This window comes from Beta vulgaris, chromosome 7, assembly GCF_026745355.1.
Source record: "Beta vulgaris subsp. vulgaris cultivar EL10 chromosome 7, EL10.2, whole genome shotgun sequence".
Lineage (NCBI taxonomy): Eukaryota > Viridiplantae > Streptophyta > Magnoliopsida > Caryophyllales > Amaranthaceae > Beta > Beta vulgaris.
The window spans coordinates 6,657,258-6,945,615 of NC_079208.1; the positions used below are offsets into that span (position 1 = coordinate 6,657,258).

General features: G+C 36.1%; 15 protein-coding genes and 2 long non-coding RNA genes across 24 annotated transcripts; 9 read left to right on the top strand and 8 right to left on the bottom strand.

The window, feature by feature from the left end:
* Positions 1–7,637: 7,637 nt before the first annotated feature.
* LOC125491733 (uncharacterized) lies at positions 7,638–8,291 on the bottom strand. The gene has a single exon (XM_048633826.1). It carries the CDS (start codon positions 8,289–8,291, stop codon positions 7,638–7,640), a length of 654 nt encoding a protein of 217 aa, XP_048489783.1.
* A 6,212-nt stretch (positions 8,292–14,503) lies between these two features.
* LOC104898514 (amino acid transporter AVT1C) lies at positions 14,504–93,693 on the bottom strand. 6 transcript variants are annotated; one of them, XM_057396137.1, is made up of 15 exons: positions 93,524–93,693; positions 78,426–78,472; positions 75,615–75,792; positions 67,702–68,027; positions 58,349–58,563; positions 57,523–57,546; positions 56,971–57,151; positions 56,343–56,443; positions 55,673–55,791; positions 55,430–55,547; positions 55,300–55,323; positions 45,941–46,082; positions 45,504–45,547; positions 33,977–34,039; positions 32,821–33,142 (listed from the first exon to the last, which is right to left on the bottom strand). In XM_057396137.1, the coding sequence occupies exons 3-15, from the start codon at positions 75,782–75,784 to the stop codon at positions 33,047–33,049; spliced, it is 1,623 nt and encodes a 540-aa protein (XP_057252120.1). In that variant the 5' UTR covers positions 75,785–75,792; positions 78,426–78,472; positions 93,524–93,693; the 3' UTR covers positions 32,821–33,046. The 6 variants fall into 6 exon arrangements, with proteins under 6 accessions (XP_057252116.1, XP_057252117.1, XP_057252120.1 ...); XM_057396135.1 differs by having other exon boundaries at positions 55,412–55,547; positions 93,524–93,685; XM_057396133.1 differs by lacking the exons at positions 32,821–33,142; positions 33,977–34,039; positions 45,504–45,547; ... (10 more) ...; positions 78,426–78,472; positions 93,524–93,693 and adding exons at positions 14,504–15,019; positions 15,290–15,352; positions 17,492–17,535; ... (9 more) ...; positions 22,686–22,732; positions 23,006–23,261.
* Positions 26,429–27,720, top strand: LOC125499306 (uncharacterized). The gene is made up of 2 exons (XR_007276027.2): positions 26,429–26,604; positions 27,475–27,720. It is a non-coding gene; the product is annotated as an uncharacterized LOC125499306 (long non-coding RNA).
* On the top strand, positions 88,563–89,603 carry LOC125491732 (uncharacterized). Its single transcript, XM_048633825.1, has one exon. It carries the CDS (start codon positions 88,563–88,565, stop codon positions 89,601–89,603), a length of 1,041 nt encoding a protein of 346 aa, XP_048489782.1.
* On the top strand, positions 89,977–90,603 carry LOC104906276 (uncharacterized). Its single transcript, XM_010695011.2, has one exon. The coding sequence runs from the start codon at positions 89,977–89,979 to the stop codon at positions 90,601–90,603; it is 627 nt and encodes a 208-aa protein (XP_010693313.2).
* LOC125491730 (uncharacterized) lies at positions 92,310–92,741 on the top strand. Its single transcript, XM_048633824.1, has one exon. The coding sequence runs from the start codon at positions 92,310–92,312 to the stop codon at positions 92,739–92,741; it is 432 nt and encodes a 143-aa protein (XP_048489781.1).
* An 11,488-nt stretch (positions 93,694–105,181) lies between the features above and the next one.
* On the bottom strand, positions 105,182–108,804 carry LOC104898516 (organelle RRM domain-containing protein 2, mitochondrial). Its single transcript, XM_010685606.4, has 3 exons — positions 108,536–108,804; positions 105,790–105,858; positions 105,182–105,703 (listed from the first exon to the last, which is right to left on the bottom strand). Exons 1-3 carry the CDS (start codon positions 108,660–108,662, stop codon positions 105,465–105,467), a joined length of 435 nt encoding a protein of 144 aa, XP_010683908.2. The 5' UTR covers positions 108,663–108,804; the 3' UTR covers positions 105,182–105,464.
* Positions 108,805–116,462: 7,658 nt separating this feature from the next.
* On the top strand, positions 116,463–119,744 carry LOC104898517 (hypothetical protein). The gene is made up of 2 exons (XM_010685607.4): positions 116,463–116,712; positions 117,578–119,744. The coding sequence occupies exon 2, from the start codon at positions 117,579–117,581 to the stop codon at positions 119,301–119,303; it is 1,725 nt and encodes a 574-aa protein (XP_010683909.2). The 5' UTR covers positions 116,463–116,712; position 117,578; the 3' UTR covers positions 119,304–119,744.
* A 4,068-nt stretch (positions 119,745–123,812) lies between these two features.
* On the top strand, positions 123,813–125,273 carry LOC125491674 (uncharacterized). The gene is made up of 3 exons (XR_007268413.2): positions 123,813–124,039; positions 124,992–125,110; positions 125,257–125,273. It is a non-coding gene; the product is annotated as an uncharacterized LOC125491674 (long non-coding RNA).
* An 11,550-nt stretch (positions 125,274–136,823) lies between these two features.
* Positions 136,824–139,316, bottom strand: LOC104898518 (cytochrome P450 76A2). The gene is made up of 2 exons (XM_019250766.2): positions 138,312–139,316; positions 136,824–137,792 (listed from the first exon to the last, which is right to left on the bottom strand). The coding sequence occupies exons 1-2, from the start codon at positions 139,224–139,226 to the stop codon at positions 137,403–137,405; spliced, it is 1,305 nt and encodes a 434-aa protein (XP_019106311.2). The 5' UTR covers positions 139,227–139,316; the 3' UTR covers positions 136,824–137,402.
* An 11,416-nt stretch (positions 139,317–150,732) lies between these two features.
* On the bottom strand, positions 150,733–153,706 carry LOC104898520 (RNA exonuclease 4). Its single transcript, XM_010685609.3, has 7 exons — positions 153,467–153,706; positions 153,037–153,188; positions 152,412–152,539; positions 152,074–152,294; positions 151,751–151,957; positions 151,324–151,404; positions 150,733–151,229 (listed from the first exon to the last, which is right to left on the bottom strand). Exons 1-7 carry the CDS (start codon positions 153,505–153,507, stop codon positions 150,983–150,985), a joined length of 1,077 nt encoding a protein of 358 aa, XP_010683911.2. The 5' UTR covers positions 153,508–153,706; the 3' UTR covers positions 150,733–150,982.
* Positions 153,707–186,097: 32,391 nt separating this feature from the next.
* On the bottom strand, positions 186,098–187,462 carry LOC104906494 (uncharacterized). Its single transcript, XM_010695260.2, has one exon. The coding sequence runs from the start codon at positions 187,460–187,462 to the stop codon at positions 186,098–186,100; it is 1,365 nt and encodes a 454-aa protein (XP_010693562.2).
* A 2,709-nt stretch (positions 187,463–190,171) lies between these two features.
* LOC104898523 (probable 3-deoxy-D-manno-octulosonic acid transferase, mitochondrial) lies at positions 190,172–208,421 on the top strand. 2 transcript variants are annotated; one of them, XM_010685615.4, is made up of 12 exons: positions 190,177–190,577; positions 191,496–191,589; positions 193,338–193,380; positions 195,183–195,305; positions 199,463–199,582; positions 199,654–199,732; positions 200,790–200,906; positions 202,093–202,190; positions 202,796–202,886; positions 204,724–204,843; positions 205,308–205,378; positions 207,094–208,421. In XM_010685615.4, the coding sequence occupies exons 1-12, from the start codon at positions 190,361–190,363 to the stop codon at positions 207,277–207,279; spliced, it is 1,359 nt and encodes a 452-aa protein (XP_010683917.2). In that variant the 5' UTR covers positions 190,177–190,360; the 3' UTR covers positions 207,280–208,421. The 2 variants fall into 2 exon arrangements, with proteins under 2 accessions (XP_048490127.1, XP_010683917.2); XM_048634170.2 differs by lacking the exon at positions 195,183–195,305 and having other exon boundaries at positions 190,172–190,577.
* Positions 208,422–221,628: 13,207 nt separating this feature from the next.
* On the top strand, positions 221,629–224,366 carry LOC104898524 (leucine-rich repeat receptor-like protein kinase PXC1). Its single transcript, XM_010685616.4, has 2 exons — positions 221,629–223,038; positions 223,398–224,366. Exons 1-2 carry the CDS (start codon positions 221,676–221,678, stop codon positions 224,081–224,083), a joined length of 2,049 nt encoding a protein of 682 aa, XP_010683918.2. The 5' UTR covers positions 221,629–221,675; the 3' UTR covers positions 224,084–224,366.
* Positions 224,367–232,819: 8,453 nt separating this feature from the next.
* On the bottom strand, positions 232,820–239,973 carry LOC104898525 (hypothetical protein). 2 transcript variants are annotated; one of them, XM_010685617.4, is made up of 7 exons: positions 238,859–239,970; positions 237,445–237,589; positions 236,270–236,323; positions 236,061–236,152; positions 235,517–235,752; positions 235,186–235,356; positions 232,820–233,427 (listed from the first exon to the last, which is right to left on the bottom strand). In XM_010685617.4, the coding sequence occupies exons 1-7, from the start codon at positions 239,629–239,631 to the stop codon at positions 233,330–233,332; spliced, it is 1,569 nt and encodes a 522-aa protein (XP_010683919.2). In that variant the 5' UTR covers positions 239,632–239,970; the 3' UTR covers positions 232,820–233,329. The 2 variants fall into 2 exon arrangements, with proteins under 2 accessions (XP_010683919.2, XP_048503751.1); XM_048647794.2 differs by lacking the exon at positions 235,186–235,356 and having other exon boundaries at positions 238,859–239,973.
* A 16,666-nt stretch (positions 239,974–256,639) lies between these two features.
* On the bottom strand, positions 256,640–258,788 carry LOC125491727 (uncharacterized). Its single transcript, XM_048633821.2, has one exon. It carries the CDS (start codon positions 258,546–258,548, stop codon positions 256,821–256,823), a length of 1,728 nt encoding a protein of 575 aa, XP_048489778.2. The 5' UTR covers positions 258,549–258,788; the 3' UTR covers positions 256,640–256,820.
* Positions 258,789–274,986: 16,198 nt separating this feature from the next.
* LOC125491726 (uncharacterized) lies at positions 274,987–275,828 on the top strand. Its single transcript, XM_048633820.1, has 2 exons — positions 274,987–275,485; positions 275,602–275,828. Exons 1-2 carry the CDS (start codon positions 274,987–274,989, stop codon positions 275,826–275,828), a joined length of 726 nt encoding a protein of 241 aa, XP_048489777.1.
* Positions 275,829–288,358: the final 12,530 nt, after the last annotated feature.

The following is a 288,358-nucleotide window of genomic DNA, read 5'->3' on the forward strand; positions in this document are numbered from 1 at the left end:
GAGTTACAGGAGATAGTGACTAGAGAGCAATACTAATATTTGTTTAGAATTTTAGGAACCACTTATGAGAGTCACAACAATATTTGTTTAGAATTGTAGAAAGTACTCATTAAATTTATATCAAATATATTTTAGAGTTGTAGAAAGTATTCATTAGAGTTACACTAATATTTGTTTAAAGTTATAGGAAATACTAATTAAAGTTGTGGGAAGTACTGATTAGAGTTATAGCAATTACTAATGAGAGTTATGGCTAAACTCAAAAAAAACCAACAAGTTTTTTTAAAGACGAAAATTAAAACTGCAACACACATTAGACTGTTACAGTGCAAACTTGAAGCAAAATCCAAGGATTAGAAACAAATCAAACCAACCTAAACCAAGATGAACTCCAATAATTCGATGTAAATGGAGCAAATTAAAATACACATTGCCACTGCCTCATATATATATATATATATATATATATATACATATATATATATATATATATAGTTCATATGAGAATAATGTATACTTATTACATGATAAATGAGAAAGAATTTTACGCGATATAACTCATATGAATAAGTGATGTAGCTCTAATGAAAAAGTGATGTAACTTCAAAAAAAAAAAGAATATTAGAAAAAAAATTGAAAAAAAAAATTTTTTGGGCTCAAATTTTTTTAAGACGAAGGTAACTCTAATGAACAAGTGTTGTAAATCTAATCCAATCGTATAGTTGAAAGTTATTCTTATTTCTCATATAAGAAGCATTCCCATGTGATATATATATATATTATATATTAATATATATAATATATATATATATATATATATATATATGCCTGGAAAATTATAAATAATGACTTGGAAAATCTCTACCCAAATAAGTACTGGATGCAATATGTACTCTTCAGACTTTGATCGTTGATTGCTAATCTATCTTCTCATTATGTCACCTTGAGAAAGATGAATGATTATTTTATTAATTCCGTTATTTTCTAGCAGAAGTATCCCTCGCTAATATAAGGTAGTTTTCATCAGGGTACAGACGACAATTCTTAGATGAGCAGTTATAGGTATTTAAATGTGATAAACTAAGTTAATATTTATTTTGGGTATTAAAGTAATTTGCTATGTTGAATTTGTACTTGAAAGTGGTTTAATTAATATTCAACTACTCTCAATGCCTATTTTGTACTCCTTAATAGGTTGTACATCGGTCCACGACGGGAACCGGTTGGACCAGTGGACCAAAATCTGTTTTTTTTTTAGACCGGGAAAAGACTGGAAAAATTCCGGTCCGGCCGGTCTGGTCCGGTCCGGTCTCGACCGGAATTTTTCAAGTCTTGTCCGACCTTGGACCGATTGGACCGGAATCTATATTTTAAAAAAAAACAAAAATATATATTTTTAAATATATTATAAATTAGATATTAATATTTTTAATAACAATAACTTTAAAGTAATAGATAGTAGGTTTTTAAATTTCTAATTAACTTTCTACAATTTTAAACTTTTTTTAAATATTTAAACTTTTTTTTACGAAAATAATAGAAATTCCAGTCTAACTGGTCCGGACCGGACTAAAAACCCGAAATCGGAAATTTTTGTGGACCGAGGACCGGACCGATACTCCTTATGTCCCATTTTAATCAATTTATTTCTTATTTTCTTCTGACACGCATTGATTTATACACTTCCTGCCATGATCACTAGTATAAAAAAACCATGTCCCACCAATATAGAAATTTCTCTCTTTTCATGAAAATTAAAACTCCACGAATAAATTTAAAGCCCCACCCACACTTTTACTACAAAAAGTTGAGGCCCCAAGATCAACTAACCACAACTAAAAAATATCTACCAACAATAAAAGAAAGAAGTCAAATAAAGCTAATAAAGCCTTGTGCCGTCAAACTATATTGGTTTATATGGGATGGATGGAGTAGAATTTTGATTACATATAGCCGATAAATTGAAGCCTAAAGTGGTTTAGTTGGTCGTTTCCACTTTCAATACCAACTCAAAAAAAAATTGCAGAATTAGTCTAGAAAATGATGTAATTGATCATCTAGAATTTTTATAAAATTGGTACTAATGATTTAATTGATACACATATTGATACCATATATACAGTTTCATATACCAAATTGACAAATTAAAACAAAATAAGAAGAGAAAATGGATACCACCAAGTATTTCACTATTAGATACGAGTATTTTTGTTCCTAGACACCTTCCAACATAAATTTGATTCATTTGTCAAAGGATGAACTCAACTAAAAGTTTAAATTAATTATTAAATTATATCCTCTAACACACATTAATCAAGATTTGAACCTTTTGATCTCCTGCTTGAGGAGGAGCGCCTTATCACCCACACTAACATACGTTACTAGAGATTTGTGTGGGAAAATGCTACTAGTTGGCATACAATATTGATTGGATTCAAGATGTCAATCACAATTGCTCTATCATACCTCATCACAAATTTAGCTACCTAGTGAGATTATTATGACAAACAACGCCATTACTTTGTCCTTTGTTCAATTTGACTCCTATTTTGTCAAATATTGTGCAAATAGTTGGCACACGATATTTTGATTTTCATTTCTCCGTACAATAATCTTCATAATTTCATTGATCACGCATGCCAAAATATTACGTAGTTACAAGGACTAAAGCGTGAAAGAAGGCATAAATTACGAATATTATTTTGACGGCCATTACATTTTTCAGTCTCAAAAGACTGTTGAGTCTTAAATGGCAGCCAAAAAAAATGGAGATTTTTTAGTCTCTTTCTTTGCATTGCTTGCAAAAGTTAAATGACAACTGTATCAATTTTTCTAATAGTTTAGGTTTTGTTGTATTAGGAGCAGATACTAGTAAATTTCTATATCTAAATCTCTGGAACACCGTACGTATATATGTGATTAGTACAGATCAGTTATTAATGATAAGCATCTGATGCAATTTTCATATATTTTAGCAACTATTTGTCGTACTAGAAAGTACGCTGTCATAAATGGACTTTGTTAAATTAATGCTTCATTTCCTGATTTTCGTTCCTCATAAATCTAGAAAATAATTTCTTACCCGGCCGGGGCATAGCCCGAGCCTAATAACTAGTTATTATTTACAACTGTCCTATTGTGCCACAAAGCAATACTCGCATAATAGCAGTTCAGGAAGTTTCCTAAACATAATCCAAAATATATGCTCTGATAGCCCAACTCGAAGGAGAAAACTCCAATTGTACTCTACCAACTATTTAGCTAGTACCAACTAGATCTTCGCTCAAATTTATTTGTACTTGCTTGTTTAACGTACTCATATATCAAAGATGAGTTGGTGAGTAGTTTGCATATATTATCGCAAATTAAAGTAGTCTGATTCATAATTGATAATACTGCATTAGTTGTATGAGAAGAAGCACATGATATACTTAACATTAGGGAAAACAATATATTAGAACAAGCATCACATCAGGATAAGAACGATCATCAAATGCTTGATCATGATTTATGGCATATAGCCGTAAGGCCTAATAATGCTATCTAGCTATCTCTGGAATAGTTGTCTTGATGTTTCAAGATAATTCACTTCATCTTTATTCTGAGATGTCTAAAAAGAAATGAATCGGGTGAGGTTAGGGACCTATGTCTCAACTTAACTATTCAAGCTCGGCTCAAAAATTTTTAGAGTTGAGCATAGCAAAGTTCGATCCGAAAAGTTCGTAGGTACAGGCTCGGAATATGTTTTAAATATATTATTTTTCATATTATAGAAATTAAATGAAAAGTTATAATTAAGTTTTGCACCATACTTGTGAAAAAAGTCAAATTAAGTAGTCTAAACTTATTTATAGAATATATGTACTATTTCTTTTTTAATTCAAGTTTCAGTTTAAATATAAATTAAACTAGAAAATTTAAGCTCGAAAAGTTCAATACTCGACTCGAGTTTGAGTAAAATTGAGTCAAGCCGAGCAATTCTAGCCTCGGTCTCGGTTTGGCTCGTTAACACCTCTAGTCTCAATGAAACAAACATATAAATATTGAGAGCATATTATGATGTACAAATTAATTAACTAAGCCCGTGTTATCCTCACCTTAAATGTTAAAACTACCTTGCTCCGTCTTTTTATAATCACTAGATGCGCCTTGCCTTTTTTTGACATCGGGAAAACATGGATTAATTAAACCTCAAAATATAACCTAAGGACATTCTAGGGGATCATTGCATCTTTGCTAGCAACATTCGCTAGAGTTTGGGATCCCTCGACTATACCGAGACGCTGACAAATTACAGACATTAAAACAAGAATAAACAAGATTAACATATTTTTTTCCCAACATGATAAGGGAGGTCTGATGGAATGGAGCATCGCTTTCCTGTTTGGATCCAACATGAGGGGTGTAACCTTTTTTGATCTTTTCTAAACAGTCTTTCTAGACCTAAGATTGGGCTGGAGAACAACTTTTCCAATTGGTCTTCGTCGCCTTGAAATTGAGCTTCTTACCTTCTTGCTCATAAGCTTCGCCTTTGCGTTGTCTTCCTTGAGTGAATGATCGAGCAACGGAGTTTATCATGCACTTGAATACCTGCACTCAAAATTCTGTTACTTGAGGTACAAATACTTATCTCATGGTGTTGCACTTCTTGAATATGCATATTGGTCCTATTTTCATCTTTCGAACTCGATGACAGATGTGAGATTACAGCGAAAGACCCCGTTCCTCAATGAAAGTCGGATTAGAGACCTGCGCGACTTGCTATTTGGAATTGTGTGGGGGTGGGGGGGGGCTCCTTCAAATTTTCAGTTTTTGAAGTGAAAGTGCGGACCTTCAAATTTGACAGAGATTGGGGTTGATTTGGATTACTTTAGTTTCATTTCCTTAAATTTTCTAAATCTAATTCTGAAATTATGAGGCGCGAGGATGAGTTTATTTTATGTACTAAGGGGATCAATGTTTTATGCACAACGAGACCCCGCACATTGAGAGCAATCTGAAGGAGCCTCCTCTACCCACTTCGTGTCCTGATTGGCCATGACTGCATCATTGTTGTTCACCAAAGAGAAATTTCTCTTGATCTCTTCGTGGACATCGAAAACTATGACATTGAGTCGAGGGTTCCGCAATGGGGTACCTGTAGCATCATGTGGAGCTACACCGCTAAGCACCAGGTCTTGACCTACAACATCCTCAATCCTAGGAAGCTAAAAGAGGATAGCCTCGAGACTTGCAATCTTTTAAGAAATCGCCTATTTTTTGGTTCAACTTCTCTAGCTACCCTAAAGTCAACATAATAAGCATCTTTAAAACTTCTAATTTTTGTTAGAGCCACACCTTGCCTAATTAAAAAGAGCTTTCACATTGCTCTTGACAACCCCTAACAGGCTAACACCAAGGAACATGAATTGGTCGCTTCCTTATACAGATTCAGTTTGACTTCACACGTTGTGATGTTCAATTGCAGAGAAATAAGCGACGCTTTGATTTTAGGATCAATATTACGAGCATATCATACTCTTCATAAATGGCAGATATGTTAACACAATGACACTTCATAGCATTCATATATATATGTCTCATAAGCTTTGCAAAATTCAGTTACTTTGAAAAGAGAATTACCATTCTTCTTCAATAAGGTCACATATTGAATAGCCACCATTAGGTGGTATAAGAAGAATACTCTATCCTATTACTCTATCCTTAAATCCAAGAAATCATCAAATTACTCTATCCTCCTCATCCAAGAAACTGATTGGTATAAGAAGATAGACCTAGACTAGGATCGTCCTCCATTCCCTTCAAATTAACCATTGAAATTAAACTATAAGTAACTTAAAGCCGTAAAAAACTTCTACTAGAAGAACAAACCAGAAACAAAAACAAAACAAACTTAATAAAACCTATACAGAGAACTCTTTAATCCCAATTCATCCCTTTTCATCACAACAAAGAACCAAAGTATTTTGCTACTCTAGGTCTTTTACTTCTCCTAGGCTCATCTACAACAGAGGAACTACTAGCATGCATGTCAACTAAACTACAACTCAAAGTCAAACCAGTAGGAATATCACTAGCTAGTAGGTAGAACAACATCATGCGTAGAACAAGTAGATAAATCAACAGCAGGAGAAGAACAAGAAGGCACAAATGCAATATCACCTTTTTTCAAAGGAAAAACGTGTTCAAAAAACTCACATCTTGTATCACAAATAGACCTATCACTCAAAGACATGAATCTATAAGCAGCATGAGCATAATAATAAAACAGCATCAAAAGTCTTGGTCCAATGTTTGACTTTTATAGTCAGGGCCCAACTTTAGTAGACACCCCACACCTCTAAGGAAACTCAAGTTCGGAGGATAACCCTTCCATAGCTCATAAGGGGTCTTATCTAACTTTTGTGAGTTCGGTTAAGAACATGACAAGCTGAAAGAACTGCTTCCCCCCACATTTCATCAGGCAACCTAGAACTTAAAAGCATAGCATTCATCATATTTTTGAAGGACCTATCAGTCCGTTCAGCTAGCTATACCATTTTGTTGAGGTACATAGGGAGCACTAAGTTCATGAATGATACCCAATTTCTCACAATGGTCATTCAAAGATAAGTTCTCATACTCTCTACCCCTATCAGACCTAACCCTCTTGATTTTCCTATCAAGTTGGTTTTCTACCTCGGCCTTATACTTTATAAAAGCTTTTTTCTTCCTCACTTGTGGCCTTAAGAAGGTATAACTTAGTGAACCTCGAGTAATCATCAACAAAGGAAATGTACCAGAATTTTCCTCCTCTACTTCTAGTGTTCTGAAGTCAGCTAAGTTCGTATGAACCAATTCTAGAAGTTGGGTGGTCCTTTGAGTCACTGTTTTGCAAGGTTTCTTAGTAAATTTTGCTTCAACACAAACTGGACACTTAGAAAACTCTGTTGAGGACAGATTAGGAATTAAAGCTAAGGTCCTTAGTCTCTTAATAGAAGCAACATTCACATGTCCTAATCTACCATGCCATAAATTTAAAGACTCGGCAATATAAGCAGAACCACAAACAGTTTTATTAATAGCAGGAACAGAAGAAGCAACATTTAAAATAAACAAACCCCCACTTAAATACCCTTTCCCCACAAATTCCCCACCACGAGTCATTACAACCTTGTCAGCCTCAAAAACAATTTTCAAACCAGCTTTGTTTAACAAGGCACCAGACACTAGGTTACGACATAGTAGGAACATACAAGACATTTGAAAGGGATGGAGAGGTTTTTCAAGAGGTAAGTTTTAGAGTGACCTTTCCTTGTCCAAGCACTCCAGCAGTTGTTGCATTGCCCATGTAGACGCACTCACCTTCTGTTGCATCCTGGAAATCATGGAGAAGCTCCTTATTTGAGCAGAAATACCTTGAAGCCCCGGTGTCCAACATCCAATCAGAACTATGCTCGATCAGGTTTGCTTCAACGGCCACAGCAGCAACAATATCATCAGATACAACAAGGTTAGCCTGAGGTGTTTCCTTTTGGACAGACCCTTGGCGTTGAGGAAATTGATAAGCCTTATGATCAGGCTTGCCGCATACATAGCTGAACAGTCCTCTTTTGAATCTTACCATTCGGTTTGTTGAATTTCCTTGCTTCTTACCTTTATTGAAGACCTTCACCTTTACCCTTAAACTTATCGGAACCTGATAAAGCAGCAACAGATTCCACCAGATTAGCTTTGGTAACATTAACCAGAACAGAGTCCTGATTATCCTTGATGCGGTTTGCCTCTTCAATTTTCATATGACTGATTAGTTCCTGAAGAGACATAAACTCTTTCCTATGCTTAAGATTGTTACAGAACTCCCTCCAGGAAGGAGGAAATTTTTCCAGCAATACATTAGCCTGAAAGACTTTGCAAATTTTCATGTCCTCATTCAAAACATCAGCGCACAGATTTTCGTAGACATGAACTTGGTCCATGACCAGTTTGTCATCAACCATCTGGAAAGCCAACCACTTTTCGACAACATATTTTTGTTTCCCAACATCATCGGCCCCATATTTTTTCTCAAGGGCCTTCCAAATCAGTTTAGATGACTTATACACCATGAATAGATCAAAAAGATTATTTGTCATCAGATTAATGAGATGGAAACGAACAGTTTTATTATCTTTTTCATATTTTAAAATTTGATCCTCATTCTGCTTAATAACAGTAGCAGAAGGAGAAGAAGATGAATCACCTGTAGCAGTAATAACAGCAGGATAATCCTTAAACAGAACATAATCGATGTCCAACTGTTCAAAGAACATTAATTAGCAGTTTTTGAGCCCAACGTTTATAATCATTTCCGTCAAAAGACTCAAGTTTGGACAAATGAGCGAGCCACGGAAAAGAATGTGTGTAACTCTATCCTATATCATTCTAATGTTAATAATATGGTTATTGAATTCTCTTATACATCATATATGTTCTTATAACATAAACATTTCCACGATCTTTTTAGGAAAACAACATAACAACCTATCATCTTCGTCATACCCTTTATAATTCTAATTATAGAATTTACTATCTAATATTGTAGATTTACCCATGGAAAGGTATGGTTTAGGGGGATACATGATAGAAAGAACACTTTTATGCTACAAAATAAAGCAAAATTCGTACTTCATTCTTGATGCGCTTTTTGAAGAGTGCCAGCAATTTGTTACTCAGCAGTGTTATATTTCATGTTTTGATGATGCCAAATACTTAGGTAGTAATATGATTTTATTTTTAGAAAATTATAAAACACCAAAAATAATGTAATGTTTATTTAATATATCTTGTAGAGAAATATCTTATAATTTAAGTCAATATATTATTTTTTAATACACTTTGAGTTTTATCATAAAGTATGTTTAATGATTTATTAACTAAAGAATATTTGTATCAATGCATGATTCTTATAGTTATTAGATATGTTGTTGTTGTTGTTGTTGTTGTTGTTGTTGTTGTTGTTGTTGTTGTTGTTGTTGTGGCTTGAAAAACAGTTAGAGCAAGCATGGCATAAAGATGTTGCGCAAAAATCAGTTGGAGCGAGTAATGCATAAAAGGAAGAACTACTTGCTTGAAACTCGCTAACTACATGAACCATTTGTTATGAATGTGCAACTAACTGTTGTGAGCTCCCTAATAATCTCGCAGCACTCCCACACTAGCGGATAGCAGTGGTGGAATTTTATAGCCGTTGCAAAAATAGTGGAAGTGGAGCAAAAATCGAGCCATGATCTTCCCTCTATTACAAGTGTGCATCATGGAGAAAGTGGAGCTTCATAAGCGCATGAGAAGGGGAATTGGAGAAGCTATAAAAGGGAGAAATTATTTGAAGAAAAGATAGAACTTTCGAGCACAAAGATAATCATTAATTTGGGAAAGTTTTTTCCTGTATTTTTCTTCTACATTTCCTTGTTATACCTTAAGTATTTGGGTGAGAGAAAAATCTGAGAATATCCTTGAGAAAAATAAATAGAGAAAAGAGAAGACTTCGAGTGAAGTCAAAGTGAGTGTCATCAGTTCAGGGGGAACTATGTTGTAACAGCCGGTAAATAATAAAAGATTAGTATATGATTAAATAACTTAAATCGTGAAATTTAAATGTGATCGTACGTAGATGATACGTATGATAAGCTGTGTGTAAAAATAATTTGTGCTTGTGTGTAATTAGTACTTAGAAAGAATTATATAATGATAATGATATTACTAAGTTACATGGGAACATTTAGTATCGATATATTATTTTAAGCAGTTGAGATGTGGAAATTGAGGACTAGTGGAAGATAGAAATCATGTTCAACTATTAGGCAAATTGGTGGTTGTGCATAATAGAATGGACTTTGGAGTTCTTTAATATATATGGGCTAAGATAAATTAAGGAGTATATGTTATGGATGTTTTTGAGTAAAATAATCATCTTTGGGAAAGTTAGATCACTAATAGGCAATTTAATATAAAAATTAGGCTTAGGATATTACAAAAGAAGAACATAAATTCCTGCAGAGGATCAAGTAGGAACAAAGACCTCATTTGGCTTATTGAAGAAGAGATCACGAGATATAAAATATACCCAGACTTAGTTCACATGCATACCAACACCTCATAAAAATTTCAGCACATTATCACAACAAAATCTTGCTGCCCAGAACTCACCATTCTTCTTCCTCTCACTCGCCAGCTCCTGCGAGATTGCAGAGCTTGGTTTCTTCCTTCGTTTTCTTCCATTTTCCTCTATAAAACATTGCATGCAAAGCTTGATTCATGTTCTATACATATAGGAGCATATTGGGAAGCAAAAAGATTACCATTTAGTGGCCAAGAAGTTCAAGAAAAAGAACCATCTTCTTCAACCAGAAAAACAGTAGGTATGTTGATTTGTTTGGGTAAATTGAAGTACTTTCCTTAAGTCAATCCTTATGAATTTTTGTGTGGATATTTCAGGTGTTTAAGTATTCCAAAGAAGTAAAAATCTCGTCCAAAGGAGAAGGAGAAGTCGGATTATTGCTGTTAGAAGTGAAGGTACACATAAAACAACTCCATTTGGAAACCTAGTTTATACAAAATTTGGTAAAATTATTGAGAACGATTTTAAGGAGGATTTTCTTGGTTTTAGGTGACTAATACCTACTGTATATTAGTCTTAGATAAGGATTAACCATTGCATGTTCATAAATCAAGTGAAAAATTAGTTCTTTCACTACATTAGAACTAGTTATGTGATTTTTGATGTTTTTCATGAATTTTGTGTGTGATTGGAATTTGAAGTATTTTGGAATGAGTTGGTTGATGAAACAGTAGGTTAAGTGATGTTAAGAGGTTTCATGTGTAGGTATTTATGATTAAAAAGTACATCTTATTTGATAATTGATTTTTACATTAAAAGGGTGACTAAACTACCTTGATTTCAATGTTTTTATAAGATTATGTTTAGTAAATGATAAGTTGAAGTTTTGAGGAAATATACCAAAGGTTCTTATCACTAAGCTACTGTATTTTAGATTGAACTTGTTTAAAGGTTTCTCTTATTCAATGACACACCAAAGTACGAGTATTACACTTTAAAAACCGCAGTTTTAGAAACAAACGTATGTTAGTTTTCGTTTGAGAATTTGGATAAATAATTTTCTTTACAATTGAGGAAATTTTCAGTAGGTTTAAGGTTGAAGAACTCCTATTATAAATTTTTAATGTTCAAATTGGAATTCAAGCTAAGTACATCTCTGTTTCCGGAATTTAAAAACATCCTTTTACTTAAGATAACTCAAGTTCTTTACTAGATGGATTGTATGATCAAGTCTTGATTTTGATAAGTCTTGTTGCACCTCAAAGTATCATTTAACTAATGTCATAACCACCTTCACTCATTCCTATTGAAGTAACAAATAGTTTTCTTTCAATCACATAATTGGTGACTGTTTCGAAATTGTGATAAATAGTTTTGAATTCTTTTTGCGTAAAGAAGAGGAATGTGTGTATATGTGTGAGGACATGTCCTATAAAAGCTTGCAAGCAGTAAATAGTAGGAGTTTAACTCCGAATTGTGTGGAGGTTTGCATCCGATGCACCTCACTGTGTGATATCTTCTTCTTACGCATAACTAGAAACCGTTTTGACTTTGTGTGTGTATTGAGAAGTTTGGGATTATCTTTTAAACATTGAATTGTGGAAATTCATGATAAGATGGTGTTTTCCAAAACATGGATTATGCAAAGTAAATTTGGATTGTGAATACATTTTATTTTCAGCCACCATAATTAGTTTTGGGTTGATATGTGTACCAGCGTAAGCTGATTTTTGTTTTATGAACCTGTCCGGTGGGGGCAGACTTTTGTGCAGGGAAAAGCAAGCTCAGGTAGTCAGGTGGAAGGGCTGTAGTGAAGTCATGTCTCAACTATCATAGCAGATGCAAGCTTGAACATGATCTTATTTTGAGACTTACTTCTGTTTGTGAATACTGTTTGATTTATGTTAAAATCTTATTTTGGGTTTGTAATAACTAACCTAATTTCATGAGATTTGAATGTGAATGTTTAAATTAAGTGTAGCTCGTAGAGTCAATTCAGCCATATTAATGGGTTGACTCCAGCAGGTGACAGCCTCCGTAACGTTTGATTATGATTTTGCTTCCATTATTGCTAGAAAGTATAGTTTTTAATTAATATTTAACATAAGCAAGGATGGGGGCTGTTACATATGTGGCTGAGAACAAGTTCCTAGAGGAACAAAGAAGGTCCTTAATAGCTTGTAAAGAGAGATTCTTTTGGCCTATTATAGCAAAGAAAGTTGAGTTAAAATTCCTTGGAGTTAAGGTTTTTCTTCCTATGGGCCTAGGAAGTTTTCCTTGTAAAATCTTGTGTGCCTTTTCTCTTTAATTTTAAGTTACATTCATTCGGCATTTTAAATTCAAAGAATTTCCCTCAACTACAATTCACCCCCCCCCCCCCTCTTGTAGTTGGTTTAGTGTTCATACTAAAACAACAAGTAGGAACATAACGTACAACTAAATCACCATGAGCAACACACTCCCAAACAAAATGATAATCAATCTTGATTTTCCTGCTCGATCATGCTGAATTGGGTTCACAACAATATAAGAAGCATAAACATATCACAAAACAACTTGACAGGGACGCAGATGATGAGTCCCAACTCAACTAACAAGGAAAGAATCGAGAGATTGTCATGTATTGTGTATGCAACAACACGATACTCTGCTTCAGGAGAAGACTTGAAGATATATAGTGAGTTGCATTTTAGAGCGCCAGGACATGAGTATCGTGATATCTCCAAGTATTCCATCGAATTGGTTCGAGTGAAATCGTTCTTCGATTGTAATTCAAATGCATATTCTCTTCGCCATTGATATATTTCAAATTAATTAGTTCCCCTTTTCTAGTTGTAGTTATTTCTTAGCTCCTAATTAATTTACCATTCTTTAAAAAAATTATAATCTAAAATGGGAATTCTTTTAGGTATTGGTTATAAGGATTTTTCACCAGTTACCCCTGAATTTTACAATAATACACCGGGTGCCCTCGTAGTTTCAAAAGTGCACAAGGTGACCCTGAGATTTTGGAAATAAAAGACTTGATCATCCTAATGTCAAGTTATCCGTTAACTATCATATTTAAAAAAAATAAAAACCATTGAAATCAACCTAATTAACTGAAATAACCTCTAATTAACCTAATTAATGTTAATTAAATTCTAATTAACTCTAATTAAACCTTTATTAATAGCTAAATAAATCCTCACCCCACCCCACCCCACCCCACCCTTTTTAAGGCGCACTTGGTGGCATCCTTTTATAGAAAAGTCGTTTTGAAGGTTAAAAATACCGTTTAATATCATCTTGAAATATGTGCCCAAAAAATTCAAGTATTGGTACTCATTTCGACTGGCTTCTCAAAATTTGCACCTATTAAAAATGCTTGGTGCATCCAATTTTTCAAAAAAATATCATTTTGAAGGTCAAAAGTGTTGTTTAAGATAGCACCGAAACTTTGCCCAAAAATTAACATCTTGGTACTCACTTTGATTAGCTTCTTGAAATTCACGCCCATAGAGAGTGTTCGATGTTGTTCGTTTTTAAAAGAAAAAGACATTTTAAAGGTCAGAATCACACGTTTGAGATCCTCTTAAAATATGTACCAAAATTGACATATTGTTAAATTTGAAATACTTCAGTTTGAGACAATTTTATTCTATACAGTTTAATATTGTTTATTCAGTTTGATTCGGTTTGGTTTAAAATAGTTTTATTTAGTTTTATACGATTCAGTTGAAAATAGTTTGAAACAGTTTTTCAGTTAAACACGGTTTTATTCAGTTTGATTCAGTTCAGTTAAAACAGTTTGAAACAGTTTTCAGTTACATTCGGTTCATTTTCAGTTCAGTTTAAACTGGTTTTCCGTGCAGTTAATTTCAGTTTAGTTTGTTTTTGATTGAGTTTCAATTCAGTTATCAGTTTACTTTAATCTGATTGACTTTAGTTAGTCAATAGTTTGCAGTTTAACCATCGGTTTTCAACTCAACTGATAGCTAACAAGGAACATGAATTATTAAAAAGGCTTGTATAGATCAAGATGGCGGCGGGTATGGATGTTTGGCCTTGTATATTTATTTTATTGATGATTAGTCTGACAATACATTTTTATTCAGAGTTTGACAAGTCTTCATTGGGCTATACTTATATCAAATCCCGGTTAATGAGGGTTAAGTTGGAATTTTTTTAGTATTTAAAATTCAAAGTTTTCGAGCCGAGCCTCAAGCCAAGCTTGGCTTTGATTTTTTCGAGCTCGAGCCAACCTTAATTTTCGAGCTCGAGCTGAGCTCGACCTCAACTATTCTCAAGCTGAGCCGAGTTCGGACATATTCGGTCTCGGTTTGGCTCGTTAACACCCCTAGAAGAGAACATAACGAAATTTTTTTCCTCACAAAGTTCCACAAGTTAAAAGTAACTCAGAAAATCCAAAAATGAGACAATAAATTGAGAAATGAAACAGTACATTAAGAAACAGAAAAAGAAGTACAGAATAGAGCAAAACATATCAGACAAATTCAGAAGAAGAATATTACAAAATCGAAAGTTTCTGGCTTAAAAGACTAGGGCCTAATGCCAGTAAGAAAAGTCAGTAGCACTACACAGTATACAAAATCATTCCCGCTGCTGCATCCATAGACTTTATAACTATGAACGAACAGTCAAATCGATTTTATGTAAAGAAAACGTTACATTGGACGGAATGCAACAAGTACATGTATATAGAAGTGTCACCCTTGATCACGAAAACTGGCAAACAAGCAAAAAGGGTCTCCGGCTTGGGTGAAGAGACATTATCAATATTGATTGACTGTCCATGTAACCAGTATGATGTGAAACCTTTACTATACTAAGGTTTTGAAGAGATCACATCAGATTCTCGATAATTTGAGATACAGCAGAATATGTTCCGAATGCAGACGAGATGACACCAACAGTGATGGTCAAAACACAAGCTGAAACCTGAACACAAGAAAATGTAGGAGTTAAAAGCAAAGAAAAAATCATGCAATGTTTTCATACAAAGAACTATATCTTCGAAAAACTATGTACAATATGAAAAATCGAACTTATTAATAGAATTCAGCTGTGTTTTCTTCACCTTTGAAAAAATCTCATGATATAGTCACTTTGAAGAAAAAGTGAGTGAGAGAGGAGCCGAGCAGTTAACATCAAAATTTGTACTTACTCTTCACATGAAATTTAATCATCAATTGAAATAAATTCTTATACCTGAAGATAAGTCACCTTCTCCCGCAAGATGCTCAGGTAGCAAGCACAAGGCAATATTAAAGTCTGCCACAATTATATCCAAGTCAATTATCAGGTCACAGATATAAGAATTAATTTAACTTGTGTGATGCATAATGCATCCTGCTACATTTTACTATAAATGATTAGTTATTTGACAACCTTTTGGATTTCTAGATTTAGTTTAACGATGTTCTAGACAAAACTAACTGCATATTTACTAACTAATGACGCCAGGATGATGTGACAAACTACTCTGATTGTTGATTATGGTGTTTGCTACAGATAGTCAGAAAGGACAACAATTAGTTTGAAAGCTCTGCATGCTAAATAGAAATAGATTGTGGTTTTGGTTTATCATGATGCTTAACTCTCATACTAGTGTGGTGCTAAACTAATTTTATAAGGTAAAGCCTGAGGAGAGGCAATAAAATCCTATTCCGCCTTCACTCCCCTCCTCCACCCCATCCCGTGCACCATCCATGCCTCCATGGCATTCCATGCCCATGCTGCCTTCACGAGTTCCTCCATCCTCTCTAGCAGAACCTCATTCCAAGTTGCAGGCTGGCGATCAAATTGCTGAAATTAGTTAGATATTCAATTTCATGCAGTGAAATCCTTTTCTTACCGTTCTCGGAAAAAACAGGCTTGATGTAGGGAGACCCCTATTACTCTTGACCCTTTGTTACATGGAAGGAGTCGATGGATCACCAACAACTTGCAAAGTTTCTTTGTTGATAGGTGGTGAGGAAAAGTGTGGCTGTGCTTGTAGTTTTGAAATCACCAACAGAGCCATGGTTTAGTAATGAAGTCCACAGCATGTCTACAGATTTCTAAAGCCCTATCAATACCTCTCCAAACTCAGGCAATAGTCAATACTCCCATTGTAACCTTACCAGACATCAAGTCACACAAAAATCAGCGTTTAAGATGATATCTGCATATAATCTACCTAGGTTATCTAACCTTGAGGTACTCTTAATGAAGTACGACATTTTCTATTAGGCCCACAAGCAACATATACCTAGTTTTTTATCCTATATAAATGACATATGACATCATGATATACCACGGATGCCGCCAACTTGCAGCATTGCATCCACACTTATCAGTCTGCTCTGCTCTCTCCTCAAACACTGGCAGCACCGTATAGCATGGTGTTAGCATAGGCTCAATTTGGTAAGGAAATGGATGCTGTGATTTTAAAATTGAAGAGTAAGAATTATATACCAGCTACTTACGGTTGTGATCCAATGGCCAAGATACTTGATCCATGTAAGTATGACTGCATGATTGCAGTTCCGGATACTTGTGTTCTGATGTTCTAAGTCTAGGTTTCACGCGGTTGAGCAGGCAACCTGCCAAGTCCTGCCACATCCCCAACCCCGAAGAACAGAAAGATATAGGTAGATGACAGATGCATTCACCTGTCAGACAGGAAGTCCTGTATCCTTTATCGCAACAAGAAAACTGTAGCTAGTGGTCCCCTTATCTCAGCTCAAACTACTGTAGTGGTAATCACTATTTCTCCTTACCATTTTTTTTTTTTTTGTGGTCATGTAGTGACCCGTGACTACTTCAGGGACTGATATATGATTCACAATATCAGAGTAGATTCAACACCCAACGTCAACAAGTGCATGTCCTGTCCATCTCAGTTGCATCAACTGCAGAAGTTGATGATAAGAGATAGGCAAAAGTATGCAAGAAGGCAAGAACACGCGATGAGTTCAATGGCTCAAACAAGGGATAAGAGACTGAAAGTCCGACAGCTTGACCATAACATCTAACAACGATTTCTTAATTTGCTTTTAGTTCTCCATGTTCTTCTCCTAGAAATTACTATTTAGTCGATACTTCTTTTTTCTTGTCGTCCTCCTCCCTTCCACCCCATTGTCTTGTATATGTGACTAATGTGAGTGTGCGTGTGGAGAAATTTATCAAGGTTCAGGCCATAATTTAGCTCCTTCAGACTTTGGCATCAAGCTTAGTGACCATGCTGTTAATGGTTTTCAAAAAAAGACTTACACTCTGCACTTAAACACTCTTGTGTCTTGGAAACTTCAAGCCAAAAGTAGAAATTTTTAAGATGTTCTTTTCTAAGGTTATCGTAAACAAGTGCCCTTCTAACGAAAGTATAAGATAAAAACAAAGATACAAAGAGAGACATGAAGGAGGACTTACAACGAGCATTGTAAGTAATGATCCAATCAATGCCATTACTAGACCTGCAAACATTGTAAGAAGTGCGTATAAGTGTGGACTGTGGAGGTAAAAGTTGTCCAGCAAATCAGTGCTTCAATCACCAGGTTTCACAACAACAAAAACTGCCTTAATATTGTACTCCCTCTGTCCACAAATAATTGTCATGTTTCACTTTTGTGGGTCAAAACTTATCTTTGACCGTAAATTCATCCGCATAAACATCAAAAAGTGAACAATTAGCTCTTACTAGATGTATCTCAATGTATAATTTTAATACACTAGAGCTTGATATTTTTTACAAATATGTTGTTAGCGATCTCAATGGTCAGACAATATGTTATTCATGGATGGAGGGGAGTACAATTCCAAAGAGTGCACAAGATCATCAGCTTCAATTAATATAGCTTACCAAAAAATGGAATACTGAGACCAACGAATAGAGTTGATATCACTAGAGCTGTTCTGATGAGAATCGGGTACATGTGAGATTTGAGATGGCGGGTCGGTATCAATTCCTCAAGGGACATGGCCACAGGCGATATGGTCAAAGCATATGTAGTTATAATTAAGGAAAATTGGATGCTAAAGTTTTTCATCTACAAGATAAAATGCTTGAGAAATCCACAGATATCCAATAAAATGAAAAAAAGTAGTGTGGTAAAACTATAAGTTCATTAACGAAATTTTATATATATTCTAAATGTAATGCCAACATTGAACAAATCTAGAGCAATCTGAAAATGACTATATCATGAGATTATCAACTATGGCCCCATTCTTTTGGACTGAGAGAAACTTAACTAAACTGAATTGAAATGAACTGAGAGAAACTGAATTGCCAAGAGAGAAACTGAGCTAAATTGAAATTAACTCAAGTGAAGTGAAAATAAGTCCAAAGAACAGGGCCTAAATTGAAGTTAGGTTTAAATTCAGAAAATGACTAATAATTTTACTTAGACAAATGCGCTTTTTTGGTATTAGTATTGGGATAATTGTACTGAACTCAAGAAGACACCAAAGAAATAGCAGAAATGACTCAAACTCTTATCATATCTACTACCTCCCATTTCATCTCAATTTAGAGCTAAACATAAGAGATGCTTCTTCTAGCTGCAATAAATGGGCATAATTTTAACCATATTCAATGTAAAGGATATTTTGTAAATGGGTTGACCACCTGCAATCATAATTGAGAACCAAGGTCAGGTTCTTGTCAACAAAGAAGAGAGAGAGAGAGAAGATTTCTTAGACTCCATACCGTTGTCCAGACAGCCAACTTGGATGCAATCAAATTTTGGGGCATGTTAAGTGTGAACTGTGATTGGGTTGATTCGCCAAACATTAGATATCCGAGGACAGCAGCCCCAGCACACATGAACGTACAGATAGCAAAGCTGTGCACAGAAACATTAGAGGCAACATCATATATTTATATATATATGTCACATATAGTTAAGCACAAAAGAACGTCTTCAGACGCAATAAAACAAGCAGCATTATGTAAGAAAAGGATCAGTACATAAACGTTACCTAGTGAGAAGAACAGCTGGATATTGGCTTCGGTTTGCCATTGAAGTATATATGTTGGGGTAGACAGCATGTCCCGAATAGCAATAGCCATAAAGACCAATTGCGACTGGTAGGGTTGACAAATTTAACGTTGTTCCTTTACCAACAAAACCAACTTGATCGACTAAGCCAACCCAAAATAAACATAAGACTACCAATATTGATGCAATTACTCCACCAACTGAAAACAAAGGAATAGCAAAATAAGTGTCATAATAGAGAGAAATGGGACAGATGCAGACTTTCCACATATAAGTATTATATATGCACAAAGTTTAGACATCACTCGAGAAAGGCATGCAGCACTTCCGTACCAGATATGTAGCTCAGAATGCTCAGATCACGCAGCCAACAAGTAGGAAGTACAGCAAGGGTGGCTGCTAATGCAAACAGGTGGTGGGAACCCAACTCGTAACCAAGAAGTGTCAAATGAGCATTTGGGAACAACGATGATAAATTATCACTCTCGAGTATTATATACTCCACGCAACATGCCTGTAGGAAGAAAACAAATAAATCAATGAGGAAATCTAAAGGAGGAAAAGATAACAGACATTATCATGAGCTTCTTAGTATCATATATTTGCACTTCAGGAGACTAACACTTTGTCTGGACTGATGTTTATGGACTGAACCTTTTCTTACATAAAGCATTATATTTGGGACGGATGATGTTTGTTAGAGGAAAAGCAGATCCTCCCCTTCCTTCCCCCAATTCCTTATCCAAACAAAGGAACTTGTTCCCCTCCTTTTCCCTTCCCTTTCTCTCCATTTCCTCCATTCCAAAAAAAGTGTAAAAGCATATAGATCAACTATTTGCTTGCAAGTGTCATAACATCACTATTTTCGCTTATGTAAGAAAAGGGTCAGTCCTAAGGGTGTTTTCTCTTCACCTTATTTTTGCTGAATTTACAACTTCTTGAAACTTATTAGAGTTAGACCTTTATTGTAACTCTCAACTTATCTTAACTAATTGGCAATTATTGGAACCAATCAGAACTGACCTGACCTAAAAAAATTTAAGTTCAGAGAAGGCACCCTATGCTGGATCACTAGAACTTATAGATCGTGACAGTTAAAGAACCAACACTGTAAAATACAGCATTTAAATCTTTACTTACATATAATTCCACGTACAGAATGATCTGCAGAAAAGAAATAAAACAAAAACAAGGGTCAGCTACAAAACATCATTAAATGGTCCATATAGGCATATATGCATTTTTTGTATACATTTAATTTTCAGCATTGACCTTTGAAATGAACACATAAGGGATGCAACTAACAAAATGTGTCGGCCCCTGCTATTTGGCAGCTGAAGCAATAAATTAAGCAAACATTTAATTTCTAAGTTTAAAATCTATGCAAAGGTTTTATGAATCATCTCACTTCTGAGTTCTGAATTAGTATTCTCACAAATATCTTTTGCGGCATGATAAGTTAGATGAAGAAAATGAGAATTAAACAAAAGACATACCGAGATGGCAATTCTTCCTAATTTGCCAAATGCAGCTTGACCAATATCCGGGTATGTTTCCAACCCTGGAGCACTGTCCAAGCAATAACGTAAAAGAAGTCCAGTGTAGAAAGAGAGAACAGCAAACATAAGCAGTATTGCAAGGCTAAGCCATCCTCCCTCCTTAACAGCATAAGGGGCAGAAAGTATTCCAACTCCGCACAAAACATTAATGCCTGTTAAACATCAGCATTACAATCTTTACTCTTATGTTGCAACAGTGATTATCAACAAGTTGTTTAAGCCACTTCCTATTAGGGGATGTCAGATCTTATTTACTAAAAAAAATGCAATCTGGTTACGTAGTACATGAATAAAAGAAAATCAAATTACTCTTTCTAGCATAAATCCAAATTGAACTTAGGTACATGCTCACAATCATCAATAAGCTGCACTGTATTTAACTTGCAACTAAATTTGTCTCTCTTTTCTTAAACTTTCTTCATAATAGCATACCTCATATCAATCATGTTTCTGTATTTTTGATTTACTCATAGGTAAGTAGATAAGGGTGTGCTCTCTTCAACTTATTTATGCATAACTTGTCAATATATGAATTTAACTTATTTGAACTTATTGGAACTTGTCTAAACTTATTACTGAGATCTGAAACTATTTATCTAAGGATATGAGAACGCACCCTAATTACTCAGCCAAAACCATTGGACATTATCTATCATACGTAAATCTCTATTGATAAGTTGACAACAATGGAGTTGCAAGTTGACACTTCACCAAGAAGCTTGCATGGAGAATTGAATGAGTATTCAAAACGGAAGAATATAGGAGATATGATAATTAGCCAACTAACCATTTAACAAAGCTTGCCCAAATGTGCTTCCCTGTGAAATTGGAAATTCATGTGAGATTCTAGATGGTTTGTGCTCAGAATCTCCCTTCTTTAAAATAGAGGACCTCCTTGCAGGAACAGGAGGAAGTAGAGTGTACGAGCTACGCCTTTGTTGTTGTTGTTCCACATCTGTTGGTGCCGTTGGTAAGAGGGGTTTTGTAATTTCAGCAGTGTGCCTCTGAGTTAATGACGAGGATAAAAAGGAACTACCAAACCTTGACAAAGAAGAATTGCCCAAAAATCCAACATTTGGAGATGGCACACTACTATACAAATCAATGGATTGCCTGAAATATAAAAGATTCAATAGAATGAAGCATAAATAAGGAATGATACTTCAGAACGCAATTATTTCCTACAATTAGGCCCTGATCACTTCAACTTTAACGAGACAAACAACATTTAGCAAAAATAAGTTCTAATCAATAAAAATCAGTTTAAATCAGTAAATTAACAATCCGCAAAAACCAGTCTTAATCAGGTAAAATCAATTCTAATCAGCAAAAACAGGTTTCAATCAGTAAAAACAGTTTCAATGCAGTATTCTCTCTGGACTTTATTAGTTTACCCATTTCTTTGGGGCACATTTGCCGAGAAACTAATTTGAACCTTAATATCTCTAATTTTCGATAAGCAACAATTACAAAAAGTTGATATTTGGATAGCACACATGGAGACGAATCCAAAAAGATCTCACATGACTATATTTTTCTTAAATACAAATTACAAGATATAGTCATGTATGTGAATAGTGTCAAAACAGGTAAACTAATAAAGACCGGAGGGAGTATATCGATATCAGGTGAAGTGAACGGGGCCTTATGTCTACACGAAAATGTGGACATATGCAAAAACACTACAAATTAGTACCAAAGAGAGAAGCCAAGGAGTACCTATAACTTTGAGGCCAAGCATTACTATATGAATTAGGTTTGCTCTCCTGACGCATTGCCATTGATGAATGTGAAGAGTCTGAATCATCTCCATCTCTGTTCCACTTCTCTTCATCCTCATCCTCACTTTCAATGTAATTAAAACTTTCATTCGAGGCCGAATTCTTCATCCTTCCCTCCCTACTCCAACACCTTCACAAATCAAACAAACTCAGGTGTCCTCAAAAACTAAACATGCGTATCCAAGATTCAGAATTCAGAAGTATATGGAAAAAAAAAAACCATTCAAATCTTCATATCATAAATTCTACTATAATATATCATCCTGCAGAATATTTTGCGTACCTCAATCAAAATTTGATCAGAAAAACCTCAACTCTTTTAAATTACAGCTGAAGAACAAACAAAAAAAAAGCATACCCATCAAAAATCAAATACAAATTATTGAGTAAAACTTGATAATAACCATAACTGAATTACACACCCAATATCAATTAAACTCGTAAAAGACAAAAAAAACTGATTGAAAATCGTAAAAAGATTCAAACTTGAATCAAATCCAATTGTGTTCTAATGCATTACAATTTACAGCCACACAATTTTCTGGGCAATTTGCAATTACAAAACAAAAGAAACGAGACAAGAAAAAAGACAAGAGAATTTACCAATTGACTGATGAATGCGGCTTTTCGGAAACGCAAACAATTAAATGAAAAAAATTGAAGCTTTGTTGCTTACGACAGCAGTAGTAGTAGAAGCAGCAGGAGCAAAAATAATAGGACTTTGAAAGCTTCAAAGTTTTATACGACTCAATTATTTGAAGGAGACATACAACAGCAATATCAATGTGTCAGATGAAGTATGTACTTTCTTTTTTAATGATAAGAAAATTGACCATGTTCAGACTTTAACTCGAATTTGATAACGATCAAATATAAGATTTACGGGATCTCTATCTTCAAATACCATAAAAAAAAATATATATATAGGCTAATTTCGGATTAAAAGTGAAAATTGACCATATCCAGACTTCAAGTCGAATTAGGTAAAGATAGAATATAGACTTATCGAATCTTTATCTTTAAACACTAGACACATCGGATTAAAATTAAAAGATTTTTTTTCTTTTATAAAATGTAATCGAAAAAATTAGAGTCTCATCAAGCAACCAAATATTTTGTAATGTTTATAACTTACTATTGAAATAATGATTTGGCGGGATTAGGCCACATCACATGGAAGGTGATAGTGACAGACACTAACGAGACTGAGATGAGGGTGGGATGCTGTTGCCCTGTTGGTCAAGTTTTTGGGGGAGGCATGTGCTAAATGTAATAAAAATAATGAGAGTGAAGAAAGTACTATGAAGAAGACAAGATTGCTATGTACTTATCATGTATTCATGTGTCATGTTCATTGAGGGCCTGAGGCTAGAGGTGTCAATTCAGTTCAACAGTTCAGTTATGGTTATAACCAAACAGTTCAGTTGATATCAGTTTAGTTTGTATCAGTTGAAATAATTAACAGTTCAGTTCAGTTCAGTTAACAAACTTTTCAGTTCAGTTTAATTCAGTTTTTTTCCTTTCCATTTTCAGTTCAGTTCAGTTGCAGTTTAAATCAGTTTTAACCAAATTAAACCAACCAACGGTTGAATCCATAGCAGTTAAAATTTGTTGCGGTTATTTTCAGTTTCGTTTCGGTTTATTTCAGTTATTAAGAAAACCACATAACTTCGACGATAATCGCATCGGTTCGGGTAGAAGTTAATCACACTCTTGTATTTGTTCGGGAAAAATTGAGCTTCATGTCGATTTTGGCCAAATGTTTTTTCGGATCCGGTTAAAAATTAATGCAACAAATAAGTGTTGTCGACACTTCCACAATTGCCTCAAAAAAACAGTTGTACTTCATAAAAACGTGAATGAAAGTGACATCGGTAAAATGTACTTTATTACTAATATATATGATTTGGAATAAGACAAATTTATGTAAGTCGGTATTCAAACTTTTAGTTGTATGCAAATCATATCATATTTGGTTTAAAAAGGACGTCTCATATCAATATAAATTATTATAAACTTTCTCAAAAGAAGTTACGTTTTAAAAAAGTTGATTATATTAATGTCTTACTCTTAGTGTATTAGTTCAATGGATTAATATATCTATATAGTCATTAAGCTCTATGCATTTGAAAATTGAAAGCCTATAATCGACGTAAAATAAGTTGATTATGGATTAGCTCAAGGTATCTATGTGAATCGATAAGTGAAATCAAGATAACAATACTCCATTTAAGTTAATCGTTAACGAGTTATATTCAATTTGAAACTCACGTATCTTAGCCAAACTAAAAGAAATTACAATTGATATTAGATTAGATGAATGTATCAACGTAAGTCGATAAAGTAATTGAAACTCAAAACGTTCACTTAACTTGAAACATGTTATTGGAATGAGTGTATCAATGTAAGTCGATAAACTAATTCAAGATAATAACAGTACTCTACTTAAGTTAATTATCTTTAAGTTGAGTTCATTTTGGAACCGAAAGCATCTAATTCAGTTGCAACAAATGTAGAATGATGTAACTCAGTAGATTGGTTAATATAACAGTACTCCATTTAAGTTAATCTTCTATACGTTAAATTCATACTGAAACTCAAAACATCTATTTAAACAGTACCCTAAGTTTTTTTTCAAGATAATAATACTATTCTACTTAAATTAATCATCTTTAAGGTGAATTCATTTCGGAACCGAAAGCATCTAATTCAGTTGCAACAGATGTAGAATAGTATAACTCAATAGATTGGTTCAATATAACAATGCTTCATTTAAGTTAATCGTCTCTAAGTTAAATTCATATCAAAACTCAAAACATCTAATTTGAATTGAAACAAGTTAATATTGGATTAGATCGATGTATCGATGTAAGTCGATTAGCTAATTCAAGATGGCGTAAGTTCGTTTAAGATAATGGATATTGGATAATATCAACAAATATATCAATGTAAGTTAATTAATTAACTTAATAGAAGATAACAATACTCTATCTAAGGTAATTGTCTTTAAGTTAAGTTCATTTCGAAACCCAAATCATCTAATTGAATTGAAACAAGTAGTTAATTATTGTTACTATGTCGTAGTAAACCTTATTGCTTATTAGTAAGATACTGAATAAAAAGCGAAAATTCGTATATGTAGTATACTATAAGCTAAGGTCTAGTACTGATTAAGGCTTGTTATAACGTATATAAGTTCACTTAACTACTAAATACAATCAAATTATAGCTGAGTAATAATAAATAATTGTATAAGTAAGGTTATAAGAAATCTACCTTAATAGAAGAAATAACCGTAGATTAATATAAGTTTATAACCAAAAACTTAAGTATTAATGTAAGACCTATACAAATAGTACTAGTAGTAGGTTAACTGTTATTGTGTTACGTCTTACATGTTAGTATTAAATTAATCCCTAATCACCGCATGTAACATGTTCACATATTTCTAATTTATAAATGGGAAAAGCTAAATGCAGCCCTAAGGGCTGCATATAAGAAGCTAAAAATGGAAAAAACGAGCATTAATTGATCATTTGTTTCATAAATTAATGCAAACTCTTGTCATAAATTGACAACTAATTTCCATTTTAAGCAATGTATTTATGTCTTATATGCAGCCCTAAGGGCTGCATATAGCATAACCCTTTATAAATTTAGAATAATAATTTATTAAAAATCAATAATGCTAATTTAATTTTGAAAGTTTATAATTTCTATTAAGTTATAATAACATTACTAATTTTTAAAGTTACTAAACTAATAATATTAGAATTAGAAATTTACAATACTCAAATCAAAATAATATCAAAATACAATACTAGTTTATTAGTAGTTTAGGCCATTGATTTTAGTAAGATGAAAATCCAACCATTGATTAAGTTAGCAATCCATGTAATTGGACATTCTCAATTCTCATTGGTCAAAAAAGAATATCATGGATTATGAATTAAGACCATTGATTTGAAAAAGATCAAAATCCAACCATTGAATCCCTCCCTATCCCTAAACCTCCCTCTTTTGTCTTTTCTCTCATACTCGTTCCTCACAAACTCATACTCTTTCCTCTCTTCCTCCTTTGACTGTCACCAAACCCCATAACACAAGCTTCCTCATCTCTTCTTCTCTTCTGCATCCATTTTAATTTCAATTTCTCTCGTCTGTGTAAGTGTAGCTGCTCATTTCCAACCAATTTTACCTTGGTATATCTCTCTCTCTTCTCCCTTCTATTGATTTTGTTCTTCTTTTCTTTGCAACAAATGGGTGATTCTTAATTTGTCAACTTACTTAACTCATCTCATCTCTTTCATTTTATTAAAGATGCAATTTTTCTCATTAAAGTTTCAATTTTTATGTTCAAGTTTATGTTTTTCATCTAACAAGATATTGGGTTTAGCTTCTTTTCAACTTAGGAGTCTTCCTTTTTCTCTATTTATTTTGTTCATTTGGGAAACCATTGTTGTCTTGTACACAGATCTTTGAAGATGGACCGAAAAGAAAGAGTGAGTTCACTTTTTTGATGTTGCCACTGATCTTCCATTTTGGACTTGATTTTGGTGGTGAAGATTTGATATTTTACACTATAATTTTATCACATCCACTTTCTCAATTGCTCTAGAAGATATTTGCTACGTTTTTATCACATCCATTTTTCGAGTTTTTACACTATAATTTTCACTGATAATAGCAGCACTTTTAATTCTTCTTTGATATGCAACTCACTTTTTCTCTCTCTTGTGGGTTTTCTTGTTCAACAATCTGTGCTTTTTTTCTGCCCAGATTTGATGTTCGTGTTTTTGGAGTTGATGTTTTACTTGTTGGCTTTGTCGATTTTTTTTTTCATTTTCTATATCTGATTTGCTTGCTTTTCCATTTTCATTTTTTGTTTTAATTTTCTTATCTGAATGTTAGTTTTTTCATTTTGGTGCAACTGAAAATAATATCATTTCGTTTTTCTTATATCTGATTTTTTGTTTATTTTTATGGCATTTGTCCTAGTCTAGGGTTTATTTTTCAGATCTAGTATTTTCTTTTAAATTTTCAGTTCTGAAATTCTTTTTTTTCGTTTTCAGATCCGGATTTGCTTCTTCTCGAAGCCTTCTTCCTATTCAAGCTCATTGGAAACGTCGACAGTCATCGTCTGCCTAGTTTATTTCTCATTGTTCTAGATTCAGTTTGGTTTTACATTTTTTTTGTACTTATGCAAAAATGTAATTTATTTGTTTTACATATGTTTTTCTCTCATTCGAAATCGAATAGTGGTTTGTAATACATTTTTGATAGTAACACTAATAAATTATGTGCAGAATCAAACATAAGTGTTATTGACATTGTTAAACTAATAAATTCTATATAAATTTGTAACTTTATATTTTTTTAATAAAATAATCGTGATTTGCGTCGGATGTTGGACATAGTCCGACGAAAAGGTTATTTTCCGACACCCTTTGTGCTGTTGCTGGTGGGCTCAAGGTGTCATGTGCGTCGCTAATAGAGCGACAAACCTAGCGTCAAAAGATAATTTATCTCCCAATTTTGAGCGTTGAAAATTAAAGCATCGACGACGCTTTATTTTGACGTTCAACTATATTAAAGGCTGACACAGTGTGAGTTCATTTTCTGTGTTTCTATGTGAATTGGAGGTACTATCATGAATTCGGCTAATATGTGAATTCGGTTCGTGTACAATTAAAAACCAGTTTAAAAAAGTTCAGTTTGAATCAGTTTCAGTTCAGTTCAGTTTCAGTTTTAGTTTTAATCAGTTCAGTTAATTCAGTTAAATATTCAGTTCAGTTCAGTTTAGTTGATCGATCAACTTTTCAGTTATTCGCAGTTATTTTCAGTTACAGTTTGTTTCAGTTCAGTTGCAGTTCAGTTCTGGTTTTTCATTTACAGTTTATTTCAGTTTCAGTTTAGCATTTTTCAGTTGATTTCAGTTACAGTTACTCCCAGTTCAGTTTAATTCAGTTTAAATTTCAGTTTGTTCAGTTCAACCAGCAGTTCATTAACAAAACTGACAGCTCTACCCGAGGCTATCAATCCCTATTGGTGATTTTTAATTCATTGGATTTTTTTTGGCTTTCTGATTTTTTTTATCTATATGAATCGTGAAAGCGGTACAAAGTACAAAAGAAGAGGAGGGAGATGCGAACATGTGACCTATCATTCACAATACCTCAATCTTAACCACTAGACCAAGACATCTTTGGTTTGCTTTTAGATAACAGTATCGGACGATTATTTGTTTTTGGAAGTGTCAAATTTATCTAAATTTGGGTTTTAATGTTTTATCATGAACTATGAGCTAATAGGATTTCAAGCCTATATTTTTATTTCTGAATTGTTACTCCCTTCCTCCGTCTCACAATTTATTTTTTTGTAGCATGTTTTGTATGCGATGTATGTTTCGATTTTTTTCCAAACAGAAATTCGATTTTTTCGACATAAATACGAGTCAAAATTTGAACATTAGACATACTAAGTATAATTGTTTTTAGTTGCAGAATTTGATTGATTTAGTCTCTATCACTTAAGTCTCCCACTAGTTTTTTTTTTCTACTTTTCAAAGTTAAATTCTATGAATAAAATAGAAATTTTATGGAATTTATTTATGATTTAGGATTTTTTGTCCCAAACTACCTTTAACTTTCAAGTTTTTGCGAGAAACTACCTTATAAAAAACTTGTTGTCCTAAACTACCTTACTTTACAATTTTGTTGTTGACAGCTACCTTATGTCGGTTTCCGGCGTTGACTTTTGTTTTTTCAGTTCAAAATTGTGGAAAAACAAAATTACCCTTGTGGGAATTGAGGAGGGTGATTGTTTCAATTTTAGTTTAAGTAGAAGAGGAATTTAATGGTGGATTGGTGGTACAAAGTGTCACATAGATATGAGGGAGAGAGCGCGCGCACACCGGAAAATGAGGAAATTAGGGTGGGGAAAATTAAAAAAAGGGTTTGAAGAGGTCAAGTGATATAATGTGACAATAAAAAAGCGGAAAAAAAAAAGTCAACGTCGGAAATCGGCTTAAGGTAGTTGTCAACAAAAAATGGTAAAAGTAAGGTAGTTTGGGACAACAATTTTTTTATAAGGTAGTTTCTCGCAAAAACATAAAAGTTAAAGGTAGTTTGGGACAAAAAACCCAATGATTTATAATATTATAATTTTTCAGTTGATTTTTGAATTAAGTACACTACTTCATAGATTGTGAAGAAAGTAGACATTTTGATTTCAAGTCAAATTTTTGTGAATATCTTTGTGAGTATATATATTGACGTTTTAGTGTATGGTTGTAGTTTGTAAGTGAATTTTTTTAGTTTTGTAAAGTTTCTTCATTTGAGTGATTTGTATAATGTAAAATTATGCAATTCTATGATTTTAGTTGACTTGTGAGTGATTGTTATGATTTATTTCCAGTATATGTGTTTGAAACCCCCTTTCGTTTGTAAGTGAATTTGTAATTTAGAAAGGGAAGAGGAGTAAAATAGTATCTTCATTCGGGGACACATAGTTGTCCCCTTCCCTTATATAATAGAGATAAGTCATGATTATGTTTTTACACGAAAATTAAAGTAAAGTGTAATCTTTTTTATTTGAATAAAAAGAAAGATTCAATTTTATTGGAAAACACTTACATTATTTTTTCTTTTTAACAAAAAATAAAAACTGAACATTAATGTTGCATGGTTTAATGTGTAGGATTTTAATGGGGGAGTTTGTCTTGTAAGAGACCGCCTACTTTTAAATTAAAATTAGGTAATGGTAAGCTCAATATTAAAAAGAGAATTAGCCCAATAATGACTAGGTTAATTTCTTTCGGTGACTAATTTAATTCATTTAGTAAGTAGGTCTACTTTTATATTAAAATTAGACAGTCTTTTTTAATAATTTTTGTTAATGGGTTAAAAGATTCTATTTTGTCATTAATAATGGTGTATTGAACGTTGAAATTATGAGGATTTTTTGGAAATTGTATTATTTTAATGAGGATATGGACATAATTATTGATTGAAAATAATATGATTTATATTTTTGGGTACCTTATAAAGAAACCTGACTTATTTTATGTTACGGAGGGACCGAGGAAATACCTTTCTTTTGAATAGTAGTCCATTTTAACGTTCCCTGCCCTCTTTATTTGCCCTCTTTATTCTTAAACTAGAATTTTTTGCACGCGGTGCGTGCTTGAATTTTTTCGAAACAGAAACTCGATTTTCTTTGGCATAAGAGTCAAAATTTGAATATTAGACATACAAAGTATAATTGTTTTTAGTTGCAAAATTTGATTGGTTTAGTTTCTGTCACTTAAGTCTCTCACCATTCTTTTTGTTTTTTTTTTTCACTTTTCAAAGTTAAATTCTTTGAACAAAATAGAAATTTTATTGAATTTATTTATGATTTCTAATATTATAATTTTTTAGCTGATTTTTGAATTGAGGACAGTACTTCTTAAATTGTAAAGAAAGTGGACACTTAGATTTCAAGTTAATTTTTTCATAGGTTGTAGTTTGTAAATGAATTTTTAAGTTTTTATAAAGTTTCTTCATTTTAGTGATTTGTGTAACGTAAATTATGCAATTTTATGATTTTAGTTGACTTGTGAGTGATTGTTGTAATTATATTTTTGGTATTTTTGTTTGAAGCCCCCTTTGATTTGTAAGTGAAATTGTAATTTAGAATGAAAAGGGGGGTAAAATAGGCATTTCAAAATAGGACACCATTGCTCCCCCTTCCCTTATATAATAGAGATTTTAGATATGCTTCTTTTTTGGTTAAAAAACTTTAGATATGTTAATGGTGCGAGTTTGATAGAGACTCGTCTGACATCCCTTCTAATCAGGTGAGAATGATGAAGGTTTTGTGGATTTTGGGGATGGGAACAAGAAAGAGAATGGGGATAAAATTTGTATTCGCCATACATAGGCTCTGTTTGGTAGGGCGTAAAACATTTTTCCGGAAAACTATTTTCCTCTATTTTTAGTTTTACATTATTTGGTTAGCAAAATAGTGTAAAATCATTTTCCTTTGGGGTAAAATTACTCTCCCAATGATGGAAAACCATTTTCCTCTCAAAATGAAGGGAAAACTATTTTCCTTATCTCTCTTGTACACTCCTCTCACTACCTCCTTACTTTTCCTTTCATTTCCTCATTTTTCTTACATGTAACCAAACAACGGAAAATTAATTTTGGAATTGTGTTTTCCATTGTAAATTGTTTTCCATGAAAATCATTTTACACTGAAAATATTTTACGCCCTACCAAACGGAGCCATAATGTGGCAGATGCAGGTTTAAGATAGTACCAATCTCATCTCCACCCACCGTGCCCTATACTTTTTTTTACTGGTTTGCTAAACGACGTCCTAGAATTTTCTACTGACGCCTTAAATACAGTATTTTTATACTGTATTTATATACTTTGTATTTATTTTCTCTCTCCTTCCCTTGACTCACTTCCCTAACCCCTCCTCCTCTAATTTCAAAAGTTTACTTCTCGCCACACCACCACCACCACCACCTTACCCTCGACAGACCACCTCCACCACCTTACCCTCGACAGACCACCTCCACCACCTTACCCCCGACAGACCACCACCTTCTTCTCTCTATTTTTTCTTCATTTATATTAATTTTTTTTTTTAAAAAAAGGGAGGCGTAATTGGCAGGCGCTCCACCACATGATGAGGCGCCTGCCAAGGACGCCTCCACCGGTGGTAGGGCGTCCTTGGTGGGCGCCCCCTTTTTTCTGAAATTTCTTTAAACGAAAAAAAATAGAGGAGAGAACGGTGGTGTGTCGGGGTACGGTGGCGGTGGTGGTGCTGTGGAAAAGAAGATGGTGGTGGTAGTGGTGGTGTCGTGGAGAAGAAGGTAGTGGTGGTGCCATGGAGAAGATGATGGTGGTGGTGGTGCCGTGGAGAAGAAGGTGGTGGTGGTGGTGGTGCTGCCGTGGAGAACAAGATGGTGGTGGTGGTGGTGTGTCGGGGTACGGTGGTGGTGGTGGTGTCGGGTAGAAGAAGACGGTGGTGGTGGTGGTGGTGGTGTAGCGGGAAGTGAACTTTTGAAATTGGAGGAGGGTTTAGGGAAGTATATAAATACAGTATAAAAATATTTTATTTAGGGCGTTAGTAGGAAATTCTAGGGCGTCGTATTACTCACTGTAAAAGTTTTTAGGGTCCTTCCGTTCTTGTACTCTCTTATTTATATAGCGGCTTTCCGGATACTTGTCTCTGTGGGCTTTTTGCTTCTATTTGGAGATTTTTCCTACATTAAATATTGTGTGTCCAATTGTACTATTTTTCTTGCTATATTTTCAACTCTATTTTTTATATCAATCTTTACATTTTTAATTTGCTTCCGCTACGCACTCACAACCCTAACAAATACAAAATCATTCATGCATGCACATCCACAAACTTGATAACTATGAACAAACAGACCGATCGATTATACGAAAAGAAAACGTAACATTGGATAGAATGCAACCAGTACATGTATATAGAAGTGTCAAACTTGATAAAAAAAAAATAGCAAACAAGAAAAATAGGTCTTTGGCTTGGGTGAAGAGACATTATTATCCACATTGATTTACTGACTATGTAACCAATACGGTGTTAAACCTTTTCTATATTAAAGTTTTGAAGAGATCATATCAAATTCTCAATAATCTGAGAGACAGCTGAATATGTTCCCGATGCAGACGAGATAACACCAACAGTCATGGTAAATAAGCAAGCTGAAATCTGAAGACAAGAAAACATAGATCAGTAGATGTTAAGAATAAAGAATAAATCATGCCATGTTTTCACAAATAGAACTATATCTTCCAAAACAATGTACAATGTGGTAAATCAGACTTATTAGTTATACTCCCCCCGTCTTTTTTTATTTGCTACATTTTGCCATTTAGGGGTGTTTCAATTTATTTGCTACATTTGCAAATATTTCCATATATAGTACATAGGTCCCACACTTTATTTACAAATTTGCCATCACTCCCTTCTTGATTTTGTAAATGTTTCCATATATAATACATAGGTCCTACAATTTACCTATTTGCTTTTTTGTTAATTCCATTTATGTCAATGGTCCCCACTCCTTCCTTGGTCTTTGTGAAAAAGTGCTTGTAGCAAATAAAAAAAGACGGAGGGAGTAGTAGAATTAGAGTGTATTTGCTTCACCTTAAAAAGTATAAGTTCCAAATGACACAAGTCAAGGTAAGTTTAAAAAATTTACAAGTTCTAAAAAATTATGCACCTAATAAAAAAACAATCTATAGGTGAAGACCTTATTGATAGCCATTAGTACATTACCATGGAACTGCACATAAAAAAGAATAAGTGGACAATAATTTTGCAAAAAAGAGAGCATAAGATAGTGCATATATTAACATATCCCGACAAGTTTAAAAGTTCTAATAACAATATAAGATGATGCAGTCACATCTACTCGATTCATCAATAACATTGAAAAAAATGAAGCTAGAGAGGAGCCTTGCTATTAATTATCAACATCAAGATCAATTTTACTTACTCTTCACATGAAATTTGATCATCAATTGAAATGAATTATTATACCTGAAGATAAGTCGCCTTCTTCCGCAAGATGCTCAGGTAGCAAGCACAAGGCAATATTAAAGTCTGTCACAATTATATCCAAGTCGATCATCAGGTCAACAAATATAAGTATCAATTTCACATACGTGTTAGCATAAGTGGCATACTTAATTATCTACCCACTAGCAATAATAACGCGGAAATAACATAAGAACTAACAATAAAGATCACACACAAGAAGATTTAACGTGAAAATCCGAGAACCAACAGGGTGAAAACCACGAATTAATGCACTAGGACTTTTAATGATGTAACCTAGTGACTTCAAGGATTCCAAGATCTCCCCGATCTAAGCTGATCACGCTAGAGACATAGAACTCGGATCCCCTAGATCGGAGCCCTAACTTGTGATTACCCAAACACCACACTTATTGGCTTTTTCTCTCTCGACACATATTATTCTCATCCCAAGACTTATATATATATATATATATATATATATATATATATATATATATATATATATATATATATATATAGGCAGGATCATGTGAGAAAGGAAATTAGGTGAGAAATGAGAAAGAATTACTGCCCTTAGATTAGATCCTATCAACGGCCAAGATTCAAAAACTAATGTTAACTTTAAACTGCCTTTTTCTCATCCTTTCCATGCAAATTAAAACCTAATTTTCTCTCTCCTCTCTTCTCCTTCTTCCAAAAACGACTTATATTTCATGGAATCTATTACCCCATCGCATGAAGGTTAATTATTTTCATGTATTTGTATGTTTCTCTCTACTCGAAATTTGTTTATACAGTTATAAATAGAAAAAATGTGAAATGTAGAAGTTGCGAGACTTGACTGCGAAAATTTAATCAAATTTGTATCGAAAATTTCAGGCAACAACTTAACTTACGTTGGCTTTTTATTTTGTTTTTTCTGTTTTTTTTTTTCTTTTCGTGAAATTATGAGGAAGCAACATCCTTCAAGTAAGTCTTAAAATACTATAATGCGTTCGTGTTGAGGTAGAGCTTTGGCGGCATTATAAGGAAGCAACAGAGAGTCAGAGACCTGTATCGCAACTAATTTATTACCTCCCATTACTGATCAAGTGAAGTTGGCAAAATAGAAACCTGAATCTTGTCGTAAAGTAATTATTCTTGTAGCAAGCATATTAATCTTGTAGCATGTGGTGACTCCAAAAAATCTAACAACTTCACAGAAAGATCTTCACAAAACATATATATGACAAAAAGGATACACAACAATACTCAAACATAAATCAAAGAAAGTATTTTGCAAACTAATGTTCACCTTCTAATTAGAATTATAGTAGTATTTGATAAGAGTTATAGGCATTAATAATTAGAGTTATAGGGGTATTTGAGTAGTCATAACTCATAAGAGTTCTAATTATAGTTATATCATTATTTGTTATATACGTTCTAATTAGAGTTATAGGAGTATTTGATAAGAGCTATAGGAGTTACTAATTAGAGTTATAGGAATATTTGACATGTCATAAGAGATATAATTATAGTTATTGCATTACTTATTATGTACGTTCTAATTAGAGTTATAGGAGTATCTGATTAGAGTTATATGAATTACTAATTAGAGTTACATGAGTATTTGACTAGTCATAAGAGTTCTAATTATAGTTATGGCATTACTTGTTATGTACGTTCTAATTAGAGTTATTAGCGTATTTAATTAGAGTTATATGAATTACTAATTAGAGTTACAATAGTATTTGACTAGTCATAGGAGTTCCAATTATAGTTATGGCATTACTTGTTATGTACTTTTAATTAGAGTTATCGTAATACTAACTTATTTACCTTTGATACTAATTACAATTATGGCAACACTACTTTAGAGTTATACGAATGAGTAGTTATAGTTATATGAAATAATTGTTACAGTTATGCTGATACATGTTTAAGAATTGTACAATCACTTCTTTAGAGTTATAAGAAATAGTCATTAGTGTTATGCCAATACTTGCTTAGAGTCATAGGAAAAACTAATTAGAGTTATCATAATACAAAAGATTTAAAGAGGGATAAAAATGAAGGAGCGTATAGCAACGTGATAAAATATATTTTTGGTATGGGATAACGAAATTGAAGAATGGAGAACCAATCATATCTTTATATATGGCAAGTTATGTTCTTTTTATGTATAATTTTAACAAGAGAATGTAACTTTGAGAAAATTTAGAACCTGCAAATCTATTGCTATGACAATTGTGTTCAACTTTGTGACTTCGGAGTCTAGCTCCTGGAGTACTGCTAATTAGGATGCATAATCTAATTTTGAATCTTCCGGTACAATAATATAACTCAAAGAACAACAATAAAAAATGTAGTTCTTATATATTCTAAAACTTAAATATGCAATAACATGGTCAATCATGATGCAAGGAATTGTCCTTATCGAAATCAACAAACTTAAGGTAATTTGATTAAATGACTAAATTTTTATGAATACTAATACAAATAGTTTGTATTTTGTTACATATTAATGTATTATTGTTATTATAATTAGAATAAAAAGGAAATACGATGCTGCAAACTTATAAATATGAAAGTAAAATCATTCTTTCTTTCTCTTTTATTGCTATTGTTGTTGTTGTTGCATGAAGAAGGCGCTTGGTTGGTTGATGTTTGCAAGACTGCTTGGTTGGAAATGATGGCATTGATGTTAGCAAGAGTGCTTTGTTGATATTATTTTAGTGTAATTATTGTAATTATATGTACTTGTTCAAAATATTTTATATGTATATGTTGATATAACTCCAATTAAATTATTGTCATTGTTAGAATATAATCATTTCATATACCATGATAAAAAAGATTTATGGCATGTTGTCGTTGTAATTATGACATTACTTGTTAAGAGTGCTAATTAGAGTTATAGGCGTATGTGGTTAGAGTTACATGAATTACTAATTACAGTTATATGAGTATCAGCACTAGTTATAAGAGTTATAATTATAGTTATGGCATCACTTGTAATGTACTTCTAAATAGAGTTATAAGAGTCTTTGATTAGAGTTATAAGAGTATTTGATTAGAGTTATATGAATTACTAATTAAAGTTACTTGTTATTTACGCTAAAATTAGAGTTACAGGAGAATTTGTTCAAAATATTTTATATGTATATGTTAATATAACTCCAAATTAATTATTGTCATTGTTAGGATACAATCATTGCATATACCATGATAAAAAGATTTATGATGGGTAGTCATTATAATTATGGCATTACTTATTAAGAGTGCTAATTAGAATTATAGGAGTATTTGATTAGAGTTATAGGAATTACTTATTAGAGTTATAGGAATTACTGATTAGAGTTATAGAAGTATTTGACTAGTCATAAGAGTTATAATTGTTAGAATATAAATGTAAATATAGAATATTTCCATTGTGTATATTCTGTGATAGTTTGTTCCCTTAATTAAGGAGTTTAGTTAGGCTTGTATATCTCTATATAATTAGGCTGTAATCTGGAGAAAAGGTCAACGAATCAATTCTTTCAAACGAATCAATTCTTTCATGGTATCATATTTCTAGGGTAACTTGATCTCTTGCTTCCGCCTCACCCTAGCGCCGTTCTCCTCATCACAACCCACTTTCACGCTTGCTTTCCTCCGGCAGCCATGACTGGTGGCAGCAGCAGCTCTTCTTCTGTGTCTTCTTCTCTCTCTTCCTCTCTCCATTCTTCAAACATCAAACACAATCTTCCTATTACTCTTGACATGGAAAACGTTCAATACTCCATGTGGGCGGAGTTGTTCAAGATCCATGCGCGTTCCAATCGCGTCATTCATCATATTATACCGACGGCTACCGCCACACCTCCTACAACTGATGAGGAAAAGGAGGAGTGGTCCACCATTGACGCCACGGTTTTAAAGTGGATTTATGCCACAATTTCGGATGACTTGCTCAACACCATCCTTGAGCCGGATTCTACTGCCAAGGAAGCGTGGGATCGCCTTCGAGATATTTTTCAAGATAATAAAACGTCTCGTGCGGTCACCTTAGAGCAGGAATTCTCCAACCTTACTATGGAGGACTTTCCAAATGCATCATCCTATTGTCAACGTCTCAAAATGTTGGCTGATCAGTTGAAGAACGTTGGTGCTCCGGTGTCTAACAATCGCTTAGTGCTGCAAATGGTAGCAGGTCTCACTGAAGCTTATAATGGCGTCGGAACTCTTCTTCGCCAAAGTGATCCTCTCCCTCCTTTTTATCAAGCCCGGTCGATGCTTGTCCTTGAAGAGGCCGGCTTGAGCAAGAAAACTACCACCGGGACCTCATCCACTGCCTTGGTGGCCGGTTATGGTGATGGCTCGACCACATATTCTTCTCCCAACCGCAATTCCCATGCTAATAAAAATAAGAATAATTCTCGTAATAATAATAATAAGCATCGGAATTCCGGCGGGCAGAGAGGGTCACCGACCGGTGGTACCCCCGGCGGAAAGGGTGGCCGGCAACCTGGCGGCGGTGGCCGCGGCACCGGCAACCACCAGCAGCAGTTTGGTCGTGGTATGCAACAACAGCAGTGGACTCAGCAGCCTCCTTGGATGATGTGGCCCTGGGCTTTCCCTCCTTGCCCATACCCCACATCATCCTGGGCTCGGCCCAATTATGCACCTAGGCCAGCAGTAGCAGCTCCTGGACAGCAACAATATGGGGTTCTTGGGCCTCGTCCTCAGGCTTATTCAGCTGATGCTCAGCCCACAGACATTGAGGCTGCGATGTACACCATGGGTCTCACTCCACCGGATCCACATTGGTATATGGATACGGGTGCCACTTCCCATATGACGTCTTCCCAAGGTAATATGTCATCTTATTTTAATTTGAGCAAAAATAATGGTATAATTGTCGGAAATGGTAATAGTATTCCAATTCATGGTTATGGTGATGCTCACTTATCCTCAAACCCTCCCTTAACTCTCAAAAATGTCCTTCATGCACCTAAATTAATTAAGAACTTGGTCTCTGTTCGGAAATTTACTACTGATAATTCTATGACTGTCGAATTTGATCCTTTTGGGTTTTCTGTGAAGGATTTTCGGACGGGGAGCCCAATCCTGAGGTGTGAGAGTCAAGGGGCCCTTTATCCTATTACTTCCTCCGTCACTTCTCCAGTTTCGTCTCCATCTAGCTTTGCTGCTCTTGCACCCTCTTTGTGGCATGATCGTTTGGGTCATCCCGGTGCTCCTATCTTAGAATCTCTTAGGCGTAATAATCTTATTGAATGTAATAAACTTAGTTCTTCTAATGTTTGTCATTCTTGTCCTTTGGGAAAACAAGTAAAATTGCCATTTGTTGCTTCTAATTCTACTACTATGATGCCATTTGATATTGTTCATTGTGATCTTTGGACCTCTCCTGTTTTGAGCTCTATGGGCCATCGTTATTATTTGGTTGTTTTGGATGATTACTCTAAATTTGTTTGGACATTTCCTCTAGCTAAGAAATCACAGGTCTACTCTACCTTCCTACAATTTAGAGCATATATCAAAACTCAATTTGAAAGAGACATTAGGAATATACAATGTGACAATGGGCGGGAATTTGATAATGACCCCTTTTGGACTTTTTGTAAATCTAATGGTCTCTCATTTCGTCTTTCATGCCCATATACCTCCTCTCAAAATGGAAAGGCCGAACGGACAATACGTACTATAAATAATATGGTGCGTACTCTTCTCTCTCACGCCTCCCTTCCCTCTACTTTTTGGCATCACGCTCTCCAAATGGCCACTTATCTTCTCAATATCCTTCCCCACAAGACAATCGCCTATCATTCTCCTCTTCATATTCTTTACCACAAAGAACCATCATATTCTCATTTGCGGGTTTTTGGGTGTTTGTGTTTTCCTCTCTACCCTTCCACTAATATTCATAAACTCCGAGCTCGTTCAACACCTTGTGTCTTCTTGGGCTATCCTTCCAACCATCGTGGATATAAGTGTTATGACCCGTCCTCTCGTAAAATAATCATATGTCGTCATGTTTTTTTTGATGAACGAAAATTTCCATTTTCTTCTATTCATACGCCAACATCCACCACATATGATTTTTTGGGCACCTTAGCCCCATTACATTTACCTTCTCTGACTAACCCAGCACCTACCACTGCTGGCCCAGCTCCCAGACAGCCCCCTCATAACCCATCCCTTACATCTGGGTCTTCTACGCCCATCAGGTCCACTTCTCCACATGAGCCGCATCCCATTTCCCCTCCCCTCTCCTCACCTGGGCCCCCTGTCCGTGTGTCTTTTCCAGCTGGACCGCCCCCACCTGCTGGGTCATCCGGCCCTTCTTCTCCCCTTTCTTCATTTGGGTCTCTCTCTCCACCTGCCACTACTCCTTCCTTGAGCCCACCTACTAGTCCTCCACATCCCAAAATCATCCCAGGAAACCCACGCATTGTGACTCGCAGCCAACACGGCATTTTCAAACCTAAAAAATTTGTGTCTCTTCACACACAAGTCACCCCCGCTCCCCTCTGCCTAGTAATCCTGTGTCGGCTCTCCGTGACCCGAATTGGAAACTTGCCATGGATGAATTTGATGCTCTGATTAAAAATGAGACTTGGGATTTGGTACCTAGACCTCCAAATGCTAATATTATTCGATCTATGTGTATTTTTGCTCATAAAGAAAAATCTGATGGCTCTTTTGAAAGGCATAAAGCTCGTCTTGTAGGTGATGGAAAAACTCAACAGGTGGGCATTGATTGTGGAGAGACGTTCAGTCCAGTGGTAAAACCGGCTACTATTCGGACCGTCTTGAGTTTGGCTCTCTCTAAGGGGTGGTCCCTTCATCAGCTTGACGTCAAAAATGCTTTTTTACATGGTACTTTGAAGGAAACAGTCTACATGCATCAACCTTTGGGGTATCGGGATCCCACATATCCTAATCATGTGTGCTTGCTTAAAAAATCTCTTTATGGACTTAAGCAAGCCCCTCGAGCTTGGTATCGCCGTTTTGCTGACTATGTTGCTCAGATGGGTTTTCATAACAGTAAGTCTGATAATTCTTTCTTTATTTATCGTCAGGGTAAGGATACGGCATATCTTCTACTTTATGTTGATGACATTATCTTGACTACTTCCTCTGATGCTCTTCGTCAGTCTATCATGTCCACATTGGCCTCTGAGTTTGCTATAAAGGACTTAGGTGCTTTGAGTTATTTTTTGGGTATTGCTGTCACCCGTCATGCAGGTGGTTTGTTCCTCTCTCAGCGAAAATATGCAGAGGAGATCATTGAACGGGCGGGAATGTCTGCTTGTAAAACCTCACCCACGCCTGTTGATACGAAACCTAAGCTCAGTGCTAAGTCTGCGCAAGCTTGCCCAGATCCGACTTTGTATCGAAGCCTTGCAGGTGCTCTACAATATTTGACATTCACTAGACCTGACATTTCTTATGCTGTGCAGCAGATTTGTTTATTTATGCATCAGCCCATGGACGAACATATGCAGGCTCTGAAACGTATCATCCGTTACGTTAAAGGGTCTCTTCATCATGGCCTTCATTTGTATCCCTCCTCCACATCTACTCTTCTATCTTATACTGATGCAGATTGGGGTGGTTGTCAGGACACTCGTCGTTCAACATCCGGTTACTGTGTGTTTCTTGGGGATAACTTACTTTCCTGGTCGTCAAAACGGCAGGCAACGTTATCTCGGTCTAGTGCTGAGTCCGAATACAGGGGGGTCGCGAATGTTGTATCTGAATCATGTTGGCTCCGAAATTTGCTTCTTGAACTCCATTGTCCTCTAAAGAAGGCCACCTTAGTCTATTGTGATAATGTGAGTGCTATATACTTATCCGGCAATCCAGTTCAACATCAACGCACTAAACACATCGAGATGGACATTCATTTTGTGCGGGAAAAAGTTGCACGTGGTGAAGTGCGTGTCTTACATGTTCCATCCCGATATCAGATTGCCGATATTTTCACTAAGGGTCTTCCCTTAATTCTTTTTGAAGATTTCAGGGACAGTCTCAGCATCCGTCCTCCTCCGGCTTCGACTGCGGGGGAGTGTTAGAATATAAATATAAATATAGAATATTTCCATTGTGTATATTCTGTGATAGTTTGTTCCCTTAATTAAGGAGTTTAGTTAGGCTTGTATATCTCTATATAATTAGGCTGTAATCTGGAGAAAAGGTCAACGAATCAATTCTTTCAAACGAATCAATTCTTTCAATAATTACAGTTATGGCATTACTTCTTATGTATGTTCTAATTAGAGTTATAGGAGTATTTGATTAGAGTTATATGCATTACTAATTAGAGTTACAGAAGTATTTGACTAGTCATAAGAATTTTGATTATAGTTATGACATTACTTGTTAGGTACGTTCTAATTAGAGTTATTAGAGTATTTGATTAGAGTTATATGAATTACTAATTAGAGTTATATGAGTATTCTTAATAAAAATAAAAGAATTTTAAGGATTTTTTTTCAATGATGCCTATAATTTGAAATAACCGACTTAGCTGCTCTCAAAAGTACAATACCTTTTTCAATCCAAGATTCCAAGTACGAAAATTATACAAATAAAAAAGGCTGAAATTTTATGTAATAAGAGAATTTAAAAGTGTAAAAAGAACCAATAGGAATACAATCCCTTGATTGAGTAGATGAATTCATTCATACAAGGACTATCAATAATTTCTAATAATTAGAAGAAAAAAAAAGACAATTAACTTAACCACAGCTTTCCATTTCTCAATCACTGGAAAGTCTTTTGGTGAAGTAGTCATTTAAAATATTGAACTTCTTTGGTGAAGATCTCTTGTGGTAGATCACCATTTAATGGGAAAGTTACAGTCTCATCAGAAGACAGCAGCCTGTGAGCACATAACGAAGAGATTTTGTCGTCTTTTCCAAATGCAACAATTGTCGAGAATATGTGTTTGAACAGCTTCAAGAAGAAATTGTCAACCACATACTTTGCGCAAGCCTTCTCGTCATCATCAGATGAAATCAACCATTTTGGAAACTGACATCTCGACTCAACATTATATTCGTCCGATTGAGGAGTATCCAAGTAAACACAGACCACTTCGAAATTATTAAGTCTCTTCTTGTTCTCCTTCTCCCCCAAGGAGTTGTTGTACCAGAAATTATTGAAACCATCGAAGTTTAGCAGAGAGGAGAGAGAGGATGAAAAAGGAGAGAGAAGACAGATAGGAGAGAGAGAAGCGTGAGAAGTGGAGATAGTTTTGGGAATTTAGGGTGTTAAATTTTTTTATTTTAATTTTTAATCAGGGCCGTTAAATGTAGCATGATCTAAGGGCTGTTATTTCTTCTCATTTCTCATGTAAAACCTCATTCTCACCTGAACTCATTTCTATATATATATATATATATATATATATATTATATATATATATATATATATATATATATATATATATATATATATATTATATATATATATATATATATATATATATATATATATAGCCAAGTAGAAATAATAAAATCCTACTAGGAATATGACAGTAATTCCATTTAGAATATTACAACTCTACTATAATTAGGAAACTATAATCCTTGACATACTTGGATACTTGCCAAAAGACAATAAAAAAACCTAACATATCTAAAATAGAGCAAATAAAAAACTAAAGTGAAGTAGGAAAACCCGTTTGGAGACAAAACCCGCGGTTGCAGGGTCCAACCTGCAGGCAGACAATAGTAACTCAACAACATGGTGCGGTACTCCATGCGTGCGTGGATTGCTGCTTGTTGCCTTTCTTTCCTGAATAATATTTAGCACAATATACCTAACAATCTCCCACCTTCAAAATCCGTATGAACGAACAACACGCTCCTCTATAAGTATATCGCCCAAAGAATCACACATCCACCCTAATCATTCGACTTAACCATAATTTAACATAACATGAGCCATGGGACTTAACATCACATTCGAGCATCACCATACTCCCACCTGCACAAACACATGTTACCTGACTCGCTTTCCAGTACGCAACACTTGTGCATACAATCCTTTACCATATGGGTTCCTCTAGGTCACCAAACGCATGTGAGACACCCGACTTTACCACATGGTTCTCTACCAAGGCCTATTGCGAGTATAGTTTTCTTACCAGAACCACGAATTTAGTGAAGAGAACATTCAACCGGACAACACCTAGTCATTGTTGTTCGTTCTACTAGAGGAAACTTCCACTCTTCTGGCTAATATGTCTAACCATGCAATCTCACAGTTAAGAACTTAAACACACATCATCAAATTGAATTAGCCGCTTAACAACGTAACCACATGTTAGCAGCGCCATGTCATCTATGGCACCACCCATGCACATTCTTTACAACTAACCCTCAACCCAACTCTGATACTAATTATTAGGATTACATATCATAGGCGCTATATATAAAGGTTTATGGAGAGAGAAAATACCAAGATATGAGGTGTTTGGTAAACGCGAGTTAGGGCTCCAATCTAGGGGATCTAGGTTCTAGAGTGATAGGTTAGATCGAGGAGTTCTTGAAAAGCTCGTAGTCACTATATCATCCACATAATTGAAAGTCCTTGTGCATAGATTCCTGGTTTTTCTCCTAGTTCTCAGGCTTCCAAGTTAAAGCTTCTTGTGTAATCTTCATTGTATGTCATAAGTGATACTCGCTCTTATTCCTAAAGTAAGAGAGAAATTCCTCTACAGAGACTTCTAAAGAGATATTAGAGAGTCTAGATAGATAGAATTGTCTCCTTGTATGATCATTTCATACTAAAAAAATCCTAGTGCATTGTTCTTGGTTTTCTCCCTATTCAAGGGTTTACACATGAAAGCTTGTACGTTGTTTATTCTTTAACTTGTTAATACTATTTACTATACTTTAGTTGCTCGATCGATGTAGCAAAAATGTAACTTGTAAAATGATTAGAATTAGCATAAGGTTTGTTCTTGCAAAAAATATTTTGTTTAAGGTTTGTTCTCGCAAAATAAAATTCTTTAGGTTTATTTTCGCAAAAAAAAAAAAAAACTACATAAGGTGGTTTTTCGCAAATTTCATGTTTTGGAAGGTTGTTTTGAAAAAAGAAATCCTTTTATACATTTGTTTTTAATACTCTTTGTTCTTCTCCTCCTCCCTTTTAACGGAATTTACGATTTAATCGATGCTCCTTTTCTCTTGTCAATCATCCGCTTCTCTTTATCCCCCATTGTCTTGTTTGTGTGTGTGTGTGTGTATGTGTATGTGTGTGTATGTGTGTGTGTGTGTGGAGAAACTTATCACGGTGTTAGCTCCTCCATAACATGGCATTAAGGTTTGTAAGAGTGCTCTTAAAGTTCCCAAAAGAAGACTTATAGGGACCCGTACTTATACAAACACTTTTTTACCTTGAAAACTTCAAGTCAAAAGTAGAAAATTTTGAGAAGTTCTTTTCCAAGGTTATCGCAAACAAATACCCTTATAACAAAAACTATGAGATACATACAAAGATACAAAGAGAGACGAGGAGGACTTACAACGAGCATAGTAAGTAATGATCCAATTAGTGCCATTACTAGACCTGTAAAGTAAACATTGTAAAAAATGCATATTATACTTTCTTCGTGCTTCCATTACCATGTTTCACAACCATTAAAACTGCCTATTGTATTATACTCCCTCCATCCATAAATAAAAGTCATGTTTGACATTTTGGGTCGAACTTATCTTTAATCTTAAATTCTCAACAACATATAAATATCAGAAAATGAATAATTAGATCATACTGAAATCATCTAAATGTATAATCTCAATATACTAAAACTTAATACTTTTACAAATGTGTTATGAGAGACCTCAATGGTCAAAGTAGTGTACTAGAGACTATAAAAATCTGATATGTTTATTTATGGACGAAAATAGTACAATTCCAAAGAGTGCACAAAATCATCAGCCTCCAATTAACAAAGCTTACCAAAAAACGGAATATTGAGGCCAACAAGTAAAGTTGATATCACTAGAGCTGTTCTGATGAGAATCGGGTACATGTGAGATTTGAGATAGTAGGATGGTATCAGTTCCTCGAGGGACATGGCCACAGGCGATATGATCAAAGCATATGTAGTTGTAATTAAGGAAAATTGAAGGCTATAGTATTCTTCATCTACAAACATATCTATACTTGAGAAATGCACATATTTTCAGTAATGCTTAAGAAAATACTACAAACTATAGTTAAACTAGAAGTAAATTAGGTTTTTACATATTGTAAAAGTAATTCCAACATTGAGGAAGTCTAAAGTAATATGAAGATGAGTAAATCATGAGATTGTTACTTAAATATGGAGTTATGTTTCTTATCTGATATGACTAAATCATCTCAACTCATTTAGACACATGTGATTAGAGTGTAACTATGTAAAGGATAGTATGGACTTTTCAATGTAATTAGGTCTTTGTATCATTATTATATAATAGCATCAGACTCACTATTCAAGCTGAATGGCATTCATTCTTAATACTCGTATATGGTATCAGATCCTTTTTTTAACCCACTTTTCTCTCCCACAATGACTCATTTTCTTTTCCATGATTTGATTTTTCTAGCTCCATGATTTCTCTTGCTACCCAGTGCTCGATCAATATTATATATGATGCCCCTTCAACTAGTCCTACCATAATGGTGTTTCTCGCCAAAGTCTCTTAGATGGCTTCGTCTGCGCAAACCATGTTTTTTTTTTTTGCAAAGTAAGTAGATATATTAATGCAAACCATTACAACATAAACCCAACCTAAAGGGAAATAAAGCAACTAGGTTGGACCCCCTCAACCTTTAGGCAAGTTCAATACACTTACCTAATTACATCAAAACCAATTCACATGAGCAAGATCATCTAGATCCACAATTGCCACTGTCTACTCAACATCATCCAACTCTTAAAAGCTTACATACCAATTATAATCCTTGCTACTGATCTTAGTAGGTAATATAATGCTAATTCTCGATTTTATCAAACTCTTCAATGTGTTATTACACTATGAATGCTAGGCACACATTGCTTCCAATAGTAACTATTTATTCCCTGCCAAATATAGCAACTGACAACAACTAATTCGACATTCATATCTTATCTATGAAACCTCGATTTCCTGCAGCACCGAATCCATCTTACTACATCATTTACTGATGTTGCTCTTGTTTGGATCCATATCGAGCTTTTGATTGCTTGCATACATTTCTCACTATACTTGCATTGGAAAAACATGTATGAGTCTCCACTACAGCAAAACAAATTACTCATTGATCTGAATCACTTATACTAATTCTTGCCATTTTCTTTTTAGTCTGCAACCTCTCTTAAACAAATAAGCAAATTATAAATCTATGTTTAGGAATACTCATCATATTCCATACCATTGTAACTCGGTGTACATCATCTTTCTAACCTTTAATCCTCTCACATGTTACTCGAATTGGACACTATTGAATGCCCACCAATTCAGCCTTACTATAACAGTTCTTTAATTATTCCTTCACTTGACATATCCTTCTCCAATACCAACTAGCAGCTGCTATAGGAGAATAATGCCACCAACTAACACCTCTCATGTAGACTGAGTTCACCTACTTTATACACAAATTATTTTTTTTAGTTAGAACTATCCATACATACTTGCCTAAACAAGCTATGTTCCACACAATCACATCTCTAAACTCAAGTCCACCCCGTGTTTTACTCCAACATAATTGTTCCCATGCAACTAAACCTGCATTGTGAGTATATGTGTGTCCATTCTACAGAAAAGCCCTACAAACTTGTGTCACTTCTTTCAATAAATTTCTATGTCAAATGAATACTTCAGCCTAATATGTTTGTATGCTCATCAACACATAGTTGATGAGTTGTGATCTAGTTGTATAAGATAGATTGTTGGAACTTTACAGCGTAATTTTGCAGTCATTTTCTCAATGAGTATCTCACACTGAGCTTTTGATATTTTCTTGGAACATATGGGTCTCCAAGGTATAGAAGGCATCATACTTATCAATAATCCAGAGGCTACAACTTTCCTTTGTACTTCACCATCAATCATACCACAAGAATAAAATGCAGATTTATGCACATAAGCTCTAAGTCGTGAAGTGTCAGAAGAGCTTAAAAGCTCTTAACAACAAGTATACGGAAGAAAACTCCCTTTTGCAGCACATAATTAGATCATCAGCAAAACACATATGAGTCAATCTCATCCCTTGGCACCTTGGATGAAATTTGAATTGCTCCATAGAACTCGGTTTAGGTAGCACTCCAAACCAGTACTCCATACACACCCCAAACGGCAAGGGTGATATGGGATCACCTTACCTCATCCCTCTCTCAGCCTCCAAATAACCTTCAGTACTTCCATTCAACATCAGTGAGAACATGGTTGTGGTAAAACACATCATTTTTGATGAAACGAATCATGTTGGGTACCCCAAATATGTTTGCATCTCTTTCAAAAAAGCCCAATTCACTATATCATATGCCTTCTGGAGATCTATTTTCAAAATCCAACTAGGCTGAACTTTGTTCCTTCTATAGTGCTTAACCATGTCTTCTACAATCGTGATATTATGTACAATGAATCTGCCATGGACAAATCCACCCTAATTTTCCATGATGATATTGGGAATTAAATTCAGTGACATTCTTTGGACAAGATGTTCTAGGAATTAAATTAATGAATGTATTCTTAAATTTCTTTAACAATTTAGCACTTTGTAAAGTCTCGAACACTGCTACCACCACTTCTTCCCTCACAATACTCCAACTATCTCTGTAAAAATAAGTTCCAAAGCCATATGGTCCAACAGCCTTGCAACCTGGAACAGAGTAGAGAGTTTTTTTAACCTAGTCAATAGTGTAAGGAGCGTCCCTGATAGCTTTATGTTCATTAGTAAGGAGAGGACCCTCCTGAATAATTTTTTGCATCACATGAGCTCTATTTGCTACATTACTTCCTAATAACTTCTTATAATATTTCAAAAAGGCATCAGGAACACTATCTTCGGTATCATGCCAATTCCCTTCCTCATCATACATATTATATACTTGATTCTGAATCTTCCCGGCCTTAATACTCTGATGGAGCAATCTTGTGTTCTCATCACCATCTTTAAGCCATTCTAGCTTAGTTTTTTAACTTAAAGTTTGACATAAGCTAAGTCTTATGTTTCCTCTTATAATCTTGCACAGCATGCAACTTCTGCTCCTGCAAACTATAATCACCAGGATTCTAATACATTTGTTGTTTAATCTCAATCATTCTCTAATGAGGTTGTAAACCAGCAGCTTGTAAATCAGTGAAGCCACTCCTATTTAATATTTTCGATGGAACTTTCACTCTTTTTAGCTTCTTCATAATCACAAACATCTTGGAACCTTGTACATATATACTCCAAGCTTCCCTACTATATTACCATACTGAGGACAACCTCTCCACATAGTATAATATTTGAAATGTCTTTTACCTTCCTTGACACCAGGGTGTATAGTGATAAGTGCACGAGAATGATCAAACTCCCCTTCACTTTGAAAACATGCTTTAGTAGCTCCATAACATTCTTGCCAAGCTTGATTTGCAAGTACTCTATCAAGCTTAGAAAATAATTTAGCTTCTCCATGTTGCTTATTTTTTCAAGTAAAGAGATTACCTGAGCATTTAATATCTTCTACTACACACTCTAGCATGCAATTTCTAATATCAACTATCTCAACTTCTCTTACCAATGTTCCCGCTCTCTCGTCTAATTTCATAACACGATTATAATCACCACATAATATCAAGGATCCCGAGTCTTCATATGACTCAAATCAGTCCACAACTCTTCTCTTATGCTTCTTTCATTGAAGACATACACAAAAGTGCAAAAAAATCCAGCTAAACCACTTCTAGGTTGCACATACCAGTGTATCATCTAACTACTACCTTTATTATATTTATAGAAAAAGTACCAGGCTTCCAAGCTAATATTACTCATCCACCATCATGATAACTAGCATTAGATGTGAAATACCATTATTCATTCAAGACTCATTGATAAGACTACCCAAACTAGTAATGTTCACCTTAGTTTCCAAGAGAATAACCATGCCAACAGAAAACATATGAATGTAAGCCTTCACATCATCTTATTTTTTGACGCAATTAATCCCTTGGACATTCCAACATAATATTCTATCCATGTTGGAAAGGAGGGTCTCCTTTCTCATCATCAATAACAACTAGACTAGCATCCTTCTCCACACTAGTTTCACTAGCATTCTAATCAGCTAAAAAGTGAAATGCATTACCAATTGAGGCAGGTTTTCCCTAAGACACTCTTACCTTGATTGGTTTTAGAGCTCTTCGAAAACCTTATGGATTGATTTGCTTCTTATCTTTCTGAACAGTTACTTGTTTCTCCACTCTAGGTTCCTTCACAACTGGTTGTGGCTGTGATTGTGGTTTTGGAATCCAAACCTACCTAGTCTTCTTCGCTTTACATTCTTGTGTCATTTGACCTCATCTCGTCATAGCCACAACCACTATTCTCTGGCTCTGCCTCTCATTGTGTTCCTCCATCGGGGTACATATGCTCCGCGTCAAGTTTATCTGCTCCTTACTTATAGTCGTCGCATTACTTATAGTCGTCGCCTACTCAATATCTATTGTGACCACAACAACCACATAGTTCAACACCTTATATCTTGATCTCCATCACTGCCCTCTTATTTCATACCGACACCATACCTTTCAACTCCAAATCATGTGGACCTAATCCCTATTCAACTTGTATGTCTTCAAGATTACCTCTCTCGAAAGACAAAGATGCAATGCCTCCTTATTTCTCTTAAGCTTTATGGCATGGTGGATGGTTCCATTCCGTTACCCAATCCCACTTACTTGATCATCACGACAATTCTCATCCTAATCCTTCATTTTACGAGTCTTTACACCTTGATCAGAATGTCACATATTTTGACTTTTGTACCATTGTCTCTTGATATTATGACTGATGTGCATGAACTAGCTATTAGGGGTAAAATTTAGGCATGTTTGATATCCCATTTTCTACATGCTAGTATGGTTAGGTCTATGGAATCAAAAGCTCGCTTAACTCATATAAAGAAAACTGATCAACAATCTATGGATGCTAATTTATCCGAAATAAAGGTTTTAGTTGATTCTCTTGTTGCTATACAATGTCTAATTCTTTCTCAAGATGTTTTTCAGTATGCTTAATCTGGTTTGGAACGTGACCTTGATTATGAGCCTTTTTTTTACTACTATGTTATACGCGTCTTCCTTTGACTTTTGATGATTAACGGCTTAGACTAAATTTATAATAGCAACGAGTTAAATTTAGCAAGTCTTTGCGGACAACAGTTTAACTTCGAGTTCTTCATGATCCAATGGTAAGAACCAAGGGGGTGGCCGTAATAAACGGTTAATAATAGTACTAAAGGAATGGTAATAACAATCGTGGTGGTGGCCCATCCAATTCTTGTACACGTAATCAATATGCAACAGACTCAGACTCGTGGCAATGGTATGAGTAATTCTAACTTGTCATTATTAAATTTTTCTTGTGCTAATTCTATCACTAACAATCGAGTTTCAACATGCACCAATTCTTCTAGTTGCAACATATGCTCAATCCTATTTCGGATATATACTTGTGATTTGTGTTGGAATTCTACTCATCAAGCAGCTTATTGTCCTCATTGTTTCAATTTCAATCCCAACTTTGTTCCTTCATTTTCGGATAGTAAACACATGCCCTTGATGCGTTGTATGTTGGTGGTGAAACAAATGACTCGATGTAGTATCCTGATTCGGAAGCTGCTTCTCACATGACCCTTCATAAAGTTACATTTTATTCACTACTTCCTTACAATGGTTCCAGTTCTTTTGTAGTTGATGATGGTACCTCAATCCCTATTAAACAACTTGGTCATCTAAAAGTTTCTACTACGAGTCGTCCCCTTCAATTAACCAATGTTTGTCATGTTTTAGATTTATCACAAAATTTACTTTTTTTAGACAATAAGTTACTTTTTGTTACTAGGTTATGTTGGGATAATGATTCTATTGTGGTCTTGGATGAATTATATGTATATGCTAAGGACAAGAACGAGGGCAGTTCTTCTTCGGGGTTCTATTAGTGATAAAGTCTATCCTATTCATGTGTTGTTAGACTAGAGTCATCTGTTCAGATTGTTACTAAGGTGTCTAGAGATATTTGACATTCACGCCTGAGTCACACTTCTACTAGAGTTGTAGGATCTTCATGCTCAAATAATTATACTTCTTGTAGTTCAAAATTTCCTGATGATTGTGTTCATTGCAAAGTAGGAAAAGTACATCGCTTACCTTTCGAACCGGTTCAACAATATTCTACCTATCCCTTATATTTGATACATAGATGCTTGTTATATATATACTGCGTTTTACACCCATAATCGGTTGTCGAAATATGTTTTATGTGGAATAACGTCCCTTTATACTAAGTAGTTGTTTCCTGATGATTGTGTTCATTCCCATGGGAAGTTCCATTTCCTAGGAAGTTATTTCCCTTTTCTAATTCCTATGAAGTTTACTAATGTGTTTGGTTGACATCAAGAAATTTGTAATTCACACCATAAATTGATGTGGAAATTTTGAATGATCGAGGGGAGGGGGGGTAGGTGAATAAATTTGCACATTTTGTGGGAATTTTAATTTTCCAGGAATTTTCATTCCCCCTATTTTCCCCACTTCATGTCAATCAAACAATTGTCCAGTTTAGAAATCATGGGAATTTCTATTGCCTACGTAATTTACTGTATACCAAACAATCACAAAGCATTTTAATCGCCCATCCTTTATGAATTTTCGAAATCTTTTGGTTGTTCACGTTTCCCATTGCTTACGGATGCTCATCGTCACAAAGTTCAACCTAAGTTCAAGCATTGCGTTTTCTTATAGGTTATGCTTCTAATTATAAGGGATATATAGATGTCTTGATCCTATTATTGGTAATGTTTATATCAGTTCACATTTCATGCTTTTAGAGCATAAATTTTCTTATAGTACATTGTGCCCTCTAGAGCGAGTGCTTCTCTCACTTCTAGCGACATTACCCCGTTTGTATTTATGCCCAACTGATCCCCAACCCCAACCATAGTTACCTCTTCCTCCATACATCTGAAATCTATCGATGTCCCTAGTGCGTCTTGCTCTTCCTCTTCTCTTGTTGCATCAGTCTCAGTGTCTAATCTCATGCTTAGCTTGCCTATGCATTGTGTTAGTCTTCCCATGACCACTGCAGGCTCCCCTCCACTACCTGTTGGTTCTCCACCTTGACATGCTAGCTCGTTCATGACATGTTTTTCCGCACCTATGTCTCATATTCTAACCCCTCTCTATCCATTGTTGTTGTTTGCACGCACCTACCTATGGTTCTATCAACGGTCCCCGATTCATTGCCCATTGTGTGTCTCCTCCTCCCTATTAATGCTCACCCTATGGTTACTCGATTAAGAGATGGGATTACTAAACCTCATCGTCTTTTGGATCTTAAAGTTGATGTTGTCGGGTCTTAACCCATTAGTTATAAGCAAGCGTCTCGACATTCTCGGTGGCGTGAGGTTATGTATGATGAGTACAATGCAGTGTTACTCGGAGACCTTCATTTACTAAAAAAACGGGGCGTTGTATCTTGTCCGACATGACACTTTACTTGGATACATCATTTTAAACTAATTACTTGACTTTTTTCTACAAGATAGCCGAGTCGGACACTTGGATACTCATATCCGAGTAGACACTCAATCCTGTGTGAGTAACATAGGTATAATGTTTTAAATTGAAATCACATTGGGGAGTCGGTACCTTGAAACTACAATTGTAACATTCTCATATGTATGTGAGTATCTAAGATCAAGTACCATTATGATGGCACTGCAGAACGGTTTTAAGGCTAGACTTCGCAGGCAGGTATTGATTACTTTGAAACTTTTAGTCTTGCTGTTCTAATATTGTGCATTTGGTTCTTACTATTGTTATTACTTTTAAAAATTATCTTTTTTCATGGTTTTCTGAATGAGGTAGTCTATATGAGACACTCTAGGCTTTATTCATCCTACAAAGCCCTGATCATGTTTGTCATCTTTGTAAGTCCATTAATTGTTTAAACAAGCACCTTGTGCTTGGTTTTCTCGTTTCCGTAATTTTTTGATCTCTATTGGTTTCAAATACAGTAGTTACAGAATTCCATTTTTGTTTTTAAGTCTCAAGGTCATATGCTTATTCTACTACTTTATGGTGATGACATTGTCTTAACTGATAGTTGTCCTATCCTTATATAATAAATCATCACTATTTTTCTACTCAATTTGCTATGAAAGATTTAAGGGATTTGCATTATTTCTTGGGTGTTTAGGTTATGCTTACTCCTAATACTCGTTTACTTCTATCTCAGCAAAGATATGGCCTTCACTTACTTCGCATGTTTTATTTGCATTTTGTCAAACCTGTTCACACACACCCGTTGTTTCTCAAGTCACCTTGTCACTCCTCGATGATGAATCAATTGCAGATACTATCGATTATCGTAGTATAGTTGGTGCATTACCATATTTGACTATGAGACAGGGGCGTAGCCACTATGGGTTCACTGGGTTCAGTTGAACCCATAGTGGATTTGAATAAGTAGAACATCTTGCAACAACTTTAGGAAGGCATGATTGTGGCGCAGTGGTAATTTGTGAACTTAGATATGTGGTTGTCGTTGCAAGACACGGGTTCAATTCTGCACTTTGTAATTTTCGGTTCCTTTCTTTTCTTATCAATTTTTTAATGTTTTAAATTGATTTTTGTCATTCTCTTTTGATAAATTTCGTTTCTTCTCTTCTTTCTTTCATCTACTATAGTTTTGAACTTGATCCTCTTCTCCCCTCCTATTTTTCTACCTGGTGAACCTATTTTTTCTACCTTATGTCAACTGTATTCTTCATTTTATTTTTAAACAAAGACTTAAATAAAGCTAAGTTGTTAATGATGTTTTAGAGAAAGTATTCATAATTTCCTCAAATAGTTATTCACTAATGAGATTTGCATCTCTGAAACTTTGATTTTTTTTTTTTTGCATCATACGAAATAATTTAATTGTCTTAACATTCAAGTAATTGAACCCACATATTATAATTCCTGGATACGCCACTGCTATGAGACGTCCCAATATATGCAATAGAGCTAAACATAAGAGAAGCTTCTTCTATATGCAATAGGATGCGAAGAATTTTAGCCATATTCAATGTAAATTAAAGGATATTTTGTAAATGGATTGACCACCTGCAATCATAATTAAGAACCAATATCAGATTCTTGTCAACAAAGAGGAGATAAGACAGAGAGAAATAAGATTTCTTAGACTCCATACAGTTGTCCAGACAGCAACCTTGGATGCAACCAAATTTTGAGGCATGTTAAGCGTGAACTGTGATTGGGTTGATTCGCCAAACATTAGATATCCGAGGACAGCAGCCCCAACACACATGAATGTACAGATAGCAAAGCTGTGCACAAATATATTCTTTTGGTTAGACAACATCATGTATGTAATAGTTAAGCACAAAAGAACATCTTCAGACACGATACAACAAGCAACATTAAGAAGAGGATGTCAGTCCATAAACGTTACCAAGTAAGAAGAACAGCTGGATATTGGCTTCGGTTTGCCATTGAAGTATATATGTTGGGATAGACAGCATGTCCCGAATAGCAATAGCCATAAAGACCAATTGTAACTGGTAGGGTTGATAAATGTAATTAGGGATGGCAATCCAATCCGAATCCGACTCTAGTCCGCTCCGATCCGAAGAAAAAAATCCGAGTTGACTCCGACAAAAAAGTAATCCGACTCCGACTCCGTTTAAAAAATCCGACTCCGAGTCGGAGGAGGGTCGGAGTCGGATCTCATAAAATAATCCGACATCCGAATCCGACTCCGACTTTGAGTCAATCAATCATTTTTTCTTATTATGTAATGTATTATTTATGTATAATCTGACTTCGACTTTCAACCAGTTGTATTATATAGGCTTTTCCCACAGAAAAAATAATTAAAAAATTGAAAGAAAAATAAGTCGGATCAGGTTCGGAGTCGGATGTTCGGATTTTAAGTCGGATGTTCGGATTTTAAGTCGGGTCGGATCTCGGAGTCGGATGTTCGGATTTTAGGTCGGGTCGGATTCGGATTTTCAAAGTCGGATCTCGGAGTCGGAGTCAGACTCGGATTTAAAATCCGACTTTCTGTAGGGTCGGAGTCGGATTATGCATAATCCGGTCCAAGTCCGACCCGTTGCCATTCCTAAATGTAATGTTGTTCCTTGACCAACAAAACCAACTTGATCGACTAATCCAACCCAAAATAAACATAAGAATACCAGTACTGATGCAATTACTCCACCAACTGAAAAGAAATGAATAGCAAATTAAAATAAGTGTTGCGAGAGAGAAATATATACGACAGATGTAGACTTGCCACATATATAAGGCTATGTTTAGTTCACCTGAAATATCCTGATCTGAACTTATTTGATCTGAACTTATTTTTTCTGATCTGATCTCATCTGATCTGATTTAAAAGATCTTATCTTTTAGATTTTTCTCAATATATAAGAAAAATATAGTCATGTGGGATCTTGTTTGATTCGTCTCAATGAGTACTTTATTAATATTCAATTATTATAATTTTTACTAATATGTAATGAAAGATATTTAATAGTAATAATAATTTTTAAATATAAGCATGATCTGAACTGATCTGATCTGATCTAAAATTATTTTTTCTAATCTGATCTGATCTGATCTGATCTGATCTGATCTGATTAGATCTGAAATAAGCAAAAATAAGGTGAACTGAACATAGCCTAAGTTATATATATGCATACTGTTGAGACACCTTTCATTCAAGAAAGGTAAACAACACTTCCTTACCAGATACGTAGCTCAGGATGCTCAAATCACGCACCCAACAAGTAGGAAGTACAACAAGGGTGGCTGCTAATGCAAATAGGTGGTAGGAATCCAACTCATAACCAAGCAGTGTTAAATGAGCATTTGGAAACAATGATGATAAATTATCACTCTCGAGTATTATATACTCCACACAACATGCCTGTAATAGGAAGAAAACAAAATATTCAATGAGGAAATATGATGGAGGAAAACAGTACAGGCATTATCATGAGCTTCTCAATATCATGTATTTGCATTTTTGCAGATCAACACTTTGTTTGGGTAGCAATATAAGTTATATATATTATTGTTGAACTTATAATTTATTGAAATTTTTTTTAAATTATGTCTTAGTGTAACTTTATCTCAACTTATCTTAGTTTATTGATAATTATTTAAGCCAACCTCAATTGACCGGACCTAAAACATTTTAGTTAGTAGAATGCACCCTAAGTTGGACCACTAGCAAAATTTATCCCAATAGTAAAAAAAACCAACAGTAGAAAATTCAATATTTAAATCTCCACTTACATATAATTCCACGTAGAGAATTATCTGCATAACATAAATAAAATAAAAACAAGAGTTAACTACAAAAGATCATTAATTGGTCCATATATGTATATTTTATATATTTAAATTTTCATCAATGCCCTTTGAGGTGAACACAGAAGGGATGCAACTAGCAAAATGTGTGGGCCCCCACTATTCGATCGACAGCTCAAGCAATGAATTGTTCAATAAAGATATAACTAGTTCTTGTACCGGATCATACGCCCCGAATTATTTAATGACGTATATTTGAAGTCTTCAAAAAAAAAATATATGTCTTTAAATGATATTTTACCCTACAAAAACCAACACGAGCATTGTAATATAGTTGGTAAGTGTATTAGCCAATCAAATGAGAGGTCACGTGTTCGAGTCTTGAAATACACATTTTTATGGTTTAATGTCTCATTTCATTGTATGGAGGCAGGAGGGAGATTACATGTGGAAGCATGACATTTGATTGTCTTGGGTTATGCTTACTCCTAATACTCGTTTACTTCTATATATAATATATTTCTAACTAGTTCTTGTCTCGGACGATACGCCCCGTATTATTTACCAACGTGCATTTGAAGTATTTAAAAATAGAAACACATGAGTATTGTAGCGTAGTTGGTTAGTGCATTAGCATATCAAATGACAGGTCATGGATTCGAGTTTGTAGATATATGTAGATAAGTTACAAATCTTATGCAAAGGCTTTGTAAATCATCTCAGTTCTGAGTTCTCAATTAGTATTCTGGCAAATAGCTTTTGCGGCATCATAAGCTAGATAAAGAAAATGAGAATTAAACAAAAGACATACCGAGATAACAATTCTTCCTAATTTACCAAATGCAGCTTGACCAATATCCGGGTATGTTTCCAACCCTGGAGCACTGTCCAAGCAATAACGTAAAAGAAGTCCAGTGTAGAATGAGAGAACAGCAAACATGAGCAGTATTGCAAGGCTAAGCCATCCTCCCTCCTTAACAGCATAAGGAGTAGAAAGTATTCCAACTCCGCACAAAACATTAATTCCTGTTAAACATCAACATAACAATCTTTATTCTTATGTTTCGACAGTGATTATCAACAAGTTGTTTAAGCCACTTCCTATTAGGGAATGTCAAATCTTATCTACTACGAAAAATGCAATCTGGTTCCGTAATACATGAATAAAAGAAAATTAAATTACTTTTTCTAGTATAAATCCAAAACTTAGGTAAAAGCTGAGAGTCATTAATGAGATGCACTCTATTTAACTTGCATCTAAATTTTGCTTCTCTTTTCTTAAACTTTCTTCATAATAGCATATCTCGTATAAATTATTTTTCGTATATTTGATTTATTTATTGGTAAAACGATAGGGTGTGTTCTCTTCAACTTATTTATACATTACTTGTCAATTATCAACTTGCTAAAAGTTTGTAGTGAAGCAATCAAGCCCAATGAAGGAAAAGTGGAAGTAGAGGTACATAAAAGACTGGCCAAATTCTCTTAGACCTACTCTCCACTATATATAGTCCATTTGACATCAAATTAATGGCAACTTCATCTAACTAGATAAATACATATATTTGACAATTCTCTCCACTCTCTTGCTTTCTAGTGCTCATTGGACTGACTCAAGCATCGGAGAGGCCTCTCCCAAAAACCCCCAGAGTTAGTCTTCTTATTTTGTAGGTGACAGCCCAGTTAGAGATTCCGTTCAGCTTTAATCAAACTCATATCCATTATTTAGCAAAGTTCGACTTGTTATATCCACTCATATTACTGTTTTTAGCATAAACAATTTGGCGCTAGAAGGAGGGATTGATTTCAAAAGCCACTCTCGAATCTCCAACTATGGAGGCACATGTCATGGGAGAAAATCCAGCACATATAGTATATGAATGAAATAGGGAGAGAATGCCTTCGACTCGCTCCTTGCAAGAGGAGATGCCCTGACCAATGGTCGGGAAAGTCCTAACAAGGGATAAGGAGGATACCACTAACAAACTTCTTGCCTTCCCGACACTAGAAGCCATGGATCTCGCCATTAAAATTCTACAAGTAGCGCAAAGATACATGGCCTAAGGCAGGTCCCAAAGGGACCACAACCGGAAATACACAACTGTCTAAAGGCTCGAGATGTCTGGATAGAGTAGACACTCGAAAAGATGCCACGGGGATACGAAAAAGGCGAATCCAAAAGGAGAATTGCCCAAGAGGGCTCACGTAGACGGGAAGCTTAGGGTGACTTCGAAGGCGAAAAGAACATTTAACCAAGCAGTAACAAGGCTAATAGTAATCAGAGCGGCAGATCCCCCTGATAAATAGAGCAGCAACAACTACCGAAGAAATCAGCCTCCCACGAAAGTCCCCTTTTTTAATGGAGGTTTTTTTGGAGCTGATCCTAAAGGTCAAGCTCCCCACCATGTAAAGAACGATGGCAGCGGAGATCCAACAGATCATGTGGCTGTGTATGAGGGTCAAATGTACCTAGGCTAATATACGGATGTCACATAGCACAAGATCCTCTAAACCACCCTCATAGGATGGCACAAGCTTAGTTTCATACTCTACATAGAGACTCATTCAGTAGATTCTGGTAATTATCGGATACCTTTAAGATGTAGTCCATTAGTGGTTCTAGGCGCGTCAATCACAAAAAAGCTGATGACCATCCAAAAAGAGGCATATGAGAATCTGTGTGATCTCATTGGCAGATTAAATAGAGAAGTAGTGTCCATTCACAATTGGAACATTACTTAGCCATCCACATGTTAAGGAGTTGCTTCCAGCTAGGGCGCTTCAAAGAAGGCCTCAACTAGTCCTCCATACAGGCGCGATAGATTCCCTTCAACTCGCTGACACATATATCGCTAGTGAATAATTCAATAGGATGACAACACCTGCTACACCTACCTGAGAAGCAAATGGGCTAAAAATAGAGTTAGTCAGCTCAAAAGAAGGTCAACCAAGCTACATAATCCACCAAAACACCCGCCAAGGAAAAAGGGGTCACCTTGTAAAAAAATTCAACGCCTACACCCCTCAAACTATGAATAAGGAGAGCCTGAATTGGAAAAGCCATCCAGAGCGAGGTAGGCAGGAAAGGACACAAACAAATATTGTGACTTCCACGATTTCCTCTACCATGCGACGACTAATGAATGCATCAATCTGAAGAACAACATCAAAGACCTCATCTAAAGGGGGCAATTTAAGGGATATAAGGACTCTAATAAGGCTAGATCCTCCTAGAAACGAGCAACAAAAGACGCTCACTCGAAACGCTTGAGTAAGAAACCAAGGAAGAAAAGATGATCTACGTCCTCTTTGGATGTAGATTCCAGAAGTGAGCAGAAGGCCCACCTCAAAATAAAATCTTTCCTACCCAACCTCTACTCACTAGGGGAAAAAGCCCGTATGTCGAATATGCCAGACATATCCTGCATAGCAGCAGACTACAAAGGTCTGACCTTTCCACATTTATACCCCCTAGTACTCGATATGGACGTCTACAACAATAACGTTCTTAGGGTGCTCAACAAAAGGTACGTACAGAAGTATTACACATCCTTAGTAGGCTTCATAAAGGCATCACTGGCCCCAAAGGGAAAAATGAGTTCCTCTAACGTACAGAGGAAAACTGTAGGACGATCATCCTTGAATTCTTGGTGGTTGACGTACCCTCGACCTAGAATACCCTCTTGGGTTGGAAGTTTCTGAAAGAAGTCAATGGGACAACCTCAACACACCACCAAACTATGTTGTTCCTAAATCTATACAGAAAGGTCGACAACTTCATGGCTATCAAATGTTAAAAAGATCGTGTAAGATGATTGATTCCCATAATACCCGATTGTCACCGCCAATGTTCGCGAGAACAATAGATCTAGGGGGTTAAGGGTCGGACCTGAGAAGATACATATAATCTCCACAAGGTGGATTATCGTCTGGCGGAGGGATCAAAACCCGAGTACAAGGAAAAGACAGAGGAGGTCTGCCTCGATGAAAGGACACCCCTGAAAACGATTAGAATCAGGACTGAAATAAGCCCTAAGCTGAAATAGCAACTAACATGCCTGCTAATACGAGAATTCACATACATCTTGGAATACTCCAAAATAGACATGTCGGGAGGTAGATTCATCCCTCATCAGCCATAAATTAAGCATAATGGAAGGTTGTGGACCCATTAAGGAAAAAAGGCGAAACTTCTCAACAAATAAGAATGAAGCCATTGATATACAAGTAAAAAGTTGGTCGAAGTGAGTTTCATTGAACCCTGCAGATACCAAGAATGGATTGCCGGTGTAATAATGGTTAAAAAGGCAAATGATAGCCGGAGAAATTGTGTAGATTTCACAGACTTAAACAAGTCATGTCCAAAAGATTGGCACCCTCACCCCATAATTCACTATCTAGTGGATTCAACCAGAGGCCACACACAACTCAACTTCATCGACGCCTTTTCGGGGTATCATCAAGTGTTCATGCACCCAACAAATTAAGGATAAAACGACAATCATCACTAGTTGCTAGGTGTTTAGCTACATTATGATGCCTTTCAATTTGAAGAATACAGAGGCTACCTACCAAAGGTTGGTAGACTACGTCTTCACGGACCAAAAGGGAAGAAACGTAGAGGTCTACATAGAGGACTCCATAATCAAGAGCGAAATGAATGGAGATCATGTGATAGACCTCAAGGATACTTTCTCTAACCTTCGAAAACACAACATGAAGGTTAATCCAAAAAAATGTGTCTTCGGGGTCGTCATATCTGGAAAATTCATAGGGTTCCTAATGACTGAAAGAGGGATCAATGCTAACTTAGACAAAATCAAGGCAGCCTTCAATCTGTCATAACCTAAATCAATAAAGACATAGTACGCCTAGTTGGGATGATGGTAGCCTTATTGAGATTCATCTCCAACACCTTTGAGAAGGCAGTCTCTTTCTTCAAAGTGCTCAAAGGAAACAAATAACTCAAATGGAGGGAAGACCGAAAATAAGTCTTCTAATAACTCAAATAGCATCTCTACGAGTTACCAATGTTGATCATACCCAATGCACGGAACACGTTATACTTATATATAGCTGTCATTCCAGCCATGGTCAGCGCAATACTCCATAAAGAGGAAAATAAGTTGTAGAAGCCAAAATACTTAGTTAGTCGCACGCTGAGAGGGGTAGAGAGGAGGTACCCCCTCATTGAAAAAGCAGTTTACGCCGTCATCATTGCCGCTAGAAAAATCAAGCCATATATTTACTACACCAGGTAGTTGTCTTGACAAACATGCCCTTGGAAAAATCGCTGGAGAAACTAGGGAAATAAGGCAGGTTGGTAAAGTAGGAACTAAAGATGATGGAATTTGAAATTAAGTTCCGATCTAGGATAGCCATAAAGGCCCAAGCCTTGGCGGAATTTCTTGGAGAGTGCTCTTACCAAGAGGAACTAGATGTGGACGCCAAATTTTGGCAGTTTTTACAAACGAATCTACCACTGCTGGTAAATCAGGCATGGGGGGTGATAATGATCTCCTTCGAGGGAAAAATCACCAAGCATTCCCTAAATTTCCATTTGAAAGCATCAAATAAAGACGCATATATGAAGCAACTATAACTAGTTTGAAACTGTGTCTAACACCAGAATCCGATCATATCCACCTGAAGACTAACTCAAAATTGTTTGTAAATCAAGTGATAGGAGAATATCAGGTGAAATGTAAAGCCCTCACATCCAAATTTCAGAGCTTCAAAATCGAACAGCTCCCTAAAGTGCAAAGTGCACATGTACACGCCTTGTCCATGCTAGGAAGTTCTTGCCTCCAAGACTTGAATCGGCCTGACTTAGTCGAGGTAAGGCCCACCAGCGTTATTGTTAAGTTAGCATGCATTGCAGTCAACACCAAAGAGTCACCTTCATGGATGGATGACATAATAGCTTTCAAAATAAGGGAGGACTTATCGAATAAAAAGACGAGGGCAAGGAAAGGTAAAACTAGCCATCGCCAGATATTGTCTCATCAATAATGAGTTATATAGAAAGTCTTTCAGCTTGCCACTCCATAAGTGTATTGGCCCCCGGGACACAAACTACCCACATAAAAATTCACATGTTCATCCCTGCCCCATCACCCATTGCGGCGGGAAATGTTTGACCCATCCCCGCCCCAGCGGGTACGTATTTAGACCTATCCCCCCACCACCCGCATGGGTATCCATGCCCGCTTCGCACTCGCATCGACACATTTCATATCCACAACTATCCTCTCAATAATCCCAAATAATCTACTAGTACGACAGTTGCAAAAGAATATTATTAACAATTTAAGTATATAAATTGGATTTTAATAATAACTAAAATACAAGTTATGGATCCTTTCCTTTAGAATCTTATCGTCTAAGATCATCCAACTCGGGATCCTTATAGCTTCCTCTCAACAATGCAACGGGGTATGTGAAGATGCATCGAGAGAATGATTACCCTATCTACCACCTCGCTCTCTTCAGATTTCAGGGCCAAAATAACCAAATTATCCTTTGGGGTTTGAAACAGAGGAGGTTGAGTTAAGAAGCCTCAAAAGTCCTCCTGGAAGAAATAGTAGATGGCAAGGCAGGATGGCTAGAATGGTCCTCCAAGGCATGAGGATGAGAGCTCCATGCAGCAAACCACCTCTGGGGCTTAAACCCTAGAGGGTAAGTTGGAAGAGAAGGAGGAGATTCAAGCTTGACACAAGCACCCCTGAAACACGAGACTCCAAGTTCGAGGGCATTTGGAGAGTCCTTAGAGAGAAAACCAGGGACCTTCCACAACGAATATTAGGGACTCGACTGACTATATACGTGTTAAAGGAGATGCTCATCCCCCCCCCCAAAAAAAAAAAAAAAGGGCCTGTTAACCCAAAAGTCACAATTCAACTTGAAATAGAGAAAGAAAGCAGTTAGCTCCCAGAAAAAACATGAAGAAACAAAATTTACTAAATATTGCAAATGTATAAGACAAATACAAATCTCACTTTTGTAAAAAATGGGGCTCATGCCACCTACAGAACATAACTTCTCATCTTCTAAATGTGGTCTAAATTAGGAAGCCAAACACCAAGTAGAAGGCTTGGAACTTCCGAAGAGCATGAGTAGCTTGTCAGGTCCCCTTAAGTGGTCATAAACGATGCACTTATGAGGTGCTAAGTCTATTGTTGGTCATGACTTAGTCAGGCGAATAGGAGCTTGATCTCGGAAAGGGTGACCCGGGAAAGTGGGCACCATATGTAAAAGTCAAGTATTCTTCCTCCCCTTGCCTGCCATTTATGCAAGAAAAGGTCATCCTAGAACAATCAAGGATAAGAAATACCACCAACCCTTCCCATTACAAGAGTTAGTTGGCCAAAGATTAAAGAGATAGCAAAAAAAAAAAAGGGGCATCGTCAAAGGATAGCATATAAAATCACAAACCTAAATGAAACCCAACACTCTGTGCAGTACCTAGCAAGTTATCTAGGATAGACTGATCTCATGCAAGACTAGAATATGAGAAAGAAAACGTGATGAGGAAAATGAGGCCATACTCCAAATCGGCCACGTAGACGGCCATTTGGCCTTTCGAGGAAAGCAACTGACCCTCCGAGCTCCAAGAGTTCACATCCGTAGCCCTTCGCCAAAGATATGCTAAAGAGATCCTTCGCTTGGATATGAGTATGGTGTTACTTCATCACCTTCCAGCAACTCGGACTAAACTTAGCCTTGATGGTGCCTCCATTTTGGGCACGGTTGTTCCAAACAACCCAGGTTTGGTTCGCGGAGCATTATGGGAAGATTAAGGCTCCAGTAGGGCAGTATTTCTCTCCCTGACAGGAAAGTAATCCTACCCAGGCAGTTGAATTTCTTGCGAAAAAGACATTTCGAGCGAATTGGAGAAGGATTCAACAATGAAAGTTCAGTAAGATTATCGAAAGCTTGGAAGGTTGGCTAGAGTGAACAATGAGAAGGAAGTTAAGTTCGATATAAAGGGAAGAGTTCAGTGTGAATGAAAAGATGAAGAAGTAAATAGGGGTTCTATTTATAAAAATAAAGAGAATGAAAGGTGGTAGTAATTTTAAAAAGCGGTATGACGTCCGAGACAACTCCTATTAAGTGGCGTGTGCTAAAGGGAAAAAAGCAGCTTTGGCACACAAACCACCCACCTTCTAAGGCATGATGATCAATCGTGGGTTTGATTCAAAAAACTTGCCACATTTTGATCAGGTTATTCCAAAAAGATTCAGCACTCGTCCAATTGGGCCTCCTCGCTGATACCTCAGTTCCACAACAACCATGGCCCAATCACCAAAATTAGCTTCACTATCCGAAAACCATATCCAACTTATTATGCTACGAATATGATAACGAGTCTAGGGGAAAATTGTCGGGGGTCTAAATATCAGCCCAAGTCCTTTGCGGTTAATTAAAAGGCCATAGTCAAGTAATCAATCCCAAGGAAGGGAAAGTGGATGTAAAGGTATATAAAGGACCCGCCCAATGCCTCCTAGACCTACTATCCACTATTTTATTAGTCAAATGTAAGCAATATATTACTAAAAACGCGAAGGTGCCCTCAACATAAATACCTCCTAAACTCCATTTTGCAAACACAAACAGAGCACACCCCTATATACATTACATAGTATTATCCCTCATTACATTTTTCAAGATTTTGTAACCATATTTTTTCTTCATTAGACCATTTCTCTGTCATCTTAGCTCTAGCACTCCAACAAGCATCTTATTGAATACTTTTAACAACATTTCAAGGTCCTAACATAGTTGTATTCCACATGGAGTGATTCCTTGCTTTCTACACATAATATACAGTTGTTATCAGTGCTGCATAGCAGACTTGCTACTTCTTTTTAATCCTATAGCATTTAACCCATTTCTTGTAATTTGTACACAAGTCTTCATTTATTGAACTTTCAATCCTAAGAGAATTCATTATCTTGATGTATACTTGTCTAGTGAATGAACATATAAAAAATAGATGCATACATGAGTTTTATCCTAAGCAAGCACTCAATATTATAACACAGTAGCATTTACAAGTCTTTCTCTGGTTCTAACTTTACCCAAAGCCACAAGCGAATCTATAAATGCATGTTTAGGCACATTCATATAGTTCCAAACTCAATAATGCCATCAAACTGTCTCAAACTGACCTTTAATCCACTTATAACCCTCCCTAATTATGTAGCTTTTACCATTATTAAGCCATTGGTTCCTACTGTTATAACTAGAATTACAAATATCCTTCACTTTGCATATGCCTTATCAAACCCAACTACCGTTTATGGGAGCTTTATACTCCCTCTAATCACTCTCCTTGATATACACATGGTGGACCATTTTAATCCACAAAAGTTCCTCTTTCTAAGCCACCTGCCAAATATACTTTTCCACAGTTGCCACATTCCAAGTAATGTGATCCCTCACTCCTAAACCACCATTCATCTTAGGAAGGGAAACTTAACTCCAAGTAATATGAGGTGGTTTATGAAGGTAAATCTTCCCTTCCCACAAAAAATCTCTACATACTCTCTTGTGTTCTATTGCTCTCCACTATGTATAGTTCGTTTGTCATCAAATGAAAGATAACTTCATCTAGCTAAACAAGTACATACATTTCCTCTCCACTCTCTTACTTTCTATTGCTTGCCAAATGAATTAAGTGTTTGAGAGGATTCGCTCGGAAAATCCAAGTTAGTCTTCTTGTTTTGCAAGTGACAACCCATTTGGAGGTTCGGTTCAGCATTCATCAAACTCCCATTCATTTAGCAAAGTCCAGCTTACTACTTCGTTCTACTCACATTACTGTTTTTAGCATAAACAAATCATGCCTCTATATACTTTGTTTTATATATAGGTAAGAAGATTAAGGCGTGTTATGTTCATGTTCTTATGCATCACTTGTCAATATATCAATTTAATTTATTTAAGCTTATTTTAACTTGGCTGAACTTATTACTTAAGTCTGAAACTTATATGTCTAATGTTATGATAATGCACCCTAATTACTGAGCGAAAACCACTAGACAATTTCTCGATAAGTAGACAGGAGTTGCAAGTTGACACTTCACTAAGAAGCTTGCATTGATAATTAAACGAGTATTCAACACAGAAGAATATACGAGATAAGATAATTAGCCAGCTAACCATTTAACAAAGCTTGCCCAAATGTGCTTCCCTGTGAAATTGTAAATTCAGTTGATATTCTAGATGGCTTGTACTCAGAATCTCCCGTCTTTGAAATTAGAGACCTCTTTGCAGGATTAGGACAAAGTAGGGAGTACGAGCTTCGACTTTGATGTTGTTGTTCCACATCTATTGGTGCCGTTGGTAAGAAGGGTTTTGTAATTTCAGCAGTGTGCCTCAGAGTTAATGATGAGGACAAAGGGGAACTACCGAACATTGACAAATAAGAATTGCCCAAAAATCCAACATTTGGAGATGCCACATTACTATAAGAATCAATTGATTGCCTGAAATACAAAAATCAAAGATAGACAAATAAGCATTATAATTATGATGATAGAAGAGAACATAAAGAAGGGATAATACTTCAGAAGTCAGTTAATTTCGCACAATTACGCCCTCTTCACTTCAACAAGATAATAATATTCCACAAAATTAATTTCTAACAAGCAAAAAAATCAGTTCCAATAAGGAAAAATCAGTTTAAATCAATAAAAATAACTAATAATCCACCAAAAATCAGTGCTAAATCAATTCTAATCAACAAAATCTGGTTTCAATCAGTAAAAAAATATTATAATGCAGTACACTGGTATCAAGTGAAGTGAACGGGGCCTTAAGTCTGCACGAAAATACAGTAGTACCACAATTTTAAGCTCATAGACTGAAATCCTTAGGCGCAAAAACCATGAGAGAGAGATAGCGTAACCCTAGTGAGAGAAACCATCTTCAACAATGGCAAACTGTAACCATAAGGAAAACCAAGCCAAACCTTCCAACCCCAACTTCTCGCACACTTTTCATAAACTACCTTCCCCTCTCCACAACTACTTCAGAAATAGCAGCAATTTTTAAACCCCATGGTACTATTGACTCCATCTATATCCCAATCATTCGTAAAAGCAGCAACCACAAATGTGCCTTCATCCAATTCCTTTACCCCGGCCCCAATCTCTTCTATCTACAATAAGGGATGAGAATGGTAGAAGTATCGGATCCCACCGTTTAATAGTGCACTATGAAAAATATGACATACCTCCAGCTTCTCCCCACCATATAAATAATCATCACTTTCCTCCCCCCCCCCCCCCATAACTCACAAAAAAAACCATTTGAAACCTTCTTACCCTCAACACCATGTTCTGAGGGATAATAAATCCTATAAAGAAGCTACATATCCCGTAAATAAATTAGACCAACAACCAAAAAGATCTCATAATACTTTAGAAGGCTTAGACCCTCTTAAACCTTCAACGCACTATCTCCATCTGGATAATCCAAATTATCGCCTCCCTGAACCTTCCACTCATAGAATTATGAGCTCGAGAGCTTTGGGAGAAGACATGAAACAACCAGGAAAAACATGGGAGCAATTGACATGGAGGATGATTATATTATGTCTATAACATGATAGAATGCGAGGAAAAAAAAGGAGGGTTTTCAACGAAGTATGGACGTGGTTGCATCATCCTTACTAATATCTAAAGGAATATAGGAACTCATACTAGCGGAAGGAGTAATTTGCCTTACTATCAAGCCCATGGGAGGTATGCTCCATCTCATCATTTTCGATTCCATTAAGGAAAAAAAGGCAATTATTAAGAGCAAATGGTTAGAGCAATAGTTTGTTGAATTAAGGAATGTTGATGATAAGTCAACCTCCTTATGGAGGGAGACATGCCTCAAGATAGTGGGGGTCCTTTGATCGGATGAAGTTATGGAAATTTTTATAAAATTGGATGTGTCTTTGGGAGGGTCAAATCTGTCAATTACAAGGAATATAGATGTGCATATGTCATGGTTTTTGCTGATATTCTTGTTGAATTAAATAACAAGCTATCTCTGGAGATTGATGGAAAACAATATCATGTCTTTATCTCTGAGCTTAGATATTCATATCCCAGTCCAAATTTGGGTCTTTTGTAGACCAAGTGCAGAAAGAATGATAAGGATAATGATTCTTCAGATGATGATGTATTGAATGATGTCAAGTCAACTCCCTGAAAATCGCCTCCAGTGTCTCCCTCTCCCTTTCGGCATGTAGAAGTATTGGAGTCACCTATTGCAAACATAACAAAAATCCTTGGCCCCCTCCCTTCAAATGAGGACCTCAGAAATTCCAATGACTTGAATATTGGAACTTCTTCCAATGATTGCCTTAAGAAGACAAAAAAAACTAGTTCCCCCACTATATGAAATTAATACCAATAGTTGCAACCAGATACCCTCCAAAGAAAATCTTCAATTGGTTGACACCAAAAAAGTTACCTTTTAATTTCTTATCAGAGGCTGGTCGCCCTCCTCTGAAAAACCCAATAACTACAAAAACAAAATCTCATATGGGCCCCCTATCACCTCTCTCTCTTTCTAAAAATTATCAGCCAAGACCAAAACATCTATCCCCGCTAAATTCACTAAATAAACCCAATTCCAATCCCCCCATTATAACTTCTCCTGTCCAGATTTCCAATAAATTTGGGCCTTTAAGCAAACCTCCCAGACAGACCTAATCCTCCTCAGATTGTTTTGGCTCTTCCTCATGCACCGGGCCGCTATTTCCTCTTAGTTTTGAAGAAACCATCCCAGCCTGATTCAACGCTGCTCATATTTAAAAAAAGAAAGAAAAAGTAGGAGAAGAAGAAAATCTCAAACACTCCTCTACTACTTTTATGCAAATCCACCTGGCTCTCCTAATCCTCTAAATTCTGGTGCTATCTTGGTTGATGATGTTATGGAGATGACAAGTATTCTAGGCTAATCCTTTAATGGATCCACGCTGGAACTCAGACACCGGATTCAAACTGTTCTTAATGGAAACTTTCAAGACTGGAATATCCATTGTCAATAAGTTTCCTCCCATCTCAGCTTATAAAATCTGTCTTCAATGAAACTCATTTCCTAGAATATAAGAGGCTTAAATGTCAGAATAAAGAAAAGTGCTCTCAGAAAGTTAATCTCCCAACATGATCCCCTCTTTGTTTTTATCCAAGAGATAAAGATGGAATGTTTCAACTCCAAGATCATTAAGTCCATATGGAACATTGATAACATAGGCTGGCTTTATGAGGAATTCTGACTATGTGGATGGAAGATTTCTTTCATGTCTTCACACAGGGTTGAAAATAACTAGATAGCAATAATCAAGGGTTTTTCCCCATTTCTTAATTTTCATGGCCTCTTGATAAATGTGTGTAATCCTTGTGATATGATTGCAAGGGAATTAGCTAGTGTGGAATTCAATCAGCATTCACATGGGCTGATTCCTAAACCCCTTGCCTCATGCTAGGGGATTTCAATGAGATCTTGGATGAATCAAAAAGGGGAAGTAATCATATCTCCCAAACTGGTGTTCGCGATTTTCATGATTTTATGCAGCATACTCATTTGATGGAGATTTTTCTCGGGATGGATGGTTTACGTGGTTTCGCGGCCAAGAAAAATCAAAGCTTGTTGTTTATTATCAACCCGGAGTGGTTCACTTTCCTCCCTTCTCTAAGTGTTTTGATCTTGAGGAGAAATCTTTTTGATCATTGTGCACTCCTTGTAAAACAAAATGACCACAATTGGGGTCCTAAGCCCTTTTGATTTCAAAACTGCTGGTTGCCTCATCCTGGATGTATGAAACTTGTCAAATAAACGTGGTCACTACTCTCATCTGCATCTTTTGGCTCTAAGCTCAAAGAAATAAAGGGCAGGCTGAAACAATGGAACTCTCTAGAATTCGGTCATATTGATGGGAAGATTGCTGAGACGGAAAATAAAACACATGATCTGGACCTCATTGTAAACAACAGAACTCTCACCGAAAGTAAATTAGCCGAAAGATGAAACGCCTAATCCGACTTTTGGTTGTGGATGAAGAGAAAAGAATTTTGTGGGGCTCAATAATCTCGGACTAAGTGGCTAAAGGAAGGGGATAGAAATACTAAGTATTTCCATGCCCTCGCTTCCATCTTGAAAAGAAAAAAACTGCATCTTTTCATTATCTATTAACGGTGCTCTTGTTAATGACCCTGCAAGTATCCATAAGGAGGTCGTTTCCTTTTTCAAAAAAAATCTTCAGGGAAGATTTCTCATCTAGACCTATTTTCAACAATCTAGATTTCAAGAAAGTATCAGAAGAGCACTCCTCGAATCTCACTGAACCATTTAGCAGATTGAAGATTGATGAAGCAGTAGATTCTTGCAATGGCCAAAAGGCTTCTAGCCCTGACGAATTTAACATCCGTTTTATCAAAGGAGCATGGGAAGTGATAAAATTCGACATATATAGCATCATTGATGAATTCTGGTCTTTCTATCACACTCCCAAAAGGCTCAAATGTGGCTTTTATTGCTCTTATAGCCAAGTGTGAGCACCTGGAGGGATTTAAAGATTTTCGACCAATAAGCATGGTCGGATGCATATACAAGATCATTGCAAAAATTCTTGCACGAAGAATCCAAAAAGTGATGGACACCATCATCGGCCCCATCCAGTCCTCTTTCATTGCGGGTCGCATTTTGGATGGCGCACTAGTAGCAGGGGAACTTATTGACTCTTGTTAAAAGAAAAGCATCAAGCTACAATCCTCAAGCTAGACTTTCATAAAGCCTTCGATAGCGTTGTGTGGAGCTTTCTTGAATGGACTCTTATTGAAATGGGGTTTCCTATGCAATGGAGGTCATGGATCATAGCCTGTGTTACAAGTGTCGGGGACTTGTATTCTCATAAATGGCTCCCCTACGATTCCTTTCAAGCTCCATAGGGGTTTGAGGCAATGGGACCCTTTCTCCCCTTTCCTATTTGATATGATTGTTGAAACTCTTAGCCTTGTCTTCCAAAACGCTACAAATTTGGGGTTACGAGCAGAAATTGAAATATCTCGTGGTGGCACTAAGCTCACTCACTTACAGTTTGCCGATGTACTATTGTATTTTGTCCCCCAAACATGGATTTCTTGCGCATCATCAAAAAGACCCTCATTTTATTTCAACTTGCATCCGGGTTACAAGTAAATTTTCATAAAAGCTCACTTCTTGGCATTGACATCGACGATATATAGATTCGAATGGCCGGAAGCGACTTAGTTTGCAAGGTGGGTAGCTTCCAAATCATGTATCTTGGGCTCCCAAATGGGGGAAACGAAAATTATTGGGAGCCTATAATAAAGAGAATTTTAAAAAGCTAGCTACATGGAAAGGGCGCTATCTCTGTATGGCCGGCCGAATAACTCTCATTAAAGCATCCATCTCGAGTCTCCCACTCTATTACATGTCCCTTTTTCCAGCCCCAAAGGTGTGATTGAGGCTATAAACAAGTGGTAACGTCGTTTCCTTTGGAGTGGTGAAGCCGAAAAAAGATATCTTGCACTTGTCTCATGGGAGGTTGTAATCCTCCCAAAACTACTAGGGAGCTTGAATTGTGGTAATCTTCTTCACAAAAATATTGTTCTCCTCTTCAAGTGGATTTGGAGATACTTAAATGAACCGAATGCTCTTTGGCATAAAGTGATTCATGATAAATACAACTACCTGAGCCATCTCTTTCCCAACGAACTGGGCCCTCCTTCGAAAAGTGTGTCATGGAAAAGAATTTGCACAAGTATCCTAAAAAACCCGGTAACAAATAGTGCTCTGAAGCATAAAATCAAGCGTATTGCGGGAAGTGGGCAAAATATTGTATTTTGGCTCGAAATATGGCTGGGAGACTCAGCCCTAAAGCATCAATTCCCCGCCTCTTCTCGATATCTTCAAACCCATGGATTCAATTGCATCTCTTGGTTATTGGATTGGGCCATCTTGGCTCTGGAATTTCACATGGAATAAGGCCTTCGGGCCTCGTGATATTGTGGAATGGACTAATCTCCAAGCTCTCTTATAAAATATTTGCTTATCCTCACTAAATGATGACTCTTTTGCTTGGATTCCTGTCAAAGATGGAGCTTACACAATTAAATCACTCTCGCTGGAACTTGCCAAGTCCTCACAAATCTCTTAAGCGCTTGTTTACAATTGGAAGCGTATTTGGCGTGGGATAATTCCACCAAGAATCGAGGTATTTACATGGCTTTCATTGCTGGGGTAAATCTATACCAGAGTAAAACTAATGAAATTAAATATCATCCCACCGAATGAATCTATATGCGTCCTTTGCAACGCATCACCCGAATACTCGGACCATCTGCTGCTACATTGCCCTTTTTAATGCCAACTATGGGGATGGTGGTTAAACTTGTAAGGACTGTGTTGGGTATTTCCAAGCCGTTTGATTGATGCTTTTGATCAATGGTCAGTCTATGGCAAGAACCAGTTCTTCAAGAAGGTTTAGGGTGCCATTTTTTCTATCATCATATGGACAATCTGGAAGAAAAGGAATGCGCGAATATTTAGAGGCATCTCATGTCCCGTCACTAAACTTCAAGACCTGATTTTAATCCGCCTCTGTTGGCGGATCTCTGGTTTGGGGACTCCCTTTCCTTACTCACTTGATGATGTTTTCAACCAAGTATGTTTATCCTATGAAAGCAATCAGTTCGGATAATGTATGGGCACCCCCTCCCTCGGACTCTTTGAAGTGGAACGTGGATGCCTCAGTGATCCAATCTCAATTAAAGTCGGCTATAGGTGTACTTCGCAACTGTCGAGGAGAGTTTTTGTGTGTATTCTCTAGCCCTCTCCCATCAATGGAGATGAACTCATTTGAGATTTTCGCAATCTTGAGGGCTATTCAAATTTCAATGGCTTTTGGTCGCTTCAAGCATTGCCATATGATCATCGAATCTGACTCCATGAATGATGTAATGGTGCAATGAAGATAAAGGAGGGCCTTGGAACCTCAATTTCCAACTAAACTATATCTGTAATGCAAAAAGTAAGTGGATGAATATTGATATTCTCCACAAAGGAAGATGCACAAATGTTGTGGCAAACACTTTACCCAAGCAAGGACTAAACCGCAATGATAAATTTCTAGCTTGGCTTTGACAAGAGGATGGAGTGGTGGTTGCAATACCCTTTTTTTTTGCTTTGGTCTGTAAATTTCATTCAATTGTTACTTTTGACTGTTATGATGTAATTACTTTGGACACAATTTGGGACGCTGCTATGCTCCTCCTTAATATATATTTGCAAAAATTATTTTAAAAAAAAGTCTACGCGAAAATGCTAGAAATTTGAAAAAATGCTGAAACACTGATGGGAAACGAGTAACAAATAAAACACAATAACGGGAAGAAATATAAAGTACGAAAATATCTAAAAACAACACACAAGGATTTTACGTAGAAACCCTCTTAAACTAGGGAAAAACCACGATCCCAATCTCCAGGGACAGAACTTCACTATATTATTTTTAGGAGTACAAAGGTATCACTGTAACTACAGTATTAGAAATATGTGTTTAGGATAAAGTTCTACTTAGTAACCTCCACAATAGTACTACTACTAAGTAAACCTAAACACCCTCCCACTTATATTGTGTTTGCCTCACACCAATTACTCCCTCTCACTCTTTGTGTTTGTGTATTCTACTATTCTGATCTTCACACTCTAATACACTCACACTCTTCTATTTTCTTCGCTACACCTCTGCTTCTCATGACAAGGCTATATTTATATGCCGAAAGCTTGGCCTCCAAGTTTATGCCCACCAATGACATAAATGCTTATGGCACAAAAGTCAACAAAACTCCTTGGAGCCCAAGGCTACACCACGTCACTTCCTTCATTTTCCCCTTTTTGTTTTTTTTCCTTTTTTTTTCTTTTTCAACTTAATACAATAATAATAATTAATAATAATACTAATAATTAATGATTTGGGGAGATTAACCTAACAAACACTACTCTTCATCCTCATTAGTATCAACTACCAAGGAGAGAAAGCTAAGAATTACCTATAGCTTTGAGGCCAAGCATTACTATATGCATTAGGTGTGCTCCCCTGACGCATTACCATGGATGAATGTGAAGAATCTGAATCATCTTCATCTCTGTTCCACTTCTCTTCATCCTCATCCTCACTTTCGGTATAATTAAAACTTTCATTTGACACCGAATTCTTCATCCTTCCCTCTTTATTCCAGCACCACCAAAATCAAACAAACTCATTCCAACATTCAAAAAGGTCTTCTCAGAAAATAAACATATTTATCCAAGATTCATAATACAAAAGTACTCCCTCCGTTATATTTAATTGCTATATTGTATTTTACACAAGAATTCTGATAGAGTATAAATCTATTCTTGGGACTCTAACCATTAGCTTAAGCTTTTGGTTGAGTTGGTCCTTTGACATGGTATCAAGAGCCAGCGTGACAAAAAGGTCACGGGTTCGAATCTCATCCACCCCTTATTTCTAAGTGGAATATTTAGCGCCAGGTATGAGGGAGGCTTGTGCTGCATCCACACTTCAAGCCCAAAGGGGCTCTTGCGTGAGGGAGCGTGATAGAGTATAAATCTATTTTTGGGACTCTAACCATTAGCTTAACCTTTTGGTTGAGTTGGTTCTTTGACAAATTCATATAATGTTACTTTTGAATGGTACTTTTTAACCCATTTAATATAAGATAAAGTAAAAAAAAAAGCGAAAAATAGTACTTTTTGGTTGAAAAACAGAAAATATATATATATATATATATATATATATATATATATATATATATATATATATATATATATATATATAATACTTCCTCTACTTTTATTTATTTGCTACATTCTTGTTTACACAAGAATTTAGGAGATGCTACTTTCATTTTTTTTTTTGATGTACTTTTTGACCCCTTTAACATTAAATAAGGTGGGGAAAAAAGAAAAAAAAATAGTACTTTTTGGTGGAAAAAGAGGGGAAACAAATATAATACCAGGCCCGGCCCAATACCGGTACAACCGGTTCTGTGGAACAGGGCCTCACAAAATTTGGGGCCCAATTTCAGTTGACAGATGGAGGGGAAAAAAAAAAAAAAGAAAGTATAACTGCTGCATCACACTATTACCCGCAAGTTTCAAGAATCTCCCCATCTTCTTCTCCATATTTCTCTCTCCTCTTCAATCTTCATAAATCAAAATCCCCAAAATCTCGTGAAATCATTCAACTTCCCTCAAAAAATTATCTCATTTCCATAATTTTAGCCAAAAATATCTGAATTTCATTACTCTTTCCCTCAAGAACACCACCAAAAATGGAATTTTTAACGGGAAGAATTCTTTTGTGCTATTTATTTGCGAATTGCGATTCATATTCAAATCCACTCAACTCATATCCAAGAATTCAATTTCTTTTATCCTCCAATTCTCCAAAAAAAAAAAAAATTTCGAACTTTGATTTACAAAATTTGTGGGCTAATTTATTGTGGAAGTCGAAGAACAAAGTTGGGAACTTTGGGAACTTGATTGTGGGAGTCCGAAGGTGAAACATCAGGAATCTGTATCAAAGTCTTCGGTTTTAAGGTAAATTCACTTTTTTTTATGCCATTTTTTGATTTTTTTAGTAGAGATTTATAGCAATTCTGACACTTTATAATTTACTTCTTATAATTTTAATTTTTTGCAATTCTGCCTATTTGATGGAATGACAGTACCTATTTGCGATTTTCGATTTCATGTTTGCTTTGTTTGCAATTCTGGGTATTCGAGTTTTCTGTAATTTTTTTGTAATTTTTGCAACTGTTCTTATCTTATATAGATTAGAGAATGAACAAAGGCAACTAATTGTGTAGACTAAATATCTAAGCATTTCGCCAATTATTCAATTAAAGCACCACATATATACGATATACGATCAAATTATAGAGGGAGAACTAATTTCAACCACAATAATTATATTCACTTAGTAATTAGTATTATCAATTTGACAATTTACAGTAATGCTGTCACATTATACCACTGTCTCTACTAATTAATTGATTATTGTTGTTTTTATCATCAAAAGTAGAAGTTCTCAAGTTCATCATTGTTGTTTAAAGCAATATAATCACAAAACAGATTAATGAACTAATTTAGTTATTGCATATAGAATTATGTTGACTATTCCTGTTATTGTTGCATCTGCAGAAAGAAGTATTTCAAAGTTGAAATTGTTGAAGTCCTATATGCGCTCTACAATGTCACAAGAAAGACTTAATGGACTAGCCTTGATAGCAATAGAGAACGATATTTTGGAAAAAGTTGATTATGAAGATTTGGTGGACGATTTTGCTTCAAAGAATGCTAGAAGGATGGCTTTGTTTAAATAAAGATTCTAATAGATTTTTTTTAGTTTTGGTTTATTTACCAAACTGTAAGGAACGATTTATGATAAATAATAATAATAAAAAATTTATAATTTCTTCTTTATAATTTTTTTGAAGGGCCCCATTTTAATGAATAACACAGGGCCTCCATATTCCATGAGACGGCCCTGTATAATACTATTACTTTTTGGTGGGTCAAGTCTCCTAATAAAAAAAGTTGAAACAATGTAGCAAATAAAAAAAGCAACCCTTTTTGAAAAATGTAGCAAATAAATAAAAGCGGAGGGAGTATTATTACTTTTTCGTGGGCCATCCAAATAAGAAAAGTTTAAACAATGTAACAATTAAAAAAACATTCAATTAAGGAAAATATAGCAATTAAAATAAAGGAAGGAGTATATGCGAAAAACCATTCAAATCATCGTATCATAAATGCTATAGAAATATTATCATCCTACAGAATAATTTGCGTACCTCAGCCAAAATTTAAACAGCAAAACCTCAAATCTTTCAAATTACAGCTGCAGAACCAAAAAAAAATCACACCCATCAAAAATCAAATGCAAAATATTGGGTAAAATTGATAACTACCATAGTTGAACTACGCACCCAATATCAAATAAAACTCATACGATAGCAGCTTTAATAGCTACTATTAAATTGTAACTTGTTAATAGAAACAAGAATGATAAAAGAAAAAAAAAAAAAACAGAAGAATAAGAGTTCTAGAGAGAGAGTTGATAGATTAAGGTGTTGGAAATAAAGCCCTAAAGTTATGTACCTTTAAAGAGTATTTTGTTTTCATGAAATTCTTAAGTCCCATATTAAAACAATTAAGCTCATTGTCTTGTTTATTTATCATTATACTCCTCAAATTCCTGTTTGGTAATATGCTAGAAGGAATGGCAAACCACGGACACATGTATGAGGGGCTCAGGCTTATGGCGAGCGCAGCGCGGTAGGTTTTTTTTTTTTTTTTTTATGAAACGAGAAATTTAGGGTCAGTTCGTTATCGTTTTTTGTTTTCAGTTTTCAGTTTTTTTTTTTTAAACTAAAAACCAAAACCTGGAAACCGAAAAAAGTGATTTTAACTTTTCAATTGTCAGTTTTCAAAATCATCATGCTCCCAATAAATTTGACTAATTTTTTATTCATTATAGGACATATATCATATGACTTTGAAAATCAAAAAACCAAAAAACACAAAACCACAGTAATACCGAACAGACCCTTAATAATTGCTTTTAGGATATTTTATTTTGTGGGATTCTCAAAATCAAATGAGAAATATACACACAAATATTTGTGTAATTATACATACCATATAATTATGTACAATTTAGAAACGTCTTCTTAGTCAGGAAACAACATTTTTAGTTCATAACTTAAGGCGTACCCAATACAAAAATCATGTATCCACCATTGCATTCAATAGCTTCTTCTAGTATTTAATATATTAACTTGTCAAAAAAAGTATGTAATATATTAACTTGTAAAAAAAAAAGTATATAATATATTAATAAAGAAAAAAAAAGGGATGGAACAATAGGTAGAAGTAGTATGAGCGAGGTGATGATCCAATAGGGTCCTTCTACTTACCTACGGGTCCTCAGTGGGGGCCCAAAAAAAGGAAGTAGAATGGTACTCCAAATATATGGAACGTACATATACTCTTTTCTTCTTACAAGTAAATAAAGCCCGTTGAATACAGTGGTCCCTTTTCCTAAATTTTCTTATTTATTGGAATTATATTAAGTGAATAAAACTTAGGAAAATAAAGGGAATAGTACACGTAAATTGTCATTTTTTTGGCTCCCACTGGAGATTCCAGAGTAAGATAAAAGGTCATGACAGACCGACACCTCTCGCAGGTTAACTTGGTCTGGGTTTGCCGACAACACTTTGAGATTGGGGGATGGTAAAGGGAAACCCTCTCCCAAAGTGCCCCTATTAAGGGTCGAACCCCAGACCTTTAGGTTTGAAGGTTATTTCCTTACCACTAGGTCAAGCTTAGCTTGGTAAAATTGTCATATATGTGTCGAAGTGTATAGAACGTACTTTTACTAGTATACTTCCTCTATTTTTTTAGTTGTACCATTTGACATTTGGGTTATTCACTAACCAATTTTGACAAACTTTCTCTAATCATTATATAAAAAAAAACATTATCAAGTGTGATCTTGTTAAATTAGTTTCACTATGATTATTACAAATATCAACTTTTTTATAAGTTTTATTAATAAGTAAATATTAATGTTCAAAGAAATAGGTTAGAGTATTTTTTTTTTGTTTTTTTTTTGACATCGATAAAATAGGTTAGAGTACGTGAAAAGCAAATGATACCAAAAATAAAATAAAAAAGCAAGTACTAGGAAGGAATCCCTAATGTCGTAAACTCATAACATAATTTCGTGCGATTTTGGCTAAGGAGTCAATTTTTACCCCTTATTGGGTCTTGTTATAACGGACGTGAGAGAGAAACAAACTATGAATGCAAAACAATAAAAACAGACAACAGATTTACGTGGTTCACCAATTTGGCTACATCCACGGCAGAGAGAGGGAGAATATTTTATTATGTGAGAAGAACAGATTACAGAGAGAATAGAGAGAATTTCGTAGTCTAAAACCCTAGAATATAAATAGTGTATTTATATTCCCGTCAGAAAACGCGTTTCCACGTTTATCGGGCAGCCGCCCGATCGGGTCGGGCGATAGTTCTTTCCTTCCCCATCTTCGTTGCGCGCCCGGTCGGGCGAAGTCGCCCGAGTCGTTGTTCGGTGACTCGCCCGATCGGGCGAACTCCTTTCACTCCTATTCTTCAGCGCATTGCGGGCCCGATCGGGCGGTACCCCAAAACTCCCTTTTGACGCATTTCTTCGAACACCTTCGATGCACAATGATTCAAGGCATATTTCTACAAATCTCCACCTTGACTTGAATCCTCTCACAATAACCAGAAAACCAGATGCATTGATCACAATGCCCAGAATCTCCCAAACACCAGATTTGTCCCAAAAGACAACCAGACCAGATTAGTCCCTAAGGACCCCAGAATTGCCCAAGGAGGGAAATTAACAATCACGAACATTGAGTAAGTCCAAACAATGTTGAAACTTACTCTGCGGAACCGGCTTGGTGAACATATCAGCAGGATTATCAGCAGTTCCTACCTTTTTCACCTTAATCCTAGTCTCACTCCTTAGGAAATGGTATCTCACATCAATATGTTTAGTCCTCTCATGATGGACTTGATCCTTAGCTAAACATATTGCACTCAGACTGTCACAGTAAACAGTAGCCGATCATGATGAACCAAGATCACTAACTAGTCCCTTTAGCAATATTTCCTCTTTAGCAGCTGCTGTCAATGCCATGTACTCTGCTTCAGTAGTAGACAAAGTAACTGTAGCCTGCAAAGTTGCCTTCCAACTAACGACAGAACCACCAAGAGTAAATACATAACCAGTCATTGACCTCCTAATGTCAACATCTCCAGCATAATCAGAATCCGAATAACCAGTGACTAAACATGGGTATCATTCCCATAAATGAGACCAACATCAGAAGTACCTCTTAGGTACCTGAAAAATCCTCTTGACTGCCTGCCAATGCTCCTTACCAGGATCACCCATGAACCTACTAACACACTGACTGCATGTGCAAGATCCGGCCTAGTGCAAACCATAGCGTACATCAAACTCCCTACTGCACTAGCATAAGGAACCCGACTCATGTACTCCTTCTCCTCAGCAGTTTTGGGTGCAAAAGCCACAGACAAATGATTATTTGAAGCACTTGGAGTGTCTATAGGCTTTGCAGTTGTCATGCCAAACCTTGAAGAATCTTCTGAATATAACCTTTCTGTGACAAGAAAAGTTTCTTCTGACTTCTTTCCCTATAGATCTCCATCCCCAAAATCTTCTTTGCAGCACCCAAATCTTTATCTCAAACTCAGCACTGAGAAGACCCTTCAACCTCTGAATATCAGACTTAGCCTTAGCAGCTATAAGCATATCATCTACATACAGAACCAGATATATGAAAGAACCATCACTCAGCTTGTTATGGTACACACAACAATCATACTCACTTCTGTTGTAGCCCAACTCAATCATGTAGCTGTCAAACCGCTTATACCACTGCCTAGGAGACTGCTTTAGCCATACAAGGACTTCTTCAATCTGCAAACATAGTCTTCTTTTCCCGGAACTTGGAACCCATCTGGTTGTGTCATATAAATCTCTTCTTCCAACTCCCCATGTAGGAAAGCTGTTTTCACATCTAGTTGCTCAAGTTCAAGATCCTGATGTGCAACCATTGCTAGTAGCACCCTGATGGAAGTATGTCTGACTACAGGTGAGAAAATCTCATTATAATCTACCCCTTCCCTTTGTGTGAACCCTCTTGCAACAACCCGAGTTTATACTTAACCCCTCAGTAGGTGAAGACCCTTCTTTCTTCTTGAAGACCCATTTGCATGTCACAATCTTCCTCTCCTTAGGACGTTTGACTAACTCCCAAGTCTGATTTTTATCGAGAGACTCCATCTCATCTCCCATTGCAGCAAGCCATAAAGTAGACTCACTTCCAGAAACAGCTTCTTTGTAGGTGGATGGCTCATGATTTTCAACCTCCACCTCCTCAGCAACCTGAAGTGCATAGGCCACCATATCTTCAAAACCATACCTCTTTGGAGGCCCCACACCAACTCTTCTAGCTCTATCAAGTGCTATGCTTGGTTGATGAATTTAGTGCTAAGCTAGATGGCTCTTCTTCATGTTGATCTTCTCCACCTTGGTGCTGTGATTCACTCTCAGCCTGAGTGACTTGCAGCTCCACCTGTTTATCAACATCTCCACTGACAGACACCACAGTAGACTTCACAGGAGGTTAAGCATGGAATTTTCATCAAATATTACATTCCTACTAAGTATGACACGATTTTCAGAAGGTGACCATACTCTATAGCCCTTAACCCACTCCCAAAACCACAAATCACCCTTCTTAGCTCTAGGTTCTAATTTTCCCTCATTTACATGATAATAACAGTAGAACCAAAAATTCTCAACAAAGAGTAATCTGCAGGCTTACCAGACCACACCTCATAAGGTGTCTTGCAGTCAATACCTGTATGGGGTCCCCGATTGATCAGATAGCAAGCTGTATTACAGCTTCTGCCCAAAACCTCCTAGCCATCCCAGCATTTGAGAGCATGCACCTTGCTCTCTCCAGAAGTGTCTGATTCATGCGTTCTGCAACTCCATTCTGTTGTGGCGTGTTTCTAACAGTATGATGGCGAGCAATCCCTTCATTTTTGCAGAACTCATCGAACTCAGACCAACAGAACTCCAGACCATTATCAGTTCGAGCCTTTTGACTTCCTTTCAACTTGATTTTCCACTAAAACCTTCCACTGTTTGAAATTCTTGAAGCATCACTTTTATGCTTCATCATAATCACCCAAGTCATTCTTGAATAATCATCAATCAAGACACAAAATACCTGTGACCTCCAATAGATGCAACTCGGGAAGGTCCCCAACAATCAGAGTGAATATAATCAAGAGTACCTTTAGTTGTATGAACCGCCTTTGGAAACTTGCTGCGATGAAGCTTCCCAAACACACAGTGTTCACAAAACTCTAGGCTCTGCACCTTGTGCCCACATAGAAGATCCCTTTTTGACAGAATTTGCATCCCTCTTTCACCCATGTGCCCAAGTCTCATATGCCACAACTTGGTCAACTCCTCCTTGTGAATCTCAGATGATGCAACAGCAGCAGAACTGTCATAGTAGACCCCTGAAGAATATATAAGGTACCAACTTTAATACCTTTCAGAACCACCTTTGAACCCTTGTAGACACTCATAGCTCCACCTTCACCTTGAAAACTGAACCCTTGCTATCTAGAAGACTCAAAGATATCAGATTCTTTGTCATTAATGGAACATGCCTAACTTCGTTCAAGGTACAAATGTACCATCATGAGTCCTCACCCTTATAGAGCCTATCCAACTACTTTGCAGGCAGCACTGTTGCCATAGAAACATTGCCTCCATCTATCTGCTTGTAAGTTAGAACCACTCCCTGCATGGACTAATATGATACGATGCCCCAGAATCAAGAACCCACACATCCCTACAATGTGACTGGCTATTAACTACTAGGGCCAGATCTTCCTCAGAATCACCTCCAGTTTCTGCCAAAGCAGCAGAACCTTCACTTTTATCCTGCTGTTTCTTTTTCTTAGGACATTCATTCTTCCAATGCCCCTTCTCCTTACAGTAATTACAGATATCAGTAGTTTTAGGACCCTTGGATTCGAATTTTTAAAGTTCGTTTTCTTTTTACCAGATTTCTTTTGTCCCTTCCCTCCAGTAACTACTAATCCAGATGCCTGATTTCTTACTAGACCCAGAAGCCTGGTGACGGACTTCTCTAGTATGCAGAGCAGATCTTACTTCTTCTAACGACAGACTATCTTTACAACAATAAAGAATCCACAAAATTCTCATATGACATAGGCAAAGATACCAACAATATTAAAGCAGCATCCTCATAATCTACTTTAACATCAATATTTCGCAGATCTAGTAAGATGGTAATTAATTTATCTAATGATCTCTTAGAGACGTACCTTCCTGCATACGCAGGCTGAACAGACGTTGCTTCAAAAGCAACTTGTTGGTTAGAGATTTGTCATGTACAAGCTCTCTAACTGCAACCACAGACCAGCAGCAGTGTCCTGCTCCGCAACTTCAGTAATTATGTCGTCAGACAGACACAACATAATTGTTGAATGCGCTTTCTCCTCCAGAATTTCCATCTCAGCGGTAACTGAATTCGTTGCTTCAGTAAAGCCCGCATCTTGATTTGCCCACAACCCTTGTTGCTTTAGTAAAGCCCGCATCTTGATTTGCCAGAGACTAAAACTATTCCTCCCAGTAAATTTATCAATTTTGACATTCATCCCAGACATCTTTTTCACACAGATCGATCACCAAAGCTCTTGATACCAATTTGTTATAACGGACGTGAGAGAGAAACAAATTATGAATGCAAAACAATAAAAACAGACAACAGATTTACGTGGTTCACCAATTTGGCTACATCCACGGCAGAGAGAGGGAGAATATTTTATTATGTGAGAAGAACAGATTACAGAGAGAATAGAGAGAATTTCGTAGTCTAAAACCCTAGAATATAAATAGTGTATTTATATTCCCGTCAGAAAACGCATTTCCGCGTTTACCGGGCTGCCGCCCGATCGGGCGGTAATTCTTTCCTTCCCCAGCTTCGTTGCGCGCCCGGTCGGGCGAAGTCGCCTGAGTCGTTGTTCGGTGACTCGCCCGATCTGGCGAACCAGCCCGATGGCATCGGGCGAACTCCTTTCACTCCTATTCTTCAGCGCGTTGCGGGCCCGATCGGGCGGTACCCCGAAACTCCCTTTTGACGCATTTCTTCGAACACCTTCGATGCACAATGATCCAAGGCATATTTCTACAGGTCTTTACAGTTTGGCTTTATACAAACTTATATTGATACTCCATCCTCATATTTTAGTTCCTACATTTCTTCTAAGTTTATTTTTCAAAATATTACATCTTAATTTATTCCTTTTTGGTTAAGGTTTATTTTCTTTTTACATTACTTTATGAAGATTGATACATATGTTCATGGGATAAGCTACCTAAATGAACTAAAAATTATAATATTATTAATATTGTTGAGTTGGATTATACTAATTAATAATGTCTATCTATAGTGGACAATGATCTATTGGATAAATACTAAGTTTTTTTTGCCTATCTTACGTACTCTTTTCTTGGACCCGTATACACTCTCAAAAAATTGGATTGTCCCTACTCCCTCCTACTGAAATAAATAAAAAAAGGATTCTCTTTTATACACCCTCTCTTTTTTACCTTGGCTTTTATTCTAAGTAAAATTTTTAGAAGACGAAGGGACTATTTTCACCCACTGAACCCTATATTAGGCCCATAGAAAACCATTATTGGATTAAACTTGTGACACCAACCGATTGAGAACCTTCTCCCAATAGATAGGAGGCATATATGATCACAAGCCTTCCTTCAAATATACTAACTCTCTTTCAAATTAATCTACACACTTTACTTTGAGGGAGAACCAAGTAGAAAGTGTAAAAGTAGAGATAAATTTAAAAGGTGAAGAGAGAAACTAAAACGTGGGTTAAAATATTAAAAAATGGATGACATGGGTGGAAAAAAAGTAGAAACTAGATGTGACATGTTGCAGAAATAGAAAAACAATAGTGTGTTTAATAAAAAATTACAGGCCAAAAAGAAAAATGTGTAGATTAAAAAATCGAAGATAGTATAAAATAATATATCCGCTGAACTATAATATTTTTCAACAAGTTAATAAAATTCCTTTGTAAAATTAATCTTAACAAATAGTTACAGAGCAAGGTCATTTCATATTCATCATAACTCTCAACAAACTTTTAAACTATAGGCTAGAGGTGGGCATGGGCCGGGCTCGAGGCCCGGGCCAGCTCGTTTTCCGCTACGTGGGCCGCGGGCTTGTCACGACCAAGACATTTTATTTCAGGCCCGCATCGGCATGAGCCCGCGTGGGTCGGCCCGTGAGTCAAACGCTCCTTTCCTTTGTTTTTTAGCCTAAAATTGTCAAAAATACAAAAAAAATGGGTCAGGCCCGCAGGAAAGCACGAGCCTGGTCCGTGGGCCCGTGGACAAATTTTGAAAATTTCAAGCCCGGCACGCCACTCATGGGCCTGGGCCAGGTCCGACCCACCATTTACACAAGCCCGCGGGCCGAGCCCGTGAACAGGCTCGGCCCATGCCCACCTCTTTCAAGGATAAGACAAGCATTCATTTACCAAAATCTATACAAATATATTAAAAGGCATGTCTGACAATGTCTGCACGCCACGTGGTATTTCAACTTTACTAGAAATTTAGAATTGTCCAATATGTACATAATTCATATACACTAACAAAACTGAATTGGCTTGTAACAAAATTTGAACCCATGACATCTTACTATTACATAGAGCATAGTTACCATCTGAACCAATTGTTAATCATGCTTTAGATATTCACATTATTATATTTGTACCTTTTAAATGTTGAGTTTTCTTTATTATATTTTAATGAGAATGGAAAAAAAATACATATCAAGTTCGAAAAAAATACCGCCCGGAGAATCGCCCGGACCCAAATATTAGTTTAACTAATCAATCACGTACTTAGGCCGTTTAATATACTTGATACATAATACTTTGACATGTTATTATATATTTTCTCCATTTTTTTTTAATGATTACACTTCTAGTTTTGGTACTCTTCACAAATTTAAGTTTGACTATCATCATTTGTGATTGATGGGTACGGAAAAATATAGTCATGTGTGATGTTATTTGATTCGTCTCAATATGTACTTCTAGAACATCAATTTTTTTATAATTTTTTACAAATGCAAATTTAGAGATATTGATGTTCAAACATTTACATTGACAAACGTGAAAATATAAAGGCCTTGTTTGGTTGACAAAATAAATCATGGGAAGTGCAAATCCGTAGGAAGTAGAAATATATGAATTTGTTTGGTTGGCAAAATCATGGGAATTTGCACTTCCTAGGAAGTTCTACTTCATCCAAAATGGAGGAAGTTACTTACCTAGGTCCCCCTAGGTAAGTAGAGCTTCCCATAGGAAGTTCTACTTCCCATTATCAACCAAACACAATTTTACACTTCCTAGGAATTTCAAATATATGGAAAAAATAACTTCATAGGAAGTATGACTTCCTATATACAACCAAATAAGGCCAAAGTAACTATTAAAAAAATGGAAGGAGTAGCAGTGTAGACAATGTAAATGAATGAATTAATTAAAAAACATTAGACATGGTTAAGAAGAGTGATTATGTTCACTCATTTTCAAATTATTTTAATTTATTTTTCGTTGAACTTATATATTATCCTCCAAATATTGCTTGCAAAAAAGTGTTACTACATGTGTCAAGTAAGGAAAACAAAGGATTGAGTGTTTTTTTTTTGACAACTAGGATTTAGTGTGTGTATATACTTGTAACTTGTATGTAATTTAAGCCTCTTAAAGGTGTATCTTAATAGCCCGTCGCGGCGGGTCACCTTTTTAACTCAGTAGATTAAAAAAAGACGAGACGGTAATGATTTTTGCAGTAAAACGTGATTGCATAAAATGAGGCAAATATTTTTGGTACTGATAAACATCTAATTGTTTGATGCATCTAAATAAATTTGCGTAAAACTAAAGTAGTTTTCTCTCTCTTAAACGCTCTCTAACTTTTCTTCAGCTCCGCTGTTGCCATGGCAGGAAAGAAGGGGGGCCAAAAGAGAGGATTCGCAGCGGAAAATGATGGAAAATCTCCGGCGAAGATTGCAATCAAACCAAGGGGTCCTACTTCGGATTCTAAGGCGAAGAAGACTAGGTCGATTGAGGAGGTCATGGGGATTGAAGCACTGGAGTTTGGTAATTTTGAGGTAGGAGAAGTTCTTACGCCTCGGGAATCTATCATTTAATCGAAACAACAATCAGAATTGAATAGAACGTTTTCAGCGTGGATGAGTTCGATTCACCCTGTTCCTGACCCTCACTCTGCTGGCGATGATTTAGGTAAGTCCACTCCTATATTACAGCGATTTGATGAGGTAGCTGATGATGTTAGGAATGTAAATGTGATTAAGAATGCTGAACTAGTGAAACCGGTAACTCAAATTGGTTTGGAGGATATTCAGGAGGAAGTAGAATACTGGAACTCTGCTATAATATGTTATGTGTTAGGTGCGAATCCACCAAATGTGGTAATGGAGGGCTTTGTAAGGCGAATTTGGAGGAATCTAGGTGTGGATAAGGTGGCGATGGTGGCTAAAGGGGTGTTTATAGTACGTTTTACCACAATGGAAAACAGAGACAAGGTGATTAGTGGTGGATACCCCTTTTTTGATGGAAAGCCTGTTATGGTGAAGAAATGGCATCCTGATATGGACTTCAGTAAAGAGGACATCCGTAGGGTTCCTATTTGGATTCAGTTGAATCTGGATTTCAAATATTGGGGTCAAGGATGTTTGACGAAGATTGTTAGTGGCGTGGGCAAGTTTTTGAAAGTGGATATGGCTACATTGAAGAGAGAGAAACTACAATTTGCGAGAGTATTGGTTGAAGTGGAAATTGGTCAGGAATTTCCAGATGAGATTGAATTTGAAAATGAAAAGGGATTGACCATCTATGTGGAGGTGAAGTATGATTGGAAGCCAACCTTCTGTAAAGGTTGCAAAGTTTTTGGACATGAGGAATCAAGTTGTAGGAGGAAGACAACCTCGGTGTGGGTTGCTAAACCTGGGGTGAATAAGGATCTAGTGGTAGTAGTGGCACCCGAGGCAGTGGTATTAGGTTCAAATGAGGTGAGGCCTAGTGCTCAAGTTGGTGGTGATGGATTCGAGGGTGTTAGAAGAGCTATCAGGAGTCCAAGTAGTGCTGCTCATGCTACAGTGACTAGGAACTCATTTGAGGCGTTAGAGGAACTGAATGAAGATATGGAGGTGGGGGTAAGGCAAGAGGGCCAAGTAAATGAAGAGGGAAACCTTTCCATCTCAAATGGATAAAATATGCTTCTGGAATGTCCGGGGGCTAAATAGTCCAAGAAAGCAGAAAGTGGTGAAGGAATTCATCACCAAGCAATCTGTGGGACTAGTGGGGCTCCTGGAAACAAAAGTGAAGTCTGCAGGAATGGGCAGATTTTATCAAATGGTGTTTCAAAACTGGTGTTTTACATCTAATAATGCATATCATAAAGGTGGAAGAATTGTAGTTGCTTGGCAACCTGGGAAGTATATGGTGGATATAAGAGGGTGTAATAGTTAGTGGATCCACTGCTATGTTACTCCTCAATCAGGTGCAAGAGGTTTTGATTGTGTTTTTGTGTATGCTTTTAATGAGATAAATAGGAGGGAGGAGTTATGGCAGGGTCTGAAAGAGATGGCAAGGAAAATTAATGGGCCGTGGTTAATGGGGGGTGATTTTAATTGTGTACTTTACATGGATGAAAGAATTGGTGCTCAGGTGAGTAGCTGGGACATTGAACCTATCAGATCATGCCTTGATGAATGTGGCTTATATGATATGAAATGCTCAGGGAATAGGTTCACATGGAATAATAAACAGGAAGGTAATGATAGGGTATTTGCAAAACTGGATAGAGTGTTGATTAATGCTCAGTGGGAGGAGATTTATCAGAATGTAGGGACTTCTTTCCTTAATGAAGGGGAGTTTGATCACTCCCCAGCCATTGTAGCTGGGAATGAGAGCCATGGGCAGTGCAAGAAGCCATTCAAGTACTTCACAATGTGGAAGCAATCACCTCACTTTGAGGAGCTAGTGAAAGGATGTTGGCTGGATAGGGTGATGGGAAATAGGATGTATGCTGTTACTACGAAGCTTAAAAGGGTGAAGAAGGAGTTGAAGTTGCTTAATAAGTCTGGATTTCTGGAGATACAGGCTGATGTTGTTAAGGCAGCAGCTGACTTGGATGAAATCCAAAGGAGAATGCATGAGGATCCGAGTAATATTCAGCTTGCTGATGAAGAGATTTTGATGGGTAAGTAATACAAAAGGAAGAAGGCTGCTTATATGTCATTCTTACAACAAAAGGCTAAGGTGGGATGGCTTAAAGATGGTGATGATAATTCAGCAATTTTTCACCAAAGTATAAGACAACGAAGAGTTATTAACTCTATTTATGGCATATATAATATGTCTGGTGAGTGGATGGATAATAATGAGGCTGTGAAAGGGGCTTTTCTGGAGTACTATCAACAGCTGTTGGGGACTACTGGTGCTCATATTACCCCAGTGAACTGGGAGGTGGTTAGAGCTGGTAATATTCTTACTCAGGAGCATAAAGAGTTGCTGTTGAGACCATATACTGCTGAGGAAGTGAAGAATGTCATATTTGCCATGGATGGAAATAAAGCTCCAGGTCCTGATGGATTTGGGAGTTTTTATTTCAAAGACACTTGGCACATTGTGGGTGAGGACATTATAGCTGTTGTTCTGGACTTCTTCCAACATGGTAAAATGCTGAAATCTCTAAACACTACTCTTATTACTCTCATTCCTAAAACCTCTTGCCCTAAGAATGTTAGTGAGTTTAGACCAATTTCTTGTTGCAATACTCTCTATAAGTGCATCACAAAAATGATTTACAATCGACTGAGATTGGTGTTACCTGATGTGATAGAGGATACCCAGGGGGCTTTTGTGCATAGTACGAACATTATCCACAATATTATGATTGTGCAAGACCTTGTTAGGCATTATAATAGGAAGTCTGCTAAGCCTAGCTGCATGATTAAATTAGATATGCAAAAAGCATATGATACTATTAACTGGAGTTTTTTGAAAGAGATGCTTCTTGCTTTAGACTTTCCTACAAGGTTTGTGGATTTAGTCATGGAATGTGTCTGCACACCAAAATTTTCCTTGATGGTAAATGGGGAGATGCATGGTTTTTTTCTCATCAAAGAGAGGATTGAGACAAGGTGATCCCATATCACCTTTATTATTTGTAATTTGTATGGAATATTTAGCTAGGATTCTAGCTAAAATGAGTTCCATGAATCATTTTACATATCACCCCAGATGTAGGCAAAGCTACCATCTAAGCTTTGCTGATGATCTTATTTTGTGCTCAAAAGGTGATTTTGCGTCAGTTTACTTAATGTTGAGAGCTTTCAGACTGTTTTCTGATTCTTCTGGTTTAAAGATCAATACAAAGAAGTCATCCTTCTACTGTTGTGGGATTCAGGAAGGTGAAATTATGAGAATTCAGAATGTGTCTGGTATTACTAGAGAGAGACTCCCCTTTAAATATTTGGGGGTTCCTATCTGTTCTAAAAGAATCTCTGCTACTCAATGTGAGAATTTGGTGGATAAAATGACAGCAAAAATTAGGATCTGGAGTACAAGGCACATCTCTTATTCTGGGAGAGTGCAACTTGTAAACTCAGTCCTAATGAGTATTCATGGCTACTGGGGTCAGGTATTTGCATTGTCTTGCCTAGCAGTGTCATTAAAAAGATTGAAGCAGTGTGCAGGGCTTTCCTTTGGGCAGGTACTTACTATTCAGCTAAAGGGGGTTATGTGGCCTGGCAGGAGTTGTGTAATAGCAAAAGTAAAGGAGGTTTGGGGTTTAGAAACATCAACAACTGGAACAAAGCTTGTTTAGGCAAGCATGTGTGGGCTGTGGCAACCAATAGTATGTCTGGAATAGACTCAGTGTGAATAGGTTTAAATTCATTAATTGGTTGGCTATGAGAAGAAGATTACATACAGCAGATAAGGTTCAGATTTATGACCCAAATGCCCCTACTGATTGCTGGATATGCTGTGATGCCACTGAAACACAAGAACATCTGATGTTTTCATGTTATTATAGCAGAGAGCTGCTCAGAAAAATCAAGACCTGGATTAATATAGAGTCTACATGTGACGACCTGCATAGACTGGTGAGATGGATATATAGCAGCAGGAAGTCAAGATTCCAGAAGGCTGCGTATGGTGCTGCTATTGCTGGTGTTGTGTATGGTGTATGGAAAGCAAGAAATGACAGCAAATCGAACCAAAGAGTCCCCAGTATCCAACACATGGAGTCATGGATAAAAGAGAATGTCAGAAGAAGAATTTTCCTTGTCATGCCTAGGAAGATTTCTAGAAATGATAGAAACTGGTTCTATTCACTGTAGTGATGTTTGAGTGTATAGAATGTGTTTAGCCTTGCTAGGGAGGAGGGGTCCAACCTAGTTGGTTTGTTCCTTCCTAGTTTATGGCTTTGGTTGTAATTGTTTTTGGGTGATATAATATGATTATTACTGAGAAAAAAAAAATTGTGTATAAATATATAGTGTATGCATTTGCTTTCATTTATTTTGCTACTTTACAAACGCGAGCACTATTTATTTGTAGACAAACATTATTTATTTATACAAACAATGTTTATTATGTATACAGATTTTGTTAGATGTATCTAAATATCTAATAGTTAAATATTTATCATTTCTACTTTTTTAGCAAAAGGATGAGTGCAATAGTCCAACAAACACATTTAACGCACGTCCTTCAACTACTTAATCTAAAAAGTCTAAACGAAAGAAACAACCCTCTGTCTTATTTTATAGTTTTTGTTTCACTAAATGAAGTATTAAAATTGCTGATAAGACATTTAGTCACAAGCAATCAATTTCACTAGTGCAGGATCACTAAGGTGGCAAGATCACAAGTCCAGAAGGCGCATGAACTCTTCTTTTTGTTATGTTCATTTATTTCTTGGTTTTGTCTGTTTTCTCGATGCCAAAAATAAAAAAAAGTTGCTCATAGATGATAACCAAATCGAAACTTGATTGAAAATCACATAATTGAGCAGCTTGACATTCAAACGCAGTGGGGTATTATATTATTTGAGGCAACCACACAATTCAATTTGGCGATTTGCATTACAAAAGAAATGAAAGAAGAAAAGAAGATTTACCAATGGCTTAAGAATGCGGCTTTTCGGAAACGCAAACAAGTTGAAGCTTTCTGTTTAGGACACCGGGCGACAGGAGTTGAAGAAGTCTAGAAGCAGCAACATTAAGAGGAGTTATAAAGTGTTTGAAAACTTCAAACTGTTTCTGAATCAATTATTTTGAGTGAGACAAACTACAGTAATCAATTATTACTGTTATATTAGTCTTGAACATTATGATTACGATTAACACACTAATAAGAGATGTGATTGGCGCTGTGGCGGTAGCAAATAAATGCCTAAAATTATAATCTTCTAGACATTCTATTAGTGGTACATATTCGGCAAATTTAATATTTTCGTCATTGTTCGGGTATGGAATAAATACTGCAGGAGTGAACCGGTATCCTTTAACTATGTACGCCATTCTGATGTCTGCAAGACAGAACACGTAAACTAACCTCGAAAGTTGATCCGATGAACACCCCGCCGATGCCTAAGTCAATAAGAATAACGACCGGTATATCTAAATTAGAGTGTATTAGTATATGTGAACGTACTTTATGACTCAGATCATGAGGTATTTATAGGACCCGGCAGTGTCCTAAGCAAGGTAAGACACTACTCCTATTGGTTGAATACAATTTTATTCTCTTTTGGTACTTATCTTTAGGCCCATAGGCGCATTGAGTAAGTACTAGATCAGACCCATTTTGGAGTTCAACAATTACTCTAAAAGAAAAACCTCAAAGTGAGGAGTAGAAAAACAAAGTAAAAGGTTCTACTCCCAAAATGGAAAAACAAATATGCTTCACCTTTGTTTATTAATAGTAGTTCCTTAGTACTTCTTGTTTGGTAGAGTGCTAGATGGATGGATGCACCACACACGCGCGCGCGCCGGCCGGGCCAGGCTCGTGGCGAGTGCGGCGCAAGCGGGCTTCTGTGGTCCGTTTTAGATCTCCTTCTTTTGTTTTGGCGTAAATCGCAAGAATCTTGGATTGCCAGTATTATCATATTTTGTAACCGTTGCTAGCAAGATTTTCAGAGCCTAATGTATTTCTCATTCCTTATATTCAGCCTTCAGTTTTTTCTCTTTGAAGCCTATTTAAGGGCTGCTTATCGTCAGTCAAAATATACATAAAAAATTGTCCTCTCTTCTAATTTTCACCGCAAAAATACTATCTGGTTTTGGCAATATTCAGGTCTTAATCCGAGGTGTGTGAGTGCACACATATCTTGGAGTCGTGCTAATCCTGGAGGACGATCGCTTGATTTCTACTGCACCAGGGTAGCGCGAAATCGTCTTTTAGGATAGTGGTAATCCACGTCACGCAAACTGTTCTCCGCTCACGCATCAACAGAAAAATTTCAATTCATTGTTTTAATTTCAACAATCTAAAAGACGAATATGGCTTCCAAACTTATGATTCCTGATATTTCTAAGATGGAACCTCTTGATGGGAAAAACTATAAACATTCGGCTGTTAGTATGTGTTTTTATTTGGAACAAATTGCTGTTGCATATGTTATTGATGGTGTTATCAAAACTATTGATAAATCTGAATTGGATGCTTTTGAGTCAAAGTTTGCTAAGGATAGAACATGTAAGGGTATGCTACTGCATCATATGTCAAATGCTTTTCTAGATATTTACATGTTGTTTGATCATGATAAGACCATTTGGGATGTTTTAGAAAAGAAATATGGGACTGATGATGTTGGAACCAAACGTTATTGTGTTAGTAAGTGGTTAGGCTTTCCAGTTGATGATAAAAAAAACATATAATTGATCAAATCCATGCCTATGAGAATATATGTCTTGCTATGGCTGCCGAGGGACTGTGCATTCGTGATATTACCCTTGCTATTGTGTTGATTGAAAAACTGCCTCCATCTTGGAAAACCTTTAGTAACCAGCTAATGCATAATAAGACAGACCTAAACTTAGAGGAACTGATAGGTCACCTTAAGATTGAGAGGAAGAGAATCAAATTAAGGACAAAGGTAAATTTGATGTTCGTGACCAGTCTATTTTTCCTGTTTCCTCTAAAGCAAATCTGGTAGAGCCTAATAAATCTAGAAAAAATAAGGGCTCTAACAATTTCCATAGACCTCAAGGAGGAGTTCAGAAGTACAGGTTTAAGGAAAACTGTAACAACTGTGGGAAACCTGGTTATAAGGCTAAGTTATGTAGAAGCAAGAAGATAAATAACCCAACCTTGCTGAAGCTACTGATAACATCGTTTCTGTTGAGTCAAAAGCGAATTTAGCTGGTAATGTTGCTGAATGGATTGTTGATACTGGGGTAACCAGGCACATCTGCACCAACAAAGATATGTTCACAAGTTATGGTAACGTTGATGATGAAAACTTCTTCATGGGTAACTCAACATCTGCCACTGTTCAAGGCAAAGGAAAGATTGTTCAAACTCTTACTTTTGGAAAATTGCTTACTCTTACTAATGTTTTGTATGTGCCAGAAATGCGCAGGAACTTAATTTCTGGAAGCCTACTCATGAAAGTTGGACTCAAACTCTCTTTTGATTCTGATAGACTTGTTCTTACTCGTAATGGGGAGTTCGTAAGGAAGGGGTTTTGTAATGGGGGCTATTTACTTTGATGCAAACATTAAAATTATGAATAAAAGTGTTGGTACTTCTTCCGCTTATATTGCTGAGTCTATTGATTTATGGCATTCTAGATTGGGTCATGTTAACATTGCTTCCATCAAAAGACTCAAACATTTGAATTTGATTCTAAGTTTTTCTTAACTGAATTTTCAAAATGCGAAGTTTGTGTTGAAGCCAAGTCTGCAAAGGAACTCTTTAAATCAATAGAGAGGCAAATCGAACTACTAGAACTTGTTCATAGTGATTTGGGAGATTTTAAATATCATGAGAGCAGAGGTGGAAAAAGATATTGCATTACTTTTGTTGATGATTGTTCTTGTTTCACTATGGATTATCTTCTCAGATCAAAAAATGAAGCAGAAGAGATGTTCCTCGAATGCAAAGCTGAGGTAGAAAATCAACTAGTCAAGAAAATGAAGAGACTTAGGAGTGATAGGGGTGGTGTGTATGAACTTAACACCCTTAAGACTTTCTATGAGCAGAATGGAATAGTCCATGAAGTAACTGTCCCCTACACACCTGAACAAAATGATATTACTGAAAGAAAGAACAGTACTTCCTGATAACATGTGGGGTGGAAGCTATTATGTCTGCTTGTCATGTTTTAAATAGAGTACCTCATAAGAAACTTGATAAGACCCCTTATGAAATGTGGAAAGACCGAACACCAAACCTGAAATACTTGAAAGTGTGGGGGTGCTTAGCAAAAGTTGGGATACCCAACTTTAAGAGAGATAAGATAGGCCCTAAGACTGTTGATTTCATCTTTATAGGCTATATATGCTTATCAAAGTGCTGCTTATCAATTTCTATTGAAAGGTGCTAACAAATCTTATGCAGGTGATACTATTGTGGAATCAAGGGATGCTGAATTTTTTGAAAATATATTTCCTTTGAAGTCTTCTCGCTGTAGTAATGATATACCATCCTCTAGTACCGCACTTGTTTTATCTGTTGCTTCTTCTTTAACTAATGATGATTATGTTTTGGAACCAAGGAGAAGCAAAAGGGCGTGAAAGGAATAAAATAGTTTAGGATCTGATTTCATTACTGCTTTCTTATCTGAACCAGTACTCTTGATTGACGATAATTTTGTAAGTGTGTTCCTTTTGGAAAATGACCCGAAAACTTATGATGAGGCAATGAGGTCAATATATAGATGCAATTTTTCGGAAAGAGGCAATTAATAGCGAACCAGAATCAATTCTCAATAATAATACTTGGGAATTGGTTGACTTACCTAGAGGTTGCAAGCCCATTACTTGTAAATGGATCTTTAAGGAAAAATTGAAACATGATGGATCCATTGACAAGTATAAAGCCTGAATAGTAGTGAGGGGTTTTACTCAAAAACAAGGAATTGACTATTTTGACACTTACTCCCTCGTCACCAAAATTGCAACCATCAGGACCTTAATTGCTCTTCCTTGTATCCGTGATTTCATTGTCCATCAGACGGAAGAAAAAACTACTTTTATAAATGGGGATATGGAAGAAGAGATTTATATGGTTCAACTAGAGATGGCCAACGGTGCGGGCCAATCCAGCCCATCCAGCCCAGCCCACCTCGTGGGCTGTGTGGGCCGAGCCAGCAAAAAGCCCGGTCCAGCCCAACTCGAACCGTGAAATTGGTGGGTGGGTCGTGGGCTAGATTTCTTCAGCCCAGCCCACTAGTAAAACCGCCCATCTCAGGCCATGAAACCGGTCCAACCCGACCCATGAACCACACCAGCCCAATCCAAGTAAATATTGAACCAAATTGTGTATATTTTAATCAAATTGTATATATTCTAATCAAATTATAATTCAATCAAATTTAAAAATAATGAAATTATTCATTAATATTAATATTTGTTTATAAATTTAATTCATTTTAAAGATTTTATGTAATAATAATCAATAATTTCAATGATTAAATAATTTTGGAAAAAAAAATTCTCATGCCGGCCCGTCAGCCCGATCCAGCCCACCAGACCCACGAACCGTGAAAACTGGTATCAGATCGATGTGGGCCAAGATTTTTCAGCCCGCGGACCAGCCCGCCCAACCCATGAATATCACGGTCCGATCCTGGGCCGTAAAATCTCAACCCTGCCCACTACGGCCCACGATCTGGCCCGCCCAGCCCGCACCAGTGGCCATCACTAGGTTCAACCGGAAGGTTGTGCAATTTCGGGTCAAGAAAACAAAGTTTGTAAATTGGTCAAGTCATTGTATGGACTCAAGTAAGCTCCAAAATAATGGCATGACAAGTTTGACAAGACTATGATAGGAAATGGATTTCATGTCAATGAAGGAGACTCCCGTCTATATTTTAAACTTGATTCAAGTGGTTGTGTGATTATTTATCTTTATGTGGATGATATGCTAATTTTTGGTACTAGTCTTGATCGAGTAAATGAGACAAAGAAATTTCTAAGTTCCAAATTTGAAATGAAAGATATGGATAAGGCAGATCTGATTTTGGGAGACGAAATTATAAGAAATCAAAATGATATCTGTCTTAACCATTCATTATGTTGAAAAACTCTTTATAAAGTTTAACTTATTTAACGTTGATCCAGTTAGAACCCCTTATGATTGAAGTGTTCACTTAAAAGAAAAATAAAGATGATCCAGTTTGTCAATCTAAATATGCTAAAATCATTGGTAGTGTGATGTTTCTTAAGAATTACACTAGACCTGACATTGCTTATTCTGTAAGTAGACTAAGCAGGTACACTCATAACCCAAACAAAGATCATTGGGATGCTCTAAGGCGATTGCTCAAGTATTTGAAAGGTACCATGGATTGGAGCTTGCACTAGTTCAAATCTCCAGGAGTACTAGAAGGTTTTTGTGATGCCAACTGGGTATCTAATAATGATGAAGTAAACTCTACCCATGGTTATGTTTTCACCCTAGGGGGTGGAGCTGTATCTTGGAAATCGTGCAAGCAATCTTAACTGTTATGTTTACTGTGGGATCTGAATTTATTGCTCTTGAATTGGCAGGTCATCAGGCTGAATGGTTGAGAACCTGCTTCCAGGTATTTCAATGTGGGGGAAGCCAGCTCCTTCTGTTGCTCACCACAATGATTATATTCGCAAGCTACCATAGCTTGCAACAACCACGCCTATAATGGAAAAAAGAGACACATTCATTTGAGGCATAAAGCTCTCAAGGATCTGTTGTCAAATGGAGTGATATCACTAGATCATGTTAAATCAGAAAAGAACATCGTGGATCCACTAACCAAAGGTCTGTGTAGAAAACTAGTTTTGGAAACATCAGAAGGAATGGGCTTAATTTCTACTACACTGGGGTAGCGCGAAATTGTCTTTTAGGACAATGGTAATCCACGTCACGACACACTATTCTCCGCTCACGCTTCAACAGATAAGTTCCATTTTATTGTTTTAATTACAAGAACCTTGGCCCATTTAACAATGGCCCAAGTGATGAATACCGTTAAGGCGTCCAATATGGTCGGCACGATATAGATGTCGTTATCAGGGATTGACTCATTCTAAGTTAATGTCTTTAGTACTTATATGAGTTGATCATGGCGGTCAGTAGCGGTTCAATAGAACTGGTATGAAACTTAGAAAGCCCCCATACATTCATTATATTTTTGATTTATCAATTGCAACAATTTGATTTTTACACTATTCAGAAAGCAATTACATCACTATCCATTGTGATTTTTACGTGGAAAAATATATTGTATGAGTTGTTAGATTTGTCTCGATATATATACTTTCAATATGTCAATTTTGTATAAATTTTAGATTAAGATAATTAGAGATATTAATAATTAAGGTTGTGCATTAGCAAGTGTGGACACTCAATTGTTGCAATTAATAAACAACGGAAGAAGTAGTAATTAAATTCACTACAAAAGATATTTAATAGGAGTATATTTCATTAAAGCAAGTGGAATAGTATATAAAAATTCAATATATAACCTGATTATCATTATCATAATGATATCTATATAAATGTATTAAGGAAAATGATATACATAGCCCTTAGAGCTATATATAAGGTGCTTAAAATAGAAATAAAATATTGAATCAAGCATTTATTACCTCAGTTGATGTGAAAATTTGTCTTGAATTCTTAAACTCTTTCCATTTAAAGAAATGTATTTAATGCTTATATGTAGCCCTTAGGGCTACATATAACATTACCCTTTTTTTTTTTTTCTAACACTTTTATTAATGAATAACATTTTCTTACTCAATTCCATGAAATCGATATTTTTATCCCTAATTCATTAGAAGTTTTTAAAAACAGCTTATCATTTTATCATGTCTATTTTCCAATTTCGCACTAGACATGATATTACAAAATACTAATAAAATCAATTATGAAATTGTATAAATAATAATAAATCTGATAATTAAAAGTGACACGGGACATCGCTGGAACCAGATTACTATTAGCTCTTAATTCCAATACAGTCTCTTTTACTAGAATTACTGTTATTTTATTAAAATTACTTCTTTTTTTCCAAAGGATCCGTACGTAAGAAATTGCTAAGTTCTTTTTAATCCGTACGACTGATATAAATTCCTCTGATTAGCCCACATAAAGCTCGAGTGCCTGATGAATAGTGACAGTGGAGCACATTAACTAGACTATTCCTGGGATGCTCTTTTGCTAGATTTCGTTGGTCCAAACTTTTGAATCATGTCCTTACATGTTACATTGTTTATGATAATGAGATATGCCAAATTGCCAATCACATATTTACATCGACAAAAAAGAATTGATATGGCCGACCAATTTAAAGAGGCCATCCTTATTGGTGATTTGGTTATCCCAAGCCATCTCCCTCATATTGGATGAATTGGTAATTTGCTTCCTTTGCAAGTTAATTTAGATTTCGTTTTAAGATATTAAATTAAACCTTTTCTAAAATACTGTTGTCTATGTATGAAATAGAGAAATCTTAGTGAAATGTAAGAGAAATGTTTGAACCAAACCAAGAAGGATTTCGACATGAAAATTGGGAAGGTTCAAGCCTGCTAGTTGAAGCATAATGGAGTACATGAAGTGGTGAATAGGGATGCCAATTCAGTCTGACTTCGATCCTTGTCTGATCCAAGTCAAAGGAAAAAATTCGATCCCACTCTGGAAAAAAAAAAGATAATCATAATCTGAATCTGACTCCATTTAAAAAGTCTGACTTCAAGTTGGAACAAGGTCGGAGTCGGATCCCATGAAAAAAACGATTCATTGGATCCAACTCCAATATTGAGGCAATTAGTCTTATTTTTGTCACATTAACGCATTATGTATGTATACTCTGATTCTGACTTTTAGGCAATTGTATTATATAAGATTTTCCCGTTAAAAAATGATAGTTAAAAAATAGTAATGATTAAATTATTTGTATTATCTAAGATTTTCATATGATTGCTAAACTATATAGTAATGACTAGATTATTCAAAAAAATGGGGTGAAAAAATTAAAGTCGGATCGGCCGGAGTCAGGTGTTAGGATTTCAAGTCAGACCGGATTAAGATTATCGGAGTCGGATGTCGGAGCCAAATTTAAAATCCAATTTCTTGTAGGATCAGAGTCGGATTATGCATAATTCGGTCCAAGTTCGACCCCATTGTGATTAGGAACATAATTGATGATGTAGCATAATAAATTTCTCATTAGTCAGTGTTTTTGTGTAGAGCAGAAGTTGCTCATCATTAGTAAGTGTTTTTATGTACAGTAGAAGATGCTAAAACCTTTAAGTTACCTAGCTCTAACTACCGTAACCCATTGCTTGCCAGATTTATTGAGTATAGATTGATAGGCATATGTTACAATTTACATAGTTCAACCTAGTTTGAACATACATGAAAGATTTCAATCTTTTAAGACTTCCAAATCCAATCCCCCCCACCCCCATAGGAACACCCTAATTTAATTTTCGCGCGAAATGAAAAAGCGAAAAGTCGATAAGAAAAAGCCACTTACTAAACATCCTCCTGAGTCTAGGAGTATAAGTGGCTTCCTCTCTCCCAACAGTGGTATCCTAGGATTGGTCTTGCCTGAAGAAAATATCAATAATAGCAACTATGAATAACTGAGGCAACTTGTAGTTCACTCGTTGGAAGAAAGTATGAATAATGGGTTCTTTTGTTTTTATATGACTTCCCTAGTTTTTTTTAACTATCGTGATTCCACACCCTTTTCAAATACTCCAGAAGGCAAAATGCCCCCTTTGTTACTAAACAGTTCTCTTAAAGATAGTTAACGACAAAACTAGTGATATTATTATCTCATTAATTAAACCCCTAGGCCCCAAACCTCTAAGTCAATTGAAAAGTCATGTCTCTTCCCTGAAACACATACACCATTACTTTTTCCAAAATATCTACTCCCTCTGTTCAAAATATAAAACACGCACGATATTTAACGTCAGACTTTGACCGCTAATTACTCTCGATCTACATTGATAAAAAAAATAAAATAATGTTATTATAATACTTTTCGAGACAGATCCAACAATACAATTTTTTTAATTTTTGTTTACCATAGTATGAGAGATATTTTTGGTCAACAAATTTTCGTAAAGCGTGAATGTTTTACATTTTGAAACAAATGGAGCATATCTATATACTTCCTCCATTCGGAATTAAATGCAACCATTCAACTTTTTCACCATTCATACTTTTCACTTTGAATAATTAAGATTTGTGATTTATACATAATGGAAAAAAAATATAGTCAAGTGAAATCTTGTTAGATTTATCTCGTGACTTACTTTCATAAAAATATACTTTTTAAATTTTTACTTTAAAAAAACTCAAATGGACCCGGTACACACTAAATTAGTGTGCACCGGAGGTATTAACTTCATATAATGCGTTTTACAAAGATATAGTGAACTTATATACAGTATAGTATATTTTATTAACGGAAAACATCAAGTGGAATTATATGCAAGATGGTGGATCACTACAAAAAAAAGCTTATATAGCGACGGATTTTTGGAGACGGATATATATCCGTTTCTAATTTAGAGACGGAATATTGATAATCCGTCTCTAAATTTATTTAGAGACGGATTTTTCAAATCCGTCTCTAAATTAGAGACGGATTTTTAAATCCATCTCTAACTTTAGGGACGGATTTTAAAAATCCGTCCCTAAATTAGAGACGGATGTCTCGAAATAAATTTAGAGACGGATTTTGAAAATCCGTCTCTAACTTAGGGACGGATATTGATAATCCGTCCCTAAAGTTAGAGACGGATTTTTAAATCCGTCTCTAAAGTTAGAGACGGATTTAAAAATCCGTCTCTAAATTTACATATGAATATTTTATTGCACGTATTTAATTTAGAGACGGATTTTCAAAATCCGTCTCTAATTTAGGGACGGTTTTTAGAATCCGTCTCTAATTGAGGGACGGATTTTTAGAATCCGTCTCTAAATTTAGAGACGGATTCTAAAAATCCGTCTCTAAATTCAAATATGAATATTTTATTGCGCTTCTTTAATTTAGGGACGGATTTTAAAAATCCGTCTCTAAGTTAGAGACGGATTTTAGAAATCCGTCTCTAATTTAGAGACGGATTTTAGAAATCCGTCTCTAATTTAGAGACGGATTTTAAAATCCGTCTCTAATTTAGGGACGGATTTGAAAATCCGTCTCTAAATTAGGGACGGATTTTTGAATCCGTCTCTAATATTTCTTCTACATATTACCAATATTATGTAGAGAAGTATACAAGTTGTATTTGGTGTAGTTGGTTGTAGCTTCTTCTCGTTTCTTTGAGGTTACAAGTTCGATTCCTACGAACAGCGATTCTTGCGACTGTGGAGTCTTCTTATCCATTCCCTTGTAGAGCTTAACCGGGTTTACTTAAGGGATATTCCTAAATGGTAATGAGATCAACTTGAACTAGGTAGGTAATAATAGGTGATTAAATATAATCATGATAATATTAGGAACTATCGTGTTGTAAATTTCGTTTATATATTTTTTATACTTTCAGCGAATTTAGAGACGGATTTTCAAAATCCGTCTCTAAGTTTAGAGACGGATTTGCAAAATCCGTCTCTAAAGTTTAGAGACGGATTTCGAAAATCCGTCTCTAAGCTTAGAGACGGATTTCCAAAATCCGTCTCTAAACTTTAGAGACGGATTTTTAAAATCCGTCTCTAACTCGAATTAGCGACAAGGGTTTTAGAGAGGGACAATATCCGTCTCTAAATCCGTCTCTAAGCCCATACAGCGACGGATTTGACCTTTTTAGGGACGGATTTTGTCCGTCTCTAAATGGAATTTTTTTTGTAGTGGATGAATAAAGAAAAATGTTTTAACATACATGAAGATCTAAGTTGCGTAAAGTATATATCATAACACGTGTTCTAACATATAAAATGATTTAGTTTTTGTATGATATAGTGATTGTTTGAATGATATAATGAGTTTCTTCTTGATATAATGTGTTTGAATGATATAGTGTATTTCTGAATGATATAGTGTGTGTTTGAATGATATAATACGTATGTCTGAATAATATAGTGGGTTTTGCATGATATAGTATGGATCTGAATTATATAGTGGGTTTTTGCATAATATAGTGAATTTCCGCATGAAATAGTGAATTGTTCAGTAATGATACGTTCTTTTGGCCTGGTGCACAAAAATGTTAACGTGAACCGCGTTCACACAAATCAAATTGTTTTTAATGTAATTATAGATATTTGTAGTCAAAATAATATTTCCACATGCATAAAAGTGAATTTGTTGCATTTAATTCGAAACGGACAAAGTATAAACAAAATGTCTGAATAATATAGTGGGTTTTGCATGATATAGTATGGATCTGAATTATATAGTGGGTTTTTGCATAATATAGTGAATTTCCGCATGAAATAGTGAATTGTTCAGTAATGATACGTTCTTTTGGCCTGGTGCACAATAATGTTAACGTGAACCACGTTCACACAAATCAAATTGTTTTTAATGTAATTATAGATATTTGTAGTCAAAATAATATTTCCACATGCATAAAAGTGAATTTGTTGCATTTAATTCGAAACGAACAAAGTATAAACAAAATAAAATCAACAGTTTATTTATTCATCTAATAATACTAGGAATATGCAATAGTTTTATGTGAATTTGTCATTGCCAAAAACATCCAACTACTTCAACAATCACTCACCAAAACTCCAAAAGAGCATAAAGTGACCAATCTTGTTCCAGTGTACACTATTAACGAGTCATCAAACAAAATTTGTACTTTATCCACTATTAAGTCTTAATAATGCTTTAGTACCTTGTCAATATATCTTTTTAATTGATTTCCCAGTTGCGAGATATAAGCAGGCTTTCATTGGCCGCACCATCCAACAGTTTTATTTACGGTGAAGCCACTTTGTTGAGGTTGTGACTCGTGTTGAGGTGGCGGTCTAGGCTCCCTTGGTTTAGCAGGATCAACAAAGATAACCCAACCATCTAAGAACTTGGAGTTCATTCCTTCACGTGCTCTCTCGGCATCTTCGATATTGGCATATGTCACAAAACCGAATCCCTTTGATTTACCCGTAGGTCTGTCCACAACAACTTTTGCTGCACACACATTTCAACATCGATTAGCTGCCAATTAGATCATTACCAAGAAAATTAGTTGAAATGGTCGGCAATTTCAAAGATACCTTCAACAAGCTCTCCAAAGGCAGCAAACGCTTCTTTGAATTTTTCATCTGTAGTCTGTCTTGAAAGACCTGTACCAAGTCCACAGACGAAAAAAAGCCTCTTTCAATTTTGATTCAAACCCATCCGAAACTAATAGCTCTATGAGTTAATAATTATTGTTATGATAGCTAGGGTAGAAACTAATAAATAAAGGAACTGGGAGAAGGGAAGGCATAAAACTAATGTTAAGAGTTTTGTTCTTGTGAGAGATTCAAGCCTCTTCAAAGCTTGTTACTACTTTACATTTTCTGCAATTTCCATTTAATCAATACACAACCATTTTTAGTCCCTAATCACTATCTTAATCTAGAATTAGTCATGTCAGTTCATTACAAAATGACAGCAGTTTATTTTGCAGCATTTCATCCTATTTTCAATATTACATCCAGAATTGGAAACTCAAAAAAAGCATTTGCTAAAGACATCTGATAGTGGAAAAAATAACTCTATGGTCTAGCAAAACACCTGGTCAACAACAGTATAAGAGCACTTCCTATGGGAGAATGAAACAGTGATCAGTTGATCAACAGCATGTAGCTTCCTGCTTCTGCATTGAAGTACAGGCTGTCAGACAAGAAACTACTTGCATCTAGCAAATACATCAAATGCTCATTTCTAAAGAAAAATATTGGATATCTTAATGTTAAATCCTATATGTGAAATAGGAAGGAAGTATATTCCACACCCGAGTGAAGATACATACTTTCCTCCATAACAAAATAGATGTTACACTTTGAAAAATGCACAGATGCACTATCCACCAACTACATTTGACCATGCATTTTTTTGTTTTAGATAAAATCAACCATTACTATATAATATGTTGTTGAATTTGTTTCAATGTATACTTTTGTAATATCAACTTCTAATATTTTTTTACTAATACACAAAAAAAGTTATTAATGGTCAAAGTGTTGTATGACAAGCGTGAAAGTCAAAGTGTAACATCTATTTTGTTACGGAGAAAGTATGTCATCACATACTCATATTTCTACCGTTTCAATATCTAACTTTTGGAGATGCCATTCTCATTCGTAAACCTGAAGATGATCCCTTATGCCTAGGCAAATCATGGCTAAGAGAGTACTCGTACTAGCACCATGGAAGGCCAAAACTGACTAATTTGAATCACCTCATATCTCCTTCTAGTAAACTCTATCACAATAAGCCATATGAGTATATAATAATAGGCAAAAAAATAGGAGGAGGTGATGATTTGAAGTGGACCTTCAAAAATTATAAAAGGAAGTATTTCGTCAAATATAGATATTAATTAATGCTCCTCGAAGAAAAGGTAACATTCGTATCAAAGGCTGTCAAGAACATACTTCCTCTGTAAAGAAATAGTTGCACTATTTTATGTTTCAAGCTTGTCGATGCATGGTTTCAAACATAAATATTTCTAATTATCAATAAGTAAAAGTTATAAAAAGGTAATATTAAAAAAATATGCAATGAGACGAATCTAACCAAATCTCATGTGACTATCTTTATCCTAAAATATAAATATCAAAGTGCAAGATGTGAATGGTTTATACAATGCAAATTGTGCAACTACTTCTAAACTGATGAAGTATAACAGAGAAGCAAAGGACTCTTTTCAACCATACCACAATGACCCCAAAACTCCTGAATATGTAACAACTAACTAGGGCAAAGAACTATAATCATTAAAATCTCAAAGCATATGAAAAACAACCAATGATCCGACTTGGCTTACCTGCATTTTGTAGACCTCCAGTCAAGGAGGTAGAACTTATACCGCATAATGAAAAGGAAAAATAAAACTGTTTGCACAACAACACAATCTCTAAATTGAACCACAAATTAAAAGGCCCATTTTTTCACGTTCATTTCCAGTCTAAAGAAAGATAAACAAGCCTTCTCAAACTAAAATGCTGACAAATGACGACTACCATAAAACTTTCAACTCAAAAATATCTTTTGCCACATATTCTAGACAAACAAGTACCTCTTGAACAACCCCCAATTTCAACATCAATAAATAACATGTAAACATCATAGTAATATCATCGATCTCCCTGCAATCAAGCTCGTCTTCTAACGCTTTGATGCCTAACACATCTCTATCAACCCTATCAAAAATGCCACATGAAGAAGTACAAAAGTTCACAGGTCACCTTTGCAACTTTCACCTCCCCTTCATTCTTCTCCAAAGTCTGTCTCAAGCACAACCCATATCACCAATAATCCGGTCTATCAAAAATACCCCCCCCCCCCCCCCCAAAAAAAAACATAAATTTCCATAGGGCAGAGCACTTATTAATACCCCCAACCTTTCTTCCCTATCCCCCCCCCCCTTACCTTCCCCCAATAAAAATGACTTCTTAGTCCTATCGATTCAAAACCGGGAAAAGCTCGCCACGAGAAATGAAGCATCTGTTTCGGAAATAGAACCTTCTCAAACACTAAAACATCTAAAACATCTTATAACCTAAATAAATAAACAGCCGTTACAACATTCTCCATTGTTGATGAAAATTCTAACCAGATACTTGAAAAAGACGAACTAACAGAATAAGTTTTGATCCCCAAACATACTCTTAGCTACTTATCATCTTTCATTGTTATCAGCAGCTGAACTGATAAATTTTCAAGTACAAAATTCGATTAAACAGAGAATTGCATGCGTTTAAACCAAAATCAAATGTGCAAATATATATAAAGAAAAGGTGTTAATCATACCGCTGACGAAGAGCTTAGGAGAAGTGAGAGTGGCGTTGAGGCGAATTGAAGAGAGTTGCGATTGAAGAATTGGTGAAGCAGAAGAAAGTCTGTTGTAAATATTACGAAGATTTTGAGCAAATGCCATAGTTAAAAGCTGAGAAATGAGAAAATTGATTTGGGGTTTTAGGGTTTAGGGTTTTTGATTTGCGAAAAACTAAGGTTTGAGATAATGGGATATAAAAGGAAAGTTGGAGAGAAGCAAAAAGTAGAAAAAGAAATAATAATAACAACTTAAACGAACTAATATTGGGGAGGAAGGCTTAAGATTGGTTTCATATTTAGGATAAAAGATATTGAGTCTAGGCCCAAAGACAACGGGCCAGCCAGGTACACATTTGAAGTGGATTTTTTTTAGTAAAGTGTGAGGATGATACAAAGCCCCTTTTAAATATAAGATGTTTCTTTGGAATTGTAAACATAACATCCTCCCTAGTCCCTAATAATCTACTATACATCGCCTCTCATTTGATTCCTTCCTTTGATGTTGGTGGTAATGGTGTTACTGAGGATTTCATCCACTTATTCATAGATTGCGGCTCTGCCTCGTTCATTTGGAAACGACAGTTTGAGTACTCTTTTCCTTAGGCCTTTTTGAATTTTTTTCAATTTAAGGTGACAGGAGTGGCTGAAGTTTAATCTTCAACAAAATGATGTATGGAAGCTTCGGTTTTCTACCCTAATATGACATATTTGGCGCAATCGAAACAAAGCGGTTTCCCAGTATGCCATCACCCACCCTCGACTTTTGTTTCATAGGGTGATGGCGGATCTTACTACTAACCTAAATGTTTTTCAGGTTTAAGATGTTCCAGGGACTTTGGTCAGGGACCGAGCGAGATGGAGATCTTCTAGGAAGGATTTTGTGAAGCTTAATATGGATGCTACTTGGCGTGCAGATCCTTGTGTGGATGGAATTGGCAGAGTTTTCAGGAACGCAGAGGAATTTAGGAATTCGATTTCTCCAGGAAAGTGGTGACGACCTCTGCTGAAGCGACTGGGTTGTTGGTCATCCGTTAAGGTCTTCAAATTGCCTAGGATAGTAATTACCTCAAGTTGGAAGTAGAATGTGATGCCCTTGTAATGGTGAACCTCATCAAGAACCCTGAACGTGCTGAGAATCACATTACATGGGTTGTGAATCTTGATATTTGCATTCTGCTATGAAGAAAGTAAGAAGGTAGAGTTTATTCACACCAGGAGGGAGGCAAACCAGGTGGCCTATCTTATGGTGGCCCAGCTGAGTTTCAAGCAGATGAGAGAGTCATCTATATTATGACTTTTGACTTTGCAGTGGAGGCCTATAATAAGGATTTGGACTTTTGAGAATGTATCCTCCTCTTCTATTAATTATTTTGGGCTTTTGGGTGGCTTTTCCTTTGCTTTTGTTAAAAGACACTAGGTTGTATTTTGGGTTACTATAACTCCTTTTGATCAACTGGGTTGATTGTAATGTTTGTGGTTATTTAATACAAGTTTCTCACTTTTTATAAAAAAAAGAATAAGAGTATACCCAATGGTTGATCCAAAATCTTGGATCATCAATTATTTTAATACTTCATGTCTCTTCTACCTCATTCATGATCTACTATTAATTTTTATGATCTCTTAACCCACAGTAGATGAATTTTAGATCTTCACATTTTCTTTCTTACATTTTACCATACTATTAATCATAATTTTTTGTATCCCGTATGAAAATTTGGATCATTTTGAGAATTGAGATCAATTTGAGAACTAGACGATTGAACATTTGGATTAATGTGAGATTGTTGAGGTGATCTTTTGGATTTTGGAGTGTTTCTTTTTTTGCCGATTTCGGGATCCATAATCAATCTTTATTATGAGAAATTTATTTTTGTGGGGTGGATAAATGATGAAGGAAACAAATATGACTAAGATGTGTAGAAGTAGCTCAATATTGGTCTCTATGTATAGACAAAAAATAATGGTTGTTGGTGCTTTTTTGAAAAAATATTTAAACAGTAGATATGGTCGTTGTGAAAATTTTTAACACTGCTAATTCAATGCAATATAGACCATTAGATTGATGAATTGGGGATGGTTAGATCTCTGTCGTGCAACAGAAGTGGGAATCGCGTTAGTTTTCTCCTTGTCTCTGCATGTGTCATGTGTACAAGGAACCACCTTTTTTTTTGTTGAGTTTAAATCGTTTCAACGATCAAATCTTCCTTCTCTTTCACCCTTTTTTTCTCTCTCCTGTCTATTTATTGCTTTTTATACCTTCTCTCCTCTTGATTTATAGCTTAGATCAACCAATGGTTATACTCAAGGAAGATTATGATGTCTGGAGAACATTCATTATACATGCGGGTGCAACATATGCATAATACATACAAAACTATTTTTTGCTCATCTAAAGTTCTCCTTTACGTATATTTTGCTCATTATGAGGATTTCAAATGAGTGATGAGCAAAAAAAAATAACCTTGGGTATATTATGCTCACTAACTAATACATGTTACATAATGAATTATTATTAAGGATGGAAATGGATGATGGATCATCCATCACCCTTTTAACCCGGTTTTTTAAATGGATGAAAAATCCGATTTAAATGGATGGAAAGCGGGTGGTGGGTGAGAATTTTTTCACCCGTCACCCGATCCATCACCCGTTTAACCTCCAACCCATCACACATTTATTAAGTTTTACATGTAAATAAACTTACTTACTTTTTATATTTTTGATAGAAACATTTTATATCATGTATATCATATCACAAATTTCATTAGAAAATATACTACATGGTTTCACCCGTTTATCACCCACACACCCGTTTCACTCGATGGGTGACGGATGGATGGATGCGGGTGGAGCGGATGGATGCAGGTGATGCTCCACCCGTCCCGAATCCCATCCATTTCCATCCCTAATTATTATAATATACTTATTAGGTATTCTATAATAAATCATTTTATAATAACCTTCAGGGGTGGGGATGTGGGGGGAGCTTTGGGGGTGGGGCTGCGGGGGGGGGGGGGGCTTCGAGGGTTGGGGAGCTGTTGGGCTACGGGGAAGGAGGAAGGGGGGCTTTGAGGGTGGAAGAACTGTTGGGCTACGGGGGAGGGGGTTAGGGGGCAACATGGGAGGCTGCGGGGAGTGGGGGAAGGAGGCTTCGGGAATGGTGGAGCAGTGGGGGGAAGGGGTAGGGATGGGGGAGGGGTGATGGTTGGGTGGTTAGGGTTAATTAAGGGTTAAAATTAGGGTTAGAGGGGGTTAGGTGTAGATGATTTGATTAAGATTAGAGGGGGATGAGGGGTTAATGAATGACGAACGTTTAACACCGTTAGTCACAAGGGTGATTTGATGTATTTTTTAAAAAGTCAGAAGTATATGGTGAATTTGGAAACTCGCAAGGTTATATGGTGCGAAACAAAATTGTCAAAACTCCCCTCGTTCACAAGTTGTAGCATGACATAACCTTGAATCCCCACTCCTAGTTTCAAGCACCTTTGAAGCATAATCAGTTAGCTGCCGTGGCTCCACGTTAATGGCTTTGTCAAACCTTGCACCAATTCTCTTCATAGACCAGACTCTTAGGGCTAAAAAATTATAGAAAAATATTAGACCAATAATATTTGAGAACTTGCAAAAAAAAAAAAAAAAAAGTTATAGATGTATACCTTCAAGTAGATTGAGCACATGTAAATCTCTATGAGCTTGGTGCACGCATTGAAACTTTCTACAAAGTTTGTGAAATTGTATTCACAACTGATTGTTGTGTCAAACATATGTTCAAATCACTGTTATGTTGTGTTATCTAGGTATGCAACAACATCTTCATCAAAAGCCATTATGTTCTCCATAGCTTTGTTGAACACATATGTGTTGTAGGCATTTGCTGCAATCCAGAACAATTATAGAAGGTTGATTCACTCCAGCCTGCATTCTTGTAGTTCATGTCAAGTGCTGGCAACAGACCCTTCCACTTGCCTTGGAAAACACCCTATCGACAACACCATCGACCTCTCTCATCTTCTTCATTGATGAAGCACCAATCATCCTTGGAACACCCTTCTTTGTCAAAGCAAAGCCTCAAGTTCGTAATAGAGAAGTACTCCCAAGACTATGTGCTTCAGTATCAACTATATCCCATAGGATTTAAAAAAATTATCACTATTACCATCCACACTAAGAGCTGACAACAAATCCCATTATAGTATCCACTCAAATGTGCCCCATCAATGCCTATCAAAGGCCTACAACCCCTTAAAAACCCTCTAACTTGTGAAGTAAAGGAAAAGAAACTTGCCTTGAACTTTGGTGCGACCTGATTGTGCTCCCTGTGTAAGTAATTAGTGCATATGACCCTGGGCATGTGGGCTTTATCACCTCAGTATATGTAGGTCGTAAGCTATAAACCTCAGCAAAACCCCCATAAATATGCTCCTTAGCCATTATTTTGACTTTATAAAACAGTTTCCTCTTAACTGACACCCTGAACATCTCCTATGTTATCCTTTGCAAAGACTCCATTGGAATTTCAAGAGTTGTCTTTATTACATCCTAACAAATGCCCACACAACTAACTAGAAGAAACCATGGGGTTCTCTTCTAACCTCCCGCGGGTGGTGTGTTACCCCATGATAGTCTTGATGGCCCAACTGATCTTATCAGTTAATCTGGAAGCATGTATCCTCCAATCATATGCTTTCATGATACAACAAGTTATAAATCTCTTGTTATCGACATTTATTACACAAAGACCAAAGCCCTCTTGAATGCAGAAGTCCTTCAGAAAACATCAAGAAAATACTTCCCTAGCTAGAAAGATCAACCAAGGCTCTAGTGTAATAGACCCTTATGGTTGTTCACTCCAAATTTTACTATTCTTGTATAATTTGTCCATGGTAGAGCTCCCATCCAGGATAGCTTCAAAAGCTTTCTCAGATACACTATCATATAGAAGGTTATCATCCCCCTCTTAGACCACAAAATCCCCTAAAACATCATTATCCTCTAAGGCTTCTTCATCCTCGATCCCCAACAACAAACTCTTCATCATCTCCATCATCATCATCACCAAAACCCAAACCAACATTCCTTGATATCCATCCACTTTCCTCCCAGTTCCTTGTCTTCTTGGAACATAATTGTCGTGTTTTTTTAGCTGTGGTTTTAGGCACTCTAAAACTTGTGGGTCTAACCTTCACCTTCCCTTTGACTACTGGTGATGTTGGGGGCTGTGAAGGGGTGGCCTGTGACTCTATGAGGAAGTTGGATATGAATAAGGTGGTCATGTAGGCTGTGAAATCGGAGGTGAAGTTGCCTCAGTTGGAGTATGTTGTGACTGGGTGGGATGTGAAATAGGTGGTGATGCAGACTTAGTTGGGGTGGGTTGTGAGGGGAAGGATAGTGAGGGGATGGGCTATGAGGAGGCGGGGTCATGCTTAGTTGGGGTGGACTGTTGTTGTTCTTGGGGTTGATAATCAATTTTAAATTTAGGGTCGCCCTTCTTCTTGGGCCTTGGGGTCAGATTTTTCCTCTTGTGTGTTGTTGTTTTCGCTGCTGTGGTTTCTTTTCTAAGTGTTCTCTTTGTGGGTGTTGATTTTGTGGGTTGTGGCTCTTCATTAAGTCCAGGCTCATTAGTAGATTGTGCATCACTTGCGTTGGGCTATTGTTGTTCAATTGAGAGGAGTCAAGGAACACTTCATCAGGTTCTTGGGTTGAGTACACTCTTATGTACTAAACCTTATCATTGTCTACAAACAACATAGGCACCTCAACAGCAACACGCAAAACCTTTGCATACAATTGCTCTTCTTCCATTCTCCTCTGCTATTCCTCTTGTTTCCTCCTTTCATTCTCCTCTTCCTCTTATCTTCTAATTTCCTCACCCATCTCCCTCTGTAATATCTCCTGCATTCTCCTAATGTTCTCAAGCTTGTCCTTTTCCTCCTTATCTTTCTTTGCAAGAACAAATCTAAAAACTTGGTAAAGGTCTGCAGTATCATCTACCATACCTCAATGGTATCCTTGCCCAAGCCCCACACCCACATCTTCATCAAAACAGAATCATTGCGCATCTCAATTTTAATTTGTTCTCAGTCTTAGGATTTTCAATTAACAGCCTAAAAAGTTTAGGCAAATACACATTTTGCTTCACTAATTCCTCAAGAAAATCCTCAAACAAACATGTTAAATTACACAAATCAGTGTCCTCCACCCTAATACCAAAATCATGCGTATTGTAATGTACCAATAACCACACAACAACCATCCTAAGAATAAGATAACATCCAAATCGAACAGAAACTAAAGAAAACCTAAATACAAAGCACAAATTTTTGAAAAAAAATAACAAGTCAAACAATCAGCTAAACCTAGCATCCTGCACGAACACAAAACATTATAGATGCGACAATTGCGAAATTACTAAGCTTTGAAGCACTTTAGGTTGAAGAAAAGGAAGTAAGAGTTTACCTTTCAAAGATTTTGATCCGTCACTTTCAAAATTTGAAGTTCTTTGCAATTCCACAAAGTCGTACTTTTTCTTCACTGTTATGTTCAAATTATTCAACTCCACAACAATCTCACCAACAACCATGCTAATGCCCATCAAATGATTACAAAATTTTGTTCAAAGGCTCCAGTTTTAGGATTCCATGGATGAAACAAAATAGAGGAGTGGAAGTTGAGGGGACAGATTTTTTGGAAGTGAAGTGATGGTTTATGACAAGCTAAGAGGTTAACGTCATGGCACCGCAAAATAATGGCAAACTTGTAAATATTGGGTAACGGTTCCGTTTAGGTGTAAGGGCATTTAATGCTAATAAACAGTGAGGGGTACTTGGTGAATTTTGAATAGTGTAAGGGTACCTGTTGAATTTTCTGAAAACTAGGAGGTAATTGGTGGAAAAATTGTAAAAAAATACTATAATGTCTGGTTCATTAACAGTTGGATTTGTGCTAACTCAGCAGTAGTTGGCAATTGGAGTTATCTTCCGCTATCACCAAGGGAATCTATGTAAAGCCTCTACATACAATGTGGGCAATACTCAAGTCTTCATTGCAGAAGCTACTAGTCTTAATCAAGGTATCCTCCTAATCACTCAAGAGAATATGCAAAAATCCAAATCGAAGACAACAACTTGCTTGTTGTTAATGCTATTCAAGGACTTTGGTGTCCCCCTTGGCAAATAGCACACATCATCCACGACACCGAAACACTTCTCAAGTCCTTCAACAGTTGGAGTATCAGATACATCTATATAGAATCAAACGAACCAACTGATTGGATAGTTAATGTTGGTCACTTAGTGAAATATGTTTTCACCATAAATACTTGTAGTAAACGATGTTTTAGGAGTTCTCCTCATTCAAAAGGTCTCTCAATCTTTCTATTTTTTTTTTTTTTTTTGATAAGGTAAGGAGAAACCTTGACAAGTTGAGGGGAATAAAGGAGATCCCAACTTGTCAAGGGTGAGGATCGATCCCAATACCTCCTAAAACCGAAAGAGAAGCTTTAACCACTAGGCTATCCCTCCCTTTCTCTCAATCTTTCTACTTGCCTTTAGAAAAAAAAATACTTCCTCCGTCCCATAATAAGTGAAACACTTTTCTCTTTTATGTGAGAGTTTTTTTTTGAGAAGTGTTTCATTTATTATGGAACGAAGGAAGTATATACAATCCTCTATTAACCATATACGCCAATATAGGACAAAGGAGTCCAATTGCCAATAAAGGGCCATACTTTGACTCTTTGAGGAAGGAGGTGAGCCCTGACTATAAAGTTCAAAAGCATGATGAACCTATATGCAATATGCTAACAGTCAGATGGTTGTCAATGTGGGCCTTAACATTAGACGACATTTCATCTCAATTCATTCATTCATTCAAATAAACGCAACTACAAAAAAGTTAAAAAAAGTTGTCACTCACTCACTCACTCAATGAATACTCATACTCTACTCTACTCCTTTGCAATAATTAATTCATAATAATAATCCTCCCCAAAAAAACACACACATCTATCCTTACACGATAACCCAGTTGCCAGTTGGTTGGGTCTGAAACTTTACTCGGATCCCACTTTCTCAATTCTCACTCCTCTTCTTCTAAGTTCAAAGTTCTTCCTCTTCTTTACTCCGCCAAACAACAGCTCAAATTTCTCGGTTAGTATTTACCCCACTTTATTTCTTCTATTTTTCTTTGTTAAACTAGTTTCTTTAGTTTCAGATTTATGCTTGTTTAAATTGGTATTTTCTGCTAATTATCTTGGTAATTATTTTTTCTTTTCAATGTAACTTTCCTGAGTTTGAAGACCCATATTTTTTGTTTGTGTAAAAGAAGTAGTTTTTATGGTGGGGGTTGAGGTGGTTATACATGGGTTGTCTTTGTTTTTTCTTTTTGCCCCTTAAAGAAATTTGATGTAGATGAATTTTAGTTCAAGTAATTTGTTGATTTTGATATCATGAGTTTTAACTTTTCATGTCAGTTGGATCTGTAACTTTACTGCATTGTCAAATTTGGCATTTTGCCTGAATTGAACAGTTGATTCTATTTGTCATGAAATGCCAGTGATTTTATCAAAGCTTGTTTTCATTACATCATGCCCCCAAATGGCTGGGTTTCTTATATTGGCTATTTTTGTAAGTAGAATTATGGATTTTAGGATATGTTCTGATTTGTTTACTGTGAATAAGGTGTCAGACTTTGACCTGATTCTTGTCTAATTTATCCTACTAGCAAAAAAAAAAAAAAAAAAACTATGAGTATTTGATTAAAATAAAAATTGCTATGGTTGATAATTTGCAAATAGCGATTTCGAGCACTTAACAAGCTTGGTTACTAATGTATAATGGTGATATGTGAATATTAGCATATCTCCGGATTCAGGCATTTCGTGTAAGTAAGGGTCACTTATCGGCAAAGTCATGATTTTTGGGTTGAATCTCATTTCGTTATGTGTTACTTTCATTGGAGTGTATTATTAGTTGTCAATATTCAGTTTAGTTTGATCTCGGTATGCTTGTGTAGGATGGGGAGTGAAGGAGTGAAAGAATCCTGGTTTAGTAGCTTGTGGGGGACCTCACGAAGAAATGGATCACATTCTGAGAAAGCTGTACTGGGCATTGTAGCATTTGAGGTGGCGACTTTGATGTCCAAGGTTATTAGCTTGTGGAATTGTTTGAGTGATATTCAGATGGCACGGTTAAGGGAAGATGTTGTTAACTCGCCTGGGATTGTAAAACTTGTATCGGATGATGAAAATTATCTCATGAACCTGGCTTTTGCGGAAATAGTTGAGAATTTGTGGTATGCCGCACACTCTGTCACTAGCTTAGGCAAGAAGTGCTCTAATCCTGTATATCATCGTTTGGACCAAATTTTTAGCAGACCTTTGGAGAACTCTCTTGAATCATACGGATGGGAGTATAGATGGAAGAAGATGGAGAAGAAAATTAAGAAAATGGAGAGATTCGTTGGTGCTACTTCACAATTGCATCAAGAGATGGAAGTTTTGGTAGAGCTTGAACAAACACTGAGGAGAATGCAGTGTAATCCAGAAACGAATAGAGTGAAATTGCTTGAATTTCAGCAGAAGGTCATTTGGCAACGCCAGGAGGTTAAAAACTTGCGACAAATGTCACCATGGTCCAGGACACATGACTACATTGTGAAATTTCTGTCAAGGTGTCTAGTTACAGTAATCGAAAGGCTCAGAATTCTGCTTGGAATTAATCAAGTTATATTTTTGGACAGAAATAATATGTCTGGGCATCCGTCTACAGCTGGAACTCTTCCTAGAAGTCGCTCATTTGTACAATCATCTGTTTATCCCTCAGAAAATCATGCCTCTATATTTTATTCAGGACCTTTGGTTAGGTCAAGCTCTTTATTGGGATTGCCCACTAGAAGTAAGAGAGCCAGTAAAAAGCAACAGAGACAGGCTCCGCAGCATGTAAATAGCCAACACAGAAAATTTTCTTTTCTAAACACAAAACGATTTTCTCAATCAGGACCTTTTAAAGGATGCATGATTGGTGCAAGCGATTCTCCAGTAGTTAAGAGTTGTATGCCGACAAGTAGTGGGCCCTCAAGTTCCGCTTCTGCAGCTATTGTATTGAGTGAGGTGGACGGAAATGTAAATAAATTGGATCCTTCTCTTTGTGATAACACAATTCCTTCAAGCGACTCTGTTTTGCTTTCACAATGTATACTATCAAATACTCCTCCATCTTCTCTGGGAAGTGCTGCCTTAAGTCTCCATTACGCAAACATTATCATATTAATAGAGAAGCTTGCTTCATCACCTCATCTGATCGCCTGTGATGCAAGAGATGATCTCTACAGTATGTTAACAACAAGCATAAGAAGCATGTTAAGGGGAAGATTAAAACTATACACTAAATCCTTGGCGTCCTCAACCTATGATTCGGCCCTTGCTACTGAATGGAGCCTGGCCATAGCTAGAATGTTGGAATGGCTTTCTCCGCTTGCACATAACACGGTTAGATGGCATTCTGAAAGGAATTATGAGAAACATCATGTTGTTCCTCGGGGGAGTGTTCTTCTAGTGCAGACCCTGTATTTTGCAAATCAATCAAAGACTGAAGCTGCAATTATAGAGCTTTTGTTGGGTTTGAACTACCTGTATAGATACGGCAAAGAAGTGAACGAGAAGGCTTTCTTGGAAGCGAGTAATAGCTGTCTTTATGGTGAATACTCTATTCAGACAGATACTATTGCTTGCAATGGTTGATCTGTTAGTGGAGCAGACATTTCTTGGTTTCTGTGATGCTAAATGGTATAGCTAAGAGCTTAGCCCAGATCGCTAGTTGTTTGGAAGCCTCATATTGGATGCATGAATGGCCTTGGTGGATTTGCTTGTATGAAGAAGACTTTGTTTCACATAGTGAGGAATCCATTTGAGATATCAGATGAGTTAACCATCTTTTACACACTAGCTTATTGCTTAAATATTCTCTCTTCCCCCCCCCCCCACCCCCCGCGCCCGATCCATAGCCACCATATATTTCAGTCTCATCATAAACTTATTGTAAAGCGTAGTTTATATTTTTATCACAAGAGTGAAGAGATGTGCGATGTAAAACTGCAGTATTTGTATGATACCTGAGAAAATTGGGCGTGTTCATATGATTATTTGAAGAAAATCAACTGTCACCGATATATCTTACTGCCTTGCTTGTGAGTATAGTATAGTCTGGCATTTAGTATGCATAATTGCATATTTCCTTGTACGTTTGAAAATCGTTCTCATTTAAAGATGCTTTTTTCTTGTGTTAATTTCTTTTCCCATTTGGTGCGTAGTATTTGCTTTACTTTCACCTGTATAATCCTTTAGTGGTAGTGAAGAAAAAAATGGCTGAGTTTCTGCCAAGTATTTGTAGGATGTGGTTTATAAGCTGCGTCATAGATTCACATCTTCAGGCTTCAGCTTTGCCTACTGTTTTGTGTTTTCTGTAAATTCTTGTTCAAGGAAAGATTTTCGAGTTTAGATTCTTCCTTATAAAAATCTTAACTATGGCTCTCTTTTAGAGCTATGCAGTGTTTAGAGAGCTAATCATCTTTCTTATTGGTTTCCTGGTGGATAGTTTAGCTTACCTGAGAAACTTTAGCATATTGGTTATTTTTTGGTGGATAATTATATGTTTTCGAGTGGTACTACTAGTTGTTTAGAAAAGTTTATGATGCAGTGAGTTTTAAAGACCATTTTTTTAAAATAAAGTTATGTTCTGAAGGGGACTTCTGCGTTTGACTCGGACATTTGTTTTGAGGTGAAATATTATCTGTTTAAGGAAGCTAAGAGAACAATATGTTTTGCTTCTAAAGTTGTATCTCTCTGCAGTCTGCACAGGGAAGACTTATTTAGAACGAGGTGGTGCAATGTGTATCTCCCTGTTTCAGTCATGGAATAGATGAAACAAGGTAAAAGATGAATTCTTGTTCAAGAATGAAATCTTATTGTTATTGACTTAAAAGGGAATGAAAATAAATAGAGGAGAAGAATGGTAACAAAAATGGTTACCTTTATTAGGTGTTTGGTTCAAGTCATGGAATGGAAATAGAATGGTAACCATTACCATTAAATAATGTATTTTGTTACTTATGGGAGGGAAATGTAACAAATTGGGGAGTGCATGCATTACCACTTAAGTATTGGTAATAGATTGATGAGGGATTGAATCAAACAAAAAAAAAAATTGAACCATATTGCATCCCGAATATGATACAATAGGATGAATTGAGACATTATTTAAAGAAGCTGATGCAAACAAATCTAGAGCGTGTGCTTTTACCTCCAACACATTTATTAGAACGGTAACTTATATGAATTTATTTATAACCTATTTGAACATAATTTAAAGTTTAAGTTCGTAGTCCTTATCACAGAACTTATACTTTCTCCGTAACAAAATAGATGTTACACTTTAAAAAAATCTTTTCTAGACATTTTTTTATTAAGAAAAGAGAGATAGAGAGAAAGAAAAAAAGGGACCCATGTGATAGGAGAGAAATAAAGAGCGATTGATGCCTAAAAAGGAAGTGTAAGATATATTTTGTTACAACTATATTTAGAAAGTATAACATCTATTTTGTTTCGGAGGAAGTATCTTACATCTTTTTCCCTTTTTTTTTGGAGGGGGGGGGGGGTTGTTTATATCCCTTGATTCGCAAATGTAGGAGAAAGAACACTTTGACGTTATGACTGATGAATTTGATGCTCTTATTGACTATGGTGAGACTTTTAGTCTAGTTGTAAAACCGGCCACTATCCGGACAATTCTCAGTCCGGCTTTGTCCAAATCATGGCCTATTCACCAGTTTGATGTGAAGAATGCGTTTTTACATGGGGAGCTCAAAGAGACTGTCTACATGCACCAACCACTGGGTTTTCGTGATCCCGATCACCCATCTCATGTTTGTCTCTTGAAAAAAAATCTTTGCATGGTCTTAAGCAAGCCCCCGAGCATGGTACACCAGGTTTGCCGGATTTTGTGTCCACTATTGGCTTCACTCATAGTACCTCTAATCACTCACTTTTCATACCGCAATGGTTCTGCCATGGCTTATCTGCTGTTGTATGTTGATGATATTATTCTCACTGCCTCTTCTGATGCACTTTGTTAGTCTATTATAGCCTCTCTTAGCTTTTAGTTTGCTATGAAGGACCTTGGTCCTTTGAGTTACTTTTAATATTGTTGTTACTTGTCATGCAAGTGGTTTGTTTTTGTCTCAACGTAAATATGCTGCTGGAATTATTGAAAGGACTGGTATGTCGGCTTGCAAACCCTCTCCTACTCCAGTGGACACCAAATCCAAACTCAGTGCTACTATGAGTTCACCATATGAGGATCATACTCTTTATAGGAGTCTTGCTGGGGTTCTACAGTATCTCACCTTTACCTGCCCAAATATATCTTATGTGGTGCGACACGTTTGCTTATTTATGCATGATCCTTGGGTGGAACATATGACTGCTTTAAAGCGAATTGTGCGCTGTATTCAGGGGACTCTCGACCATTACATCTCTACCCATCATCATGCTCTACTCTTATTTCATATACGGATGCAAATTGGGATGGTTGTCCTGATACTCACGCTCCACTTCTATTTAGTGTGTGTTTCTTGGGAATAACTTATTATCCTGGTGCGCCAAACGACAACTTACCCTATCTCACTGTAGTGCTGAAGCTGAATACATGGGTGTTGCTAATGTCGTTTTGGAATCCTATTGGTTATGGAATCTTCTTCTTGAGCTTCACTGTCCTATTCTCAAAGCCACATTGGTCTATTGTGATAATGTTAGTGTCATTTATTTATCTGGGGATCCTGTTAATCATCAGCGCACTAAACATACCGAGATGGACATTTATTTCCTTTGTGAGGAGGTTACCTGTGGGCAAGTTCGTGTCTTACATGTTCCTTCTCGCCACCAGATTGCGAATATCTTCAATGAAGGCCTTCTTTTGGTTTTATTTGAAGATTTTCGTGACAATCTTAGCATTCGGAAGCCTCCTGTTTTGACTGCGGAGGAGTTGTTAGAATATATGTAGAATTTTCTTTGTAAATATCTCAAGGATTACAAATCCTTGATTATCTCCATATAATTAGGCGTGCATTAGGCTATGTAATATTAGGTTTCCTAGTTTAGCTTAGGTGTGTATAATATGTTTGGCAGTTTCACTTTTGAATGGGGAAGGAAGATAAATCTTACAATAATGACTTTGAGCCTGATTTTAGTGGCAGCGACACTAAATTTCAGGTTGGTAGCTTTTCGAATTAGAACTAGAAATTTGTCACTCAAATGTAAAAATATAAAGGCTTCACACAATTTTAATATCATGCTTTACAAAAATTATTAAAAGAGACTGTCCAATTTTAATATTGTATACACAAAATTTCGAGTCGAAATAAATAAGACGAGAAATAAAGTAACAAAGAAATTATATTTCAATAAATGTATTGTGTACAATCTCTGTAAACAGTTTATAATGAAAAATAAACTAAGTCCTCTGATTCTGTTTCGTAGCTTGAGAGTGACACGTGTTGGTGTCGACGTGGAGTTGAATGTAGACTGACCTGTTGTCAATGTCAATTTGAGTTTGAGTGTGGATGACGTTTTGTCGACGTCAACCTGAGTTTGAGTTTTGTTTGGGTATATTCGAATGAGGGCTGACAAAGCTTGAATCTCAGTCGAATATGTTTGGGTGTATTTAAATAGTCGGCACAGTTTTGATGTGCTTGTTGACTAATTGCAGAGAGAATTCTAAGAGAATTTTATGAGCTCTTGAGAATAATGATTTTTCCGTCCCCTCAACTGAGAGATGTGAGGTCTATTTATAGGAAATGGAGATCCTTCATGGACTTGGTAATTTATGGGTTTGGGCCCGTTTATGACTTGGAAGTCTTTTTACCTTTGCCACTTGACCGTCTTACTCGAACTAGTAATTTGGGCTAGCCCAATACTTTATAACCCAAATTATATTTGTTTAATTTAATTTGGATATGTAATTTGAGTGGGCTAAATTAATTAAATTGGGCTAATCAGATTTATTTTAGCTCAATAATAATCAATTTATTTAATGTAAAACACTAATAAATTTTTAGTGTCTACAAATTGCCCCCTCGAGACATCGTCACGTACACGATTTGAAGTGTTTAATCGTGACAAGGTCTCGAATTTGTGTTTGGTTTAGCAATTAGGTGACAATCACCGTGTTGAGAGTTGTTTCCTAGAGTTATGAACTACTTACAACTCTATTAAGTTTTTGGACTCGGAAAAATAATCCTAATCGAATAAATTTTAGGTTATCTTTTCTTGAGGTATATAAATACACAAGACTTGCGTTTAATGTGCTATGTGCACATTAGCAGAATCAATTTGTACGTCAATCTGTTGGTCTTCATTTATTTACCCAGACATTGGGTTTGACTCGTAGCTTTGCAAACCAACTTCGTCTTTTGTGAATCAAGGTAACGCACACACGCAATACATTTTTTTTTCCTTGAATTCCCACCATCGTCTGATGCTTGATGATTATTCACTGATAATATAACACTGTGGGTACATCACTGCTCCTGAATTTGTCTTGATTTTTTTTTTTTTTTTTTCTGCATATTAACCGGTTATTCACCAGTACTTCGTTATTCCTTTCATCACATAGGAATATGGGGTTGTTGATATTGTCTCTTTATTAGCCATAGAATTGTTTCTCCTTCCTCTTCTCTATTGACTTTCGGTTGATTTGAATAGGAAGCATGATGATTTATTTTCTTTTTTGTCTTTTGGTTACTTGTCTTCTGCATCAACATGTTCTCTTTTTTTTTTTTTTTTGTTTTCATTAATTTTTTCCTTTCTATTTGCATGATTCATCATCAGTATCAGCGAAGTAGATTTTGTCAAACTATGGATTATCCTGCCATGTGTAATGTGTGCTGCCCTTTTTATTATTATTTGTTTTGTTTTGTTTGTGATGAGAATGATCATACATGATCCCCTGATTGCTTGTATACGCAGTTTGACACCATGAATGTCATATAACTGTGACGCCAACCTTCGACTTTTTTTTTTTACCCAAATTTCGGAATATATGTATATATATATATATATATATATATATATATATATATATATATATATATATATATTTTTACCCAAACTTTGCCGTCAACTGCAATTCATGTTTGCGAGATGCGAGATGTGTCAGCACTGTGATTGCTTTGGCTTTTTTTTCACAGGCTTGTTATTTTTGCCTTATTCGTACTAGTAATCAACCAATTCAAAGTTCTTGCGAAGAAGAACAACTATACAACCCGCTTCTTGCAAGTTATATATAATTTTTTCTTTTATTAATGTACTTTTGAATTTCACCTTTTCAGTTTGAATTTCGGTGATTTATCTTGTTGTCCCTATTTTTTTTTTTAGGGGAAAGAGAAGTGCATTAATCAAAGGGACAAAGTGTCCATGAGTACATAAGGTGTTACAGAACTAGGACAATGATGCTCCCAACATTGTTCAACACCAAAAGGCACAACTCTAGCAAGGTTATGTCCCTATTTAGTCTCTTTGTTTCACACCTTTTTTTTTTTTTTATGTGAGTGGGCACTTTGTTTTTTTTTTTTTTTTTTTTTTTTTTTTTTTTTTTTTTTTTAACACAATTAGGTCTTAACCTACTTTGTTTGACTTGCAGTATTTTGTGAGATAATGAATTCTAGACTAACTTTGAAGTCTTGCAGAAGCTCAAGACTAGTGAGGTGATGACTTTTTCTTTTAACACCCTTTTAGTCTAAAATATTTTGTTTGCACAGTATCACTTTTTTTTGTGCATGTGTACCCGTATATTTTTTTTTTGTGTGAATGACAGGTTCACTTGAAGACGGGGACGAAGATGAAGGCAGAGATTCCGTCGTGATGGGCCACATGTCTTTAGCACTGTGAGCCTGTCAGGGGTGTTATTCATATGTCTTTAGCACTGCGACACTGACACCTCCAGACAGTCCCTTGAAGACGAAGACGAAGGCAGGGATTCCGTCGTGATGGCCACATGTCTTTAGCACTGTGAGCCTGTCAGGGGTGTTATTCATATGTCTTTAGCACTGCGACACTGACACCTCCAGACAGTCCCTTGAAGACGAAGACGAAGACGAAGGCAGGGATTCCGTCGTGATGGGCCACATGTCTTTAGCACTGTGAGCCTGTCAGGGGTGTTATTCATATGTCTTTAGCACTGCGACACTGACACCTCCAGACAGTCCCTTGAAGACGAAGACGAAGACGAAGGCAGGGATTCCGTCGTGATGGGCCACATGTCTTTAGCACTGTGAGCCTGTCAGGGGTGTTATTCATATGTCTTTAGCACTGCGACACTGACACCTCCAGACAGTCCCTTGAAGACGAAGACGAAGAAGAAGGCAGGGATTCCGTCGTGATGGGCCACATGTCTTTAGCACTGTGAGCCTGTCAGGGGTGTTATTCATATGTCTTTAGCACTGCGACACTGACACCTCCAGACAGTCCCTTGAAGACGAAGACGAAGACGAAGGCAGGGATTCCGTCGTGATGGGCCACATGTCTTTAGCACTGTGAGCCTGTCGGGGTGTTATTCATATGTCTTTAGCACTGCGACACTGACACCTCCAGACAGTCCCTTGAAGACGAAGACGAAGGCAGGGATTCCGTCGTGATGGCCACATGTCTTTAGCACTGTGAGTCTGTCAGGGGTGTTATTCATATGTCTTTAGCACTGCGACACTGACACCTCCAGACAGTCCCTTGAAGACAGTCAATCTCACCCTCGAGGTATGTTGTCTAACCCATGATTTTTCGTTTTGTTAAATTATTGTTCGTTAACCCGAGAATTGCTTTTGTTTTGATGTCGTCCTTCACTGTTTGCATTCTTGTGGGCTAGGAGTTAGAACTTTTTTTTTTTTGTGTGTGTGCAATTTAAACTCTTACTTGGGAGTTCAAATTTCCTTTGTTTTTTTTTTTTTTTTTTTGCTTGGATATGCAGTTTACACCTTGCTTAGGAGTTAGAGTTTTTGGTGTGCAGTTTAGACTCTTGCTTGGGAGTTAGAATTTTTTGGTGTGCAGTTTAGACTCTTGCTTGGGAGTTAGAATTTTTTTTTTTTTTTTTTTTTTTTTTTTTTTTTTTTTTTTTTTTTTTTCGCCGTTCACAGTTTATACTCTTGCGGGCCAGGAGTATTACAATTTTTTTTTTTTGTTTCGCCGTTCACAGTTTATACTCTTGCGGGCCAGGAGTATTACAATTTTTTTTTTTTGTTTCGCCGTTCACAGTTTATACTCTTGCGGGCCAGGAGTATTACAATTTTTTTTTTTTGTTTCGCCGTTCACAGTTTATACTCTTGCGGGCCAGGAGTATTACAATTTTTTTTTTTTGTTTCGCCGTTCACAGTTTATACTCTTGCGGGCCAGGAGTATTACAATTTTTTTTTTTTTTTTTGTGGTGTGGCTGCACTCTAGTAATTTTTATGTTACCCTAGCTGCCTACGTACTTGTAAAATATCAACAAATTGCTTTTACAAGATCAAGCCAACGTAGTTCAAATGCACGTATGTTTCTTTCAACATATGCAGTTTATCCTCTTGCTTAGGAGTTAACGATGTTCTTACTTTTCATGAGTAGTAGCGCTTCAGAAACTTGCCGTTGATAGGCCCCACCCGTAATCCGTCAGCGTCAACAATTTTATAGGCCCCATTAGTGTACACCTCTTTGACAACGTATGGACCATCCCATTTAGAACTGAATTTACTTCCCGTCTTGCGAGAAATAATGATGGGTCTCTTAATTGCTAGGACCATGTCTCCAACTTGAAAGGAGCGAGGTCGAACTTTCTTATTGAAAGCGCGTGACAGGCGAGCTTGGTAGCACTCAGATTTTTGTTGTGCTTGGAGTCTTTTTTCGTCAAGCGCCTCCAACTCAGCAAGTCGGAGTTTATCATTTTCATCAGACGTCAAGCCTTCCTGTATGGCAATTCGCAATGATGGAATTTGAAGTTCTAGGGGGAGAACTGCCTCAACGCCATACACCAACGAGTATGGGGTTGATTGTGTTGCTGATTTATATGTCGTTCTTATGCCCATAAAGCTTCCCCTATTCTTTCATGCCAATCACGTTTGGACTTGGCGACCACTTTGCTCAATAAACTACAAAGTGTCTTGTTGAACGCTTCAGCTAAACCATTTGCAGGTGCATTGTACATTGATGATCTATGTTGTGTGAATTTAAACTTCTCACATAAGTTTTTCATCAACTTATTGTAAAATGGTGTTCCATTGTCCGTGACAATTCGTTGGGGTACACCATATCTGTAGATGATGTGAGTACGAATGAAGTCAACAACATTTTCTTTTTTCACTTCACGTAGGGGGATGGCTTCTGCCCACTTAGAAAAATAATCAGTCGCTGCCAAAATATATGCTTGTCCAGCAGATGACTTTGGTGTAATTGGGCCAACTACATCGAGTCCCCATGCTTCAAATGGCCAGGATGCGACTGTGGGGTGCAATGGCTCTGGAGGTTGATGAATGAAGTTAGCGTGAAATTGGCAGGCTTCACATTTCTTTGCATAGTCCATGCTATCTTGTACCATGGTTGGCCAATAGTAACCCATTCTTTTAATACGGTCATGTAGTTTTGGACCAGACTGATGAGCGCCACAGACTCCAGAGTGAGCTTCCTCCATGGTTTGTTTTGCTTCTTCATCTCCAAGACATCTTAACCAAAGACCATGAAAGGATCGTCGATAGAGAGTCCCCTTATAATATATAAATCGTGAGGCTCGACGACGAATCTCTGTCTTATGTTTTGGATCACTTGGCAATTTTTCATGTTCCAAATAATCGATAATTGGTTGACGCCAATCTTCTTTGTCGATTTGATAGACAGAGATTATGTCGACTTCTTCAGCATATTCGTCAACACCATCGTCATCAGGAGTAACAACCCATTGTTTGCAAACGGGTACATACATTATTTCTTCTGCCCCAGTGCCAAAGTGGCTGCAAGCCCAGCTAGCGCGTCAGCCATCTTGTTGGCACTCCTTGGAACATGTTCTAACTTGACGGTATCGAGTTTGTCAAGCAATTGTGATGCTTGCCTTTGACAAGGGATTAAATCATTCTTTTTGACTTCATATTCACCTGATAGTTGTTTTAGGACCAATTGGGAGTCCCCGTGAATGTCTAAATCTCTAAGTCCCATTTCGATTGCCATTTGGAGGCCTATTATGAGTGCTTGGTACTCAGCCATATTATTGGAGCACAGTTGAGTTAGCATAAAAGAGTATGGCAGTATACACTTTTCTGGAGAAATGAAGACAACTCCAGCTCCCGCACCGTCATGACGAGCGGCACCGTCAAAGTACATTTTCCAAGGTGGGAGTATTTCAATGAAAAACACGTCTTCACCTGGCAAATCATCTGATATCTCCCATTCTGCAGGGACTGGGTGGTCCGCGAAAAAATCTGCTATCGCTTGCCCCTTGACAGCCTTTTGCGGAACATACACAATGTCATATTGTTTCAGAAGCATAGCCCACTTTGCAAGTCTGCCAGACAACACGGGCCTTGAGAGAATGTATTTTATTGGGTCAGACCTTGAGATGACATGAACTGTATGTGCTTGCATGTAATGTCTTAATTTTTGGATTGCAAAAATCAAAGCAAGGCAAATTTTTTCAATGGGGGAGTAATTCAATTCAGCACCCACCAAAGTTCGGCTTAAATAATAAAGAGCTGTCTCCTTACGATCTTCTTGCTCTTGAGCACACATTGCCCCCAGGGATCGCTCCTGCGCCGCGATATAAAGGATGAGTGGTTTCCCTTTTATTGGTGCCCCCAAGACGGGGGGAGAAGACAAATACTTCTTGATACTTTCGAAGGCCTTTTTACATGAGTCATCCCATTTGAATGGGGAATCCTTTTTCATGAGATGACTAAAAGGATGACATCTGCCTGCCAAATTGGAAATAAACCTTCGAATGTAAGCGAGACGCCCTTGGAGGCCACGCAACTCCTTGAGGTTCTTAGGTTCAGGCATCTCTTGGATGGCCTTAATCTTTGCTTGATCAATTTCAATGCCCCTGTGCCTGACAATGAAGCCTAGAAACTTTCCTGAGGTGACGCCGAAAGCGCACTTGAGAGGGTTCATCTTTAATTTCCATTTTCGCAATCTTTCGAAGACTTGACGAAGGTCATGTAAATGATTCTCCTTCTTCTTAGACTTTACCACCAAGTCGTCTACGTAGCATTCCACAATTTGATGCATCATATCTTCGAAAATTTTCTGCATTGCACGCTGATACGTAGCTCCGGCATTTTTCAAGCCGAAAGGCATAACTTTGTAACAGAATATCCCTTTAGGGGTTCGAAATGCAGTTGCTTCTTGATCTTCAGGAGCCATGTGGATTTGATTGTATCCAGCTGTACAATCCATAAATGACAAAGCCTCATGACCAGTGGTAGCATCAATCATGATTTCCGTTACGGGGAGTGGGAAATCATCCTTTGGACAGCCTCATTAAATCGCGGAAGTCCACACAAACTCGTAACTGTCCATTTTTCTTTCGTACTGGCACAATGTTTGCTATCCAAGTAGGGTACTTGACTTCACGAATAAATCCTGCATCAATGAGCTTGTTTACTTCTGCCTCAATTTCAGGAATTAGTTCTGGCCTGAAACGTCTTTGAGATTGCTTCTTTGGACTGACACCCTTTTTGATGGCTAAACGATGGACAGCGACTTTCGGGTCGAGTCCTGGCATCTCCTTATAGCTCCATGCAAATACGTCTTTATAATCAGAGAGTAACATGGAATATTTTTGTTCTTCATGTTGGGTAAGAGAAGCGCTTACGTAGACAGGGCGTGGCTTTCTTGAGTTCCAAGGTTTAACTCTTTTAACTCATCAACGGTGGCTTGCCCCCCATCTTCAAGAGTTTTAGGAGCCTCATCTGTTTCCATCTCCTCGTCACTTTCAGGAGCCTCATGCCCTGTGATATGGTTTGAAGAAACAAATTCAACATCCTTTTCTTTTTCTTGACTAGGCGAACTCCTTTGATTTGTTAACACTATGACACGACCTTTGGCTTTCAAAGGTGTATGTTCAATGATGTCTACCACCTGTGTACGCCTCATGCGAGATGGAATAACACTTTGAGGTGCGTCCTCGCCTTTGACTTCATCTTTGCTTCTTGTGATGCGACTTAGTACCGACCGTCTTGGTTGTTTATCAATTGAGGTCGATGCGCCAAGACGTTTAAAGACAGATGCCTTTCTTAGAGAATCGAGAAGCTTGTAAGGGTGTTCGTGTTTTTGGTTTCACACCTTCATTTAGCTCATGTCCACCAAGTCTGTCAAAAACCGATGTATGGTTCTTTATGACAGGCGACTGTATTCGATCAAAGACCGATATTTTTTGCTGGGTCGCACCTTCTTCACCCTCATTTTCTTCGACTTCCTCCGCAGTAATATATTGTGAAGAAGAGGTTGTCCCTCTACGCCGTGCGGAAATTTTGATGGGTGTTGGAGCTTCAAATCCCAAACCAACTTTAGTCGGACGTACCTCAACGCCATATTCTTGTAATCTCTTTTGTGTGTCATTGATTCCATGAGGCTTAACCTCAATAACATTTCCCATGGACGCTGGATTTTCGAAGTCATAACCAGAGTTCGCCAAGAGCTTATAAGCGTTTGGGTCAAATTTACCCTTGTTAAGCCATTTTCTCCTAGATTGATCAACAGATTCCGATGTCGGAGGCTTAGCAATTTGATTGTGGTTGGCTCTAGGCAAAGGAACAACCACTTCTTGCTTTAAACATTGGAGAGTAGTCTCATCTACTCCTTTTCCTCCTTTGGATCTACTTTCATGACCTGATGCCCTGCAAAAGGTGATTCCCCTTCCTTACGACGTGATTTAGGAATATATCGCAAAACTGGAGTAGTTACTGAATTCTTCATTGCTTTAAGGGGTTGAGCAACAACTTCTTCTTTTACCTTCTCCCTGTATTTTTGTTGTTGCATCTCAGTGGTGGTTGACTCCCTAGAGCTTGATGACGATGGAATGTCACCATTTTTGTTTGTACCCCTTTTCCCCGTTGAAGGAATTTTAGATGGCAACATTTCACTCGAGGGTTCTTCATCTTCAAAAAACTTAGCATCGGCAAAGTACGAATCTGTCATGCTAAAGGGTTTTACATCTCCATTTATTTTCTTCTCTCCTCCTCGATAAAATTTCAGACATTGATGAAGGGTTGATGCGACCACCCCATTTTCGTGTAACCATGGTCGTCCAAGCAACATTTTATATGACGTCTTTGTATCTATGACATGGAAGAGAGTAGATGATGTTAACTCTCCCATCACAAGGTTAAGACGTATTATGCCTATGGCACGCTGACTGTTCAAATTGAACCCCTGGATCATTAGACGACTATCAGAAAGATCTTCCATAGTGATCCCCAAATCAATCATGGTGGACTTTGGCATGATGTTGACAGCTGAACCTCCATCCACTAAGATACGATTCACTCTCTGGCCAAAAATATAACCAGCAACAAACAAGGGTCGGTTGTGAGGTTTTGAACCCAACAATAAGTCTTCATCAGTGAAGGCTAAGGCAAAATTACATGACGTGCATTTAGCCGAACTTTCTATTGGCTCTCCAGCATCTTTCACTTTGTCAAGGTATAGTTCTGGATGCTGAAGTGCAAGAGCCACCTGTCGACACATTTCTCGAGGCAAATGAAAGATCTGCCTCCATCCCATGCGTGTAGGAAGAGCTTCTAAGATAGATAATATCTTTGGATCTATCTCTGACCCTGAATGTTGAACAGTCACTTTAACAGAGACTTCATTTTCTTTAACCTTCTCTTGATCTCCCTCTTCTTCTTTTTCTTCATTATTCTCAACGAATGAGGTAGCATTAACAGTAACCGTAGTAAAGTAATCTTCAGGAAAGAATTCTTTCAAGATTACAGGAGTAAGTGGGTCTTGTTCAAGTAAGTCAATGGGCAATACTTGTTGTTTAGTATGCTTTTTTGACTTTTTCTTTTCTTTCGAGCGTCTTGAGCTTTTCCTTTTTTGGTGCTTCTTCTTACGACAAGCAACCTTTGGTTGAGGCTTCGACTGTCGTCTAGGCCTCCTTCTAGTGACTAACGTCCACCCTTCGTCATCCTCTTCTTGTTGGTTGCTAGTTGGGCTACTGTGCTCAATAAATGGCACCTCATCAACTTGAAGAACTGGTCGCAACACATGTACAATTACTGGCTCCAGACTCCCAAACTGCAAAGTTTGAGCCTCCCAATAAGAATCTAACATTGCAGAGGCATGATTAGCTTCGACAACTTCATCAAAATCCAATACAATCTTCCCATCCTTTGCAAGTTGCATGATTCTCTCCTTGAGTGTTATACACTTTTCTATAGGATGACTAATCAGCCTGTGGTACCGACAGTAGTTAGGATCAGAAGTCCTACCGACCTCCGCAGGACGCTTAGCTTCGGGCAATTCAATGACTTTGTTTTCAAGCAAATCATCTAACATCCCTGATAAATCAGAGTCTGGAAATGGATATTTCTTTGCTTGGAGTTCTTTCAAGGTTGGCCTATTTTTCCTAGGTTCTTTGGAAGGTGAACCCTTATTGTTTTCAGTACCAGCCTTGCTAGAGATCTTGACAGGCGAGGAGGTAGTCGTGATCGACATTGACTCCTTAGTCGAACTTTTGGCAGTCTTGTCAGTTTTCTTAAAATCCTTCTTCTCTTTCTTGTACTCTGAAGAAGTGTTGCTTTTGCCTCTATTGTTGGCAATGGTAAGCTCCATGTCATGAGCTCGCGTAGCCAACTCCTGAAAAGTCCTAGGCTTTATACCTTGCAAAATATAAAGCAAGTCCCAATCCATCCCTTGAATGCACATCTCAACAGCAGAGACTTCAGTCAGGCGATCTTTACACTCTAGACTCAATGCGCGCCAACGATTGATGTAATCGATGACTGGCTCATCCTTCCACTGGTGAGTCTTAGTTAGTTCAGTCATACTGACAATACGTCGAGTGCTATAGAACCTGTTCAGGAATTCCTCCTCCATTTGATCCCAACTGTCGATGGATTGTGAGGGTAAATCAGTGTACCAGTCAAAGGCCATGCCTTTAAGGAACGAACGAATTGTTTGACCAGGAAATCATCTGTGGTACCAGCATTATTGCATGTTTCCACAAAGTGAGCAATGTGTTGCTTAGGATTTCCTTTCCCATCGAAATGCTGGAACTTGGGGGGCTGATAGCCAAGTGGCATCTGCAGCTTGTCAATTCTTTTGGTATAAGGCTTTACATACCGATGACTGCCTTGAGAACTTTCCCCGAGTTGATTTTTGATAGCGTGAGCTACTAATAACTCAAGTTGTCGAGCTGTGGGTGGGCGGCGATCGTCTTCACCACTATCGCCTTCGCTTTCACCCCATCCAGTCTTGATGCTGCGTCGTCTCCCTCAAGTTTCTTGTTGAGGGCAGCGATTTGCTCATTTTGGAGTCGGATTTGAGCATCTTTTTCTTCTCCATCTTTCATTAATTTTTGGAGTAGGCTATTCATTTCAGCAAGTTGTTCCTCAACTGTCTTAGCCGAAGTCACCAATAACAGCAGCAGTGTTCGACTGAGAGAGTAAGGGTTCCTCTAAGTTGATAATCTTTAGAGGCGATGAGTCAACAATGTCATCACTTGTCTCATCGTCACTCCCCACATTGAGTGGGTCAAAGAGAGGGCTAGTGTGGACAGTCAGTCTGTCTGACTTATCAGATGAGAGTTGCTTCCATATTTGAGAAGCAATCAATGATGGCTCACGTTCAGCCAAAGCGATTGAGCCAAACACAGGGGTTTCACGCTCCTTGTATGAGCCATGCACGACAGATGATTCAGTAGCAATAGGCTTAGAGAGCTTTCTTGGCCTGGTAGGAACGTTCGCAGTTCGGAGCTTTGCAGCGGCGGCAGCAATAGCAGCCTTCTTCATTCCTCTGGTACGAAAACCAAGAGTCATATCATCCATATAATCACCCAACGTTACAGATTTTCGTGGGGTTCAGCAGAGTTTTCAGAAGATTGAGAGATGTTCTTGCTTGAGGCCATTTCTCAGATTTGTTGTTGATGACGAAACAGAGATGAGAGGCAGAGATGTCCCACCGAGCGTGCCAAAATCTGTATACACAAAATTTCGAGTCGAAATAAATAAGACGAGAAAAAAGTAACAAAGAAATTATATTTCAATAAATGTATTGAGTACAATCTCTGTAAACAGTTTATAATGAAAAATAAACTAAGTCCTCTGATTCTGTTTCGTAGCTTGAGAGTGACACGTGTTGGTGTCGACGTGGAGTTGAATGTAGACTGACCTGTTGTCACAGTCAATTTGAGTTTGAGTGTGGGATGACGTTTTGTCGACGTCAACCTGAGTTTGAGTTTTGTTTGGGTATATTCGAATGAGGGCTGACAAAGCTTGAATCTCAGTCGAATATGTTTGGGTGTATTTAAAGTCGGCACAGTTTTGATGTGCTTGTTGACTAATTGCAGAGAGAATTCTAAGAGAATTTTATGAGCTCTTGAGAATAATGATTTTTCCGTCCCCTCAACTGAGAGATGTGAGGTCTATTTATAGGGAATGGAGATCCCTTCATGGACTTGGTAATTTATGGGTTTGGGCCCGTTTATGACTTGGAAGTCTTTTTACCTTTGCCACTTGACCGTCTTACTCGAACTAGTAATTTGGGCTAGCCCAATACTTTATAACCCAAATTATATTTGTTTAATTTAATTTGGATATGTAATTTGAGTGGGCTAAATTAATTAAATTGGGCTAATCAGATTTATTTTAGCTCAATAATAATCAATTTATTTTAATGTAAAACACTAATAAATTTTTAGTGTCTACAAATATAAAAGTAGATCAAGTAACTAAATGGATTAAACTAGTCACCAAAAGAAATTATCCTAGTCACTATTGGGCTAATTTTCTTTTTAATATTGGGCTTACCATTGCCTAATTTTAATTTAAAAGTAGGCGGTCTCTTACAAGACAAACTGCATACTTTATTCATTTAGAAATAGTTGCACTATTTTATGTTTTCACGTTTGTCAATATATTATTTTAAACATTAATATCTCTAATTATCAATAAGTAAAAATTATAAAAAATTGATATTAAAATAATATAATTCGAGATGAATCTAACAAGATCTCATACTATGAAGCACGGGTACTTCTCCCGGACGCCGAATCCCGTACCGGGGACGGGTACGGGACGGGTACGTGACGGATTCGCCGTGGATTCGTCCCCAAAACGAACTGCGATGGATGGGTACGTAGGTTTGGATTGGGTACGGATGGGCTGAAACGAGGTACGTGGTGGGGACGGATTTAGAGGGATAGAAACGTACCCAGTTAGTTTAATAGAATATGAAGGGCAGAAGGGCCAAAAATCATATGTAAGGTTTTCTTAAAATTTTCAAACTCTCTCACCTGAACATCGAAGAGACTATAGACTGAAGTTCGTCGCAGCAACACCGTCGCCCACCGTCGCCGACGCCACCTCCGGCAACTCCTCCTTCGTCGCAGCCACTAGATAATACTCGCATGAATTAAAGTCCTTTCTTGCGGTAGAAAATAGAAATGTCGATTTTTTCTTTTGATACCTCCCTTCTCTTTTCTTTTAAAAATATTATTAAGGTGTACTGTTGGAACTGGAACTGGAATAGTGGAGTACAGCTGTGACTCTTTTTTTCTTACAACTCATTTATGTTAATGTTGTAAAGTGTAGTATGTAAATCCACGAGTCACTGCTGAAGTTTTCTTGATTTCTACACTTCTTCTTTATTTAATCTTTGACTTTTCAACTCTTCTATATTTTTTTGGAAGAAGATGAAAACTTATCAATGCACTACTTCATAAATAAGAAATATTATTATTTAATATTTATTTTTAATTATGACTCGAATTTTTTTCAGGATGATTAAAAAATAATTTTTTTTAATATATATACCGAATCCTAGCCGTACCCGTTTTTCAAAATTTTGATTTTGCCGTTTTCCGTCCCCGTACCCGTATCCGTACCCGTTCCCGTATCCGTATCCGTATCCGTGCTACCTAGAATTCTCATATGACTATGTTTTTCCTAAAATATAAATCACCAAAGACAATCAAAGTGCAAGATGTGAATAGTAAACACTATACAAATAAGCAACTATTTCTAAACGGAGAAAATATATATTATATATATCTCCCATACTTTATAGTGTCATGTAACCCTTTATTTAGAAGCAAATAAAGACTTGTTTAGTACTCTACCTGAAAGTCAGGATCAAGTATCAACGAAACTATTATAATTCTGTGTAATTTAGAAACATTGTACTTTAATATTGTTTACAGCCTTAGGAAGGGAGATAACTAGAAGTGTCACATTCTCCAGAGAGACTGCTGGGAGCGTCATTGTAGTCATTGTCTAGCGGAGGTGTCTCCTTATGTTTTGATGGACGTTTTATCGCATCTTAATATCCGGATGATAGAGTAATGAGTTTGATACTTTGATTGTTACAGAAACAACTTTTCCATTTGAAGTTCAATTAGACTTTGCACTTCCTCGGTATCACTTTCTGCGGTGCAAGTTTTTTAGCCGTCAACCCAATCCGATCCTCCCAATCAATGGTTTCAGGAGTGATATGACTCTCTAGCTCCCAATCAAAATTATGTAAAAGTGCACCCAAGATGAGATTCAGCATTTTATGAGATAATGGAACCCCTGCACACATTCTTCTCCCTGCTCCAAAGGGTATTAGTTCATAATGCTATCCTTTGTAATCAGTTTCTGACCCTAAAAATCTCTCAGGCATGAATCTCAATGGATCATCCCAACTTTCTGGGTCTCTTCCTATTGCCCATACATTCACAAAAACTTGTGTGCCACAAGGTATGTCATACCCCATGAAATTTACATCTTCTACAGCTTTTCTTGGCACCAGGAATGGGACTGGAGGATGTAAGCGGAGTGTTTCTTTGATCACTGCTTGTAAATATGGAAGTTCGTCGATATCAGCTTCTTGGAACTCTCTTTGTTGTCCTACAATTTGATCTAACTCATATTTGACTTTAGACATGGAATCGACGTTTGCTAGGAGCTCTGTTAGTGCCCATTCTATTGTGCTGGTTGTTGACTCTGTACCTGCCATAAAAAACTCCTGTTTTACTTGTTTGTGTTAGTGGGATACTGATAAACAGAAATGATAAAATGACAGTTTTTTTTTTTTGCCTGTTTGTGTTAGCAATACTGATAAACTGAAAAGATGAAATGACAGTTTCTTTAAAACCAGAAAATCAGCAAGTTGGGACCTACACAGATTAATCAATAGTTCAGACCTTTTAAAAATTATCACCCAAAGTTGAGACCTCTGTCGTCAATTTTTTTCCTACTTATAAAGGGATGCATAAGTAGAGAGCACTAGTTAGAAAGTCCCTACTTATCTGCATCAAAGAAATCCATACTTATAATCATGCTTAGCTAGAATATTGATGTACAATAACTAGAAGCCATATTACATTGTTTCCAATATATGTGATTTTTTGGGGTGATGTTCTTCCCTCTTAGTATAAGAAATTAGCAAGGATAGCAAATGCATAAGCTGTTGTATGTTAGTCTAATGCAATCGTATTCTACGTAGATTAAGGATCTTTATACAATTAGAGAATCAGAGACTTACCAACATAAATATGCTGATATGATAATCTGATAACTTCTGGGGTTCCTCCTTCCCATCACCTTCAAATTCCAGCAACAAATCCAGAATGTCTTTCTTGCCATTCTCTGTTCGCATCTCTTTCTCCTGAATACGTTCCTTCATAAGCTGTGTCAAAATATCAAAAAGTTTTCTCATGTCTCGCTTTGTCTTTCGCTGTAATCCCTGCAAATCCAACCATTTTAGCCAGGGAAAAAAATCTGCGACATTTGGAAGACCAGTCCACTGAGTCAACCCATTCATAGCTGCATAAAACTCAGACCCTCTCATTGAACTAGGATCCAAGAGATTCTTTGACAGTAAGAGGTTCCCAAGCAAGTTGAATTCAGCAAGGAAAACAAAGTGAGCAACTTCAATCGCCTGAATCTCGCCATCATCATCAACTCGTGCAGCATCCTCTATCCACTTTATCAGATCAGCCACACACTTCTCTCTAACAGATGCACTTTCTCTGATTCGTTTGCTAGTCAGCATCTCAATCACACAGAGCTTCTTCATCACTCGCCAGTGCGGCCCATATGGAGCAAGGATCAACGACCCTTTGTGATAGTCGAGGACCCTCATTGTCTCGTTGATGTTACGATCAACAAAGGAGAGGTCATGGTGCTTGAAAAACTCTGCTGCTATTTCTGCTGTCAGAATAACCATGATTCTTTGACTGCCTAACCTTAGCCATATGACTGGTCCATGCTTGGTGCCTAATGTGGCTAAGGCTCGGTGTGGCATGGTTCCTAGATCAAACATGTTGCCAATGATTGGTAAGCCACGTGGTCCAGGTGGAAGTCGCCTCGTGGTGCGAATTCTCTGTTGGATAATGGTGAAGATTGGGAGGAAGATGAGAAAGATGGCCCATAATGGAATACTGAAAGGCCACTCCATGGATGAGAGATCTGTGAGTTTCACTGTTTCAGTGGTGTTGCATCTTGTTCTTGGCTGGCAGGAGTATTGTATCTTATGACATACTAGTTGACCATGGATGATTCTAACCAGCTAATCAAATCATTTGCTTGTATTATAAAATTAAACATAGGCTGGTGTTTACCTGCATTATCACGGAGCAACTAATGCGCTATTCCTTAAAAAAATTACGGGAGCAGTGTACGAGGTAAGGGGTGTATCATGTACAACAAAAAGAAGAAACTTATCAAGCTAGATTTGGCCGAGCGGTAAAGATTGTATCTTTTAATATCAAAGTTAGGATTTAATCTTTACTATAAGTACTTTGGAAAAGGAGATTTTCCTAACCTTTTCTCTCCTACTTCGAAAATGTCTAGTCCGTTAACCAGGTTAGGTTACCTGCAAGAGGTTCAACCCCGGTATGATATGATATTTCATCTTATCCACTTTTTTTAAAAAAGACAACTTTGTATAAGAGTAATTTGAAAAGGAAAAATTTTGGTGACTAAATTGCGGTGTGTATATATTATATAGGTGGTTCTAAACTTAGATATCTAGATTCCATGATTTTATTTAGTTAGGATTGTTTTGTAAAAAATGGCTTAATTTGTTGTAGCTTTTGTCAAAAGGGTTTTTCTAACCTACGCACCTAGTGCAAAGGTTAAGCCTTATCTATTCAATAAATTAATTAACTAAAAATATAATATTCTGCCAACAATTATGCTAAATATATATTAATGACAATTTTGATTTGATTAAAAGAAAAGATAAAATATATATTAATAAGGAAACTAACTATTTAGCATAATTATAGGAAAAATATTCTACTTTAGTTTATTTATTTATTTAATGAATAAGGCTTAACCTTTACACTAGGTGCATATATTAGAAAAACCCTTATCAAAAATACCTACACTTTATACAATATGAACCTTTAATTTTTATCAATATACATACTTTGTAAATAGGTACAGACCAAAAAGTCAAACTTAAGGTGATGAACCCTTCCTTTTTTTACCTCTCTTTCTTTGTGTAGGGAAATCGTGTATATTTACATTTTTTTTGGCCGGAATCTATCACCCACTGAGGTAGCAAACATAAGGATTGAGGTTCAATAATCGAAAATTTGACCTTTTGGTTAAAATTCATTTAATAAGGTGTGTGATTTAATAAAAAAAGATGTTAAAAATATTATTATATAAAATACTTTTTAATGAATATTGTAACAAATTAGGTATTTTCTCGCACAATTCGATTTGTTGGGACCTAGTTCACAGTAAAATTAGTGTGCACCAGGCTCACGCACGCACGTGAATCATGACACACTACTATAATACACAGAAACCCACTATATCACAAACAGATATATGATATAAGAGAGAAATACACTATATCATAAACAAATACACTATAACAAAAAGAAACATTATAACTCTTGCAAAAAAACACTATATCACATACTATACCACATACAAACACACTATCAAAACTGACAATATTATCCTAATCTTCTATAACAGGTTCAATTGTACAATCAACTATAATACACAGAAAACACACTATACACAAACAAATACACTATATCAGAAAGAAAATACACTAGATCACAAACAAGCACACACAAATAAACATACTATAGCACACATAAACACATTATAACACACTCAAACACACTATATCGAAACTGATAATATAATCATAGTCTTCTATAACAGGTTCAATTGTACAATCAACTATATCACGAAAATTGAAAAACAAAGTAAGAACTTAAAGAGAGAGAAAATGAAGCAGTTATGAGAGAGAAACTAAAAAGGCAAGGAAATTTGAGGAGAGAGAAAGACAAAATAGTCAACAAAGTTGTAATCATTACAACCTACATAACTCTACTGGTGCGAGGGAGAGGTGGTAGCTCAGTGGAGTACCATCCCGAATTCCAGGACATTGCCTAGGGTTCGAATCCTCATGCCAACTGTAACACCCCCGCCGACCCGAACCCTTTTTCCATTCGAATAAACTCGGGTTTTCGGGGGAAAACGGATCCACGAGGGTTCGATCCGACGGGGAGGTGTTACCGCCGCAATTATCTCCTTGGAAACAATTGCAAGGCTAAGTTACAACACACCAACTCAAATTCATTAATCAAACAACTAAGTAAATTGTTTATTAAGACATCACTAATTAATTAAAAGTTTCAGAGTTCCAGCGAAAGCTAATCATAGCTAAGTGGATGACAACTCTAAGTGATCTCCCTTTTGTTCCCCCGATCGATCACCCACCTGCACAAATACATTGAAAAGAGACAAGAGAGACAAGCTCCCAAAAATCAGATAAACTGAGTAATTCCAACTCCATCCCGTAAAATACTTAAGTTGAAAATACTTTGTAAAATAGTATACTAATAGTTTTGGAAGTCATAACACATATATACACTGAATAATCATTTCATTAATTCAATTATCCCAATTATTCAAGGAGAGGAAAGAGAACGCCAGTAAGCCGGGGTTAACCCCTGTAACCACTTAATTCAACATTGTAGGCCGGGGCAAAACCCCTGTAACCACCTACTTGTAGGCCGGGGAAACTCCCTGTAACCACCTACGAAAAATCATATGGCCATAACAGAGTCCCTAGTGTGCACACCCCTTCTACTTGGATCACACAAGATAGAAGGAAGACATAACAGAATAATCAGCATATAGTAACAGAGAACCTGTAGGGGCCGCTGAACCACTCATACAGGGCAACCTGTTCATCATTTCCCTCCGATATTTCACTTTACGTGATTAACATCTTTTAATTCACGTCATCACATAATTCACATATACATTTACGTCATCTTATTCAATTACGCATCTTATTCAATTACGTCATCTTGTTCAACCAGTGTGAACATATTCAATCCATCATAATCTCAATTCATTCATAAACTTATTTCATATTTCCAATCACTTGAGTTCATTTATCGTCTCAGATTCATAATCATTTTGTTATCACAATTTCTTATCAATTCCAACTTCCATAAAGTTCAAAGTTAATAACGATAATAATATTCATGAATAAAGTGATAATAATAACAATAATAATATCATAATAATAATAATAACAATAATAATATAATAATATATCATATCATTATTAAATAACATTAACCGATTTTTAATAACGTTATAGTAACCTCATTGTCATATCGTACATCGTCCATCGTCGTTTTCATAAATCATAATCAGAATCCAGAGTCGTTGTCCACTTGTTATTCGAGTCCATAATTATAGTCTATAATTATAAATTTTATAAGCACATAATAATCACGTAACCAATTCATTTTACACTAGCGGGATCTATGTTTAGATGGACATCGGAGATTACCTCGTGACGCGTGCCCAAAGCTAAGTTCACGAATTTAGCGCTCTTGATAGTCCTTGTCTACGAAATCGGAGTCTTTGAAGTGGTTTTGCTTGAGGAATCTGATGAGGTTGAAGTCACTATTTATAGAGGGATTTGGTCAGAAATTTTCAAGCTTGGTTAAGTCCCCATTAATGGAGGCTATGGTGTAGGGAGGTGAAGCTATCCCCTAAAATCTGATATTAGTTGGGGAGATTAAATTTTTACTGACAAGTATTGCAAGTTGCTGAACTAATTAATTCTTTTACTGCTGATTTTTTTTTGAAGAAGAGGAAGGAGGGAGGGAGACGTGAAAGAAGCTGATTTTCACTCTCTCTTTTTTTTTTGTTTTGTTTTAACTTTTCTTTTTGGTAAAAGACACATGGACTTGAATTATGGACTAATGTTTGGGCTTGGATTACCAATGTGGACCAAGGTATCAATTTAAAGAGTTTGATAATGAAATGAATAATAAGTAAATTATTTAGTTGAAACTTGTTAAAATAAATCAAACTAAATTAAATTATTATTTTAATAAACGCAGTTGACAAATGAAATCTCATTATCACAAAATAATTTTTAAGCGAAAATAATATTAAATCTTAATAAATGATAATAAAATAATCTTTGAAAATTTGGGGTATTACATCTACTCCTCCTTAAAACAAAGTTCGTCCTCGAACTTTAAGGTTAGATGTTTAATGTTAACAAAACATTATCTTTGCGCTTTGTTAGTATTACACCAACAATAGTTTGAGAATTTACTTCTGGGCTGTTTAGCCTTGTACCCAAACTCTAAATTGGTGTGCCCTACAAGCTAGTACGCATTTCACCGCTCCACCGAAAATTCTTTTTCTTTCATTTTCTAAGTTTCGAAAAAATTGATTTTTTTTGGCGAGTGGAAGCTTGGTCGAAAATTCCCGAGAAATTGGCAGCCTAGCAGGAGTTGGTCTTCGCACCAATTATATTTCCTAATAAAAAAAGAAAAACAAAATAACTCTACTATTGGATGCATACTAATTAGTGTGCACAAGGTTCATACGAGTTTTTTTATTCTCGCAAACAACCTTACTTTTTTCTGTATATATTTAAGATTTGTCGTATGGCCTACTACATGACAGGTAGGGATGGGCAAGGGTTGGGTCCAGCCGGACCCTAAATTTTTTTGCAGACCCAGACCCGGACCCTAAGGGTTTAAAAAAATCGGACCCTGACCTAGACCCTTAGGGTCTGGAGGGTCCCGACCTAAATTCTTTATTTTGTCAAATTTTCAACATTATTAATATCAATAATCATCTAAAATTCGCATGAAACAAACACAAAAAATTGCATGAAACAAATACAAGAATTCGCATGAAACAAACACAGACATATAAATTGAAAAAAACTAAACAAACAAAAACTTAGAAACTGAAAAAAAACGAAACAAACACAATTCACAAACATATAAATTGAAAAAAAAAAAACGAAACAAACACAACTTACATAAGAGTTCAGAATAGGTGTTTTGGTGTTTTAGTTTAGGTTTTAGTCTTTTAGGAAAACGATCAGGGTCGCAACTCGCAACACGAAGCACAGATAAAGTCCAATAGTCGCCCCTCATGACACAGGTCGCGACTCGCGACCCTCCTTCCTTGACTGCAATTCATAACTCACATCAGTAATCATCAATTGAAAGGACAAATTATGTATTTGAAGAAAGTATTTCAATATTTCTTTATTGAGATCTAAAATCATCATCTTGATGCCTTGTAACATATCAAACAATACAAAGATATTTCGTTTTTAATTAGGCTTTAAATTAGCAAAGATCATGAGAGAGAAAGGGGAGAGAGAATCCTCTCCTCCCTTTCCCCCAGAACCACCCGTTAAAATTATTCAAACTAATCCCACTGCCCTCAAGGCCCAAAGTGAGGAACCTAGTCGATCAGAGTCTCCCGAGGCAAATCCCTGATGTTCAAGCAGATGCCACCGAAGCCGTCACCCCTGTTAGTCGTCCCTTGCCGGACCATCCTGGCCCTTCCCATCCGCAACGGTCTTTTAAAGACGTAGCGAGCTCCTTTGTGGATGCTGATGTACCCAACGATATTTCAGAGATCATACCGGTGCAAATGATGAAGGTTCCGTTTGCAGAAATCCAACCCCAACAATGTCAAGAGGATGATGTTTTTATCCCAATATCTGAGAAGCAATATTGGGATCTTGTGAAACCATGGAATGAAGCTATTATTTGTAAGGTTGTAGGAAATCCTTCTCCCAAGACTTCCTTAAGAAGGAATTACAGAAGTTATGAAAATGGAAGTCAAATGTTAATCTCATATCCTTGGGGGAAGGGGTTCTACAATATCAAATGTGACCCGGCCTTGGAAAAATCTAAAATCCTGGCTGAGGGTCCATGGTTTGTTATGGGCGCCCTCATCTAGGTCCAAGCCTGGCAAGCTGGCTTCAAACCGTCCCTTGCTGCCATTTCCCACTACCCCATATGGGTGAGCCTGCCTGAGCTCCCTCTTGAATTCTTTCGTAAAGATATCTTACATGCCACAGGGAATTCATTAGGCTCCCTGGTCTAGATTGACGCGCATTCCCTGGAAGGGGATCGAAAACGTTTCGCGTCGGTATGTGTATTGATGCAGCAAACCAATGCGTCTCGGGTCTGGCGTGGGTGGGAGCAACTTGTCAAAATCTTGTATACTCCGACTCCCCATGGCTATGTCATAGATGTTGTAAAATAGGCCATAATGTCAAAAGTAGTCCGTTAATTCAACAGGAGATGGAAGAAAATCATTTAAGGCCTAACAGTGGCGACGGGGATACCTCGAAAGGAGGAGACCTAGCTGAGCCTGCATGGATGTACGTGACTGGAGGGGAAAAAAGCAACAAAGTTGATTGGGGAAAAAGTAAAAGGGGTAGGTCCACATCTAAGTCTACGTGGAAACTTAGGAAAGAGGGAGCTAAGGCTTCTGAGGATGAGAGAGGAAAGGGAGGCTTTGATGGGACCCTTTCCTCTATTCACACGCGTACTTCCAAGACTGGAGTGGAGTTACAAAATCTTACAAAATATGGGAAAAACTCTTTTGCGGCGTTGCAGATTTTGTAGGGGGAAACTCCTTCTCTCTCCTTTGTTATTTCGAAATGTGGTAAGACTGGGGTGTTGGCAGCCTTGTCTTCCCAAGAAACCTGCCCACCCGTCACTTCCACCCATCCCCATCCCCCAGCTCCCTATGCTAGTAGCCAGATGGTTCCTATTATCCCAGCTAGCATTTCCCCTCCCTCGTCCCCCCTATTTAACCCCGCCCAACCTTCTTCACACCACAAAACAAAAACCACTCAGGTTCCCTCCCAAAAGATTTCCTTGCTCCCCTCCTCAAAATGTGGATTCCCTGCGACCCGGAATCTCTCAACATGTCCGGATCATTATCCCCATCCCCGCCTTTGTCTCCACCAAACTCACCCCGAGAACCCCGAGTCATGTCCACTTACCCTCGCAGCCCGGTGCTATTCACACGACCTGTCCGGCCACTGAAAGCGGAACTCAACCTCGAAGTGGTGGAGTACTATCTCCCCGACTGTCTGGAAGATCCCAACGAGTTTCACACGGAACTAACATTCAAGGAGGTGAAAGCACTTATTGCCAACCCGACCTTAAATCCAGAAGCAACAGATCATATGATGATGTACTCGAATTCTGAGTCTCGCGCGGCTCATGTCCCCCAAGTTCTAGATGCAGATCATCTTCCCCTAACCATGAAAATATTTTTGAAGTGGTTCCTAGAGAAAGAGGTAGAAGTAGAGAGCGAAAAAAGAGCAATGTTGGCAAGCTTGGGACCATGGGTGGATCCACTACCCCTCCTACTAATGATACGCACACTAATCATGGTCAAACAACGAGATGTGCGCATGATTGCAAGGAGTAATTCCAACGCTCTGTTACTTGCAAGACTCCACCTCCCAATGAAGCAGTTGGGGATTACAGCAACATGGGCCGAGGGAAAAGGGCGAAAAATCCCTCGAAAAGCCGAGGTGGTGTTATGGCCACACAGGAAAAAATGGAAATGCCCACAAACTGGAGCAGAAGTAGACCCGTGGGTAGTAGGAAACGAGGGGATCTTAAAGATGCTCCTTGATAAATCTCCGTTAAAGAAAGGGATGACCGTGCTATTCTGGAATGTTCGAGGGTTGGCTAGACCTTCATTCAAGCCGAATTTTTGGCTTCTTATGCATCACCATTACCCGTCTTTGGTGATCCTTGTGGAAACATGGGTGGCGCGTGAGAAGACGAATGCTATTATAGCTGATTTGGGTTTTGATTCTTGGCATTTGCTTGAACTAGATGGATTTGTGGGGGGCATCCTCCTGTTATGGAAATCGCACATCCTCGATTTCCATGTTATAGGAGAAGGTGCTCAGGTAGTCTATGGCGTAGTTGAGGTACATTCTACAAATACTTCCTTTGTGCTTACTTCTATTTATGCTAGTTCTAAATTTCATGTATGTCAAAAACTTATGGCATGAGTTAGAGAACTTTGCTATCATAATCTAGGTAAACCTTAGCTAGTTATAGGGGACTTCAATGATATTGTTAATCAAAGTGAAAAGATAGGAGGTCGGCCTGTGTCTAGAAGGAGGGCTGACATATTTGCCTCCACTATGGATAATTGTCAGCTTGTTGACCTGGGGTTTAATGGCCCCAAGTTTACCTGGACCAACAAAAGGAAGTCAAAACCGATCTTTGAGAGACTTGATAGAGGTTGGGCTAATATCGAGTGGATCCATTTATTCCCTAATGCTCTTCCGAGAATCACCTCTAATTATTGCCCTATCCTCCTAAAACTCCAAAATGACCCTTTTGTCCAAGAGGATAAGCCGTTTAGATTTGAACCAATGTGGCTCCTTGATAATAGGTTTAGAGAGGGAGCTCTCCCTGAGTGGCCCCACCCCTGCAGATCAATTCAAGAAATCTTGAAGGCGTTTAAGGAAACCCTCCTAGAATGGAATCACGCAACGTTTGGGAATTGAATATATACCGTAGGAAGCGTCATCTCCTAGCTAGGTTGAAGGGTACCCAACTCTACCTCCACACTCACCCTATGTCTTCATTTCACCAATACTTAGAATGTAACATCCAGAAAGACGTTTTCTCAACCTTAGATCAAGAAGAGGTCCTATGGAAAACAAAGAGTCGAATGGATAGGGTGGGGGAGGGAGATCGGAACACGCGATTTTTTCATAGAAGTGTCATTATCAAGCGTAATGCTTCTAGGTTTAATAGGTTGCAGGATAACGTGGGAAACGAGGTGACTGACCAGAGAGGTATCCATGACCTTATCCTAGCCTTCTATAAGGACATGTACTCCTCGGAGAAAATAACTTGTCGGTGGAGCCAGGAATCGGGGGCGACCATAGGTAGTAAGGTAGGGTTTGAACCTTCTCTCCTCGAAATTAAGATGACCATGTTCAGTATGAAACCTCTCAAAGCCCCGGGTCCGGATCTTCTTCCAAAAAACTTGGGATGTCATAGGTGACGACGTATGTAAAGACATTCAAAAGTGGTTTAGAGAAAGTAGGGTCCCTGATGACCTTTGTCAGGCCCTGATATGTCTAATCCCTAAGCAGAACTCTCCGGATACTGTCAAGCAATTCCGGCCTATAAGTTTGTGTAATACACTCTATAAGCTAGTCACGAAGATTTTGGTCACCCGTCTCAAACCCTTCATTCCATCCTGGATCTCCCATTACCAAAATAGTTTCATAAAGGGTAGGGGTCCTGATATTAACCTCGTTGTAGCATCTGAAGTGCTACACTCCATGCAAAAAAAGAAGGGTAAGTAGGGGTGGTTCGCGGTAAAAATCGACCTAGAAAAAGCCTATGACCGGTCGAGTGGGCCTTCATGAGGGAGTGTCTCATGAATCTTTAATTGGACCTTCCTGCTATCGACCTGATTATGAGTTGCATTTCTAGTGCTTCTTCCCGCGTATTGATAAACGATCGTCAATCAGAGGTCTTAGACAGAGCAACCCCATGTCCCCCTATCTGTTCAATATTTGTCTTGAAGCCTTGACGGGAAGGATTAATGAAGCGTGTTTGAGTAAAGACTGGACTCCCTTCGGGGTTGGGAGAGGTCGAGTCCCTGTTTCCCATCTCCTATTTGCAGACGATCTTCTTCTATTTGGGTGAGTGGATGAAGAGACGACCTTCGCGGTTCGTACAGTCCTCAAAAGATTCTGTGAGGACTCAGGTGAAAAAATTAACGAGGCCAAAAGCAAACTTATTTTTTCACCTAACACTCTGAGTGAACACAAGAACCTCTTCATGAAAACTCTTAACATTGAGTAATCCAAAAACTTGGGGGCCTACTTGGGTCTTCCAATCTCTCATAAACACCCCTCTCGAAATCAGGTCCAATTCATTGTGGTCAGGGCTAGACTTGCGAACTGGAAAACTAAATTCTTATCTAAAGCTGGTAGGTTGTGCCTCATCTCCTTAACTCTTTCGACTATCCCAGCCTACTACATGCAGACTACTTCCCTCCCGGTTAGTACCCCGAATGACCTTGATTCTATCTGTAACAACTTCCTTTGGGGCGAGGATGGGGGAAGAACAAAATACATCTAGTAAACAAACCACATTTCTGCCAAAAAACCATGGGGGTTTGGGAATCAGAAGTCAGAGACTCATGAATAGAGCCTTCTTGGCAAAACTTGGCTAGAAATTAGCTCAAGCTCAAACGAATTTGGCCCAGCAGTGCATTCGATCCAAATATATGTACAGAAACCATGTGACCAAATTCCAGAATGGGTCGGTAATTTCGAAGAGCATCGACCAGGGATGGGACCTTCTCAGGGAGAATAGTTCTTGGTATCTAGGTGATGGTAGAAGTATAGACTTCTGGCATGATGAATGGCTCTCGATCGGGCCGCTGCGTGGGTGGGTCCAAGGCCCGCTTACTCCCGAGGAAAACGTCAGGAAAGTTCATAGTTTGTTAGATCTTAGCCAGTGGGACCTATCTTCCCTATCTCTTCAGCTCCCAACATACCTCGTCAATCGGATCCTTTGCACCATACTTCCTCCCCCCCCCCAAAATGCCCCCGCATACCTCCTTATTCCAGACTTTGTTGACCACAGAGGTTTTAGACTCCAGAAGGCTTACATGGCCCAACTACCTATCCCAGCTTTGCCAATGGATCTCTCGTGAATTTGGAAGGGTAGTTGCGAACAAAAAATCAAATTCTTTATGTGGCTTGTATGGCATGATCGCATCCCCCATAGGCACCTGCTATCGGTTAGAGGTATGACTCAGGATCCCTCATGCCTTAGATGTCAGACCCACCTGGAACATAGTGCTCACATTATACGGGACTGTAGCAAGAGTAGAGACGTCTAGGGGTGGCCGGGGATGCCCGTTGGTACAAGTGCAGATTTTAAATGCTGGCTTATGGATAATATGCTCTCGAGTGAGAGGTTTTAGGACCTACCCTGGGGATATTTGTTCCCTTACCTATGTCACGAAACCTGGAAGGATAGGAATGACTGTGTCTTCAAAAACCAAAACCCTTCCTCCTTTCAAGTTATAGGCTTTAGAGCGAGGAAAAAGGTGATCGACCATCTTGGAAAGAGTTCTTGATGGTTCATGTTGATGCTTCCTTTGTTGGGACTCGGGACGCTGCGAGGATTGGGGGGTGATTCGTAATGGGGATAGTCAATGGGTCTGGGACTTTGTGAGAATTTACACTAACAATTGCTTTGCAACGGAACTTTTAGCAATACTCGAGGCTCTCTGCCTTGTCGAGAAGTACAATCTCCCGAAGGCCATTATATACTCTGATTATAAAGACGCGACCCACCTCATCACAGGGGGTCATTCTGACCTATATTCCAACTTGATTAACATGTGCAGGCTGCAGACCATCAAGAGACCGGATCTTCAGATTAAACACTGCAACCGGAAGTACAATAAAGTGGCTGATCTTCTGGCTAAAGGGTGTAGAAGCATGGATGGCGAGAGCATTGTAACTAGGATTTTCCCCTTTCCCCTTAGTTATTGTTCGGAACAGCTCCTTTCGGATTGTAATATGTTTAACTCTATTAATTAATGAATGAAATGCCATGTTTACCAAAAAGAAATTAGGCTTTAAATTGATATACTAATACATTTACTGTGCATGGAATCATCATGCATCACAGATGAATTTTACTCAGATCTTGACTAACAGCACAATAAGGTAATGACCAACATTTCTAGATAGCTTATTCATATTTGTTATAATAAATCCTATATGGAACTTTGCCTTCACCAAATATCTAGATTAAGAACAATTAATCATATCGGATGTATAACATATATATGTAATACTATGTCTCAAGCATATCCCTTCAAGTCCAAACACCAGCAGTAATAATCAGCTCTGGAGATCTTCAAGAGTTCCTCTGAAGTCATTCTTTGCAGGTCAGCTTCCCTCCATTGTGCGAAGCTACCGCGATTTTGTGGATCATTTGGTAATGGATAGTCTTCTGCTCTATGATTTTGAGACCTCATTCTCATGTAAAGTTTCATGGTTGAAACACAGTCTTCATAAGGGTCTTGGATTCCAGTCTGAATCTCATAACTATAACATAAAAAAAGTTGCCAAATTTAAGTTGTTACACTGCATGGAAGGATTGAAGAAAGAATCATATAGTAAAACTAGTTGAGGTACTTACCCTAAGTATGCTTGTGTTAGGTATTTAAGTGAGTTGCTGAGCTTGCTTGTTTTCATCAAAGGAGGATATTTTGCCGTATCCCTGTAACAATATCAGTTAGTATTTTTGTATTAAAGCACTAGTACAGGAAAAAAAAAAAAAACTAGCTAGCTAAGTGATCGAATATTTTCCAGTTTTTGGTTTTAAGAGTTTTGAGTCATACGACTTTTGTTGCATAATCAACTTAGAATTAATCATAATTATAGTGAAACATGTTTATTATAAAATTTCACAACAAAGTTGGAAATATTTTTTTTTTTGGTTTCCCTCTTATTATTTTTGCAAATAAGAAGTGAAATGTGAAAACAGAAAACGATAATGGACCGCCTCAATTATTAGTATATTTTTGGGTATCGGCCATTAAAGGAATGAGACAGTCCACACAAACCTGATCATTGATGTAGGATATTCCATTCCAAGGCACTCAAGGTCATGATCTAAACCATGCCCTACAAGAATCCTAGCTTTTCCTCCTCTTGACCGAATTTTCCACACGGGTTCTCCATTGCAAAGGTAATCTTGAATTTTCCTTTGAACTTGCTTTAATGGCATTGCATCTCTCAAATATTCTGGCCTAATTCCTGTTGTTTCATACCTACACAATAGTATATCATAGAATAAACAGCACGTACGAGTAATTAGCATATGATCATCTTAATGAAAAATGACAGTATATATATAAAACCTCAAAGCAATAATAGTTTTATTTACCTGTAATTAGTGACTGAAAATTGAGGCTTCACATAAGTATGGAAAATGATGTTATCATATTCATCAGTTAGGCAAACCCTAGCGCATATATCAAGTGATCCATCACTTCCACCGCCTACCATTTTACAAGCAAGTGCAACTGCTTTTGGAGTTCCTCCCCTACCATTATCCATCCTCAAGTCATCATGTATTCTTAAGCTTGTCATCCGCGAAACTAATGCCTGCACAAAAGTATGGACAATAATGTTACTCATACATATAAACATATACATATGAACTTTGAACATTGTTTTGATACTATCTATCTCTAGTTATCTTAAGGTCTTGATCAAACGTACATTCGGGCGAGAATGTTGGCATGTTCCTCGGTGCATTCTTAGGGTGTTAGGGCTATCAAAGATGTTTAGGCATATGTTGCATCCTCGAGTACTGAAAACCTTTGCGCATTCCACCTTTGGCAATGGTCCTGCAAAAGCATAGTATTCAAACTTTTACACCAACACCTATGATAGTGTTTTTCTAACAAAAAAATTAGCGATAACAAGAATTTCTCTGCTGAAACCAACACCTAACAATGATCAAACAGTCCAGTTTAGTATGTGTATGTCAACCCTTTTGGATATAAAAGAGTAAGGATAAGGGAATATAATCTCTATTCTCTAGCTCAAAGAGCCCTTTAGTGCGTGGTTTCCACAATATGGAACAAGCATCTTGCTTTTGCATAATAGGATGCATACAATTTAAGGTAACTAGCATGCCTCAAGGTTGTCTATTAATTTTTGTTTAGTTGGACGGAAAACATAATCAATACAAACTATTTTTCCATGCAAGACATTGTAAATTAGTTTTCCTTTGTTTAGATCCTTATTATATAAGTAAACATATATAGTGCTCGTATTTCGCTTGATTTTCTCTTATCCAAGTAGTAATCATTATAGGGATAATTGCAGATTTGGAACGTACCGATAAGATGTTCCCTGAGTGATTCAAAGGATATGCAGTGTTTCTTGCATACACCACACGTTGGTTCATGAACTGAGTGGAAAGAGGTCCGCATGTGATCCACCAGATGCTCCATTTTGTTGAATTGTCTGTAGCACGCAGCACACTTGTTCCTGTTTATTCAAAATTATCAAAGTTAGATTATCTATTATATATTGTCGGGCTAGTTTCGACATATCTATACTAAAATACCCGCTTTTTTTATAATATAAATAAAATAAAGTTCACATGAGAATACTGCTTATATAAAAACAATGGAATACAAAAATATGATATGCATACTTTTATATAACAATACAACAACATAACATGTAAATATGATAATACTTTGATAAATAGTGCATAGTATTGTGCTAATTTGTATGAAAGAGTGAGGTGTGGTAGTGCATGCCTTGAAGATTCGGATGGCTTGGCTGATCTGTAGTCCATCATTGATGATTTTCAAGTATTCAAAATTATTTCTTGAGTATTCACAATTGTTGTGAGATGAAAACAACAATAATGTGAGAAATGAGTGATGAAGAAGAAGGGGGAAATCACTAATTTATATCAGTTGGAAGGGAGCTAACTACGCAGCTAAAAGGATGGGAGAAAAGGGGTAGTCAATTGGATATGGAAATGATTCCTTAAGATTGAAGAAAAATATTGTGCTAGTAAACTTTTTGCAGTTTCTTTTTCTTCTTTGAGATAACTATCCTGAGCCCATTTGTCGTGATCCAAATTCCGAATTATGGTCCCTCTTTCTCTGTACCTACAGAATATGTGCATTCGTGTGCATGTTAATTCATATGTGATTGGAAAACACTCACGGTTTGTTTGATTGACGATATTAGATTGCAGTGAATAATCATATGCAATTTGTAATAATAAACTCAATTGCTATGTGGTCCCCTGTTTTTTTCCTATTAACGCCCTAAATTACTAAACACGCACCAAAATACATACATGATACACCCTTCATGTAATTATACTCACTAAACCCATTCCCTCCTCGCCTCTTTCATGTCCTACTCGCTATTCTCACTTTTGCTCATCACCTTCACTTTTGCCACTATGAAAGGCACTTCACATATTCCGGCGACAACTCGCGACATCAACATCTCTGACCACTTTTCCCGTGACATCTACCGCAACTATTTCCGTAAAGTTTCCAGTCACCTTATCGTCGGTACCCAAATTTTCTGACCACCTCTATATCACCTAAAAAGCTTAGTATAATTTAAAATTTTGACGAATAATACGTAGTAGTAGAATGACTTGAAATTGTCGAAAAAAACACCCAGACATCTATCATAGGCGCCCAACCATAGGAACACGCATCTGTGGTAATCACCCAACCACAGGAACAAACACCTATGATAGGGACTCAACCATAGGTATGGGAGCCTATCATAGGCGCCAAATCACAGGAACATGCGTCTACTATAGTCACTTATATCTATGGTTAGACGTCTATCATAAGTGCTTGTTCCTGTGATTGGGCACCTATGGTCCACGTCTGAGTATTTTTTCGACATTTTAACTTAGTGTGTGACAAGTAGAGCTGTCAATTCAGTTACTCGAGTCGGGTTCAGGTCGGGTCATCTCAGGTGTCAGATCATGTTCGGTCAGGTCGTGTCAGGTCGTTAAATCAAACAGGTCGGGTGCAGGTCGAGAACGGTCATAATTCGGTCAGGTATGTCTCTTCTTCTTACAGGTTCGGTCGGGTTCGGCGCGGTCAATTTTGGGACATATCATCTTTCGTGATCATATGGTGTCAGGTCGAATTTATTACAGGTTTGTAGTGGGTGCTTTTAGGTTCAGGTCATGCGTAGGTCGGATACTTATCAGGTCAGGACAATAGCGGTTTGGGTCAGTTTTGAGTCGGTCAAGGTTGGTAGTTATCGAGTTGTACCATACTTGATTTCAGGTCACTTTCAGGTCGCTTCGAGCACGGAACATGTCATGAATTTTGTGTGGCATTGCTTCAAATTTGAATCATTATTTATGGTTTCACTGAAAATCAACGCTTGAATAGCTCATCTAGTTATATGCCTTTTTATAGTAGTGTTAGTTTATGATTTATGTTACTATGTGATGAAATAATTGACAAGTCGAGTTATCAACAATCAACAAGTCGGGTAAAATCGGGTAACATGTAGCAATAAGTCGGGTAAAATAATGTACCGGGTCGCAACAGGTTTAGTAAAATCAGGTAACGGGTCGTAACAGGTCGGGTTAATGACAAGTTACGTCGAGTTATAATCAGTTCCAGGTCCTAATCAGCTCAAATGTCGAATTAGGTTCAAATCGTTGTCAGGTCAAATCATTTCAGTTATCGGTCTTTTTTGAACGGGTATCGGTTCAGGTTCAGGTCATAGAGTATCGGGTCAAGAGCAGGTATCAGTTATTTTCAGGTCGGGTACAGGTCAGGTTACAGGTGACCTCTTTTGCCAAAATTTCAGGTGCAAGTCAGTTACAGGTCATTACAGGTTCAGGCCGGGTTATCAGATCAGGTCATTTTTTGACAGCTCTAGTGACAAGTATTACTTTAGTGTAATATATTCTAATTAACCTAAACAAAATCGGCTGAAATAGGGACCAACTTGAAGTTGTTAGAAAATGTGAGCTTGCCAGAAAAAATTTGAGATCTTGTGGTCCTTCAATGGAGGAAATAGAAGAAGAGGAAAAGAATGAAAGAGAGAATGAGAAATGGTTAGGGGGAATGGAAGAGATGAGGAGAAATGGAGGGGGAATGGTAGGGAAAGAGAAGGAAAGATCCTCATATTTTATACAAAAATACAGGGTGTTATTAAGATAAAAGGACAGCGTTTGGCAAAACTCATAATAAATTCTCTAGTTATTCATGGATATCGATATAGCATTTTATATAAAAAGTATATGAAGTTAGGACTATTTAGCATCATTTATTATTGGAGGCGGATCTATTTAGGGTCCTGGGTGGCCCAGGCCCCACCAAAACAAAAATAGCGTTTTGTTTGTTTTAACGTCAGGCGGATTTATAGTTAAATAAATCAGATTCCCGCGCCAGTAATTCATAGAATCTAACTTGCTTCACTGGTAAAAGCTCTACCAATTTATTGCAAGTGGACCTTTTATGTCACGATTTGACTCCCAGGATACCAATTTCAACTTTTATTTTTCTCTTTCTTTTCTTTTTTTTATCCTTTTTCTTTTTCCTCTTTTACCATTTTTCCTTTTCTCCTTTGGATCTTTTAGCTCTAACTTTAATCAATTTTGTTTTCACTTTGTACCTATTGTCATATTAAGTATGACCAAGATTTTATATGTATAATCTTGTATTGTGATTATTAGTCTATTTGCCTGGTTTAATTAGAACCCCAAATTCAAAATTCTAAATCCGCCCGTGTTTATTATTATCTATCAACGAGTTGTTAGAGCTCCAAGGAGTAACATATTAGTAAGATAATTTTCTGTTGTTCAGTAAAAAAAGGTTAGAAAGAAAAGAAAACATGATGATGGACGAGATATATGGTTGAGAGAAAAGAAACACGAGGACAAAAGATATGGAGGAATATATGCCAATCTTTTTTTTTCTAAATGTTTTTCCTTTTCGAGCAAACTATTTTATATCCATGTAAAAACTATTTTCCACTCTTTATAAACCAAACAAAAAAAATATGTTCTCCTGTCCAACTAAACACTCTTATAACGATAACGCAATGTCATTTTTACTATGTGTCGGTACACCATTTGTGCTGGAGAATATGATTGTTATTACATGACTGATAAAATGTGATATTATTATTGGCCTTTTACAAATGCTGAGGCAAATCTGGTCCCACTCTCCCTGTGTACTGTACCTCCAGAATATATGTGCATTATACGCATGTTCGTGTGATCGAAAATGTTATGGCTACCGCTTTCTTATATTATGACTTTTGAATTAAAACTTTACTCTTGTTTTGTGTGATCGAAGACCATGCAATACGGAAACAAGATTGTGAACATGTAACTTGAGTTTTAGGAACTGGGTAATTAATTTCAAGTTCCAACCATTTTCCGGATTTCATTAGCATAGTAAGGGTTGGGGTTTCAAGGGCAACAACAGAGTTTTAGTGCTTCTTATATAATAGGTGGTTCGGTTATGAAACGGTGGCGGACTTAAGAGATGTCCGTCAGTAATTGAGGATTATCCGCGAGTGATGAACTGCACAAGAACAAACGTGAGCTATCCTCGGGCGGATGCGAGGAAACTCCCTCCGTTGCTCAAGTCAGCTAATGTTCGATAAGGATTAGAGAGAGAAAGCTTAGAGAGAGAGATAAGCTATATTTAGTATGAGAGAGAATGTACCTGCAGAAATAGTACCATTGGGATATTTATAGAAGTATTGTTCGTCTGACAGGATAGGTAATCCTTTGACATGTGTATGGCTGTGATGAGTCTGTCAGATCGGAAGATTCCCTTCTTTTGTCCTTTTCGGTGGCCGCGAAGGCAGTCTCGCTCCCTTGTTAAGGAAGACCTGTTTTTGATAGAGTATTAAACTATTCATGGGACTCCAACCATAAGCTTAAGCTTTTGGTTGAGTTGATCCTCTGACATGGTATCAGAGTCAGCGTGACATAAAGGTCACGAGTTCAAATCTCATCTACCCCCTCATTTCTAAGTGGGATATTTAGCGCCAGGTATGAGGGAGGACAGTGCTGCATCCACACTTTAAACTCAATGGGCTCTTGCGTAAGGGGGAGTAATAGAGTGTTAAACTATTCCTGGGACTCCAACCATAAGCTTAAGCTTTTGGTTGGAGTCCGAGGAATAGTTTAATACTCTATCAGTTTTGCTCTCATAAGTTCGCGTCGTAAGGTTTTCCTGTCGGACACTACTGTATGATGTGTCCGACAATAGACTTGGGTGGCACCCATACAATAGGTTTGTAGGATTAACAAACTTGTCGTATTTTTTATTATTATTGTAATGCAGTGGTTATTAAAGATTGGAATATTTATTTTAGGTAAGAAGATTCAGTTTCCAACCTTTTTATGTCACTTAAAAGTTAGATGACATTATTATTTTGTTCTAAACAAAAGAACATTGGATATTTGGATCATATGCATCATTTTTATATGTATTAGTTAACTATTGGATTAGGTGGTGCACATTATATGCTTGAATGAAAGTATGAAACAAGCTTCTTATTACAGAAAGGATTCCCATATTAATACTCGTACTAATGTTAGCTAGTCTTCTCATGATTTTGTTTGTTTGTTTAAGCGATATTTAGACTTTGGAGCATCCTAGACTGGCAGATATTCTAGTAGATTTTCTGATAAGATTCTAGTTTTATCTGATTGCTTAGCTTGCTGACAAGACTGGTACCTTAATTACTGATTAAGTGTCGCAACATAAGTACATATATGTGACTGACATGACAACATGCTGAAGAAAGAGCTGCATGCATGCGTACATATTTGATACACTAACAATTTCACATGAAACTTTTAGTTTAACTGCACCTTAACCCGACTTAGCTTACTGGTGAAAAGAACAAAGCAAACACATATGTTACTTGGACTCGGGTACTTGTGTTTGTTTGTCTGACATGAGTATCGCATCTATGTATTATATCCATCGTTTTAGCTCAATATGAAGTGTTAAGAGTCTGTTGAGGTACTTGAGGATCTACTCCTAATAATCGGATATTTAAGGTAATATGAAGAGTTTGAATAGGTAATTAAGATAGGGTTTTCTGATAAAATGTGAGGTTATTGTAAGATTATGTCTTTGTTAATGGCTATAAAAAATCTGCAAATTCTGGGTGACTGACAGAGGACACAGGAGAGGATGAAAAGTTTGACTATTGAAAATTCATGTGTCCTGCTTTGCATCAAAAAAGAAGGAAACAAAAAAAAAGAAAATTCATGATGTGCATGGTGGATGTATACTTTTTTGACTAAGGTGAAATTTCAAGAGATTCCATCTTTGAATTAGCTTTGAATGATACCCATAAGCATAAACAAAAAGGTCAAGGATAAAATAAGCTGTACTAGAAGAATTTTTCGATCGGTCCCCAATTAGCAATATTGCTATACAATTTGACATAAATGATAAAAATAATAATACATATATGCTTTAAGACTTATCGACTTTTAGCTCTTGAAAAATCTTATGTAAAACCATCTTATAATAACTAAGAAAACTTAATACTTCCTCCGTTCCAATTTATTTGCTACATTTTGCCATTTAAGTGTGTCCCAATTTATTTGCTACATTTGCAACTATTTCCATATATAGTACATAGGTCCCACACTTTATTTACAAATTTGTCATCACTCCCTCCTTGGTTTTTGTAAATATTTCCATATATAGTACATAGGTCCCACAATTTACCTATTTGCTTTTTTGTTAATTCTTGTTATGACAATGGTCCCCACTCCCTCCTTGGTCTTTGTGATAAAGCAAAATATAATTTGGGACAGAGGGAGTAATTTGGATAACTTAGGGCACGTTCGGTATTACTGTGGTTTTCTATTTTTTGGTTTTTTTATTTTCAAAGTACTATGATATATGTCCTATAATGAATAAAAAAAATTAGTCAAATTTATTGGGATTATGATGATTTTGAAAACTGACAACTAAAACGTGAAGAACACTTTTTCTGGTTTCCTATTTTTGGATTTTAGTTTTCAAAAATAAAACTGAAAACTGAAAACAAAAAACGATGACTAACGGGCCCTTAATAAGTGATATTTCTAAAAATGATCCATTCAATTTAAAAATGACTCATTTACCCTAAAAAATGACTTAAATGGCAAAAAAAAATGAGGTGGTCTTACTAATACCTCTAACCTCCATTCCCAAAATTGATAGATGGAAATATGAAATGCTTAGTTTTTACGAAATGTTATGGATTGTTTATTCTGATCGTTTTCTATTGTTCTATGTTTTCCCACATATTAAAAAAGTGTACTTTTACTAGTTTTGTTTTCCAAAAAACTTAGTGTTATTATTATCATATTTCTCAATATTACTAATTAAGACTCCTAAACAATGTAAACAACCAAGAATCCTATGATTAAGAAAAATTAAACTCCTAAACATAATAGAATTTCCTCTTAATCATTTTACGCGCCTAAAATAATCAAAATAATTTATGAAACCTAAAGCTCAAGCCATGTAAAACATTACCAAGTAGAAAGTAAAACTATGGAAGCAAAAATAATATAGGAAAGCATTAAAGCTACCAAGAATGTCAAAGAAACCTCCAAGAAAATTAAAAAACTTTCAAGAAACCTTCAAGAACCACTAAAGAAAGGAACCATGATCCATTTGTGCTTCCACTCACGCATCATACTCTCCCTCTTAGAAATTAAACCATCTTCTACTTAAGTGATGTCAAAACATGGAACAAGATCACTTGCGCCAAGAGCAGCACATATGTCGTGTCTCAGTAGCACCTTGTATGTTTCATATCCCAACTTTTTTACTATCTTGATGGACCCTCATCCATTGGCTCGTCATCACTATAAAAAAAAATCACTCTATAACGACAGACATAATATGTCTCTAAATCGTCAAAATTCGTCGCTATATGTACTCAGAGACGAATTATATCCTTTGCTAAAGTCCTCGTCCCTAAACGAACTTAGAGACAGAATCTCAAAAAATTGTCTCTAATTTAGCTGACGGAATGATATGCGTTTCTAATTCCATAGCAAAAAATTAGAGAGGGATTTCAAAATCGTCTCTAAAATTAGGGACGGATCTGGAAATTTGTCTCTAATTTTAGGGACGGATCGGATCTTGAAATTTGTCTTTACTTTTAGGGACGGATTTTCAAATGCGTCTCTAATTTTGAGATGATTTTTAGAGATGTATTTAAAAATTCGTCCATAAACTTAGAGACAGATTTTGAAATCCATCTCTAATTTTAGGGAAGGTTTTTTTTAAGTCTCCAGCCTATTGTTGGTTGTTCGATTCAACTCGATCCATTATCGGTTCGAAATATCAAGCCTGGTCAACCCGGTCTAACTTTGTAGGCAAGGCTCTTGGAAGCAGGGAGAAATGGTAAGGGAATCCTCATTCAAAGAATCGAAGTTGGTAGGAATCGAACCTGTAACCTTTAAGGCTCTAAGTCACAACGAGAAACTCATACCAACTACACCAAGTACTAATTTTTTACTTCTACGTGTGGAATTGATGATAATTGAAAGAAATATTAGAAACGGATATTAATAATCCATCTCTAATTCAGAGACGGTCTAAAAAATCCGTCTCTAATTTGAAAACAGATTTAAATTTCCGTCTCTAATTTAGAGAAGGATTTGAATTCCCGTCTCTGAAGTGCATTATAAGAAATATCTACTTGTCTAAATTAGAGATGGATATAAAAATTTGTCCCTGATTTAGAGACATACGTATAGATCCGTTCCCAATTTAGAGACGAAAATGTATAAATTCGACTCTAAAATTTAGAGACAGGTATATGAATCCATCTCTAAAATGCATTATTAAAAATACTTGATTGTTTAAATTAGAGACGGATTTTCAAATTAAACTCGTCTCTATATTAGAGACGGAGATAAATAATTTAGAGACGGATTTGAATTTTCGGCTCTAATTTAGAGTCATATTTGAATTTTCGTCTCTAATTTAGAGTCAGATTCTCTAAAGTACATTATAAAACATATCTACTTCACTAAATTAGAGACAGAATTGAAATTCGTCCTTAATTGACAAAATTAAATATACGTCCCTAATTTAGAGACGGAATTTAAAAATCCGTCTCTAGATTAGATCTAACTTTTTTGACAAAGTCTGAAGAAATTGGCAAAACACACCAGAATCGTCTATATATTATTTTAGAAATGGATTGTAAATTTTTCGTCTCTAAATTAGAAATGGATACAAATCCATTTCTAAAATCCATCGCTATGAGCATTTTTTTCTAGTGCATCCTTGTTAATGTGTAGCAACAAAATTTCCCTCGTCCAAGCGAGGAGCGAGCATGTCGAAGGTGAAGTAAATTGGCGCTACGTTCTTTATTGTTGCGGGGCACGTCCAGCACTTCATCGTTACACGAGCTCAAACACACATGTGTGACATCTACACCAACAGCAGCCAAGGGGCTAAGCGTTACTTCATGCTTAGAACTGACAGAATCAGTAGAGCATGCTTAGGAGGCAACGATTTCAAGCCAATCCTTTCACGTGTCGATCTGTTGCCATGGATGACCAAGGAGCAAAGCACAATCTGTCATAAATACTATGTCAAACCTAATTAAGTTGATCCATATACCCCCAATGCCAAAAGAAACAAGGGCTTGTATCATCTAACCAACTAAGTTTATATGGCTTAGGGTGTTCTTTGGTAGGTAAACACAACGCATCAATCATAGATAGTACACAAGCATTAGTACAAGAACCACTATCAACAATTACGGAGAAAATCTTACCATTCACGAGATACCTAGAGTGGAATCGATGCTCCCTCTTGTTCATGGTCATGCGTTGCTTGTGGTGTAGCCATCAATATATACTTTGCGCAATATCAAACTATTATGATCCTTCTTTGCCTCCTACAGGAGTAGAAGACCAAACAACTTTATCACTAGTCACGTTGTTAATGGATGCTACCTCTACATCAAGTTCAACTGCTCAAGGGATACTAGAAGCGCGCGGTGATCGTTGATGAAAATAAGCATCTGATTAGGATACTCTCGTGGTGGCTTTGCGCATCATTAACTAAAAGTGATCCATCTATACTAATATATTAAAAGGCGTGCGTAAACGAGGAACGGTGCCACGTGGCGCTCTCCCTATGGAGTTTTAGTCCATGTAATTCATGTACAATAAAAAAATTAGAAATTGCATAGTATAGGTTTTGATCCTATGACCTCAAGTTCGTGTACTAAAGTTTTAACCACTAGACCAAGTTGTATTTAGTGTTATCATATCAAAGTACAATATTAATAAATGAAATTTTTTCTTACCCAGGGCAACGCCCGGACCCAAATACTAGTTTAATTTAAAAAACGACTTATATGGCAAAAAAAGCGAAACGGTCATACAATAACTTTTATATAAAACAGTTTTACACACTTACTAACAGCTCTGAGCTCCATCTTCCAAATTTCATAGATGGAAATATGACACACTTAGTTGTTATGAAATGTTATGGATTTTTTATTTTCACCATCTTTTGTTAACCTGTGTTTCCTCACAAATTAAAGAAGTGTTTTTGTACTACTTTTGTTTTCCATAAAACTCAGTGTCAATATTAACCAATTTCTCAATTAATATTTTGAATACCCGCTAAATATTGTCCAACCTTTTAAAATTTATCATATACTCTTAATTTTCCTTAACCTTCACCATACACCCTTATGACTAACCACTATCAAAAGTTTTAGTCAAAAACCCTTAATCTTGTTACCATGCCTTATTCAAGACCTGCTTGACTTATTTATCGTAATAGACCACCATTAAGACACCACCTTAATTTAGCCGAAAAAGAAGAAAGAGATATTTGGAGGAAGATAGAGATCTAGGGTCATAAAAAGTGTTTTAATGACTGTCAATTAAGATAAATGGGTCAAATAGATTAATTATAATTTAATAACATAAAGAAGGATTATTGGGGTTTTTTTTTTATCCATATGAGCCACGAAGGCAGTACAAAGTACAAAGAAGGGGAAGGGGAATCGAACCTGTGACCTGTTGTTCACAGCACCTCAATCTTAACCAATAGGTCAAGACATCCTTGGTAGGATTATTGGGTATTTGGTTAGAAAAAAAAACTAAATTACTCGGAAGTATTTGGTGAAAAATCTGGCCCTATTATTATTATACTTCCTCTTAACTCTTATATATACCCTATATTATTATACTAGCTTTCCACCCGTGCAAAAATGTATGTAGAAATGATTTGGAGCCGTGTATAATGTACGACAACATTATTTTGTATATTAAGTAGTTGTATTTATTCGAAATATATTGAATCCGTGATTATTAGAATCCATGTCCATGTATTTAAGATTAAAAGAATATAAAAAGTAAAATTATACTTAATATATATATAAATCCTTTGTTACAACATTTTGAACTTTAAAAATATCGTAATCGTGATATATACATTTATAATTACGTAAATGAAACAAAAAACACGTTAAAATGCGGGGGAATACTTTGTTTATAAATTTAAGATTTTAGGATGTTTCTCCTAAAATCATGATTTGAATAGTAGCTGGTTGATTTCAAGTTTTCATAATCATATCGTGTATTAAAAATAAATTTTAAAACCGACTTACGACCCGTATGTTCAGTGATTGATGTAGCTAATGTCATGATAACACATGTGACCAACCAACTTTTTTTTTGTTGCTTAGCAAAGGTTTGCTTTCTCTTAGTTGGTTTTAGGTTGTAACTATTTGCTCTAATTAATTTTATTACTTGCTTAGCAAAAAAAACTTTCTTAAACAAAAAAAGTTAAAAGAAGAAGCTTTTGTTCTGCCTATCGTTTTATATAGAGGCTCATATAAAAACACAATGCGCAGCACTACTGTCACTCAATCATGCAACAACTTTCACTCCTTGCTTTCTGCAGTTTCGCTCAACTCTCCTCTCTTATTAAACTATCTTATTACAAAAATTTTTTTAATGATATGATTATCCAAATTGTATTAAAAAACAATCTCAAAGTTTATATAGCATGATTTTCATCAAAGTGAATGGGTTTATCTCTAAATTTCTAAGTGAAAAAATTAATTTAAAGAGGCAATCACTCAAGAAAATTATACAAATATGGTATTTTTTTTCTTGATTTGCCTTTTATTTCTTAATCACCATATGATCTGTTTTTTTCCATATTCTTTTCGATTTTTAGAATTGTATTGTAGAACAATTTCAAACTTCTATATTTACATTCCAACATGCTCGTGAATGAGGTAATCTCGTAATTTTAGTTTGAAATATTTATTATGGCTTTGTGATCAAAAAATTTAGAATCTTGTAATGAGAATAGTTTAAAACTGGCTTACGACCTTGTGCTGTAAGATTATGACTTGTGAATTATCTATAATTAGTAGTATGATTGTTCTTGTTTTATTAGAACGGGCCTTATAAAAAATGGACCTGCTTAGAGTCATTTATTTAACTTTAACTAACTTTTTAGCGGTAAAACTTGTCTCGTAGATACTTTAAACTCACGTAATTTTATGCCATTGTTCCTTATAGTCAATTTTAAATGTCTATATCAATTTCTTTACACACAAAAACAAAGAATAGCCCCCCTAATACCATGGTTCTCATGTGTGAGTGGAGATAATATATGCTACTAATAAATTTGTTCGAAAATTTTTAGTATAGGTTTTTGACCCCTGCAAATTACATGGGAATGATAAATATAAGATTTTATGATAGTTTCGCCAAAAATATGTTGTAAAGTTCATAAATATTTACCAAAATATTATAATTAAGCCAATGTATTAAATATTATTTAATCAAAGTAAAGAGTGATTACGTTTTCCATCATTTTTAAAAAAAAAACATGTGAGTTTATTTATCAAATAGACAATATATTTCATTTATATATCTTTCCTTAAGACGCTCCTTATGAAATTAGGATCTAGATTTCGAGCACCAAGTCAATAACTCTTGTATGATTTTTAGTACTGAAATTATGATTGGTCGTACTGTTAGATATATCCAATAAAGGGCTCTTATGAGTTAAGAATATAATTTTTTTTCTTATTGTTATGTAGCACAGTCCACAAAAATATTCTTCAACTATATCTAAAAGCATACATCATATATCAAGTACGTACATTATGCATCAAAAGAGAAAACCCAATTTTTTAACCTGATAATAAGTTATGTATACATCAAAAAATAAAAACCATAGTAATATGTTTAAAAATTGTATTTTTTTTATATAACCTTAATATCAACTTATACAATAAGATATCAGACTTTATTTTCAACTCTTTATATCAAGCTTTATATACAATACTTTATAAGTTGTTACACTTTATAGCAAACTTATACAATTGTTTGTATTCAGATTATTCAGGGAACTTAAATGAGATGCATTCTTTCTTCCTATTCCTTATATTGATGTACCATATATTAAATTTTTTTATAAACAATTATCCATTACCAACGCCATTCTTCTTCCTCTTTGATTTTCCATCAAAACCCTCCAAAAATTAAGTCCAAAAAATACGCCTACTCATCTTCTAAAATCTAGAGCTTCAAGCAAATCAAATTACAATCTCATTTATAAGTAGCTACATTTTTATACTTTAAAGCCACAAATTATCATCAAAATTATACTCCAACATCTTGAATTGTTATCTTCTCAAGTCATCGACTTTTGCAACAACAACAATTATAAAACTCACGCATGTGGGTTTTGTAAAGAAATTAAGCCTTTGATTATCTTTATGTTCTTTGCATTTGAAGCATGGTTACTATAATCCCTTAATGCAACCAAGGTGTACATCATTCCATCTACAAAGTGAAGAAGATTTAAAGACCGCATCAAAATCACAAATCTGTGAAGGAGTTGGATTGAGTGGAGTTCGAAGAAATTTTCTAAATGGGTCAATATAGGTTGGAATTATTTGGTAAGTTTATTTTTAAAAAAATGATTTTTGACTAATTATGATGAAATTTCCATGATTTTATGTTTGCATGTAGTTTTTAGCAATTAGTTATATCTTATAATTATAATACTAAAATGAGTCATATAATTCCTAAAATTGATAACAGTGAGTGGGAAGAATCAAAATTCAAATTATTTGAAACAATAACATGAGGTTGAAATGAAATAGTGACTATGCCAATCTATAGAAAATATTCTAATTTATTACAGTTAGTGAGTGAGAAACCTATTGAAAAAAAAGATTCTAAATCTAAATTATTTAAAATATTAATTTTATGTATTAACTGTCATTTAGGAATTAGAATTGAAATTGAAATTAGGATGAATGCACATTCTAATTTTCTGGACAATCAGTTTATATTAGGGTGTGATTACATAAACATCTTATATAATAGAGTAATTAACATTTTTTACCTTTATTATTCCGCAACTATAAACAATTCTTGGTGGGTGAATTTTGAATTTTAAATAAAAAAATATTTAATTATATTTGACCGGTAGCTATAATTTAGGTAGTGTTTCAAAACTTCCCACAGTAATATCATTGTTTGATTTCAAGGTAGTTTTTTTTGGAAGGAAATTATCACGCCATGTGACATCAGAATTTTTGTATATAATAGAGTGTGTCGAATTTGGCAATGACACGTGGCAGATGTAGTAGTAGCATGACACGTAGGCGAAGTGAATATTGAATAATGCTGGCTTGACACGTAAGCAAAATGAACCTTGTTTTATATATATATATAGATAATTGAGACATTTTGTTATTTAGGAGTATTTTGTTACATTCGAAATTATCACCCTTTTGCCTTATATGATATGTTTACTCTTCATTTCTATTTTACTTTTACTCTCCTGTTCTCAAACTTTTTTTTCACTTTTTTCTTAATTTTGCTCACATTCCCTCTACCTTTTGTACCTTATATTGTTTTTATAAATAAGAAAAAAAATATAGAAGAAATGACATGTTGACAATATTAGATAAAGCTAAGAGGAGATAATAATATCAATTAATTGGTAGACTGAATTATAAAAGAAAGTAGATAATGTAATAATTTAAACAAAACAATATAATAACTAACTACTAAAAGAGTAGTTTAATAAGTGGGAAAGACTTTGAAACAAAGGGGATCGGAGTATAGATTTATTTGTTATATTCATGTCCTTTGCTTTTCGGGAAAAATATTTGGTCAAAAGCAACTGTGTGCAACATTTCGACAATATAGTGGTGGATTGAGAATATACTGCAGCTCTTATTATCTTCTCTAGTACTTGACAACGCCAGGCTTAATCGTACTATTCCATGAACTATTGAGGCTTTGACTTTATTCAAGCATCTTGGAATGGGAATTTTCTTTCTAATATATACTTACTCCGTTTTTTATAAGTGACACGGATAAAAAGTGGGAAAAAACCAATACACGGCTAGAGAGTTCTCTAGTAGTACTTGACAACGACATGCTTAATCGTACTATTCCATGAAGTATTGAGGCTTTGACTTTATTCAACATCGTCTTGGAATGACAATTTTCTTTCTAATATATACTTACTCCGTTTTTTAATAAGTGACACAGATAGAAAGTGGGAAGAAATCAATACACTTAGAGAGAGAAAGTTGGGACTACATGTTTAGAAGAGTTAATTGCAAACTTAATAAAGGTAAGTGGTCCCCAAGAGCACATGGGTACCCGGGAATTAAAAACTATCAACTCATTGTTATTCATTTAAATTTGGCTCCAAAATAAAATTTCCAAATTTCATTTAAACTTCGCTTCAAAATCAATCTAACTGCCAATATTTATAGCAAAGGAGACTTCGAAAACATCAGAAGTTTCACACTACTCATTACAAAATCTCAGTTCGTTACAACCACACACTTCACAAAAAAAAAAGTTTTTTACAAAAATTTCTTCGTAAACAATTTCACAATTACACTGCCATTTGCACACACGGCACAGTCACAACATAAATGAAGCTTTTGAAGCTTGGCTGATGGTGAATGGAGAAGGGGACTATATGGATGCATAGTCACAAAGGTCGTGTTTATGGGTGCGATTGCATAGCCATGAATAGGGGACTTGGCTAGAATAGATTGGAATGGGAAATTGGGAATCTATGTATTTGTAGAGGAAATTGCTGCTCAAAGATGGTCTATTAATAGACTTGCTTGTACAATTGAACTCAAAGCCAAGCACAACATCACAAAGGACACAATCAAGGAGATGATAATCACAAAGTTGCTTCCAGAAATAAGGGAGAAATGGCCAGCAGATGGATGCAAGCATATATGAATTCAACAGAATAATGCAAGGCCTCACATTTGCCCAGATGACCCACTTATCCTACATGTAGCTAACAAAGATGGGTTTGATATTAAACTCATATGTCAATCAGCACAATCTCTTGATCTGAACATACTAGACTTAGGGTTTTTTTAAAGCAATTCAATCAATTCAATACCAAACTTTTTCAGATTCAATGGAAAAGTTGGTGTCAAGTGTGGAAGAGGCTTACAATGTGTGTGATCCAAGGTTGATAAACTATACATGGCCACATTTGATGTATGTCATGCTTGAGGTCCTAAAAGTCAAAGGTGGAAATAACTACAAAAACCACACGAAGGCAAGAGAAGGCTTGACAGATTGGGTCTTTTACCAACTTAAGTTGAAATCCGAGATGAGTTGGTAACCGACACAATCAATAAACAAGAACATCATCATTAGGACAAACCCTGGTTTCAATGCAAGTCAAAGCCAAACAAAGGGGAATACTCAAGAATAGTCAGCAGTAAGGCAGCAAGTATATATGGTAGGAACAACAACATTTTGGAACCATGGATTACATTGTATCCACAGTAAGGCAGCAACAACAACGCATATTTTGGGCATTACACAGTAGCCTCATCATCAAGTAAAGAGAAGTTATTTTGTAAACATTTTTTTTTGTATGTTTAAAGAAAATAGTGATAGGCAACACCAACTTTTTATAAAGTGTGTATGAAATGGATGAAGAATATCTTTTTGCATCATCATTTGGTTTTCATTGGGCATTTTTTTCAATAATAGCCTCACAACATGAAATAAGGGTAATGTAATGGTGGCAGTTAGTGATCATTGGGCCATAATGACCTCATGCAAGTATATAAAGTTGTTGACCTCATTCTTCAATCTTCATAGAGGTAATCACAAAAACAACCTCTCAGTCCATATTGTTTCATGCAAATGCAACAAAAAGTCATATTCACAACCATTAGATCAATTATTTGCCTCCTAATTGCAACACCCTACTTCATATGATGACATATTTAATGAGTTTAGCATAACTACATGTTCAGTAATAAAGTGTTTCATCATTGAGGAAACCAACTCTAGAAAAATCAATCACAAAAACTTACAACAAAATTTAACCAACTCAAATGAACTATTCACAGGTGAAATCCGCATGCTAATCAAGTGTAATCATAACATAAAAGTACCTAAATCAGTACCATAAAGCAACCTAAGCTAACTACAATAATATGGACTATAAATCAATTTACAAACTAAAAGAACCTAACCTAAAGGCATCAATTGTTCAAGCCTCTACTTCCCGACTGAATTGATTTAATTGCGCAACAATTTCTTCGATTCAGTCGAGATGAAGAGCTTGAAACAAGAAATGAAGAGGGGAATAGACAAGACCAAATCCAGACAAAAAATAAAATAAACTAACATGAATCTATATCAACTCACATCAAACAAAATGAAATAACATCAACATATATGAACTCAAAGCAACCAAAATGAACTACAATGAAGTGTAATCAACCAAATGCAAGTCAAATCAACTGTACAGAACTAAACATCAACCTAAATTAAAAGTAATCAACATAAAGCAACATAAATCATCTAAAATTAACATAAATCAACATAAATGAACATAAATCAACTCCAATCAGCCTAAATCAACTGTAGAGTACTATAAATGAACCAAAAATAAACATAAATCAACTGTCCGATAGCCTAAAATAAACTTAGATTAACAAACATCAACACTAATCAACATAAAATAACATAAATCAACCTAAATCAACATAACTCAACATAACTCAACATACATCAACCTAAAATGAACATAAATCAACTGTCCAGTACCCTTAAATCAACTCACAGTAACAAGAATCAATAGAAATGAACCTAAATCAACAAAAAAAATCAACCTAAATCGACAAAAATCAACCTAAATGAACATAACTCAACTGTCTAGTACCCTTGAATCAACTCAAAGTAACAAAAATCAACAGAAATAAACCTAAATCAACATAAATAAACCTAAATCAACATAAACTAACCTAAATCAACAAAAAAATCAACCTAAATCAACATAACTCAACATAAATCAACTGTCTAGTACCATAAAAACCATAAAACTGTGTAGTAAACATAATTTAAAGTAAATTAACGTAAATCAAGTCAAATAAACAGGAATTAACATAAATGAACATAAATCAACTATACAGTACCATAAAAATCAACATAAATCAACAGGCTCAATAAAAAAACACGAACCCTAATTCAAAGAAAATCTAACAAACATGAAAATTGGGGGTAGATCATCATTTACAGAATCACAAAGGCAATACAAAGATGAAATTTACACAAAACAACAGTCATAAACAACAGAAAACAACAAGAATCTCATGATATATATTGCCAATCAGCCCAACAGTAAAATTTCACACTCAAAGCATGCAAAAAAACAAAATATAGATCTAAGCAAAAGAAAAGAATATGGCAAGAGTTAGAAGATATCACCACAGATCCATGAAGAATAACACAAATTTAAATTTTTTTGTCTTTGTTTTTGGTTTTGACACTAACAGCAGTAGAAGACAGATCTGAATCGCCTTTTTTTTGGGAACTTAGAAGTAGAGGACACAGAAGAATCGCCAAAGTCGAGTTTTTTTTTCGCATGCAACCCAAATCCAGCCTCAACAACAACATTTTGAGGGCTTTCAAGTTCATCAGGCCAACAAAACTTTGAAATTGGTGTTTCTTTTGAGCCATGAACACCAATAAGAATTTAGTATATGTATAAGAAGACCCGTGTTAACGTCGATCTAATTTCCTCAACAACCAATATTCTTCATAGGCCTCAAAAGTATCAAAACTGAAAACATAATCGGCAGTATTCCACGAATCCGTCGCAAAAAAATTTGGGGACTTAGGGTTTTTCGCAACAACAAGAGAAGCAAAAGATTTGCGAAAATTGGGGGTAGATTTTTAGGGTTCTTTGCAAGAAACAGTAGAGGAAGAAGAATAGAAGATGAGAGAAGCAAAAGATTCTTGAAAATTGGGGGTAGATTTTTAGGTTCTTCACAAGAAACAATAGAGGAAGAAGAACAGAAGATGAGAGAAGCAAAAGATTCGCGAAAATTGGGGGTAGATTTTTAGGGTTCTTCACAAGAAATAGTAAAGGAAGAAGACATAAGATGAGAGAAGCAAGAATTTCGAGATTTGGGGTAGGCGATTTTTTAAGGTTCTTGGTTTAGGTGAGTTAGGGCTTGAAGATTTAAAGAATTGGGGGGATAATATCATAAGAGGGGTAGATGATGTGTCTGGGTGGGAAAAATGGAGGGAGTCATTAACTTGGTCGGGGAAAATTCAATGAATTAGGTGGAGTTAGTAAATTTTTTTTTTTTTTGGTACATTAAAAAAGTTAGGACACCCTTCTCTCAAGGGAGATTCCTAACGAATCCAGAAGAACTAATTTATTTAACAAAGGTTCCGTAGAAACATCCACATCTAGCGAAGCAGCAGAAATATTGTGACCTTTTTTTGATAGAAGATCTGCTACCGATTAGCTTCTCGGAAAATATGCTTGATGGTGTAGAATCTAAACTGTCGAAGCAAATGCCGCATGTCATCAATTAGGTTTTGGATAGTCTAGGGGCAATTGTAATGCCCTTGCAACACTCTTATAACTACTTGATTATCTCCTTCAATATATAGATCTTGTATATGCTGCTGAATGGCAAGTATCAATCCATTTCTTAATCCCCAGGCTTCAGCAACGAGAGCTAAGGTTTGGCCAAATCGATAAACTTGAGCGGCCACAAGAAGACCAGCGGAGTTGCGAATGGCAACACTGGCAGCGGCTGAAGAGTCAATGACTGAGCCATCAAAGTTTAGCTTGAAGTGATTGGGCGGCGGAGGCTGCCAGCTAACTGTGATGGAAGTAGGGGACCTGCAAGGAGGAAGTGAAGAGATAGTGAAGGAAAAATTCATCGTATTTCGCGTAGTCCATTCCAAATACAAATGTCAGGCTCTGTAATAAATTCGATTTAAATTCCAGTTGTTCACAAAAGTAAACTCATTTCTTCATATAAGTAACCTCACTTAGTCATATAACGACCCTATTTAATCATACGAGTAACGACCCCGATTGTTCACAAAAGTAACCATATTTCTTAATACAATGCAAGTAACCTCACTTAATCATATGACAATCATATTTAATCATACGAATAACCCTAACTATTCAAAAAGTAACCGCATTTATTCATTCGAGTAATCTCATTCGTTCATATGAGTAACCCCATTTAATTATCCAACAACGTAACCCTATTTAATCATACAAGTAACCCAAGTGCTCACAAAAGTAACTCAACTTCTTCATACGAGTAAACTGATCGATATTCCCTTTTGTTATAAAAGTAACCATATTTATTTATAGGAGTGATACTTTTTTATAGTTAATAGTAACCACATATTCATACAAATAACTTCATTTGCTCATAAAAGTAACTCTATTTGCTCATAAGAGTAACTCTATTTGCTCATAAGTGTAACTCTAAAAGTTTATAAGAGTTTGTACACAAGGGTAAACCTCAAAAAGTCATATATCATAGGTGGAGTTAGTAAATGTATTAAAGTGGGTGGTGATTAATGAATGGCAATAGTGTAATAAAGTTGGACAATTTTTACCATATATAGCTATTTGCTTTGAAAAGGAATATGTGTCACTTATTAAAAACCGGAGCAAGTATATTATCTATCTGGCTAAATTTTTATAGCTGTTACTTATTAGATAAGTAAAATTGGGGCTTGTGTGCTTCACGCATAGTGAATTAATAAGGATTTATTGTTATTTAGGATCAGAGATTAGCTACTTAAATTTTAGCCAAAATATTATAGTGTTTTTTAGGGGGGGGTGCGAGCTTAAGAAAGTTATTATGATGAGGGCTTGAGGCAGATCCAATAAAGGTTTTAGCAAAAACTGAAAAACAGAGTAAGAACTTGGAGAAATAGAAAATGAAGCAGTTATGAGAGAGAAACTGAAAAGACAAGTAAATCTGAGGAGAGAGAAAGACAAAACAGTAGAAATTGTAATCATTACAACTTACATAACATGTATTGGGTGCACACTAATTAGTGTGCACCGGGTTCATATGTGTTTTTTTTATAGTTTGTATGATTTGCACTTATTTTGTACGATTTCCAATTAGTTGTTTTTTTCAAAAGTGTTTTTTCTATTCCAATATTATGATACGTAAATAAGAAAAAACTCTATACATCTTCTCTATTTTAGGTCTTTTGATTTTGTTACCCACTTAAGTCTGAAAATTCAAAAAAAAAAACCTATTAAAATCCACGACATCACCTTGTTGTGTCCTAGGTGGTAATCAATAATCACAAGTTTTAAGATATTTAACTAGTTATTAGGCTCGGGCTATGCCCCGGGTAAGAACAAATTTCATTTATTAATATAATACTTTATGTTTATAACACTATATACAACTTAGCCTAGTGGTTAAAACTTTAGTATATGTACTTGAGGTCTCGGGATCAAACCCTATACTATGCAATTTCTTAATTTTTATATTGTACATGGATTACATGAACTAAAACTCCGTGAGGAGAGTGCCACGTGGCACAATTTCTTGTTTTTGCACGCCTTTTAATATATTTGTATAGATTTGGTGACAAAGTGAATAAGTGATTCAATTTTAAAACTTCAAATAATTATATAATGTTTGTATAACCTTAAAGAAAAAATCATTTTTATCTGAAAAACAACCTTATAAAAAAAATACATGAATCAAATTTGAAAAAGAAAAGGGGGTGGTGATCCCCCTAGTTGTTTATTTCCATTTTTACTTCCTCTTTTCTATAATTCGTGCAATACTTGCAAATTTATAGTCAAACTTTAATCATGATGAATTCTAACTATATTACATTAAAAAAAAATGTTACTCCATCCGTCTCATAATATAGTACCTACTACCAAGTAAGTGTTGGCCCAGTGGTGATGGGGACTGGCTTTGGTAGGACGGATTCGTGTTCAAATCCCCGCAACACCCTTGGGAGAGGAATGGAACCTAACCACCTTGAACTTGGCCTCGATCCGGATGTAGCCCGAAGGGTGAACCGGGTGCAAACACCAAAAAATAATATAGTACCTACTTCATTTTTGGTGGGTTAAACTTTAAAATCTTTGACCAAATATTCTCATTTGTATATAGAAAAACATATTCACGTGGGATCTTGTTAGATTCGTCCCAATGTGTAGTTTCATAATATCAACTTTTTATATTTTTTATTAATACAGAATTGAAGATATTAAAGGTCAAAGTTACGTCTTGAATACCGTGTAAAAAAGAAACAAGCACTATATTATGAGATGGAGGGAGTAATATATAAGGTCTTATTAAATTCATATCAATTTTCAAATATTAAAATATATTCAATCTTTACTAATATATACAAGAGACATTATTGTGACTCTGGCATGTTTGTTGTAATGTTTACCCCTAAATCGTAATGTAAGATGATAAAAGGCATAAACGACACGTCATTCTTTTAGTTGCATATTTAACATAAATTTTCATTTTATGATGTATGCAAAGTATAGCACGTAGCATATAGTATCCGCTTTCTATTGATAGTCTTTCTTGTAAGAAAAGCACTTTGATACACAGTTGTCTGTTGTTATATATGCATGGTGATTGGTGAGTCGGAAGGGTCCATGCATTTTGCCTCGCCACTCGTGGATGGATCAAGTTGGTTCTTCGGATAGCCTATGTTACAAACTCACAATGCCTTTTCCTTAGCAAATAATGGTCAAATTTTGACTAGAATCTCTTATCTATTATGTACTGAAAAATTAAGTTTGGTGGTGGCAACAATTTTAAAGGAGCCATAAACCTTTTTTTTGTTTTGGTATATTCTATCATGTAAAACTTATATCATATAAATGAATTAATTAATAATTTGGTAGCTCTTATCTATCACTTATTCCAGAGGATTATAGTGGGAGAGCAATGGCTTCCCGCTTCGAATTTCATACAATTTGTCTGGGTTCGATTCCTCATCTAACCTTTTGGCTGGTAGTTGATAAGGGGGAAAGGGTTGTTTCATTCGAGTCTGACCGATACATAAAAAAAGCACTCTCTTGTTTCACACTTAATTTGATTGAGCTTAAAAGTCCATCTATGATGCAATCCTCTTCTATATTCTCTATGTTTAAGATGACTCTACTTCTTCTAAAACCATTCATTTTGACAATATAAATTAAGAGTAAAAAACATACAACGAAAAAAATAAATGAGTGAATGTATGAGATACAAAGAGTCCTAAATCACAATATATCTCTTTTTTTTTAATACTAATACGAAAATATTGCTTATTGACTTTTACTCGTAAAATATAAAAATATTTTTCTTTTACTATTTCAGCAATCTTCTATTTATACTTCAGCGCAAATTCTAAGGATGATACTGAAACTCCATTAACCAAATTTACATTAATAATATGCCTGATGTTCTAAGTTTCTAACCAGTATTCCCCCATACATTAATTTTTAAGATAGGGGAGCTAAAAGAACTTAGAATTTTTATTTTCATAGTATATATACATTGTTCCACTGTAAAGTGTATCTATATGCTTTAATCTATCTATACAAATATAATTAAAGGCGTGCATAAACAAGAAATTGTGCCACGTGGCGCTCCTAGGGAGTTTTAGTTTATGTAATCTATGTCAATAAAAAAATTTTCTTACCCGGGATATAGCCCGAGCCTAATAATTAGTTTGACTTCTAAATGTATGCACAACAACACAAGGATAAATAAATTACTCCGAATTCTACTTGAAATAAATTTCATTCATCTATTTGACACTCCTAATAAAGCGTTCTCTAAACCACACTACTGGAGCCTTCCAGTATCATTAATACTCATTATATAAGCCACAAAATTAAAGAACAACACATATAAATTACAAGTTCGTTATGTTTGGACAAAATTTGACTCGTGAACAACTGTTTGTCCTCGTCAGATACTTTCCTTTTAGGTAAAAGTTCCCCCTCAATAGTCAAAGATGAACATAAGTGATTGTAAGAAATTTGTCTTTTGCTAGAAGATTGGCTCTAGTAAATTATGTTTTGATGAGCTTGCATATATATGGGCTAGATCTTTGTTATTCAGAAAACAATTTTGAAGAAAGCCAATTGCGTTTGTAGAGTTATGGAATGGCTCTCATGCATGAGAATCATAAACCAACTATGTAAAGGGGAATAGTTCAACCAACTATGTAAAGAGGAATAGTTCAACAAAAAAAAAAAAAACTATATAAAGGGAATATATACTGTTTGTACTGTTGGAAAATAATCATGTGGACATATGTCGTGTGGAGGTTGAGGTGGTGGAGTAGTAGCATCGCTTCCCACCTCATATTCCAGAGATCTAGGAATCAAACCTTATGGGACTTATTTGAAGATTTCTCCTTATCCCCCCTGAAGTGAGTCCCCTTCATCTTATCTTAAAAAAAATGTATAATCGTATGCGTATAAAAGCTATCTTAAAGTTAGCTTGTAAAAGTGAATGGTATCATATACATATATATATATTAATTTTTTGGGCTTATTAGATATCTTAATCAAGTATGGTTATTATGTGTAGATCAGATATCCACTCCAGCAGATATCCATTCCAGTCTCTTACTTTATGATGTGACAAGTATGAGACATGTATAGTATACTCTATATGTATTAGAATTAGGGTTATGGTCTAATAAATATAATTGTCTGTTATTAGTTCTCTTTGACCACCCATCATTAGTAGAATATCAAGGAATACCATATAGAGTTAGAAGATTCAAAATCCACCACACATCAACCTAATGGAACAAGGTACACTTCCGTAATTACTTTATACCATATAATTTAAGAATGAATCGGCTTAGTTTGTACCCAAGCAAGATTGCATACTTAGACTGCAGCAACAAAGTATAGCACTGAAAAGACTTTCAATCAACTTCGAGCTGATAGAGAAAAGTTAGCTTGGAAAAGTGTTTGACATATAGGTTTATTATATATATAGCAAGGTTAGTTATCTTTGAAATACTACAAACAAGTTATAGGCTCTGAAAAATTGGGGTATGTTAGGAGAATTATTATATTATTTGATTTGTTGAAGTCCTGGTGAATCCAATAATATAATTAAACCCTTTGTTCATTTATGTAAATATAATGAGAAGTGTGTTAAAAAAAATTAAATTATGTGGTTCACTCCTTGCAATAGAAATAAGTTACAAAGCTTCAATTTTTATGTCTCTTACACCTCGTGAGTAACTTTCTTTTCTCTCTCTAAAAAATGATAGTAACCCTCAGTACATGAGTAACCTCAATTCCTTTCCTCGAAGGAGCCCAACATTATGCCGCTGTCTTTTCACTGCAATATGCAGCTCCTCGTTCAGGCAAGTGTCAAGGTGGCATTCATGCACAATTCTCGCTGGCAAATTCATCCAAAGTATCCCGAGGTAAGATATATCCCTTTCCTTAATCAACTCTATATTTGATTTTCTTTTACTTACTGATTTCCAAAACCCTCGTATCAAACTACATTCCATCCCACCATCCTCACAACCCTAACATGCGAGAAACCTCTCCTCATTCTTCGAGCATCCATGTAAATCCTCGCACATCCAAGCCTACCTGAGAAGAATTGCTTTCCTTGTTTAACCTTCTCCTCAACGTTCTGACACCTTCACCTTATACTAAACCAACTCGGTCTTGGGGTTTTTTCTCGACATGGCCCCTCCCCTAGTAATTTGCACGGACACGGCACACTGACACGGACACGGGGACACGTGTAGATACGGGGAAACGCAAATTCTAAAAGTGAAAAAACGCGGGGGAGACGTTATAGAACTCGGTATTTTTTACAATTTTGATCGTAAATTAGGCTATATTTTGAGAGATTTAGAGATATTGAAAGGAAAAAGTAAAGTTGAGAGGGAAAACGTTTCTTCTATTAACAAAATACTATGTCGGTTTCGTTTCAATTCACTATTTATCTTCAAAAGAAAATCCAGAGTGTCTGAAAGTGTCCTAAAGTACGTTTGAAGTGTCAAGAACACGAAAAGTTGACCCGTAGAGAGTGTTTGTGCATCATACCGCCACTCTCGTTTCAATTAACTTAATTTTATCTCCGATATTATCAATAACCATTAGGAGACTCGAAGATGGATTACTCTCCGCCACCATAGGCAACTATTATGCATGTGTTGGATTGAGTGAGTGATTTGGGTTTCCTTTTGTTTTGAAGGGATCTACAGATTTCGTAAATCGTGTGGCTGTGTAGGGCATCATACGGCACAATGCAAGCTTTCGCCATATGATGCCCATAGGTTCATTCACCGACGCATTTAGGATTTTGAAGCAAATGGGCTTTCATATTGGTTCATGCATGCACCACAATACCCTTGTCAATCTCAAAGCCTTCTTGCCTAATCTCAATGACTCGTTTCAAGATCCCTATCTTGTGGCATGTTGATGTGTCTACTTATATATAGTTTTTAGGTGTGTTTAAGTTGCACACTAGAGCATTTAGATTCATATTTAGGTTCATATTGCATTATTTTCTTAAGTTATGTTATTCTACTCTTATTTGGTATGTTTTTGTGATTTTTGATGAATTTCATTGTATACGGAGCATGATTAGCCAATCTTAATCATTAGGATCATTTGAAGGAAGGTGCATTCGTAAGGATTGTATGGATATCTCATAGTACGAATTTGAGCGAAAATAAAGCAGAAAATCATTAGAAAAAATGTTAAAGGAGTCACGTCTACTACTCTGACTGTAACTTTCTATTGTTTATGAGAATTGAATAATTCCAGAGAATTTAGAAACTAGACTTATAGATCTTTCCTACGAGAGACGACATGTCCCGAGGAGACTTTTAGTCAAGGAGTTATACCTCTCAAAATATCAGACAGTTTATGTATGTTGGAATCCATTATCATAAGGCGGATCACTAAATCATCCCATTGAATGAATATACAGACTTTTCTTATCTTGTAACTTATTACTTTTCTAGTGTTATTAGGTTACTTAGTATTATTTATTTTAGGGATCACTTCTTGTGAAGAACTCTCTACTCTCTTATACTAGATCTCATTATTATTATTTATCTCATTATTATTATTTATAGTTTTGCATATTGTATATTGTGTAAAGAAATCAATTTTCTTATCCATTGGTCCACTTTTAGGTAGTACTTTGGTCTTGTACCAAAGCAAATTTTTTCGGGCTAGGGCTTAAAGAGAACAATATCTACTAGTGGGCACCTGGGTGTACAGATGGTATTAGAGTCAGGGCCCATTCCGGTCTCTTGTAGTGCCTACGGGGATGAAGACTCTTTAAAGGAGGGGAGAAGGTGCCTAAGATATTGGCTATCCTACATTGGAAGTTGAGGAGGATGAAGCCTTCTATATAGAGGTGGACACCTCATCCGAGTGGGTAGGATTTCGGTCTTGCACCAAAGCAAATCCTTTGGGAGCTAGGGCACAAAAAGGACAATATCTACTAGTGGTCTCGATCCCCTAGGGTGTTACACTTTGCTTGTCCTTATTCCCAAGATTTTGGTTACTGAAGAAGTCAACCACCTTCGCCTGATAAGCTTATGCAACATTGTGTACAACTCCAACTGTATGATTAATCTAATAAAACCCCTACTTCCCACTCTTATCAACGGTTACTAAAAATGTCTTTGTTTCAAGGCGTCATATGGACAATTATATTCTAATAAGTCATGAACTTGCTCATCTTATCGGCAAGCAACGTACTGGGTCTCGACAAGTACTTGCAGCGCTCAAACATGATATGAATAAGGCTTTTGATCGAGTCAACTGGTTTTTCATTCTTAAAGTCCTTGTAGCTTATGGGTTTCCCAAACATTGGATACACATGATACACCAATGCATTTACACTATTACCTACTGCATCCTCATCATGGCAGGACTACTAAATACTATAAATCCAATTGCAGTTTGCGCCAAGGAGATATGCTCTCGCCACATTTTTTTCCCTTCTACATGGATATTCTCTCTAGAGTGACAAGCTTAAGCACAGAGTTACGACTCTTTTTTACCGATGATTCAATGTTCGTTTTCAAGGCATCCCGGCCCTTCAAGCTTGTCAGAACGTCTCTGCTTATTCGACATGGTTTCGGAACATCTTGGTTGCAATGATTAACCTTCATAATGTTTCATTAAATTTCTCCCCAATATCTCGGGTTCGGATAAAGAGGGATATATTTTGCGTATGCAAGCACACAATTTAGGGGGTCTTTATTTAGGTGCTCCTACTGACATTCAAGACCCAAAGACTCGTCATTTCACTTGTCTGTTGGACAAAATCTATTGTTTGGAGGGAAAGACATTTTCTATGACATGTGATAATGCTAAGTCCATTGAATATCATGATTACTAGGTTGAAATCTGATTTGCCTTCTTGTTCTACTTAATTTACCTTTAAATGGTAAGTATTTTCATATTAGATGTTGTGTCCATGTTTTAAATCTGATTGTGCAAGCTCGCATGAAAGTTGTTGATGATTGTGTGAAGAAGTTGTGTGATGGTGTGAATTATATTGATGGTTTTGATTCTAGGCTAACAAAATATGAACAATGTGTTGTGGATTCTAACATTGCTTTTTCAGGGAAGTTAAGGTCGACGTTCCCACTAGGCGGAACTTAACCTATTTGATGATTATGAGTGCGCTTCAAGATAGAGATGCTATTGATATATTTGCAATTAGAGAGTCTTCTTTTGATTATGGACTAACTTTAAATGATTGGGAGATTGTTAGATATGTTTGTGACTTTCTTGAGCCGTTTGACCATATTACTGTATTAGTTTATTATTCCGAATAACCAACTGCTAATTTATACTTTGAGAACATCATAGCGATTGAAATATTATTAGAAGTGGGTCATATTCATGGGGATGATAGTATTCAAAAAATGGCTAAAGCAATGTTGTAACATATATGAAGTATTGGTCTGATTATTCACTTGTGCTCTCTATTGTTGTTTTGCTTGATCCTCGCTATAAGTTGAGGTTTGTTTAAAGCATGTTTGGGTTTTTAATTGTGGGAATAGAAATGGAGAAAAATGTTAAACTTGTTTATAATGCATTTGTGGAATTTTACAAGTTCTATGACAACATTTCCACCACTTAAACATCCACTTCTTACTCTAGTTCTACATCTTCTCAAACAATGGCTAGCATGATTCAGGTTATTATTTAGAACTATTAAGCCTTACTTTTATTTGTATAAGTTGTGACTAAGTTATCTTATTATTCTATTCTGTTGTGTTTTTGTGTTAGCAATTTGAGGCCAATAATTATAGTGGTTCCGATGCTAAAAGTGTTGTGGATGCATATTTGAATGCACCCTTGATTCCACGCACTAAAGTTTATTTTGATGATGTCCTTAAGTTTTGGCGGTCTTCCGCATCTATATATCCTATTCTTTCTAGGATGACCAAAGATGTTTTGGCTATCCCTATCACATCGGTTGCATTGGAATCCTCATTCAGCATGAGTGGGAGAATTTTGACCAAATACAGGTCATATCTTCTTCCCAAAAAAGTTGAGGCTTTCGTGACAACCCAAAATTGATTATTTGGAACTTGAAAGAAGACGAAGTTGATGAATGTTATGATGTTGTTAAGGAAACTGCTTTTGATGATATAGACTTAGACTCCCTTCCAAGGGTATGTATATTGCTTTTAAAGTTTTTTTATTTAATGTTTTGTTTACCTTTTATTACTCATTTGGTCACATTTATAATTATTGTAGGTTTAGTGAAGTTTATTACCACTTTGCTGGTGTCCCCGCTGTACTGATTAGTGGGTTTTTATTTCTCATTAGTGCTCAAGTGTTGCTAGCACTTGATATTCGCAATTGTTGGTTGCTCATTTTTTTGGTGGATACTAAGTAGGTGGTAAATATACCATTTTATATTCTTGAGGCTTGTTAAATGTCCCTAATACTATGCTGAGCTTGATGGATGTAGGTGGTGGTTTTGGTGATGGTATGTTGTCCTTAGTGCTATGTTGAGCTTGATGCATATGCCTCTTTTGTTTTATTGGGTTGGTTACTCTGTTATGGTATGTTGTCGTGAAACCCTTATTGAGCTTGATTTATATTCCCCTTTTGTTCTGTTGGGCAGGTTTTCAGTGCTAGTATGTTGTCTTCTTAATCTGTTGATCTTGATGAACAAGCCCTTTTATTCTGTTGGGATGGTTTTCGATAATGGTATGTTGCCCCTAATATTCTGCTGAGATTGATGAATATGCCCATTTTATTATGTTGGACTTGTTTTCGGTAATGGTATGTGGTCCCTAATACTATGTTGAGCTTGATGATGAATATGTTCCTTTTGTTCAGTTGGGCTGGTTTTCGATAATGATACGAAGTCCCTAATACTCTGTTGAGCTTGATGAATAAAGTCCCAAAAGATTCCCTTTACTGTCAGTTTTGGTGTGATCCTTGGATTCCTATGCTTAGGAACTCTTCTTTTTTGGGGTACTTTTGTGTTTCAATCTAAGTTTGATGGTATTTGGATGATATTTTGAATTTGGATGTGGTGAAGTGAAGAGATGCCCATAGGTTTACTTGATGGATGTACTAAAGTTGATTAACTGAGGGAATCATTTTTGAAACGGTGCTCGATGATGATACATTTCATGCAACAAAGTTGGGCTTTCGAGCTTTGGGATTCTTTGTTATCTGATTTGAGAGCCCAATACACTAATTAATATTCATTTTTTCAATGTTAATGGTAAGTTTAAAGGTAATTTATTAGAACCAATCCTTTATATCAAGTTGTGGTAGAAGATAAAAGTTTTCTAATCCTTTTTTTGTACTCTAGTTGGAATATAGGGTCTTGTTTAAGAGATGCAGTAGAGGATTGTGGTACTTTGTTGCTGACATGAAGGTACAGGAGGGCAGTAGAGTAGCCTCAAGTTTTTTACTTTGTAATTTATAATTATTTTTTTTTGTTTTTTATATGGTTAGAATAGTTTTAAAAAATTTGAATATCGAAAAATGATAAATAAATGGCAATCTCGTCCTAATTTTCTCTAATTGATATGATTTTCAACACAAATAATTTTATGATATATATATATATATATATATATATATATATATATATATATATATATATATATTAGTTGCAGTATTAGTATGTGATCTTACTATAAACGCTCCACCAATAATATTTTGTGGTTCCTACTTCCTTTTATTATTGTATTGGTGGTTGATTGAATAATAATTGTTGCATTTAGCTCCAACAAATTTAAATAGGAGCTTTTAGTGGAGGGTACATTGAGAAATTTAAAGATTAACTAGTTGGTGTATAAGAACTGCTTAAGCAATCAGAAGGCGTCTATAAATACGAGTCAAGTTATCGAGGTTGAGAGGGAAGATTGATAGCATACACTTATGGCTTTGGTAAGAAAAAATATAGTCATGTATGATCTTGTTTGATTCGTCTCAATTGGTACATTATTAATATTCAATCATTATAATTTTTACTGATATATGATGAAAGATAGTTAAGTTCAAAGATGTGCATTGGGAGATGTGCACAGGAAAGTGAGAAAAATTTTATTTTAAAACGGAGGGAGTAGTAGATAGAAATCATGGTGTTCATGTAAATGTGTAATATCTCTTGGTGTTATGAAGATCCTATCATGGATGGGTATTTATTTATTACTGATTAATACTTTATCTGTTTAGGATTGTGAATCCGAGCCGAATTTTCATTAAAAAAATAAAAAGTCATGAAAGAAACAAAATTATAATTGAAAAACTTATCACCGAAATCAAGTTACATCTCATATTTTTGTAAAAGTTTTATGGACTTGAAAATATCAATTTATCACGATATTAAGCTATAACTTTTTTTTTGTCCGGACGATGCCTCGGGTCAGTTCTAATAAACAAATATGTTATTAGTTTTAAATTTCATAATCTATTTTGCTACTTTTCTTATTTTTTGTCCATTACAAATTGAAAAATTCACATCAAGACATGATAAGTTAAAATAATTTGAAAGGTTTGAGATTGAAAACAATACCTTAAAAGGAATTGTGGTAAGAGAATATAACATCAATATTCTCTTGTAAGTTACTCCCTCCATTTCCTAAAGATCTTCCTTGTTACTGTTCCTAAAAATACCAAGGAGGATCAATTGATGTGGGGTATGGGGTGGGCAAAGTAAGAGAGGGAAAGGAGTTAAGATAAATAAACAAATAAAAAAGGGTTAAAGTAGGAGAGAGAAAAGGAGTAAAATTAAATTAATAATGTAATGATGGACCATATGATAAGGACATGAGAGGGTAAAAAGGGAAAAAAAAATCCAAATAAGGAATAAAGTAAAAGAGGGAAGATATTCTGGAAACACATTTAAACGGAAAGAGAGAAGATCTTTAGGAAACGGAGGGAGTACGTAATAAAAGTGATGGAGATGTATATAGTTGTTTAAATGTTTTTAGTTAATTATAATTATTACAAGACTTCATCATATTTTATTAGAAACATTAGACAATAAAGTCATAATGTATTGATGGTTAAGTTTTTACTTTTCATTTCAAAGGTCACGTGTTCGATACTTTACACTTAGAGCATCCACAACAAAGAGGAGGTCCTCTTCCTCTTATAATTTCTCTCTCCTTTTCTCCTCTTGACACCTCATTTTCTCTTTCCTCCACCTCATTTCCCACTAACTCATCATCTTCCTTTTAACATCTCCATATGTTTTTCTACAACAAAGAGGATCATCTTCTTCTTACTTTACACATACCCCACAATGTATTCTCTAATTTATTTTGATGATTATAGTTTTGATGGTATGTTTCATATTATTAATCTGTGTATAATTAAAATTAATTAATGCCATCTTTAACTACTACGCTTGTATAAGTTTGTAATCCGTAAAATAAATTAACACAATTATATAAAAAAACATAAATTGCATTTGATGAACAATAAAAGAACACATGATGTACGATACACTAATATTTAAATATTAAAATACACAAAGCCGATGAACAGTACATATTACTATTCATGTCGAACCCCGAACTTGTTCCATATGTGATCGACCAAATCGTTCTTTAAAGACATATGTATATTCCTATCATGAAGATCTTCCCTCCGAGTGAAAAAGTTATGAAGGTTTCTATCCTCATACCGTCCTCTCGTGATGGTAAATGGCTCAACAACGGTTCGGGATGATTCACCTTGATTTGAAGGTCGTTCTTGGGCAAATTCACTCGGGTCTTGATAATTTGCGTAGGTATCTCGTTCATCTTCCACTATCATGTTATGCATGATAATACATGTCATAATGATTTTCCATAGTAGGTCGATACTCCATGCTAGTGCTGGTTGACGTATTATTGCAAATCGAGCTTGTAACACCCCAAAGGCACGCTCCACATCTTTTCTAGCACTCTCTTGTCGCTGGGTGAACATCGTTTGTTTAGGAGTTTGAGGAGCGGTTATGGCATCAACAAATGCTGCCCACTTTGGATATATCCCGTCTGTGAGATAGTATGCCATATGATAGGTGTTTCCATTAACTATATAAGTGACGTTTGGTGCTCGACCATTAAGAATATCATCAAACACAGGAGAACGTTGTAGTACGTTGATATCGTTGCAAGACCCAGGTATCCCAAAAAATGCATGCCAAATCCAAAGATCTCTAGAAGCAACAGCTTCTAAAATGATAGTAGTTGTTCGAGATCTACCTTGGTACATTCCTTTCCATCCAACTGGACAATTTTTCCACTGCCAATGCATGCAATCAATGCTTCCTATCATCCCAGGAAATCCACGACGTTCTCCTTCACTTAGAAGACGGTGAAGATCTTCATCCGTGGGCCTTCTTAGGTAATCGTTCGAGAATTGAGCTGTCACCCCGTTAACAAAGTGGGTAAGACATTCTCTTGCCGTACTTGCACCCAACTTCAGATATTCGTCAACTTGGTCAGCTGAAGTACCATATGCTAATTGTCGTATTGCTGCAGTGCATTTTTGTAGAGTTGATGCACCTAATCGCCCAGTAGAATCTTCGCTCGGTCTGAAGAAGGAGTCACTTGCAGCCAAAGCATTAGTAATGCGAAGGAAAACCTCCTTTCGCATGCGAAACCTTTGCCGAAACTGGCCTTCATCATACAACGGCTGGTTACAAAAGTAGTCCCTAATTAATCTTTCGTTAGCCCCCTCACGATCTCTAGGAACAACTTTCCTTCGTTTCTTCTTACTTGACCTATTTGGCACATTTTGTTGAATGGTTGAGGCAACAACATAAGTTATTGCCTGCTCTGTAAGTCGCAAACTCTCACTCTCTTCAACCCAATCCAACATCATGTTATCATATATTTCATCACTTGAACTAGAAGAATTATTGTCATAATCCATTTTCAATTTAGATATATTTGAAGGTGAATTTGTAAGTAAAGGATAATAGTTTTTTAGTAGATTGTTGTGTAGATAGTGCTGAGTACTCAGAATATATAGACAATTTGAATGTTAATGATTTACATGCCTTTTTTTTCTAACCACACAATTTTTTGAAAAAATCTTGAATGAGGCAGAAGATAAGATTTTGGACAACTCCTGAAATGATTCAGGAACACTTTTCAGATAATTGGCTGGAAAGTAAAAGTTAATATTGGACAACTCTTGAAAGGTTGACAATAACAACAAACATTATTACACCATCTGTAAATTATTTGATATGACTAGACAATGCAAAAAGTTGTAGGGGACATACACCATCATTTAGCTATATGACATGATTTGACAAATCACTACCAAAAAATCTTCAAGTACTCCAATAGTAAATTATATGATTTAGCTGATCAATGAAAAATAGAATTTGAACTCCAAACCAAAATAATTAATGCAACAACACACTTCCAATAACTTGAAAAGTTTACAATAACCCACAAACAATAAGATACTTAGATACTTAACATACTAAAATAGGAAATGTACTTAACACACTTACACTAATTTAAAAGGTTGACAACAACAACAAACATTAAGATATTTAACATATTACAACACATCTAGACACCTTAACACTAATAATACATATTCTTAAATTCCTCCTTAAGTTTCAAGTACAATTCCTTGTCATCTTCGTCGAGAACGGGTTTTGCCATCAACATACTTAACATACGCATCTTTGCCTCTTGCTGTTTTTGCCTTTTCTTCTCTTCACTTCGTTCCTTCATGAGTTCTAGCATCTGTTGTCCTATATTGTTCCTTCTATCATTAATGTCTTCTAGAGATGCTTGAAAAGAGTCAAGGTTTATGGTACTGGCAGTAGCAGCTTCTTTTGCTTTCCTCTTTGCTTTTTTCTGGCCATCCGGCCTACCATTTCCAATTTCTTCAGTCTGTGTATCTGGTTCCGCCTCTTAGAGCTTCCCCCGCTCTCTGAGGAACATTGAATGCCACCAGTGGGTTGCATTTTGTTCTGGTCTTCATGATTTTCCATGCATGCATTAAATTAAATCTATTACCATGATACAATTTCGAATAACTCTCATGAGTGTTGTCCTCCACATCTTCATCTGTTTGTCCACTTTTTTTTGTCTCTTAGACACTTGCCATACACACCGACCCATCTTGAAACAGTGCGATTAATGTGATCCCAACGTTTTGCAATGATTTTATAGTTCTTTCTTTCAACTCAGTTGGATTAGTATGGCGTGCAGCCTCATAAAGTTCCAAAATAGTTTTCCATAAAACTCCCAATGATTGATTAGTCCCTTTACCGGTGTCTCCACCTGCGTTGATGTAAGCAGAGACTAGAGCTTCATCTTCTTTTATATTGAAAGTCACCTTCGGAGTCTTCTTTTTGGTACTTCCTTCCGGAAATAATTGAACAACAACTTCATCAATGTCTTCTAGATGTTGGGCTCTACTTATTTCTTCATTTGGGGTCCTACTACTACTACCATCCCCTCCTGGAGAATGCTCAATTGGTTCACCACCAAAATGTTGAGACATTGGAAACATTGGAATATTTTGGGAAGTATCGTTCATTTTGGTTTGAAGAGTAATGAGGATTTTGTGGTGTTATTTGAACATTATTTTGCCTTGATTGACTACTAAAAAACTGAAATGCCATCTGAAATTGAGGATTGTTAAAAATACTTGGATCAAACTGAATATTATTTGGATTGTGATGGAAGTTTGGATCATTTTGGGCGTTTGGATTATTTATGTAATTTGGATTATTGTCATCCATAATTATCAAACTTTTAAAGAGGGAATGAATTGATATTATAGAGTAAGTAAAGAAAGAGAGAAATGTGGTAAAAAATAAGTGTGTCAAACTATGGTAAAATTGGACTCTATTTATAGAGAAAAATAAAAACATGTCCAATAGTATATTTTATTATATAAAATTTTGAATCTAAATTATTTTTATAGTTGTTGCTAAAATTAGTGGCCCTTTGAGAAAGATAATATCCAACAAAATCTTAAACAACTATCAAGTGGGGCCCAAAAAAAAAAAAATATTCAACAGATTTTTGTGAAAACGCAGCAAAGCAGTGGAAGAAGCTGCGTTTTGCAGCCCAGTCATCAACCTCTTGGGCACAAGGGCCAATGCTCCATTTACTCTACAAAAAGAGGATTTCCATCAATCCTCTTCCTAAGAGGATCCTCTTAGCAAGTTCTACAATGGAGAGGAGCTCCTTCTTGAGGAGAGAGAGAGCTAAAAGGAAGCTCTAATCCTCTTTGTTGTGGATGCTCTTACACAGTTTCTGTTCAGTTCACTTCCATTTTCAATTTGAATAAGTTCAGTTAATTCAGTTAAATATTCAGTTCAGTTTAGTTGATCAATCAACTTTTCAGTTTTTCACATTTATTTTCAGTCACAGTTTGATTCATTTCAATTGCAATTCAGTTTTAATTTTTCATTTACAATTTTTTTCAGTTTCAGTTCAGCATTTCTTAATTGATTTTAGTTACAATTACTCTCTACTCATGTTAATTCAATCCAAATTTCAATTATTTCAATTCAAATATTCAACCAACAGTATATTAACCAAACTAACTACTCTACTATTCATAATCTACTCTAAAAACTTGAGCCGAACATGCCCTAAAACTCAGGCTGAATTACCCACGGTCCACCTTCTCATCCGGACCATTCTTAACCCAACTTCCTATGCTGACTGCTGCTGTGCTGCACAGTTGCACCTACACAGTACACAGTACACCTGCGTCGATTTAGAGATCGTGGAGAGCTCATCCAGTTCTCTTCTTAGCGTTGCTCACTCACAAATCACAAATTTAAGTATGAAAACGGCGATTATGATGATGAGAGAGAGGGGAAAATTGGTATACAAATTATACAGAGCACTAACTTTCGTCATTTCTCCATTAATTCATCTTCATCTCCATTTTCGAAGATTTCGAGGTCTAGAACATTCCATTCGTTGGTCTGAACGTCTCGGCTGCCCTTCTCTTCCCCGCCCTCATGGACCTCTTCTCTGGTTTCACGCCGTTTCTCTAGGTTCTCTCTCTTTAATCTTAACTTTCAATTTTGATGATGTTTGTTTTTATATTTTCTGGGTTCCACTGAATTCTGGACATTGAAATCTATCAGTGATTTAGTTCCTTCCTATTATTATACTCGCAAATGTTTCCTTTTTTTAGTATGACATTTTTTACTTTCCTATGTTTCATATTACTCGTTACACTTCTCAATTCACAAATTCCTAGGTAATTTTTGGAGAAGAAAGAGGTAGAGAGTAAAAAGAAAAGAGACTCATATAAGAGGAGAGAAATAGAGAGAGTTTATTGCCAAAAAAGAAGTGGAAAATAATGTGAAACTTCCCACAATGAGAAGTGTAACGAGTATTATGAAATGGAGGAAGTACAATTGCGAGTATTACAAAACGGAAGAAGGGAGCGCTTGGTATGATCAATGGAAACGGAATGGAAAGGATTTAGATAAGGAGGGGAAATGGAAATAATAATTATTACATTTAATAGTTGTTTGGGGTATCCCAGCGGAATGGAAACAATTAAAAGATTTATGAGTGAGTAAGGAAACGTAATTTGTTTCCACTAGTTTGATAAGGGTAACAAATGGGAGGGATTCACCATTCCTTCCGAAAACGATATTTGTTACTTAACACTCATACCAATCAATTAGAAATGCAAACGCTCATCTGAATCCGTTTCCTACGTTAAATCTTTCTATACCAAACACCCTCGAAGTATCATTATTTGTTCATCATTTGTGATAATGTGCGATTTGGGAAATTTACTAGATTCTTTATAGGGCTATGTATTGAAATATATGAATGGTTGTTGCATGAAATATTGGTTGTTTTTGGATGAAGTTTCAGGTGATTGTTGGCTTGTTTATTATTATTTTTTTTTTTTTTTTTTATCTTGATGATGATGGTTATTTTGGGGAAAACAGGGGAAGGGATGGCAGCGATTCCAGTGATTAGACGCTGTTTGGTGGAACGCCCTGATTTCAACATACTTATGACTACTACTACTCTTTCTGCATTGTGAGTTTTGAAACTACTTTAAGATTTTAAGTATCCTGTTGTTGAGTTAGTCTTGTCTGGACCAAAACCACTTATTTAACATAGTGACCCTTTTTTTTCCATATACTAACATTATATAGTTACACTATATAGTTACTATCTACCATAGTGACTATTTTTTTTTTTAATACACTTTTTCTCACAATAGTTTATCAGGATGAAATTTTCACTTTGTGACATATTAACCTTTTTTTCACATAGTCAAACTTCACAATCTATATCTACTCATATTTTATATATATATTTTTTTATATGGTGACCTTTTTTTTTCCATAAATCACATGAATTAGCGTTAGGTCCACACTAATTTAGTGGCTATAGGACTCTAGACTAATTTAGAGGTATTTATGTCCTTGGAAATCTTTGAGTTTTAGGTTTTGATATGAAATTTGTTTTTGAAAGACATTAGGAAAAATCTTATCCAAAAATAATAGAACATTAAAGATTATCCTAGTCTAGCATTTGTAAATTGTAAATGTAGTTGGAAGGGGGTGAATAGAGGTATTGACTAGTAAGTTTAGAAGGCTATGCATGAATCGTAGTTAGGTATACAACGGATTGGATCTGGACCGAATCCAGCAGATGTGACCCACAACCGTTAGATCTATAATTTGAAATTCCAGATCCTAAAATATGGATCTAGAGTGGGTCTGGGATCCAATGCCATATCTAGTCATAGTAGAGCTGGACTATATAGCTTCCCTTTGGGAGATAGGAGGGTAGACTAGTTGGCTAGTTTTGTATATCGAGCCAAGGCTCAAATCTTACCAGCTCATTCTAGAAAGATTAACCCTTATTTCCCCCGTTCTAGGATTGGTCTTTTTCTCACCCAAAATATATACTAATCTTCGTTTCTCAATAAGTGCAACAATGTGATTTTAATGCTCACCAACACACAACTTTGATCGTTAATATTTCTAATTATGTTTTTGTAAAAGTTATACAAAGTTGATATCAAGGTTATCAAAATCGCGATTTAAATCGTAAAACCGCACGATTCTACGATCTAACTTGGTCTACATGATTTGAATCGTTATTAGAATCGCAATTGAAGAAAATCAGACATAGAATCATACAAAATCGATAGAATTGGTAAAATCGCGATTTAATAACGATTATGCATTTACCCCTTTTTTTCAACCCCATAAGATCTCATTTGTTTCCGGCTGCCACATTTTAACCCTCACGTCTCGCGCTACGCACAAATTTCTCTATCTTCTTCGGTTCTTCTTAGTGTAATATGTTTATTGAATCATTTCATTTGCTTTTGACTTATAGAAACATGTGTTTTCTATACCACTTTTATTGCCTTGATGGCATCATTTTTCATCTCATATGATTACCATAACGGCTAAAATTGAATTTTTAATGTTGTCCATTGGAAAAATAGGTAAACAGTTTACATATTTTTTCATAGAATCTTATTTCCGCAGAATTCGTAGAATCTTACGATTTTATGATCCGATTATGAGAGACCCTTCCGATTTATAGTAGAGATTTTGACAACCGTGACATATTATGAAAATTTTTATTGAAACAAATCCAACAACACTTTATATGATCATTTTTGTTTTTATATATTAGTAAAAAGTACGATCAAAGTGAAACGTGTAAATAGTGCAAAAATTAGGATGTTGACTTGGAGCACAAATTAGTTTAGCATACTCAACTGAAGAGGAACCTTTTTATGTTTATTTTTCATGTTGCAGTGAGGTTTTGAAACACCAACTTCCTCCCGCTGTCATGTATCAGGTATCCTTTTCCATTTCTATGTGCTCTTGTATAATAATTGGATGCCCCAAGTAGTAACTTCTTAGTATATGCTAGAAATTTTCCTGAAGGCAATGGAAAAAAATAATTCAAAACATTAGCACATTGGATGATGTGTGATTTGATCTTACATTCTTTTTTTTTTGTGTATTCTTTAAAATTAACGTACACAACATCTCCTTTGAAATGTATAGTATTTCTACTCGTAGAAAAGCCCTTTCCTGTTTAAAATGATGCATTGCAAAAACATTGTGATACATCTTCACCCCTGTTTGATAATCTCAATACTAGTAGCCTTTGTTTTGGACACATTACGTTAGATGCTAAAATAATTATCTAGGTTTTTTAATACATTAACTCGAGCTTTCCTCTGTTCAAAAAAAGGAAACTTGAGCTTTTCAGTACTTTTCTCTTGGAAATTTATGTATTGTTGTATCTTTCTTTCATTAACTAGCTTCTTGTTGTCTTCATTATTAATTTAGGATTTCTTTAGAGCTTTGATATTGAGAGGAGGGATGCTAAGTTCATCATTTTATTTAAAATCATGTTCTAAAAGAAACTCAATTTTGTTACCTTCATGTGGCGTTGCTAAAATTCAATCTATGCTTGTCCCAAGAAATAGCGGATGGGATCTCTTCATGTTATTTTCATTATTCATTTGGTTTATACTCAGTTACTCACTTTGTTCTCTTTAATCTACACACTTTGTACTTCCGCATTATTCACATACTCCACTTTGATTATTGTGATATGATTACCAAGCCAAGAAGCTTAGGAATCAATGTTGTCACACCAATCTTGAATTTATTCTGGAGTAAACAAGTATAAAGAACTTCAAGAAACAAAAAACTCAAACAAGAAACTTCAAAAATGGATATTTCTTTGGTTAATGATCACTCCTGAACCCTAATCAATTAAGTTGCTTGGCATTAATCAATAAACACTCTTGAATAGAGATTAATGGACGAAAGATGCTTATAAAAAGATCACAAACAATATTGACGGTTGTGTAAAATAAACTCCTAACTTTCATTAATCTTGAAATAGCCTTATATAGGTGTTTACAAGAGTCCTATATGAACTAAAACAAACAAGATGAGTATGAGCAATAAAGGGTAAACATAACTAATAACCTACTATGCTTGCAGGCCAAGTAAACCATCAAATACCCTTTTACTTGCGCGCAAAGCTAATACCATGCATAACAACTTCCTTTCTCTACTCTAATTAGAAGTCCTAAGGTGCATAAAGTAAGAAAAACCTCTCCGAAGTTGAAAAGTAAAAAGTTACAAGCAAAAGAGTACTAAACAATAAAACACTAGTTTACATAGAACTCCTAACAGAACTAGGAAGCTATTCATATGGACTAGTCCTAATAGAACTAGTACTAAGTATTTTGAGCCTTCATTCATCTTCATCTTCGAGACACGTCACCAAGGTAACAAAAGCTTGATGTTTAGCCATGAGATCGAACCCCATGCTTTCTATAGCCAATGTAATTGGCTCTTCTAGTATAGTGCCTTTGAATCCGCACCATATTGTTTGGTTGCTTCTTCTCACAAGTGTGCTAAGTGCTAAGTGCTAACTGCTAACAACAAAGATTTGATGAGTTTCGTTACTGTGTATGTAGCATGTTTAGAAATTTGTATGTATAATACACATATTTGATTTTCTCCATCTTTTCCAAAATGTCATTTGTTTTCCTCTCATCCTTTCTCTTTTAATTCTTGAGCGGCAAATATTTTTATTCACTTCCTAAACACTCAACCTACCCCTTGTGCCAGTTTGCTCCACTAGATTTACCTGCTGTTGTGAGTGCTTTTCTGAGCTACTGGAAACCAAATGCTGCTATTCTCCTCGAGAGTGAATTGTGGCCAAATGTTGTAATGGCTGCCTCAGAAAGTAAGGTAAGTCCACACCAAACTGAAAATGTTTGCTCATTGTATGATTGGATTTGTCATTATGTTTTGGCTTTATAGTTGTGAGGTTGTTTATGGTCTGTTGTGAAGCTGGTCTTTATATAATTAACTCGAAGCCCCTGTTTGGCTAAAGAAAAACAAGTGCTGGAAACGGAATTGGTATCTTGATTCTGTTCTACCTTATTTGGCTGAAGGGTCATGGAAACCCACTTCGTTTCTTGACCTTAATCAAATCCCCTGATTTGTTTTCGCAACATATGGGCTAGTGTATTATTACCTCTTTTGAGCCAGAAGGAAAGCTCGAGGCGTCACTGTACCCGTCTCCTCTTTCTCTCTCATCCCCATTTCCAATCCCTCTCCTCTCTCTCTCATATCGATCTTTCCCTGTGTTCATCTTATTTCTTTCATTGATAACAAGCAAGAGATTGCAAGTTTATGGGCAATTATAAGCATGGTAATTTGCAATCCTCATCTCTGTCAACAAAGATTATTGGAGCTTTATCCTCACATTCAAAATTTCTTATGTTTAAAACAAGCAAACTTTTTGCAAAAATTATTTCGGTTTTCATAGTTGATCTATTTTTTTCTTTGAATTTTTAGGGTTTTGATTTTAACCGGAATTTCAGTTTCTGAATTTTCCAGATTGCAATTTTCAGGCAAATTCTGGAATTTCAGTTTTCAATATTTTACCTAAATTATTGTCTTTTTTGCTAGAATTTTCCTTCTTTTTCAGCATTTTTTCGGTTAATTCTTGCACTTTTTTGGTTTTTCTTTTTTGTTAACTTTTTCTTTTGGTCTTCGTGCTGAACATTAATAGCTTTGAATTAGTGATTGATAGATTTCTGAAATATGCAGTTTAGGCTGTCATGTTTTAGCATCAAATCAATCTAGTACTTCTTCAAAACTTTACAGTGAACCAAACAAAGGAATAAAATGGCTTAAATTAAATTCTAGCTTGATTGTTTCGATTCCATTTCTTGTCCTACAGTGGAATCAAAGAGGGTTATTGTAGAAACTTTCAGATGTTTAACTGCTCTCCCTTTAATACAAAATTTCCCTGTTTATGGGTAAATTAGGTCAATGGGAATCATAGTTCGAAAATGCGGTTCCGACGGTAACGGTCATAACGGGGATGTTGCGGTTGTTATATCATCAAATATCGGCTTAGACCATAAGATATCTTTAGAACCTATCTAAATGCGGTTTTTTTTACCCCTTTACGATGCGCGTAATATCGGTTAGGTAGATTTGAAAACCTTTACAACATGGGCAATACGATACGATGCGGCCTTGTTTTGACACCATGATGGGAATGTAGTGGCCTTTACTAATAAGGGGGGCCCTATAAACAAGACAAAGTTAGAGGGAGCAGATGAAGCTTCCTCTTTGACCATTTCAATTTATCAATCTAGTCAAACTTCAGGGAAGTTTAGTGAAGAGGGGAGTTGGAGCCAATGACATGCAAGTGATAGTAAAGAATATCTTGTAAATCATTATTTTGGTATGTTTTGTATTGTGTATATTTGATTGGCATCTCTGTAATAGCAAACCCTCACCCACTCACTCCCAGCAGCTGTTCAGATTGCTGCAACGCTCAGCCACCATTGTCCAAGTCATGTTGTCGTTTTTTCACTCCTACTGTTTACCCTCTTAATGTCAGCTGCCATCTCTTCTCCTCGCCTGATGCAGGAAAGTAGGAACTCACTCAATAATGGTGAAGAATGAGGATTTCGGAGTTCCAGCACAAAACTAAGGATAGAAAAGAAGATTTGACAGAGAGAGAGAATAGAGAGGAAATGTGGAGAGAGTAAGACAAGTTTGTATTAATTTCTACATACCTTTTACAAAGACCCAGATGTATTTATATACAGATCAACTACCATTTAACAAACTCTAACAAACTTCTAAGTTTCCTGCTAAAAACACAGCTAAACATTATGTATCAAATACATTTTGGTATATATAAAATATAGTTTAACATACTTTCCCCCCGAAAAATAGACTTGTCCTCAAGTCTTCATTGACAGTTAGCAACAAAGTCAGGAAATTGCTGTTATCAACTGCCAGGTAGCATCACTAGCAGGGTAACCCTCCTAATAAACCAAGTATTGCACAACTGCAGTATGTTGAGACTTAACCACCCTTCTGTCTAATAAAGCAGCTGGTTTCACGGCTAAGTGAGAAACTCTATTACCTGACCACTAGAGTGTAATGTGGAGACAGAGGTAATGTACCCCTGAAAGGCTTCAACTGGGAAGCATGAAAATTTTATGCACTTGAGCATGATCAGGGAGAAGTAATTAATAAGCCATAGCTCCAATCTTGTGCTGCACTTGAAAAGGGATAAAGTATTTATGTGCCAGTTTCTTATTAGACCTGGATTGTACTCTGTCTATAAGGTTGAAGCTTCAACCACACCCAATATCCTTCTAAGAAAGATCTTTCAGACCTATGTCTATCAGCCAAATTCTTCATTCTACTTTGAGCTTGATGTGGATGATATTTCAGAGTATCAATTGTAGTTTCCCTTCTTAAAGACCTATCAACAGTTTCAACGAAAGTTTCTCTTGGAAGATAGGGCAGATGTTATGGAGGTGGTTGTTTGCACACAATTTCATATGGAGTAATTTAGAAGAAGAGTGAAAAGAAGTATTGTACCACCTTTCAGCCAAAGCAAGCCAAACAAACAAATCTTTAGGATGCTCTCCACACATACTGCGAAGATCATTCTTCAAGCACCTATTAACCACCTCAGTCTGCCCATCAGTTTGGGGGTGACAAGCAGGATTAAGCAGCAAGTCAGTACCTTGAAGAGTAAACATATCTTTCTTAAAGTGACAGAAAAAAACAGTATCTCTGTCAATCACAGTAGAGAGAGACCTGCCATGTCTTTTTAAATTTAGAATCCAAATAGAGCTCAACTTCAAGTGCAGTAAAAGGATGAGAAAGAGAAAGAGCCATGAAATGAGCATATATGCTCATCCTATCCACCCACCACAATGATGACATGCCTGCCTTGAGATACAGGGAGTCCAGCACTCCAGTTATAAAATCCAAATGGACATCAAGCCAAACATGTAGGAATAGGCAAAGGATGTAAAAGACCAGGAGAAGTAGCATTGTCAGATTTACTAGCCTGACAAGTAATGCAATGCCTAATGAAGTGTTTAACATCCCTAGATAGACCTTTCCAAGTAAACAAGGCCTTAATTCTTTGGTAAGTAACATCTCTACCAAAACTTTCTTTAGGATTAACGCCAAAACTAGTGTTATGGAACATTCTCTTCTTTCTTCACGTCGTCGGAACAAAGTTTGGCTATTTTTGACATGGTAGATGAAAGCGGCTGTTTCTTTCACTTGCTTCTTTTTGTCTACCTAGGATGTTTTGATCCTACAAGAAAGTAGCCATATGTCGGACTGGAATTAAACCGTCGTTTTCAGATAAAAAGAATCAAGTTAAAAAAACCCTTGAAGCTTTCATATACTATGTTAAAAATAGCTAATCTTTGTTTGGACGACTTGAAGAAAAGTTTTGTCGAAAATAATGAATGGAAAAAATGTTCTGCAACGCTAGTTTTTGCATTGTGTGACTATTATGTTCCTGAAAGCAAATCATTCCAGTTATATAGTGAGACCTGTTTAACATTCTGTTCTAGAGAGGCAGTGGAGGTCCTCGGCATGGAAGACCTGGGGAATGACATTGCCCAGTTTTCCCCCTTCTGTTATTGAACTTAGAGATAGATATGAGGCAGAGAGAGGAAAGCGAGGTCCTGTTTTGTCTTGTGCAGATCAGAAGAGGATCTTGAGTAGGATGGCAGTAGAAGACGATGAGAACATAATTCAGATCAGAAAGCTGCTTCTGTATTTTGTCATTGATCTATTTCTTCTCTCTTCAACCAAGAAAAACCCAATGAGTAAATTATAGCAACGCGTTGAAGATCTTGACCAGCTTGAGGCCATATATTGGCCTAAGTCCACCTTGGACTACACGCACGAGTCGATGGGTAAGCTAAAGGTTCAGACTAGGCTTACTAATAAACATAGGAGCTGCCATCTTAGAAAAGTGTTCGCATCTTTGCGGTAGCCTTGGTCATTACTATCTTGGGTGTTCATGATAATTTGTTTTAACACTTATTTCTTTGCAGATAACGTTGTCTTTGCTAAATGCTCGAATGTCTGAAAGATCTTTTAGACGGTGGTCTGCACCTGCATTGTCTCCACTAATTGCCTTGATGCTGTCAAAGTTTTCATTGATCGTGCCATTGGTATAGAAACATCCTTTATGTTTGAATTTACTATCTGCTCTTCTTTTATCTGAACTTTGTCAGTCCCACAGAGTACGAGAGAGGCTATCCACTTTCAGCTACTACAAGCGCCACCATCTATAGTCAGCAATTCTGCTGATCTGAAATATTGTAAGAACATCATTGTCTTTGTTTGTTGGATTAATCAGTCTTTGTTTCATGGTAAGTTTGTGGTATTAAATATTGATTTATGAATGGAAGTCTCACTGTAATACTTTCTCTTCGTATCCTTTTATTTCTTGTGGCTCAAGAGTTGTGATAGAGAATTCCCAATTCCACTCTGATTGTGAGTTTTCTTTGCTTCTTATTGGTGCCAAAGTTATTGAACAAGATGGCACAACCAATGTTATATAACTGCTTGGCGACCAGAATAATTTGCAATAATAATAGTGCACTGAAACTGTCAATAGTCTCGTTTCTTTAGACTTGCGGATGAAAAAATATAACTAAATTAAATCTAGATTGAGGCCAGAATTGTGGTAGATCTTTGATTAGATGGGAGCACTAATTGCTTTTTTTTTTTTCCATTTGAAGTGAATGCTTTACAGTTAAGTAGATCTTTTACAGCTAACTGATCCTCTAGAGACCATGTATTGTGTCACTAAAGAGCTTTAAAGGGAGTATTAGTATAATAACCTTAGCACGATAATAACCAAGGAACTTTGATTTCTAGCAAAGTATTTGCATTCACTTGAACTTCTTGCCAGAAATAAATGCTTAACAACCAGAATATCTGCAATAATTCTAGCACAACAAAGCGGTCAATAGTCTTGGTTTTTAATTGGCCTCTGACTAATGGATAAAAACTAATAGTATGAACGTCTTGGTCTTGTCCACATAAATTTGAGAGATGGATAGTTAAAGTTAGTTATAACTAAGCATGGAAAACTTTATAGTCCAAAGTTGTTTTGATCTTCAGTGACAGGTTGAAAGTTCTTGTCCTCATAAATTTGCTCTTGGCTTTGCTTATTCTCTTATCACGACGATAAAGGGTGTTTCTAGTTCTGAGATGTTGCAGTTACAAGTCCAATTATGGAGTTCTTTTTTCTTCTTTTATGTGAAATATAAGTTTTGATGCATCTTTATATGCTTTTGACTATGATGGAATGTTCTAATAGCAAGAGAAGTGTTGAAGGGTTTATTAGTCTTGATCATTTGGCTGTTTCAGGTGTTGGAGAAATTGCGGCTTCAACGAATGCTGTGAAAGATATAGAAGATTTGCGGAAACAAATGAGGTATAGGAGGGTTTGGATGGCTTCTTCTGTACATGAAGGAGAACTTGAAGGTTGGTGTTCGAATTTCTTCTTCATCTCCAAGTTTACCACTGTTTCCATACAAATGCATGAATCTGTAGCTTGGCATTGAAACTATGCTACATGTACTCAGGTATGAATATCGGATAAAGGGTCAAGTGTGGATTCGAGTGTCCTGTGATTTTGTAAGTTATGGACATTGAAGCTCCACCCTAAATCAGGACATTGGTACGGGTTTATGACAACTATAAAATAAGATTATCTTAAAATTGCTCGTCGATATACTTTCAATTTATAACTTTCTCAAGTCTGATTTCTCTAAGTCATGGAATAGTGTAGTTGATAAGTGTATTCCTTCTTGTTTGAAATACCCAAATTGGAGCTGAAAAGTCAAGGTTTAATATATAGATAAAGTAAAAAATAAAAAGAACAAAATGCAATAATTGCAACCCTTCCCCACATGAGTTTAGATTACCTAAAAATAACAAACCAATGCCTGTATCGATCTTCTTTGGAGGAACTTTCTCTATAAGCATATCTTTTGCAACAAACTTCATGATGATGTTGTTGATGCCCACATCCAACTGACTGTACCCTAAGGTTCGGAGCTCTGGGCAAGTAGGAAGTGGGTAATGTTTTATTTTTATTTTTATGAGAAGCTTATAGTTCACATCATTCTTTGCAATAGATCATTGGTAAATCACATGTTTCCAGCTAAGTTAGGCATGTTAGCTCTTAAGATTTTTACAAAGAATGAAACCATTTAACATCCTAGGTAGCTCATGAGGTATTTTACCTCCTCCTCTCACTTATTTTATTACTAAGTACAATATTTAGTTGTGAATGTCCTCTAAGATGGATGAGCTTGAACTTTGTCATGAAACTGTTGTCACAAAGTTCTGTTTGTCTTTACTTTTTTGGGAAGTTGGGGTAAATGGCTGAAATTTTTATGAAATTTTCTTGCATGGTCAGAAATTTATTAATATTGTGGAAACGAATTCTCTGAACTTGTTTTATTCCTTTCTAGCTTAAGAGGGTTTTGCATGGGACTTGATTCAAGCTAAGCTGCACCTTATCCTGTTATTTTTTATTGAAATTGGGGTTGGTTTGCTAAAATGTGATTTTCTTAACTACATTCTTCATGCATCTGAAATTTTTTCTTCCGGAGTTTTTGTTGTTGATCATATAGTTGTCTCAAGTCTTGCTCTTTTTTTCTAGTGATGCTTCGAGTTCATGAAACACTGGTCCGAAGCCACTCAGACTTACTGACAGTTATCATTCCCCGACATCCACGACATGCCTTGGACTTTTGCCAGGTAAAGTAATTATGGATCTCTATTAATCTGTATTTTTACTTTAAGTTCTTTCGGACTATATTTTATTAAATTATGAAATTCACACTAGTTCCTGTTTCTTACCCCTACACAAGGATGGATGACATTGGGCACATGGTATTCTGCAACTTAAGTTGGTTTCTTATTTTTCTGTCTCTTGTATAAACATCATATGTTTGATTTCTATGGTTGCATTCTACAATATGCAATGCTATTTCCGGCTACAGGTAGAAGCTTTTGTGGGGTTTAAACACCCAGCATATAGGTTTCATAGATAACCAGGAAAACATGACTTCAGTGGAGAGTACTTTACTGCCTACTGTCTTTTTTGATTTGCAGCTCTCACTTACAATGAAAGCAAAAAATACTCATTTTTCATGTTGGCATCCATTGACATATAAGTATAAACAGATGTTAGTACACTCCAGTATGTATTTTACAAGGCCAATACAGCACTTCTATGCTGTCACTTTTTTGCCTAATTACCGGGCTTAGCTATTTTATTATAGGCTGGCTGATTTTACTGGTGAAGTGGAAATATCTTCTTTCAGATGACTTATCGTATAATCTTGCTTTATATCGTGCAGGCATCAAAGAAACAAGGATTGACTGTAGCTGTGAGGTCTGTTGGGGATAAACTTACATCAGAAACAAATATTTATGTGGCTGATACATTAGGTGAACACTTACTTGTTCATTTCCTTCTTGTTCGCGGTATCTAAACATTGCTGTGCTCTCCACTCCATAGATAAAAAAAAAAACATTAGGTGGACACTTGCTCCTTTATTTCCTTGTTGTTACTGGCATCTGAGTGAGTTATTTAAAGTTACTCTATACTTACATTCTAGTCCTTCTGTGCTCCCCACTCCATAAATAAAATAAATACAACAAGAAAAAGGAATGCAAGATACATAAAAGAATCCAAACTTCATTGAAGGATCATAAGCCACTAACTTATCTAGTGGCAGCAACATGACGCATAATTCTTAGCAAATGGAATCATTGAGAAAGACGTGTTTTTGTCGCGGCATTTCTGTAATGGGGTGGAATGAAAAATCAATCCATTAAACTTGGCCAATCTGTAGCGCAGCTGTCTAGTTTTAAAATGTAATTATTCATACACTTGGTCTTGTAAAATTAGGCAGCTGCTCAAGGCCAATATTAAGAAGAGAACAGATCATCTTTGTGAATAGAGTGACTAGAATCTATTTAGTGACCAGTTTAATCCATTAAGTTCTTACATTCTTTAATTCATTTAGTGACTAGTATGATCTCTTTAGTGACTAGTTTAATACATTCGGTAAGACTGTCAGGTTAGTTTATAAAATTGTTCGTTGTAGTTCGAGATTCAAAGGGAAATGAAGGAAGGGGAAGAGAAGAAACGACTAAGTTGGCGCAAAATGTCTAGGGATAGTGTTGGGTCAAAGTGAGATGAATAGGCTTGTTAGAAGGATGTAGGCTAGGTTTGTCTATTTTTATGTTAAATTTAGACCGCCTATTCTAATAATTTGTGTTATTTATATTGTGACCTTCATGTTCTCATGTCCTTATTTTTGATTATTATTACTCTTTTTTCATTTTTTCCTTATACTTAATTGTTTCTAGCAATGCTGCAAATGAGATGATTTTCCGGTGGACTGCATTTGAGAGTAAGCCATTTATCTTTTTAAAGCATAGGAATAGATAATAATAAAGAACTACAAACTGTTAGATATAGATACAATTTCTTCAAAGAGCTAACTAAAGTCTAGCTCATACTTTTGAGGATGAAATTCCATTAATCTTTTATGCGGTTGCATGTTGCAACATGACCATTCGTACTAGTCAGTGTCTTCCTCTTATAGCTTAGTACGTTTGCTACTAATTCTTCCATCGAAGAGGTGTTTCAATAATGTTTTCCTTATTGGACATATGAGCTTTAAGTCAATAATGTTTTTTAAAAACAACTATAACAGATCCAATATGTTCTGCAATGAAGATTTCTCAAATATAGGTCTGTAAGTGGCAGTTTTACTGTGATGTAAGTAGTAAAAATGCAGAGGTTTTGCTCAACAGTAAGAAACCACTCTCTTTGGCCTAGAGAAGGCATCACAGTCTCCATTTTGTTTTGTCCAACTTTTACTGTTCTGCTGTTTCCATGTTTTTCTTTGGCAAATGCATAATTATTTGATTCTCTCCCTACTGTCCATATGCTAACTCGCTGTTGACTACATCCTATAAAGTAATTGCACTCCTTATGTTTTTGGTCAGAAGTCAACTCTTAGATTCTTCCGGTCGGTTACAGTTCGAGATACTCTGGGAGAATGTGAAAATAAGAAAACACTATAAAAGTACAAGCTATACCTTGTGCAAGTAATGCATGGTGGTCTTATCTAGTAGGAAACATATTGCAAAGATAATTATATAGGCTCAAACTAAAAAGGTTTTTGACCGAGTTTCATTGCTCTCAGGTGAGGCTTGAGAGCGCAATTCTTGACTTTGAAATTTGAACATTAAAATTTGATTGATTTTGCAGGTGAACTGAGAGAGTTCTATCGGTTGGTTCCCATTTCGTTAATTGGGGGGTCTTTCCTACCGACTTTAGCAGGTCATAATATTTCAGAAGCCATGGTAGCTGGATGTGCTGTTCTGACAGGTTGATTCTTTTGCCAACTATCCTGTTGCATCATGACCGTACTTCCACAAATTGAGCCACATGTTAATTTTCCTCTGAACAGTTCAAGTGATCCGAGTAGAACTTAATACGCAGTTTGTGCCAAAAAGATTGTTCAATTTAAATTTTGGTGGGACTCGTATCACAAAATTGTGGGTTGTAAACTCAGAGCAGCTTGTTAAACATTCAGAACCAGTTTTAAATCTCGGGTGCAGTCGCAATTGTGGAAGTGGTCAAGAAACCACTTTCACGGGCAATGCAGAGGGTTTATGCTCTTGCGGCCTAATATATCGGCCTCGATGCAGTCGAGATTGAAAACTATGGTTCAAAAGGTCTCTGTGTTACCTTTTGAATGCTCTAAACAGAACAGTGTCAGGTTATTTCTGGTAAAAATGTATCAATTTTTTGAATTACTGTAATTGAAATAATTGGCGTGCTAATTTCAGGTCCTCATGTTGGTCACTTTACACACATGGTATCAGCTATGCAGAGCTTCAATCCTTTGTCCATTCTACAGGTTTGGAAAATGAACTTTTCTATTGCTCTTGTATCTCTTGTAAAGTTTATTTGTTGATTGCTTGGATATATAGTAATTTCAAGTGCACGTGGTCATGGTAACTAGATAATATCCATGCTGAAGATGCAGTTCTTTGAGCAGTGAGGTTTTTTAGGCCTTATTTATATCTTTTTTGTTTTATGGTTGTCAAGATTCAAAGTGGATCCTATGAGCACTACGAGAAGTTTAGGCCAGATCTCAAAAACAATGGAAGCAAACTTTCTCATGTATGACCTTCTATTGGAAATAGAAAAAAGCACTTAGAGATCAACGATTTTTAGATCTTATACGGAAAAGCCACAGACCATTCGCATTATCCATGCAAGCGTTCCCTCGAGTGAATCCAAAATTTAAAACCCTAATTTAACCCGGGTCTTCTTTGATATTCTCTAAATGTTAGCCAAATCAACAAAGAAATGAAATAACTTTTTAAGGTTATAATGAGTTTCTATACTCTTTCAAATAGATAAATAATGATAAGGGATCTAGTTTTTAGATGTTAGCCAGATTAACAAAGAAATCACATAGCTTCTGTAGTTTTCATCATAGTCAATATCCTGATCCCTTTCACAAAAAAAGCAAATAGGTTCTATGCAAAGATATGATGGATAAATCCTGATCTCTTGTATCTGGGAAGAACTTAAAATAAGGTCCTTACAAGCTTTTTAAAATAGCATGGCCAAATCAATCAATGGCTAGGACATATATTCAGGCCACCCATCTATAAAACTCTCTTGCATAATTTGAGGATGATTTTGCATGATCAAATCATCGCCTTATATAATTTGTGGAATCTCTTATAAGACAAATAAACAAAGAATTTCCGAAATAAGTCCTACCTAGATGAGTCTTATTTGTTGTGGATGGGAAGATATTCTACCATTTATATTGCATGATATGGGGGAAGTCTTTCATATGATAGACATTTAGGACCTTAGGGATCTAGGTCACTGAAGTTGCTCTAAGCTATTGGATCAATTTATTTAAGGACAACTCCTGCACTGCTTGCAAAGCCAGCCCTATGGCCTCATGCCAACTTTTATTCTGAAGCAAGCACCGAAGCCATTCGATCTGCAGATCTTTTCTCATGCATCAGGAATAATGCTTTGATCTCAGTATCACTAATGGAGAAATGAGAATGTTCCGTTGGGCATAAGTTAAATTAAAATTTTGAAATTCTGTATGTCAATTTGAAATTCTGATATTATTTCATTACTTGAATAGCCTACCCTCATACATTCTTTCTCATCTAAATATTGAAAAATATACATACTCCATTCTATAAAAATGAAGCATAGGTGGTAGGCACGTGGATGAAGGAGAGGAGAGAGAGAGAAAAAAAAAAAAAGGGACTCATGTGATGAAGATAGAGAGATTGATGGAGAACTAATTGCCAAATAAAGTAATGTTTCATTTATTTTGAAATGGCCTAAAACTGTAAGTGTTTTATCTATTCTAGAACTTGGAAATATTATTTTTTTCCATGTGGGCAGTGCGCGACCTATTAGGTTGAAGAACCATTCTTAAGTTGTTTGTGTATCTATAAGAAAACAGATCTTGTGTGGGGTTTAAATTATTAAGGGATTTATTCTTGTTTTGATTTTATGCTATCCCTTCATTGATCATTGCCTTAGTATTTCAAATTTAATGCGTCCCATTCTCATTACTTTGTGCAGGTTTCGGGAGAAGCAGAGCTAATAAAAGTCCTCCAAGAACTCCTAAGTGATCCCATTAGTTTGGAAGTTCGGCAATCAGCTGCAAAACAAGCATTTTATGCACTGTCTTGTGGGGTTCTGTCACAAGTGTGGATACAACTAAATTGGTTTGTTTTCACAAGGCTTCGTATTGGAGTGGTGAAGTAGACGTGACAGCATGAAGCCTTTCTTCTCTACTCAATGATGCCACCCTGGTGTCCACAACCTATTCTCGCTAGCACGAGTTATGGCAAGTTATGATCTTGACTTGCTGTTACATTCCTAACGAGTTCATTCCAAACCTAACACAAGGTTGCGACTGCATGTGGAAGGTTTTGGTAAGTGAGATTCGGACCCCCTCGTCGATGATGGTCATGATGTCTTCGATTTCAAAGGGATGATACAACAAAGATGGGCCCATGTTATCAATCATCATGGGCATGGAGCAAACTCTGCTTGATCATCTCTTCCACTCATAGTCATTCCTTGGATATGGGCTACATCATGACCGTCATATCAAACCGCCAGCCGCCAGGAGTTCCCAGCTAGCCCATCACCCCAAATACCATGAAGGCATTGACACTAGCTCTTCTATTTCATCCTTGTAGGCTTTTATCATGTTCCTTAAATCTAGCTATGCAATTACCTAAGTTTTAGTTTCACTATGCACAACCTGGTCAAAAGCTCGATTCTAATGAAAAACGAGGAAGATAAGACCTTTCGAAAAATGAGTCGTCATGTGGCGTATGCGCGCATTAAGTGTGGTTGTCCATGTGCAAGGACGGTTTGAAACAATAATAAAAAGATCCGGATTGAAATCGACATGATACAAATGACAAAATGATATCAAAACATACTATGACAAAATGACATCAAAGTAGAGTTCAAATGACATGATTTAAATGATAAAAAAAACATTAGATTTATGTTATTATTCATGTAGTCCATGTCATTTTTGTTTGAATTTGTTTTATTAGGTGTCATAGGTTATGTGTGAGATTTTGTTATTGAATAAGTTATGGTGTAAGAGCATGGTTAATCATGAGCGGATGTTAAAGAATAAGGGTAGCTTGCAAACTATTCGAGCTCCACATGGGCGACACTCTAGAGATGGCATGTGGATGGAGAAGAGAAGCAAGAGAATCCTTCAAATACAGAGTATTCATAATTTCGGCCAATGTGCCAAAAGGTGGGAACAAATGTATTTTTCTTTTTTTTTTTTAGTTTCAATTCATCATATTTCTGATTTCCTTTGTTATTTGTACCCAATCTAAGGATTATCATGGTTGGGGAAATATGGGAGGAGATCGTTAAGGAAATATGTAATAGAGAGAAAATAAAAGTGAGGTGCAAGGAGGGAAAATATTAAGAGCATGGGATTTTCCTCTTGAATGTTAGTGCTTTAACATGTTATATCTAATATGTATTCTTATAAATTTACAGTTAATAATAATACTCAATCAATAAATTTAAAGAATAATGTACCCAAGACAAACAAATTTATTTAATTTATCAAATAAATCATGACCAAGATTGCAAAGTTTTACTAGTTTATTTTCTTTTTAGGTTGTCCTTTATTAATATGTTTTTTTTTCCTTGTTTTTAGAATGATTTTATCAGTTGTTTATTATTATGTTGACCTTTTCATATTATTTTTTTTGGTCCACAACATTAACTTCAATACAATATGTCAATAAATTAATATTTTCTCTTTCCTTTCATGATTTACATACTTATTTTTTAAAAAAAACAATGTGTTCAAAGAAGTTAAACTAATCAAAATCGGAAGAGTATGTGACAAAGAGTGAGTTAGACATAATTGAATAACTCAATATCAAGTAATATTATATTTATTTTGCAACTTACAAAAATTAGAAGAGTTGTGCTTATTTTAAAACAGAGATCGGGAAAGGATAAGTCCTACTCCCTCTGCTTTTTCTTATTTGCTACATTTTTCAAAAAGGGTTGCTTTTTTTATTTGCTACATTTCTTTATAAGGAGATTTGGCCCATCAAAAAGTAATAGTATTAAATTTGTTTTCCCTTTTCTTCACCAAAAAGTACTACTTTTTTCCTTTTTCCCACCCTATTTAATGCTAAAGGGGTCAAAAAGTACAATAAAAAAGAATGAAAGAACATCTCCTAAATTCTTGTGTAAACCAAAATGTAGCAAATATATAAAAGCGGAGGGAGTAGTTCTTTTGGGCACAGTTTCAGTGTAGTTTAGCTACTTTATTTTTATAGTTTTTCTTAAGTTTAGTTCAATTTAGTTTGATTCAATTCAGTATAGTTCAGTTCGACAGAGAAGAATAGGGTTTAATACAACAAAACTAGAGGTCAATTGGAAATTGACCAAATGAAATGTAAAAATGTCAAGGACCAGGTGATTGGTGGTTCTTGGTAAGGGTAAATATTGTCGGTTAAAACAAGAATTTTGAACGTCAATCGCGCCTTGAGTGACAATGGCAGGTAGAAAAGCAAGTTTGATTTGCAGATTCCAGAGAGGCTTTTGTTTGCTTTTTGGAAAGAAAAAGAAAAGCTGATTGATGTCTTTATTGCAATTTGCAATCATAATGTTAGTACTCTTCTTTGCTTTGCTTTTCCTTGGCATCTCGTGAAACATTTATCTTCTTCCATTGGTCCACTTTCGTCCTTACTTCATTCCATTGTCTTTTTTGAGTGTTGTCCTAGTTTACCCCTTTACCCCCCTTTCTGTTAATATGTCTCCCTCAGTATTCAAAAGAAATGGGGATGATCTTAATACTATAGGATGAATATTTGGAAAGAAATAGTCAAATAGATTAGGCTTTGTTCTTTTGAACTTATTTTGACTAAAGTGAACTGAACTGAACATGACTAAATTGAGCTAAACTGAACTGAATGAAAATTGCGAGAGAAAACTATTGAGCTGAACTGAATTCAACTGAACTGAACTGAAAATAAGTCCAAAAGAACAAGGTCTTAGACTCTCAATGAACAACTCGCTTTGGACCGAGTTTGAGTTCATTTTGGAGCTTGATTAGAAAATGAGTTTGAACATGAATACAATGTTTACTCTTTTACTTTTATTTATTAACAAGTCACTTATGGTCATGACTCATAGCATAGGTCTTTATAATATCAGTACATTATTATGCATGATTTAATAGGTATAATAGGTAACCTAAGATTTTGATATCATATGGGTTTATAAATCACTAGAAGTTGTAGGTTTGAGTAACATGGTGCTAAAAGCAATTTTTATACTCCCTCCGATCTTTATTAGTTTACTCGTTTTGACTTTTGACACTATTCACATACATGACTTTGACTATCTCTTGTAATTTGTATTTAAGGAAAAATATAGTCATGTGGGATCTTGTTGGATTCGTCTCAATGTGTGTTATTCAAATATCAACTTTTTGTAAATTTTGCTTATCGAAAAGTAGAGATATTAAAGTTCAAATGAGTGTCTCGGCAAATATGTCTCAAAGAAAGGAGTAAACTAATAAAGTCCAGAGGGATTATATAATACATGTAACTCCCAAAATACCCCTATATATATAATCCATTATTTCCCTCTTCTTCCTCCTCTCTCATTAGCCATTAATCAGTATACGTTGTTTCATACAAATTACGCGAAACACTTAACATTAACTCAGACATGTTATATAAAACAGGTGAATGGTTATCAATAAAATTGTTCGAAAATAGGATTACGAACTTCACATAAAACTCATAAATTAAGGTTACATAATTTGTGCAATACCTATGAAATATTGGCAAACGTATTCAAACAAATTGTAGGAAACAATTGTACTAATCCTATTTTGTTCAATTTGTACGAAACATCTACACTACTTTATGTAGATTGCACAATATAGGGCTTCAAATTTCATTCAAGTTGCACGAAATTGGCAATTTTCCGGAAAAAAAAGTCGACATACTTATATCTATGTCAAATTCACGTGGGTTAAAATCATCACTCATTGAAGATCGAATACAATTGTAATAAGTTGATTTGTATACTTTAGCTATAAAACCTACGTTCTTGCTAATTGAATTTTCTTCAGATATGGGAACAGGAGGAGAGGGTTTCTTTTAAAATAAAGTTAAAATAAAGGACTAGAGGGCAGTTTTAGATAAATAAAGGTTGCATAAGCAACCCCCTTGAGTATGGTCTTGTCGTGTTAGGAGGAAGAGTATATCAATGAAACTTTAGATAATATGAAAATGGACATGTGATACCCTTATTTCTTCGATGGTCTCGTAAGCCGTTACGCACCTTAAGAGTCATAGTGAAAGACCCTTTTTGTACAATTACCTCTGGAAGACGCAATACTATACGACCTCCCTCTTTATCTTCTTTGCCGCCATCTTGTCATCAAGTAGACTATATGTCAGTTTGTATGCCATTATCTCGTCATACCATTCTTTCCCCTGGCTGATTGTGTTTACCTCTGATTTGGTGGTGTCTATGCTTCTTTCTAGCAGTGTCTCTATCATGACATTGTGCTTCAGATCGGTCGTACTTGAGCTGGCTATTTTGGACAGGGTGTCCGCGCCATATTATCCGTTCGTGGCACCAGGGTTATCTTGAAGCTCTGCAGTCATAAGGTTATCTGCTTTACCTTGTTCAGATATTTTTGCATTACTGACTCTCTAGCTTCGTAGATTCCTTCGATGTGACTTGATATGAGCTCGGAGTCCGTTGTCATTCTTATTTTCTTTGGATCCTGCCGCGATGCAAATTGATCCCAACTATTGGCGCTTCATACCCCGCCTCGTTGTTGGATGCTTTAAACCCAAAGCGGACAACATATTCAAATGTGTCCCCCTCTGGAATGGTCATGACTACTCCAGCCCGGGATCCTGCCTGGGCCGCCGAGCCGTCAACTGATATTAGCCATGTACCGGCAGGTTCTTTTGTGTCTTCGTAAGTTGTTTCAACGATGAAGTCGCCCAGGGCTTGAGCCTTAATGGTTGTACGTGGCCAGTATTCTATGTCGAACTCAACAATTCAGTTGTCCACTTTAGTAGCCTGCCGGCGGTGTCTAGTTGTGGAGTGCCTTTTCCAGCGGTTGATTGGTGAGTACCTAGATGGTATGGCAGTCGAAGTATGGTCTGAACTGTCTCTTGTCGTTTTCAGCACGACATATGCCATCTTCTTTAGCAACTTGTATCTCTGCTCTGCCCCAACCATTACTTGACTCATAAATTAAATAGGATGTTGTTGCTTGTCTTTATCCATCAACAAAATCGCTGCTACCTTTTTCATAGATATCGATATATACATTTGGAGCTTATCCCCCATCTCGGGTCGAGTGATAGTTAGTAGTTGCCTGAAGTGCTCTTTGACGACCTGGAAGGCTCGCCTTTGTTTGTCCCCCCACTTAAACTTTTTGTTCCCCCTCAGGATTTTGAAGAACGGTAGGGCCTTTTCAGCCAACTTGAAGACGAACCTAGTTAATGCCGCCATCCTGCCGGTAAGTTTCTGAATGTCCCGGATACTCTTTGGTTTCGGCAACTCACTTATTGCCCTGATGTTGTCAGGGTTTGCATCTATCTCCCTTTCAGTGACCATGAACCCGAGGAACTTGTCGGACCTCACTCCAAACACGCACTTCTTGGGGTTCAGAATCATCTGATACTTTTGTAGGGTTGCAAAGGTTTCTTCGAGGTAGGTAATGTGGGCTTCTTCAGTGATGCTCTTGACGATGCTATCATCGACATATTTTTCCACATTCCGACCATTCTGAGCCGCGAATATCTTGTCTACCAGCTTCTGATAGGTAGCACCGAAATTTTTCAAACCGAAAGGCATAGTCTTGTATGCATAGACGGCGACGTCTGTGATGAATGCCCGCTTTATGCTTGTTAGACTCAAGAAGGCTGATCGGATGGTATCAAGAGAAAGCGTCCATGAAGCTCACAGTGCGTGACCGCTAGTGGAATTCACTAATTGGTCAATTCTTGGCAGTGGGTAACAGTCTTTAGGGCAGGCTCTATTCAAGTCGGTAAAGTCCACACACATTTGCCATGACCCATTGCCCTTTTTAACCATTACCACGTTCGACAACCATTCCGGGTAGTCACAAGGTTCAATGAAGTCTACCGCGAGCAGTTTGTCCACCTATTCCTTACTCGCAGCATTCTTCTCGGCTGAGAAACTTCTCTTCTTCTGTTTCACCGATCGTACATCTTCATTGAAATTTAGCCGGTGATAAATGAGGGGTCAATTCCCAACATTTCATCTACTGAGAAGGTGAAGACATTAGCATTGTTTTGCAGTAAACTTTTCAAGTTTATCTTGACATCCTTCCCCAAGTCAGCCCCGATCTTAACTATTCTTTCTGGTCTGTCTGCTTCAAGGCCGACTTCTTCAATTTCTCCTTCTTGGCTAGGTCTCGGCAAATCTGTCGGCTTTCCCTCAAAATTTTCCATGGACAGATCTCTGTTAGCTTTGTTTTTCGCCCTTCTTCTTTTTCTTTCCGTTGGCGGAGTCTCTGTTGGTCGTTTGTGATACGAGGACTTGAGAGTTGTTAAGTAACAGCCCTTGCCGACTCTTGGTTTACCTTTAGTTTTTTGGGCCTTCCATCTTTCGATGTATAAATCATTCATCAAATGGTATATAGACACCACAACTTGGGCATCATGAATCAAAGGTCTCCCTATGATAGTGTTGTAGGCTACCGGTACATCAACCACCAGGAATTCCACCATGAGATGAAAAGAGATCGTGTATGGTTCAAAACTCATTGTCAAGCAAATGACTTATATAACATGTGTGCCACTATGTTATTGTAGACACGGTGTGGCATTGATTATGCAAAAGGGACTAAACTCTAGGAATATATGATAGAAAAATGGTAAAATATAGTAAATTTCTTGCAAATTTATTTGACTTTTTTTCGTGTATGAAATTCAATCTCTTAATTTGGATACTACCTTCTAAACTTTACATCAAAACAAATTCTAAGACATGAAAACCATCAGTTCAAGTCTTTAAGACTTTAAATGTTGTTATAACTTTTACTCCACATTAAATTAATTGCTATGAAAAAAGATAACCATTAGCAATTTAGATCAATAATAATCACGTATGCTCTAGCTTGTAGGATCATTGTTTTATCTGATATAAGTTCGAAGACCCATATTCCCCAACAATAAGCAGTTCTAACGTACCTTTTGGGACCTTTTTTCATTTATAAAAATGGTCACATCCCAATCCCATAATGCATATCTGATTTAGAGTAAATAAAGTATAATGACTCCTCTAACCACCAGAACAAAAGAGAGGTTACCAATCTCTTTTCAATGAAGGAACGGCAAATAGGGCATGGGTTTCAGCCTTTCTATGAACTACCGAAATGAATAATGAATCATGAAGACTCATGAGTCATCACAATATCATGTTTTAGTCACCTCAAAGCTTTTTTCCATTGCCATTACCATGTGATTGTAATTGATAACATAAAAGCCAACCACAAGTCAACTATTTATCCATAATTATTCTCTTGTGTGGTTCTTACTTCTTAGTATATTGAGTGTTGCCTGATCAATGTAGTATGTAAGGTATTTTTTTTTTGGATTAAAATTTGCTAAATTAAACTATAATAATAGTAAGTATTCTTTTTCCCAAACTAATTTTAACTTTTAAAGGGATATTCCACTTGGTACCATTATACTTTTAGCACACGTAGTTGAAGGATACCGGTTCACTCCAACAACATTTATTTCATACCGGAAAAACATTTACAATTTACCCCTGCAACTAACGGTGGTTCCTCTGCCGAGATTTCTGCCAGTTTTAGTTAATGATCAAAATCAAGATTTTTCTTTCTTTGGCTAGATTAATAATTTTCATCTTTCACCATTATTCATATTTTTCGAATAACTAATTGAGTAGCGAATCATTTTTTTTTTAAGAGAAGTAAATCATCTATCTAAAAACGTCTATTATTGTTGTTGTACGTCCCTAGTGCTTTGAACCTCATTTTAGATAAATCTTCTTACATTGTAATTTTCCCAAAAAGGTAGATGAAGTCAAATCTTCTTACATTGTTATAGTTTATTTTCCCCCAAAAAGTAGATAAAGTCAAACCAAGCACTTGCAAAGTGTGACAATGAAAATACAAATACAATACAAATAAAAAATACAGTACATAAAGTTGAGGAGGGAAGAATTAGTTATCCGTAGATTCCGTGGACCTCACCTCTCTTTTACTCAATTTCTCCAGTAAAAAGAAGAATGGAGAACAGCAATCATTCAAACCACCTCCCCACCCCCATTCGACTCTTTCTCTTTTGCTAACTTCATCATCATCACCTCCTTTAGTCAATGCTCTAAGAAATTAGAAATGTGTGAGAGAGAGAACAAGTAGAAGTGGTCAAATCATAAATTACGTTCGATAAAAAAAAAAAAATCCATGTTCATTCAACAATAGTAACATTACTAGTTATAGTCTTAAACCAACTTAAATCAAGTCAATGGCATGATTTAAGATTATTTATCTCATGTAGTTTATAATTATTTGTTTCAGTAATAGCAGGTATAAATATGATCTTTTAAAAAAATTGGTAAGAAGAATTCTTCTGGGATGTCCTCGCACAGGACCTCCACGCAGAGGCCTATTATAAGTCAGATACCCCCAACCCCTCTTCCTCTTTAAATCAAGTCAATGGTATGATTTAAGATTATTTCTCTCATGTGGTTTTATAATTATTTGTTTCAGTAATGGCAGGTAGAAATATGATCTTTTAAAAAAAATGGTAAGAAGGATTCCTCTAGACTGCCCTCGCACAGGGGCCCCCATCCAGAGGCCTATTCACAAAAGAAAGAAGAAGGAAAAAGGAAGAAATGGAGGGGGGGTTTCATTAAAAATCACGTGGTTTTTTTACCTCCTACAGCAGGTTAATCCTTCCAAGAGTCTGTTAATTTCAAACATGTATTAAAGTTAGAACTAATATTAATTAGGAAAAATTGACAAAAATAAGCCAACCTTTGTCAGATTCGCCACATTTAAGTCAACCTTTTGAAAATCCAGAGATAATACAAGCTTTGCATCATTTAAGCCAAATTTGGGTCAGATTACCTGTAACTTGTTCGTAACCGGTGAAAAATATTTTGATTTTTTTAATTTTTTACTTTTTTTTTTAAATTAATCTCCTCCCTCTTTCTTCTAATCTCCTCCCCCCCTCTCTCTCCTCATCCCACTTCATTCGACATCACCACCACTTCTAATCTCCTCCCTCTTTCTCTCTTCTCCTCCCACTTCATTCACTGACACCACCACCAACCACTGCCATCAATTTATTCTCTCTCTTCTACCACAACCACCACCAACACTGACTTTTCCTTTCTTTGTAATTTCAGCTTGGTGCAGTGGGTGGAAAATGGTGGTTTCGAGCTAGGGATTTGGGTGGTTATGGTGGATTTCGGATTTGAGTTTGTGTTGGGTTTGGGTGGTTTTAGACTGGGGGTTTTAGGGTTTAGGGTGGTTTTGGGATGGTTGACAATGGTGGTGGGACTGGATTGACAGGGTGGTGAGGCTGGGTTAATAGTGGTGGTGGGGCTGGCCTGGGTTGGTGGTAGTGGGGTTAGGTTCAATGGTGGTGGGGCTAGGTTAGTGGTGGTGGGGATAGGTTATATGGTTAGCGGTGGTTGGGTTAATTGTGGTAAGTGGTGAGTTTGAATTAGTGGTGTTAATTAATCATAGGGAAAAAAAAGGAAAAAAAATTAATTACAATGAACCGGTTGCAACCTGTGTTAGCAGATAACAAGAGTCCCATGTCCTAATATTGGTTTAAATGATATAAAGGTTGTATTAACTCTGGATTATCAAATGGTTGGCTTAAATGTGGAAGACCGGATAAAGGTTGGCTTGTTTTTGTCAATTTTTCCTATTAATTAATAGTTGGGACTTCTTTTATCAATTTTTCCTTAGAATAATGTACCCTTGAATCTATCTAATTTTAACATACAATTAAAACGCCACGCACTCATTATTATACGAATACTCCATGAGCTATTTTTTCCTTAATAAACTTTCAAATTCATCAACTTTCCAACAAAAAAAAAGTGAGGGATAACCTAGTGGTTAGGGCTTCACTTTCGATTCCAAGAAGTCTGGGATCAATGCTCACCTTAGGCAAGTTGCGATCCCTTTATTCTCCCAACCTCTCAAGATTTCTCCTTACCTAATTTTTTTTTTAAAAAAACACTCCTTCCAGCCCATAATATAGTGCTCACATTCTTTTTTTGATGTCTCAAATGTTGTGCCTATTTTAGTTTTTATCAATTTATTTGGACTAAGGGTGCGTTCTATTCAACTTATTAGACCTGAACTTATTGGAACTTATCTGAACTGAACTTATTGAACCTGAACTGAACTTATTGGAACTTATTAAACCTGATTGGACCTGATTCAACTTATTGGATCGGACCTGATTGAACTTGATTGGAACTTATTGGACCTGATTGAACCTGATTGACCTTATTGGACCTTATTGGAACTTATTGACCCTGATTGAAACATATTAGACCTTATTGGACCTGATTGAAACTTATTAGACCTTATTGGACCTGATTGAAACTTATTTGACCTTATTAGACAAAAACATTGACCATGAATAACATAAATATTACCACTAACGTAAATACTACCCCTCAAAATTTTTTATGGAATAATAATTATTATAATTCGTCCTTTAAAAAATAATGATTATTAATTATCTCTTATGATAATTAATTTAACAAAAAAATTACTATTCATATATTTGCCTATACATAACTTTCATCACTAATATATCTAATAGTGTTGTTTTAATTTTATAAAACACTAGTAGAAAATCAAAAAAAATAATTTTATGAAATACTAGTAGTTACTAATTTAAGCTGAGCAAAAGGCAGTGAACTTTCATTGTAAAGGGCTTGATTATGGGCCTGATTCTCCTTTTCCTAATCAATGAAAATAAGCTGAACATTTATTGCTAACAACTCCTTCATTCATTTCCTCAGCTTTCTTCACCTTTCATTTATTTGAATGTTACTAGAAGAAAGAGAAAAAAATGTTCAAAGTCACAGTAGCTTCAACACCTCTCAGATTTCTTCTCATTACTTATCCTTTCTTCTCCTTTCTTCCTTCTGTTTTTTCTTTTTTTTTGTTCAAAATCTGCATAACACGAAGCCATTCTTCGTCCTTCAATTCTTCACCTGAGCAGCTTGTGAGCCGTCGCGCCTGTGCATTCCAGTTTTCACCACCACTGCCGCCTACTGTCTGGATCTGAGGTATTTTCTTTTATATTTATGTGATGGTTAATATTAATTGTTAGTGCATTTTAATTGTTAGAGAATTCTAATTGTTCTATGTGCGAACTTCAATTGTTAATGGTGAGGTTCATTATATTTTTGAGGGAGAAATCTTGCATTTTTTATTGTACAGTGAGGTTCATTCTATTTTTGAGGGAAAAATCTTGCACGTTGAGATGTAAATGAATCTTATATTAATCAGAAGAAAAGTTTCTTCAAGCATCAGATATTATAAAAGTTTCTATATTTTTCGATGGATGATGCTTACCAGTTGGCTATCATCGTGGCAACATGCACGCTACATAATTTTATTCGTTTACATGATTTAGGAATTCCAGTTTCGCAAGTAGTTGAAACCATGGAACCAAGAGCTGATTTAAATTTGACTGACAAGACGAGAACAAAGAATATGGAGATAACTCGGGCGAAAATTGCAGATAAATATGGTTGGCTGTTGATGAAGAAAACGTATTGATTGAAGAGGATGATGTAGAAGATGAAGAAAGATACTCCGATGAAGAAAGATACTCCAGTGATGATAATGAAGCAATCAATTGATAACATTTATATCTTTCATAGTTATTAGTAACGAAAACATGTTATCTCTAGTTATTTAAAGACGAATTGCAAAATATTGTAATTATAATTATAATTATTATTATTGTTAACCTTAATTATTTGACCATGATTATAATATTATTCAATAGCAATATGAATAATCAAATAATAGACAATAATACAAGTATAATACTATACATTGTGGTACTTTAATAAAAAATTCTAATAATAACATAATCAGCTAATAGTAATATGAATAATAAAATAATAACATAATACAAATAAATAATAAAATAATAGACATAATACAAATAAATAATAAAATAATAGACACTAATACAAGTATAATACTATATAATCATTGTGGTACTTTAATTAAAATTCTAATAATAACATAATCCGCTAATAGTGATATGAAATTATGAATAACAAAATAGTGGACAATAATACAAATGTTTATTAAACATTGACTATTTGGACCTTATTGGACCTTATTAGACCTGATTGGAACTTATTGGACCTTATTAGACCTGATTGGAACTTATTGGACTTATTAGACCTGATTGGAACTTATTGCACCTGATTGGAACTTATTGGACCTTATTAGACCTTATTGGAACTTATTGCACTTATTAGACCTTATTACAACTTATCTGAACTTATTTGAACTTATTGGACCTGAAACTTAATTTTTTTAAGTTGAACAGAACGCACCCTAAATTATCCTAAAGTTCTACAATTTTTTTTTAAAATACCCCTACTTTTATCTCAAAACATGTGACCCAATTTATTGCTTTGCACCATTCCAAATATGTATTACCTTTTAATTTTGTTTAAAGAAAAATTAAATAAAAAACTAGTTTCAATACGAAAGTACTTCCTCCGTTTCACAATAAGTGAATCACCTTCCTTATTTGGAAGAATCACAATAAGTGAAACCAAGGTTCAAATGGTAAAAAAAAGTTCACTTTTATTACAATATACCACCAAAAAAGTAAAAAGAGAGGACCACAATTTCAATACTTTATCCACTCTACTTTATTGTGGTCCCAACTTTCTTTCTCTAAATTCCTTGGTAACTCATTTTCTTTATATTTCACTTATTGGGAAACAGAGGAAGTATTAAAAAAGCACCCCATTAAACACATTTTTTAAAAAAAAAATCCTACTACTCGGGCTATGTTTAGTTCACTTGAAATTTTCTGATATGAACTTATCTGATCTGATCTGATCTGAACTTATTTTTTCTGATCTAATCTGTTTATAAAATATATTATTACTATTATATTATTACTTTGTAATTCATTATTATGCAATACATTATAAGATCTTATTTATAGTATTACTATTATTATCATTTTATTTCTATTACAACTTTTACACGACTTTTATTAATAATAATAATTATTATTATTATCATTATTATAAGAACAACAATAATAATTATAATCATAATAATAATAATTATTACTAAAAATAATTGTATAACCCAAGTCATTAATTTAGAAGAGCACTTATATAATGTTTCACACTTTCCCTTAAAGGAAATGTTTCACACTTGAGAAGTCGGCAGACTCAACTCTTTTTTTATATATAAAATAAGATATACAAACAACTATAACTTGCGCAAGAAAGAAATAAATAGCGTGCAACTTCAATTAGCTAGAGAGATTTGGAATTCGATAGGAAGAGGTATACCGAATCTAAATTTATAATTTGTATCTCGCACTTAGCTTATTTTAAAATGTAATCCGAACTTAGTAGTTTCGTTGTCATGAATTTGAGCTATCATATTTTATATATTTCTTACTTTTGCGTCAATCTTATGTTCTTAACACGTGGCTTTTAATTTTCTATTATTTAGTGACAACAAAATAACTTAAAATAATGATAATAATGACATTTATAATGATAACAACAAGATTAATAATAATTATCAATATTAATAATTAATAAGTATAACAACAACAATAATAATCCTTTTGAACAAATGTACTAGTAAATAATAATACTCCCTTTGTATTTTTCTATCTTTCGCACTTATAATCTTGACACTATTCACGATTAGAGAGAATTTTTTTAGATTTTTCTCAATATATAAGAAAAAATATAGTCATGTGTGGTCTTGTTTGATTCGTCTCAATGATTATTTTATTAATATTCAATTATAATAATTTTTACTAAAATGTAATGAAAGATATTTAATAGTAATGATGAGTTTTTAAATATAAGCATGATCTGATTTGAACTGATCTGATCTGATCAAATCTAATCTGATCTGAACTTATTTTTTCTGATCTGATCTGAACTTATTTTTTCTGATCTGATCTGATCTGATCTGAAATAAGCAAAAATAAGGTGAACTGAACATAGCCTCAATCCATTTTCCTTAATTCTCGTGAAAAATGAAAAGTGAATACTGTATTATGGGACGGAGGGAGTAATCAGTCTAATCAATTTCCAAAAACAAACATTACAATAATCCCCATAAAATACGTGATACGACCTCCAACATAAAAACTAAAAATGGAAATTTTTTTGATATTCAAAATCTGTCAAATCATTCTTTACCCTTTTTACTTTTCCTCCCTTCCAATCACTCTTTTTACCATAAACAACAAAAGCAAAGTAAAAAGTATAAAATTTTGATATTAAAACAACCCACTCTAATCAAACCTCTTTCCCGCCTGCTTTTCTTCTTCTTCTTTTCTTCCTCCATGGAAGTTGATCTTCACCTCCTCTCTTTCTTTCTTCTCACTTCCACCATTTTCTCTCTCCTCCCTTTTTCTTCTTCCTTCCAAAACGACACCGCTTCACTCCTTCAATTCCGCCATGAATCCGACCCATATGGTAATCTTCTCTCTAACTGGTCTTCTTCCGACGCTTGTTCCTCCAACTGGGTCGGCGTTAATTGTTCTTCAAATGGCAGAGTTTTCTCTCTCTCTCTTCCTAACTTAAATCTTCGAGGACCCATTTTTTCTCTCTCTTCTCTTGACCAACTTCGCCTTCTAGATCTTTCTAACAACCGTTTAAACGGCTCTATTTCACCTCTTTCAAATTGCTCTAATTTGAAGCTTGTTTATCTCTCTCATAACGACTTTTCCGGCGAAATTCCGCCGGAAATTGGTCACCTTCAGCGACTTCTCCGGTTAGATGTTGCCGATAATAATCTCCGAGGTTCAATTCCACCGGAATTGGGGAAACTGAGTCGTTTGCTTACTCTTCGTGTTGAAAACAACGCAATTTCTGGGAAAATCCCTGATTTTTCGGAAACCCTAGTTCAGCTTAAGGAGCTTAATTTGTCGAATAATGAACTGTTTGGGAAAGTTCCAAATGGGTTGTTGAAGAAATTTGGTGAAGATAGTTTTTTGGGTAATGGGAAATTATGTGGGTCATTTTCATTTCCTACTTGTTCTTTGGATATTGATGATGGAAAATCTCCTGCTACTGCCCAAACAGTCCCTTCTAATCCCAGTACATTTCCTCCTTTAATTGGGGGAGAAAAACCCAAAAAGGGTTTAAGTCATGGAGTTTTAATTGCACTAATTGTGACAAATTGTGTGTTAGTTTTGATAGTTGCATCATTTGTACTTGCATTTTGTTGTAGGAGATGTTCTTCATCTAGGGATGATGACATGGAGGAGAGAGAAATTGGGAAGAGAAGGAGTAGTTATGGGAGTGAGAAGAGGGTGTATGCTAGTAATGGTGGGAGTGTTGGTGGGGGAGGAGGTTTTGATAGTGATGAGACTAATGGGACTGATAAGAGTAAGTTGGTGTTCTTTGATCGAAAGAAGCAATTCGAGCTTGAAGATTTGTTGCGTGCATCGGCGGAGATGCTTGGGAAAGGGAGTTTAGGGACGGTGTATAGGGCGGTGTTGGATGATGGAGCGACGGTGGCGGTCAAGAGGTTGAAGGATGCTAACCCTTGTGCTAGGAAGGAGTTTGAGCAGTATATGGATGTGATGGGGAGGTTGAAACATCCTAATATTGTTAGGCTTAGAGCTTATTATTATGCTAGGGAAGAGAAGCTTCTTGTCTATGATTATCTGTCTAATGGAAGCTTACATTCCCTTCTTCATGGTATGCTTGTTGTTTTATTATATATGCTTCGATTTGTGTTTAATATGCTTGGATTTTGTGTTTTTGGAACCATTGATTTGGCATTATTCACCACTTGTAAAGATTATTTATTACTTGAAGCATCTAAAACTCACATAGTGCCAAATTTGATACTATCTTTCATTTGTTTTCTCTTTTTTCATGAGTACTTTGTCAAAGAGATGTGAATCAAACTTGTATTTGGTTCTTGATTCAGATCTTATTTGACTAGTAGTAATTTCTTAAAAAGACTTGATTAAGATGTTTAATCATGTTAATGACATGAATCAAGCTCTATCTGTGTTAGTACTTAAGGATGTTTTTGATGGTGATGATAACAGGGAACAGGGGGCCAGGAAGAATCCCATTAGACTGGACAACAAGAATCAGCCTACTGCTCGGAGCAGCTCGTGGGCTAGCTCGAATTCATGCAGAATATAGTTCCACCAAAATCCCTCATGGCAATGTAAAATCATCCAATGTTCTTCTAGACAAGAATGGAGTTGCTTGCATATCCGACTTTGGCCTCTCTCTTCTCTTAAACCCGGCTCATGCTATCGCTAGACTAGGCGGGTATAAGGCACCAGAACAATCAGAAACCAAACGATTATCTCAGCAAGCTGATGTCTACAGCTTTGGGGTGCTCACACTTGAGGTCCTCACCGCCAAAGCCCCCTCCCAATTTCCTTCACCAACTCGACCCAAGAATGTAGAGAGCGAAGATGAAGAGTCCGTGGATCTACCCAAATGGGTTAGGTCTGTGGTTCGTGATGAGTGGACTGCTGAGGTGTTCGACCCTGAACTTTTGAGGTACAAGAACATTGAAGAAGAGTTAGTGGCAATGCTTCATGTTGCTATGGCTTGTGTAGTTCCATTGCCTGAGAAAAGACCAACTATGATGGAGGTGGCTAAGATGATCGAAGAAATTCGAGTGGAGCAATCTCCCCTATGCGACGACTATGATGAATCAAGGAATTCTCTGTCTCCTTCGCTCCCCACCACTGAGGAAGCTGTGTGTGCTTACTGATCAGTGATTATTATGGCCATTGCTTGTGGCTTTAAGCTTTAAGCTGTGTTTAGTTTGTTATTTGATTGGTATTTTGCATAGTCTTGTTGCAAGTGATGTCTATAGTAGGCTCTTTTCAGTTTTCATGGTTCTATAATCTTAATGTGTTGTGAATTGTGATTGTATTTGTTCCCGGGTTGGCAATCTAGTGCTTTTGCCTGGTGTTTAGTTCATTATTTGATTTGATTATGTTTCTCTAGTTCTTAAATTAAAGAAAATGTTTGATGGTTGCTTATTGGAATAATTCACAAGTTTGTGATGATGCAGAAAAAGTTCGTCAGATCTACTAGTGTTGGCTGTCTATGGACGAGGAAGTATTCTTTCCATACTCGGTATGGGCCAACTTTTCCCATACCATTTACTTGATATGATTAGATGTAGTTCAAATACTTATGCTATAATAGCTAATTGATATAATAAAATACTGTTAAGATATGATATAAGATTTCAACTAATAATCTCCAAAATAAAAATATATGAAAAAAATAAATTATAATTTTTTAATATTACTTTTGTCATAAAAATTACATAAATGCCATGGTTTGGACAATACCGAATATGGGAATATCATTGCTCGTCTAGGGATGATAATTCAACTCAACATTCAATATGTATTCGATCCAAATCGGATTGAGTTAGAGTTCATATACGATCCATCAATTGATCTTCAATACATACTATAGGATAATTATTATATTTTCATTATCATTAAAAAAAAACAACTAAAATTGATATTTTCATTTATAGTACATTAGGTTAAAATTGACTTGCATGACAAGAAATTAGGTTTATAATGATCATGCTTGTCCCTAATTAAAATTTAAATTTTCGCTCAAATGTGTCTTTGGTTTCTTATAATTTACACTGCACTATCATCGTTTTAAAAGTTTCCGCAATAATCTTGTAATACCATTACTATTATATTTATGTTAATAACTTTCCCATCTTACATAATTGAAAAAGCTAAAGCCTCTTCATGGTACCAACTACCAAGGCGAGAATTTACACTGCAATGCTAACGTGTCGAATTTTTGTATAATGTTGGATGTGATAGGGTTGGAAAAATTTCTAAATGACCTATCGCATCCCCCCTAACATAAAAGGCGACGCGTAAAGTTTTCGTGTCAGGTTATATTATATGTTTGACGTGGTAGGGGTGTGGCTATTGCGTCGCCTCTAATATAACCACTGATGCAAAAAGCTATTGCGTCGCCATTGATGTAACTAACAACGCATTAGGTGATATGCATCCGATAATAGTTAAAGGCAACACGTAAGAATTATTCCAAATATACTTGAAAAGTACCTATCGCGTCCGCTTATAATTATGGGCGACACATTAGCTTCCATTACGGACCTGCTTGAGTAACACTTGGGTTTTGGGCCAAAAGTTGCAAACCTTACTGCTTCTTTCACTCTCTAATGTCTTTCACACACTCTCTCTCTAAACTCTATTCTCTAACAAAAATTATCAAAAGAGAGTCTAATTTCAATAAAAAAGTAGACCTAGTCACTAAATGAATTAAACTAGTCATCGAAAAAATTAACCTAGTCACTATTGGGCTAATTCTGTTTTTAAATATTGGACTTACTATTGCCTAATTTTAATTTAAATATAGACGGTCTCTTACAAGACAAACTCATTTTTAGTTTAAGGTTTTCAACTTTGATTTTTAGTTATAGTTGTTAAACTAATTGCTAATTATCTCTATATTTTCAATTGTATCAATTGTATATAAAAGATGATTGATTTGTTTGATTTAAGTTAGCTAAGTTTGAAGCTGATTTAAACTTTTCTAACTAAAATTTTATTGTTTAATTGTGTAAAGCTTGGGAAACACTAGCCTTAAGTACAACTATATTAATGGTAAATAGTAACTTCAAATCTTCCTATCTTCAAATAGTACGAACTTTCCCTAGTTCATGTCGGATAAAAATGATATTTGCTCATATCAACAAAATATGTGGCATGTTAAATCAAAGATATACTGTATATCAAGTTAATACAATAATATTATATACATGACTCATACAGTATTCATGAGGTTATATAGTTATTCGTATCAGGTACGGGTGCGAGTACAAATACGTGACCTAGAAAAAATAATCATACTACATAGCTTCTTGCCATCTTTATGATTAATCTTAGGAAAAATTGTGAATAACCACCTGTCAGATACCCCTGTTTCAAAATAACCACCCCAATTTTATTTGCATTTAAATAACCACCTCTACTTAGCTTCACGTTTTTAAATACCCACCTCTTAACGGAAAAAGGTGACTCCGTTAACAGTGGGGCCCATTTTTTTTACTTACCTAATTTTCCTCCAACAGACCACGCATTTCTCACTTTTCTTCCTATTCTCTCTTTCCTCTCTCTTCTTTTTTCTTCAAACTTCAATTATTATTTCACCTTCCGTTCTCCATTTGAAATTCTTCATTCAATTTTTCTGGACAAGATTCTTTCTCTCTAATCTGCAACTCAGTTTTTTACAATGAGAAGAAGGTGTGAGTGACGCTGGTGTTACTGCATTGTGTCGTCAGTGAAGTTGATTATATGCCCTAAACAAGGTAAAAAAACTGAAACTTTAACCTTTATACTATACTAATCTATGTATAAATTATTCAATTAAGTAATTAGAAGCTTGGTTAAGCAATTGCTTTTTCGTTTTTGATTGATTTTTAATTGTGTTGATTGCCTTATGAAATTGGTAGAATCCTAATTTCAGTTTTGCCCTTGCTAGAATGTCGAAATATCAAATTAGGCTTCAAGTTGGTGGAGATTTTGTGAAGAAGATTATTAAAGGTAGAATTTTTAGAATTCATAAGAATACAAGAAAAAGCCCTAATTTCCCCATGATATATACATTAAAACACTAGAAATTGCAAAGAACATACCTGAATTTTGAGCTTCAAGAGAATCACAGTGGAATTGAAGTAAATCTTTGCCAAATTTTTTTAGATTAGGTTTGTCAATGTTACGGATATATATATATAGCTCAAAGTCGAGGAAAATTGGCGGGAAATTTAATAAAAAAGCGTGTCAACAGGCCCCACTGTTAACGGAGTCACCTTTTTCCGTTAAGAGGTGGGTATTTAAAAACGTGAAGCTAAGTAGAGGTGGTTATTTAAATGCAAATGAAACTGGGGTGGTTATTTTGAAACAGGGGTATCTAACAGGTGGTTATTCACAATTTTTCCTTAATCTTATGCTTAAGGAAGAGTTAGCATGTATCATGACAGTTGTAGTATGCCATAATATGAGTTTTAGCCCTGCCTCATAAGTTACAATTTAAAATCTGAACACGAATTCTTAAACCTGTGACTTGTTTCTATGTTAGATTACGAACAGTCGTGCAACTTTGCAAATGCTATATATCCAGAAATTCAATGAACATAAGTGAACTTTTCTTGTGGGATAAAGGCGTAAAGCTGTTTGCCTGTTTTCCTGTCATCCCCAGTCATATGTTATGGGATGTTTTTCGAGGTGCTTTGTACCTGGTACAACACCATTAGTGCACACTTTTTCTGTCTTCTACTTATACTTCCCTATATAGAAAGTATAGCGAGTAATTTGAAACAGAGAAAATATATAGGGTTCTTGCTCCTATATCTACCTTGATGCAAAGAAATGATATCTATTTATGAAAAATAATGTGGTGTTTGTCATTTTCTCTTTCTTCGAAGGGCAAGTCTTGGGAGGGGGATGTGTTTTCTGACTTGACTAGTGTTGTTGTGTGCTTGCTGTTGTACAATCATCACCGTGAGGGTGTTGAGTATCGTTCTTGTTAATTTAGAAACTACTAATAGTGTGCACATGTTAGAGATGGCCCAATAAATACTCAAGTGCTTGTATGATGTTTGTTACGAGTGAATTTCGGAGGATTTGTACGGTTTTAATCGGAGCACTTGAAGTTTTTTTCACTAGTATTATATAGGTATCGTTCACTAATCCTTTCAAGTTGATGTTTTAATTACTTCAGGTTATAATAGGTCACCATGTGCAAGATTTGCAAAGTTAGTGGTCAAGTGCAAGATTCATATATGCATGAGGATTAGGCGGTGTTTGAGGGAGAAATGATAAACCTCTTTTTGCTAGATGTTTGCCAAACATCTAACATCCATGTGGCAACATATAAGTAGCGCATATGTCACAATATTGTTTATCCAAACAAATTACTTTTTGCAATTTTTAAACTTGTATATCTCAAAAAAAATATTTTAGAAAAAAGTAAAAAATATACCAATATTATTCATATATTTTTATTCTCTACAAATAGACATCCATTTTGATATAATTTCATCATATTTTTATTTTACTCTTCTCTATCTCTTATTTAGATATGTAAAAAAAAAACGAACACTATCTGTTTATACACAAACACTATTTTTAGTTGCATAAACACTAGTTATAGTTACACGAACACTAGTTCTAGTAGCATGAACACTGTATTTTAGCATCAGAATTTTCTGACAGTGTCCAATTAAAAGAATACAAACACTATCTGTTTATACACAAACATTATTTTTAGTTGCATAAACACTAGTTATAGTTACACGAACACAAGTTGTAGTAGCATGAGCATTATATTAGCATTGAAAATTTCTGACAGTGCCCAATTTTCGAGATAACTTTTTTATTTGACTGATAACTTTTTTCATGTATATTGACAATTTTACCCCTGCTAGATGTTTGTAAACATCTAGCAAAAAGAGGTTTATCATTTCTCGTGTTTGAGGTGCAGGACCAAGTAGAAGTAAGAGATATTTTTCTTTTTCCATGTGTATATGTAGATTCGTAGATATTTTGTAATTATTTGAAATTTTTATTTCTAATAAAAAATGATTAGAACATGTACATTAGACCACTTAATTCAAATATTTTTTTTTTTTTTCTGTAAATCTAACCTGACGCGTCACCTCTCATGAATCAGGCGACTAGTTAGGCTGTTTTTTTTTATATAAACAAAATTAACCTATCGCATCGCCTTATATGACAGGCAACACATTAGAGGGTCTACCACGTCATCTTTTATGATGGAGGCAACACATTAGAGGGTCTATCACGTCTCCTTTTATGATAGAGGTGACACACTAGAGAGGTCATCGCGTCCCTCTTATCATGGAGGTACTGCATAAACCTACCTAATGCGTCGCCTATTATATAGAAGATAATGTGTTAGTTTAATATGAAAACTCAAATTGAGGCTAACACATCAGTTTTTTTTTTGTTTTGTTTTAGGCGACGCATAAACCAACCTAATGTATCGCCTATCTATACTAATATATTAAAAGGCGCGCGTAAACCAGAAACGGTGTCACGTGGCGCTCTCCCTAGGGAGTTTTAGTTCATGTAATCCATGTACAATAAAAAAAATAATTAGAAATTGCATAGTATAGGTTTTGATCCCGTGACCTCAAGTTCATGAACTAAAGTTTTAACCACTAGACCAAGTTGTATTTAGTGCTATCATATCAAAGTACAATATTAATAAATGAAATTTTTCTTACCTGGGGCATAGCCCGGGCCTAATAACTAGTTACATAATAATTGATGCGTTAGCATGAGGCTATCATGTCCCCTCTTATGTTTCAGGCGACGCGTAAACATTCCTAATATGTTGCCTAATATGCGACACGTTAGGTATATATGACACCTATCGTGATGGGCCAAACGCCACGCGATAGGTCTTGGACACGATAGGGTTTTTGGTGGTAGTTAATTTCTTTTCAAAGAAAAAAATGTGATAGTAACTAGCAAGATGCTTCATAGAACCCAAAGATAATATTTGAATGCATACATGTACCACTGACTTAAAAACGACTATCTAGTCGCAAGGGCTGTGAAAAGGGTTGTGGAACTCGCGGTGGTTCACTAGCTCGAGACTTTGAGTGCATGTTCATGTCGATATTCATGAACAGGTTAAAAAACCCTTTATCCAAAACTAAACCAAATGATTAAAGAAGCCAACGTTCATTAACTCAAACTAACCGCTAAGCAGGTTAACCGGATCATTGTTTACCCACTGCCATAATATTGTCTCTATGGAAAATAATTTGAAAAACTAATACCAAGTGAGCATGAGGGGTGGCATAACTCATAAGAGTTTACTAGATTCAAATGTACGCAATGTGTGCTTCAAGTTATTAAAAGATGTACAATAGTAATATTATAATAACATCAAATTGAAAAATATATTTTAAAAAATGACATTTAAAGTATTTGCAGACTAAAACAATCAACGTGCAAATTTTTCCTCTCTTTTCTCCAAGTTAATGGTTAAGTGAATGGAAAATGCTCACTAATTTCACTTTTGTTATGTAATAACAAACTTTCCATTTAGATAACCAATTATTATATTTCCATTTTCCACCATACTATGTATTGCTCAGCACAAGATCATTACACAATATTTAATTGCGTCTTGCCTTAGTCTGGTGAATACAGAATAACCAATTAAAAGTTCAAATTAGAATGTTCCAACGTCAAATTTTCAAGATTTAAATTAACAACTAGTAATTAGGCCCGGGCTATACCCCGGATAAGAAAAAAATTCATTTATTAATATAATACTTTATGATAACAACAATAAATACAACTTTGCCTAGTGGTTAAGAATGTAGTATATGTACTCGAGGTTTCAGGATCAAATCATATACTACGTAATTTCTAAATTTTTTTTATTGTACATAGATTACATGAACTAAAACTCCCTAGGGGTAGTACTGTAGTGGTCAACAATGCTCTTCAAATGGTATCATGCATATATAATTAATTTTAATGAACATGCAAATTTGTTTATTTTTAAGGATGCAAGGGATATGTTTAATAACATTAATTAATTACAACAAATATTTTTAATTTTGTGAAAACATGGATCATTAAGAGATGTTAGATGAGATGGTGATTCTTTGAAAACAATTACGTAAGGTCGGAGGTTCGAGCCCAGGCTTCAGCATATTATTTTTTAAATAATGACCACTTGACTTTGTTGGTTAAATTCTAGTGGCAGGAGGAGAGTGCCACGTGGCGCATCGACGTTGTTACACACGCATTTTAATATATATATGTATAGATAGATTTTTCCCCTTATGTCTTGATAACTTTAATAACTAAACCAACCCTTTTCTTGATTTTTGTCTTTATAACCTTTAATTTGAAAATTTTGGATTTAGTCAAGTTGTTCCAACCCATGTCCATTTGGACCATATTTGCTCTGTCATCGAGGCTAAAATATCCTTGACTCAATACCAACTCTAGCACCCACGCAAATTGAGTCACATATTTTTTTCAAAAAATCTCTATATTTTTTTTTGGAAAAACTGACATGAATAATCTCAATTTTCACCAATTTTTTTAAAATAATTCCAACTTTGAATTATTTTAAAATAATCTTAATTTTTAGGGGTACCTTCTCAAATAATCCTAACTATCCATTTTTTATATATTATAGACCTAAAACGGATTAGTGTATGCAAGAAAAGTGATAGTTTGGTTTATTTTGAGAAGATCCCCTCATAAGTTAGGATTATTCTAGACTAATTCAAAGTTTGGATTATTTTAAGAAGACAGTGAAAGTCTAGATTATTCATCTCAATTTTTCCTACTTTTTTTGGGGACCGCATGATAAGATGAAGGGTCTTGCCACACCAACACCTCTTGCAGGTTAACCCGACTTGGGTTTGCTGCAGACATTTTGAGATTGAGGGAATGATAAGGGAAAATCCTCTCCCAAAATGCTTCTAATAAAGATGGTACCCCCAACCTTGAGATTGAATAGTTCTTTCCTTACCATCAGGTCAAATTAACTTGATTCAAATAACCTCTATATATATCAAACTCTAATTTCGCGTATACCTCTTGTACATTACCCAGCTACGTATTAATGTAATTCAAAGCTTCAAACTTCATTTTTGCATTTAAGAGATGAGAGTGTGGTTGACTGGAAAATGTTTATAAAATGATACTTCATTCGTTTTATTTTAATCTACACACTTATACGTTTCATGCATATCAATGCAAAACTTTGATGGCATATATCAATAGTTTCGTATTTGTAAAAATTATAAAAAAATACATATTAATAAAATACATGTTGTAAACTTATGATGAATCTAACAAGATCCTATATGACTATATTTTCATCCGCATATAAATCACAAATGATGGTCAAAGTGAAATTTGTGAATAGTGTAAAATATCAAAGTGTAACAATTAAAATGAAATGAAGGGAATACCTTTTAGTATTTCGTTGTTCAAAGAATGACAAACAATTATTCGAAAGGGACAACGATAAGAAAATCCTTACCCCTAAGAACCCCCGTGCAGTTTCTATTCAAATGTACTTGGTCTTTATTCTTTGACGCATAACTCTTTAGGTTGCTAAAGGCCCGTTCGTTATCATTTTTTGTTTTCAGTTTTTTGAAAACTAAAAACCAAAAACTGAAAACAAAAAAAAAAAAGGTTTTCACTTTTCAATTGTCAGTTTTCAAAATCATCATGTTCCCAATAAATTTGACTAATTTTTTTATTCATTATAGGACATATATCATATGACTTTGAAAATCAAAAAACCAAAAAACAAAAACCACATTAATACCGAACGGACCTTAAGCTATTGTAGGCTTGTAGCCACTTCCAAAACTTTTTTCCAGTCAATCTCTAGTGCCATTAACAAGAAAAAAAACAGTTAAAACTTAGATACAAATATTTTCTTATATATATTACCGCAATTACAACATTCAGAGGAGTCCCTCACATACCTATCCTCTGTATACAATTTGATAAATACATCATATATGACCCATAATAGAAACCCTGTCAAAGGCTTCCAATACAAATACACCCAAAATTTACAGGATTAGGGGAAAGGGGAAAATTTTCTATGGGAGTAAGTAAACACATCCAGGCTTTAGCTTCTCAGCCTGCCACTAGTATGGCATTGCAGTAGGCAGCAGCAGCCTCCCACAGCTCGGACCTCCAAAGTTGTTTGTCAAGGATTTCGAATAAATTAAACGAAGCAGAGCAACAAAATATTGCTTCATCTGTAAATGCAGCAGCCATCTGCAGCTTCGGTATTGTACAGTACCAAGATCACCCCAGCATTAAATAGAGAGTGACCAGAGGCTTGTGGTTTAGTTATCCATCTATATACTTACAAGAAGAAGCTACAAAAGGTAATAAAAACTCCTATTATGTTATAAATGTTAGCTGATCATTCCTGTCTGATCGATTAATGTACCTACTTGCTCACCACATAGAGCTCTTGATACGTTACCGGGTTCAAGAAGATTGAAAACCACAACTGCATAAAAGAAAAAGGTGAGAAAACATTACCACATACGGCAAGATATAAATGTTGTAAATATATGTGACGAGATGATTATATGTCCAACACATCGGTAAATATAGTTTATATGAAATACAAAAAGACCCTCACACAGCGCATGTATACACTAGTGACCTACCCTACCTCCATTCACCGCTGCCGCAAATGAGGAGCTCTAACACTGAGCTAACCCCTCCCCCCCTCACATGTTCTACATTGACACTATCAGCAAGGAGTGCATCCGTGTGCTTAGGATTGGCAATAGTGTCCGAATCCGCCCTGATCTGAAGGGAAAATTCTGACCCAAATCCGATAGAAAAATTGTCCGCATTCAAGTCCGCTAAAAGAATTCCAAATCCAAATAGGAGGTGGGTCGTACCTGGACCCTACAATGGGTCTGAACGAATAAACCCGTGTCTGACCCGACTACGCTGAGGCAAAACGAGGTACGCGCAGCTCTGGCAAGCATCGGACACCGACGAGAAGAAATGAGGAGAAAGAGAAAACTGAGTGTGGGGGGTGCTGCGGGGGTGGAAGGGGAGGGGGTGCTGCGGGGGTGGGGGAGGGGGTGCTGCAGGGGTAGGGGGTAAGGGTAAGGGTAAGGAAGAGGTGCTACGGGGGTGGAGGAGGGGGGTGGACGCGTGGGGGGAGGGGGGTTGTGTTGGTTCGGTAGTTAAGGTTAGGGTTTAGGGTGGGGGTGACGTGTTAGAGGGTTAGGATTTTGGGGTTAGGGTTAGAGGGTTTAATTAGGATTAGAGGGGTTAATTAACCCTAATGACTAACGTAAACTTGACATTTTTGAAACAACAGGAGTTCCCCATGAATTTTGAAATACCACAACGGGTGAAAAAACCGTTGTTTGAATTTGTCAACAGCTAAAAGTGCCATAAGGTGAAGTGAGAAAGAGAATGACCAAGATGACATTCAACCAAGGACTACAAAAGGTGAAAAAAAAGGCATTGGTACCCCGGAGGAGAGGATAGAGGTGGACAAAGGGATACAGGTCAACAAGTATAGCTGTGAGCCTGTGACTTTAGGCCAATTCTATCACTCTCTAGATGTGGGTATTTTGATAGATCTTCTCAGTGTTGCCATCAATTTCCTCTGCAGCTCCACTTTCATAATATGTACACTATAAATCTGTAGGTAATCTAGACTATTGTTATACCACCTATCATCACGAAAACAACAATTACAATCTTCTTATATTGAGGGCTTGAGCATTTAGCACACAAGGTTTATAGTCCACCCTGACTGAACCCAAGCCAAACCAGGTTGGATTTGCCAGCTAGCCTACTCGATCCCAGCAACCTAATCTAACAAGCGGCATATCAGGCAAGTCAAATCCAGAACCATTCTTTTGACTATTTTCCAACTATTTCAAAACTCAGATGCTACTTGCGTACTAGCATACTATTGCATCTCCAAACATTGGCTTTTCCCTTTCCAATAAAAACAATGTAATCACAGGAAATCTTGTAACCTAGAATAACTGAGAATATTCTTAACCCCAACGAGGAGTAAGACCGTATTGCGTGAAGCTGGGTGCCTAAGAGGAAATAAACATAAGAAACAGAATTAACTTTCAATTTCAATGTACAAGGTACAATGCAAACAGATATATCTATGCTATCTGCTAAAAGAAGTTTGTTGCCTTGGTGAGGAATCTGACATGGTAGCATTATCAAATGTAAATATACCAATCAGATTAACAGTTAAGCTGCTTAAACTAACCTGGAATAGCATTCTCTTCACAGAATGTCAACGCCATCATGTCCATAGATGTGGAACCTCTGGAAGCAGCCTCTCTAAAAGAAATGTGATCAAACATAATGCCATTGTTTCTGGAGTTACAGTCATATATAGCATCAACATTGGTGCCTTTGAGAACTGCCTGGGCATTAACTGAAAGAAAGAGGACAAGGATGTACTCAGGACATGAAACTAAGTGTGAAGGAACAGCGAACCATACATACCCACTTAACCCAATCCACACACAATGCCCAAAACAGAATATTTAAAGAAAATACTTTCAGCAGAATGACAGGGCATAGTCAGAACATACGGTCAGTTGCTCGTAGAGCTGCTGTTGTATCAGTGGAAAAGAGAGGATTCCCTGAACCACCACCAACTCCAGCAAAGATCACCACTCTGCCTTTCTCTAAATGTCTAATTGCCCTTTGTCTATTGTATGGCTCACCCACCTCTGGCAATGCAAAAGCAGTTTGTACACGTGTCTGAACACCCATTTTCTCTAAGGCTGACTGGAGCAACACCGAGTTCATTATACTTGCCATCAAACTGCCAAAGAGTGTGCGAACTGTAAGACATTATTATAGAAGCCAAAAGTGTCTTCAAGCTGCTAAAAGACAAACTTCGAGATCAGCATAAAAGTTTTAAGATTTGAAGCACTTGGAACTGAAATTATCATATCTTAATGTTTAGTGCATCCTACATGTAGTGATCAACAAAGAATGTAGGAAGTAATTAATAGCAGTAACATTCATAGTTCAAACAGCAGACAAGCACTCCAAAGGTCAGTAACTCTCGAGGGAGATCAAAATGAAAGGAATTGAGTAAATCAACACAATGCTCAGCAGAAAGAATACCCGATCTGGTGTGTGGTAGATCTGTCAGCACCAGTCGCAGTTGTCCATGTATCTGGACAGAAAAAGTTGCGCCCGCCAATAACAATAGCCACCTGTGACAAACAAGCCTTAAATTCAGATTTACAGAATATTTTCAGTCTTCAAACAATAAAGATGCTGTTTTCAGGGGGGGGGGGGAGACAATGCATTAAAGAAGCACGATATAATACCTGTAATCCAAGGCGGTAAGCCATCGAAACCTCTCTAGCAATTAGCATTACAACCTAGTAATTTTAACAATCAATCAGATGCGTAGAATAAAAAAAGAATAGCATATAAACAAAGAAGTAAACAAAGAACAAAGAAATATATTAATTGATTCTCCAACCCACTGAACAAGATGTCCCCTTAAATGGTTATTCACTTGCACCGTTTTGAGAAGTCACCATGCTTTACAAGTAAATATTTCCGATTATGCAGATTCCAAAAAAATTTGAGGATACATAATAAGTTAACTAGATAATCATGTCAGAAGCATCGAAAGTAAAGAGGACCCAAGGTCTCACGATTTCCAGCAGTAGCACCAAAGATGATTTTCTTGATGCTAAAAAGCAGCAATTTAGTGGAAGAAACGTACACCCCCTTTTTGTTGGGTAGAGGTGGTGTTACAACATCATATTTTGTGAGCCCTAGTTTTCTTACTCAGGATGATAGGTGAAAACAAGGTTACCAGTCACCACTCAATGTAACCTTCATTAACATATTCAGCAAAGTGGATTAGCGATATGCCAAAGGTATTGTATGAGTAACATATACAACAAGAAGAACACTCCAGGAAGGTTAAAAATATGTATCCTTTCAGATAGCAAGTATTTAATGACCCTCTAAAGAAAGAGCAAAGAAGCAACTACAAACGTATTTCCACCGAATAAGATCAATGATCCAGGTCAGCAACAGAACTTCCAGACCCGATGAACCATGAACATCAAATAGAAAGTCAACACAGTGTGGCATGATGAGAAGCCACGTTAAAAAGTCCTAGCATCTGTGTCCTCATACTGCATCCGCTAATCCAAGTACTAAGCATATCAATTGCCAAGCAATTATCTAAGTAACATCTATCTATAGAACTATATCAGTTTCTCTTACCCCTCCTAATTACTAAAAGAGAATCTCGTTCATAATGAGAAAATGTACAAGGAGAGTACTCCTTTTTAAGAAGGATGTCTAGCAGTATGCTCCAATGTCCAATCAGGCAAACACGATGCAAGAACTGACTTGAGTTATTGAACAGGCTCTATATCTTTTCTAAATTATAGGCTCATATAAACATGTCTTTTCCGCCTTTTTTCAGCAAGAAATAGTCTCTGAGGTTAGCAAGAATAAAAAAGATCTTGCAACAAACCTTAGGGTCAATGTTATGAGGACCATTGCCAGCTAAAGCAGCACCACTGATCTTAAACACAACCCTCTGCCATTTTGAGTTAGATATAGGTTTGGACTTCATGTTATTGACCTGACCCAGCGAGCCAGGTGTTCCCACAGAATATCTGCCCAGATAGATAGATATAATGCAGTTAAAAGCAGAACATAGCACCTAAACCTCATGGTACCCAGAAGGAATATAAACGAGCCAAAAGCAATCATACATTTTTCTAAATCTCCTAAATAAGAAAGGTCAAGGGAATGAAAACAAAAGCTTACACATACATGTATTGCAGCTAATGAGCATTTTACGATTGCAAAGTGAATTATCTGCAGTACCAATACCTAGGACCCCTCCTTTAACACACACATTGACACCAATAGTTTGTCCTGATGTTTCTAGGACAGGCACCACTGTGCCACCCCCCCCCCCCCCACACACACACACACAATCCATGAGTTAAAAGTTTTGCTTTGATGTAGCTAAATATGCTAACTAAAACCCAATCCCATCTTCCACCTCTTTTGCTTAACCTTAGCCATTCCATTTGCCACGACAGAAAGAGGATTAGAGGTTCACCAATGCTAGCGTATCCTTGGAGGGGTTGGGGCAATAAGTAGTGTAAAAAACATCAAAGAGTACTTAAGGAGTTTGTACGTCTTCCTAGTGCGGGCAACAAGTGGCTGAAGGGACGGAAAAGGAGGTTGGAGCATATTCCAGAAAGAATTTCAAAAATTAACTAAAAGAAGATCCTAAACCAATATTGATGTTAAACAATAAAACTACAAAGGCACCATGTGAAAATTAACTAAAAGAAAATTTCAAGACACAAGCATTATAGAGGATCGATCATATGCTCAAAGTTCAACGCCAACACCAATCAATAGAGCCATAGCATGAAGAATATTCTGATCCATTCTAGTAACTATTTGAACTGCAAAACAAGTATGATGTTGATACTGGCCAATTCAATCTACGCTCTCTAGACATCTCGCCTCAACTTGTTAGGACTATGTTCTCTCTCAATTACCTTCTCTGTGTTAAACCATTTGCTCGTTCCGAAGGAGCTTATTTACAACTTGATAGTATAATCAAAGAACCTTTTAAAGTAGAGTTTTGATGGTTGATTCCATATCCCTCTCCAATCAAATGCTTTTCAAAATCTAAATCAAACAACATAATGCACAAAGCTACCTTTTCTTTCTTAATTGAAGATACTCTTCAAACTTGAAACTACCATGAATCCTCAACTAGTAGTTTTTTCTCCTAGCACACAATTCATTCTATATTCCTATAATAACTACCATAAAATTACGAAATAAAACACTTCCTCCTACTCATGATCACATACACTACAACACCAAAATCCGCAATATACAAAAAAAAAGATTACCTCTTTTGCTGCCTACCACTACTCCCACCAGAACAACCAATCTTATCCTCATCGGAAGCCGACTTAGCCGGCAAAGAATTGGCAACAATAGCCTCCATCTTCTTAAACCAAGGCCAATGACTAACCGAAACACCAGCACCACTCATCCTATGCCTCTCCAACTTATACCTCTTCTTCAAATTATCCACCTTATTCTTACACTGCTCCACACTCTTATTCTGATTCTCACACCTCTCACTAACAACCGCCGCAACCTCCTCCCAATCTCTCCCCCTCAAATTCCCCCGATTCAACTGCGTATACTTATCCGTATACGCATCCAACAAACACTCAATCGCCGCATCACTCCACTCCTCCCTATCCTTCCTATACTCTCCGCCGCCGGAAATCGACATTCCTCCTCCTCCGACGCCGCCACCGCCGGAAACTGATTTGGTCCTCTTGAAGCTCCCGTCGCTCAGATCACGATCGCTCTCTTCTCTCTCTCTCTCCTTCCTCTTCTCCGTCAACTCCACGCAAACCCTAGAATTCTTCGGATCTGACTCTGGATCGGGAACTGAGTCGAACTCGGACGATTCGTAATGATTGACCTCGAAAACGGCGCCGTTCTCGGAATCTCCGGTGGAGGAAACCTTGACGACATCGTTTGAGGAAATTTTAGGGTGAAGGTAGCGGTGGTGCGCGGTGAAATGGTGGTGGTGAAGGTGGTTGTGGTTATGGTGGTGGTGATCTTCGCCGGCGAGAATTACGAGGTCGTCGTCGCAAGAAGCCATTGGAAGTCTAGGAGAGAGAAAAAGTTGAAAAAAAAGTGGGGTTGGGGTTTGTGACGACGTTAGTGTGGGAGAGGAAGAACCGTTTGTTGGAGTTAAAAGGAGGCGTTAAATGAGATTATGAGAAGAGGAAATGGAAGTGTTACCGTTACGGCTTGTTACGGTCACCGTTAAATTAATCGTAATGGTAAATAAAGTTGGCATGATAATGATGATGATGATGATGATGATGATGGGTTGATGTATGTGGGTTGAGTGTGGGACCTGCTACGTGGAAGAGAGAGATTGTTGTAGAGCTGCGGTTCATTTCTTGCCTTACTTGTTGCAGAATGTCAAATGTGGAGTGTTTGTTGGATCTCACTTTGTTTTTCTTTTTATGGCACGAAACCAGAGGACGGATGAGTGGGGTAGACTTGGGCATAGGCCAGGCCGGGTCCGCATTTTTTAGATATTGTCTGCGGGCCGGGCTCGTGCCTCCTGCGAGCTAGTTTATGTTTTTTTTCTTGTTTTTTGGATTTTTGATCGTTTTAGGCTAAAAAAATAAAGAAAAGGAGTGTTCAGCACTTCAGCCTATGGATTATCTAGACGGGCTCGTACCGGTGCAAAATAATATGTCTTGACTGTGATAGGCTTGCGGCCCATGTAACAGACAACAAACCGGGCCCAAATCGTGCTGGCATGGCTCATGCTCACCTCTAAGTGGAGGTATAGCTTGATGGCCTCTTTTTTTTTAAAATCTTTGTTCTTTGCAATGGTGGCTTATTTTTTGAGATCGATGTCAAAAAAATAAAAAACCTAATAGAATGAAGGTGAATAATAAAAATGAAAGAATAAACTAATTTCTCCAAATTGAGAAATTGTTTTTCACCTTATACCAACTATTTAATGAAAAATTGAAAAATCATCTATCCCTAAGATGTTTTACACTCAAGTGAACACACTCTTTATATACATTCCATTAATATAAATCAAGAATTACTAAATGTAATTGGTAATTCGAGTATAATTATTATAAAAAAAAAGTAAGCGCACCCTAAGATGAGTATTCTCCTATTTCGACTTCCCCAGAGCTGCCGATAGCACAACTAAGGCAGCGACGAGTTTTCTTTCCCACAATGGATGCAGGTACAAGAGTTTAAAATATTGCTTCGACCAAGCTTTGAACATTGATCTCACATGTGGGGGATCGAAAGTCATTCCATTAAACACAACTACACAAGTATTCTTGATAATTGTTGTATTCCTATATGGTCAAAGTTGATCACGTATACATATTTAGAATGAGTACATGCATCGGATATAATATGGTTGATCACAATTTTTTGGTTCACAAGATGAAGAAAATAGTTACAACCAACATTTTCAACCCTAATAAAAAATTCGGTTTTTTCACCAGTTACCCCTATGGTTTTTCAAAATTCATGGGGTACCCCTAATTTTTTTTTAATGCACCAGGTACCCTTATTATTTCAGTAAAATGCATGAAATGCCGTTAATGACTAACGGTGTCAAGTTTCCGTTAGTCATTAGGGTTAATTAACCCCTCTAACCCTAATTAAACCCTAATTAACTAACTAAAACCTAACCTCTAACCCTATCCTAACCCCATAACATGAAACCCTAACCCCACAACCATCACCCAACCACCACCACCTCCCTCCCCCCCTCCCTCACCCCCTGCAGCAGGCCTCCTCCCCCTTGATTTTCCCAACCCACCGCCACCCCCAACCCACCCCCACCCACGGCAGCATCCCCCCTCCCCTAGCAGCAACCACCACCAGATTCCTGATTTCAAAAATCAATTTCGAAAATCAATTTCGAAAACATTTTCGAAAATCAATTTCGAAAACCATTTTCGAAAACCTTTTGCGAAAACCTTTTGAAATCATTTCCGAAATCAGTTTTGAAATTAGTTTTTGAAATCAAGAAAATCAATGAAGAAGGAGAGAGAAATTAAGAACAGCATTCGCGGGGGTGGGGGTGGGGGGAAATCGACGAAAATCGATGGGAGTGGGGGAGGGGAGGGGGCTGCAAGGGATGGGAGAGGGTGGCTGCCGCAGGGGTGGGGGAGAGGAGGGGTGCTGCGGGGGGTGGGGGGAAGGGAGGCTGCTGCGAGGGGTGGGTAGAGGAGGGGAGGGGTGTTGCAGGTGGTGGTGGGTGGGTGGGGTAGGGGTGGTGGGTTATAAGTTAGGGTTTAGTTAGTTAATTAGGGTTAATTAGGGTTTAATAAGGGTTAGAGGGGTGAGTTAGGGTTAATGACTAACGGAAACTTAATAATGTTAGTCATTAAGGGCATTTCGTACATTTGTTTGAAATAGTAAGGGTATCTGGTGCATTAAAACAAATTAGGGGTACCCCATGAATTTTGAAAAACCACAGGGGTACCTGGTGAAAAAATCCTAAAAAATTGCATAATCCTAGATACTAAGTTACAACAAAGTAAGTCCACAATAAGCAACTAAGAGTCCAACTAACACATGAAGCCTCTACCTATCAGATCCAGTGATTAAATTGAAAGGGAAAGAATAAAAAAAACTTGAGTCAACTCTATCAACAATAACTTATTGTGCATCGAATAATGTATGATATAATCAATTTTTATTTGATAGTCAGTTTTTATATGACATAATCCTCTTTTATAGTCAATTTTTATATAAGATAGTCAATTTTCTGATATTTTCATATGATATAGTCAGCATTATATTATTATATCGTCGGCTTATGTGTGATATAGTTAGTTTGGGTTCACAATAAATTATTGTAAACTCGGTCCATCAAAAGCTTTTTGGGAAAAAAAAGCTCCACACTGGGTGGACATTTGAGCATACAGAGCATACTTGATGATTTCTTGTATAATAAAGTAGTACCATAAACTAATCTCTTTTTCCTCCCACCTGTCGTTTCAGTAAAAGAAAAAAAAAAAACTTATATGAACATGGTTCACACCACACATTAGTATGGATTTAATGCTAATACATGTGATTTAAGAAAAAAGGTTCACTATATAACAAAAATAGATAAAAAAGAAGAGTAAATATAGATTGTAAAAGGTGACTATGTGTAAAAATGTTACTATGTCATAAAGTGAAAATTTCGTCATGCTAAAATAATATAATAAAGGGTGATTGTATCCAAAAAACTGCCACCATGCTAGATCAATAATAGATTATATTATGTCATATAAGTGACTTTGATCCACAATAATATTAGTATGCACCAAGTTCATGCAAGACTAGCTCATCATTTCAAAGTAAGTTCATCGTTTCAAAGTACACGTCGTTGAGGCTTGATAGCTTTGTTGTTACTTTTCTCCTTACATTATATCATCTTCTCATAATCACCTTCAATACAAAGAATTGAAGTTGCCTTAAGTGGTGAGCTTTCCAACATCTCTAGAAAGATCTAGGGTTTAATTCCTACCCCAAGCATTTGCTTGGGATTATTAAGAAGGGGGTTGGACCGTATAGTTGTGATTAACCTTTGGGTGGAGGCCCTATGACAGGTAGGAGTGTTCGTGGGTGGTTAATCGTCCCGAAACATTTTCAGTTCGCGAACAAATGCTATTTGCTGCGGTTAAAAAGTGCCCTATTGCTGCGGTTTTGGACGCGCAACAATTAAGGGGGCAGCAATAGGTATTAATTATATTGCTGCGGTTTTAAACCGCAGCAATATCTCAACATATTGCTGCGGTTTCTAGCACAAAACCGCAGCAATATTATCATTTTTTATCAGTAAAAATCCAGTATATTGCTGCGGTTTCTGGTCAAAACCGCAGTAATATGTCATGGTTAAAAAATTATTATTTTTTTTTTTTGCATTTTGCACTAAAATTTGAAATATTAAAAGCAGCTCACTAACCCATCCTTTATCCACCAAATTCACAGATGAACTTAAAATAAAATGACATTTGAATCTAATTAATATATAAAAATAAAAAAAGATAGTTACAAAAATAATACAAAAAATCTAAAAGTAAAATAAAAAAAGCAAAAATAAAAAAACAGAATTACATCTAAATAACTAAAACATAATTACAAACTCAGTAGAAAGCAATGAGAGAGAAAGTAAGAGAGAGAAGCTCTCATCCCATATCCTAAAATCCACTAGCCCGAAATAACCTAGCCCTAAAACAAAAATCCCCAAATCAATTTCGCCAGTTCATCGTTCCAAATCATAGCAATTTAAGCAAATTCTACACTCAAGCTCTGCAATTAAGCTTAATTATCGCATTGAGCTTATCCGAAAGTGTGGTTAAAGTGTTTTCTCTCTCTGTCAGATAATTAAGAGTGTTCAGAGGAGTAATACGAAGGGTAATTATCGCCCTAAGTGTAGGTTGGGCTATAGCTATAGCTATTACTTAACTCTCTGTTGGATTGTTTTAGAGTGAAGATTAATCGCCCTTTGTGATTACGTGGACTCAATTTCTGAGTTGTAAGTACAAAATTAGGGTTAGGTTTGGGTGGAAATATCGGGGTGTGATGGGTCATTTACTCAACCAATTGCGAGTGAGTGTTCATAAATTATTTTGTTTTCCTTTCATCATTTCAATTGTTCTGGGAGTCCTTCTCTGTCATGGCTCCTATCTTTGGCGTGCTCCTTTTTGGTGGTTTATACATAAGTTTGGTTCTAGCATTTAATGCGAAAGGAAATTTCATTGATGATACTGCAACAAGGTACACTTATCGCCCAAAAGGTTTGTTTTCAGTTTGCTATAAATTGAGTAACTCAGGTAATTAACTATCTAAACTCATTCTCTCTTTCTTGTCTCACTATTTGAAGTTGTGGTTCAGTCATTCTCATCTCTTAGTTATTGTTTTTTTCTTTTAGTGTTACCATGTCCTCATCCACTTCATTTAAGGATGTGGTACTAATTCTAAGCCTGTTGCTCATGATCTGATGTTAGTAGTAACCCTAATATCCCCTATTGGTGGTGAGCTACTGCTGATGTCTTGCATGCTGTCTCTTTGGATCCTCCTGGTCCCCCTTCCTTCCCAGAAATTATTGTATTGGATGATTTACCTCAAGTGCAAAGAGATATTGCTGATTTATCTCAATCTTGCCTTGTGGGTAAGATGTTGGGTGAGCCTGTCGACCTTAGAACTATTATCTCTAGAACTCGTGCTGATTGGAGTTTTTGTAAAGGTGATGTCGATTTTCTAGATATGGGTAATCATTGGGTGTTAATTCGTTTTGCTAATCCTGGTGATCTTTTCATGGTTTGGTCTGAAAGACCTTGGCATGTTATGGGGAGTTATTTGTGATTTATCCATGGAGAGCTCACTTTGACCCTTTTGTGGAGGAAATCAAATATGTTGATCTCTGGGTAAGAATACCTCGTTTTCCTATGATTGCTTAATTTTGAATCTGTTGCAAATTTACTAGCTGCAAATTTTGTTGGTTCTCTTATTAAGTTGGATACTAGATCACTGTTAAGGCATAAAATTCGGTTTGCACGTGCATGTGTAAGGGTTGATATTTCTGTTCCTCTTGTTGAATATGCTGAGATTAAACGTGCTGGTGGTGTTGTGTGGTTACTTAATTTGGTATGAAGATTTTTCTTTGGTTGTTCTTTTTGTGGTTGTGAAGCTCATACCATTGAGTTTGTCTGTCTTCTCTCCTCCTAAATTAGAACGTAAAGTTCATGCTGCTACAAAATCCAAAAAGAAATGGCTTGCTGAGTTTTTGGGAAATGCCACTAGGCAAGCCATGCCTTCCACCACAGCTGAGCAGGCTAATGTGGTGGAGGCTAGGCCTAGGCATGTTTCAAGACCTCGTTTGGGTCATCCTGGTCCTGTTTTTGGTTCTGGTAACAAGAAATTTCTGGGAAAGTTTTTTCTGGTATTGCTAAAGTTCCTGATGCAAAAGGTGTTGTGATTTCAGTTCTAAGGTGCAAGCATTTCCTAAAACTGCTATGCTGTCTCTTCAGTTGCTAATGAGAAAGGTAAGGGTATCATGAAAGACAATGTTATTGTGGATGTATCCTCCTCTGATGATGAGTCATGTAACTGTGCTGTGCTCCCAATCCCTTCCTCTACTGTCTCTCTAGAAGTTGCTCCCCCTATGGTAGTGCACTCCCTAGTGCCCCTAAAGGTTGTGAAGTCTATGCCCCTCCCCTCTGCAGCTTGTGTAGTCCTACCCCTCTTAGGGTGGTCTACCCTGAGGACCTTACTTCCTCTATGCTTCCTCATGCCCCGTTTGATGATGATGATGATCCTGATATGTTTGCTGAGGTGCATGATGCATCTGATGTTGATGATGACACCTATATTATGGAAGCCCATGTAGATGCTGTTATGGGAGAGGATTATTCCTCTCAACCTGAAAATTCCTTCCATTCCATATATTCGGATCATTCTATAGTGAAGCATATTGAAAGTATGGGGGTTGCAGGGGCTAGCTTAACTGAGCAGCTCTCTTCCTCGAGTTCAGCTAAAAGAAGGAAGGGAATGGTGGAAGCAGATTCAGCTAGTTCTGAGCTGAAGAGGAGCAGGCCGTAAGCTAAGGGTACTTTCTTTACCACATGTTAATTTATGATTATTAGTACTTGGAATGTTAGAGGTGCGAGAAGGCCTCTTATTTTGGAGGAAGTAAAATCTTATTGTAATCTAAATAATGTTAGTGTAATGATGATTTGTGAAACTAAGGTTCCAACACCTCCCTCTGAGGGTTGGAGTAGATATTGTGGTTTTACTTCCTATGATTTTCTCCCATCTATGGGACTAGCTGGTGGCATGTGGGTTTTGTGGAAGTCTCGACCTTCCAATCCGTTTACTATTTCTAATATTAAGAAATCTTCTCGCTTTTGGTCTTGTACTATAAAATTATGTCTTTAAATTTAGTTTTACTCTTGTCTTTATTTATGCTCCTCCTAATATAACCTTAAGCAAGATTCTGGGAGAACTAATTTTTTTTCTTAATGCTCTTAATGTCCTTTTTTGGTTATGGGAGACTTCAATGAGCTAAGCTCTCATCTTGATAAGAGAGGGGGAGCTACTTTTAGTTTTGCGAGACTAATGCATATGAATCATTTTTTTGCTGAAGTTGAGTGCTTAGAAATTCCTTTATGGAAACCCTTTTACTTGGCGTAGTCTAGAGATAGTTGTAATAATTTGTTTGAGAGACTGGATAAAGGGGTAGCTTCTCTTGATGGATAATTTATTTCCAAGTTCGAAAATTCAGCATCACCCTTTTACTTCATCGACCACTGCCCTATTTCTATTCATCTCAAGTACCTAATATCTCAAAGCACTCCCATTTAAGTTTGATAAAATTTGGACAACCGAAAAGACTTTGAAGTGTTAGTGCAAAAGTCGTGGTCTACCCGTTTTTCGGGTTCTAATATGTATGTTTGATACAAAAGTGTAAATTACTTAAAAGAAAAACAAAAAAATGGATATCACTCGCTTTGGCAATGTTAGTAGGCAACTGTGTTGCAAGTCAAAAAAACTCAATAATTGCAAGCTCAATAGTTGATCATGGTCATAGGTAGTGTTAGGTAATAAACAACATCTTTTGTTAACAAAGCATGCTAAACTGTTAGAATTTCGAATGAACAATGGAAAGTTAGAGCTAAATCAATATTTAAAACTCGGGGATGCTAATACCAAATATTACCACGCATGTGCGTCTATTCGTCATAATCGCAATCTCATTTCGTCAGTAGTTAATAGTGATAATCTTATTGTGGAAAACCCAAAGAAGGTGGAAGAGCATTTCACTAATGCTTTTCGAACAGATTTGTATCCAATCCAGATTGCTCTTTTAATATTGATTCAGATTTTGATTTGCTCTCGAGCATTATTTCGGATCAAGATAATATTGATTATGTAGTGACATTTCTAAGGAAGAAGTTAAAGAGGTCTTTTTGACTTAGCCCCAGATAAAGCTCCGGGCCCAGATGGCTTTACACCTTTTTTCTTCCAGAAGTATTGGATTTAGTAGGTAATTCATAGTTAGATCAGTGAAAGCCTTTTTTCATTCAGGAAAGCTACTTAAAGAAGTAAATCACACTTTTATAACATTAATTCCAAAAATAGAAAATCCTTCGAATCCTAATCAATTTCGACCAATTAGTCTTTGTCTACATTATAAAATTATAGCTAAACTCTTGGCAATAGACTGAAAAAAGTCTGGGTAAAATAATTCCCCCTTCAAGGGGCCTTTGTTCCTGAACGATTGATTCAGGATAATATTTTGTTAGCACATGAAGTTTTCATTCGTTTAAAAACAAGAAAGGTAAGGAGGGCTGGCTTGCTATAAAGCTGGATATGGAAAAAGCCTATGATAGATTGGAATGGCCTTATATTCTGGAAACTTTTCGTAGATTAGGTTTTTGCGAGAAGTGGATCTCTTGGATGCAGCAATGTATTACTACGGTTTCTTTTTCAGTTCTAGTTAATGGCATACCTGGTGAGATGTTTATTCCTACCAGAGGAATTCGCAAGGTGACTCTATCTCCCTATTTTTTTATCTTATGTGCTGAACTTCTTGCACGTCAACTCTTTCAGGCTAGCGAACCTGGGGCCAGCTTGGTAGGTGTCACTTTGGGTCATTCACGTATTAATATTCCTTTTTTAACTTTTGCTGATGATACAATGATATTTGCAAAAGCTAAGCCTGAAAGTTGCTATGCTTAAAAATATTCTAGACAACTATTGCGCTATGTCAGGTCAATGGTTAATTACCACAAATCTGCTTTTCAGTGTACGGAGAATACCCTCCGGCACTTGTGGAGGAATTTCAGGCCATTTTGCAGATGGATCACTCCCTTGATTTAGGGCTTTATCTTGGTTGCCCAGTTATCTGTGGGAAAGTCACTAAAACCACGTTTGCTCCTATTCAGGAAAAAGTTAGTAGCCAGCTAACTAAATGGCGGGCAAATTCGCTTTCTCAAGCAGGTAGGACGGTTTTAATTCAATCGAATCTTGCTTCTAAGGCTAGTTTCCAGATGCAAAGCTTTTCTCTTCCTCCTTCTATTCTCCGTCTCTTGATAAATCTTATAGAAATTTCTTATGGAATAAACCGACTGATTCTAAGTCGCCTAATCTCATTGGTTGGGATAAAGTTTGTCAGCCTAAGGTTTTTGGTGGTCTGGGTATCCGAAAAGCTAAAATTAATAATCAAGCGTTGCAGATGAAGTTACTCTGGAAAATTATTCGAATGCCGGATAATTTATGGGTCAAACTTGTTCGTAATAAGTATCTAAAGCATGATACTCTATTCTCTTATAAAGTAAAAGCCAATGTTTCGTGGCAATGGCGTAAGCTAATGAATCTTCGCAGTCCTTTCAAACAAGGTCTTAGATGGTCTGTGGGTGATGGTCATTCTATCTCATTTTGGTATGATAGTTGGGCTTTCAACATCCCGATTGCGAGTAAATGCCAGCCTTGTCCGGGAACGGAGGATTTTAAGGTTAGTTATTTTCTCCTGGATAATGGTCAGTGGAATTCGCATCTGCTTAGTCAGGTTGTTCCGCCTGATTTGGTTACGATTATTTCTAGGCTTTTTGTACCCCTTAACTCTGTCTCTGATAAAGTTTTTTGGGCTTTAACTGCTGATGGTGAGTATTCTGTTAAGTCTGTTGCTAGTTTACTTCAAGGGTTTGGTTTATCTCCTCATAATAAAAGCCCTTTTCATTGGATTTGGGGGTTGGAGGTTCCTCCTAAAATTAGGTTTTTCTTGTGGAAAATTTGTCAAAATGGATTACCAACAAAGAAGAGATTAGAGAGTAGTCATGTTTTTCTTCCTCTAGAGTGTGTGTTCTGTAATTTTCATTCTGAATCTGATCAGCACCTCTTCCTGGACTGCCCTTTTAGTCAAGATGTTTTTGAGTGGCTTGGTCAGTCGGGAATGCAGACTTCTCTTCCCTCTTTAGGTTCCTCTTCTTCTTTGTCGAGTATTTAGCTTCTTTAAAGTCTTCTTGTGGGTCTGTGCAGGTGTGTAATATTGCTATTATCTGGTGGTTTATCTGGTATGCCAGAAATCAAATTATCTTCAGACAATCTTCTATTTCTTCTAGGGCTTTAGGGTTAATGATACAGACTTTCATCTGTAAATTGCATGGGGTTAATCAGGTTCAGAGTGTGTCGGTGTGTACTAACCCTGTCTCTGACAGGCCCCCCCGTAGTAATCGGACTAACATCATCTGGATTCCTCCGCGGGTGAATTTCACCAAACTTAATTTTGATGGCTCTCTACTTAGTGATGGGTCAGCAGCTTATGGTTTTGTCTTAAGGGATATGGAAGGTAAGGTTTTACTTAGTGGGGCTGGTTCTATCCCTGCTACTGTGTCTATCTTGGTAGCTGAAGCTTGGGGATTACGTGAAGGTATTCGTGGAGCTTTATTTTTGGGTACTAAACATCTTATTATTGAAGGTGATAATCTTTCAGTTATCCAAGCTATCAAAAGGGTGTGGAAAGTGCCTTGGACTATCCATTCTCTCATTTCTGATGCGGAAATTGATCTCCTTAAATTTGACAACTACACTATTCAGCATGTCTTTAGAGAAGCAAATTTTGCTGCTGATTGGATGGCTCATCATGGTCATTCTACTACAAATCTTTGCTACTACTTCTCCCATTTGGATACTTCTTTCTCTCAGATCATCCGCAAGGATGCTTTAGGGTGGCCCGCTACCTGGGTCCCACCCTAGTTCTTTTCTTTCTGGCTAAAAAAAAAAAAAAAAAAAAAAAAAAAAAAAAACTAAAACATAATTACAACTAAAACAGAATTACAACTAAAATAGAATTACAACAAAATATAATGAAAACAAAAAAGAAACTGAAAAAAAAAAGAAACTGAAAAATTAAAATTTCCTAAAACAAAACTGAATCGGATTTTGCGAAGGAAGCCACGACTCACGAGATCTGCGGATGAACGGCCGACGAACTGGAACCATCGTCGGCTGAAACCATCGTCGGCTGAAACCGAAGGCGGCGAAGAGAGATCTGCCGTATTTCGCGTTTGCTGAAACCGCAGGCGGCTGAAACCGAAGGCGGTTGAAACCGAAGGCGGCTGAAACCGAAGGCGGCGAAGGCGTGGGACGACGATGGTGGCTGAGTTCTGACGACTTCGCGTGAGACGACGGCCGACGACTCGAAGGGAGAAGACGAACGAACGTTGAAGAGCAACGAGCCATCAGCCATGAAGGACGGCGAGGACGAGCCGAAGAAGAGAGAGAAGAAGAGAGAGGAGAGAGAGAGTAGAGGACTGTTAATGAGAGAGAAATGGGGAGAGGGCGCTGAAGAACTGAAGAACGCCGAAGAGGAGATAGAAGATAGAGGAGAGAGAGTAGAGTGAAAGTGAAACGGCTAATGGGATTTTGAAAGAGAGAAACAAAACCCTAGCTGGGCCGCTATTTCTTTTTTATACTTAAAACGGCCTATTGCTGCGGTTTTATTAAAAAACCGCAGCAATAGGTTAATATTTTAATATTATATGTTTTTTACATGGTTTTTTATATTATTTTAATATATTGCTGCGGTTTTTTCGAGAAACCGCAGCAATATATTTCGTCAAATAGTAAAAAAAATTTCAAAAAATTTCGTTCAAACCATATTGCTGCGGTTTTCGGTGGAAACCGCAGCAATATGGTTATTTTATATTTTTTGTTTTCTTGTTACGTGATATATTGCTGCGTATGGGTAAAATCGCAGCAATACCACCGCAGCAAATAGCATTTATTCTACTAGTGTCGGTAACCGAAAATTCCGGTTTGTTCTTTTTGCAATCCGTAACCATAACTATTTGAATTGGTTAGCACCTAAGCGGTTAACCTTTTTTGTACGGTTTCTCGATTAACCATTAACCGCTACATAAATTATACTACTTCCTCCGTTTTTTTTTAGATGTTACACTTTCTATTTTAGGAAGTTTTAAATTAGATGTTACACTTTTATTTTGGGTAATAACTTCTCTCTATCTCTCTCCTATCACATGTTCACATGGGACCCTTTTGTTTTTCATTCTCTCTATCTCTCTCCTCTCCAAAAATTACCTTGGAGTCCGTGATTTGAAAAGTGTAACATCTAATAAAAAACGGAGGAAGTATTATATTTCACTTAATATACATATATATTTTCTATTTTTTTGTGCATATACTTTAATATAAAATGTATTATAATGTCGATTAGAAATACATTGAAAAACATAACTAACACTAAAAATTCGCTCCATTTTCTAATTATAGTGTTTATGTTAGTACTAGAGTTTCCAAATAATCACGTACTTCCTCTAATTGTTGTAACTTAGTACAAATATTAGAATTAATATAATTGTTGAAAAATGTTTCACAATAATTAAATAGAGAAAAAATATATTTCGATTAACCGTCACTCAAAAATCATAAACGTAATCGTACCGTTCAAACGTTACTGTTATCAGTCCGGTAACCGTATCGTTAAAACACATATTTTTATCGGTACAATTACCACTCATTTAGACTGGTACGATTTTTCGATTTCGACTTTCTATGAACACCCCTAGTGACAGGACAATCCATAGGATTTCTTCTTGCCTATTAAAGTAATATTAATACATATACATGTACATACTCCGCAGCAGCATGTGATATTATCACAGATTCTCTTGGTCATCTCCACAAAATTGTTGCCTTCAACCTCGGTTCTTCTCATGTCTTCATTGTCGAGGCATATGCGCTCCATCAAGGAATCCGTCTCGCAATACAAAACAACATTCAACACCTACACATTTAAAGAGGTAATCTTTTGCCATCAATGCATTTAAAGGTCTCTTGTTTCCTCCTTGACAGATTGCTCATTTTATCAAAGATAATACTCTATTTCTAGTGGGTTAACTACCTACCGGATAGATGTAGCATTGCTCCTAGAAAACTAAGACTGTTACAGTCCAGAACCTGAAGAAACTGAATGTTGAAAATAAAATGCTAAAATCTAGTGCCATATCCCAAGTACATCAAGCAATCGTGCTATAAGTATATAGCTGGGTTACCTTGCTCTTACTCTGAATATATATACCACAGTCGACAGGTTAAAAAGAGCCCCTTCTTTTTCCTGCGTATTTTGCTGTTTTGAACTTCCAAAATATGCAGTTACAGCATAGCAAAACCAACCGAAGTCTGATCAAGATTTAAAATAGCAGATCAATAATACAACACACAGTAACCTGTATTACAATAGATCACAAATCAGAGGAACAACGGCACCATGCACCTTTACAGCAAATGAAAATAAGAGAAAATATACAAACACGACAACAAGATAATGTTAGGTGTACTTCACGAAACCAAAGGGAAATGCAATTGGCAGATACAGATGCTGGAGTACAAGAGATATCCATACCCAAGGAATAATATGCAGCTTCTACAGAATCTGTTAGGATCATTATAGAACCAAAGTAACGTAGTAGCTTCTATTATTCCCTGCAACAAAGAAGATTTTGATTACTTCATGCAGTCCATTATGAAATTGTGGAACTCTCATGTTTCACCCAGATATCATCTCTAATAATAGAATTTGTTTCCAACTCATGTCCTTATTGCGCCCGTTGTCCAGCAGATGCTCCTAAAATATGCTTCTAATTCCCAAGAGACTACCTGAGGCAGCCTATGAAAGTGCAATTTACACTGACAACATTAAAGAATAAAAGAAATAGTAAATCAAATTGCAGACAATTTCACATCTGGAAAAAATAAAGCTAGAACAAGTGATAGCCAGAGCAAAAAATTGAAACCCTACTGACTGCAAATCTAACTAATATGAAACTGAGAGAACATTTTTTAAGCTAAAGGAGGCTTCATCGAACTATCTAAATAAGAAATTAAATTCAAACCCCTTCTAAACCCTAATTACACCAACATACATTCTAGATTTATGAATCAATGCAAACACATAGTTACTAAAATCAAATATAATATGTAAATAGGTCTTGGTACACGTATGATTACATCTTATCCATCATTCCTTTATACATTAGTGCTATAGCATTATATCAAGAGATCTATAATAGAGGCGTGTACTAAAAAAAGAAACTATTTATTAGGATATCAGAGAACAGCTTTTTAAGCTATTTTTCTTCCCTATTTGGATATGTCATGCAATGAGGAGACATTTACAATATTACTAAGAATCATTAATACCTAAAGCCTAATTAGCAATTACGCAATCTTAGACAACTCGTATTACAGTGACAAAGTTGCTCCGATAAATATTTAAGGCATATGGCGTATATCTTACTTTTATGACATATTCTAAGCCGAAATTTTCAGTTCTTTCTTTTTCAATCTATGTATGTAGCAAAATGGCTATTAGATCTTCAAGAATTTAAATTATCTTGATGGATTTGTTTCTCCAAGTATGAGACTATAGTTGGCAAAAAGAAATACTATTTGAATCAGATAATAGAGCAAACTCAAAACTCAAAACTCTGATATACTTCTAGTAGCTTAACTGTTGAAATCTCAGTAGCACAAAGCTCGTTTTCCTAGTAATTAAATAGTTCTAATATTTAGTAGTTGTTGCTCACTGGGGTACAAATAATATTTTAACTTTCATCTTTTGCATTATATATGATGGAAGGTAATTACACTGACAACATTAAGTACATCATTCAATCAACGGTAATGTACTTAATTTATCTGTAGGAGCATAGTAGATTAAAGCCTCAAAATTGAATGATGGAAGGCCAAAACTCTTTAAGAGTCAAATCCTATTAGACTTTAAATCTGATCCAGTAATTGATGAGTCAATCTAAGCATGGAAAATTTCAAGAGATGACAAAGTTCTGAAACAAAATATTTACAGAAGTATTTATAACAAGTCAAAACTACATAACCATATGAATGATCTATCAATTACAAAAACTCAACAAATCAAGATCAAGAGAGAACATCAGAGTACAGAACATAATATAACGGGTAACTTGGAGGATCAAAAGAGCAGGTATCCTATACCTTTGTAAGTGTAGAACTTCAGATATTGACTGGAACAATTACAATTTACTAACCACTGCTACTATCATACAATGGTAGTAAATGCCAAGAGATTACGGCTTTCCGTTCACAACCAAAATTTCAGATAAATCAAAGGTTTGAAGCTACGAAAAAGAGAAACTGACATCTGAAGTCTGAACAAAATAATAAGACCACGCAGTAAAATTCATTGATTATTTTCACATATATCAATCCACAATTTCCATAATAGATACAACATATTATCAAATATTTAAACCCAAAATAAATTTGATAAACCAACGAAGAAAATAGAAACCACTACTCAGCGAACCAGATACATAGATGAATTCAAATACCAAATTTATGCAATATCCAATGCAAGATTGCAACAGAAAATTTGCCATATGATAATTATTCATAATAGAAAGTTGAATAATAAGATGAAAATTTTGCATAAAACCCTAACCTGACTTCTGGATGAATGAAAGGCAGTAGTTGAAGCTCCACCATAAAATGCTTTTGGCCAGCTTAACTGAGTACTCAAACTCAAACACAAACCAAACAACACAGGTGAGGTGAGAGACGGAGAATCTATACAAAAATGGTATTTTGGGGGGTTGGGGAGGGGTGTGAAGATGTGAGAGACTCAGAACTCATTGAAGTTCTCCTCTCAATATGTATTCTCATTTCTCAGTTTCTCACACAGTAATGGGGCAGGGAGTATGGGAAAATTTTACCCCAAAATATTCGAATTCCTGGGTAAGTGAGCAATTATGTGGATCACGTGTCTATGGATGCGGACCAGAAAGTCCTTATCGCCAAAGTGCATCACTATATGTATGGAAAGAGAAGGCAACCTTTAAATTCGTGCAAAATAAAAGCGCCGATCAGAATGCAACAATATATTCCATGTTTTGTAGTAGTGACATATTATAAAAGAACCTAAAGAAAACGATTCTAGAATCTGCACAATTAAGATTCTTCTACCTAGAATAAAAATAAAACAGGATAACTCCAGTCAGTATGGTGAATCAGAATTAGATAACAAAAATCAATGTGAGTACTCACCAAGGAGAACAGTTGAGGAGGATCAGCAGGCATACACATTAAACAGCAGCAATAGTCAAGACTCAAGCTAAAGCAAAAAGGGAAAAATTGCAGGTACATATTGCAGACTCCGCAGTATGTAAAGTCACACTGATAGAGAGTGATATATCTAGACAAGTATGCGCTGATGGCCTTGAGCATTAACAAGGGAAGCTTCAAATATCAAAAGTTACCAAACTAACAACACGACTAAGAAGTAGGCGGAAGAGTTTAAATAGATTAACATGCCTAATAGTTCAGGCTCTTTCCATCTAGAGATTTCTCCCTTGTTTCAGCCAACTGTGACATATCTTTATGACTATATACCCTGTATACGTACACAAAAGCACTTGGAAGCCGCGAGAGTATCTAGCTGCTGCTGTCTTAAGAAACAGCAACACAAATTGAAAACGTGTGTGCTTTTAATGTAACTTGCTTCTACATGAAAATTGAAAACTGTACTCACTGAAGTGGATTTCTGAACTAATAAAACCTTTATATGTCTAGCTGCTATATGTTCAAAAAAAAAAAATAACAAATCAGTTTACACAACTTGCAATTAAAAAAAATGTAGCACCAAGAGCCTTATACCACTTCAAGGGTACCAACAGAAGTAGATACGCTGAAGGGCTGGATAAAGATTGTCTGGAGAAAGAAAGAACTAGTCCAACAATGAAAGATATTAAAAACAAATAAGGGGAATTATTAGCTTGGTAGACCAGGGATTCTCATTAGTCAGAAAATTGACAAATTTTAGGCAACTAGGATTGTTCAAATAAGTATCTGTCAACGCCACAACACTTCAAAATTCTTTTCCATAAAAGCAACAACACTCTTACAGTGTACTCGGTTTAGAACTTTTTTGGACCGAGCGCATTAATGAAGCTTTAAATTTGCAATCGAATGGGATTATATTGATACTGATATCAGCATATTGCATCGCATTCTTGCAAAATCATCACAATTTATTCAAATAAAGCAACCACCAGACATAATTGAGCAACTCACCTCGTCATCCAATAAAAAACAAGCAATTACAAATAGTAAAGCCTTCAAATATACGTCTCCACAAATATATTCTTTTAGATGAAATAATTACAAACAGTAACCAGAATATTATAGATTGCACATTCTATTTTTGGAAAAAGAAAGTACAGCTTAAAGGACTTCATAGACTTAGCCTTCACATACCAGACATCCGTGGCGCAAGAATAAATCCTTCTCATATTCAGTTAAAACAAATCCAACTGGGGGAACTATTTTCTTTAGTGAAGGCCTTGAAAACACCATCCAAGCAACAATGTCAGGAGCCATACCTCGACACCAGTTCAAGTTTATTTCCTTCAACCTTTGACAATGACAGACCACCTCTCTAGCTCCTTTGGAGGTAACTCCAGAGCAACCCATGACATCCAAATACAAGAGAGCAGGACACTTCTTGGCAATCACTATGATCCCATCATCATTAAGCCCTGAACCCGCTGCTCGTAGAACCTGTAATTTATGAAGTTTTGCATCAATGCCAAGACTTTTAATTGCTCCACATCCACTCATCTGTAATTGCTTCAAACCAGTGCAGTTCCGCACAATTTCACCAATGCCTTTCCGCGTAATACTTGGACAATCACTCACGTCCAAAATTTCAAGATTTGGGCAAGAGAATGCAATTTTTTCGAGACATTCATTGCTCAAAGCCTTGTTAGAACCCAAACTAAGAGCTCGAATCTGTGGGTTGTTGGCATTACTCACAGCAAATTCTTGTTTTCCCATGTCTGTTTTCTCCATTTCCAGACTGTTCAATGACAGGCAATTCTTGAGCATGGTAAAAAACCCAGAACTAGTCAGCCTTGAGCAGAAATTAAGCTTAACAGTAGTCGCATTACGAAGAAATTTCGATATGTCAATGATGGTACGATCAGTGATCCAGTAAACCCCTTCCAAAGCCAAGTATTCAAGCGACTGGTAACTACGCACGAGGGACAAAACCCCAGGAAAGGTGAAATCCTTGCAATGGTACAAAGTAAACCTCCTCAAAGGGATGGAAGCTTTCACAATAGCATAGAGCAATCCATCCGAAACACTCATATACGAAAAATCGAGTGCAGCTAAATTTCGAGCACATGCAAGTGCAGGACTAATCTCAGGAACAACCAAATCCATCCCTAGAACAGCCACTGATTTCAAATTCAAACAATTTTGAAAAGCAAAACCCACCCCAGTTTGAGTCACAAAGGTGCAATTATTCACTACAATCTCCTCCAAATTCGAGCATTTCTCCGAAAGACTAACAACAGACTTATCCGAAACGAAGTAATTCCCAGATAAATTAATCTTTCTCAACTTACTCAAACTAGAAGCAACCAAATCAACCCCATCATCAGTAATTCCCAAACCCCCACCAATAATTTCCACATCACCACTTAAATCATAATCATCCTTAGGATCACTAACATCTAATTCCTCTAAATTAGTCATTAACTGACAAATAACACCCAAATCAAGATCATTAAGTAACGAAAGATTACGCAACTTTAGAGATTTAATTGAACTCATAGATGAAATGGGTAGTTCTTGAATCGCATTAGAAGGGAATTGAGTGTGATTTGAGAGGTCAAGAGACTCAAGTGAGAAATGGGTATGAGAGATTAGTTGAAGAATTGAAGTGGGTTCACCATGAAAATCAGAAAGAGAAATGTGTTTAAGGTTTGGAAATCGATGGAAAAGTTTGGGGAGAGAATGAGAAGTTGGGTCTGAGATTATTAGGGTTTGTTTAAATCGATTTGTGATTGAAAGAAAGGTTTTTGAAACGAGTGATAATGGTTCTAAGTAAAGATCGTGATCTAGGAGTGAAATGATTTGTTCCCATATTTCTTCTGGAACATCAAGAGCAAATCTTTCATGCATTTTTATTATTTTATGATGATTGATCTTTAAGAGAAGTAAACTCACCTGAGTTTTTGCAGAGATTACTTACTTGCACTAGGAAGAGATGGTTTCATCAAGCAAACACTAGACATGATTGTGCGCATAGTCGTAGCAATTGCAACCAGTCTGTGTAGATTCGTAAATTATATGGCGAGAGAGAGGGAGGTGCGCACGGTTATTGTCAGTGGATATTGTGCGACGATCTAGCGCAAACTATCCGTAGATGGTGTACACGGCTGTAGCTATAAGAAGGCGCGCACGGTCGACTCAAACAACCAAAAAAGAAAAAACCAATATAATGTGGGATTCATAATAATAAAAAAAACTTTTATCACTCTTGACGATGCCATCTCCTCTGGTCACGATTCCAGTTGACGATTTATGTTAGCCGACCCCAATCACCTTGGGAATAAGGCTTAGTTGTTGTTGTTGTATTCATAATATAAAAAAAAGTAAGGGAAAACAGAACATGCGGTATGTGGCTCAACCTTAAAAAAAAATATGAAAAACATGAGAATAGGGGGTAAAAAAAATTGACTCCAGAGATAAAGAAAGAAAATCTCTCTAGGGTCCCGAAAAACCCTAAAAATTCGTTTGTTCAATTCCATTTTCTTTCATTCATTAGTTGATTTTGTGCTAAAAGTGGGTTTTTGTAATTTGTTGGCGATAAGGTACAATTTAATCATTATATAAAGCATGGCTCCTCAATTAAGTTGTGCGATTTTTTCAGTTTTGAGGTGCAATAATGAGTACCCTGCCAAATTAAAGGGGGATTTACCCTCTGGTAACAGTTTCGAAGCGTGTAATGATTGGATATGGTTAATAGCTGGCGTGTGCTGTAGATATATGTCTTTGGCGTATTTGATTTAATACTTATGGTTTCCAGGGTTCAAGTTCAAGATTAGGTGAATTAGATGTTTTAGTTGGGATGCAGTCATGGCTCTATATTTATGTCCTTTTTGCAAAGATCTCTTTGACTTCTTTGTTGTAACTTGTAAGGTCAATCAAGAGTGGTGTTTGCTAGAGTTGGTGGAAGGTGCAATGTTTAATTTTTCTGTCTTTTTGTAACACCCCGACAATTTACTATTTTCCAAAATACCTTTTTAATATAAAACTTAGAGAATCATCAAAGTATTATCGTTGTTTGATAACGTATCGACCTATTCAGATTTTTGCAACAAAATTAATAATTGATAAACTTTGATAGTAAAACTTAATAAACCAAAAAGCCAACTCCAAAAGTCAAACCAACATAAAGTCAAAAGTCAACCTCAAAAGTCCAAATCAACTAGAAAAGTATAAAATCAACTATAAGATATAAAGTCAACACAAGCTCTCTACTTTCCCCAACTCATGATGCATCATCTTCAAACTTGTAAACGGCGATGCTCTATTGATTCTGAAGGGCTGCTCACCAATTGGTTCATCACAAGATCAATAAGGCATAACCATGATCAATACATATACACAAATAACGTAATCAGCAAAGCTAAGTACTACATAGTTAAAATAACTAGGAAAAAATATATATATTTATTATAAATACTAGTAAGGGATTATTGAAAGTTAAAGTATTATTATAAGATAAACTAGTCCGTAAGATTTATATACGTTATTTTTGTCGTTTATATGATTATTTTAGGTAAAGTTATGTGTTTTCTTGACTTTGTACATTTGCTCAGGAGAAGTCATATGTGCATACATATATCATTTATATTAACATTATAGTTTATAAAGTACTTTAAGGGTCAAAGATTAATAGAATTATCAATTACTAGTTTATGAGCTTATAAATATATCTAGTAGGATTTTTAATAAGGACCATATAAACCTAGAATGCTCCAAATATATAAATGGTTAATCTAATGACTAACATTATTTAGTTTTTAGAATTGTCATTAATGACTTTACCTAAGGACGGACGGTCGCTACCCATCTTAAGACAATATGCAAAATACAATATTTAGTAGGTTTCAGATTGAGTAAATTTGCGACACTTGGTCGTTGTTAATTGGTTTCTATATAGTTATTTGATAAAATCAAGCATGCCAATCCTTAATTTTTGTGAGGTTGTGATACAAGTAAGTCTAAAGCTTTATAGAAAGTCGACTTTGCCAATTATGATCATCTTGTTAACCGACTTAAGTCCCAAAAATCAAATTGATCATGTTTTTCCCTCAAATCCCTATAAATACCATGTAGCAGTGCGAAATTTTTCATATGAGCGACGAAACTAAAATAAAATACATAAAAAGATGGAAAAGGAGAGAGGTATAGAACAAGAACAGTAAGCTAAAATTTGGGTATCATTAGTATTATCAGGTTTATTCTTGAATATCCCTTTTTTTAATGTTGTTTTGCTATAATGTATTATTATACTTCCTCCGTTTCAAAATAGATGGGACATTGTGATTAAAACGGACTCCTAGGCAAAATTTCATAAGTATGTTTAGGTAGTATAATTAATTCTAGTGGTCCCATGTGAAAAGGAGGGAGAAACCTCTCCCCCAAACCTGCCCACCGGAAACCACCCTCCCTACCTGCTCCAACATCACTTTCTGCCCACCGGAAAACCACCGAAAAACTGCCCACCGGAAAACCACCGAAAAACTTAAAAACAACCACCACCCGAAAAACTCAAAAACAACCACCACCACTCAAAAACAACCACCACCACCCGAAAAACTCAAAAACAACCTCCTCCAACATCACTTTCTCTCTCCTCTTTTCCTCTTCTTCTTCTAACAACAACAACAACAACAACAATGGCGAAAAACAATACCCTTTCTCATCTTACTTTACCGAAAACAAATCCGAGTTAAAACAACAACAATCGCCGAATTTCAACAACGTTTTCACTCCACAAGGTTCTTCTACTCCCTCGAAACTCGGTTTACCTTCATTCTTCATATTTGCAAATAACGTAAACAAGATCTCCAAAACAAGATCTAATACATGAGGAAGAAGATGGGGTTGAGCTGTATAAAAAAAGAGATTGTAATTCGCGCGAAACGGAAGAATGAAGGTAAACCAAGAATGAAGGTAAACCAGATCTACTCCCAAGAAATTCGAGGTGGTAGTGGTGGCGTTGGGTCGCATCTGGTGTCGAGCTGGTGGTAGTGTCGGGTTAGTAGTGACGGGTGGTCTCAGAGAGGAGAGAGAAGGGTGGTGGCTAAGAGAGAGGGGTGGGTTGAGTATGAGGAGAGAGAGAGATGGGTGGTGGCTATGAGAAAGGGTGGGTTGAGTTGAGGAGAGAGAGATGGGTGGGAATCATTAGTTTTAGGTTAGGATTAATCAGATTATTAGATGTAGATTAAAGAACATAACACAAGTTAGTAAGGGTAAAATGGTAAAATTAGAAGGCAAAAGTTACTAAATAAGGAAAAAAATAACAATGTCCCATCTATTTTGAAACACCCCAAAATAGACAATGTCCCATCTATTTTGAAACGGAGGAAGTATTAACCTTTTTAGATAATGTAGCTGATGCGGGCCCATCTGATGCAGACCAAAACCGCATCTGTAAGTCCGGTTTTGACCGCATCAAATGGGCTTTTTTCCACTAGTGATTAGCCTCCTTATAGGAAATATTATCCCGTGTCAAACAATATATAAAAAATATCCTTTAAGCATAAAGGGAAATATATTTCATGTTGACCTAATTCAATTTGACCTTATGCTATGTTTGGGAATGCGCATTTCATTTCTAAATGTGGAATTGGGCCAAATGACATGTTTGGGAAATCCAGGAATTTGGAATTGGAATTGGCCCAATTCCAACCTTTATAAGAATAGTCCAATTTTAAGAATTCTGAAATTCCATGTGTAAGGGTGTCATTTGCAAATTCTAAACCATAACTATTTTCTACTTTCCTCTTCAAGTGTTCAACATATTCCTAACTTTCTCTCTCCTCAATTATAAACCCTAACTTTCTCTCCTCCATTAACGAATCTCTTAGCTTTATTTTCCTCCATTAACGAATCTCTAACTTCTAACTATTCGAGCTCCTCTATGTAAATTCTATGGTAAGCCAAACAATGGAGATGGATTTTAAATTATTAAGTTTACCAAACAATGAATTTGATTTTAGATTCCATGATTTGAGAATACAAATTTCAAATGAATCATTTCAAATGAAATGCTCATTTCCAAACACTACCTTAAGGAATTTGATGTTATCTTAGGAATGAATTGGATGAATAAATACCGTGCCATAGTAGACTGTAAAAAGCAATTTGTAATCTTACTGAATTCTGAAGAAAAGATAGTCACATTTCAAAATAATAAGACAAAACCAGAATCTAGAATCATTTATTTTCTTCAAGTACAAAAGATGTTGAGACAAGGTTGTGAAGGATACCTTTGTGATTTTATTAGTACTGAAAAATCTGAACCTAAAATTTCTGACATCCTTGTTATTATAAATTCCAAGATGTCTTTCCTGAAGAAATTGTAAATATGCCTCCGCCAAATTAAAGAGAAATTAATTTCACTATTGAGTTAGTACCCGGGGTAGCACATATCTCAAAAGCACAATATAGAATGGCACCTACAGAATTAAAGGAATTGAAGATAATAAGATACAACTCGATGAGTTATTGGAAAGTTGATATATTAGACCAAGTAAGTCACCATGGGGAGCACCCATTTTATTTGCATGTAAAGAAAAAAGATGGAACCCTAAGGTTATGTATGGACTATGAAGAACTTAACAAGATAACCATTAAAAATAATATCCTCTGCCTCGTATTGGTGACCTTTTCGACCAATTACAAGGTGTGTCGGTATATTCAAAGATAGACTTACAATTTGGATACCATCAATTAATAATCAGACCTTTAGATATTCCGAAAACTACTTTTAGAATGAGGTACAGACATTATGAGTTTCTTGTTATACATTTTGGTCTTACCAATGCCCCAACTGTATTTATGGACCTTGAATAGAGTTTTCAGACCTTATCTACATCATTTTGTTATTGTGTTTATTGATGATATTTTAGTGTATTCCAAAGATAAGAGAAAGCACGAGGAACATTAGGGAATACTTCTGGAAACTCTGAGAAGGAACCAGTTATTTGCAAAATTTAAAACTCTGAGATGCAACCACAATCACGCTTACTTTAACAATAACAATGCATATATATTAAATATATATATATATATATATATATATATATATTAACAATACATATATATACCTGAAAAAATGCATACACAATTATGTTCAAACAATGAAAACAAACGAAAATTACAAAAAAAAAATGACGAAGGTTTGGAATTTCAAAACCAAAAATGAAAATGAACAAAAAGTACAAAAAACAAACAAACTAGATCTAACTAAAAAAACATAAATTACAGAAAATGACTGAAATTTTTTTAAAAAAGAATTAAATCTAACTAAAACAATAAATTACAGAACATGAACGAATTTTTTTTTTAAAAAAAGAACTAAATCTAACTAAAAACATAATTACAGAAAATGAAAAAAATTACAAAAAAAAAATAGATCTAACTAAAAAAACGTAAACTACAGTAAATGAAAGAAAAAATGAACTAGGAACAAAAATTATAAAACAAAATCTAACTAGATCTGGAATTACAAGAAGATTTGCAAAATTATAAAAACGAAGAGGAGAAGACGAAAATTATAAAAACGAACTAGATTGATGAAGACGACGAAGGATGAAGGCTCCGTCGAAATTCGATGCATTCGGCGGCGCAAAAACGACGACGAGTTCAGATCTGGAACGTTGAGTGAGCATTGCTAGTGGGATTCTCTCGATTGTCGTTGGTGTTCGTCGTTGAGTTGGGAGGAGGGAGGATAGAGGAGGGATGGCGTCGGTGAGTTGAGAGATGGACTTAGGTTTAGATGGGACATGGGATTTAGGTTTATAGAAGAGAGATAAATGATAGAGGGGATATGGTATTTAGGTTTAGAGAAGAGATAGAAATGAGGAGGGTTAGAAATGAGTTGGGTATTGGGGGACCGGAGGAGAAGGGGCTTGTTTGGGTCACACATCCTTTTTTTTATTTCGTGGGCAACATCATTTTGTGAGTTGCATCGTGTTTATGGACTGAAATCTGATGTGGTCCACAAAAGGTCCGCATCCAAATTGTCCTCTCAGCTTTCCCTCCCATTTTTTATGTTGATTTTTGGATGTGGTTTTACAAAAACCAAATCTGTTACTAAGTAACATATAAGGACTTTCCACGAGTGAAAGGATTATGAATTGGATATTCAATCATCACGGAAAGGCCAATGTGGTAGTCGATGCTCTTAGTTGAAAAAATTATGTTACCCTTAACTTTACTTACCATTCAGCCTGTTACCCGAAGAGAACTTCGAAAGTTAGAAATTGAGCTGATTATAGGTGAACTGGAAGGATATTCAGCAGCCTTATAAATCAAACCAACCTTGAGTGAAGAAACTAAGGAGTTGCAGAAAACCGATCCACAATTAAAGAAGATTCATGAAAGAGTGTTGATTGGGAAAAAGAGTGTTGATTCAAGGACGATTGTGTGCACCGAATCAGATAGATTTAAAAAGGAAAATCATGAATGAAGCACATAATACCTTTTACTTTGTAAATCCAGGTGGAAATAAGATGTATAAAGATCTTTGTGGAGTAACATGAAACAAGAAATCGCAGAATTCGTTGCCAAATGCCTGACTTGCCAACAAGTAAAAATAGAACATCAGCGCCCTTTAGGACTTCTACAACCTTTGGATATACCCACTTGAAAATGGGAGTCAATAGCAATGGATTTTGTTTTGAGGTTACCAGCAACTCCTCAAGGGATGAATTCTATATGGGTTATAGTGGATAGACTTACTAAAAGTGCTCATTTCTTAGCAATTCATAATACTTGGGATCTTGAGTGATTAGCAAGAAAGTATGTTGAATAAATTATTAGACTTCATGGAGTACCTAACTCTATTGTGTTTGATCGAGATTCCCGATATGTGTCTAAGTTTTGGCAAAAGTTACATAAAGCATTGGGTACACAACTGAATATTAGCACGACCTTTCACCCAGCTACAGATGGCCAGGCAGAGAGAATAATTCAAACTTTAGAAGACTTGTTACAAGCTTGTGTTTTAGACCCTTTATGTTGGAGGTGATATAGATAAATCGAAAATAATTGGACCTGAAATGATACAAGAAACATCTGGCAAGGTTCGAATGAGAAAATGAAAACTCCATAGAGTTGTCAGAAAAGTTATGCTGACCTTAAAATTTTCAGTAGGTGAGTCAGTATTTCTAAAAGTTTCCCCTACCAGAGGAGTAGTGAGGTTTGGCAAAGCAAGAAAACTTCGTTCTAAATACATTAAGCCATTTGAGATTATCAAGAAAATTGGAAGTGTAGCTTACCGATTAGCACTCCCTAGTGAATTTTCTCGAATTCATGATGTGTTCCACATTTCACTTTACATCGATATATACCAGACCCATCCCATATCATTAATATACCCCCCTGTTCGAGTTGGAGAAGATTTGACTTATGAAGAGCAACCTGTTCAAATTCTAGATCATAAAGATAAAGTACTACACAACAAAGTAATTTCGTTAGTAAAGGTAATATGGTCTAAGCACGTCGAAACAAAAGCTATATGGGAAGTCGAAAAGGTTATGCGAGACAAGTACCCACACATATTTTAAGGTAATTTAACTTTAAGTTTCGAGGAAGAAACTTCTTTTAAAGATGGGATAATGTAATAACTAGGAAAAAAAATATATTTATTATAAATATTAGTAAGGGATTGAAGGTTAAAGTATTATTATAAGATAAACTAGTCCCTAAGATCTTATATACGTTTTTTTGTAGTTTATATGATTATATTAGGTAAAGTTATGTATTTCCTTGGCTTTGTGCATTTGCTCAGGGGAAGTCATATGTACATACATATATCATTTATACTAACATTATAGTTTATAAATTACTTTAAGGATCAAAGATTAATAAAATTATCAATTACTAGTAGGACAAATAATATAATCATCAAAGATACATAAACTTCCATTTTTATTTTAGGATTAGATAAGGTTATCGTCAACTTAACAACCAAAGATTATTCCAATATTAAATCCATAACCTTTGTTTATTTGTTGAAACAAGTCAACAACCAACCAAACTTTTCACAGGTTAAATGACCAACTTACCAAATAAGGCACTCGGTCCTTATAAAGTAACTAATTAATTCAAAGGGATGCTTCAATCATGATCCAATACCAATATAGATATTAATCCTTCGCGTGAATTAATAAAATAAAGTTCCCAAATCTCATATGTTTGCATCAATCTTCCATACAAACCTAATATAATCATCATAATCAACATGATTCGAACAACGACATAAAACATGCAAATTCAATTGAATATTAATCACATATATGAACTAAAAATAGTATCCTATACATGATACTACATAAATCCCATCCTTAGGACATGATACTAATCCAACCAACACATAGATATGTACGTACTTGTGTAGACAAATCGAGAGGCCACTTTCACAAGCTTAAAAGTCGTCTAAAGAGAATTCTGCACCCCAACCATTCTCTATTTTCTATAGTATCTTTTTAATATATAAAATTTAGAAAATAATCAAAATATTATCGCTCGTGTGATAACGTATCGGCTTATTCAGAATTTTGCAACAGAATTAATGATAAATAGACGTTGAAAATAAAACTTAGTCAACCAAAAAGTCAGCTCCAAAGATTAAACCAACATAAAGTCAAAAGTCAACCTCAAAAGTCCAAATCAACTAGAAAAGTATAAAGTCAACTATAAAATGTAAAGTCAACACAAGCTCTCCACTTTCCCGAACCCATGATGCATCATCTTCTAACCTGTAAACGACGATGCTCTATTGATTCAGAGGGACTGCTCACCAATTGGGTCATCATAGGATCAATAAGGCATATCCATGATCAACACATACACATAAATCACATAATCAACAAAGTTGAGTACTACAAAGTAATAAATAAAGAAATCTAACATGATACTAATAAATATTGATAGATAAATAATAACATCGCATACTACTTTTACCAAACTAAAATCCACAACTAATAAATTAATTAATTTAGATGGAATAGTCAATGGAACGAGTTGTTTAAACCAAACCAATCTTCAATATAGAAGACAAAGTACGGGCGCGACTCCGTACTCCCCTGACCTAAGATATCGAGGAACCTTTAAAATAAAAATAGGACACGGTGATCAATATGGTCCCAAGAAAAGTCATGGGCTACCACCATGTACCCCAACTCATACTTGTCCAATATTTCAGACGTGCACAAGTCTAAAACTATTGTTATTCATGTTTCACTTTACATGATTAATAATTTATTCACTTGTTATGATTCACAAGTTGGACAAATAATATAATCATCAAAGATACATAAACTTACATTTTTATCTTAGGATTAAATAAGGTGATCATCAACTTAACAACTCAAGATTAATTTCAATATTAAATCCATAACCTTTATTTATTTGTTGAATCAAGTCAACAACCAACCAACCATTCATAGGTGAAATAACCAACTTACCATAAATAATCCAAAGTAAACAACATGATTCAATCATGATCAAATACCAATATAAATATTAATCCCTCATGTGAATTAATAAAATAAAGTTCCCAAATCACATATGATTGCATCAATCTTCCATACAAACATAATATAATCATCATAATCAACATGCTTCATACAACGACATAAATTAAAACATGCAAATTCAATTGAATATAAATTATATATGAACTAAAAATAGTTCCTTATACATGATACTACATAAATTTCATTCTTAAGACATGGTACTAATACAACCAACACATAGGTATGTATGTACCTTAGGTAGACAGATCGAGAGGCCACTTTCACAAGCTTCAAAGCCGCCTAAAGAGAATTTTCCGCCTAAAATAACCAACATAACCACAAATCAATAAATACTCTATAGATTTTCAACAATATTAAAATATTTTAAATCCTCTTTAAAAGTGTTTATAAGCCTTTTCCATCATTAAAACTTAATTATTAAAGCCTTCTAGTATAGTATATACTAGTTATTAAAAACTCATACTTTGATCATAAAAACTCCACTTCAAACATTCTTATAAAATTTCCAGCAACTTATAATATAATAAAACCCTTTTTAAACATACTTAACATAACCCTATCGTTATTTTCCGTCCGTATATACTAAAAATAGCCCGTATTTTCTCTTTATATTCCCCCATGCCCCTCCCCTTTCACTCCACTGTTACTCTCTCACTTCTCATCCACTCTTACTCACTCTTACTTTGTAACCCATTTCTCACTTGCCCGACTACCACCACCGGCGGCCAACTTGAGCACCACCACCACCCGTGAGTACCACCATGACCGGGGGCCAACTTGAGCACCACCACCACCCCGAGCGCCACCACCACTGGCCAACTTCGCCATCACCGGAGCCACCACCACCGACGACCAACCACCACTGTGACAATGTCCGGCGAAGAACCGTCAACGCCGCCAGCATCATCGGGACATAATGTGGTTAGTCTTTAATTTTTTTTTCCCACCACCAACACACGATCACATTTTTAAAGTTCATTTCCTCCATCGAGGAAACGAAGATCTATTTCATTTCCTCGGTGGAGGAAACAAATTTTTTTTGGTTTCCTCCACAAAGGAAACCAAAAAACACTTCGTTACCATGGTAACGAAGTGAATTTCCATTTCCTCCCTGGAGGAAACGAAGATCTGTTTCGTTTCTTCCATGGAGAAAACGAAACAAAATTTCGTTTCCTCCATGGAGGAAACGGAATTTCACTTCGTTACCATGGTAACGAAGTGTTTTTTCATTTCCGTGTGTGTTAGTACGCTGAACTGATATGCTCCCCCACCTAAATACTCTATTTTGAACTACTATGCTTCCCCACCTTAACAAGATGAAAGTCTTATTGTTGTAAATCGCTTATCTAAAATATAACTAATAAAAGTTTTTTTGATTTTTGTTGTGAAAATATATTAATGTTTGTGTAATTATAAGTTCAAAATGAATATGTTTGCAACTGTTGGAATTAGTTATAATCGGCGTGTAAAAATTTAGTTAATGATCATTGCATGTCAATAGTGATTATATGTTGTCTAATAGTAAATGTTTAAATTTTATAGGTTTATTTGCCAGATTTTGGGGATGATTATATAGATTATAATCACATGTTATATAATGAAACGATATAGGCTGAGAAAAAGGAAGTAGAAGCTTGGGTTAAATCTATGGCACCTGAAATTAAATTTGCGATGGTAATTTCGTCAAATCATAAACTCGAATCTAGTGGTCGAGAGTATATGTATATGAGATGTAACCGGGGTGAAAGATATCAGGGTGAAAGCAGGGATCTTAGTATAGCAGAATGTAACACCCCCAAATTACTCACTTTTAAATAAAATAATTTAGTAAATAATATTTGAGTAATTTAGGAGTATTACCGCCACGTGACTAGCACGCTTTCGGCAACCAACTACTAACTAACAAAGATAACTTGCAGTGGAAGAATTTAACCAAAAATAATAGTGCTTCTTTATTAATAAAAGTAAATATTGCCTCAATACTCAAAATAAATGAAGCACTCTAATCTAGGTGAAGATCCCCCTTCCTAGTATGCTCCCATGCACATCCAAAATTCACTTGCAAATCTGCTTACCAAAAAGGTAAACAGGACAAAGCCAAATAGGAAAAAGGAAATACGTGTCAGTATAAAACTGAGTACGAAATGTACTAGATATGTAACACTTTTGTTAGTTTGTAACAATTATTTTTCATTTCGAAAACTCCATCACCAATAATTCAAGAATAACTCTTTAAGAATGAACTATTTTCAAACACTTAATAATAATTCAAGAAAAATATTTTAAGAACAAACTCTTTCCAAACACTTAAATAATAATTCCAGAACAACCTTTTAAGAATAAACTCTTTTCCAAACAACTTGGATTAAAAATAATCCTGAAAACAATTCATCTTCTTATCTCCCCTTCTATTTTGCTAAGTGGCACACCCCCAAGCTAGTCATCTCCATCACGGAGCTATATCAAGGGGTAACTATAATTGCCAACAAGTGGACTTTGAATCTCTTGATATTAATCAAGCGGAAATAATAATAATATGACTTGTAAGTCATGAATAAACCTCCTTTCCTCATAAACAACTTTTTGAACATTCAAAGTTCATAAAAAACCAACAACCTTTCCTTGTAAAAATAATTTAATTTTCCAAAAAGGATCACAAAACTTCTATATATAAAAATGATTGATAAAATCATTCATTCTTTTCACTTCCAAGAGTGAATAATAAAACATTGTAACCATTTTAAATCAAATTTCTAAACCAATCCAACCAATAAAATCAATAAATAGGCTCATCGCTGTAGTAATTGGATGAATCGAGGGATAGATATGAAAGTATAAGAACTCAACGGGACCTTCCTTCCCCCTCGAATTAGACAAACAAAGAAGGGGGAGGTCCCATTCAATTCTTTTTTTAATTATCAGAAATTTTTTCGTATAAATGAAAAAAGGATCATTCCTAAATTGTTAAGTTAAAAGAAAGCACTTGATTTACTGAATGACACAATAGAATCTATATTTTTCTCGATTAAATAGAATGCAAGAAGTTCCATTTGTTCAATAAATTGCCCTCTCTTTTTTTTTTTTCAGTTTGTCCACTACTTATACGTGTAATAATAAGAAAAAAATAATCAATCTAAAAGTAAAAAATAAAAATTTCGACTAAGTCTTTGACGAAGGGAATCAAGACTCATTACTATTTCAACACACGACAAGTATGTGTAAAATTCCTTGTCGTGTGTCGAAGACCAGGAAGGCAAAGAATCCCCCCTAGAATCATTTGTTCCCTTCATTTTTATTTTCGTTATATCCCCCGCTTAGTCTAGTATCTAGTCGAATTGAATTCTCGACTAGAAAACTTTTGATACACTATATGACATTGAAATATCCGATCTATCATATGATAGATCGTGACATCATTCCAATTTCAATTGGAAAAAGTCAAATAGTCTTTTTCGCAATCCAATATATATATACTATAACTAATAATCTAGTACAAGTAATTCCAAACTTCTCGTAGCTACATAACGTACCTTGATCTTGCACAAAAGTATACTAGTATCTTCACTTATTCTTATACTTGAGCTTTCTCATAACCAACTAATAAGCAATTTACCACATGAACTTAATCATGAATTTAAACATGAATGACCTATCATGAGCATAATATTTTTGAGTAAGAAATATGAAAATATTTTTCTTAAACCAAAGAAAATTGAAACTTGAATAAGAAATATAAAACTAGAATTGATAGGAAGAGAAAGAAGAACTTTGAAGTAAGAGAATATGGATTCTTCAAAGTTTTTGTGTGGAAAAGATGGCTTAAGGTATGTGGTATTTATAGGAGTAGAATAGGTAGTACTTATTTTCAAAAATTAAATAATTTGTAACCTTCACCATAAATTAGGAGATTAAACCAAGATTTGTAACCTCCATCATAAATTTGGAAGTTATAGGAAACAAAACTCCCTCCAATCACCATAAATCCCGTAGGAAATTATAGCCCCTAAATTTTTTTTTTTTTTGGTTTTCTGAAATTTTTTGACTAGGATTTAATACCAAAAGCTTAACAAATCCAATTTTGGCGCCATATTCCCCGCCAAAATATTAAAAATCAACATAAAATACTAAATACCCTTTGCTTAAATATTTTTTTAGAAAATAATATAAAATAATATTTAATTATTTAAATAAATACTAAAAATATGGGTATTACAGTCTACCCCCCTTAAAAGAAGTTTCGACCTCGAAACTTAAGAAAAAGTCATAATCACTTTCCAAAAACATTAAAATTCAAAATCGTAGTTTCTGACTCAAATGCTCAGACAAAAAGTCATAATCACTTTCCAAAAACGAATCAAAATTCAAATCTAGTTTTGACTCAAATGCTCATGTCTAAAATGCATATAATGACTCAAAAATATGCTCAAATGCAATAACTATAGTAGAAGCATGAAACTCTATCGCATTCTACCCCCCTTAAAAGGAGTTACGACCTCGTAACTCGACAACTAACCTTGGAAAACAACGTCGGATATTTCTTGCGCATATCCGCTTCAGCTTCCTATGTTGCTTCCTCAGTCTGATGGTTTGACCATAATACTTTGACTAATCTTACATCCTAAGTTTGAGTACTTCTAACTTTACTATCAAGGATTTTTACAGGTTTTTCCTCGTAAGTCAAACTATCATCAAATCCAATGGTCTCAGGTTGCAGCACATGAGACACATCCGGAATATACTTCCTTAAGTGAGATATATGGAAAATATCATGGAATCGACTTAAATCATTTGGCAAATACAACTTATAAGTTATATGCCACTTTCCCAGTCTTCTTTAACACCTCGTATGGCCCGATATGCTTTGTGATTAACTTTCCCTTCTTCTCAAATGGCATCACCCCTTTCATTGGAGATATTTTCAACAATACCTTCTCTCCAACCAGCATAACTCTTGTGCCGATCTTGAACTGCCTTGACCTTTTCTTCAACCACTTTCACTTACTTCACCGGCTTTTCAAGGAACTCGGGTCTAAACACCATGGTTTCACTTATATCATTCCAACAGACTGGACTTCTACACTTTCAACCATATAAAGCCTCAAATGGAGCCATACCAATACTTACATGATGACTGTTGTTGTAGGAAAATTCTAGGGTTTAATCTAATTGACCTTGCCGTTTCTTCAATCAACAACTCCTCCAGGTTTTATTTTCTGAACTACTCGAATTATTTCTAGGGTTTAATCTAATTGACCAATCGAAGAGAGAGAAATTTTATTTTACCAGTCCTTCCCTCCGTGCTTTCTCTCTTCTTCCCTCTCCATCAAACTGCTTCTTTGTCGCTCTCATCCCTCTTCATTCTCGATGCGCTCCATCGAATGCATTTCCAAGTAATTACGTTTAAACTTTATTGTTGTATTTTAGGTTCCTTTGTTTGGTTTTCTAGATTTGGGGATCTTTTAGGGTTTTCTTTGATTTGATTTTTTAGGATTTTCTTTGATTAAAAAACTTTCCTCTCACCTCGATTCGCCATTTCAGTAATAGATTCCTTGAAAACCCTAATTTCGTCCTTTTATTTTGAAAAATTAGATTAAGAACTGACCTTGGAACGAAGTACGAGTCAGCAGCGGCGACAGGAGGCGACAACGATGGTGGTGTAGCAATTGCAACAGGAGATCTCGACAGTTGCTCCTTCGGTTTTTCGATCGCTCCCCCGCCACTGTGTCACCACCGCCACCATCTATGTTATATGTGAATCAAATCTCGAATTTTGCTTTGGCTTCCGGTAACCTAATTTATGATTCGTGCTTACATGTTGCAACTCGATAGCAGAAGTATAAGCATGCCAAACTTACTTAGGCTGTGAACTGTTTCACATTGATACTTTGAGGATCGCACATTTATGATTAGTATATTTTCTTGCTAGCTAGATAGGTGTAGCATTGTAGTAAGTGATGCAATTTCTCAATTATGATTGGTCTTAATATCTGAGCAGATACCGAGAAGAGGAAGACAGAAGGATAAAGTGCAATGTTATGAACCAACAACAATGAAATACTTTGGATTCTTTCCGGCATTGAAGCCTGATGAGGTCAGTGTTAGTGCTGTGATAATCTAGCTGGTCCTCGAATTCTATTTAGAATGAGTTCCTTGTAGTACGATTATGCAACCAATAAGCAATTTACCACATGAACTTAATCATGAATTTAAACATGAATGACCTATCATGAGCATAATATTTTTGAGTAAGAAATATGAGAATATTTTTCTTAAACCAAAGAAAATTGAAACTTGAATAAGAAATATAAAACTAGAATAGATAGGAAGAGAAAGAAGAACTTTGAAGTAAGAGAATATGGATTATTCAAAGTTTTTGTGTGGAAAAGATGGCTTAAGGTATGTGGTATTTATAGGAGTAGAATATGTAGTACTTAATTTCAAAAATTAAATAGTTTGTAACCTTCACCATAAATTAGGAGATTAAACCAAAATTTGTAACCTCCATCATAAATTTGGAAGTTATAGGAAAACAAAACTCCCTCCAATCACCATAAATCCTGTAGGAATATATAGCCCCTAATTTTTTTTTTTTTTGGTTTTTTGAAATTTTTTGACTAGGATTTAATACCAAAAGCTTAACAAATCCAATTTTGGCGCCATATTCCCGCCAAAATAATTAAAAATCACTGAAAATACTAAAATACCCTTTGCTTTAAATATTTATTTTTAGAAAATAAATGTAAAATAAATATTTAATTATTTAAATAAATACTAAAAATATGGGGTATTACACAGAACGTGTAGCTACGAAAACAATAGCATGTGGATATAGAGCGAGAATTAAGATAATGTTTTTGGATTACCTTGATCGAACGGGATGGGTGATCAAAGAAGATCCAGGGGTAAGTGGCATGCATAATCATGAGTTTATTCTTTACAATGAGGGCCACCGACCCGCTAGCGGTCTTAGTCCCGCGGTAAAGGTTTTCGCTCGCGATATGATTAAGTCGCATGTTAGACCTGCTAGTATCATGAAATCCGTTAAAGAGAAATTTCCCGATGATCATCCAAATATGAGACACTTGTACAACCTCAAGGAACAGGATAAAAGGGAAGAAATGGATGGTAGAGACGTGATACAGCCATTCGTACACCTTGCTCGAGAGCACAACTACATTTATTGGATATGGCTGGACGAGGAGACAAATGTGATGACACATGTGTTCATGGTGCACCCTCGATTGGCAGATATCCTTTGTACTTATCCGCATGTTGTTGGTATGGATATAACATACAAAACCAACAAGTATAACTTAACTTTTTTGGAGCTCATTGGGATGACAACTTGTACAAGAACTTTATGGTTGGTTATGCTCTGATGGCAAACAAAACAGCTGATAGTTATAATTGGGTGCTGGACAAGTTTAGGTTGTTTATCGGGGTGAATGTTGTCCTTGTTACACTCATAACTGACTGTGATTTGGGACCTATGAAAGTGGTACGGGAAGTGTCCCCTAACTCTGTACATTTGTTATGTAGATGGCATATCAACAAAGATGTGCAGAGTAGAGTGAATGTCATCATGGCGACCCCGATGGTGGGCCGAGAATCTACTCTTTAAGTTAGTATCGGATAATTGACTCCACCTCCCAGATGGGTTATTTAGCGGCCGTTGAAAACATGAGCGATGTTTGCAGACAGTGGCCTAGAATAATTGAATACGTTGAAACCACTTGGCTTGTGTATAAAGAGAAGTTTGTACGGGCATGTACGGACAATGTTCTTCATCTTGGGAATATGTGCACTAGGCGAGTTGAAAGTGCACACTCAGCTCTGAAATCTTGGGTCTTTAGTAGTACAACTGCATTGGACAACATATTTTCTATTGCTCATAGCGAGATAGAAAATCAGGTGAAAAAGCAGAGAATGACCGGGAGGAGAGTTGGCGTCGGCATGGGATCTTGTACAAGAATGCGGCTTTGCATATGTTAAATGGTTGAGTTTCACATTACTTTTTACAGCTTTTACGACTTGAGGAAACACGTATGCGGGAGTTGACCGATGAGGTCTATGAGCGTTGTGGTTGCTCGTTGAGAACCATACATGGCATTCCTTGTGCATGCGTCATACGCAAATGCTTGGAGGCGAAGCAGGGTCTGTACCTGACAGACTTACATCCTTATTGGACTACTTTGATCCTTGGTGATGGGGTGAACAACCCGGTTTTGTATCTGAGGTATTACATGATTCTCAGTACTTCCTAGAGTTAGTTGACCAGGTTCAAAATAGTGATCATGCCATCTTGCGTAGTGCTACACCGGCTTTAGAGTATCATCTGCGTAATCCTGGTTGTTCAACTTTTGAGCCTGATGTCGTTGAGAACCCCAAATGAAGACCACGAAAAAATCATCCAAGTACAAAGCGCAACAAGAATGGTTTTGAGTACACATCTCATGGGTTGTCAAGGAGATGTAGCAGATCTGTAGGTTCAGTTATGAGCATGTCAACTTCTACAGGTAATATGTTTGTTAATTATATGTATTTATTATTATAATATTGATCTTTATGAATTCTAATATTAATAATATAATTTGATTGTTATAGGTCACCAAATCAAAGATAATGATGACGGTTCTAGTGGAAATCCATTTCACATGTCTGTTTCGGGGATTATTAGTCATTACATTGTTAGATGGACGAATGTCAAGGCAGACGGTAACCGTGGATTTCGATCTGTTGCAGATGCTTTTTTTGAGTGGGGGAAAACCATTGGGGTTTTGTCCGCACTAGTATGACAAATGAGATTGCTGCTCGTCGGGAAGTTTACAAAGATATATACTATGATCAAATTGATGCAGGAATAAATCGCATTACCTGGAGAGGAGGAGCGTATACTGACGCGCATTGGATGGTATGTGCGCAAGACTTGTTTCCTATTGCTCAGATTTTCAATGCCGTAGTCATTTTGGTTGGATTGGAGGCAGGTGAAGCCTTTATCCGTGTGTCACTGTACTTGCTTGGGAATCCCGATCAGCTGCAACTAGTCGGACAGAGGAACTAGTGATTGCACATCTTGGCAATTATCAGCATTATATCAGATTGGAGTTGACACCCAGATAATCGATACCACCAACACATAACTTATGGCATAACATGCATGATGATAGTGTAGATGGATGGGATAAGTTGTATGATGTGAGACGCGCTTTGTGGGACCATTTACTCATTACCTAGTATAATTTATTTTTTTCGTATATTATAGTTTGTAACTTTGTGACTTATTTGTTATAATGATTATTATAATGATATTCATATTTTTAACTTGAACTTAGAAAAAACATATAATTTTTTGTTATTATTCTATAGCATTATGAATAAGATTAGTTTTGAGTTTGAAATAAGAAGTATTAGAATTTCAGTTATTATTATTTGAGTTATCCGATCCTACCAAATAAGGGACTAAGATTTATTTGGAGGATAAAGATCCGCATGATAATCAGAAGGTCTTACTACATAACAAAATAATGTTAGCATAAATAGTACATCAACCAAACAAAGTTATCTAAAATAGTACATCAAATAATCACACCATCAAAACTACATCATCAAAATAACTCATTGAAACTATTCAATGGGACCACCATCATCATCATGAGCGTCCCAATCACGGTCTAACTGCAATGCCCGATCCCAATCTTGAGCCATCTGGTCCATTATCTCATAGCACATCGAAGTGTTGGACCATTGGTCATTATGTCGATCCTCCAACAAAGCTCTCCTACAGTCAAAATGTCGGGCCATCCACAGCCAAATTAAGGAGGATTTACCCTCTGGTAGCAATTTCGAAGCGTGTAATTATGGGATATGGTTAATAGATGGCGTGTGCTGTAGGTATATGTCTTTGGCGTATCTGATTAAATACTTATGGTTTCTAAGGTTCAAGTTCAAGATTAGGGGTAAAATTAGGGGTTTCAATTGGGTGCAGTTATGGCTCTGTGTTACTGTCCTTTTTGCAGATTTCTGTGACTTATCTGTTGTAACTTGTAAGGTTAATCAAGAGTGGTGTTTGCTGAAGTTGGTGGAAGGTGCAGTGTTCAATTTTTTTGTCTTTTTGTAACACCCCAACCATTCTCTATTTTCTACAATATCTTTTTAATATAAAATTTAGAGAATCATCAAAGTATTATCACTCGTGTGATAACGTATCGGTTTATTCAGAATTTTGCAACATAATTAATGATAAATAAACGTTGAAAATAAAACTTAGTCAACCAAAAAGTCAGCTCCAAAAGTTAAACCAACATAAACTCAAAAGTCAACCTCAAAAGTCCAAATCAACTAGAAAAGTATAAAGTCAACTATAAAATGTAAAGTCAACACAAGCTCTCCACTTTTCCGAACCCATGATGCATCATCTTCTAACCTGTAAATGGCGATACTCTATTGATTCAGAGGGACTGCTCACCAATTGGGTCATCATAGGATCAATAAGGCATACCCATGATCAACACATACACACAAATCACATAATCAACAAAGTTGAGTACTACAAAGTAATAAATAAAGAAATCTAACATGATACTAATAAATATTAAGGGATAAATAATAACATCGCATACTACTTTTACCGAACTAAAATCCACAACTAATAAATTAATTAATTTAGATGGAATAGTCAATGGAACGAGTTGTCTAAATGAAACCAGTATAATTTCAAATATCCATTAGGGGTGAGCACAACTGGGTACCCGGTAGAATTTCATAGACCCGGACCAGACGCGAACCTAGTGGATATTAAAAATCTAGAATTGGAATTGGAACTGGTCCAACGAGTCCTAATTTTTTGGACCCAGACCCAAAAACGCTGGGTACTAGGTCCTGAAGTGGGTACCCAGTTGTAAGTTTAAAAACATACTAAGATGGGCCAATTGGGCTATAAATTTTTTTTAAAAAAATTTGGGCTTAAAAGCCTACTAAGTACTAACATCTTACTTAACAACTATTATCCTATTACAAGCATATTCTTATGCTATCATATATCATTCATCTCCATTCTCCAATTCAGCACCTCACTATTCAGAAATGACAAAAACCCAATTCTAAGTACTGGGTACCCGGACCCAGACCCGCTCCCACCGGGTACCCAGATCCAGAACCCGTCAAATTGCGTACCCACCAGGTACCAAATCCGACAAAATTCTACCCAGAATTGGAACCAGATGCAACAGGGTCCCTTTTTGGGACCCAGACCCGAACCCAGTTTGACCGGGTCCGACGGGTCTATACCGGATCCAGGTTTGACGGGTCCATACCGCGTATGGGTCTGAGTACCCGAAATTTCTGCTCAGCCCTATAATATACATAGACAAAAGTACAAAAAAAAAATCCAGCAAACCCACTCATAGGTTGTATACAGTGTAATAGTTGGCTTATACCTTTTATTATATTTACAACATAACTCCCTGGTTTCCAAGCTATAACTGTTCTCCCATGGGCATCATAGCTTGAAGTAGAGGAGAAGCACCAAGTTGGAAACACTCTATGATAAAGACCACCAAGATTTGATGGCTTTATCTTTGTTTCTAAGAGGCAAACAATTCCAAACTCAAATATGTGAATGAATTCCTTCACATCCTTTTGTTTTTGACACTATTTACCCCTCGGACATTCCATCATAACAACCTATCCATTTTGGATAGGGAAGGTCCCATTCCCCCCTGTGTATTATCCTCCTTTGTTGCAACTAATTCTCCTGCACTCTGAGTACCTTCTATTGTTAAAGATTGAAATGAATTCTCTGTTACCGTAGCCTTTGTACCACTACCTCGCACTCTAACAGGCTTCAGAGCCTTCTAAAATCCATCTGGATCCCCCTCAGAGGCTAATAATGGCTAACCCTTTTCATCACTAGGTAACTATTGATTTTCCCTGAGTAACATCTGCTTCCTGCTGTCTAGCTAGATGAGTTGCAGCCTGAATCACCTGTTTAGGCTTCCAGACTTGTTTTACCATCTTCACTCTACGCACCTTTGCTTCATGTCCCAAATTGCCACATTATAGACATTTTATTGGCTTCCATTCATACCCCACTTCTAATCTTATTTTATCTCCATATTCATTCAAGAAGTATATGTGATCCGGAAACGATTGTTCCATTTTCATCTCTATCAGTATTCTTGCAAACTGCAACTTATCCCTATTCCTTGTATCCTCAACCCTTCTGATAGGATCCCCTGACCTAGCTGCAATCTTATGTAGGGATTATTCACCCCAATACTTCAGTAGCAACCTTAATTGAACCCATATTGGAATGGTCTTCACATCCTCCTTAGTAAAATCCACCTCTACTGACCAAGGTTTTATAACTAGGGGCTTCTTATCAAAGAAGTAATAGCCCCGCAACACCTTATCAAGTAAATTCCATGGCTTGAAACCTCACCAAATACACTCCTCGCTTCACCATTACTATCTTATCCACTTTGAACATCCTCAAAATCCTCCTGAAATAACCTTCCATTACATGTACTGGAGGATTAGCTCCAATTACATAACAGATATGGACGAACTCCATAATTAAATTTCACCTTCAACATCCTCCATATCTATTTTAACTAAGTCTTCATCCTCTTCCCTATTTTCAATCTCATCATGTCCATTTTTCATCGATTCAGTCTCATATTCTAAGTTTTCGACAATATGCTCGACTGAATTCACATTATGTAGAGGCTTAAGAATAAGAACATTACCTCCATAAACCTCACCTTTTACCGATTCCTTCTCTGCACTCCTATGAATAGACTGGAGCCAGTCATAAACGTATATCTCACATCAAATTGCTGCTTCAATTGTTGTATGGAAGATGCTGGCGTATACACCTCTCCTAATCCAAAATCCAACGTCTCTATGCCTAGAATTTCGTCCTCAAAGCTTGTGAATCCGACAATGGACCCTTCGATTTCTCTTTCTGCTTACCAGAGTTGCCACCTTGAAGTTTTTCGGCCGCCTTCCTTGCTAGGGCGCTGATGCATTAACCCATGCACCGAGAGAAACTTGGGAGGAAAGTTTCAAGGGTCGTTTTGCAATTGACACCATGCAATTGGTTTGTACGAAATTGGTATCATTCTAAACTTGGTTTAATACTTTTAGAACCGATTTTTAATTGATATAATTTGGTATTAAAGTTTCTAAAAAATGGTGTGAATTAGTGGCTGGGTTCGTACCAAATAAAGAACAATTTGGTACCAACCGCACCTAGCATCGATATCAAATTGTCTAGAAAATTAGTAGGTCTGGTACCAACCAAACCTTCGTATCAAGTTTTCCAAGTCCTAAGTCGTGGTTTGTTTTGTGTCCGAACAAATTTAAAGTCACATGCTACTTTGTATCTTATGTTTCGTATTATTAATTGATTAGAATATGCTGAATTAGGATGCAATGGTAGATAAATTTGAAGTACCAATCCGTTAAGGGATGATGTGGATGATAGTGGTTTTGGGGATAGGATTTTTGTTAATGAGTGCACAGATAGACTTGATATTGTACCATTAGCAGTTGATGATGAAGCAACTCTGACAACTGGATGTTGTAGTAATAGCGATTATGCCCTCCAACTGTACGAATGGTACTTGCCTATTACGAGGATTTTCATGAGTATTACAGAGCCTACGCGAAGAAAGAAGGATCTAGAGTCGTTAAGTTATCGGGATCGTAAAATGCAAGGGGTAAGAGAAGGAATTGCACTTGGAGGTGTGATCGGTGGGGCAATTGAATCCATAGACAGTGGGAGAATGGAAAAAGAGTTGTCGTTGGGGATCACAACTTAATTGTTGGAACCACCAAAACAAGAAAGTGTGAGTCTACATCTACCATTTACGTCACTAAGAGTGAAAATGGTCCTTGAAAATTAAAGAAAGCGGTGAATAACCACAAAAACCACGCCCCCACCCCTCGTAAGGCACGATACATATTTATGTATCGGAAATATGAATTAGATTGCCACGTTAGGAGGAAGTTATTTGAAGATATTGAGGCTGGGGCCGGATTCCCCAAATTCACAATAGTTTGGCGGTACAAAAAAATGGTGTTCAAGACATGGCTATCACCAAAAAAAGACTTGCAAAACCCGAGACCAAAGATCATACAAAGATGTTGCGACACCATTCAATGCAAATCTGAATAATAATGCATGGAAGCGTAATGAAAAACCTCCTCATCCAGTCAAACTAACCAAACACCGAATAATGAGCTCAAGGACCCTGGGGGAAGAAAGAGAAAAAATTCGAATGTCACTAAGTCTAGTAGAAGGGGATAGTGAATTTGCTGCAGCTATAAAAGGAGAAAAATGCAAAGAAAATTCCGACATGCTAATTAAGCGCCATAGCAATTACAGAAGCCTCACAATCATCAGAATCTATCATGGATCACATATTGTCAGAAGGGGTTAATTGCTTGAAAATAAAAGCAATGGGAGGCTTGCAACACCTCATCTGCTTTGACACAATTGAAGATAAGAAATCAATGATTGAGGCCAAGTGGCTTGAAAGATGGTTCATAGCCATAAGAAATGTCAATAGCCAAAGTGCAGCATTATGGAGAAAGTCATGGCGTAACATATATGGTGTCCCTCTAATAGCTTGGGGACATAAAAAAATTTATGACATAGGGTGCATCTTTGGATGTATGATATCAGTCAATTACAAGGATTATGATAGTGCCCAATTATTGGTCTATACATATTGCCTTTTTGACATCAACTGCAAAATATCGCTGGAAATAGACGACAAAAAGTATCCCATTTTTATCTCTGAAAAGAAGCAACTTTGGCTGCAAAATTCAGATTCAATCACTGGTGTTAAGGAAGGTACGCTAAAAGAAAATCAATCAAATCCTACCCCACCTTCTCCAGGTATGTCTCCATCTCACAAATTTGAATTTTCTAAGCAAAAGAAGCTAAAAAGTCAGATGTCGGTAGACAAGACATTGAAAGACGTGACTGATGAGATGAACAATCATGTCAATGCATGATGTAAAGGAATAGCTGTTTTCATGCGACAACCCTAACAACTCATTTAAAGCTCTGACCAAGATTGGCTCTCCTCCCAATGTCATCATTAACCATCAAAAACAACCAAATCATCACCAACCAGACAAGTCCGAATCCAAAATGATTCTCTCACCTCTCCACCAGTTAGCGAATAAAAATAACATATTCCCCTGCCAAACACCCTTTTCACCAAAATAAAACCCCAGCTGAAAAAATAAACAAAAGCCCAAACAAAACCAGCCCAACAGAAACCAAATCCTTCCAAAAAGCCATCTCTCACTCGTCCGTTGTCCAATAAATTTGGACTACCTCGATCTTAAACCACACAATCCAAAATCATCATCAACCGAGTCAAACTTGGGATCCTCATCAGTATCTGGGCCCCTCTTCCCCCCAGGTTTTGAAGACACCATCCCTACCTAAGAAAAAAATTATCAGAGAGAGAAAAAGAAGAAAAAATATGGAGAAAAAAAAGAAATTGAAAACCTCTGCCTATCACAAGCAAGAGGAAACACCATCAATCATCAATCATCAAATTCCTAATGCCATCTACTTGGATGATGAAATCACAATGGCTTCCAAAATGGGCCTAGTTTTTAATGGATCACTATCAGAGCTCCAAAAAAGAGTAGAAAATGTTCTCGTCTCTCAGAAATATCACTGGGAATCAAGATTTCCCTAACAAACTCAATGCATTCTCTCATCTCAACAAGCAGTATCAATGTCAATTGTGTCATGGAACATTCACGGTCTTACTGCTAGGCCAAAAAGAAGCTCTCTAAGGAAACTTTTAACATCTCATGATCCAATTTTTGTGTTTATACAGAAAACAAAAATGAGTGAAATCAATGACAAAATAATTCGGACATGCTGGAAATCAGACAAGGCAGAATGGATCTTTGCTCCATCTATTGGAAACTTAGGAGGATTTCTATCCTTATGGAACAAAGCCAAATTTATCATCAAATCCAGCAATGTCAATCAGCATTGGATTTCCCTAAGTGGTCACTTCCCTGACACACAGTTTGAAGGCACACTTATTAACATATATAACCCATGTGACATTGCTCTAAGGGCAAATGTTTGGAGTGAAATCAAGAACTTTCAGCAATCCAACTCTCTCCCTTGTCTCATTATAGGGGACTTCAATGAAGTTCTCAATCCCAATGAAACAGGAAGTCATACAATTTTCAAAATAGAACTCATGATTTTAAATCTTTTATGCAGGATCTTCATCTTCTCAAAATACCATCCTCTAGTGGTAGTTTTACATGGTTTCAGGGAAATTCCAAAAGCATCCTTGATAGACTCCTGGTAAATCCTGAGTGGATCTCATCATTCCCTTCAATAAAGGTCACGCTCCTACAAAGAGGGCTCTCAGACCATTGCCCCTTATTGGTGCACTCAGATTCGAAGAATTGCGGTCTAAAGCCTTTTCGGTTTCAAAATTGCTAGCTAAGTGATCCAAAGTGCCTGATGATTGTAAAGCAAACATGGCAAGAAGCAAAGAATCTGCTCATAATTGTAAAGCTGTACGAGGTAAAGAACAAACTCAAATCATGGAATCACAATGAGTATGGCCACATTGACTCAAACATCAGAAATCTGGAGAACGAAATTCAGGGATTTGACAATCTCAACAATCAACGATCTCTCACTGACACAAAATTGGAAAACAAAAAGAAGGCCTAATCTAATCTCTAGACTTGGGTTAAAAGAAAGGAGCTCTATTGGGCTCAAAATTCAAGATTGTCATGGCACAAGGAAGGTGACCGCAACACAAAGTTTTTTCATGCCATTGCATCAAACAAGAAACGAAAAAATTCAATAGCTAGCATCGAGATTGATGGAGAAAAAAATTGCAGATCCGTCTTAAATAAAGAACGAAGCTTCTCGGTGTTTCAAGAAGATATTCAAAGAGGAATTTCAATGCAGGCCCCTTTTTGAGGGACTTAACTTCAATCCACTAACACAAGAACAGGCCTCAAGCCTCATGCTTCCTTTCTCTCATGAAGAAATAGATGATGTTGTAGCCTCATGTAGCCCTGACAAGGCACCGGGACCTGATGGATTTAATTTTAAATTCATCAAGAATGCTTGGGAGATTATCAAGCATGACAACTCCCAAATCCTAAGAGGGTGCAACACCGCATACATTGCCTTGATTTCGAAGGTTCTTTATCCTTCAAGCTTCAAAGAGTATCGCCCAATTAGCATGGTTGGGTGCATATAAAATCATAGCAAAATTGATGGCAAGAAGACTTCAAAAAGTCATGAGTTCACTAATAGCCCCCCTTCAAACATCATATGTACAAGGTCGTCAAATTCTTGACGGTGCCCTTGTTGCAAGTGAAGTTATTGATTCATGCAAAAAAATAGGAACTGAAGCCACTCTTTTAAAGCTTGACTTTCACAAGGCCTATGACAGTGTATCTTGGAGCTTCCTCATGTGGAACCTCATACAAATGAATTTTCCACCACAATGATGTGAATGGGTACTAGCGTGTGTTTCATCGGCTTTCGCATACATCTTGGTCAACGGCTCTCCTAGCACTCCATTCAAACTTCAAAGGGGTTTACGACAAGGTGATCCACTATCTCCCTTTCTATATGTGTTCATAGTTGAAGCCCTCAATCAACTAATTTTAAAAGCCACAAACATGGGCTTATGGAGTGGGGTGGAAGTATGCAGAAATAGCCTCAAAATCACTCACTTACAATAAGCCGACGACACTCTCATCTTTTGTGATGCTAGCATTGAATCTTTGAAAGGCATCAAATCTGCTCGGGTTGAGCTTAGTATTTCAAGCTTGACGAGCTCGAGCCGAGCAACATCAAATATGTTTTTGAGCTGTACCTAGTTAGGTTCGTTCTCGGTTCGTTTTTCAAAACACCCTAAACATATAATTCTTAGTAATGATTAGATTTTTCTTATTATACAAGTTTATTTTATATAATATAAAACCGTCCAAAAAAAAGTCGGGTGTTCGGATTATCAGAGTTGGATGTTCGGATTATCAGAGTCGGATGTCGGAGTCGGATGTTCGAATTTTAAGTCAGCTCGGAGTCGGAGTCAGAGTTAAAATCCGACTTCTGTAGGGTCGGAGTCGGATTATGCATAATCCGGTCCAACTCCGACCCGTTGCCATTCCTAGTTAGCAATAAAATGAAACTTTGAAATTAAAAAAAGGAAACCTCTTCTTTTAATACTCCTCTATAACCTTTATTCCCTTCATGAAAAAATTTATATGTAAATTAGGGTACTATCATGAATTTGGGTAATATGTGAATTCGGTTCGAGTACAGTTAAAAATTAGTTTGAAACAATTTTAGTTCAATTTGGTTTTAGTTCAGTTCAATTTCAGTTTCAGTTTGAATCAGTTCAGTTAATTCAGTTACATATTCAGTTAAGTTCAGTTCAGTTGAATCGATCAACTTTCAGTTTTTCACAGTTATTTTCAGTTACAGTTTGTTTTAGTTCAGTTGCAGTTTAGTTTTGGTTTTTCATTTACAGTTTATTTCAGTTTCAGTTCATCATTTTTCAGTTGATTCCAGTTACAGTTACTCCTAGTTCAGTTTAATTTCGTTCAAATTTCAATTATTTCAGTTCAACCAGCAATTCATTAACCATACTAACAACTCTACTGATTACTCACTTGACGATGGCTTGAATAGAAGACTCTACTAGTTTACATTGGTCATTGGTGTATATTTTCCGCTTCTTGGTTCTTCATTTTGTAAGAAACTATCAGAGTATGATTATATAATTCCACGAAAAAAATAATATGATTATTTCATCAAATTAATTTCAATTATAAATTTTTATTTATGTTCTTTGGAATGGTCCATTATTAGAACCCTCACAGAGTCACAGGACCTCTGTATAGTTTGAGTGGACACTGAATTTCAAAGTGTATTTCAATAATATCTACTTTTTAAAAAAATTTACTAATTAAATATTAATGATCAAGTTATGTATAAACAATGCTGAAAGTGAAAATGCAGTAATAGTAATCTTTGAATTTTTTTTTCTTTTTGGTAAATAAGAGCCGGTAGGCCCAAAAGAAAACAGAAACAAACGTAATCTTTTAACATTATTACAGAGGTGGTTTGTTGTGATCTAGTGCAAAATCTTTATGTAGTCAACGTCCGATGATAATCTGTTAAGAATATATCGCATATCTTCAGCCAGATATGATGGCTTGTGATTAAATAGTAGACGACTTATAAATATATTTATTATAATACTTAATTATGAACTTGACATAAAAGTTAGGTTAGAGTAGTGAGAACGTGAGATCCTCATCACTCCCTTAAACAAGTGGATGATTTATTATTAGGACATCAGCTAGGCATGCATGATAATGGAAAATAAAGGGTCTAAAAAACAGTTTTTGAAAGATGGACTGAAAATCATATGAAATTCAGTAACATGTGCAAATATTAAGAATTTATATTACGAAGACTCAAATTAGGTGTCTACTTGAATCCCGAGTTTGTTTGGTTAACTTTCAAATGCATGGGAAATTAGAATTTCTAGAAAGAAAATTTATGTGTTGATGTTTGGTTGGCAAAAATATGGGAATTAGAACTTCCCAAAAAGTTCTATTTCCTACAAAAATGCCAAATGGAGGAAATAAATTACCTAGACCCCCTAGGTAAGTGGAAATTCCCATGAGAAATAGAACTCCCCATGTTCAATCAAACTAAAAAATGTGCTTCCTAGGAAATAAAATTCACGAACAATGCGAATTCATGAAAAGTTATACTTTTCAACTTCAACCAAACGAGGTCCAAAATTCAGCCTTCAGGTATCAACTCATCCATTTTATAGATAAATGTCAAGTTTTTAATTTAAAGTGAGGAGTCCAATTAAGTGTTATGTCGTGTCCAACACTTGTCAACACGCAACACTTGACGGAAATGAAGGGGATGAAGTAACTGAGTTACAAACTAAACAATTTGTTATGAACAATAATGAGCTTTATTGTTATTTGTGCGAAATCCCTTCTCTATTGACTATTAGTCGCCCTTATAGCTCTCTCTACACCACGAAAAACGATATTTTGCTAGAAAATATTACAAAGAATAAACATAGAGAGAAGAGA

Bases quoted from the DNA above. Each gene is read 5' to 3' on its own strand.
- LOC125491733 (XM_048633826.1), bottom strand. From the start codon at position 8,291: ATGTTCTTTGAACAGTTGGACATCGATTATGTTCTGTTTAAGGATTAT.
- LOC104898514 (XM_057396133.1), bottom strand. From the start codon at position 22,510: ATGAAGAATTCGGCCTCGAATGAAAGTTTTAATTACATTGAAAGTGAG. The intron at 18,690-18,770 runs GTATGGAGTCTA...TTATGATTGCAG, and splicing joins AGTTGGCTGTCTGGACAACG to GTGGTCAACCCATTTACAAA. The intron at 15,020-15,289 runs GTATAAGAATTT...TCTTGTGTTCAG, and splicing joins AGAAGGTGACTTATCTTCAG to GTTTCAGCTTGTGTTTTGAC.
- LOC125491732 (XM_048633825.1), top strand. From the start codon at position 88,563: ATGAGTTCGATTCACCCTGTTCCTGACCCTCACTCTGCTGGCGATGAT.
- LOC104906276 (XM_010695011.2), top strand. From the start codon at position 89,977: ATGGCAAGGAAAATTAATGGGCCGTGGTTAATGGGGGGTGATTTTAAT.
- LOC125491730 (XM_048633824.1), top strand. From the start codon at position 92,310: ATGAGAAGAAGATTACATACAGCAGATAAGGTTCAGATTTATGACCCA.
- LOC104898516 (XM_010685606.4), bottom strand. From the start codon at position 108,662: ATGGCATTTGCTCAAAATCTTCGTAATATTTACAACAGACTTTCTTCT. The intron at 105,859-108,535 runs GTATGATTAACA...GACTTGGTACAG, and splicing joins TCCTAAGCTCTTCGTCAGCG to GTCTTTCAAGACAGACTACA. The intron at 105,704-105,789 runs GTATCTTTGAAA...ATGTGTGTGCAG, and splicing joins CTTTGGAGAGCTTGTTGAAG to CAAAAGTTGTTGTGGACAGA.
- LOC104898517 (XM_010685607.4), top strand. From the start codon at position 117,579: ATGGGGAGTGAAGGAGTGAAAGAATCCTGGTTTAGTAGCTTGTGGGGG.
- LOC104898518 (XM_019250766.2), bottom strand. From the start codon at position 139,226: ATGGAGTGGCCTTTCAGTATTCCATTATGGGCCATCTTTCTCATCTTC. The intron at 137,793-138,311 runs GTAAGTCTCTGA...CAAGTAAAACAG, and splicing joins ATATCAGCATATTTATGTTG to GAGTTTTTTATGGCAGGTAC.
- LOC104898520 (XM_010685609.3), bottom strand. From the start codon at position 153,507: ATGATGGACTACAGATCAGCCAAGCCATCCGAATCTTCAAG. The intron at 152,540-153,036 runs GTACGTTCCAAA...ATGCTTTTGCAG, and splicing joins ACTCAGGGAACATCTTATCG to GACCATTGCCAAAGGTGGAA. The intron at 151,958-152,073 runs GTAAATAAAACT...ACTATTGTGTAG, and splicing joins TTTTCAGTCACTAATTACAG to GTATGAAACAACAGGAATTA.
- LOC104906494 (XM_010695260.2), bottom strand. From the start codon at position 187,462: ATGGATTATGACAATAATTCTTCTAGTTCAAGTGATGAAATATATGAT.
- LOC104898523 (XM_010685615.4), top strand. From the start codon at position 190,361: ATGAAAACGGCGATTATGATGATGAGAGAGAGGGGAAAATTGGTATAC. The intron at 190,578-191,495 runs GTTCTCTCTCTT...TGGGGAAAACAG, and splicing joins GTTTCACGCCGTTTCTCTAG to GGGAAGGGATGGCAGCGATT. The intron at 204,844-205,307 runs GTTGATTCTTTT...TGCTAATTTCAG, and splicing joins TGGATGTGCTGTTCTGACAG to GTCCTCATGTTGGTCACTTT.
- LOC104898524 (XM_010685616.4), top strand. From the start codon at position 221,676: ATGGAAGTTGATCTTCACCTCCTCTCTTTCTTTCTTCTCACTTCCACC. The intron at 223,039-223,397 runs GTATGCTTGTTG...TGATGATAACAG, and splicing joins CTTACATTCCCTTCTTCATG to GGAACAGGGGGCCAGGAAGA.
- LOC104898525 (XM_010685617.4), bottom strand. From the start codon at position 239,631: ATGGCTTCTTGCGACGACGACCTCGTAATTCTCGCCGGCGAAGATCAC. The intron at 236,153-236,269 runs GTATTATATCGT...TGTTTGTCACAG, and splicing joins CTTACCGCCTTGGATTACAG to GTGGCTATTGTTATTGGCGG. The intron at 233,428-235,185 runs GTTAGTTTAAGC...TCTTTTATGCAG, and splicing joins TGAAGAGAATGCTATTCCAG to TTGTGGTTTTCAATCTTCTT.
- LOC125491727 (XM_048633821.2), bottom strand. From the start codon at position 258,548: ATGCATGAAAGATTTGCTCTTGATGTTCCAGAAGAAATATGGGAACAA.
- LOC125491726 (XM_048633820.1), top strand. From the start codon at position 274,987: ATGGGGTATTACACAGAACGTGTAGCTACGAAAACAATAGCATGTGGA. The intron at 275,486-275,601 runs GTATGGATATAA...CAAACAAAACAG, and splicing joins TACTTATCCGCATGTTGTTG to CTGATAGTTATAATTGGGTG.